The following is a 222,581-nucleotide window of genomic DNA, read 5'->3' as shown; positions in this document are numbered from 1 at the left end:
TAAATATAGGGTAGGGGAATGATCTGGGTGGGTTACTTTTGAGGGTCAGTGTGGACTTATTGGGCCAAATGACCTGCTTCCATACTGTAGGGATTCTATGAAATGGACTATTTAGCCCCCAACAGTCCATGGCATTTATCATGTGTTTGAGCCTTCTCCCATCCTTCCATTGTTACCAATGTGCATGAACACTCCCTTCCTCATGAACTTGGCTGTCTTCCTCTTAAAAAGCATCAGTATCATTCACCTCAATCTCTCATTACTTGGGTATACCATATTCTCACCATTCCCTCTGCAGAATTTTCTTATGACCCTTTTTAATCCCTTGGTGACTATTCAATGTCGCCAACCTCAAGTTATACCCTTTTAAGTTTTAAAACCTATTTTGGTCCGTTATTCGTTTTGAAGACCATTTTGGATGAGCTCTCGGCTTTCTCTTTGAGGAAAGAAATGCACCCTGTTTATCCTTGCCTGGCTAATCATACAGTTCTGGTATCGTTCTTGCAAATTCTTTTGGCAATCTTCAGGTAGGAAATGATGCAAATGCATTTTCACAAATACTCTCCAGTTCCACCCAAGCAAATTTTGAAATGCTTTAAAATTGTAAGAACAGATGTTTGCAATTTGGGGTTCAACAGTGATGTCCCTGTGAAAGATACATGACTAAATTCCCGGGCTTTTCAAAAGGACAGGCCTCTAATGCAAAACAAAATGCTTTCAGGCATTTAGAATCTGTAAAATGTTCTATAGGATTAGCTTTGTAATGTTAAAGGTCCTTGTAAAAGGACACCCTGAATAATATCCATCTGGTACAGTAAGAAATTACAAAAAAAATTTTTATGGTGGTTGGAGTACAAGACCAACAATGCCTTACTACACTTATATATTGTTTTTTTTAAAAAAAGGTTTTCTTTAATTCTCCTTTCGAAGTTTGGTTTTGTGCCCCCGATCCTAACGAATGCTAATTTAAAATTGTGTAGGGCCTTGATGAGACTCAGCGTGGTGCCCTGTCATTTTGTTTTCACTGCCTGAGAGAGAATATACTTTGAGAGTGCGATTAAAGATTCACCTACACAAGCTGAGTGTTTCTGTAGGAGAATGCCTTCACTCCAGGAACTAGTGATGCTTGGAAAGGTGCGAAGAAATGTATGAAACTGGACTGTGTAAGGGAAGGCACATGGGCATCCGTGCTTAGTGAAGAAGAACACTCATTCTTGTAGGGAGGCAACGGAATAATGACATGCTTCTGCTAAGAGTGAGAACAGAAGAGCTCCAATGCACGTGAAAGATGAGTAAAGTTTCAGGTGCGTGAAGACCTTGCGGTTGGATGCTTTGGTAAAGACACGATCAATACTTAAATAAAAACCAAAAGAATTGTGGATGCTATAAATCAAACCTAAACAGAAGTTGCTCAACAAGCTCAGCAGATTTGGCAGCATCTGTGAGGATAAATCAAAGTTAATGTTCAGGGCCAATGACCCTGCTTCAGAACCAAAGTTCACGACTCAATGTTAACTTTGATTTCTCTTCGATGCTGCCAGACCTGCTGATCTTTTCCAGTTTGTTACTATAGGTACTTGATGGGTGAGTTCAGTCTACTTTGATCTGATTTATATCAACTGAGTTCCTACATGTTTGGTTTTCACAAGTCTGGTATCAAATCCTTTGATTTGGTATTGTTTTGGAGGATTGTAGCAGTGATTAGCTTATTTATTGTTCAGTGTAGCAGTTGGTGGATGGACGCAAGTCCCCCTGACATCAAATCAAACTTCTGTGTTGAGGGTAAAATTGAAATCTGAGCTATACGTCTCCAAGGTTGAGAGATGTTGTCTCTTAACAGTGAATTATTTTAAATGTACAAAGCTTTAAATACTACAAGTATAATGAGCTTTCATACTTTTTTAATATAAAGGTCAAAAGAAATTTCTAAATTCAAATTAATCCTTCATGTAAAATCCTCCTTTAGGTGTCCCTGACAGTAGCATTTTATTGCTTACCTTCAATTGCCCTCCATCAGGACCATTGTATTCTGTGTTGGGCATGGGTTGTATTCTCTGGGTTTCATATCGCAGATGGCTAATCTGAGTTGAGATATTTATTTGGATAGAGTTGAAGAAGAAGTTGTTCTGTTTCATTGAGGAATCCAGGACAACAGCAGAATCTGCAGGCTATTGAGTCTAGAATTTAAATATAAAACTTCAAAAATTTGGAATTTACTACCAACATCCCCCTCAAAGTGTTGTGAATTCAAAGTCCAATAGAACTTTTAAGTTCAAGGTGAATAGATAAGAGAATCAAACGGTATGGAAAAAAATGGGTAAAGACCGGTACAAATCAACCAAAACCATTTAACAAGTTGGAAGGACTAGATGACCACTTCCTCGTCAAATGAAGTGGAAGCCTTTTATAAATCATAAAGAACAAAGAAAATTTACAACCCAGGAGCAGGCCCTTCGGCCCTCCAAGCCTGAGCTGATCCAAAAGTACTATCTAAACCGGTCAGTCAATTCCTAAGCATCTCTATCCCTCTGCTCCCCACCTACTCGTGCATCTGTCCAGATGCATCTCAAATTTACCTACCGTGCCTGCCTCTACCACCTCTGCTGGCAATGAGTTCCAAACGCCCACCACCCTCTGTGTGAAGTACTTGCCGCATGTATCCCCCTTAAATTTTCCACCTGTCACCTTGAACGAGTAACCTCTTGTTATGGAGATCCAAGATGGCAATCCAATTGGTCTGCTCTGCTGAATTCTGCACCAGAACCCAGACAAAGTGGTGCATTCACCCTCCCTTTCAGCCATTGTGGTAAAAATCAGTATGTCAGTTTAAGTGAGTAAGGAAAATCTCTAAGGGAAGAGGAGCACTAGGATCACAACCAGCAGGGCACTCCCCTGCAGCAACAGACACCTCCACAGCTGTGGTGTTTGCTTCTGCCATTGCCCCAGGGGACTTACCTAGGGAGCAGCCTGGTCTCGCCTTAAGTTCATGAAACTCCAAGAGAAGAACAATTCAGCAATGGACCAGGTGGAAAATGATCTCTGCCATGCTGCAGAAGCATGACTGCATGATCCAGTGTCTCGGGCAGCGTATCGTGGAGGTGGAGCAGTGGACTGCGGCTTTCGAAGACATGGCTGAATCCGCAGTGGATTATGTCCAGGCCCTGGAATGGCAGGTACGGGCCTTGGTAGAGCAGGTCGACAACCTCAAATCCAGGCCGTTGGAAGCACATCCGCCTGGTCAGGCTGCTGGATTGGAAAGAGGGAGGCCAGCTTGTCAGCTTCTTGGAGCAATAGCTCCACAGTTTTTGAAGCTGGAAGCTGGAAGTTGGGTCGGGCTGGGTATGGGTCAAGTGGGCCCACTGGGTTGCAGTGCACAGGCCCAGGTCGGACCAGTGCCCTAGTGTGATTCCAGCACTACAGAAATAACCAAATAGTGCTGGAAGCTTCTAGAGCACTGGGGAAAGATTCACCGGCCCTGATGTACAAAGAGTCACGAGTTATGTTTTTCCAAGACTTTTGTGGCCGCAATCCATAAGCGGAAGACCTTTTAAGTAAAAAGGAGGCTGAGGGACTTGATTATTCAGTACTTTGTAAAATATCTGGCAATATTATGTTTCAGCCATGGAGTGTCTGTGTTCAATTTTGATTCGCTGGAAAAGGCAAAGGAGTTCCTGGATACCTTTCTAAAATAGATTGGCTGGCTCAAATAATATGGACAATGGTGTTCTTTCTGTTTTCTCTAGTTTACCAGGTTTTTGGAGGGGTGGGGGTGGTCACAGCCTGTTTTTGGATGGCTATGGCTAATTGTCCGTTTTAAATGGTGCACCTGAAATGTTCAGGGGAGTCGTTCACCAATTGAGAGAAAAGCTGCTTTCAAATCTTAACGGTTCGATGTAGCCTTGGTGCACAAAACACATCTAACTGATAAGGAGCACTCGAAGTTACAGCAGGGAGGGTTTGGCTGGGTGTTTTTCTCATCCTTTTAATTCAAAAAGTAGACAAGTTGCTATACTCATCCAGAAGAATCTCCCATTTCAGCTGTTAGACCAAATTAAGGATAAATATGGGTGTTTTCTGATGTTTAAAGCTTTAGTACATGGAGAGGAGTATGGGATTTTGAATGTATGTTGCACCCCCCCCCCCCCCCCCCCCCCCCCCCTTGCATATCCCCTTAATTTTTTAATGGATGAGTTTTCCAGGTTGATGGCTCTTGGGGCACATAATAAAATTACAGGGGGAGACTTTAACCAACTTGTGGACCCCCACATGGACAGGATGGCTAGGGGCCTTGCAGGTATGTCCCTGCAATCCAGGCAGTTGGTGGACTTGAACAGGGAGCTGGGGTTGGTGGATGTGTGGAAATGTCTTCACCCTGAGGGTAGAGATTTCACCTTTTTCTCTAACCCCCATAAGTGGTATACGAGGATTGACATTTTATTTTTGCCCCATCGGCCTTTTTGAATTCTGTGGTGAGGCAGCTCCGGTGTGGTAAACCGTCTGGCCCAGATTTCAGTGAGGTTTAGGAATGTGCTGGCTGGGTCAATGTTGGATATCTACAATACTCATACAGCCAGGATTGCCTCCCATCCTCTCTGAGAAAAGCAAATATTTATTTTATTCTCAAGAAAGGGAAAGCCCCAGAGAATTGTACTTCATACAGGCCCATATCGTTATTAAGCGTGGACTTTAATATTTTGTCAAATGCTAGTGTTGAGTTTGGGGAAGGTTTTGCCCTTCATCATAAAGGAGGACCAGACAAGTTTTATTAGGGCCACAAGTCTTTAATAATGGAGTACTAAATATGGTTCAGGAATGCCAGAACAGGTTGATTCCGGGCTTGGTAGTCTCCCTGGATGCAGAGAAAGTGTTTTGACGAAATTGAGTATTCGTACCTCTTTCTTGTCTTGGAACTGTTTGGTCTTGGAGGGTTCTTTGCCAGGTGGGTGGCAGTGTTATATGGTGACCCTGAAGCGGTGGTTCTCACTAATGGTATACGGTCTGACAATTTTAGCATTGGTAGAGGCAGCTGACAACGGTGCACTCTTTCACTGTTCCTGTTTACCTTGGTGATTGGGCCATTGGCAGAGACCATTCAGAGGGACCCCAATACAATTGCCCTGCAGGGCATAAGATCACCCTTTATGCAGATGGTGATGTTCTCTTTCTAACTGACCCAATGATATCTATACATTTCAGTCTGTAAAAATGTAATTGTTTTATATTCCCTCTTGTAGGAGTATTGGCAGCTTTAATGTTTTGCACTCCTTTAATCTTAGCCTGCCTGGCACACTCTCCTCATTCCTGATGAAGGGCTCTGGCCCGAAACATCGAGTTTCCTGTTCCTTGGATGCTGCCTGACCTGCTGTGCTTTAACCAGCAACACATTTTCAGCTCTGATCTCCAGCATCTGCAGACCTCACTTTTTACTCTCCTTTAACACCCCTGTGTTCTTAAGCCCTTCATGATTGAGCTTAATGAAGCAACAAAAAGTTTTGTCTTGCACTCATCAGAGCTAGGTTGGTGTATTGGTGATTCAGGCACGCCGCTCATCACTTAACTACAATGCAACAAAACATCTCTCCGAGTAATCATTACGTCTTATCCCACACCTACACTCTCTTTAAATTTTACTATGAATCATTTGTGCTTTAAACCTATGAAGTAGCTGCTAGTGAAGAATTTCATTAAGTGCTTTTTCAAAGTAGAAGCATATATGTTTATGGGACTTTTTAACTTGGTGTGCTACTTGGTGTGATTTTCTGCATACTTCAGAGTTTAAATGCGGAAATAAATTATGCCAATGAGGAATTTTCAAATGAATACCTTCATGATCTTCTAAACAAATTTTTGATCTTTCTTCACACAGAATTGCTTTTTGCATGTTTTGTTTTAAATAAGGCAATTGGGAAAGTAAAGTTGAATTAATGAACCAAGCATTAAATATGTATTTGGGAAAATAAACCATTATCTCAAATAGCAGCAAATGTTCAGAACTACAGATTCTATTTGTGGAGATAGCAAGAAATATTTAGACTTCCAAGAATATATTTCTAGCTGTCTATTTTGTTGTGTAGTTGAGGTTTCTGACACTACCTTCTGCTACCAGGGATCAGAGTTAAAAAGATTGCAAAATCTGATGGTCTTGAACAAGGGATTTTGCAATCCTTTTGGGGATCTGCTGGAGGTATATATGAGCATGCTTCTGGCTGGTTAGATGTATGAATCCATGAGGAAAAGTATCATTACCCTCATTGACAAGTGGAAGAGGAAAGGAATACAATTAGGATTTGGTACCAATCTCACTGCCAAATATAGACCATCCAAGGCAAAATTCCCAATAAGCTGCGTTGCTGCTCTGATATCCCATGTACAGCGATCCATGTGCCAATCTGCATGACAGCATTGACTTCTAGTTCTGGAGGTTGTTGCCACACATGGACTTGAGGTTCACCAGGAGGAGAGAAACATTAAGGTTAACACTGGTTCAAGGTTGTCACCAACCAGATCAGGTCTGCTCTGGGATCGGTGATTCACTTTGACCAGACCTGTGATGTATTAGAAAGGAAAATCTGCGGTTAATAATCCTCCTGATAAGATCATTGTCATGGGGGGGGGGGGGAGGGTTGGACGAGCAGGCCTTTCAGAACATCACGAACCTACATGAAGGATATGTTGTCCAAAATTGCTTTTAACAGGGGAATCTGAGGATTTGTCTGCTGAACACAAATGTAAATGGTACATCAACCAGGGGGTAGGAGTCTTAACTCCCTGATCAAATCCAGAGTCATGCAGGGCTGCCATTTCTGTTTCTGCCTTCTATTGCTGAGTCCATTCCGTAGGATGCTGTCTTAAGAGGGATGATGGTATATGGACAATGTTGCAATCTTCTAAAATTTATTGTCACGATGCTGACTTTGCCTTAGGAACCAAACTAAATCAGGGCAAGAGTGAGTTAATATTTTGAGGAACTGAGCTGACCCAACCTTTGTTCCCTTCACTGTCTAGTCAGATTACTATATGCTGGGCATATGATTTGGAAGAACCAGACATGCTTCCAAAACTAGAGGAGCATAACACCAAGGTGAGGCAGAAACTGGGCAGGTTGGAGTGCTGCTCTTCCTGAGCTGATGACCAGACTTTTCCCCTCTATTAAATTGTCACTGTATCTGGCCTGTTCCCTGACCCTGCAAAACAGCAGGCACCTGAGCATAATCTACTTCATTTAGAACCATGGCCACCTTTTTTATATTTGACTGTCGGTCTGCACACAGACCAATAGTACATAAGTGGCACTACATGCTGCAGTTCTACCTGGGTTTCCTATGAAGGATAGGTCTGGCCACCTTGCTGCAGAACCTTCCAAGTCCAGGTATTTGAACCGTACTGTATCTTAAGGAAAATGTTGTCCACCAAAAAGCCTTTGACCCAAATTCATTAGGCAGTGGTTAGTACGTGATGGCTGTGAAGCCCTGATGGGAAATGAGAAGGTCAGTCCTGTCGGTTGGTTCCCTTTCAAAGCTATTTGGCAAAAGCCTTATGGTAACAACTTTGTAACAAGCATGAAGGTACAGCTTCATCAATTCTAACAGGCTACTTTTCAGATTGTTAATGTATGACTGGAAGATCGATTAGCGCCCATTACTACAGCAATGCATCTCTGTGCAGACATTGTCAGTTTCAATGATCACATAGTTTTGTTATAGTCTGTCAGTCCTATCAACGATTCTGTAATGACTGCCATAAACAAACCATGTAACAAAGACAATCTCATCACTGACCTATTGTATCACAAGATGTATAGAAGTTTCTTGACGTGCTCTGGGTTGAGAGAAGACTCTCAGCTGACCACTGTGCTGTTGGTGCCTTTCTCTCCTGGCGCTCCAGTATTTCCCTGTACAATAAACTCAGTCAGAATCTGGGTTAAATGACAGACTGGTTGTTTTTCCCTACAACAATAGGCGCTGCAAGCAGGGTCCTTTTTTTAAAAAACTAGTGCCCTGGTCGAAGGCCACGATCGGGGACCACGGTAAGAACCAATTTGTACCTGCAAACGGGAAGAGTCAGACTGGGCCAAGGACACTGTTTAACATGTGTACTGATTCTGGATGTAGGTTTGCTTGCTCAGCTGGAAGGTTCATTTTCAGATGTTTCATCACCATTGTAGGTAACCTCTTCAAATCTTCTGATGTTACCTAGTATGTGACAAAACGTCTGAAAATGAACCTTTCAGCTCAGTGAGCAAACCTACATCCAGAACCTCAACCTGAGCAACAAATCTTGTCAAAACTCTGCATATGAATTGTGATGCCTAATTTGCTACAGGACTGAGTTTAAAAATTTTAAAGTGAATGTCTGTGGAGAAAGTGTTTAACTGTATTAACTGCTGTTAGAATCTGAAGCTTGTGCTGAAACAGCCAGAGAACAAGGTAGTGCCTGTCTTAACTCTTTTTCTCCCCACAACTCCTCGCCCCCCCCCCCCCAAAAAAAAACCAGCCATATGAAGGTTGAGATTTAAAATGATTTGGAGATGCCAGTGTTGGACTGGGGTGTACAAAGTTTAAAAATCACACTACACCAGGTTATAGTCCAACAGGTTTAATTGGAAGCACACTAGCTTTTGGAGCAATGCTCCTTCATCAGGTGATAGTGGAGGCCTCGATCGTAACAGAATTTACAGCAAAAATTTGCAGTGTGATGTGACTGAAATTATACATTGAACAATTGATTGTCTGTTAAGCCTTTCATCTGTTAGAATACAGTGATAGTTTCACTTTCATGTGTAAATCACAAAACCCTTTTTTTTAAAAAAGTTGCATTCTCGGGTTAGCTGCTAACAATGGTGATAGCTAGACTATATGTTGAAGGTGTCAGCCCCCTGTGTTCTGTGTATGACCTGACGGTTAGATCAGAATCAATCTTAAAAAGTGAGATATCAGAGTTTTGCATAAATTCATGTAGTTTTTGAGCTCAGAGTTCTACTTGAATGCACTTTGCTCAAAAACTGCATACAATGTAACTTTGCAAGTACAAATTCACGTGTGTGTGTGTGTGTAGGCCCTCCCTATGGGTACCAAACTTACCTATCAGCCTCTGCTCGGCCACTTTCCTCTGCTGCCTGTCCTGAAGTCCACCTTGGAGGATGGTCACCTGAAGGTTTGAGGCTAAATGTCCTGGACCGCTGAAGTGTTCTCCAACTGGGAGGGACCCCTCCTGTCTGTTGATTGTTGTGCGGTGCCCATTCATCCGTTGTCGTAGCCTTTGCTCGGTTTCCTCAATGTACCAAGCCTCCGGGCATCCTTGCCTGCAACGTATAAGATAGACAACGTTGGCTGAGTCACATGAGTACCTACCATGTACAAGGTGGTAGGTGTTCCCACGTGTAATAGAATATAGATACCACTAACAGATGAAAGGCTTAACAGACAATCAACTTCTCAATGTATAATTTCAGTTATATCACACTGCAAATTTTTGCTATAAATTGTGTTACGATTGAGACCTCCACTATCACCTGATGAAGGAGTGTTGCTCTGAAAGCTAGTGTGCTTCCAATTAAACCTGTTGGACTATAACCCGGTGTTGTGGGATTTAAAATGGGAATTAAGGCACCAAGGCGGCTAGGAGCTGTGAAGCACAAGTGGCAAAGTCTGATAACGTTGGACTCTGTCCGGGTGAACAATGCAGAGTCCACTCAGAGTTTAAGGTTAAAGTGGGTGGCATGGTGGCTTGTGGGCGGCACGGTGGCACAGTGGTTAGCACTGCTGCCTCACAGCGCCTGAGACCCGGGTTCAGTTCCCGACTCAGGTGACTGACTGACTGTGTGGAGTTTGCACGTTCTCCCCGTGTCTGCGTGGGTTTCCTCCGGGTGCTCCGTTTTCCTCCCACAGTCCAAAGATGTGCGGGTCAGGTGAATTGGCCATGCTAAATTGCCCATAGTGTTAGGTAAGGGGTAAATGTAGGGATTTGGTTGGGTTTCGCTTCGACGGGTCAGTGTGGACTTGTTGGGCCGAAGGGCCTGTTTCCATACTGTAAGTAATCTAATCTAATCTAATGTAATCTAATCTAATCTAATAAAGTTGGGTGCTGTCTGTACTTGTAACTTCCAGTGTGGTGAGGAAGAGGAGCTGATCACTCTGCATAAGAGTCAAACCTCAGTGGAGTACATGTATCCAAGGTGGGGAGTGTGGACACAGAAACCGTCATATCCTCGCAGTAGAATGACAGAGCTGGTGCAGTGGTGGGGAGGCTAAGCACTTGAAGAGAGCACACCAGGCTAGGTTTCTGGGCCTCCCAGGAGGTGTTGGGTCAATAGAGGTGGCTAGGAGGCTAAAGCGTCCCTCCAGTAGAGAGCGCACCTTAAAGATAGGTACTGACTAGTAGTGGTGGCTAGAAGCATAGAGAAGTCTTACCGCTGGAGAGCGTGCCTAGCTATGGCTGTGCGTGCGGTATCGGGAACAGCATTTTCAGCCAGGGTAGAGAAGTCCCCTGGGATCAGGAGCACTTCCCTGTTGGTAGTATCCAAGGATACACAGTCTGCTAAATGGCAGGTCAAAGTTCTAAAGGGGATACTGCAGATTCCCTTATTGAGAAGTAAGGGCTGATAGGCCCCAAACACATTCATTCATTTGCTCTATTGCAGACATTCGTACAGAGAAAGTAGATAGATAAGCAGAAATGGCATAAAATTAAAAAAAGGGGTAATGTTAGTGTCCAATTAGCAGGCCTAATTGAACAAGTGCGTGCCTCCTGTGAGTAGGTGGATGAAAGGACCAGGAGCAAGTTAGAGAACTGGAAGCCAGAATAAAAAATTTTAAATTACCTGAAAAAAAATTGTCTCCTCTCCTACGAAACAGTCCTGCAGGGACTAACTGCTCCCTCTGTTGGTCAAACTATGCAGGAATATAACTTAAGTGCCTGTTACCAGCAGAGGCAGAGTTGCAACCTAAAGTGAATTATAAGCCCCGCATCCCCATGTGTGAGGCAGCAGAGCATGGTCTCTGGGTAAATTACAGCCCTGGAGTGCCAACACTAGGTAATGGGAAGAGCTGGATTGTTTATGGGTAAGGCACCAACTACACCTGAGGGACATACACCAGCTGGTCTGGGCAGCTTGCCCAGCAGACAGGTAGCTGGCACATAAAGTCTCAGGCTGCTGTGGCGTTAAGGGAGGATGGTAGACATAGGTCATTGCCCCCTCAGCAGAGAGAGATGCCCAGCAGACCCCAGTCGCTGACTTGAAAGAAGAAGAAATCCAGAGGGTGCTAGGGAATGCTGCCACGAGCTGGAGCGGGACCACAAACACTAAGCAACTTAGAAGCACCTTCCCCTTTATCAGTAATGCTCAGGGTGAGCAAACCCAGATCAGGGGGTCCAAGCTGTCCTAAAAATGGGAGTGATAATGTCCCAGGATTTTGATGACCTAATGAAGTGGACCAATGGGCTGCAGGATGCAGAAACTCCTGCAACAAAGGCAAGGCCTGACAAAACAGCCTTCTAGAATGAAGGCGAGAGTAGAATAAAGTGATCGTGCCACAACTGTGGCTGCCAGGGACACTTTGTTCCCTGGTCTATCTCCTGCTCGTAGGACCCTACGCTCTCTTGCAATGTAAAATACCGCAGCCGCTGCAACCAAACGGGGGACACAGAAGCAGTGCTGGGAAAAGCATGGGAGAACCGCAGGAGTACTGACAACCAGCTGCCCCACTTTGTGAAGGCAACAGAGAGGGAAGAATTTACGCATTAATAGGAGAGAGGCAATATGAGATGCTAGTGGATACAGGAGCTGCTATATCCATCACAAATGTACCCTTACCCCACACCAACAAAATGATTCACTCACGTGGGGTAGGAGGGGATAAAACACCAGCTTACCTAAGCAGAATTACCCTGAAAGCAATAAGTGACATATATCCCCATGAGATTCAATGCATACCAAGATAACAAGGGCACCATAATGGGCAATGATCTCGTGAGAGAATATGATGTTCTAATCGATTGTGCAAAAGGGAAATTGATTTGGCCCAGATAGGAAGACTGAGATTGGGAAACTTATAAGTCACCTTGAAACTATTAAAGTGGCTGCAGTCACCAGTAGGGACTGGAACCTCAAAGCGGGTATTTGGAGCCATCAGGGCCTCCGTCCCCAGAGACTGGGCACAAACAAAGTTAGATACAGGTCTAGTTAACATAGAGCTGAAAGTGGGTTGCTGGAAAAGCGCAGCAGGTCAGGTAGCACCCAAGGAACAGGAGATTCAACGCCCTGAAGAAGGGCTTATGCCCGAAACGTCGAATCTCCTGTTCCTTAGATGCTGCCTGACCTGCTGCGCTTTTCCAGCAACACATTTTCAGCTCTGATCTCCAGCATCTGCAGTCCTCACTTTCTCCACTAGTTAACATAGACCCAATAAGGATTCCCAGACCAGAGCATAAGCCTCAGCGGCAATACCCAATAAAACCCGAAGCAGAGCGAGTAGTTGTGAAGATAGTGCAAGGGCTAGTGAAACAGGGAATCCTGAAAGAAACTGCATGTACAAGTAATTTCCCGATGTGGCCAGTGCTAAAGGCCGATGGGAGCTACAGGCTCATCATTGATTTATACAGGCCTAATAAGGTCACCCCCAAATTGCATCCCATTGTAGTAGACCCTTCCACCATTTTAAGCAGCTTGACCCCCGAGCACAAGATTATTTACTGTTTTAGACATAACCAACGGCTTCTGATCTATTCTGTTATACCCTGAGACTCCATAAATTCACTTTTAGAGTAAGAGGCAGCAACACGTGGACTGTCCTGCCACAAGGGTTCCACAACAGCCCCACTATTTTTCACAGGGTGATGAGTGACATCTTAGAGAGTAGATTTACCAGAGGGTAGCACTGCCCTCCAATATGGAGATGATATCCTAATTGCCTCAGAGTCTGAGTCAGGACACCAGGAAGCTTTAGGACTAGTATTGTAGGAATTGGTAACTGCAGGGTTAAAACTTAGCCCCACAAAGGCTCATTGGCAAGACACAAGCCTTCTACCTGGGACATCTTCTATCCCAGGCACTCGAGGAAACGTCCAACAACCGCAGGAAGGCAATCCAACAGACGCCACGACCTGCCACTGTCAGGGGAGTCAGAAAGGTCATGGGGCTATTCAACTACAGTTGGAGCTTTAGACCCGAGTTCAGAAAATTGGCTGAACCAATCCAGCGATTAATTAAAGGAGGCAAGCCCACCTTGGAAGCTGTAACCTGGGGGCCAGAACAGGAGGAGGCATACAGTCAGGTTAAAACTCATGTTGGCTGCCAGATCCCAGCAAGGATTTTCACATCCACTGTAATAAGGGAGAGTTTTACTCCACAATGGTTACCCAAGATGACGGTAACAGGAGAAGGCCTGTACGGTACTACTAAACTACGGAAGGGCCAGTAGGCACTGGTTTGCCCAGGTGCATAGCAGCCTTATACTGTGCTGCTTGGGAATAGTAATGACAGGGAATGTCATCCTCCACATTTTAAACACCCTAGTAGAGATGCTTAACACCGGAAAACTGAGGGCTGTTTCCAATTTGAGAAGGGCAAAGTGGGAGGCAGTTCTTTTACCCTCAATTGGTCCGTGGTAATAGGGATACAGGAGAAAACCCAGCTGAGGCAATTCTTGACGCAGGGGAATCGTACAGCAATGGGGATGAGGATAGGGTAAATGATACCCCCCCCCCCAGACACAGCTGGGGAGACCCTCTTTGTAGATGGGTCACGAAAATACGTAGCAGGCTCGTCCCGGACGAGATGGGCTGTGGTAAATGATAAATTAGAAATCGTTATGTCCAGAGGGATTGATGGAAATCAGTCCGCCCAGGTAGCAGAATTGGTAGCATTCACCAAAGCACTGGAACTAGCAAAAGGAAAAACCGTGAATATGTAAACCATCAGCCAATATGCCTATGGTGTAGTCCGTGACATGGTGGCATGGGGCCGAAGAGGGTTCACCACTGAAGGGGGATCCCTGATCAGATACTAGTTAAGAATTCAGGCACTACTGCGTGCCAGTGAACAGCCAAAAGAGGCTGCAGTAATAAAAATAAAAGCCCATCAAAAAGAGCCAGCAAAAGAGAGTCCAGGTTGGCCAAAATTCAAAAGAATCCAAGCAGCAGCCAAGCACCTCAGAAAGCCCTAGAACAAGAAGCCATTAACAAGACTGCAATAGCCACTATTAAGTTAGCGAAAAACGCTATCCAAGTTCAGCAGCTACAGGAGGATACCCCACAGGAAGAGAAAGAACAATGGAAACTGCAGGGGGCATTCAAAAGGGAGGATGGTGTCTGGAGGCAAGCAGACAAGCTGGTAGTGCCAGCATGTATACAGAACACATTGCTTGAACTACACCACGGGCTCTCCCATACAGGTAGAGAGGCCATGATAGCAAGCCTAGGGAGAGAGTGGTGGTGGAAGAAAATGGGAAGAGACGTGGCCATGTACTGCTGTATGTGCATGATTTGTGCCCAAATAACCCAGGGAGACCTCTGGGACCCTGGAAACACCTTCAGATAGATTTTTTACAGGGCCACTACCACCTTCCTGTGAGAAAACATACTGTCTGGCTATCATAGACCAATTCATCCGATGGGGAGAAGCATTCCCAACCAAAAGCTGCATTGCAACCACTGTGGCCAGACTACTAGCAGAGGAGGTAATCCCTTGGTGGGGTGCCCCTCCAGACTCAGACCAAGAGATACATTTTACAGGAAATGTCATGAAGATTGTATGCCGATTGCTTGGCATGAGATAAAAATTCCACAACCTCATCACCCCCAGAGCTCAGGGATGGTAGAGAGAATGAATAGAACACTCAAAAATGCTTTAGCTAAGGCTATACAAGCCTCAGGCAGAACATGGGCTGAAGTGCTGCCAACCATACTAATGAGATTAAGAGCCACCACGAATCAGGCAACCAGGTTAACACCATATGAATTAATGACCAGGTGAGCAATGCAATTCCAGAGACAATAATCGCTCTGGATTATTGGGGGAAATTAACAAAGGCTGTGCTGTATCAAAGCTATCAACAATCCTGCTATGATTGCCATAAACAAACCATGTCACAAAGACAATAATCTCATCATTGACCTATTGTATCACAATATGGATAAAAATTTCTTGACATGTGCTCCAGGTTGAGAGAAAACTCGCAGCTGACCACTGTGCTGTTGGTGTCTTCCTCTGCCTGGAGCTCCAGTATTTCCTTGTGCAATAAACTGTCATTGAACCCCGATTCTGACTCTGAGACTGGCGTTTTTCCCCACAACACTCTCAAGCCCTCTTAACCTTGTACATTTCAACAAGATCACCCTTCATTCTTCGAAACTCAAAGGCCTGACATGTTTAGCTGATCTTGAGACTGCTTCATTCCAGTAATGTGTAGTGAACATCCATTGAATTGCCTTCTGTGCCAGTATATCTCTTTTAAATATAGGGCCAAAACTATACACAGTGCTCTCGGTGTACCAACATGCTGTACAATTGTAACAAGACTACCTTATTTTTAAATTCTTAATTTGCATTCTCCAAAGATCCCACACACCATTTAGCTACTGTTTTTGTAAAACCATAGAAGCTCTTACTATTCACTTTTGTTTCTTGTTAGTTTGCTTTCATTAAGACATTTTCTCCCCTTTTTTATTAGCCTCAGTCGCTGGTTCCAAAAATAAATTCCTAATCCTCTGCCTCTGGTTTCTGCTGCTGTATATGCCTTAGTTTTTGATTGGATACTCTCCTGACTGCCTTTGTTAATCTTCTCATCAAGTCCTTTTTGACTGGAATACATTTTTACTGAGAATTATGAATTATGTGCCACTGCTCATCCACTGATTTTCCTCTTAGTCTGTTTACCCAGCCCACTTTATACAACACTTTTTATGTCTCGCTAAATGCCTTTATTTAGGTTGAGTGCATTAGTTTGAAATCAAAGTTGCTGTATCTCAAACTGAGTTTGAAATTCTACAATGGTGTGATTGCTATCTCCTAGATCTTATGTACAAGATCTCTTATGAATCCTACCTCATTGCACATACAAAATAGCCTGTTCCTGGTAGGTTCTGTAACATACTGCTCTAAGAAACAATCTCTGCGCACTACAAATTTGAACTCCATTTTTGAACTTGACTGTCTGATTGTCCAGTCAATATATGATCAAACTAATTGATAACTCATTATGATCTATTGCACCTATATTACTGAAAGTTGCCAAATTCTTACCAGTAAGTGGGGCTGCTCTCATTAGAGATAACTGATAGTGGTTTCACCTGAGTGTCACCAAACCTCAGATGCAGTAGAGTTCAAGGAGAAGTGTCCTTCATGGTACCCTCAGCTATGTGGGAATTGAACCCATGCTGTTGATATTACCTTGTATCAAACACGAGCCATTCAGCCAGCTGAACTAAATGATACCATCCTTTAGAAGAGCTACCCCATCTTCTTTGATGTTCCAGAAAAAAAGCAAATGCCCTTGAATACTGAGTTCTTGGTCTTGATTGCCCTGAACCCACCATTCCATGTAGTAATCTCATTCAATCAATTTTATCTCTGTGATCATGTCATCTTATTTTTTTTCGCATACTGTGCATATTCCGATGAAGATCCTTAAGATTTGACTTTGGGTTCTAATTTCAGCTGGACTTTCTGTATATTTTGTCTACTCCTCCCTATCGCATTTTAGATTTTTTTAAACCTCATCACTACACTACACCTCTACTCTCTCATTGTCTTTGATTTTTGTTTTAAATGTGCCTTCAATTGAATATCTCCCCCCCCCACACACACTCAGTGTTGGCTTTTATGGATTTATTTAAGGTGGTAGTTTTGTACAGTTGTACATGAAACAAGTGACTCCTTCTGAATGATTATTAGAATGAGATTTTAAAAACATGCTGTTCAAGATGTTACATGTTTTGAGATTGCTCAAGATTGTGAAGCAGTGCACAACTCCACATGAACTTATGGCACTGACAGAAATAACTCCATGAGAGAAACCGAAATTTGTGGTTGCAACATCACTTTGAAATGACTGTTGATTTTAACATCTATACAGATAGAGAAAGTAACATATAATGGGAATAGTACAATTTTGAGCATCATCCTGTTTACTTTACAACATTCTTATCCTCTGTTTTCTGAAACATCAATTTTGTTGTCAAGAGAATAGTGATCTAATGGATCTCCTTCCTTGCTAATGTGCAATCATAAAATTATTCATAGTTGCCAGAACAACACACTGGGCCATTCTGAAGTCAGTGTTTGATTTAGAGTCCTCTGAAGGACAAGATCACAAAGAAGGGTGTGCCACTAGACCTCTCTGTGTGAACGGGGAATTCGACATTTCGAGCATACGAAACGTCGAATTCCCTATTCGTGAGATGCTGCCTGACCTGCTGTGCTTTAACCAGCAACACATTTTCAGCTGTGGTCTCCAGCATCTGCAGACCTCATTTTTTACTCTCTGTGTGAACATCTATCCCTCTGGGCCATAGCTTCGGATTTGATCACCATAGTAGGTGACTTCATTATTTGATCAAATATACTTATTAACCTGTTAGTCTTTTGATGTACCCAATAGCTGGCAAAGAGTGAGCATGTTTCTTCATTAGTCATGCTGCAAAAGACTATGGAGTATCTTACCAACCATAATCTTGTACCAACCATAATCATGTACTAACATCAACCCAATAGAAATCCATGGTTGCCAATGCTGCCTTGAGGCATGATACCTGAGAAAGAACCCTCCATCCTTCATGGTTCAAATCTTAACCTTTTTAAAATGAGAATGCAGAGTAAAGAAAACTTGATATGAATGTGCCTATTCACTTATTTGCACCAGTGATGGTTGACATTTCCCAGAACTGTTTTTTTGTAGGCCATAGAGATTTTATGCAATTACATTCTTCCTTAAATTTATAAAAATTCTTAGGTTTGTTATAGCTCCATTATATTTTCTAGATAGTGTGATCTATTGATGAGCATGTTACAATGTTGGATCTCAATCACAATCACTTTTTAGAATAAATGTTTTTTACACTATATTGTTTTGGATGATTTTGTCTTTTTCATGCCCTGTTATTGTCCTTTTGCAGCTATGTATTGTATAATTTTCATACTACTATTAATAGTTTGAGGTCTAGAAAACTACATCAGGCACTGTGTTCCCCAAGCTCTGCATGTGAGTTTCAGGCCAGGTGATTCCACCATGAATGTAAATTGGTCATGACGTTACCAGCTACAGCACACAGAAAATGGATTTCACATTGATTTTGGTGAAAAGTTAAGGTCCAGTCATTGACTTTCAAGATTGTCTTCTATTCAATTTATACTCCAAACAGAAAGTCGTGTCAGCCTGAGCACTGAATTGATGTACAGTAAAACATAATCAAATAGTAAAGTTTGAATTGCTCCTATTTACTGTGCACTTATTGTACTGAACTTTAAAAGAGTTGGCCAATGATGTGGTTCTGTTAGCCAAGCTGCGAGTTTTTGTTGCAAACATTTCGTCCCCTTTCTAGGTGACATCCTCAGTGCTTGGGAGCCTCCTGTGAAGCGCTTCTGTGCTGATTCCTCCGGCATTTATAGTGGTGTGTCTCTGCCACTTCCGGTTGTCAGTTGCTGTCCGCTGCAGTGGCCGGTATATAGGGTCTAGGTCGATGTGTTTGTTGATAGAATTTGTGGATGAGTGCCATGCCTCTAGGAATTCTCTAGCTGTTCTCTGTTTGGCTTGCCCTATAATAGTGGTGTTGTCCCAATCGAATTCATGTTGTTTGTCATCTGAGTGTGTGGTTACTAAGGATAGCTGGTCGTGTCATTTCGTGGCTAGTTGGTGTTCATGGATGCAGGTTGTTAGCTGTCTTCCTGTTTGTCCTATGTAGTGTTTTGTGCAGTCCTTGCATGGGATTTTGTACACTACGTTGGTCTTGCTCATGCTGGGTATCGGGTCCTTTGTCCTGGTGAGTTGTTGTCTGAGGGTGGTTGTTGGTTTGTGTGCTGTTATGAGTCCTAGTGGTCGCAGCAGTCTGGCTGTCAGTTCAGAAATGCTCCTGATGTATGGTAGTCTGGCTAGTCCTTTGGGTTGTGGCATGTCCTCGTTCCGTTGTCTTTCCCTTAGGCATCTGTTGATGAAATTGCGCAAGTATCCATTTTTGGTGAGCTCCCACAGACAGCTCACAGACACAGAAAAAGCAATACTGACCAAGAGACTCAACTACAACCACAGGGACGCCAAGACAGCAGACTTTCTAGCAGCACTAGAATGCACACTCAGGAACAATGGATTGACAGAAGAGACACAACAAACAATGAGACAAAGTATCGTACCTCTGATAACAAGGAAAAGACATACACACACTCTCAACACCAAGGAGAAAGAAGCGCTAAAATCACTAAAAAAAGATAAGAACATAATCATACTACCAGCAGACAAAGGCAGAATGATGGTCATACTGGACAAAGCAGAGTACACTCAAAAGGCAGAACAACTACTTGCAGATACCAACACCTACCAAAAGAGGGAGTTTGACAGATAACCAGATCTGACCTACAAAGAATGAAACCGGAAAGCAACAACACCCCCAGATTCTATGGACTACCTAAAGTACACAAACCAGACATCCCACTCAGACCCATAATATCACTACCAGGGACACCATCACACAAACTGGCTAAAGAGCTACAGCAGAAACTGAAACACCTGATCAGTGGATCCAGACATGCTATACAGTCAACACAAGAATTCTTGGACATCATCAGAAATATACACATAGACAAGAAAGATACCATGGTCTCATTCGATGTAACGGCACTGTTCACCTCTATTGACAAAACCCTAGCCAGAGAAACAATATCCAACCTGCTGGACATACACAACAGACAACAGGACGTTGAACCTATTAACAAAGACGGCATACTTAAACTACTGGACCTGTGCCTCACAACACACTTCACATTCAATGAACAAATCAACGGAACACCCATGGGCTCACTGATCTCTGGACTCATAGCAGAAGCAGTAATGCAAAGGTTAGAACAAACAGTCTTAACGCAAATACAACCCAAGCTTTGGGTCAGATATGTGGACAACACCTTTGTAATCATTAAAAACACAGAAATAGAGAACACACACCGGATCATCAATGCCACACTCACAGGAATCTGATTCATGAGAGAGGAAGAAAAGGACAACCAGCTCCCATTCCTAGACGTGATGGTACAGAGAACCCTGAATGGAGAATTCAACACGTAGGTATACAGGAAAGCCCCACACACAGATGAAGTCCTGAACTACGAAAGCAACCATCCCAACACACACAAACGAAGTTGCATCAGGACATTATTCAAAAGGGCCACAATACACTGCAGCACACCAGAACTACAAAAAGAGGAACAAGAACACCTATACAAGGTATTCACCAAAAGCGGATACCCACACAATTTCATCAACAAATGGGAAAGACAACGGAACGAGGACATGCCACAACCCAAAGGACGAGCCAGACTACCATACATCAGGAGCATTTCTGAACTGACAGCCAGACTACTGCGACCACTAGGACTCATAACCGCACACAAACCAACAGCCACCCTCAGACAACAACTCACTAGGACAAAGGACCCGATACCCAGCATGAGCAAGACCAACGTAGTGTACAAAATCCCATGCAAGGACTGCACAAAACACCACATAGGACAAACATGACGACAGCTAACAACCCGCATCCATGAACACCAACTAGCCACGAAACGACACGACCAGCTATCCTTAGTAGTCATACACACAGATGACAAACAACATGAATTCGATTGGGACAACACCACTATTATAGGGCAAGCCAAACAGAGAACAGCCAGGGAATTCCTAGAGGCATGGCACTCATCCACAAATTCTATTAACAAACACATCGACCTAGACCCAGTATACCGGCCACTGCAGCGGACAGCAACTGACAACCGGAAGCGGCAGAGACACACCACTATAAATGCCGGAGGAATCAGCACAGAAGCGCTTCACAGGAGGCTCCCAAGCACTGAGGATGTCACCTAGAAAGGGGACGAAACGTTTGCAACAAAAACTCCCAGCTCGGCGAACAGAACCACAACAACGAGCACCCGAGCTACAAATCTTCTCACAAACTTAGAGTTGGCCAATGAATACATTCACAAAGTTTGTGAGCATCTATCTCTGTGTACTTATCCCTATATTTCAGGGAATTATCTTTCTTTATTCCCTTCATTTTATCTATGATAAATGTTCATTTATATAGCATCTTTCACAAACTTGGATGGTCAAAATGTCTTGGCAGTAATGAAAGCATTTTAAAAATCTGGTTATGGTTTATGTTTAGGATTATAAAGTAAGCTAAGAACTGAAATCTCAATGTTCAGCGCCAAAGAATATGTGCATATAGATTTGAGTTTGTCCAGTAAGGACGTGATAATTAAAAAGTTGCATTTCCTAGTGGCAATCAGGGAAAAATTGGGTGTCATTGCTGGGTTAATTGTCATCAGATGCACACTGATGCCAACACATGTTCAATTCCAGTACCAGCTGTGCTTACCATGAAGGTCTCTCTGAAACCTTTTCCCTTTGTGTGAGACATGATGACCCTTGGGTTAAACCTCACCAGTTATCTCTCGAATGAGTAGTCCTATGGTCTGATAAGACTATGGTGGCTTTACCCTTATTTAACTGCCAGAAACAATAAGATGGTTTCTAGAAGCAAAAGCCTGGGCTTTGAGTCTCTAACTTCAGGGGTCAAAGTGGACTGCAAGCTGCGCTTCTTGGCAATTGGCTGCCTGTATGTTTATCATCCAATTAAAGTTGGCAGGTAGGCTCCTAAAGCCCTGGCCTAATCAGAGGGCTGGAAGCTCAGAAACCTCATTAAATGGCTATATGGAACCATTTTAATCATCCACCACTGGAGACTGCTAATGGGACTGTACCAGGGAACTGACCTCCACTCAGGAAGTGAAAATCAGCCCAGCTATTCTTGTGTTCTCTCATTTGAGCTGAATGTCTTTCACAATGGTTTTAAAAAATGGATTAAAACAGAAAGTTCAAAAAGTACTCCAAAACCCCCATGACAATATTTCAAAAGAAATACATCTAAAATCATTGTTAAATTTGATTTACATCAGTCCTTATCAGCAACGATTATCTCCAGAGAGGTACTCAATCTCTGGCAATAAATGTAGGCCAAATATTTCCCTTGGAGGAAATTTAGGTGGAGAATCACCACTGGCTTTCCTTGTACAACGTTTCTATTTAATGAGATGGAAAATCTAAAAACAGTAAGTAGCTCAGGAAGTGGTTGATCTGACATGTTACGTAGAGAGTGCTGATGAGTCCACAACCCCTCAATGAAATGACTCACCACACTAAAATTAAATATATCTTTATATATACCAATGAGCTTGCTTTTCCCCGCCTACTCTATCTGAGTTTAGGAACAAAAACTGGGACAGTTTTACCATTTTATCATTTCTAGCCAAGAATGAAGAGGGAAAAAGAAAACAACCCAGCAACAACTCCAAGAGTGACCTCTTAAAATCTTGCAAGGAATCTCAAATCGTGAGAAAATATAATATAGTTCACTCATCCTCAATAATTAAGGACTTGCACAAAAATATTCCCTGCCACATGGTCTCAACAAATAAGGCTTCGTTAATTGTGTCTTAAATTTTCCTGTAGTTCAGAAATTTTAGTTCTGGTTGAAGTATCTTTGCAAATCTCTGCAAAAATATTATCTACGTTCAGCAACTTTAAGTAAACAAACATACATGAGATAGAGTAAGCCGCTGCTTCCATAATACTTCCCCTAGGTGGCATTTGTGCACTTAAATGAGGAACAGAAATCGGTTGAGGTGCTTTTTTTGTCCCGTTTGCCAGAATTTGGCCAGTATGCCTCTAAACCTTTCCTATTTATGTACCTACCCAGATGCTTTTTAAATGTTGTAATTGCGCCATACATGTTTCACCCTCTGCATGGAAAAAGTCCCTTGAGTTCCTTTTAAATCTCCCCCCACCCCTCACCTTAAACCTATGCCCTCTAGTTCTGGACTCCCCTACTCTGGGGAAAAGACTTTGACTGTTCACCCTGTCCATGCCCCTCACGACGTTATAACATACTATAAGTTCACTCCTCATCCTCTGAAGTTCCAGGGAAAATAGCCCAAACCTATTCAGCCTCTCCCTATTGCTCAAACCCTCCAACTCTGGCAACTTCTTTGTAAATCTTTTCTGAACCCTTTCAAGTTTCACAGCATCTTTCCTATAGGAGGGAGACCAGAATTGAACACAGTGTTCCAAAAGTGGCTTCACCAATATCTTGTGCAGCTGACCTCCCAACTCCTATACTCAATGTGTAGCGTACTAAGCACTTTCTTCACTATCCTTTCTCCCTGCGACTCCACTTTCAAGGAACTATGAACCTGCACTCCAAGCTCTCTTTGTTTAGCAACACTCCCCAGTACCTTACCATTAAGTGTATATATTCTGGTCTGATTTGCCTTATCAAAATGCAGTACCTTACAGTTATCTAAATTAAACTCTATCTGCTACTGCTCGGCCTATCTACTTGTGCCCAACATCAGGACAAAGAGTTTTGGAACATTCTCCACTTTATCCTTTTGCTTTCGAAAATAACTCATTGTCTAAAGTGTTTATTTTCTTAGGGGAGCCAAGCTCTGCAGAGAAATCTTTTCTTGTCTCTTTTCCTGAAGTGCTACTGTGTTTTGGCAAAACTTAAAATGATAACAATTTGTACTTCTATCTTACCTACTGTGAATATTAACCAAATATTTCTTTATTGAATGAGTTTTGCGTTGTTAATAAGCTCATGATTATGTTTTTTAAGAAATCCGGTCAGTAGATCGATCTTGATTAAAACCTGATATGGGTAGCATTGGTCACCTTTGTAACTGGGAATAATATTTTTATGCTGTGACTGATAGTCATACTGGAGCAGATGGTCTAAAGCAAGAGTACATTCCTCTAGCCTCAATAGTAACTTTTTTTGTTTATGCGATTGTTGGCTAGACCAGCATTTATTCCCCATCCCTGATACCCCTGGAGAAAGCTATAATGAGCTGCCAATAAAAAAAATCCCATTTTAGTTAAACTAGATATTTTGAAATTCATTGTCCTATTTAACCCTCATCTAATCTTCCAACTCCAAACCAAGTCCATCCTGTCTACATCCAACTTAGTCCATATGCTTCCTTAAGTTAGTCCACAGGCCACTGGACTCTCAACTATATTTTTATTACCCCCATACTCAATGAATTTAATGTGCCCAAGCTGCACTTCTATCCTTTACCCTTAATAAATGTCACCTTATCAAAAACTTTGCTTCTCATGTCTTAACTTGTACCAGGTCTGCTTTATTTATTTAGCAAATGCAAATCCCCAGAGTAAAGAGATTGTCTAATTTGCTGAGTTTCAGGTAATTAGGCCACCTTTTAAAGGGGACACTCCTTGGTAATGTGCAGCATTGTTTGTAACTTTCTATAAATGCATGAGATTTGTATGAGGCTCCAGCCATCTATAAATTATCCAAATTAGCTTGTGGTCCTGCCTATATTCAGCTTTGTGACCACTTCCAACACTATTCTTCCTTCAAACTCTTTGTTCCATTTATTCTGGCACCTCATGTGTTTAACCCACTTTTTGCCCCATAATTAGCAATTGTTTCTTCATCTATCTCTCACCAAGCAGTTGGTAACATCTATTATTGCTTCCTTTGGTACAAGGTCCACTTTCTGGCTACACTTTGGAAAAGCACATAAAAGCACTTCAATCTTAAAAGTGCCATGTAAATCTCTGGCAGTGCTGATTTGCTTTCACATGTTAGAGCAAGAATTTATCTTAATATAAAAGTAAATTACCAGATTTGAGTCTATATGTATCAATAACATAATAACTCATTCTCTAATTCCAGACAATCCTTTTGGTTGTGCATTAGCATTGAAACAAATCTTAATCTCATCTTTGTTTTCTTAAGTGCATAATGGCTGCCAAAGTTCAGCTTTTGCCAGGTGTTTACGGCCGTTGTACAGAAGGCTAAAATTTGTAAAAATGTTTGCATAGTTTGCATTTGTAGGTATGAGTAGATTAACCCTGGTCAAAACAGCTTGTTACAATTCTGTGCAACTCAGTTATATTAAAATAAATAATTAATGTAGGTATAGCACATTATTATTTTGCAGTCTGAGTGAGCAGACAGTGAAGTTGCAAATGAGTTACTGTCTACTGTACTATACAGAATTGGAAGTGTGCCCAGTACCACACTTTATGCAGTGTGTGCATTTTTGAAAGAATTGGTTGCTTAACACAAATAGTTTGTTTGTTTGATCTATTGTTGTCACATGTACCTAGATACTGTGAAAAATGCTGATTTGTATGCTATTCAGGCAAATCATATCATATAAAGTGCATTAGGGTAGCAGAACAGAGTGCAGAATACGGTGTTACAGCCGCAGAGAGAGAGATCAGAATTAACCTTTGAGGCCCGTTTAATAGTCTGATAATAGCTGGGAAGAAGCTGTTTTTGAATCTGTTCATATGTGTATTCAAACTTTTATATCTTCGCCCAATGGAAGAGAGTGGAAGGAAGTATAATCAGGGTGGGAGGGGTCTTGATTATGTTAGTTGCTTTCCTGAGACAGTGGGAAGTATAGATGGAGTCAATGTATGGAAGGTTGGTTTGCTTGATGGATTGAGCTGTGCTCTTGACTCTAGTTTCTTGCAGTCTTGGGAACAGCAGTTGCCAGATCACTGTGATACATCCAGATAAGATGGTTTCCATGGTGAATAAAAATTGATAAGATTTCTTGTGAACATGCCAGATTTCCTTAGCCTCCTGAGGAAGTAAAGCTGTTGTGCTTTCTTGACTGTTGAGTCAATAAAAAATTATTTTGGAAATTCAAAGGATATTTATGTAAGACGTTTCTGGTCATTTGGAGTGCAGAGACTATTTCAGTCCAATGGAAGAGACTGGAAGATGGCAGTGAAAATGTAAGTGCAGCCACAGTAATGTTAAGTATATTTAATTATGACTTACTTCATATAGAATGTAGATAAATATGGACTTATTCCAGCATCTATGAAATTTCCACAGTATTGGTGGGAGGGTACTTGGTGGATAAAGAATTGGGTAGACGGGACTTTGAGGACTAAATATTTACAGAAGATTGACCCTCTGTTTTATTGGTCTGTCCTCTCCTACAACCAGACCCACAACCAAACAAATGAAATGTTAATGACGCAATGCCAGAAAACAGTCCCTAATGACATGGATATGCAACTTCCCACTTTACAATGTCCATTCCCAGACTGCTGCTAAGGTAGTTAGTTCTCAGAGTTCAAATTCTAGAATTCCTGTTGCTTAAATTTAAATTCTGCACAACATATCTGTATTTTCTGAGGAATGAGAGGTTTGTTAATAGCAAATTGTTCTGCTGTTTAAACTGTAGATGGATGAAGGTGAGCACCAAGTTCTAGACTGCATGTGAACACCAACAATTCACGTCTGCCAGGCTAGGTCCCAAATAAAATTTGCATTCACACAGCACATTTACTGAGTGCAGGGTGACCCAGAAGTGCTTTACAATCAATCTTATGGAGGGCAATTAGTCACTGTTTTATGAATTTCAGAAGCCAATTTTCCCAATTATTCAATAATGAATGATTAGCTCTGTTTCCTGTGGTAAAAAACAGAAAATGCTGAAGATGCCTGTCAGAATCTGTAGAGAGATTCTAAACACTGGAGTCAAAATGTTAGCTGTTTTCTCTCCACAGATGTTGCCAAACCTGTTGAGTTTCTGTAGCAATTTCTGCTTTTGTTGTTTTCAAATTTTCATAACTGCAGTTCTTTGATTTATCTTTCTGCGATTTTGGCACTGGATTAAATATTGGCCGGACCAGCGACTCAGCAAATGCTAACTGAAATAAGGTCCACGTGTAGTGCTTTTGATCTAAAAGCTGGCAAATCTGTTTCTTTACACAAGAATTTTTTGAGTGCAATGCCAGAATGAATATCCCTCAAAACTGAAGAACTTTACTTATGATGCAGAGTTTCAAAGTATGAATCACTAAGTGCTCAGTGTAAGCGATTATCAAACACTTTCCATGATGTGGAGGAGCTGGTGTTGGACTGGGATGGATAAAGTTAAAAATTACACAACATTAGGTTATAGTCCAACAGGTTTATTTTGGAGCACTAGCTTTTGGAGTGCTGCTCCTTCATCAGGTGCTTGTGGAGATTAAGACCATAAGACACAGAATTTACAGCAAAAGATTAATGTCATTCAATTGAAATGATATATTGAACAAACCTGGATAATTGTTAAGTCTTTCATCTTTTAGAATGGGTTGTAGGTTTGGGTTCATTAATATGTAAATCCCAGAACTTCTAAGTCACCTTCTTGAGATAATTTAAGGTTATAAAACAATGCATTAAAGGTGTGAGGTTAGTTTATCTGTATCCCAATCTTGAGTCAGACTTGTTCTATTTACAAAGTGGAATTTACAAAATATTATGTGTATTGACTGTGTATTTCTTGAGCAACATTGAATGTACCTGAAAATACAAATTCACCCCATGGACTTATATGTGTATGCATGTGCATGAGAGGGAGAGAGAGTGAGTGCACCTGAGATGGTATATGAAAGTTTGGTAAAGTGAGGTGGTGTGTGTGTATATATATCTGTGTATGAGAGAGCATTTGCGTGAGGGTTAGAGGATGTAAGAGTGCGTGAGAGAAGAGTGCATATAGTGTAGTGGGGTCACCTGGAGCATGACATGAACTCAAGGTCCTGGTTCAGGCCACCATGTGAGTAACGAAACCGATAATATTCCGAGACAGGCGGGTGCTTTGAGTCATCAATAGTTATCACATGAACTTTGCAGACAGACACAATATTGTGAAGCTAACAGGTTCGGATCCGCTGGACTGTTTCGGCTCTGGAAACTTGCACTCATGCTGTCCCGTGCTGGGAAAGAAATTTTCTCTCATATCATGAAGCGTAACACAGTCGCCGATCTCCGTGCATCCATTTCGAAAGAACGCCTCCATCCCGTTCAACGGTCAAGGTCGCGGGTGTCGGAACAAGCGCACTGCCCCACGGGAAATGTAGTTCGCACAGTCGGGAGGCACGCGTTCTTATTCCGGGAAGGACTACAATTCCCGGGGTGCTTTGCATGCAGGGTTGGTGATCTCCATGGTTGGGTTGGCGGGGGAAGCGGGAGCCCCTTCCCAACTGCCAGGTCGCGAGGACGCTATCCCTCTCCCTCACCCCCACCCCCTTTCGCGGGCCGTCAGAGGTTGTGAATATTCATCGTCCCAGCCCCGCCCCTCGTAATAAACAGAAACAAGATCAAGATGATTTTTATTTGTGGTCGTGTTTGCCCGTAGGATATTCCATTTTGCAAGAAATGTATAAAAACATACATTTATCTGAGGATGAGAAAAATAAAAAGGAAATGGGGGGGGGGGGCGTATGGTGAATATGAATATTATTGAAGGACCAGCCGTTGGCCGGGATGAGGGGTGGGGAGAAGAAAGGATTGGTTTAAGGAGGGGAGGTTTGGTTCGTGGGGGAAGGGTTGGTTTATGGGGATGAGGCGAGGGAGGAGTTTGGTTTAAGAGGGTGAAGTGATCTTGAGATTATAGTGGAGGGGAGGTAGAGAGGTTGGTTCATAGTGGAGTTTAGATTCAGTTTAAGGAGGTTAGTTTATAGGGGAGGCTAGGTTGGGTTTAGGGGAAGGAGTTGGTTTATGGTGGAGGGTAAATTGGGTTTAAGGGGAGTGGATAGGGGTTGGTTGTAATGGGGTTGGTTTATAGGGGACGGTAGGTTGGGTTTAAGGGGAGGGGTTGATTTCTGGTGGAGGCTAGGTTGGATTTAAGGGGAGGGGTTGGTTTCTGGTGGAGGCTAGGTTCAGTTTAAGGGGAGTGGATAGGGGTTGGTTTATAGGGGAGGCAAGGTTGAATTTAATGGGGTTGGTTTAAGGGGAGTGGATGGGGTTGGTTTATATTGAAGGGTAGATTTGGTTTAAGGGGAGTGGATGGGGGTGAAGGAGGGATTGTTTTATAGGAGGGAGGTTGTGTTTAAGGGGAGGAGCTGGTTTATGATGGAGGATAGGTTCAATTTAAGGGGAGTAAATGGGGGTGTAGGAGGGTTGGTTTATAGTGGAGGCTAGGTTGGATTTAATGGGGTTGGTTTATAGTGGAAAATGTGTTGCGCTTCTTGGCCTACTGGTTTATAGTGGAGGCTAGGTTGGATCCCTGATGAAGGGCTTTTGCCTGAAATGTTGATTTTGCTGCACTTTGGATGCTGCCTGAACTGCTGTGCTCTTCCAGCACCACTAATCCAGAATCTGGATTTAATGGGGTTGGTTTGTACTGGAGGGTAGGATTGGTTTAAGGGGAGTGGATGGGGGTGAAGAAGGGATTGTTTTATAGGAGGGAGGTTGGGTTTAAGGGGAGGAGTTGGTTTATGGTGGAGGATAGGTTCAATTTAAGGGGAGTAAATGGGGTGTAGGAGGGGTTGGTTCATAGGGGAGGCTAGGTTCGGTTTAAGGGAGTGGATGGGGTTGGTTTATATTGGAGGGTAAGTTGAGCTTAATGGGTTTTTTTTATAGTGGAGGGTAGGATTGGTTTAAGGGGAGTGGATGTGGGTGAAGGAGGGAGGTTGGGTTTAAGGGGAGTGGGTGGCATGAGGGGGGGTTTGGTTGAATGGGATGGGGAGAGGGCGGGGTTTGTTGAGGGGGCGGAGTCTGAATTGTTGATCAGGCTGAACCCGCCCTCTCCCGCTTATTGTCGTTCGACCGCGCTCGAGCGTCTCCAGCTCGCTAATGGCGATTGGAAGGTGCAGCCAGTGAGGGAGGGAAAAGCCAGTGACACTCCCAAAATGTTATCATTAGGCCCCGAAATCAAGGAGAAGACAAATATTTCGGACTGGCGGTTGATAAAGTAATCTTTCGATTTTTTTTTCACGTGTATTGTGCGTGTGGAAAACAGCATCTACAAAACTGTCTTGGGGAACATGGAAGCCGCGTTGGTTCGCGATCTCCAGAGGGAGCGCTCGGCTGTGTCGAGGTGTAGAAGTGTTAAAGTGAACGGCGGCGGCGGCAGCACTGTGAGCGCCGAGGAGGTACAACGACTGGATTCCTGCAGGGAAGGGGGAGGTGGGTGCAGCGGATCAGGGCAAATGCTGCCGCCTTCCCCTGCCGTAGCCACCTTGCACCCTCAGCCCAAGCCCGGTAACCGCAGCTGGAACAACAACTCCAACTCGCTGCTGTCCAGGAGGAGACTGAGGAGGAACCTCTCGGCCGCCGCCGCCGCCCCTTCCTGTGGTCAGGGCCGCAGCTTGGACCGCCGGAAGATGCCGGTCACCAAGTTGACGGCAGCCGATCGGGAGTGGGTCCGAGCCGATGTGCAGAGGGGCTGCCTGCATCTGTACGATAGGCACATGTCCTCCTATCTGAGACCCGTCATCTGCACCCTGGACACCACCGCGGCCGAGGTCGCTGCCAGGTTGCTGCACTCTGGCCGCACAGGGGCAGGGGGTATACCAAAGGCAAATGGTGCGGGCATGGCCAACTTGACCCCTTTGGACAACGCTGGCGGTGCCAGATTGGGGATGTCGAGGAGCGTCGGTGCCAGGCCAGGACTGGGCTCTTCGGTCAGGTTAAGACAAACCGGGACATTGAATACCAGATCGTCAAATATTGCTGCTAAGAAGCAAGCACGTGTGTGCTTGGCTGCTCACGGAAAACTGAGATTGTCACTAGGCACTGCCGCCAGTGTTGGCCAACACTCAAATACTGATATTGTCCGGTATGACAAAGCTAATACCAGCCTTGCCAGGTTAGGGACTTCACTGGATAATCGGAATGCCACACAAAAAGAAGTAAATACGAGTGACAGGCAAGTGTACTTAGCACCAGTCATTGTCAGAGATGGACCAAAATCTGATACTGAAATTAACAGGCTCAGGTCTTCATTGAATAATAATACCAATCAACTGAAATCGTCAAACAATTCTTTTAAATCGATGGCTTTGGACACTGTTGCTAGACCTTCACTGGACAGCAGCATGGCAAATAATGAAAATGTAAATAGCAATACCATAACTGACACTATGATCCTGGGAGAATGTGTGGACAGATCTGAAATGAGTGATTCCCTTACTGGTGAAAGCCAGCTGAAGTCTTCAAACCCTGACACTTTGGGAATGCAGGTGACTGATGGTTTGCTCACATCAGTGGTTTATGTGCAACTTCATGGTGAAACTACCAGGAGGCTGGAGCCACATGAAAACCCACTTGAAATACAAAATGAGTACCTCTTTAAACTGGGATTCAAAGATCCTTGTAGGGTGCAGGAGGAGGGAATGGATGTTGAAATTGGCTGTCTGATTCGATTTTATGCAGGTATGACCTTTAGGTGATCATTGATTTTTAGCTTTGAACTTGCTTTACCAAAACAGAATTGGAATGCTACCAGTTAGCAATCTTAAAGTCAATAATTTTTATGGATTTACTTTAAGCACTAAACATTTTCCTGATGTACTCAGACATATTCTGAGAAACATCATTGCTGATATAGTAAAAATATTCATTGATGGTTTAGAATTTTAAAACAACAAATATTTCTTTATAGAAAGAAAAGAAAGTGGTAGAAACAGATGTTTGTTTGGCTGCAGTGACTTAGTGTGGTTACCTATCTTTTAGACTAGGCGAAGTGGGGAGTGGGATCCCAAAGGAGTCTCAAGCTCTGAGGTAGTAATGACTACTATTGAACTTGGATGGAGATATCGCAGCTCTACCTCTGCTTTCGTAGGACCCCATGCTCTCATTTCTCACTGACTGGTATGACAATTTCTAGGCTTAAAATAGGGTTGCCGTGGGAAAAGTTTTGGGAATCACTTTGGTTTACAGATATTATCTAAAAAAAATTACTTTCAGGTGGCAAAAGTGAAATTATAATCGTCTACAGAAAGATGAGAACTCATGTTTCCCATATTTATAATATTACCTACGGTGATAAGTACCAGCAATGAGTAGTTTTATAAATTGTTCAATTGACGTGAACAAAATGCTTTAAAGACAGCATTAACATGTATTTTAATAGGTATTGAATACTATAACTCAAGATTTTCAAAAGAACATAGCACTGATGATGGCATGAGTCGGATGTATGTTGTTCCTGTGCAAGTGAATTAAGACCACCGTCAAATCCACGGAGAACATTATATTTCTCTCTGCATACTTTTCATTTGAATGTGTTGCTTCTTTTATGTTCGTGTAGTTGGATTGGCATTCAAGAGTGCTTTGAATGTTTGTTTTTTAGTGCATAATGCTGTTTCTGTTAAGGGTTTAAATAATGCAGTGAAACTGCTTGACTCACTTCCAGAATATCCGACACAAAAGGTGCTAGTGCTGAGGATAGCTGACGACACTGGTGACTACTATGAGCTTTATTGTCACTACAGATGGTTATTTTGTTCTTACCAATGTAAAATAACACTTCCACCTACGTGATCAATGATCTTGTGCTTTTCATGATAACATGACAATCTCCTTTTGTATTTGCATCAGGTTTATTTGCAATATTTATAATTTGTGTCGTATGTGGCTTGCAGAATATTCTCTGAAAGCAATTAGTGATTAATGTGTAATGTTATTGAATTAGTCTTTTTGCATACTTGGCTTTTTTATGATAAAGCGTAAGAAGAATATTTCAGTTTAGCTGATCATGCCCTATAACTGCACCAGAATCACAATAGAAGTAAAGGTTCAGAAAAAGGCCATTTGGCCCATTGTGCCAGCATATGTTCTGTTACCTAGTGCCAATCTCCTGCCTTTTTCCCCATATTCTTGCACACCATTTGTAGCAGCAAAATCACCCATGTTAAAGATGCTTTATAACTTCAACTATCCAATAATGCAATGTTGAAAAAATTCACACTATTCATCTAAATACAAATTAATCAAATTTGGTTAAACTTGCTTCTGAACAGTTCTTGTACATAATTTTCATGTGTAATTATAACATTTCTTTCAAAAGGTGGATTAGACATTGTAAATAGGGGTTATGGGAGGGGGTGGGGTTGTGGATCTGGGTGAGATACTCCTTTGGAGGGTTGGTGCAGACTTGATGGGTCAAATGGTCTCTTTCTGCACTGTAGGAATTCTCTGTGTAGCTCTTCCAAGGGCATGTAGGTATATCTTTTTCTGAAATGCCAAGGAACGTGTGTGGAAAAAATGTCCACATTTCTTTCAAAGCCTTGAGCGCTCAACAGGTTTAGCAATTATTTTATTATACTACATCAATTATAATTTAGGTCATTTTGGTTTAATATGAAATGGCATTAAAACCAATAGAGTGGGTTATGTGCCTGACTGCAGGCCAGTAGGACAGCAAGAAACACATTTTATTTTAAGTGGGATTCTTGCAGTGTATTATAACTAATATTTCAGTGACTGAGTGGTTAATCCATAGAACACACTCCCTAAGGAGCAGTTAGTAAAGATATATTCAAATGTGAGTTGATTTTACTTCCAAAAATTAAATTTTGGGTACAGAATTGAGAGGTTTGAGACCTGATATGCAGTGAGTGCAGCATGGTTGAGAGGACAAGTGACCTTGGTTCTCTACCACTTGGGATTTTCTTGGACTTGTGTTTAGGTCTATTGTAGACTAATTGATTGATTCCTATAGTCGTTACTCTATTATTGCTGCACCATGGAACTTCTAGGATGACTGAATGTAAGCTAGATGAACATGTTTTTTTTTGTCTGGAAATTTTCTTTTATTTTGTGTGTTGTATTAGTGCTATCTACCTGTTTTAAGCACCTTTTGTCCTGAGTTTGAATCTTATAAAGTGCTCAATAATTCAAAAATGTCATTAAAAATTCCACTAAAACCTGCAAAGGGTGAAGATATACAGGCAACTGCAACATCATAAATAACTCGTGATATTTATCTATTATTTCAATAAAATGCTATTTATATAACTTGGAAGTGCTGGTATTGGACTGGGGTGTACAAAGTTAAAAATCATGGTTGGTTGTCAACCACCTGATGAAGAAAGCTAATGCCTCCAAGTCAACCTGTTGAACTATATCCTGGTGTTGTGATTTTTAGCTGTGTTATACCATAAGTGTAATTGCAAACAATGTTATAATGTGAAAATATTATTTGTTACTCCATGGATATTTAAGTATTTACAGTCATGGAGTTATAGAGATGTGTAGCACAGAAACAGACTCTTTGGTCCAACTTGTCCATGTTGACCAGATGTCCCAAATTAATCTAGTCCCATTTGCCAGCATTTGGCCCATATCCCTCTAAACCTTTCCTATTCATACATCCATCCAGATGCCTTTTTAAATATTTGTAATTGTACCAGTGTCCACTACCTCCTCTAGCAGTCCATTTTGAACATGCACCAACCACTTGGTGAAAAAGTTGCCTCTGAGGACCTGTTTAGATCTTTCCCCTCTCGCCTTTAAAGCTATGCCCTCTAGTTTTGGACTCTCCCTATCCTGTGAAAAACACCTTGCCTATTCACCCAGTTTATACCCCTCATGATTTTATAAACCTCTAAGGTCACCCCTCAGCCTCCAACTCTACAAGGGGAAAAAGTCCCTAGCCATTTCAGCCTCTTCCTATAGCTTAAACCATCCAACTGTGGCAACGTCCTTGTAAATATTTTCTGAACCCTTTCAAATTTCACAACATCCTTCCTGTAGCAAGGAGACCAGAATTGAATGCAGTATTCCAAAGTGGCTGAATAAGTGTATTTAACCTGACATTCCAATTCCTATACTCAATGCACTGGACAATGAAGGCATGCATGCTAACACCTTTACTACCCTGTCTGCCTGTGACTCCACTTTCAACAAACTATGAACCAGCACCTCTAGATCTCTTTGTTTGGCAACACTCCCCAGGACCCTACCATTTAAGTGTACAAGTCCTGCCCTGATATGCCTTACCAAAAGGCATTAGCTCCGGCTTTAGTTCAGTAGCTTCTTCGATTTCCTTGAAATGCGTCTGATCACATGTTCGCATCTAGTTAACTGCAGGTGCTGCCCGGCGCTTCATTCCTTCAGTAACTTTCTTTATTCAGCTTCCAACCTCAGTCCGGGAACCCCGCACTGCCCGATTCTACCTCCTTCCCAAGATCCACAAGCCTAACCACACTAGCTGACCCATTGGGACAGGAGCAGGCTGAGACACTGAACTCATCTCTACCTACCTTGATATTGTCCTATTTTCCCCCTAGTCCAGGAACTCCCTACATACGTTTGAGACATCACCCACGCCCTCCACCTCCTCCAAGACTTCTGTTTCCCTGGCCCCCAACGCTTCACTTTTACCATGGACATCTAATCCCTCTGCACCTCATGACCAGGGCCTCCCAAGCCCTCTGTTTCTTCCTCTCCCAACATCCCCAATAGTGCCCTTCCACTGACCACACTCATTCATTTGGATAAACTGGTCCACACCCTTAAAAATTTCTCCTTCGAATCCTCCCACTTCCTCCCAGACCAAAGGGGTAGCTATGGGCACCCATATGGGCCCCAGCTATGCCTGTCTCTTTGTCGGCTATGTAGAACAGTCCATCTTCTGTAGTTACACGGCACCACTCCCCACCTCTTCCTCCGCTACATTGATGACTGCATCGGTGCCACCTTGGGCTCCCACAATGAGGTTGAGCAATTCATCAACTTCACCAACACATTCCGCCCTGACCTTAAATTTACCTGGACCATCTCTGACACCTTCATCCCTTTCCTGGACCACTCCATCTCCATTAATGACGACCAACCTGACACTGACATTTTTTACAAAGCCACCGACTCCCACAGCTACCTGGATTACACCTCTTCCCATCCTACCTCCTGAAAAAATGCCATCCGTATTCCCAATTCCTCCATCTCTGCTGTATCTGCTCCCACAAGGACCAGTTCCACCACAGAACACACCAGATGGCCTCCTTCTTTAGAGATTGTAATTTCCCTTATCACGTGGTTGAAGATGTCCTCCAATGTATCTCATCCACATCCCTCACCTCCAACTGTAGCAAGGACAGAACCCCCCCGGTCCTCACTTTCCACCATACCAACCTTCACATTAACCATATCATCCACCGACATTTCCGCCACCTCCAAATGGACCCCACCACCAGGGATATATTTCCCTTTCAGCTTTCCGCAAAGACAGTTTCCTCCGTGACTACTTGGCCAGGTCCACACCCTAGACAAACCACCCTCCCATCCTGGCACCCTCCCCTGCCACTGCAAGAATTGCAAAACTTGCATCCACACTTCCTCCCTCACCACCATCCAAGGCCCCAAAAGAGCCTTCCACATCCATCAAGGTTTCACCTGCACACCCACCAATATCATTTATTGGATCTGTTGCTCCCGCTGCGGTCTCCTCTACATTGGAGAGACTGGACGCCTCCTAGCAGAGCGCTGCAGGGAACCTCTCCAGGACACCCGCACCAACCAACTCCCCCCTCCCACAAGGCTGAAAACATGCAGGTCCTGGGCCTCTGCCGCTGCTGCTCCCTCACCACCTGACGCCTGGAGGAAGAAAGCCTTGTCTTCCACCTTGGAACACTTCAACATTTCAACCCCAGGGCATCAATGTGGACTTGACCAGTTTCCTTATTTCCCCCCCCCCCCCCCCTTACCCCTGTTCCAAACTTCCAGCTCAGCACTGTCCTCATGACCTATCCAACCTGCCAATCTCCCTTCCTACTTGTCTGCTCCATCTTCCTCTCTGACCTATCACCACCCTCATTCACCATTGTACTTTTTGCTACCTTCTCCCCAGTCCCCCCCCCCTCCATTGTTTCTCCATCCCGGAGGCTTCCTGCCTCTATTCCTGATGAAGGGCTTTTGCCAGAAACGTCGATTTTTCCTGCTCCTCGGATGCTGCCTGACCTGCTGTGCTTTTCTAGCACCACTCTGATCGAAACTCTGATCTCCAGCATCTGCAGTCCTCACTTTTACCTATGCCTTACCAAAATGCAACACCTCACACTTATCTGAATTCAACTCCAACTGCCACTCCTCAGTCCATCTGAGATAACTTGCGACCCCATATCAGTGTACTCTGAAATAATCTCCTTCACTGTCCATTTATACCACCAATTTTGGTGTTGTCTGCAAACCTACTAACCACTCCTCCTATATTCACATCCAAATCATTTATGTAAATGAAAAAAGCAGCGGACCCAGCATCGATCCTTGTAGCACACTGCTGGCACAAGCCTCCTATCAGAAAAGCAACCCTCCACCACCCTGTGTCTCCCACCCAAGCCAATTTTGTATCCAGTTGGTTACCTGTCTTTGGATTTCATGCGATCTCATCTTGCTCACGAGTCTACCATGCAAAACCTTGTTGGTCACTTTACTGAAGACCATATAGACAAAGTCCACCGCTATGTTTCATCAGTATTTTTTGTCACCTCTTCAAAAAACAAACAAATTTGTGAGACATGATCTACTATGCACAAAGCCATATTGACTATCCCTAATCAGTCCTTGCCTTTCCAAATACATGTAAATCCTGTCCCTCAGAATCCCTTCCAACAACTTACCCACCACTGACGTCAAGCTCACTGGTCTATCATTCCCTGGCTTTACCTTAACATCTTTCTTAAATAATGGCACCACATTAGCCAATCTTCAGTCTTCTAGCACCATATTCCTGGCTAGCTATGACACAAATATCTCAGCATGGAACCCAGAAATCAATTCGGGTGGCTCAGTGGTTAGCACTGTTGCCTCACAGTTGTTAGGGGCCTGGGTTCAATTCCCACCTTGGGTGACTGTGGAGTTTGCATCAGTTTCCTTCAGGTGCTCCGGTTTCCTCCCACAATCCAAAGATGTGCAGATCAGGTGAATTGGCCAAGCGAAATTACCCATAATGTTCAGGGATGTGCATTAGTCTAGGATAATGTAGAATAGTAGGGGAATGGGTCTGGGTGGGTTACTCTTCAGATGGTCTGTGTGGACTTGTTGGGTCAAAGGGCCTGTTTCCAAACTGTAGGGATACTATGAATTCCCTAGCTTCCCACAAAGTTCTGGGATACACCTGATCTTGTTACTTTACTGCTGAGTGCTTGCAAGATTATATGATTTATTTCAAATGTATTCATTTCAGTAAGTTGGATAATGTGCTAATTTTATGCTATACAATTCACTTTTGTGTGCAAATCACTGAACATTTGCATTTTGTGTACACATATGGAACTTTCATGACCATATTGTACTGTTTTCCATATCAAGGTATGGATGTAAACAAATGAAATTTTATCATTGTACTATCTACCAGATATTAGTGTCATTTGTTTTTGCCTAAAGACAGTGGAAAAAGTAGTTGGACAAGTGTACTGCAATTAAAATCTGAATCATCTAGAATTAGGGAGTACAAAATGTGTATTTCTACAATTGGAGAAGGAAGATGATGTGCTTTTTTCTTGGTTTAGTAATGGTGTTAATTTCTGTTGCAGAGCTTGGCACTCTTGAGATTTGTAATGTTCTTATATTACAAGATGATTATGCTGATGTAGTCACTAGTATTTTGTCAGTTGTGTGGTGTAATATTCCTTTGAAAACTACAACAAAATGAACAACCATTGGGAATAATTCTTAATTGTATTTTCTGTCTCTGCATGACTTTAATTTGATTATTCTCTCATTTCTGATATCTGCATTAATGATTTTCTTGTATCAATTTTTTTCTTCAAGCTTCTTTAGTTTTTAAAACCATTCATGTAAATCAAAATGCAGTTCTTCGTTATAATTGTGTTTTAAAAGAGCTTTGCATTTGGCAGTTAAGACCAGTAATGTTAACAACCTGAAATTTTAAATGAAAGATTGCTTTGAAGACCATACTACTTCCTGTGACCAGTCCAGTGTTCCCAAGGCAACATGCAAGGTTGCACTCAGCTCTGTATTCTTAATTCAGTAGCTCCTATCTGAGAAAATTCTCCATGTTGGCCCCATGTTTTAGTTGGTATTGCATTATAGACTTGCAATACAACTTGTTTATCAAACAATCATGGCACTTTTTTTTTGACTGCATTTAAGTATGGTTTGTACTCTTAAAACACAAATTAATTAATGTTAGATTAGTAACTCAAGCCTGTGTCTTTTTTAATAGAACACGTTCTAAACCATCTTGGAAATCTTCCCTGGTAGCTTGTACTTTGTGTTAGTCTGTGTGCTGCTTACCAGTGTTGCAATAAACCATTTGGTTAAATACATGGTTAAGTAAAGATATTTCTAATTATGCATATGCTTCTATGCAATCTGCAAAGTAAGCAAATTAATTCAGTCACTATTTCCCACTGGCTCCTTCCTTCTCTTTCTCTTCCACTGCTAATATTTTCCAAAAATATTTAAGTATTACAGATTAAGTATAAGCAGATAAATTAGGAACTGTAGAAAGCCATTTAGCCTGTAAAGCCTATTCTGCCATTCAGTAAGATCAGAGTTGATCTGATCGTAACCTCAAACCTACATTCTCACCTACCCTAATAATTGACACACCCTTGATTGACAAAAATCTCCCTCTGTTAAAAATTTTGAAGAACTTGGTTTCCACGATCTTTTCAGGAAGATACTTGGGTCTGGGAGACAAAGTTTGGCCTAATTCCTGTTTTAAATTGGAGGCTTCTGATCTTTAAATAGTGATATCCTGGTTCTACATTCTCTTACTAGAGGAAACATCCTCTCCATGTTCACCCTGTCAAGATACCACAAGATCTTTTGGTTTTTAATCAAGTCACTTCCTACACTTAACTCCAATCTTTCCTCATAAGATTACCATACTAATACCTTAAATGGTCTGGTTAATCTTCTCTGAACTCCAATGCATTTATATCCTACCTTGAATAAGGTAGCCAGTACTATGCATGGTACTCTGGATGTGGTCTCACCAGTGCCTTATGAAGCCTAACCTCCCTTTTAGTTACATCAGTTTAAGTAGCTTTTCATTGTCTATAACTACATTTTAAGCAAAAAATGCTTCTGGGAATGTAGCAATGTGAGCTATATGCTAAATGGAAAAGCCCTGGGGAAAATTTAATGTACAGAGATATCAGGGTATTCCGGTTCATTGTACCCAGAAGTTGCAACACAGATCAATAGAAGGGTCATGATTGAGTAGAAGATTGGCAGGTCATGTTACATTTGTATAGGATTTTGGTTTGGCCACATTTGGAATACTGCGTACAGTTCTGGTCGCCACGTTACGAAAAGCATGTGGATGCTTTGGAGAGGAGATTCACCAGGATGTTGCCTGGCATGGAGGATGCTAGTATGAAGAGATATTGAGGAGATTAGGATTATTTTCATTAGAAAGGTAGAGGTTGAGAGAAGGGGGGGGGTTGTGGGGAACCTGATTGTGGTCTACAAAATCATGAGAGGTGTAGGCAGGGTGGATAGCAAGAAGCTTTTTTCCAGAGTGGGGAACTTAATTACTCGGTCACAAGTTCAAGGTGAGAGGGAAAAAGTTTATGGGAGATATGCGTGGAAAGTTCTTTATGCACAGGGTGGTGGGTACCTGGAAAGAGATGCCTGCAGAGGTGGTAGAAGTGGGCTCGATTACATCAATTAAGCTGTATCTCGATACACGAATGGGTGGGGAGCAGAGGGATATAAATCCTTAGAAAATAGGCGACAGATTTAGATAGAGAATCTGGATTGGCACAGGCTTGAGGAGCCAAAGGGCCTGTTGCTGTGTTGTAATTTTTTGTTATCACATGCTATCTTTCATTCTATTATACAAAATAATTGTCATTTGGCACATCATTTTAGAGTGGGTAAAATGACATTTCTTTTTAAAAAAAAATCAAAAATTTAGAACTTAGTTTCCAATATATATTATCAAATTCAGTCAGTTTTGACTGAAGAATTTGTGTTTTTGCTGAAACTGAGTGAAAATGTTGCATGTTCATAAACTTTCTAGATACTTATAATCAAAGTCAGGTGTACATTTCTTGGTTATTCAGAGATGCAAACTGACTCTCTTCCTTTTGAGCTAATATAGTCCCCAGGGAACTTTTTTTTTCTAGGCTAATTAGCCATTACAACACTCATACGAGTATGTTTGCTTAATGTTCTGTGGTGTTTGTAAATATCATGGGGATCTACAATTACCTGAATCAATGCTGCCGATGCTTTTGGTTAGGAGGTTAATAAGCTGTATCTATTAGCATACATCCAACAAGAGCAACTTGCGCAGCAAATATGAAAGTTTAAAGTGTGTGCTTCCTGAAATACTCCATTATTGGCAAGGTGACCAAAAGCTTGGTCAAAGATGTAGTCCAAGGGAAATAGTAAAGGTGAAGAGAGAGGTGGCAGTCTTCAGGGGTTTAGGAAGGAAATTCAAGGACATGGAGAATATGCATCAAAGTCATTAACGTTTCCAGTCCAGTGACCCATCTACAGAACAGCACAAGGGTCACTGGACTGGAAATGATAACTCTGCTTTCTCTCTACAGAGCTGCCAGATCTGCTGAGTTTCTACCACAATTTGTTTTTATTTCCAGATTGCCAGCATTCTCAATTCTTTCTTTCGTTTCATTTTGAGAAATACAGACCTCTGGTAACTAGCTCAGCTATAATGATTTTACATCTGCAAGTACTCAAAAGAAGTTATGATTTAATTTAAACGTTTTCTAAATCAAGAATGTAACCTTTAACTGCATGAAAATGCCTAAACCCATTTTAAATAAATTGATTTGAAATCCTTGTTAAGTCTTTGCAGTTTTGGGTAGCAGTTTGCAATGCTGCAGCAGGAGTTATCCTGTATCTTGCTGTCTTTTAAAATAAATTGAATATTTAAACTTGTATTCAAATTTTCAACTGTATGTGGGCACATTCAATTTAAATAAGATTTGCTGGCCTTTAGAATGAAGATTTTCTTGTCTTGTCATCACATCTGTGTGGAGCAGTAACTTGTATCATGCAGTTTATTTTATCAATATAGTTTTCTTCCACTTTCCACCTTTTGTACTCAAGAATTGCAGCCTTGTAAGTAGTTACTTTTACTTTTTCATAAAGCTGATAGGACTTCTGTTCTATTAATAGTTGCTATCTTGTAGTAATGCATGCATCCACCAAATCTGTTCCAAATAGTTATCAGGCATATGTACTTATCAGAGAGTATTCAAACTCTGGCCATTTATTATATATTAAATAGTAGTTTTACTAAGTTCTTTGCTCCCTTCCATCTTCTGATTTACAGCTAATATTGGAATTCATTTCATATCCTCTATCTTAAGCACAATTAGGGAGAGGATATATCTGCCACTTCTGCAGCATATGAATGATTTACAAAACCTTCAGTTTTGACTGAGGGCTACGTGTCTGAAGAACTACCCTGATCTTCTATTCATGCTGCAAATGTTTTTGTATGTGCTGAACTGGTAAATGGGTCCTCCCTAATGTAGAGGGCAGACCCTCTAATAGCACTGTACTCAATTGTCATCCTTGATTACAAACTCAAAGCTCAGATCAGAGTTTCAGATGAAAATGCTGTTATCATAATTGAATTTTGTTTCATTCTTGATGAAAAATCTTAATTTAGGCAAGCAGTACTATTAGACAAAAGTGAGAACTGCAGATGCTGGAAACCAGAATTTTTAGATCAGAGTGATGCTGGAAAAGTACAGCAGGTCAGGCAGTATTCAAGGAGCAGGAATGGCTGATGAAGGGCTTGTGCCCGAAATGTCGTTTTTTTTTTCATGTTTTTTATTTTTATTTTTTACTTTTTTCCTTTTTTTTTCTTTTTTTTTCCCCTGCTGCCTGACCTGCTGTGCTTTCCCAAGCAGTACTATTGCCAATTTTGACATAAAGTTCCAACTTAACCTGCCTAACAGCATATGGAAGCCTGCATATGACAGTTAGTAATACGGAAACTTATGACAGAAACTTAATTGGAGTTTTCCCCAAATCAGTAACAAGTATCAATAGAACTGTTCTCATATGATATCCCTCAAGCTTGCAGTATAAGTGACGAACCAAGAGAAAGCCCATGAAATTCTCAGCACTGTTTTTTTTTTTGAAAATGTGTGCAAGTTGTTTTCAGGAGTTTTTCCTTTATGTAGTTCGTTCACACCACAAAATGTCAAGAACTTTATAGGGTCTTTATGAAATAAAGTTTAATCAGATGTCAAAAGTGTTGAACAAAAATGAAAAGTCTTCAGTTTTGTAAAGGAAAGTAATGAGGTAGAAAGGGAGAGGGAGGGAATTGCAAAGCTTGGGGTCTAGATAACAGAAGACTTGACCACCAACTTTGAATGCGTAAGAGGCCAGAATGGGAAAAGATCAAACATCTCAGGTGATTGGGCTTGGAGGAAATGACACATATAGAGTCAACCCATTGAAGGGATTTGAAAACTTGTGAAAAAAATTAAGTTTAAAATCCAAGATGTTGTTTGACTAGAAGTCAGTGTAGGTCAGAAAGCATGGGAGTGATAGGGGAACAGAACACTCAATGTTTTGATGAAATAAAGTTTAGTTTACCATGATGGCAAATGCAGTCAGTCATTTATCTGCCTTCTGAGGGCAGAAGCATCAACGAATTCAGCAGCAGTTTCACCGTGGTCAGAATATTTAGTTGTACAACCACCTGCGAGGATCTGTTCCCAGCTCAAATGATGTCTTAATTGTGATCTTCGCAAAGCCATTAGGGATATCGGGTGACAATATCAGACTGAACTGGAGTCCCATGCTAACCACACGAATATGTTGCTTGTGGCAAGGCTAACACGATATAACAGGCTACAAAGTAAAATCTGGTAAGAATCACTGACAGCAATGCATACCTATTCGATAAGCATATTGCACTTTATGATGGTGATGAACAAAAGTTGAATGAAATGATGTCACCTGCTCTGACAGCCTTGCATGCATCATACTCAGTTACCGTTGCACATGTCAGATCAGCCGCCTTAGAAGTGAACCCATGGAAAGTGATTGGGCTAGGTAGAGTCTCTGGCCATGCAGTCAGATCTTGCGTGGACCTGCTAGAAGGAATATTTGCAGACGTATTGAACCTTTCCTTACTCTGACGTGAGGCTTCAAGTCGACCACTATTATCCCAGTGCCAAAGCAAAATCAGACAATGTGCCTTATTGACTACCGCCCAGTGGCTCTGATATCAATTATGAAGTGCTTTGAGAGGTTAGTAATGGTACACATCATTCCAGATTTCCTTGATCCACTATAATTTGCCGACTATTGCAATAGGTCATGGCAGGTGCCATCTCCTGGTCCTACACTCAATCTCTAGAACATCTGGATAACCAGAACACCCACGTCACACTCCTATTTATTGATGTTATCTCTGACTTCAATACCATAATTTCAACCAAACTCAACTCCAAACTCAGAGATCTAGAACTCTGCTCCCTGTCTGTAACTGGATCCTCAACATCCTGACCTCAGATTGCAATCAATAAGGATAGCAACAATGCCTCCTCCATGATAGTCCTGAACACCCATGCCCAGCTACCCAGCCTTACTATATTCCTTATACACTCACAGCTGTGTGGCCAAAGCCAGCTCTAATTTCATTTACAAATTTACTGTAATGGGTCAGATCTCAAACAATGATGAGACAGAGTACAGGGTAGAGACAGCTTAATGGCATGGTGTAAAGACGACAATCTCTCCCTCAATGACAGCAAAACGAAGTAGTTGGTCATCAACTTCAGGAAGCAGAGTGGAGGACACACCCCTGTTTGTATCAATGGTGCTGAGGTGGAGATGGCCGAGAACTTCAAGTTCTTAGGAGTAAGTATCATCAACAATCTGTCCTGGTCCATCCACATCGACACTACGGTCAAGAAAGCACAACAATGGCTCTACTTCCTCTGAAGGTGAAGGAAATTCAGCATATCCACAAATACACTTTCCAATTTTTATAGATGCCCCGTAGAAAGCATTATTCCCAGATGTATCACCGGTTGGTACAGCATCTGCTCTGCCCAAGACTGCAAAAAATTACAGAAAGTTGTGAATGCAGCCCAGTCCCTCACGAAAACAGCCTTCCTTGCACTATCTCTGTCTGTGCTTCCTAGTGCCTTGAGAAAGCAGCCAACATAATCAAAGACCCATGCTACCCCTGTTATGCTCTCTTTCATCAGGCAGAAAATACACAAGTTGAAAGCATGCACCAACAGGTTCAAGATCAGCCTTTTCCCTGCTGTTATCAGACTTATGAATGGATATATAGGAGTTGTCTTTCTCTGCATCCCTTCTATAGCTGTAACACTATATTCTGCGTTCTGGCTTGTGACCCTAATGTACTTATGTAAGATTTAATTTGTCTAGACAGTACGCAAAGCATTACTTCTCTCTGTATCTAGGTACATATGACAAAAATAAATCAAATTAAAAATTCCTGTGACTTTCTGAGATTAATTGTATGATCACCCTAGTCCCGCCCATCTCCTTTGTAACAGAATGGGATTGATTAGTCCTTAATGAAAATCTTGTTGCTATTTTTCATATATGTCACATGGTAGTTGACTTTGCTAATTTTAATTGGTGTGCTTTAATGCTTCTTGGACACCCCCAAAGCTATATATGACAAATAGTTTATAAATTAATTATAGCCTCTGATATAAATCAACTATGCAAATCAGTTTTTGCATTTCTTCACTCTTGTTTGTGGGTCAATACATTGACTAAAATCTGCTTCTTGTGACATTGGTCAAGGAAGCAGTATTAACTAGGTTGCCAAAAAGAGAATCCCTTCTATGTTAAGGTAGTATTTTTATAACATTTTGAAAAGAAAAATCTAACTGAGTTTCATATCTGTGTTTGCTATCTCATCCAAAAAATGCATTTGAAACAATGGCTACCTTTCAGTACTAAATTTAAAGTGCCAGCTTATGTTGCATTCTAGTCCTGGAAAGCAGCTTGATACCACAAAGTATAACTATCCAGAGTGCTATCAACTAAGCCAAACTGATAGTGATTTAGTACTTTATTACATTTTTTTTAATCGAAGTACGACTTGAACTTTTACATTTCTCCTCTCTCTCATCCTTTCCAATTCCTTTGTAATTAATAAAGTACAATTGAGAATAGTGAGCTAATGCATTAGAGAGAACATTCACCACACATACCAGGAAATGATCATCTTCAGCAATAGAGAACCTAACCACCACCCATTGACATTCTGCTGCACTAAAATCACTGCATTTGTGTCACCACCATCCCGAGGTTTGCCATTAGCCAGAAATTTAACTGAACCAATGATATATATCCTGGTGACCAATGAATTTATCAGAGGATGGGTATTCTCATCCTCATTCCTGATGAAGGGCTTATGGCCAAAACATCGATTCACCTGCTTCTCGGATGCTGCCTGACCTGCTGTGCTTTTCCAGCACCACACTCTTGACACTACTTCTCCTATCTTGTATGCTTCTATGTAATAGAGAGAGTTGGTGATGAGTGGTGTGTTATTGTAATAATATTGTTGTCCTGTCAGTATATTTTTGGTGGATTTATGTTTTTTAAATTCACTTATTGTATGTGGGCTTCACTGGCTGGGTCAGCATTTTTTGCCCATCCCTAGTTGTCCTTGTCCATGTAACTTTTGATGTTGCTCTTAATGGGGAAACAAATACACAGCAACAAAAATAGATCTAAAAGATCCTAATTTATTTTAACAAAATTTCACTTTGGGTGACCATGAAGGCTCACTGCTGTTACACATGCTTAATTACAAGTTAACTGCCTGATAATTATGCCAAACCTCTCATAAGTACTGATAAAAAGCCATAGCATTTATAACCATGGTCTGGGCATCTTAGCAACAACATTCGTAAAGCAGTTGTCATTTTACAGGCATACAGTAACATGTCAAAGGTCAATTAGTGCAGTAAACTCTGAAGTACAGACTATTAAAAGTAGGTCAGTTGCTCTTGGAGGCACTAGTGTGTTTTCCTAACAGTTGTCTCTCTTCTATGTGGCTTTTTTTTCAGTGAATGTGAGAACTTCCTGTGTTCATTGCATTGTGAATAGGTTTTGGCAATAAGTCAGGAAGCCAGTGCAGAGCTCTGTGAAAGCCCTGTCTTGCCACTAAATTAGAGGAATTCACAAGCTCAACAATGTTCAAGTTACTGAATGGATCCTGCTTTTTTTTTCTTTTAATTTGACAATGAACAACATCCGGAGGGAAATGTTCTAAATAGCTGTGTTGGGGTCATCTAGTTGGAATTCCAACTTGGCTTCACTCGTTGGATTTCACAGAGTTTTGTTTGTTTTCCTTTTGCATTGATACCGTCAACTTAACTTTGCCTTGGTTGAAAGCAGTATTTCCACCTCTTCTCCCGCATTCTCATTTCACTTTGTTGCCTAACAATCTTTACATCTGTTACTGTGGAAACTCATTTGTTGGCCTCCACTATGTTACATTGATATTAATGTGTTGATGGCTTCATTTTCCTTTTAAGCAACACTATGATAGGCAAGTCTTTTGCTTTTAAGACCTGTCTTGGCACAAGCAGTCCAAAGCTCAAACAGTTCCTGGCATTCAATAAAACACTTGAAATTAATTATTATAATTGGATTAGCAGATATAAGTGAAATAATTTTACTTCACTGCATTTTACATAGATTTTAAAGCAAAATCTGTGTACCTGCGTAACTCCACATGTATATTTTTTAAAGATACGACTTTATTTTAAAACACTAGTAGTGATATAACTGAAATAAAATTTTGTGAATGTTTTACTTTAGATGGATGGTAAAGACAATAAACTGCTACTAATCAAACATCTTGATGAACCAATGATGTACTTATTATGTTGCAGAAGTCATTAAAAGAAGCATTGATACGATGGCAGTCACTTATCCAATAACAAACCAGTTAAAATAAAGAGCTGTAGATGCTGGAAATCTGAAACAAACAGAAGCAGTATTTGCTGGAGAAGCTCAGGAGGTCTGGCAGCATCCATGGAAAGAAAACTGAGTTAATGTTTCAAGTCCATTGATAGTTCTTCTAAATATTATTTTGTTTTCTTTCCATAGATGCTGCCAAACCTCCTGAGCTTCTCCAGCAAATTCTGTTTTTGTTAACTTTATTATTTTTGATTTGTAGCTGTGATTTTTTTGGGGGCTATAAGTAGCAGCTTGCTTTCTTTTAGAAAAGGACAATGTGCAAACTGATACTTGTTTGTCACCAGGCCTGCAAGTTAATTGCAAGTTGATTCTTGTTAAGTGTTCTATAGATGCTTCTACACCAGATATGCATTTTGCTCAAACAGATGGCGGATGTTGAGTATTAACTAACTGGGACTGTATGGGGAGACACCGAAAGTTTGAACTGGTGTTTGAACTGTTTAAGTCAGAAGCATTACACCTTTGAAAACTACCTGATGGAGGTTTGATTGCTCCCTGGTTGTCGTCCCATTATCAACTTATTGAAAGCCCAGAGTTTAGAATCTCTGATATAATTATTAAGTGAATATTCCTTTGAGCGTTACAAGCTACTTATATGCATCATTGTCTTTGGAAGCCAAGCAAAATACCAATGCATGTGATGTCACAGTTCTGTAACATTTGCTTAGGTGAACTGGTCAGTCACATTTATTTCTTTTATTCATCCCTTAGCTGTCTGCCTATCCATGCGTGTGTGTGTGTAGGGCCGAGAAGCAAGACAAATTGGGTTTACATTCACAACATGAATAAGATTACCTTATGACTTAAGTTTGCTCTGCTAAAGCCGCTCAATTTTTAACAAATTGTGTTATGGACCAGGCCAGACTCCCCTCAAAACATTTCAAGAAAGTAGCCCGGACCCTTATTTTACTAGTTGTTTTAAGCAGGTATAAAGTGGATACACCAGGAGAAATGCCGCTGGTCAAACCACTTAGCTTTAAATAAATTGGATTTATTTCCAAGATTATCAAATGAAACACAAACAAAAGAGAAACCATACTGAATGACAACCTATCTGAAAACCCAACAGATTATCCCAAAATTCAAAATAATCATGCTGTCCCAGTACTTGCAACAACCCCATAAACACCCATTGGCACCAAAAGGTAAAGTCAAACACAGGCTCAAACAGGAGAGAAGTCCAAGTATGGACCTGCTTCTTTGGATCAAGCAGTGTTTACAACTGCCTGACTGCTTTCAGTGAATAGTCAGACCAAACCAAACCAGAGACAAGTTGAGAACAGGCCACTCCCCTTTCATTGTGCAAGTGCTTTTTTGAAACTTTAAAGCCTTTTGTCCGAGGCAGTGTCTTATTAGCTATAATCAAATTGGCCATAAAAACCTTCAGCTCCAGACTTTACGGAACCTGTGCTTTAATGACCTCCTGAGAAAACCAAGGATAACATAACCTTGTTAAAGGAACAGCATCATCACAATTATTCATTGTTCTGTTGAAGCTAATATCCTGGTCTATGGTATTGGTTATTCAGAAGGTGGTCCTGGTTATTTCAAAAAGTTTAGTTAGAAGCCAGTGAGGTCAGTTTTGAGGGTATTGAATGTTTAATTTTACTGTGTTGCAAATACAAGAAAAGGGAGGCTGATGTGAATTGGATGTATACCTTCGTGTCATCATAATATTCACATGCATGAAGCAAGTACATACAAGTCAATAGAGAGTATAGAACAGTTCCAATGGATTGGAGGGCAGCTAATGTAACTTAAAGAGGAGTAAACTGGAAATAGACCATTTAACCTGCCATCAGTAGCATGGAAAATGCTGTTTTAATTCTAAAAGACTTGATAGAAGAGCATTTGGAAAGCTGTGATACGATTGGATAAAATCAACATGGATTTACAAAAGGGACATCATGCTTAACAAGTTTTCTGGAATTTTCTGAGGAAGTGACTAGTAGTGTTGATAAGGGAAGCTTCTTGTTGTGTTTTGCATCGACTTTCAAGGCTTTCAATAAAGTCCCACATAAGAGATTAGCATGTAAACTTAAAAATTGGGATTGGAAATAATGTACTGACATGGATCGAGAACTGTTTGGCAGGCAGAAAACAGGGTGGAAATAAACAGGTCATTTTCAGAATGGCAGCCATTGACTAGTGGGATATTGCAGAGATCTGTGCTTTGTCCCCAGCTATTCACAATATACTGTATATTCATAACTAAGATCAGTGGAACGAAATGTAATACTTCCAAGTTTGCAGGTAACACAAAGCTGGGTGAGAGTGTGCGCTATGAGGAGGATACAAAGTTTTTAAGTGTGATGAGGACAAGTTCATCAGTTATTGAAACGAGCCATTCTGTGCAGCAGGTGATTAAGAAGCCAAATGGCATGTTTGTGTTCATATGAAGAGGATTTATGAATATGAGAAGAGATGTCTCCCTGCAATTTTACAGGACTTTGGTGAGACCACACCTGGAGTATAGTGTGCAGTTTTGGTTTCCTTATCTGAGGAAGGATGGATGGAGGGTGTGCAACAGAGGTTGACCAGATTGATTCCTGAATGGCACAAATAGTGTGTGAAGAGAGACTGGATTGGTTCAGACTATTTTCACTAGATTTAGAAGGATGAGGGGGGATTTCACAGAAACCTAGAAAATTCTAACAGGACTAGACAGGTAAACACAGGAAGGATGTTCCTGGTGACCATTTGGAGATCCAGAACCAGCATTCATGGTCTAAGGATATGGGGTATGCCATTTAGGACTGAGATTATAAATTTCTTCACCCAGAGAGTGGTGAACCAGTAGAGTTTCCTGCTGCAGAAAACAGTTGAGTCAAAACATTGAATGTTTTTGAGGGACTTGGATATAGTTCTCAGGGATAAAGGGATCAAAGGGTATGGATGGAAAGCAAGGGTGCTGAGTTGCTTGATCAACCATGATCATATTGAATGGAGGTTAAGGTTCAAAGGGCTGAATGGCCTACTGCTGTTCCTATTTTCTGTGTGTCTGTGCAACTTATTTCAGTATTTTCACATTGTAATGTGAGTCTAATCAGATGCAAACATAGGTTGGAGTGGAGGAATATTCAAGAATGTGCTGTAGGATTTCACCAAATCACATTGACCTCCAATTTGCACCTCTACTTTCAGCTAAACACTTTGACATGATAAACTGCAGCTACCTCCTTTTAAAATTTCTGGCACTTTGCATGGCAGATCAAATGTTTTCTTTTCATTTTGCATCCTTTTGAATCTTCATTTTAAAAAAATCGCAATGCTAAATGACTGTTTCATTGAAAACTTGCACTTGTCACACCAGTCACTGTATGCTGCAATGCCAAAATGTCTGAAATATTTAGAGTCATAGAGATATACAGCGCAGAAAGCGACCCTTCGGTCCAACTCGTCCATGCTGACCATATATCCTAATCTAATCTAGTCCCATTTGCCAGTACTTGGCCCGTTTCCCTCTAAACCCTTCCTATTCATATACTCATCCAGATGCCTTTCAAATGTTGTAATTGTACCAGCCTCCACCACTTCCTCTAGTAACCCATTCCATACATGCGCCACCCCTTTAATTGTGTGTGTAACTGTGTATGGTTTGAAGAATAAACGTTTTGTGTAATCCTACATTTTATGACCTGAAGTGGATAAAAATAACATAGAATAGTCTCCTAGTATAATTCTGTGTTATACCATAGCTTAATGTTTAATTTCCTTCTGAATCTTTCAAGAGAACCAAATAATACTAATTTGTTTATTTTTACGTTATTTTGTCTTGAAAGACAAGCAAGCAGACAGAGAATCTGCAAGGTCTCAAAAAGTCAAACGCCTTGACTTGGACAAACTTTGTTTTCACTTGAATATCGAAGGGTCGATCTGACACAAGAGTATAAGAGGCATGGATTGAATGGATAGTTGCAGTCTTTTTCCCAGGGTAGAAATGTCAATTCCGAGGGGACATAGGTTTAAGGTAAAGGGGGTAAGATTAAAGGAGATGTGAGGCACAAGATTTTTTTTTACACGGAGGGTGGTAGTGCCTGGAATGCACTGCCAGAGGACGTGATGGAGACCAATACAAAAACAATGTTTAAGAGGCAAATTGACAGATACATGAATAGGCAGGGAATAGAGGGGTACAGACCATGTAGAACTGAAAGATTCTGGCCTTGGAAAGGTATCGTGTGCCGTCAGTGTTGAAGGACCTATTCTAGTGCTACACTGTTCTTTGTTAAATTTCCATAGATCCTTGAAGGCAGCAGGATGGGTAGATAAAGTTGTGATGAAGGTATATGGAATATGCGAGACGTAGGTCCCTTCCTCAGAACCCAACTCGGTTCCAAAGAAGCTGTTGGACTTGAAATGTTAACTCTGTTTCTCTCCAGAGTTGCTGTCATACCTACTATTTTTTTCAGCAATTTCTGTTTAATTAAAACATTAGTTAGGCCACATTTGTATGCAGCTTTGGATGCTGCACTACGGAGGAGAATGAGGGACTCTTTTCGCCTACTCCATGCGTGTGTAATAACATCTCTGAACAGGTTGGTTTAAAAACAAAACATTAAATTAGGAAAAAAGGAAGGATATGATTGCATTAGAGAAGATTCACTAGGATCTTGTTGGAGCATTCAGATATAAATCTTCGAGTAAAAAATGAGGTCTGCAGATGCTGGAGATCACAGCTGAAAATGTGTTGCTGGTCAAAGCACAGCAGGCCAGGCAGCATCTCAGGAATAGGGAATTCGACGTTTCGAGCATAAGCCCTTCATCAGGAATGAGAGAGAGTAGCCAAGCAGGCTAAGATAAAAGGTAGGGAGGAGGGACTTAGGGGAGGGGCGATGGAGGTGGGATAGGTGGAAGGAGGTCAAGGTGAGGGTGATAGGCCGGAGTGGGGTGGGGGCGGAGAGGTCAGGAAGGAGATTGCAGGTTAGGAGGGCGGTGCTGAGTTGAGGGAACCGACTGAGACAAGGTGGGGGGAGGGGAAATGAGGAAACTGGAGAAATCTGAATTCATACCTTGTGATTGGAGGGTTCCCAGGCGGAAGATGAGGCGCTCCTCCTCCAGCCGTCGTGTTGTTATGTTCTGCCGGTGGAGGAGTCCAAGGACCTGCATGTCCTCGGTGGAGTGGGAGGGAGAGTTAAGGTGTTGAGCCACGGGGTGGTTGGGTTGGTTGGTCCGGGCGGCCCAGAGGTGTTCTCTGAAGCGTTCCGCAAGTAAGCGGCCTGTCTCCCCAATATAGAGGAGGCCACATCGGGTGCAGCGGATGCAATAGATGATGTATGTGGAGGTACAGGTGAACTTGTGGCGGATATGGAAGGATCCCTTGGGGCCTTGGAGGGAAGTGAGTATGGAGGTGTGGGCGCAAGTTTTACATTTCCTGCGGTTGCAGGGGAAAGTGCCGGGGGTGGAGGTTGGGTTGGTGGGGGGTGTGGATCTGACGAGGGAGTCACGAAGGGAGTGGTCCTTGCGGAACGCTGATAGGGGAGGGGAGGGAAATATATCCTTGGTGGTGGGGTCCGTTTGGAGGTGGCGGAAATGACGGCGGATGATACGTTGTATGCGGAGGTTGGTGGGGTGGTAGGTGAGAACCAGTGGGGTTCTGTCTTGGTGGCGGTTGGAGGAGCGGGGCTCAAGGGCGGAGGAGCGGGAAGTGGAGGAGATGCGGTGGAGGGCATCGTCGATCACGTCTGGGGGGAATCTGCGGTCCTTGAAGAAGGAGGCCATCTGGGCTGTGCGGTGTTGGAACTGGTCCTCCTGGGAGCAGATGCGGACGCTTCAGATATAAAGAAAGGCTATACATCCAAGGGTAGTTTTCCTTCAAACCAAAAATGGTGAAGGGGATGTGTGGTGACATGATTAAGATGTATGAAATTATAAGGGGCACAGATAGGAAGAAACCTAACCCCTTACAGGAGTCAATATCCAGGGACATAGTTTTAAGGTAATGTCTCTGGAGCTAATTATTTTGAAGAGTGGCGGAGTCAGGAACCCATACAACGATAGCAGTATAGGTCATTTGTCCCATCATATCTACTCCATCATTCAGTCAGATTATGGTTCATCGTATGATCTTCAGCTCCAACTTTCCTGCTTTATTTGTGTGACCCTTCATTTCCTTACTATTAACCATTGAACAGCACAACACAGGAACAGGCCTTTTGGCCCACCATGATGCCATTCTTAACTCATTCCATCTGGCTGCACATGGTTCACATCCATCCCTCTATTCCCTGCTTTGTTTCTGTCTAAATGCCTTTTAAACATTGCAATCATACCTACTTCTACCATCTCCCCTGGCAGCACATTCCAGACACCAATCTCCCTCATTTCTTCTTTTTAAAAATAATTACCTCACACTTTACTTTTAAACTCTCCCCTTTTGCCATAAACCTATGCCGCCTCGGTATTTAACATTTCCACCCTATGAAAAAGATTCAGACTATCCACCCTGTCCATGCCTCTCATAATTTCATAAAGTTTTTTTTTCAGATTCCTCTCAGCCTCTGATGCTTGACAAAAACAATCCAAGTTTGTCCACCCTCTACTTACAGCCAATATATTCCCATCCAGGCAACATCCTGGTAAACCTCTTTTGCACCTTCTCCAAAACCTCCACATACTTCCTGTAGTGTGATGACCAGAATTGCACATAATACTAAATATAGCCTAACTAAAGTCTTCTACAGCTGCAACATGACTTACCAATCTTTATACTCATTGCTTCACTGATGAAGGCAAACATGCTTTTGCCTCCTTTACCACATTATCCATTTGTTACCAAGCTGTGAACTTGCACCCCAAGATCCCTCTGTATATCTGTGCTTCTAGGGGTCTTGCATTTACTGCATACTTTCCCCTTACATTTGACCTCCTAAAATGCATCACCTCACATTCAAAATAAATTCCGTCTGCCACATTTCCACCCAACAGATTCATATCCTGCTGTATCCTTTGACAATCTTCCTTACTATCCGCAACTCCACCAATTTTAGTGTCTTCTGTAAACCTAGTAATCAGACCACCTATGGTTTTTTCCAGATAATTTATATACGCCCTAGAGGAGTACCACTGGTCTCAGATGTCCAGTCAAGAAAAAAAACCCTGTCACATCAATCCTCTGTCTTCTGTGACCAAGTCAATTTTGTGTCCAATCTACCAACTCATTGTGGATCCCATGTGACTTGATCTTTTGGACCAGCCTATTATGTGGGAACTTGTCAAATACTTTAGTGAAGTCCATGTAGACTACATCCAGTGCCCTACCCTCATCAGTCACCTTTGTCAATTCCTCAAACAACTCAATCAAATTTGTGAGATAACACCGCCCTTGCACAAAGCCATGCTGACTCTTCCCAAATAAATCAATTTTTTCCAAGTGCAAGTAAATCCTGTTGCTAAGAATCTACTCCAGTATTCTCTGTAACGCTGAGATTTGGTTCACTGGCCTATAATTTCCTGGATTGTCCCTGCTGCCCTCCTTAAAGAAAAGAATAGCATTGGCTGTTTTCCAGTCTCCTGAGACCTTGCCTATGGCTAAAGCAGATGCAAAGATCTTTATCAAAGCACCAGCAATATCCTCCCTTGCCTCCCTCAGTATTAGTTAAGGGAATCAGATTTTCCCACTAGACTTGGTAAAAAAATTTAGTTACAGTTGTGTCCAAAAATAAAACAATATATATCCTGTACTTTGAAATAACGTGCATATCTAAGTTCCTATATTCATAAGTGAAAAAAATCTTGTTTTAAAAATTAAAAATATAATTATTCAGACTGTCTTTTTGCTTAACTCCTTCTCATCTGATGTCACCTTTTCGTTTATCCCCTTTCTCATCTGCATATGCCAGCCAGTGCAGTTATTCACCCACCATTCTTATTTTCTCCTCACTGGCTATTGCTTGGTCTCTTGCATCTTGACCCTTTTGTTTGTCATTTCTCTACCTGATCTTGCTGCTCACCGCTTCTCTACACTGTGGTAAATGTATGATAGTAGTTGGAGATGACCAATGCTGGCAAGATAATAGTAACAAGCAAGAAGTGAGATGAGTTGGTTGTTTTTCAGACTGATCAAGATAGCTCATGTCTGGTAAGGAATAAGGAATTTACAATGTGTGCTTTTAAATGATAATTGTTTTCTGTACACTTTTCAATTTGTATTTTGCAGAGAGATCCATAGTTTGAGCAAGAATCCTATTTTCCTCATAGGAAAGACTTCAATATTCAACTTGTGACTCTGTTACCCTTGAAATACCATTGAAAAGTATTTATTGCCTCATGTCTTAAGTCTTGATAGCTTACAGAGCCTAGTTACTGAATTAAAAACCACCTTATGCAGCCATTTCTTCTTTTTTCTCCTCTCCAGTTGTCTCAAATGGACGTTCTATTGGAGTTGACGAAAAAGTTCCAATTTTGTAAAAGTCACTATGGGCTTGAGGCATTGCTATAATTTTAAAATTCTACTTTATAAACTTGCAATAACTTTTGCAAATGTATTTTGTTTAGTTCATAATCTATAAATTGCACTTGAAATGTCTTTCAGCATTTCGACCATGTTACTGAGCAGCAATTAACACCTGCACTGCTGTTAGGGAGGGAGGTCAATCTTTTATTGATAACAGTGAAAGAACGGCAAGATTTTTAAAAAACTTCAAGTATCTAATTGATTAAACAGAGTTTTAGTGGTCAAACTCTCACTCTCACCTAATATGGAATTTAGGTTGTCGCAGGTTTGGATTTACTATTGTTCCATCTTTATCATCCTCCTTCCTCAACAATGCAGAAGCTAATGGTTAATCTTAGTTATTTACGGTGAAAGAATGAAAGCAATGCAATTTGTTTGATACTGTACAACTCTTGAATGTAACATTTAAGCCACTATACTTAATTTATTTCAAATGTAATAAGACCGTACTGGATACATATGTTTTAAGATAAAAATGATTTGACAAATTAGCTAGTGATTTTTGATTTCCCAAAAGAAAGTTTGACTGTATGTATAAGGTTACTAATGCCAATGTAATGGAGGACAGTGATAATCCAATAGAATGACTTGTCTTTATATATAGACTTTTTGTGATCTCTGTTTGATCCAAAGTACTTTACAATACTTTTAAGGTGCTGTCTTTGTTGTAATATGAGAAACAATGCCGAAGACAGTCTTGACTAGATTCGTCTGGCCATTTTCCCATTAAGGTTGCTCGATTCCATTTTTTATACCCAGCACCATGGCATCAGCACCCCTGTCTTCCCGAACCAAACTTATTGTTTAATTTTTTTTTCTGCTCCCCAAAACATCTTATGCAGTACTCCCAGATTCTGAGATGTCATCCCAGTGCTGCCAGGTCTAGGCTGCTTTTAGTGCTGATAATTCAGTGTCCCTAACAACTGTACTCAGCATAATTAATTTTCTTAAAAATCTTCTGACTGCCATCAAAATCATTGAACATGAGCTTGTGCAGCCCAACATTATTTTTCTTTTGTTATTCAAGAACTTTGATTATGATTAGTACATTGACTTTCATGGAATGAGTTTTACACTTTGGCAGATGTAAAAAAGAGAACATTTCTATTCTCCACCAAAAATGCTTTTCAGAAGTATTTGGGCTGCTATGTGAAATTTCCCCTTGTTCAGATAGAACAAACCGAATACATACTGTTCAGATTTGTGCTTTGTACCTAGTGAAACATATAACACCGCTTAGAAAATCTCAAGGGTAATCACAAAATGTGGGTTGTGTTAAATTGGCCTTTAAAAAAGACTGCTGTTTAAGTGTGCATTGGAAATTCAGCAGCAAATTTGCCACTGATGCATATTTTAATGACTTCAAGTGAGCAAACCTTGATGCAGAATACTATGCCTTGATACTTATTACCTGTTCAGTGAATTGATCTGGTAGCCCTGTACTGATAGTTTAACTGGAAGTCAGCAATATTATTGTTTTAATGAATTCAACAGCATTTCATTTTAATTTTCAAGTATTAAAGGAATAACATTGAGTCAACATAACTACAAAAACGTGATCCTTGATTTTTGTTTCAACATGACTTATATGGAAGGCTGGTTGATTAAATTTGAGGCTTTTATTTATGCAATCCCACTGAATTGGAGTGCAAAAACAGGTATTTGCAAAAGGGACATTCTTCCTGAACTATTCCTGCTCCTGTCAGATGGCTTGGGCAAAATTGAGCTTATAATTGTGGTAATGTTTCAAATTTAACTGTGAAATATCCTGAGTACAAGAATAAAATAGTTACTTTCAGAAGGACTTAGTACAGGTATGGTACACCTCACCATAGAACAGTCACCATAGTCTTGTGCTTTAGATGCACTTCTGTAAAATGTATATTCATCTCAACAGTTGTATTTTTAAAGAAACAATGTGTAAAATATCACTCACCATTTGTATTCTGTTGTTTGTTAATGGGCAAATGATTTATTTTTGTTTTTATGTGTATATTAATATGCCAAGATCACAGAAGAATCATTGCAGATCGTGAGCATCCCATCCATCAAAGAGTTGCAATATATATCTGTGCTAGTTTTGGAAGAGTTATCAATTAAAGTTGCAAAGCAGTTGGCGTGAGTAACAAATTAGATACCAATAGATGAAATACCATGCCATTCCCGAAGTCAAAATCAGACTGTTCAATGCTGGAACTTTAACAGTAAAAAGGTTACAAAGAAGAAACTTGACACTTTGGATATCACACCTTCACAAGATAATAGAGGTTATCTGGCCAAATGCACAAACAAGTTAAAGTACTCAACAGTTGCCAATAGGCTAACATAGGGGTTAAAGCTTGGAATAAAAGCTGTGGGCTGTACACCAAGCATTGAGACATTGCAAAATGGAAAAGCAAGCCGTGGAAGGCCATAAATAATAAGGCAAAATATAGTGAAGAAGGAGCTCCAGGAGACTGCCACAATTCAAAAGCAAATAAGTGCTTTCATTTTAACAGTATCATGCGTGACCTAAGGATGTTGAAAGTGCATTGCAAACATAGAATCGTAGTATCATAGATTCTCTATAGTATGGAAACAGGCCATTGAGTCAAAAGCACAGCAGGTCAGGCAGCATCTCGAGTGTGATGCTGGAAAGCACAGCAGTCAGGTAGTACAGCAAGAGTATGGTGCTGGAAAAGCCCATTGAGTCCACACTGACTCTTCAAAGAGATTCTCACTCGAACCCATCCCTGCATTTCTCAGGGCTAACCACCTAGCCTACACAACTCTGGATACTATGGGTTACTTAGTATGGCCAATCCACCTAGCCTGCACATCTTTGGATTGTGCAGGAAACCAGAACATCTGGACAGACACAGGCACTGGGAGAATGTGCAAACCCCAAGCAGACAGTCACCTGAGGCTGGAATCAAACCCAGATCCCTGGCACTGTGGGGCAGCAGTGCTATCCACTGAGCTACTGTGCTGCCTATTGGTAAACCATTTTGCTCTGTAGTCATGTTGTAATATAGGAATCTAACTGGCCTAACAAGCACCTATGTAAATTAATGAGTGCAGTTTAAAACCAGTGTGTAACCCCAAGGTCACAACGTCACCCACAGACAAGTTAATAATCATATCATGTAATAGTTCTTTTTATTCTGATGTGAAGACATATTCTGTCCAAAACCCAGGTTCTGAAGAAGTGTGATTCACTAGAATGTTGATATGTTTGATTTTTAAAAAATCCAAGCTTGCAAATATTTGCCTGAAGACATCTGTCAATGATAGTGTACTGAGAGGATAACATGCACATGCATGCAATTCTTTATGCTTCACAATGATAAATGTTGATTATTTTTTCATGGTCTTTCACTTTCAGCCATTGGGGTTTAAAATGACAACATATTTCTGATGCCAGAATTGTCCTGAATATGTTATGTATTGAGAACATACCTCCGTTGAATGGAAGGATGAGGAAATAGCTCACCGTCCAAATGTTGTGATCAGCAGGTTTTAAACTGCTGAGGGAATTCAGTTATGACAGAAAATGCACTCATTCATTGACATACATGACACATATATTTATCATTTACTTTGGTATTGTTTGTTTGTCAGTGGAAACTAAAAGGTTTGCTAGTCAAGCTTATCAGTTAACCTAAATTTCAGAGCTCCCATTGATAAATATTTATTAATGAAAGCAGAGAACTTTGGTTGCTGGAGATCTGAAATAAAAACAAAGAGCTGAAGAAACTCAGGAGGTTTGGCAGCATCTGTTGCAAGAGAAAGCTAGTTAGTTTCAAGTCCATTATGACTCTTCTTTGAAACAAATATTTGTTTTTCCTTTTGAATGTTACCTGTTTCTTCACTCAAAATTTCAAGAAAATATTTGTTTTGCTTTTGAACATTATTAGTTGTTGTATTTTTAAGTCATCTTTTGTTGATTTTTAAAAACCTTTCCTGCTCTTCTAGTTTACCACTAGTATTTGTCACATTATAGGTTTTTCTTCGAATTTTATACTGTTGTTAACTTCCTTGGCTAGCCAGAGTTAGTTTATTCCCTTCTTAGATTCTTTCTATATCACTGGCATATATCTGTGCTGTAAGCCAAGACTTTTTCTTTTAAGTATCTACAGTTATACATCAGTGTCTTTTCTGCTAGACTCAATTCTCCGTTCATTCCAGCCATTTCTGATCTCGTATCTTTGTAATTACCTCCATTAAGTGCAGCATAGTTATTTCTGACTCAAAATTCTCATTCTCAAACTGTGTTAAATTTTACCACTTTATGGTTGCTGTTTCAGAGGAGTTTTTTTTACTCTCAGATCATTTATTAAACCAGTTGCATTAGACATTGCCAGCTCCAAAATAGCCTGGGCCCCAGTTGAATTTGCAACGTAGTGTTCTCGGACATAAAAATATAAGTTGCTGGAGAAATTCAGCAGAATGGCAGCATCTGTGGAGAGAAGGGTCACTGGACCCAAAACGTTGACTCTGCTTTCTGTCCACAAGTGCTGCCAGACCTGTTGAGTTTCTCCAGCAAACTTCTGTTTTTATGTATGAGAACACCACAGTGCGGATCCAACTGGGGACCACGCTCTCCACAGATACAGCTAGACTGCTGAGTTTCTCCAGCAATTTCTGTCTTTGTTTCAGATTTCCAGCATACACATTTCTTTGCTTTTTGTATAATGTTCTTTGGAAACTGTCCTGAATACACTCTGAATTCTTCCTCATGACTACCTTTGTCACTTTGATTTTCCCAATCTACATTAATCATAGCTGACTTTAATCTTAACGTACAGTTACTTTTACATGACCTTATTATGTCCTAATTTATTCTCCACCTTAACAGAACAAACAGGGGGACTACAGACACCAGTGTGGTCTTCCCTTGTTATTTCTTTCTTCCACCCGTGTGGATTCTACATCATCTGATTCAGGGTCATTTCTTGTATGGCCCTTATTCCACATGTACTAATAAAACTATCCTACCACCCTTTCCTTCCTGCTTGTCATTTTTTTTGTAAATATATTTATTAGCAAACTTTTTTTTAACTTTACAAACATATAAAATTATTGAAAAATACAATCAATAACAGTATATCAGTATAATAAAAAGAAAACAAACACAAAAACAGTACAACTACTGTCTCCTAACTATTAACCTACCCTCTAATACAGCACAAGCCCTAACACTGTGCAAAGCAACACCAAAAAAAAGAAAGAAAGGCAAAAGAAAATACAGAATACAGAAGTTATGCTCGGCGCAAAGTTCACAAACAGAGGAACAGGAGCATTGTATGTGTGACCCGTATTAACTCAGGAGACTCCCTCCAGGGCCCATGGCTTGACAAATCTAACCATCCTGGTTAAACAAAAGCCCCAGTTAAGACAACTGACAAATCTGTTTCCAAATAACTCAAGTAGGGCTGCCATGTTTTATAAAAATGGTCTGTTGTGTGGTGTACCGTGTTTGTAAAAGAAAAGTCCAAGGGAATGTGCTCCATAATTAATTTCTGCCATTCCAGCAAGCCCGGCGGGTTCTCACACACTCAGTTCATCAGAATATTCTTCCATGCACAGTATGCAAGAATATTAAATAGTTTCTTCCCATGCCTGTCTAAAGTTGGTAAATTTGGCAAACCTAAGAGGAGAGATATCAGGTCTACTTTGACTTCAGTCCTCAATACCTTCCCTATTTCTCCCGCCACAGCACTCCAATAAACACGGAGCCTGTGGCATGTCCAGAAGCAATGGATAAGAGTACTTACACCTATTATACATTTGGGGCACACTGAAGATGCCCCTTTTTTAAACTTCACCAGGCGGTCTGGTGTCAGATGAACCCTGCGCAGAACTTTTAACTGCGTAGCGCATGTCCTATTACAGACTGAGATCTTTCGAGAATTCTCCCATATGTTCTCCCATCTTTCAGAAGAGACCTCCACTCCTAGCTCTTGCTCTCAGAACTCGCACAACCAGTTAATATCCTGCCAGGCCCTGCCTCCCAGCAGGCGATAGAGGGCACTAATCGAAAGGGTGCTTGTGGAACGTAGCAACAACCTCTCTGTATCTCTGGATTCTGCAGCTTGGATGTGATAGGTTGGACCTGGACACAAATCTCCTCATGGATTTCCTCAATTGCAGCAGCAACTCGCCGCAGCCAATTCCTGTGAGCCTGTCAGGTCCCCGGGGGGGTTCAGGAGAGGCTGCTGCTGCTGCAGTCCCTGGTGTTGTAGATGCTGCAGGGAAGTCTCCTCCCTGCTGCTGTTTGCTTGTTCCTTTTCCCTTTGGCATCCTTCCCACACTCAAATATTAACAAATATGTGTTCTGTAAGGTTTTAAACTAATAATTCCACCACGTAAGTTGGCCAGGGATGGCAAAAAAACACCGTTATGCCTTGGCTGTTAGGCAGAGCTGTCCACAGCAGTTCTACAGAATCGCCGCCATCTTGCCGAGTCCCCTGCTTGTCATTTTTAAAAGTAATATACCCCTGAACATCTAGTTTCAAGCTTTGATCTCTTTGTTTCTATAATAACCATAAGAATTGTATCGCTGAACCTCTGTGCTATTAAATCACTTATTTGGTACAAATACAATATTTGTACAATAAAGGGTCATTAGTTTTGCCTTTTTTCCACTTTTTCTTCTGGTGAATGTATTTGCTACCTTAAAAAAAATTAGTACATTCTGTCCCATTCAAGGTATTATGACCTAAGATGCTGCCATGCAGTGGTGCCATATCCTTTTACTGTGCAAGCCTGTGGCCTGTCCAAACCCCTGGCATTCCACTTTGTTTAAAGGCCTCTAGCCCTAGTTATTCAGTTTGCTAGAGTGCTGGTCTCAGCACAGTTCAAGTGATATTCATTAAACCCGAATAGCTCTCTTCCACCAGTGCTGGTACTTATGCTCCATTAATTGAAACCTATTCCTAACACTCCAAACTCTGAGTCGTGGATTTAAAACCTTGACTTTATTTATCCTATACCAGTTTGTCCTTGAATCAAGTGGTAATCCTGAGATTATATACTTGGTGCTTCTGGCCTTCAGTTTGGATCTTATCTGCTCAAATTCTTTCGACAGAAGCTCCTTTTTCATCTTATCGATGCCAGTGGTACCAACATATATGATGAACACTGGATTTCCCTACTCACTCCCACGTCAAGTTCCATTTCAGTCTGGAGGAGATATTCTTAACCTTGTCATCAGGAGGGCAAAACAGCCTTCAGGACTCGCCCTCAGGGCTTCAGAAAGTCCACTACCTGGATATGTTCTTAAGAAAAGGCTGGTATATGTGCTTGGAATGGGGGGGTTGTGTGAAGGGCATGGAGTAAATCTTTGGCGATGAAACCCAGAGAGAGAGGCTAACAGTAGGACAGACAAGGCATGGGTAAAGGTCAACCTTGAGGAATCAATAGCTGATTGTGACCATTAGTAGCTGAGATTGGATGGTTGTGGTAGCAGCACATGAAGACAAGCTCTAGTGTGTGGGGATTGGGGTAAGGAAATGGGAGAAGGTGCTTAGGCCCTATTGACTCAATACTGAGTCCTGAAAGCCACAGAGTCCCTGAGTAGAAAATAAGATGCTGCTGACAATATGGTCTTGTCTACGTTGGGGAGATGAAATGCAGACTGGGTGACCATTTTGCAGAGCACCTATATTTTCTCCCCAAAAGTGACCCTGAACTTTCTGTTCCTGTCACTTCAACACACCACTGTTCCTCAACTAATATATGTCTCAGGCCTGCTACAGTTCTGCAGCAAAGTTCAAGGGAGAACAGCATCTCATTTTCAGCCTGGGGACACTGCAACCTTTGGGACTCAATATCGAGTTCAATAATTTTAGGGCCTGAGGAACTTTCTCCCGTGTCCTTAACCCAAACCTCACACACTAGGCCTTGTACCACATAGGCTGTTATCACAACCATCCCATTGTCAATTACTAATGGTCCCAATTAGTAGCTATTGATTTCCCTCAGGCTGACCTTTACTCATTTCCTTGTCTGTCCTACTGTTGTTCTCTCTCTCTCTCTCCCCCACACACACAGCATATATACCAACCTTTTCCTAGCTACAATCAGTTCTGAAGAAGGATCAGTGAATCAAAATGTTAACTCTGCTTTTTCTCTGCAGGTGTTGCCAGACCTGCTGAGGCTTCCCAGCAATTTCTGTTTTTGTATTTTGCTTCTTTTCATTTAATGGCTTCACATCTCCAACCATGCTCTTGTCCCTCATCCCCATTGCTTGTGAAAATCTTCTGTGTTCGATGACTGTTGGAACTGAGATGTCTCAAAAAAATTACTCTTTGGCTCCCTGTTCCTGCTTTATCTGCACTCTCAATCTCTTATTTCTCTTCATAGATGAAATTTGAATTACATAATATGAGGGGTGTGACTGTTTCCTTGGGCAAGGTATCCAGGTGTCTTCCCTGAAGTGATGCCATGTCTGTAGTTTGGACTTCAGTTGTGAGTTGAGGAACTGGAGTTGCTTTAGCTGCAAACACTTGCTACAAATGCATTTGCTCGGATCACCTTGATGTCCAGGAGCTCCCATGTGCTGCTGCAGCAGGACATTACCCACCCTGCCAGCATTATGATATTATTAGATATATTAATTAACTACTCAAGAATCCATGCTGTTTTCATTTTTGTAATTTTTTACACTAGTTTCAATCTTGAAGATCTTATTTTTACTTTAAAAATGAGAATATTCATCTGTTGCTTTGTTTAGGCAAAAATAACCTGGTGTGATGTTCCTTCCTCCACTTCATTCCCCGAGGTACTCAACTCTGGCACTCTATTGTAATTCGTACTTCACGTACTGAGTCGCACCAAGTTGCCCACTTTTATGTCCTCCCAGCAGAAAAGCTCCATCTGAAACACCTTAATGAGGATCCACTCAGCTCGAGATAGATTAACTGGAAGTCTTGAAAATAAAGTGTTGCTTAATGCTAGCAACTGCAGAATTTAAACTAAATTTCAGTTTCTAATGCCAGCTGCAAACCAATTTGGGCTGTTCGGTTTGTACACAAGAAGATTTAGAAATCGTACCAACAAAGGCATACATTCCATCCTAGGTTGAACTGGACTTGTTTGCTGAATTGATCTGCTCTAATCCATGTAAGATTTTGTTTTTGTTTTGGAATAAACCCAGAATGTTATATTCTATAGTTTTAGAACAGCGCGTGTTCAGATGTAAACCTTGACTGACCTTCAAACGTGAGTTTAGAGTCCAACAGTCTGCAAGGCCCTTTTATCTGTACTTCAGGCAGGATCTTGGCTTAGATGCTAATCAGTTAGCTTATGCTAAGTAGTTCCTTCTCTGAGTTAAGGCAGAGTGAATATTTGATTTGTAGATTTGAGTTGCTCATCTGCCAGATTTTCTGCAAATTCAAACAAATGCAGCAATTTTAGATACTCAAATGACTGAAACATAAGGAAACTTTCTAAGTGGGGTTTTGTGTCAGCAGAAAACCGACAGTGCACTAACCTGCATTTACATCAGAGGTCACCTCATACAATTTATGGTCAAGCACATGGTTGGTTTTCAGCTTGCAGTTTTGGGCAGTGTTTGGTATGAGTTGCCTTTGTGCAGCTTGGCATAACAATTTTCAGCTCACTCCTCTTGGGGAAAGTTTTTATATTATGTAGGTTGAGTATTGTACTACCAGATTCATGTTGGATTGCTTTGTAGTTCCAGTTTTAACCTTGCCACCTGTAATTTTCTGTAAGGTTATCATAAACAAGTGTGACTCATTTCGATATACAGCCTAAAGTTCAATCTGGGCATTGTTGGCTGTAATTGCTGTCTTGTTACAGATGGCACCCCTTTTTTTCTCATCTGTATTGTTTGCCTGCCAATACATTGTATCTGTAATCTCACGTTTAATTGTCAAAATCCCACTTAGAAGGTTTGCCTATGTTTTAGACATTTTCGGCCTCCAGGAGATATGGATTTTTGGAGCACAGTGGATCCTGGCATGCTCTAAGTCCAGAGTGTTGCGAGCTTTAACATTACTGCCTTTTAGGGCCTTACCTAAGGCAGGAAAGGGGAGTGGCCCAGTCAAAATAATCATGTTGTGAACTTGTCTTGATAATAGCTGGACTATGCAAAACAAAAGGGGAAATCTCAGCACAATAGCAATCAGTTGCATGTTGCATCCAAATATGCTTCCTATGTATAAATGATGCATGAATGGTTTGATTCAATTCGATTTGATTCGATTCCCTACAGTGTGGAAACAGGCCCTTCGGCCTAACAAGTTCACACAGACCCTCTGAAGAGCAACCCACCCAGACCCATTCCCCTACACCTCACACTATGGACAATTTTAGCATGGCCAATTCACCTAACCTGCACATCTTTGGACTGTAGGAGGAAACCGGGGCATCCAGAGGAAACCCACGCAGACATGGGGAGAATGTGCAAACTCCACACAGACAGTTGCCAGAGGTGGGAATTGAACCCGGTTCCCTGGCGCTGTGAGCCACTGTGCCACCCTGGCTTATTAAAATAGTATGAAATATTGAACAGCTTGACCCAATCAAATCATGGTTTATTTTATTTTCCTATTATCTATAAAATGCTCACTCTAGTGCATAGAACACTAATAGTGTGCTCCAAGTTAGAAATTTCCCTTTGTTTACAGTTGCCAGTGAGGTGCAGTTCTGGGCATAATACAATAAGCCAGCATCCAAGGAGCAGGAGAATCAATGTTTTGGGCATTAGTCTTCTGCCTTCCCTCTGTGACAATGCTTTCACTTTTAAGAGGTTATGTTGACCTTTTTTTGAAGAGAAGTTGTAAGGCAGAGTCACCAAATTTGCTATTGAAGACCTCTTGAGTAAGCAGCTTAGGAGGCCTTAGGTTTTATTTTTAACAGCCAGAATGGATGTGTTCAGCTCTCACAGATTTCTAGATATTGGGGTCTCAAAAGAGTTGGAAGCTTTGGTGAATGTCTCTTGGCTGCTACTCTTTCTGAATCTTCTCTTGATTTTTTTTTTCTTGCTGGATGGAGAACTGTATGTGAAAATGTGTTTCTGAATTTTCCTTTTCCTAAGGTGTGTGTTTATGGGATGCTACTATATTGGAGGAGAAAGTGAGGACTGCGGATGCTGGAGATCAGAGCTGAAGATGTGTTGCTGGAAAAGTGCAGCAGGTCAGGCAGCATCCAAGGAGCAGGAGAATTGACGTTTCGGGCATGAGCCCTTCTTCAGTTTCTCCTGCTCCTTGAATGCTGCCTGACCTGCTGCGCTTTTCCAGTATTCTGAAGAAGGGCTCATGTCCGAAACGTCGATTCTCCTGCTCGCTGGATGCTGCCTGACCTGCTGTGCTTTTCCAGCAACACATTTTCTGCTACTATATTGGAACAGTTAATTAATAACAGTTATTATATTTATTATTCTGTTAAGTTTCCAATCTGTTGAATCTTTTTTCTTTGGTTATATTTTAACTACAAGTGTTTAAATAAATGGTGTTTTTCTTAAGACTGAGTAGTTTGACCAGTCATATTGCATCTGAGATACTTTACGTTTGCCTTTAAAAATAAGTAGAAGTTAGGGACAAATCTCCCACCTTAAAATATTTTTGGGGAGTCTGATCTGATCCATACACCTCTTTTAAAAAAAGTCTAGGTGGGAGTTTTAAATCACGAAATGTAAGAACTGATGTGCATGCACGCATTGCTAATTTTATGCTGCTGTGTTTTGTAGATCAGAGTGTTGTACAGTGGATAGGGCAGATATTTCTCATCTCTATAGTGCAGGATCAGATCTCTATAGTGCAGTTCTAAGGCTAATAGCATGTTGCTGGATGTGTTAACTGGAAGTTAGGAAATCCAAGTTAAATAAATGCCTTTTTCAGAACTCCTTATTGCCAAGAAAAGACAGTAGAAGTGTCCACGCAGCTTCTATAGAGAGCCTTTGGCCATCACTTTGCTGATAACGGCTGCTTTTTTCACTTTTCCCAATGGCTAACTTCATGAAGAACGTCTGCCATTCCACTCCATGATTACGTCCTTCCCCCTCTGATTGCCAGAGATTCTCCCAAGTGTTGCCAATTATAGTCTGTATGGGTGGAAGTCAGTAACAGGAAAGGAACAGTCACTTTATTGAATGTTTTCTATAGAGCATCAGAGAGATGGAACAACAGATTGGACAGTAGATCTTGGAAAGGTACAGATATAGCAGTTGTTGTTATGGGTAACTTCAATTTCACCAATATTGGAACGTCCTTAGTGCAGCGGAGATGATCTTGTCACGATGTCCAGGAATGATTCCTTACTCAATATGTAAATAGGGTGGTTAGGAGGGAGACCATATTGGATTTGGTGCTAGGCAACAAGCCAGGCCAAGTGTTAGATCTCTCGGTTGGAGAGCATTTCGGTGACAGTGACCACAACTGCCTCACCTTTACAATAGTCGTGGAGAGGGATAGGAACAGACAGTGTGGGAAAGTATTTAATTGGGGGAGGGGAATTTATACTGCTATTAGACTGGAGCTGTGGAGTATAAATTGAGAACAAGTGTTCTATGGGAAATGAACGTCTGAAATGTGGAGGCTGTTTAAGGAGTACTTCTTGCGAGTGTTGGAGGAAGGTATAGGGGAGAGGTAGGTTCTTTCTACAGACAGTGATGGATGGTGGAATGCAATGCAAGTGGTAGTAGTAGAGTCAGAAATATTAGGGGCATTTAAGCGATTGCTGGACAAGCACATGGATGGCAGTAAATGGAGGGGTGTGTAGGTTAGGTTGATCTGCAATTAAGATTAATGTTTGGCACAACATCATCAGCTGAAGGGCCTGTACTGTGCTGTACTGTTCTATATTCTATGGTCTGCTGCCACTGGTTTTTCTTTCAGGCCACTGTAAAAGGTGTCAGTTCAGTCAGCTGTCAGGTGCAGAATAATCCAAATGACATGTTTTGCAGAACCTTTGTCCCCAGCCTTGACAGGTTCTTCAGTTTTATTTTTGTCCTACCTGAACTTTCTCATCCCTCCATTATTTTATTTTTCAGTTTTGAATTTTGTGCCAGATTTGCAAGAAGGGATTTACAATACAGTACATTTAGAGTAAAGGGATTTTCAGATTCTAAATGGATTTTTTTTGAAAGATTGTACCCAAAACTTAAGCCTGTAAGTTTTCTTTTCAGAGGTGCTGAGTGATCTGATGTATGATCCTGCAGATTCTATTTTTGTTACAAAGATAAAGATTAAAACTTTTGTTGTTCATGTATTAACTAACATGCATGTCACATGACCTAATGGTGGCCACATTGTTGTTTGTTGTAAAATCCCATCAAGTTCACGAATGTCCTTATTTAAAGAACGAAATCTACTTTCCTTGCCTGGTCAGGCCTATATGTGACTCCAAACCACAGAAATGTAGTTGAATCTTAACTGCCTTTTAGGCAATTAGAGATGGGCAATAAATGCTGACCTAGCTAGCGATACCCATGAATGATAAAAATAAATGTAATTGCTGGAAGGATTGGAGGTAGGTTGTGGAGTCTTTTTTATTCAAAGACGAGTGGGAATCTGGAACTTGCTGTTTAAAAGGGTGCCAGAGGTAGAAACCTCATTACATTTGAAAATAATACTTTCGTATGCATTTGAGGTGCCATTCCCTACAGGGCTATGAACCAAAAATTGGACAATGCAATTAAAAGGGATAACTTTATTTAGGTTGACATGAACAAGATGAACTGAATGACTTACTGTGCTGCAAATCTTTGTTTTTATATTATTAAGTGTTTATGTTTGTATACCATGCAACATGTGTAGTATTAGTACTGTATATGTTGAACTTTTTCTTAATCTATATCTATTTAGAGTTGGACAGCATGGAAACAGACCCTTTGGTCCAACCAGTCCATGCCAACCAGATATCCCAACCCAATCTAGTCCCAACTGCCAGCACCTGGCCTATATCCCTCCAAACCCTTCCTATTCATATACCCATCCAAATGCCTCTTAAATGTTGCAATTGTACCAGCCTCCACCACTTCCTCTGGCAGCTCATTCCATACACATACCACTCTCTGTGTGGAAAAAGCTGCCCTGTATGTCTCTTTTATATCTTTCCCCTCTCACCCTAAACCTATGCCCTCTAGTTCTGGTCTCCCCAACCCCAGGGAAAAGACTTTGCTTATTTACCCTATCCATGCCCCTCATAATTTTGTAAACCTCTATAAGGTCACTCCTCAGCCTCCGATGCTGCAGGGAAACAGCCCCAGTCTGTTCAGCCTCTCCCTATAGCTCAAATCCTCCAACCCTAGCAACATCTTTGTAAATCTTTTCTGAACCCTTTCAAGTTTCACAGCATCTTTCTGATAGGAAGGAGACCAGAATTGCACACAATATTCCAACAGTGGCCTGACTGATGTCCTGTACACCCACAACATACTTCTTGTAGATGTCAAGCTATCTTATCTGTGACATGATTGGATGCACCATAAAGCTTTCCTCGTTGTCTTAACAATGTACCTCAACTGCAGTTGATGAAGACCATCCTAACTCTCCATAGTAGTGTTGCTTGGTGTTAAATAGTTATGGTTCATTAATTACTTTTATCATATTGGAAACTAGAGGGAGGCTGGAGAATACCTAAACTTATTTCACTTTTGCTGAAATCTAGTGCATTTTACATACCAAATGGCATGACTTTAAACTGGTAAGCTGCCATTCGGCATCATGAAAGCTGAAATTTACTTTGTTCTTTCAGATAGACGTACTTACCAGTATTCTTTGAGCAAGTCCAATTTGCTTGTCCCACCTTCTCAATACAGTCTTCCAAACATAGAATAAGATATGAGTCAGGTTTTGTAATTGCAATGACTTTGCGATAGTCCACACTTAATCATGGTTTTGACATCTTACTGTGGTTGAGCTGCATTCACTGCAACTCACTTTGATGATTTGGTCTTTCAGCATGTGTTCAATCTCTTTTTCAACCTGTGCCAACTTAGAGAGTTAGGTCCATAAGGATGTTGCTTAATTGGAACAGCATTTCATATATCTACATCATGCATAATCAGATTACTGTTTTCCAGCTTATTCCCACATATCTCCCCATGAGATTATAATAACTCTTCCAGGTCATTAAGATTTTCTTCTGTAAAGTAACTCAATAATTTATCTCAATTTTTGAGAACTTCCTCATTGTCCAGTTTAATTTGAGGAATCTTCAATTCATAATAATCTGAACTTGGTTCTTCACCAAACACAAATAACACATTTTCTTTTTCTTTTGCTTTCCTTCTTTCTCAAAGTATCTTTTTGAGCATATTCTCATGACTCATTCTCTCAGATTTCTTTCTGTCTAGTGGTCTTCTCAAACAATACCTCTCCCTCAATTTATTTTAATTTGATAAGGCCCACTAAATCTTGCCTTTAAAAGTTCACTTACCATTGGGAATAACACTAACACTTTATCTCCACTAGCAACTGCAGAAAGCTAAAACTAAAAATTCTCATTCTGTGGGAGCTCGACCCTATCCATTCAGACTGCTTCTATTCAACTTTTAAAAAATTCACGGCCTTAAGAGCTGTTTAATGGCTTTGAGCAGACTGCTCATCACCTCTGTCTCAACCTTTCTTCATTTAAAATAAGGACAAAATACACCTCTTAAAGCTATAGTATTGTGACAATACTGGGAACAATTTCTTTGAAATATGTCAAGCAATCCACCTGAGAACTTGGTTTATTGACTCCTATAAAAGATGATACAGAGAGAGAGTAAGAACTGCAGATGCTGGAGATCAGAGTCGGGAGTGTGGTGCTGAAAAAGCACAGCAGGTCAGACAGCATCCGAGGAGCAGAAGAATCAACGTTTCGGGCAAGAGCCCTGAAGAAGGGCTCTTGCCTGAAACATCGATTCTTCTGCTCCTCGGATGCTGTCTGACCTGCTGTGCTTTTCCAGCACCACACTCTCAGCTGTAAAAGATGGTACACCCAAGTGCAATACGTTACAGTCTAATCTTTTATACTCGTGTGGAATTTGAGCTACAATTTTCTGACTTTGAGTTGAGAGAGCAACCACCTGAGTGATGGACATGACTTCAAAAATTTCTTTTTTTAAATGTTTTGCTGCTTTTGTTCACAATATTGTCTGCTCAAGCCTATCTGCTTGAATTCAGTTTGGGGCTTTAGTATCTCTACTAGGTATGACTTGAATGTTGCTATCTTACTTTCTGATATTTTAAGACCAGCAATGTAATAGCTTGTTTAATTAATTTCCAGTCAGATGAAGTACTGAAACTAGAATTTCTTTGCACTTCGGAGCTGCATCAGTTGAAAAGTTTTAATCTTCAATTTGCTGATTTTGTAAATCTCGAATGGAATGATAACTCGTTATGTTACTGTTAACCTTACTTAGCTCGTAGTGAGACAGCACAGTTTGAACAAAGTTCTAAAAATTACAAATCGAGTATGAACCAGATCTCTGCATAATTTAACTGACAGCAGGCAGAACAATGAGGCTTCTTCCTGCTTTAACTATCCTTTACATGGTCTAAAAGTTGGTGCTTCCTTTAAATCCTTCAATTCAGGCTTGTTTTAATGACTTGTTTCTGACTTGTTTCCTGTCATGCCCTGTTGTGCTCCAAGTATAGTGAAAGTGGTGAACTTGTGTGTCCTCCTTTCCAGAAGGTACTTTGATGATTGCACAATGCCTGCATTATGCACACATCACAAGAGGAAACAGAAAAAAAAAGTTTTGTGTTAAAAAGTGATATAAAGTCCCTTCTGCAGAATTATAAAAGAATAATGTAACAGATGAGCTTACATTTGTAGATTGCTTCAGCTCTGTCTTTTTGTTTATGACTTTCAAGGTCTTTAGTTCAATTTGCTCCCAGCAATTTCACCTGAGCTTGAAAGTTTCTTCATTTTATAATGTGGAAGATTGTACGTTTTGTAATATTTGACAGTCGTCTTGTAAAATTAGCTGTATTGGACTGAGATGGCCATGAGGATGAAAAGTGATAGTATGGGAAAAAAATGAGCATGTCTGGTAGCACCTCTCAAGAGTGAAATATAATTACTGTTTCAAATCCAATATGATTCCAAGTTCCATGGGAAAAGGATAGCTGCATGTTGAAGTCAATGCTTGTATATCTTAGGAAATCTAAAAACAAAAAGTACAATAAAACCTGTAATGTTAGAAAGTACAATAGAATATATAGCAATGGAATAAAGGCTTGAGACAGTGCCATAATTAACAAGAAACATTACTTCACTGATATTTAATGCTCAGAAATTTTGCAAATGGCTCACTTCACTTGGAAGAAAATGGTTCTTATTCGAGGCAGCATGGTGGCCCAGTGGTTAGCACTACTGCCTTATAGCACCAGGGTCCCAGGTTCGATTCCAGCCTCGGGCAACTGTCTGTGTGGAGTTTGCACATTGTCCTCGTGTCTGGATTTCCTGCGGATGCTCTGGTTTCTTCCCACAGTCCAAAGATGTGTAGGCCAGTTGAATTGGACATGCTAAATTGCCCATAGTGTTAAGCATATTAGTCAGAGGGAAATGGGACTGGGTGGGTTACTTTTCGGAACGTCTGTGTGGACTTGTTGGCCTGAAAGAAAAGGCGTGTTTCCACACTGGAGGGAATCTAATCTAATTACTCAAGCTTCTTCTCCTCTTCAGTATAGGTTCTGGGTGCAAATTCCCAGCCCAAGACTTAAATATGTGACTTATGCTGACATTTTTGTACCAAGGAAGTGTTGCAGCGTTGGTGTTTTGCTGATGCCCTGGATTTTCTGTTCAGGGAGACATTAAAGAAAGCACAGCATTTTGAAAGTTTACATTGACAATAATGGGTATATTTTTATTTAGCCAAAGTGTTTCTTTGGAAATGTGATTATTTCAGTAATGCTGTCATTTCCTCACAGGGACGCAAAGGCAAGCGATGTGACTGGTTTTTGTGTTTTAATACATAAGGTTAAATTTTCTTTTATGACTGAACTTTCAGTTGTTCTAAGGCTTATTTTGACTCTGAAATTTCTTGTTATCTAGTACCTTGTAGATATTTGTGAAGAATGCAGTTATTTAAAGCTTGTGTTTTAAAAAAAAGAGAAATGTTACTACTGTATATAATGTATGCGTATTTTGCAGTGTGGCTATATTTAGAAATGGCATCTTAGTGAAGTCTACTTCGCAGGAGAGTTTTGTCAGAAATTTCTTGGTCAAATGGATTTAGTAGATGTGTAAGATCTTCTGAAGATGAGTTTGTTGTAGGCATTTGTCATTATTGAGGGAAAACTGGCATGACATGAGATAGTCTAACTGGGTTGGTTTCCAATAACGTGTGAAGTATTTGTGTGTAGCTGTGACTTACTGTCAAGGACAGTGTTTTGACGTGCAGTTTTCAACACAACAAGTAGATTGATTTAAATTAAAGTTCAGTGCTCTGTTAACAGCACACTTTATTCAACAGTTGTTTTTGTCCAGAAGAATTGAGCGTTATGTATTTTTTAGTGGCAGTCTTGTAATTTTGAACAAGATGCAGTATCAGAAAGTGAAAGGCCCTGTTCTTGTTGATTTGTATATGGTGACCTGTTTGTGGATTTCCATCCTTACCCTTGATAAATTGTATTTACTCAGAATTTAATTGCTGCATAAGAATCCAGTTGATGATCGCATGAGAAAGGCTGCGGAGATCAGGTATGTGTTTCAAAAGAAAATCCAATTTTCCCATTCATGCAGCTCAAAAATGACTCTTTGACAAAATCTATTTAAATAGGAAGTTTAAAAAAAAATGACTCTGTAAAAGAGCTGATTGAGTCTTGGCTAAAACTTACATATTTTGTTCATGTGACAACCTTGCCACCATCCCTTTTCCACCCACTCAAGACTTTCAGCACTGTTCAAATTTAGATAGTATACAATGTCATATTGCAGAAACGCATTAATGCTCGGGACCTTTTGAAAGCTCAGATAAAACAGTGGGCGAGCTTTCAGCTGTCACACAAAATTTTACTTCTTTTTGGGCATTCTATTGAAAGCCTTTGAGTGAAGGTCTTGCCTTAAAACTTTGGCCAAAGTGAGCGTTAACAGTGAGTGTCAAAAGGTTTGGGAATGCATTTGGAGTTCCTGTGCAGAAGTCACATGTTTGTTACCTGAGTGCAAATTATATTTTCCACCCCATGGTCCAGGAATATTTGGTGAGAATGGAAATTCACGGTCTTGGAACCATTTAATCAAATCCGAAATTCCCATCTGAAAAGAATGTTTACCTGCAGGAAAATATGGCTTCGAGTTGTACTGAAGGAAAACTGGTAATGAGGAATATGTTTGAGAGCAGATTGATCCTTCATGAGGAGAGGAAGAAGGACACATGTCTGTTCTGAAGTGGGTGGGGTTAGGAACTGCATATTGGATCGGGACATTTGGAAGAGAAATCAGTCTCCTGGTTGCAGGGCTTGCAAGGCACTTTCGTTTTGGCTTCTACTGTGGCTTGTCAATGGAAATGTTAAATTATTCTTCAGTATATGTAGTATGGATATCTGGCCTTTGACTTGCAAGTGACCTCCATTTATATTGTCTAAATTCATTTCTCATCATTGCCTAAGATTTTGTGGGTCGACTGTGGTCAATTGAGTTGTGATCCCAACTCCACACTCCTGTCTACCCCAATAACCTTTCATCCACTCATTTACCTAAAATCCCTCCACCTCTACCTTAATGTTCAAATTGATTTCAAATCCTTTTAAAGAATACAATTCCAAAGGCATTCAACCTTCAGAGAAAGTACTTCTCCTCATCTCTGTATTAAGTGGGCAACTCCTTATTTTTAAATCCGTGTTTAATTCAGGGAGAAGCATGAATAGAATAGAATAGAATCACTATTGTGTGGAAGCAGGCCATGTGGCCCATCGAGTCCACACTGACCCTCGGAAGAGCATCCCACTCAGACTCACCTCCGGTATTCTGCACTGTAACCCAAGATTCTACACAGACAGTCACCCAAAGGTGGAATCAGGAAAAATAGCAACAGTGTTCTTGGCCCTTTATCGAATTCATTTACACTAAATTTTAAAATGTCTGTGAGAGTGATGATGTTATTTCACTATACTAACTTAAAATAAGACAAGGTAACAGTGTATCCATGTTTAATTCGGGGAGAAGCATGAATAGAATAGAATTTTTAAATGGTGGTGCCTAGTTCTAGATTCTCCCAATGTTCTTGGCCCTTTATCGAATTCATTTACACTAAATTTTAAAATATCTGTGAGAGTGATGTTATTTCACTATACTAACTTAAAATAAGACAAGGTAACAGTGCATCCGTGTTTAATTCAGGGAGAAGCATGAATAGAATAGAATAGAATCACTATTGTGTGGAAGCAGGCCATTTGGCCCATTGAGTCCACACTGACCCTCGGAAGAGCATCCCACCCAGACTCACCTGCACTGTAACCCAAGATTTCCCATGGCTGATCCACCTAGCCTGCGCATCCCTGGATACAGTGGGCAATTTAGCATGGCCAATCCACCTAACCTGCACATTTTTGGACTGTGGGACGAAACCGGAACACCAGGAGGAAAGCCACGCAGACTGTGAGAATGGACAAATTCTACACAGACAGTCACCCAAAGGTGGAATCAAATCTGGGTCCCTGGTGCTGTGAGGCGCAGTGCTAACCACTGAGTCAGTATGCTTCCTCAGATTCCTTATACAATTTCCTTGAAGTTGGAATCCAGACATGTTAAAAGTTCATCTTATTTATTTCACTGAGTGCTGAAAATGTATCTGGCCTTGGTAACTTTCTTTTAATTACAGTGCCCACTTTGTGCCATAAAAGAAAGCTCTTCTTGAGCACCAGGCATACCTGGAGGACAGCTAATGTGGTTCCAGGAGTTATAGACCAGTGACTACAATGACTCTCACATCAATGGTAGGGAAGCTATTGGAGAAAATTCTGAAAGAGATGATTAATCTGCATTGAGAGAGGCGAGATTTAATCAGGGATAGTCAGCATGGGTCTGTCAGAGGAAGGTCATGCCTAACAAACCTGGTTGAATTTTTGAAGTGATGATCAAGCATGTAGGTGAGGGTAGTGCAGTTAATTGATGATGTTAATATGGATTTCGGTAAGACCTTTGCAAACTCCTGCGTGTGACACAGATAAAGAAGACAAAAGCATATGGGACCAAGCATATAGAGTCATAGAGATGCACACCATGGAAACAGACCATTCAGTCCAACTTGTCCATGCCGACCAGATATCCCAACCTAATCTAGTCCCACTTGTCAGTACCTAGCCCATTTCTCTCCAAACTTTTCCTATTCATATACCCATCCAGATGCCTTTTAAATGTTGCAATTATACTAGCCTCCATCACTTCCTCTGGCAGCTCATTCCATACACGTAGCACTCTCTGCATGAAAAAGTTGCCCTGTAGGTCTGTTTTATATCTTTCCCCTCTCACTCAAAAACCTGTGCCCTCTAGTTCTGGAATCCCCCCAAGAAAAGACTTTGTCTATTTATAAACCTCTAAAAGGTCACCCCTCAGCCTCTGACACTCCAGAGAAAACAGCCCCAGCCTATTCAACCTCTCCATGTGGCTCAAATCCTCCAACCTTGGCAATATCCTTGTAAATCTTATCTGAACTCTTTCAGGTTTCTCAACATCTTTCCGATAGGAAGGAGACCAGAATTGCATGCAATATTCCAAAAGTGGCCTAACCAATGGCCTGTACAGCTGCAATATGACCTCCCAACTCCTGTACTCAATGTTCTGACCAATAGAGGAAAGCATACCAAACATCATCATCACTATCCTTTCTACCTGCGACTCTACTTTCAAGGACCTATGAACCCGCACTCCAAGGTCTCTTTGTTCAGCAACACTTCCGAGTACCTTACTATTAAGTGTATAAGTCCTACTAAGATTTGCTTTTCCAAAATGCAACACCTCACATTTATCTAAATTAAACTCAACCTGCCACTCCTCAGCCCATTGGCCCATCTAATCAAGATCCTGTTGTAATCTGAGGTAACATTCTTCGCTATCCACTACACCTCCAATTTTGGTGTAATCTGCAAGCTTACTATACTTCTTATATTCACATCCAAATCATTTATATAAACAATGAACAGTAGTGGACCCAGCACCAATCCTTGTGGCATACCACTGGTCACAGGCTTCCAATCTGAAAAATAACCCTCCTCCACCACCCTCTATCACCACAAGCCAGTTCTGTATCCAAATGGCTAGTTCTCCCTGTATTCCATGAGATCTAACCTTGCTAACCAGTTTCCTATGGGGAACCTTGTTGAATGCCTTACTGAAGGTCATATAGATCGCGTCCACCGCTCTGTCCTCATCAATCCTCTTTGTTACTTCTTCAAGAAACTCAATCAAGTTTGTGAGACATGATTTCTCACGCACGAAGCCATGTTGACTATCCCTAATCAGTCCTTGCCTTTCCAAATATATGTACATCCTTTCCCTCCGGATTCCCTCCAGCCACTTGCCCACCATTGACGTCAGGTTCATAGGTTTATAGTTCCCAGGCTTGACCTTACCATCTTTCTTAAACAGTGGCACATGTTAGCCATCCTCCAGTCGTCTGGCACCTCACCTGTGATTATTGACAACACAAATATCTCAGCAAGGGGCCCAGCAATCAATTCCCTAGCTTCCCACAGAGTTCTAGGGTACACCCGATCAGGTTCTGGGGATTTATCCACTTTTATATGTTTCAAGGCATCCAGCACTTTCTCCTCTGTAATATGGACATTTTTCAAGATGTCACCATCTATTTCCCTACAGTCTGTCTTCCATGGCTTTTTCCAGAGTAAACACTGATGCAAAATATTTGTTTAGTATCTCCCCCATCTCCTGCAGCTTGACACAAAGGCCGCCTTGCTGATCTTTTGAGGGGCCCTATTCCCTCCCAGTTACCCTTTTGTCCTGAATGTATTTGTAAAACACTTCGGATTCTCCTTAATGGTATTCGCCAAAGCTATCTCATGTGACCCCGCCCCCCCCACCCTGATTTCCCTCTTAAGTATGCTCCTACTGCCTTTATACTCTTCTAAGGATTCACTCAATCTATCCTGTCTATACCTGACATATGCTTCCTTCTTTTTCTTAACCAAACCCTCAATTTTTTTTCAGTCATCCAGCATTCCGTACACCTATCAGCCTTTCCTTTCACCCTAAAAGGAATATACTTTGTATGGATTCTTGTTATCTCATTTCTGAAGGCTTCCCATTTTCCAGCCGCCCCTTTACCTGTGAAAATCTGCCTCCAATCAGCTTTCGAAAGTTCTTGCCTAATACCATCAAAATTGACCTTTCTCCAATTTAGAACTTCTTGACCTTTCTCCAATTTAGAACTTCAACTTTTAGATTTGGTCTGTCCTTTTCGATCACTATTTTAAATCTAATCGATCTAATATGGTCGTTAGCACCAAAGTGCTTCCCCACCAACACCTCAGTCATGTGCCCTGCTTTATTTCCCACGAGGAAGTCGTTTTACACCTTTTCTAGTAGGTACATTCACATACTGAATCAGAAAATTTTTCTTGTACTGTATACACTTAACAAATTCCTCTCCGTCTAAACCCTTAACGCTATGGCAGTCCCAGTCTATATTTGGAAAGTTAAAATTCCCTACCATAACTACCCTATTATTCTTACAGATAGCTGAGATCTCCTTACAAGTTTGTTTCTCAATTTCCCTCTGACTATTAGGGGGTCTATAATACAATCCCAATATGGTGGTCATCCCTTCCTTATTTCTCAGTTCCAAATAACTTCCTTGGATGTATTCCCAGGAATATCCTCCCCAAGTACAACTTTAACACTATCCGTTATCAAAAAAACGCCACTCCCCCTCCTCTCGCTTCCCTTTTTATCCTTCCTGCAACATTTGTATCCTGGAACATTAAGTTGCCAGTCCTGTCCATCCCTGAGCCACGTTTTTGTAATTGCTATGATATCCCAGTCCCATGTTCTGAACCATGCCCAGCAGCTTAATGTTCCAAGATACAAATGCTACAGGAAGGATAGAAAGGGAGGCAAGAGAGGAGGGGGAGTGGCATTTTTGATAAGGGATAGCATTACAACTGTGCTAAGGGAGGCTATTCCTGGAAATACATCCAGGCAAGTTATTTGGGTGGAACTGAGAAATAAGAAAGGGATGTTCATCTTATTGGGATTCCCCCCTAATAGACAGAGGGAAATTGAGAAACAAACTTGTAAGGAGATCTCAACTATCTGTAAGAATGATAGGGGATTTTAACTTTCCAAACATCGACTGGGACTGCCATAGTGTTAAGGGTTTAGATGGAGAGGAATTTGTTAAGTGTGTACAAGACAATTTTCTGATTCAGTATGTGGATGTACCTACTAGAGAAGGTGCAAAACATGACCTACTCTTGGGAAATAAGGCAGGACAGGTGACCGAGGTGTCAGTGGGGGAGCACTTTGGGGCCAGCGACCATAATTCTATTAGATTTAAAATAGTGATGGAAAAGGATAGACCACATCTAAAAGTTGAAGTTCTAAATTGGAGGAAGGCCAATTTTGATGGTATTAGGCAAGAACTCTCGAAAGCTGATTGAGGCAGGTTTTGCAGGTAAAGGGACGGCTGGAAAATGGGAAGCTTTCAGAAATGAGATAACAAGAGTCCAGAGAAAGTATATTCCTGTCAGGGTGGAAAGAAAGGCTGGTAGGTATAGGGAATGCTGGATGACTAAAGAAATTGTGGGTTTGGTTAAGAAAAAGAAGGAAGCATATGTCAGGTATAGACAGGATAGATTGAGTGAATCCTTAGAGTATAAAGGCAGTAGGTGTGTATTTAAGAGGGAAATCAGGAGGGCAAAAAGGGGACATGAGATAACTTTGGCAAATAGAATTAAGAAGAAACCAAAGAGTTTTTACAAATACATTAAGGACAAAGGGGTAACTAGGGAGAGAATAGGGCCCCTCAAAAATCAGCAAGGCGGCCTTTGTGTCAAGCTGCAGGAGATGGGGGATATACTAAACAAATATTTTGCATCAATATTTACTGTGGAAAAGGATATGGAATATATAGACAGTAGGGAAATAGATGGTGACATCTTGCAAAATGTCCAGATTACAGAAGAGGAAGTGCTGGATGTCTTGAAATGGGTAAAGGTGCATAAATCCCCAGGACCTGATCAGGTGTACTCTGGAACTCTGTGGGAAGCCAGAGAAGTGATTGCTCGGCCTCTTGCTGAGATACTTGTATCATCGATAGTCACAGGTGAGGTGTTGGAAGACTGGAGGTTGGCAAACGTGGTGCCATTGTTTAAGAAGGGTGGTAAAGACAAGCCAGGGAACTATAAACCAGTGAGCCTGACCTCGGTGTTGGGCAGGTTGTTGGAGGGAATCCTGAGGGACAGGATGTGCATGTATTTGGAAAGGCAAGGACTGATTCGGGATAGTCAACATGTCTTTGTGCATGGGAAATCATGTCTCACAAACTTGATTGAGCTTTTTGAAGAAGTAACAAAGAAGATTGATGAGGGCAGAGCAATAGATGTGACTTCATTAAGGTGTTTGATAAGATTCCCCATGGGAGACTGTTTAGCAAGATTAGATCTCATGGAATACAGAGAGAACTAGCCATTTGGATACAGAACTGGCTCAAAGATAGAAGACAACGGGTGGTGGTGGAAGATTGTTTTTCAGACTGGAGGCCTGTGACCAATGGAGTGCCACAAGGATCAGTGCTGGGCCCTCTACTTTTTGTCATTTACATAAATGATTTGGTTGCGAGTATAAGAGGTGCAGTTAGTTAGGGTGCAGATGACACCAAAATTAGAGGTGTCGTGGACAGCGAAGAGGTTTACCTCAGATTACAACAGGACCATGACCAGATGGGCCAATGTGCTAAGAAGTGGCAGATGGAGTTTAATTCAGATAAATGCGAGGTGCTGCATTTTGGGAAAGCAAATCTTAGCAGGACTTATACACTTAATGGTAAGGTCCTGAGGAGTGTTGCTGAACAAAGAGACCTTGGAGTGCAGGTTCATAGCTCCTTGAAAGTGGAATCATAAGTAGATAGGATAGTGAAGAAGGCGTTTGGTATGCTTTCCTTTATTGGTCAGAGTATTGAGTACAGGATTTGGGAGGTCATGTTGCGGCTGTACAGGACATTGGTGAGGCCACTTTTGGAATATTGTGTGCAATTCTGGTCTCCTTCCTATCGAAAAGATGTTGTGAAACTTGAAAGGGTTCAGAAAAGATCTACATGAATGTTGCCAGGATCGGAGGATTTGAGCTACAGGGAGAGGCTGAACAGGCTGGGGCTGTTTTCCTTGGAGCGTCGGAGGCCAAAGCCTCCGACTTATAGAGTTTTACAAAATTATGAGGGGCATGGATAGGATAAATAGACAAAATCGTTTCCCTAGGGTCAGGGAGTCCAGAACTAGAGAGCGTAGATTTAGGGTGAGAGGGGAAAGATATAAAAGAGACCTAAGGGTCAACCTTTTCACGCAGTGGGTGGTGCGTGTATGGAATGAGCTGCCAGAGAAGGTGGTGGAGGCTGGTACAATTGCAACATTTAAGAGGCATTGGATGGGTATATGAATAGGAAGGATTTGGAGGGATATGGGCCGGGTGCTGGCAGGTGGGACTAAATTAGGTTGGGCTATCTGGTCGGCATGGACAGGTTGGACCAAAGGGTCTGTTTCCATGCTGTACATCTCTATGACTGTATTAGGGGGTCTATAATACAATCCCAATAAGGTGATCATCCCTTTCTCATTTCTCAGTTCCACCCAAATAACTTCCTTGGATGTATTCCCAGGAATATCCTCCCCAAATACAGCTGTAACACTGTCCCTTATCAAAAAAAACGCCACTCCCCCTCCTCTCTTGCTTCCCTTTCCATCCTTCCTGTAGCATTTGTATCCTGGAACATTAAGCTGCCAGTCCTGTCCATCCCTGAGCCTCGTTTTTGTAATTGCTATGATATTGCAGTCCCATGTTCCCAACCATACCCTGAGTTAATCTGACTTCCTTGTTAGGCATTTTGCATTGAAATAATTTATCAGTCCTACATTGCTCTCTGCTTTGTCCTTGCCTGCCCTGACTCTTAGACTCACTTCTTTTCTCAACTGTACCAGTCTCAGATTGATCTTTTTCTTCACTCTCTCCCTGGGCCCCATCCCTCACCTTCCTAGTTTAAATCCTCCTGAGCAGCTTTAGTAAATCTTCCTGCCAGTATATTAGTCCCCTTACAATGCAGGTGCAATCCATCCTTCTTGTACAGGTCACTTCTATTCCAGAAGAGATTTCAATGATCCAAAAATGTGAATCCTTCTCTCATACACCAGCTCCTCAACCATGCATTCATCTGCTTTGTCCTCCTATTCCTACCCTCACTAACTCGTATCACCAGGAGTAATCCAGAGATTACTAACCTTGAGGACCTCCTTTTTAAATTCCTGCCTAACTTCCTATATTCTCCCTTCAGAATCTCATCCTTTTTCCTTCTCATGTTGTTGCCTTTGCAAGTTGGATCCAAAATTTGCCTAGTGGCAGGAGACAAGAGTTTGTTGATGGAAGGCTGCTTGTGTTCAGATACCTATATCTGGTGGTGAACCACAGGGATCAATGTTGGATCCCTTATTGTTTGTCATTTATATAAATTATGTAGATGGTAATGTGGGGGATAAGTTAAGATCACAGATGACAAAAAGATCAGCTAGATGGTTGACATTGTGGAAGAAGGTCTGGGGTTACAGGAGGATATAAAAGGATTGGTCACATCGGCAGGTGAAATTTTGCCCTGATAAATGTGAAGTAATGTACTTTGGAAGAAGGAACAAGATAAGGAAGTACTCGATGAATGATAGGACACTAGGAAGCTCAGAGGATTCTTGATATATTTTCTACAAATCCCTGAAGATGGCAGGGTAGGTTAATAAGGTAAGTAAGAAGGCATATGGGGCATTTATCTTTATCAGTTGTGGCATAGAGTATAAGAGCATGTTGAAGCTGTACAGAACTTCAGTTAGGCCACAGCTAGGGTAATATGTTCAATTCTGGCCACTATAGGAAAGATGTGATTGCATTGGACAGGGTGCAAAGGAGGTTTGCAGCTTGTTATGTGGAATAGATTGCTTTCATTATGGAGAGAGGCTGAATAAGCATAGGTATTTCCTTTAGAGCTGAAAGGTCGAAGGAGAATGTCTTAGAGGTGTGTACGATTATGGGAAGTATGGATAGTTTAGATAGAAAGCAGCTGTCCCCTGAGTTGTGTCAAGAGCAAGAGGGGATACTTCAAAGTGAAAATCAGGAGTGGTTTACAGGGGAGTTGAGGAAAAATAACAGCAACACTCATGTCACACAAATGCCAGGCAATGGCCATTTTCAATAAGAGACAATCCACTGGCTACCCCTTGACATTCAGTGGGATTACAATCACTGAATTCCCCACTATCAAAGTCCTGAGAATTACCATTGACCAGAAACTGAACTGGACTTGGCTGTGTGGAGTTTGCACATTCTCCCTGTGTCTGCATGGGTTTCCTCCAAGTGCTCTGGTTTCTTCCCACAATCCAACGATGTGCAGGACAGGTGAATTGGCCATGGTAAATTGCCCATAGTGTTAGGTGCATTAGTCAGAGGGGAAACGGGTCTGGGTGGTTGCTCTGGAGGGTCGGTGTGGACTGGTTGGGCTAAAGAGCCTGTTTCCACACTGTAGGGAATCTAATTCAATCTAATATTAATACAGTGACTACAAGAGCGGGTGAGACGTTAAGAATACTGTTGTGAATAACTCCTCTCCTAACACCCCAAAGCCTGCCTACCATTTATAAAACAATAGTCAGGAATGTGATAAAATACTTTCTGCTTTCCTGGATGAGTGCAGCTCCAATCACATTCAAGAAGCAATACACCATCCAGGCCAAGCAGCTCGCTTAATTGTTATCACACCTGCAAATATCCAGTCGCTGTATCACAGATGCTCAGTGACAGTATCTATAAAATGTATTACAAAAAATCATCAAAGATTCTTAAACAGCACCTTCCAAACACATGACCACTTCCATCTTGTAGAATAAGGGCAGCAGACACATTGAAACAATACCACCTGCAAGTTCCTCGCCAAAGCACTTGCATTGATTTGGAATTGTATCGCTGTTCCCTCAGTGTCGTTCGGTCAAAGTCCTGGAATTTCCTCCCAGAAGCATTGTGGGTCTGCCTACAGCATTTGGACTGCAGCTGTTCAAGGAGGCAGCTCACCACTACCTTTTCCAGGGCAACTTGAGATGTGCAATAAATGCTGGCAGAGCCACAACAATCACATTCCACAAGTGAAATAAAGAAGAATGTATATTTTGAAACATTTTCTACTTCGTGCTGTAGATTGCATTCCATTTGCACTAATGTTCATTTTCCAGATACTGGCTGTCATATTGGAAGGACTTTTTCTTTTACTTTAGTTTTCAATAAAATTCCAATTTAAACTGAATACATAAGGAAGAATTATGAAGGATTACAATGATAAGTAAAGAGAATGATAATGCATAGAAGACTTGTGTCACCAAGGTTTTGCTCATAGAATAAATATGTGGAAAAGAAAGGCACACAATTATGTCATGTTTGTCAAGAACACAGTATGCTCCTGTGCTTTACAGCCAGTGCAGCAATGGTTCTAACATATCAAATGTGGTCATTAATTTATGCTCCCCAAACTCCCAGAAGCAGAAATGTGATCTCAGACAGGACAATCTGTTTCTGGTAATGTTGATTTAAGGATTGGACTTAATGATAAACATTACCTGAGATACCAGGGAAATCCGTCCAGCTTGTCTTCAGAATAGAGCCATAGGCTGTTTTGCATTCTGTAGAGCAGGCACATTGGTTTCATTGCTTAACCAAAAGCTGGCACTTTCACCTGTGCAATGTGCTAACAGTACTGTACTAGATTTCCAGTCTAGTTTTTGTGTTTAAACCCTGGAGTGGGACTTGAACCTGAGCCTTGAAATTAGAAATTGATGCTCAGTGAGCCAGTTTGATGGTTATTGTATAAGCATGGCTACTTTAACCCTGTGATTTCATTCAGGAGATCTACCAAGCTGCTGAGCAAAATCTCACCAATAGGACTTCTTAAAAAATACATAAAGCAGATTACTTGTAAATGTTTTGTTCCAGCTGTTGCAGTTGATTATTAAAATGCTTGAATCTGTGCTTTTAGCTTGAAACTGTGAGGATGCTAAAACACATCTGATGATGAATTATCCTTGGATTTGTGACCCTATCAAATGTAACTTAAATGATTGTGATTGGGGGGGGATTTCTTCTTAAAGTTGAGAGTCTTTGAAACTTCTTACCACAGAGAGTTGTGAGGGCAGTGTCTTTGTGTATATTTAAGGCTGAGATAGATTAATTGTTGATTAATAGGGGAATCAGCGGTTAAAGGGGAGCAGGAAGATGGATGTGAGGCATGTCTTGAATGGTGGAGCAGTTTTTGCTAACTGTTTGAATTTTGTGGGCTTTGAGGTTAAGCAATGGTGATGTCAGTGTGATATGCATATTAATGGGAATTTATAAGAATGCCACCTCTAGGTAGTACAAGGGGCATGCAGGTGCCGACATTCTATTTGACAGTGCTGCATCACTGCCAAGGGATTAACACAGTTGCCCTCCAATCAGAAGTCTATTGAGCCAATGCCCTGGCATTCAATGAAGCAGGAGAAAGTGAGTGGTACAGTGAGCAAGTAAAAATTCAGCCCAGAACCATGAGCTCTCCTTCCCCTGGTATGAGGAGCTGCTGGCTGCACCACTTATCGACTGGTGATACTTTCATGACTTGTGTCCATGCTCTCGGATTCTTAGTGCCTGATTCCTGCATGTGCAGAATATTACATGGCTGTGGAATGACATTTGTACATGCACAGCCAATGTGACATTAGTATGCAATTTCAGTCTGGCATAGGATCATTTGTCCTCATCAACTGCCATAATCTGGTCCATATGTCTAAATGTAAAAAATGAGGTCTGCAGATGCTGGAGATCACAGCTGCAAATGTGTTGCTGGTCAAAGCACAGCAGGTTAGGCAGCATCTCAGGAATAGAGAATTCGACGTTTCGAGCATAGGGCTTATGCTCGAAACGTCGAATTCTCTATTCCTGAGATGCTGCCTAACCTGCTGTGCTTTGACCAGCAACACATTTGCAGCCATATGTCTAAATGGCCATTTTGTTGCCCATCTTTGCATTTGTACCAGTTACTCTGATATACATTTAACATGTGTATGACTCATAAAATGCCAGCTGTACATTAGAATACTGTTGAGCTTATTGCAATTGTCCCCGCCTCTTGTGTCCTTGAGGGCATTCTCCTCTGTAACCTGTGTTGTTACCTAATGGATTTAATTAGCTACACAGCATGTGGCAAAATTAAAGCAATATCCAAGTGAACTGCTTACAAAGTACTGTGATGAGAAACAAGGGCAACAAATGCTGGAAGTACACAGGTTAGTCATCATAGGGGAGAAAAGGTTTTAACTGAGACTTCGTCTTACTGACATTGTCAGGCTACAGCAACATTTTTACTGCTGTAGTACTGTTGTTTGAATGAATATGTATGCAGATATTTGGCAACAGTTTTATAAAAACCCTACTCACCCAGCATGCTGCTGTGCACTTCCAAGTTTTCCATTTGGCGTGACTGGGTGGTCATCTTTCTGAAGCAGAGCAAGATCATGCAATAGTGTACTGTCACTTTGAAAAATGTAAAATCCTATTCTTAAAAACTGTGGGAAAGTGATGGTGAATCTATTAGCTCCTAATCTACACATTTTTAATTGAGTGAATGGAATTAAGAAGTGAAACACCGTTATAACCTACTGTTAAATGGTCTGAAGTATTCCAAATTACGGCTAAAAGCTGCTCTTGGTGTCAGAGTGTAAGATAGGAATCTCATAAACTATGTTAATGGAAATCACATTAATGCTGCAAATCATTCAAAATTAAACTACAGTGCCAAGACAATGATGACTGTGTTATGATCACAGCTGCTTATCTGGACACATCAAATCCCAGACAGAAACCTGGCTTAATGGATCATATTTTGTTTTTTGTTTTGACAAGTGATATCTTGATGCAACATGAGCATACAATGCATGCAGATTTTTAATATAATAGAAATTTATTAACAAAAGAGAAAAAGATAAAAGAAACCAAACCATCTCCCTATAATACAGATTCAAAGATTTTTAAACACACAGTTAGAGTAGAATCTTACTTGGTACATGATTTTAAAGCACCACTTGTACAATATAATCCATTATCAGTGTCACTATATCTAACACCTTGGTAAATTTAAGTCACTTGTGCATTTAACTTATCGACTAGAACTAGGAATGGTGTCTTCCTGGAGTTGTTATACATCTGAAGTTCAATGTACTCACCCTTAAGTAGCCTATTCAGGGTTATATCCCAACACATGGTCCAGGAATAACATCAGCTCTTTATTCTAAAGCAATGTAGTTCACTGTATCCTTTACTTCTGAGCAGCATTGGCCTACACAGCCATGTAATATTTCCTGTAATTTCTTTTGGCTGTCTCTCCCCTGAGCTTAACAAAGTCAAAAAAAAATCCATCAGTGGTCTCTCCAGGGTATGGGCTAAATGCTGGCAAATGGAACTAGATTAATTTAGGGTATCTGCTCGGCATTGACAAGTTGGACAGAAGGATCTGTTTCCGTGCTGTACAACTCTGACTGTGTTCCATTTCACAGCATTAACCTCTGTCAAGAAAGAGTCAAAATACATTATAGTGATTTGGTAGTACAGAATGTAAGTGTCATTTAAAAAAAAGACTGTTTCACAAAGCTTTTTTATCTTGTACTGTTCAGGGCACTTCGCAAGGGATGTTGCCAGGGTTGGAGGATCTGAGCTACAGGGAGAGGTTGAACAGGCTGGGGCTGTTTTCCCTGGAGTGTCGGAGGCTGAGGGGTGACCTTATAGAGGTTTACAAAATTATGAGGGGCATGGATAGAATAAATAGACAAAGTATTTTTCCTGGGGTCGGGGAGTCCAGAACGAGAGGGCATAGATTTAGGCTGAGGGGGAAAGATATAAAAGACCTAAGGGTCAACTTTTTCACGTAGAGGGTGGGTACGTGTATGGAATGAGCTGCCAGAGAATGTGATGGAGGCTGGTACAATTGCAACATTTAAAAGGCATTTGGGTGGGTACATGAATAGGAAGAGTTTGGAGGGATATGGGCCGGGTGTTGGCAGGTGGGACTAGATTGGGTTGGGATATCTGGTCGGCATGGATAGGTTGGACCGATGGGTCTGTTTCCATGCTGTACATCTCTATGACTCTATGACTCTAAATAGCTATGAAGAGAACGGTAAAGAGGCATCTATTCCTGCTCGCCTACCGCCCCCTCCCCAATCCCCATCTAACTGGAAAGGAAATAATAGCTGAAATAACCTTTACCACTAGAAGAAAGATAGGAATTATGTATTGATTGTAAAAATACCAGTTATTCCAACAACAACAACCAAGCATGTCAACATTTAGATTATTTAGTGAAAGCACCTGGTTCTCATGTGCCCTTTCATTAAGACGTAATCTGTCTTTGGAAAATGCCTGTAACTGGTGCAGTATTATATTTGTGCCTCACCAGGTTATTAGAACAGCAGGAGTAATGAACAGGTCTGGAAAAAGGCAAAGACTTCCCTGCATGAGGTATTCTCATTTTTATCTGTGTCTCTGTTGTCCTGTTAATATTTGTTTGAGAAATTAATTTTATACTTTTTTTTTAAAAATGTCAGATTGTGGCCTTATGTTCAATTCTGGCAGTTGGGTAAAACATTTGTTTACTTTTTGTTTGGACTTTGACGCCCACACATCTTGGACATGTTATGAACATTTCAGTTCATTTAATCATTGTCAAATGGGATCTATGAAAGAGAGTTGCAGAGTCAACCAATAAAGTTTTATTTATAGAGCACAGAAAAAAGCCCTTTGGCCCATCGAACGTGTGTCGGGCAAAAACATATGCTTAACTATTCTAATCCCATTTTCCAGCAGGAGGCATGTATATGTTTTGTAGGTAAATGTTAGAAAAGTTATCTGCATTTATTCAATATTTGGTTACTAGCAGAGGTTCCTTATACTGATTTATTGTGCTTTGTTCAGGAAGTGAGTCACAAAACCTAAAAGCAGGCAATCTCAGGAAGGCAGATCCCCAATCCCAAGGTTAGATATGCAAGATATGATGCCCTGTGGTTGACTTAAAATTTATGGGCAAGTTTCAAACTGTTTTTTTTTAAAGTGAATGTTTACAGGCTAGTTATTTGAAATCTATTTTGAGACAGATTGAATTATTATGTCTGCAACATAAATCAAATGTGTTGCTGTAGGCCAAGTGAAAACAGAACATTTTGGGAGTTTCAGCCTATTCAAAAATCCTTTCTGTGCAGGTCATTGAATTATGGTAGAGGTTGGGAATTGTGGCTGATTTTCGATTTATTGGACCCAATAATTACCCCCTTCAAATGAAGATGGTCTAATTCAGCACAGCCCAAATGGGATCTGCTACCCTCAGCAACAAAGGAATAATATCCCTCTGGAAAGTGTACGTCTTAGGCATTGAATTATGATGGAATTAGACTGTGATGCCATCCAAAGTTAAAAATCATATTCTACAGTTCAAGTTCATGTACAAATTATTTATTTGGCAGGGATTTCAAGTCATCCAGCAAATATGGCGCTGCAGAAAACAGCAGGCATGTTAATAGCAAGTTAAGGTGAACAAATAAGCAAATTTCTAGGGTTCACAGCAATGTTCTTAGTCTGCAGATTATAATAAAGTTCATAAGGTTGTCATAGCTCTGTAACTTCAAAGCAAGAAATTTTAGGGTGGGGTGAGTGAACCACAGTTTAGAATAATAAAGGACAGAATTATAACAAAAACAAATTGCTAGAGAAACTCAGTTCTGGCAGTATTTATGAAGAGAGCAGAGTTATTGTTTCGAGTCCAGTGACCCATTTTCAGAGGTTCTTTTTTTAAACAATATGCAAAATATCAACTTGGTCAAAATTAAATATCTGCGTTTGAATGTTAAAATTAAATTCAAAAGTGCAAAACTTTCCCCCATCATTCGCATTTCTTTTTGATCTCTTGTTTATTCTCTCTCTCTCTCGCTGTCTCTCTCTCTCTCTCTCTTGCTGTCTCTCTCTCTCTCACTCACATTTACCCTCTGTCTTACCCTTTACCCGAATTTGAAATAATGTTAACTGATGAGTCGTATGGTGACTTAATGGTTAGCACTGCTGCCTCACAGCACCGGGGACCTGGATTCGATTCTAGCTTTGGGCAATTGTCTGTGTGGAGTTTGCATGTCCTCCCCCTGACTGTGGGTTTTCGCTGGGTGCTCTTGTTTCATCAGGATGTGCAGGTTAGGTGAATTAGCCATGGTAAATGCGGCGTTGCGGGGATAGTATGAGGCCGTGGGTCTGGGTGGAATGCTCTTCAAAGGGTCAATGTAGACTAGATGGGCTGAATGGCCTCTTTCTGCATTCAAGGGATTGTATGACTCTTTTGGGGGAAAAAGAGAAGGTCTTCCAGGAAATGCAGCATGTTTTACGTACTGCAGCAATCATCGTATTAGTTCTTCCAAATTCAGTGGCTGAATCTATTTTTTGTGCAGTATTTATGACTTTTAAGGAATGATTAAATAATTTGTACTAATTTATGTGCATTCAGCAAAGTATGAAATACAAAATTTTACAAATGACTTAATACATTCAGGCTACCTTTCAAGATATTTTTATTCAGCCTAATTCTGCCCCAAATCTTAAGGTCTTATAACTTATTCAGAGATGTTATGACACAGCTCTGGAGTAGGTGGGACTTGAATCTGGGTCTTTATGGCCCAGAGGTAGGGAGCACTACCACTACACCACAAGAACCAGAGACGATTAATTTTACTTGATAGTTTTGATTGTATGTTACCCTTTGGCTTTCTGTAGTACTTCATTTTACATAGCACCTTCCCCTTTCCATGAATTCCTAAGTTATGTAATAGCAGTTAGGTATTTGTTTCTACTTTTCCTTATTGTGGGTTTTTCTAAACCTTAAAGACATCGTTAAGTTTGCCAATGTGATTAACCATCCATTAACACATTTTGCCAGCTTTACAACATGTCATATACCATTGAGCTGCTTTAACAAAGTGTCAACGAGTTCATGCCATTATAGGATGTTCTTATGTGTAAGAAAACCAGAAGCGATGAGATAAAAGCTAGTTGGATGATTTAGAAAGCAAGAAAGTAGTACCCATAGATTCTGTCTAGTTTGATGCTAGATGTGCAGCAGACTGAAAAGATATGTAAGCTACAAAAGATTTTTCATTCCATACTAATCTAATATGGTGAACATAGATATTTCTGTGTATGCATAGTTTCAAAGGTTCTAATTGAAGTACCTGTACGTGAGAACTCACTTTCTCAATTAATACATGTAACTGCATTGAGAGGCAACTGCACAGTAGTCTTCAAGTTTAGCACTTCTTGACCTACTCAACTTACCTTAAATTGACGAAGTCTCTTCAAATCAAGGTTATAGCACTTTGACTAAGATTCTTCTTTAAAGTTACAGTCCCACTGAGGGGAGATGCATAACCAGACCAAATTGAAGTGTTGATCGAAGCAGAACAGATGGTCTGAAGACTTTTCAAAACACATTTTGCAAGAAAGTTGTTCATCATTTAGCTATGATCCTTTTATCCCCAACTATATTAAATCCAAACTGGAGAACACTGATTTACTGAGGAAGCATGGCTATAACTGTTACTTCTAAATCAGGAAAGACAAAAGCCACTGTATCTACATTGTACAAATCTTTATAAAAGCCTGCTTCTATCCGTGCACAAAATCTCTTAGAAAATACCTTATGTCTTAGAATGTAGTAATACGAACTAATGCTCATGGAACTCTAACAACAAGTGTGTTGATGTGTGATTATTTTGCATAGAAATTGGGTTTTTGGGTTTGATTTTTTCTTGGATCTTGGGTGACCTACAATACAGCATTTAATTACTTTGTGTAAAGTCACTTCACATATAGTTCAGGATCATTTTGTACTCCATTGAGAGAAAGAAACTTTAATTCATTTTTCATTGTTAAATAAGAGAATATACTGTAGCAGCTTTTATAAATGTATCAGATCAGCAAAATAACACATCAGAGGTGCTAGAGAACAAGAGAATTGCAAATGTTACATCATTTTTTAAAAAACATTGTAAAGATATGCATGTTTGTAGCCTACAAACAAGGAACAAGAGTATGGACCAGAATGGTGCTGGAAAAGCACAGCAGGTCAGGCAGCATCCGATGAGCAGGAAAATTGAGGTTTTGGGCAAAAGCCCTTCACCAGGAATATTCCTGATGAAGGGCTTTTGCCTGAAACGTCAATTTTCCTGCTCCTTGTATGCTGCCTGACCTGCTGTGCTTTTCCAGCACCACTCTGGTTTCCAGCATCTGAAGTCCTCACTTTTGCCTAAGAAACAAGAGTAAGCCTTTTGAGCTTACTCTGCCATTCAATAAGATCATGACTGATCTGATTTTAACATCAGCTGTACATTCCTGCATAACCCCTGATAACTTTTATCCCCTTGGGGTAATGAAGAATCTATCTACTTCTGCCTGAGAAAAATTTAAAGATTCTGCATTCATTGCCTTTTAAGGAAGGAAATTCCAAATCCTCTAAACTCTCTGAGGCACTTTTGTTCCTCTCATCTATCAAACATAGGTGGCTCATTATTTTTAAACTGTGACCCTTATTTCCTAGATTCTGTCACAAGAGGAAAAATCCTTTCTGCATCCAACCAATCAGATTCCTTCAGGAACTTGTATGTTTCAATTAAGTCACCTCTGACTCTTCTAAACTCACAAGCTTACAGGCTTAGCCTATCCTTATAAGCAATTTGTTCATTCCAGGAACTACTCGCATTTACCATCTTTGAACTGTTCCAATGTATTAACATTCTTTCATAAATATGATGACCAATACTATACGTAGGACACCCAGATGCGGTTTCACCAATACTGAATGCATAATCTCCTTACTATTGCTTTCAATTCCCCTCGTATGAAAACATGATATTCTATTAGCTTTCATGGAGTCATAGAATTATACAGCACAGAAACAGATCCTTCTGTCCAACTTGTCTACATTGACCAGATATCCTAAACTGATCTAGTCTCATTTGCCAATATTTGGTCTATATTCCTTTCAATCCTTCGTATTCATGTACCATCCAAATATCTTTTAAATGTTGAAATTGTACCCACCTTCACCACTTCCTCTGGCAGTTCGTTCCATACATGCAACACTCTCTGTGTGAAAGAGTTGCCTCTTAGGTCCCTTTTAAATCTTTTCCCTCTCACCTTAAATCTATGCCCTCTAATTTTGGACTCCCCTACCCTTGGAAAAAGACCTCGTCTATTCACCCTATCCACGCCCATCATGATTTTATAAACCTCTATAAGATCACTCCATCGCTCCAGGAGAAAAAAACCTCCAGCCTATTTAGCCTCTTCCTATAACTCAAACCCTCCCATCCCAATAAAACCTTTGTAAGTCTTTTCTGATTACACCATGTGTTTTTATTGTAGCCTTTGAGGTGGCACCTTACCAATGCCTTCTGGAAATTAAAACACAGTACATCCCCTGGTTCCCTTTTATCCACAGCACAAGTTCAAAGAGCTCAAATAAATTAGTTAAGCATAATTTCTTTGTGGCAAAACCATGTCTGGTCTGCTGGATTACCTTGACCTTACCTAGGTGCCCTGTTAGAAAGTCTTTAATAATATCTTCTAAGATTTTGCCTGTGACAGATGTTAAGCTAACTGAATTGTAGTTTCCTGCTTCTGTCTCCCTCCCTTTTGGATAAGAGTTACATTGGCTATCTTTCAATCTAAAAGAACCTTCCCTAAAACTAGTGAATTTTAGAAAATTAAAACAGCTATATCAACTGTTTCACCTACCTTCTTTTAAAATGCTAGGATGAAATCCATCAGGATTTGGGTATTTGTCAACTGTTAGTTTCAACAGTCAATTCGGTACTACTTCTGTGGTAGTTGTAATTTACTTGAATTACTCTTCACTTTCAATTCCTGATTTATAGCTAGTTCCAGGATGTTTGTATCCTCTCTCCTGAAAATCCCTGATTCATCTGCAAACACCTTATCCTCCAGATCTATTTCCCCAGACTTATTTTATACTGCATATACACTTCCTTATCTGTATTTTTGTTTTTGGCAAACTTTCTGTCATACTCTAATTTTTCCCCTCCTTATTAATATTTTAGTAAATATTTGCCGTGTTTCATATTCTGTCCATTATTCTGACCCACTGCCTATCTTTGTACAATTATATGCCTTTCCTTTGAGCTTGATACTATCATTGACTTTTTCAGTTAACCAAGGATGGTGGACCTGTCTCTTAGAATTTTCATTATTTACTGAAATGCATCTATTTTGCACTTTATTGGAATATCCCTTTGCATGTTGGGGGTGGCACGGTAACTCAGTAGTTAACACTGCTGCCTCACGATGCCAGGGACCTGAGTTCAAATCCCTTGGTTGACTGTGTGGCGTTTTCACATTCTCCCCATGTCTTCTTGGGTTTCCTCTGGGTGCTCCGGTTTCCTCCCGCAATCCAAAGATATGCAGGTTAGGTGAATTAGCCATGCTAAATTGCTTTTAGTGTTCATGGATGAGGTGTATTAGGCAGGGTAAATGTAGAATAATAGGAATAGGGGAATGGCTCTGGGTGGGATACTGTTTGGAGGGTCGGTGTGGACCTTTGGGCCAAATGGCCTGTTTCCACACTGTAATGATTCTATGTATTTATTAATGTTTGGAACTGCATCTCTCTTGACCTATCCCTTAACTTAAATTGTCAGTTCACTTTCATTACCTCTGCTTTCCTGCTCTGATAATTACCCTTGTATAAATTCAAGCTAGTCATCTTGAACCCACACTTGTCCCTTAAATTGTATGTAAAATTCAATCCTATTGTGACCACTGCTTTCTTCAGGTTTAGTAATTTATCCTATCTTGATGGTCAAAATCAGGTCTGTCATACCCTGCTGTCGGGTTGATGCCATAACATGCTGGTCAAGAAATTGTCTTCAAAAATTTAAATTAATTGCTCACCTAGACTGTTTTCTCCCATCCTGTTTTTCTGGCATACATGCAGATTGAAACCCTCCATGATAATCATTATACCCTTTTGACAAACTCCCAGTATTTCTTCTCTGATATTCTATTCTACCATGTGGTTTCCATTAGACTGCCTGTGCACAACTCTCAAGATTACCTCTTGCCTTAATCTTTCCTCATCTTTACCCAGACTGCTTCTGTATCCTGGTTTCCTGAATTTAGGTCATCCCTCCCTATTGCGGTAATATCAACTTTAATTCACAGAATGACTCCTCCAAAGGTTCTGAGCGTTCTGTCCTTCCTAAATGTTACATGCCATTCAGTATTAAGGTCTGAAACCTGATCATTTTGTAGCCATGATAGAATTAGAATTAGCTTTATTGTCATGTCCACTCAAATGAGTGCAGTGAAAAGTTTGGTGTTGCCGCTTATGGCGCCATCTTAGGTTAAGATACCTAGGTACAGATACTTAAGTACTTAGTACAAAATTGAAAAAGTAATGAAGAAAAGTCCAGCATAAGAACAAAATGGAAAAAAAAAGTACAGGAATTGCAGTCCTTTCCACCCAAGTCCATGCCAGCACCTAGCCTTTAGACCGCACCGGGCCAAGTTTCCAGACTACACAGAGCTTCAAACCTGGAGGCCTTAACTCCCTGTGGTGGCCTCCAGTCTCCGACTCTCCTCCCTGCGACAGCCTCCCATTTAGCGTCTCAGCGTCCACTGCACTCTGCGGCAATGAATTCCACAGGCCCACCACTGTCTGGCTGAAGAAATGTCTCCGCATTTCTGTTCTGAATTGACCCCCTCTAATTTTAAAGCTGTGTCCATGGGTCCTAGTCTCCTCGCCTAAGGGAAAAAATTTCCTAGCGTCCACCTTTTCCAAGCCATGTATTATCTTGTACGTCATCCAGTCTGGGATGTGCTACGCGCAATAGCCTTCGGTCCAGGACCCGATTCCCCGCGATGGCCTCTGGTCTGGAACATGCCTCCCCGCAATGGTCTCCAGTCCTGGACCCGCCTCTCCGTGACATCCTCTAGTCCGTGTCCCGCTTCCCCATGATTGCCTGCAGACTAGGACCAGCTCCATATGATGGCCTCCAGTCCAGGGCTGGTCTCCTCCATTCTCCTCTGAGTAAGTTAAAGTTAGAAGTTTGAAAGGAAAATGGAAAGAGCAGGCGGAGCAGTGGAGCTCCGGCTTGTGTCCTTCTCTGCTGTCATCTTGGACTGGATCATGTCTCAATAACATAACACCCACTAGATTTACCTATTTGTCTTGCTTAGGTTTTGCCTTTTTACGATTTTTTTTGTAATCTCCAGGTTATTTTGACTGAAAGAAGGTTTAAATGGAGTTCCTCAGAGGTTAGTCCAGGATTACTATTTTTCTTTTCTGGTGTACTCGTTAATGAACTAGTTATACAGGTTCAATTTCAAAATTTACAGCTAAAATAAAATTTGGAGGTATTGTGAACTAAAGGCAGATGATTTAAATTTCAAAAGGAAATAGACAAATTAGTGGAATAAGACCATAAGACATAGGAGTAGAAGTAAGGCCATTCGGCCCATCGAGTCCACTCCGCCATTTAATCATGGCTGATGGGCATTTCAACTCCACTTACCCACATTCTCCCCGTAGCCCTTAATTCCTCAAGACATCAAGAATCTATCAATCTCTGCCTTGAAGACATTTAGCGCCCCAGCCTCCACTGCACTCTGCGGCAATGAATTCCACAGGCCCACCACTCTCTGGCTGAAGAAATGTCTCCGCATTTCTGTTCTGAATTGACCCCCTCTAATTTTAAGGCTGTGTCCACGGTTCCTAGTCTCCTCGCCTAACGGAAAAAATTTCCTAGCGTCCACCCTTTCCAAGCCATGTATTATCTTGTACATCTCTATTAAGTCTCCCCTTAATCTTCTAAACTCCAATGAATACAGGATCCTCCAGGATCCTCAGCCATTCCTCATATGTTAGACCTACCATTCCAGGGATCATCCGTGTGAATCTCCGCTGGACACCTTCCAGTGCCAATATGTCCTTCCTGAGGTGTGGGGACCAAAACTGGACACAGTACTCCAAATGGGGCCGAACCAGAGCTTTATAAAGTCTCAGTAGCACATCTCTGCTTTTATATTCCAACCCTCTTGAGATAAGTGACAACATTGCATTCGCTTTCTTAATCACGGACTCAACCTGCATGTTTACCTTTAGAGAATCCTCGACTAGCACTCCCAGATCCCTTTGTACTTTGGCTTTACGAATTTTCTCACCGTTTAGAAAGTAGTCCATGCTTTTATTCTTCATGCCAAAGTGCAAGACTTCACATTTGCTCACGTTGAATTCCATCAGCCATTTCCTGGACCACTCTCCCAAACTGTCTAGATCCTTCTAGCCTCCCCACTTCCTCAGTACTGCCTGCCTGTCCACCTAACTTCGTATCATCTGCAAACTTTGCTAGAATGCCCCCAGTCCCTTCATCCAGATCATTAATATATAATGCGGACAGCTGTGGCCCCAACACTGAACCCTGCGGGACACCGCTCGTCACCGGCTGCCATTCCGAAAAAGAACCTTTTATCCCAAATAGGTGGACAGTTGGCCAATGAAATTTAATACAGAGAATTGTGAAGCAATTTATTTTGGCAGAAGAATCTTGGCAAAACAATAAAAAAGGGAGGGTACATATCATAAGGGGGTGTGCGCAGCAGCGAAGAATCTGGATACAAACTATTGAAAGTGGCAGGATAGGGCCAAAGAGTGGTTAATGAAGCATACAGCATCCTTGGCTTTTTTCAATATGGGGGGAAAGTGAGGACTGCAGATGCTGGAGATCAGAGTGGAAGAGAGCTTCTTCAAGGAAGGCATCCTTGCAAGAGGATTCTTCAAGGAAGGCATCCTTGCATAAGTCCTTCCTGAAGAAGGGCTTATGCCTGAAACGTCGAATCTCCTGTTCCTTGGATGCTGCCTGACCTGCTGCGCTTTTCCAGCAGCACATTTTCAGCTTTTTTCAATATGGCCATAGATTACAAAAGCAAGGAGGTTATTTTAGAATTTACGCAACACTGATTCAGCCTGTACTGGAGTCTTATGTCCTATTCTGGGGACTACAGTTTAGGAATTATTTGATCACTTTGGAGGGAGTGTAGGAGAGATTCACCAAAATGGTCTTAAATCACGAAGTATTAAGTTACACAGATTTGATGGAGGCATTTAAAATCATCAGTCTGGAGAGAGCAAATGGAGTGAAATTGTTTCCATTGATGGAAGGATCAAGAACTGGAGGCTCAAAATTGAAGCAAGGGTGATGTGAGGAAAAATGCCTTCACACAGTGAATGATTAGGATCTGTAATGCAATGCTTGAGAGTGTGGTGGAGACAGTTTCAATTGAGGCATTGAAGAGAGAATTGGATTATTATCTAAAAGCAAAGAATGTGTAGAGTATAGGGCAAAGTTTGAAGTGACATTAATTGAATTACTCCTTCTGAGAGTCAGTACAGACATGACTGGGTGAAGGGCTCTTTCCGCTGTGACCATTCTAAAATTCAATCAGGAGCTTTCTGTGTTAATTTTAGGCAGAGAATGATTGTATAACCTTTTATTCTTATCGAAAACAAAGAACTTACAGTTTGGAAAATAGTGCTTTAATCCTGCAACTTGAGGAAAATATCCATATTTGTGTGAAAAATTATATAAATTAATGCCTGTGATAACATTTTCTTGAGCTCAAATAAAATAGGGAATTACACTGTCTCCATTTTGCTGCTCATGCGACCCTTGTGACTTAACAGCAATCTCACAGTAATGTAGTGCTGGTTTAGCTTGTCTGTAACTGACTTATGTAACTGCATTTTGAAAAGCACTGTATAAAGTGGTTTGAGACATTTTGGCAATGTGATTTAAGGTGCTGCGTAAATTACAAGCATTAGAAAGTGAGTGTTCCCGGAAGCTGATTGAAACTAAAAGTCTGTTGTGTGTATCCAGTCTTCAAAGTAGAAATTATTTTCTATGGTTCTTAGCCGCCTGGAATGATGCATACTATTTATACCAAAAATGAAACATGATAAGATTACGTAGTGTTCGATCTTGCCAGGTCCTGAATGATGTGGATTGTGGTAAGAAATACTGTATAGGAGAATCTCAAGGCCTTTTTCAACTTTAGGAACAAAAGTTGCATTTTCCAGCAGGGTTCTGGGCGTCAAGGCAAGATTCTTGCAAGGTGCCCATTAATAGGGATAATTGCTTGTTTTGAGCATAATTATTTACCTGCATGTCTTGCCTCATTAATATGCAGCCTCCTGTGCCACTACTCACTGTGAGGAAACTTAATTCTGAGAATTCTTGATATGTAAGTTTGAGTACCTGGCAACTCCAGCTTGACACGTGCTTCTCCAGACTGCCATCTTGGGCATCCGACATGCTCTCTGCCAGCAGTGCATGCAACCTATACCTATGAATGCTGGCATCTGACATAAAATAGCCTCTCCACACCATCATAGTATATCTCTGATGAGCCTCGCAGAATGCTGCTGCATTTCAGTGCTGCGTTTTAGAGTGTACTGTTATCTATAGGAACTTAGAAACTGGAAGCAGGAGTGGGCCATATAGCCCTTCTAACCTGTTCTGCCATTCAGTATGATCATGGCAGATCCTCTATTTCAACACCATATTCTTGTTTACTTTCTATACCCCTTGAGGCCTTTATTATCTATAAATTGAATTGCATGGACAGTAAATGTAGAGGGACAGACAAACAGCTCGTGGATTTGGTCAAGCCATATCTCAGGGCTGTTTGATTGCTTTCTTAGTGCACATTAGCTCAGCACCTACCTGGATGCTTAAAAGCTCCCTGATTTGCCTTCCCTTGCCTTTTTGTGGTTTGTCCTGTCAGCCAGATCTTAAAGACCCATAGTATTGCCGTAGTGCCCAATTCATTGCTAACTCAAAGCCCGTAATCTTGTTGAGGTGGTTAACCAATAGCAATCAAAGGGATGGACATGTTAAAGGATGGCAAATTGATGTGTCAATTTTGCACCTACACCATGTGCCAATCATATATGCAGCAAACAGCCATGTCTCAAAATCTTAGGGAAGTTGTCCTTATTGATGTCCAGGAACCACAGTCAGTCAAGGGGTTGCAGCACTGTAAATCCAGGGCAGCCCCCTATATTAATCCATGGGCTTAGGCATGGATAGGGTCATTGTCAGCCCTGTGAATCAACATGGTCAATCCGGTGAGTTGTGGAAATAGAGTTAGGGAGCTGTACAGATATCTGACAGGTATCTTGTCTCTCATCATCTAGGGATGTCTGGCTAAATTGCTCATGGGGTTGGACCGCAATAAGTCCAGGAGTTCCATCTACTAAATTTTAATGGGACAGGGGTTATTAGGGGTTTGGTACTGTCGGAGGGAGACTGGGAACTGGAGGTAGAATGCAGAGGGGATTACAAAAATGAAGGAACAGCAATCCAATATAAGTGGTGGGTGGGGGAGAGAAACAATGTCGCATGAGTGAGCATGTAGCAGGATGTACATGTGAGGAGAATGCAGGTAAGTGGAGTTGAAATGCCCATCAGCCATGATTGAATGGCGGAGTGGACTCGATGGGCTGAATGGCCTTACTTCCACTCCTATGTCCTATGGTCTTATGATCATATAGGAGAGGTGGGGGTCATTGATAGTGAGCAGTACCCTGGCTTTGAGAGGAGGACAGTGCACTACCAGACTTGGCAATCACTGCATATGCCTGGGGATGGAGGCAAACGGTGGGCTGATGCAAATTTAGTAGTTGGTCAGGGTTGAGGAGGTGAGATATCTATGTGTTCGTGGGAAAACTTCTCAGAAAAATTATGCTAATGCTTGGCGGTTCACTGGCACAGAGAGGTGGATCCTTGAACTCATGGTTTGGAGGGAGGGGTGGTGTCATTGTTGTCTTCCATTGTCTTATAAGTCATAAGTGTGCAATGGAAATTTAATATAGTTGTGATTATATCTGGAGTGGATTTCTTAAGTACTGCCACCTATGAGGAGTCTGCAACATGTAGCTAAAGTTAGGAATATAGCTACGTGGAACCCGTCAAAAGGTACCACCAGTAGAGACATGCCATACAGTGAAGGTGAAACACTGTTGTGAGCTCAACATTCCTACTAATCCTTGGACATTAACCTACTGTGTGCTACTGTCCAGTTCCTTGGTCCCAGCATTCCTAACCATTTCATTAGGTTAATGGCTGAATTTCACTGATGCTTGAGATGCAATAGCATTGCCTACACACCAGATAAAATGGAGCTTAGTGTCAAGGGTGCTGGCATCTGCATTGCACCTATTTCATGTCCATGGTACAAGAAAGATTATCTAGCACTAAGGTTAGGTGGTTTCCGTACCTTAAAGATTGCATTTGCGACTGCACAGAGACTTGTTAAATAGACAGTAGTCAGAATTGAACGTATATATTGATAAGTGTGTGATTTATTGACAATGAAATGTCACCTACACTTCAAATGTGCCTTCAGAAGGTCATCTTCTTTCTCTCTCTCTCTCTCACTATGTCTCAGTGCAATCCTTAGGTTCACAGCTAAGGTAGAAGAAGTCTGTCAGACAGTGGAGCCCATTGGCTTTGGCACTTTGGTCAGTTGGGCAGGAGGTTGTTTTTGGCTAGACAGTGCTAGGTGCGTCCTTGCCAGAAACAAGCGCACCTTCCTTGGCTTCGACTCCCCAGGGCTAGGGGTGGTGCTGGAAGGTTCGGCCAGCTTTGGCATGTCCTTAGAGGGCACGTTTAAAAACCTTTATAGAGTCATAGAGATGTACAGCATGGAAACAGACCCTTCGGTTCCACCCGTCCTTGCCGACCAGATATCCCAACCCAATCTAGTCCCACCTGCCAGCGCCTGGCCCATATCCCTCCAAACACTTTCTATTCATATACCCGTCCATATACCTCTTAAATGTTGCAATTGTACCAGCCTCCACCACATCCTATGGCAGCTCATTCCATACACGTACCCACCCTCTGCGTGAAAAGGTTGCCCCATAGGTCTCTTTTATATCTTTCCCCTCTCACTCTAAACCTATGCCCTCTAGTTCTGGACTCCCCGACCCCAGGGAAAAGACTTTGCCTATTTATCCTATCCATGCACCTCATAATTTTGTAAACCTCTATAAGGTCACCCCTCAGCCTCCGATACTCCAGGGAAAACAGCCCCAACCTGTTCAGCCTCTCCCTGTAGCTCAGATCCTCCAACCCTGGCAACATCCTTGTAAATCTTTTCTGAACCCTTTCAAGTTTCACAACATCTTTCCGATAGGAAGGAGACCAGAATTGCATGCAATATTCCAACAATGACCTAACCAATGTCCTGTACAGCCGCAACATGACCTCCCAACACCTGTCCTCAATAATCTAACTAATAAAGGAAAGCATACCAAACGCCGCCTTCACTATCCTATCTACCTGTGACTCCACTTTCAAGGAGCTATGAACCTGCACTTCAAGGTCTCTTTGTTCAGCAACACTCCCTAGGACCTTACCATTAAGTGTATAAGTCCTGCTAAGATTTGCTTTCCCAAATGCACCTCGCATTTATCTGAATTAAACTCCATCTGCCACTTCTCAGCCCATTGGCCCATCTGGTCCAGATCCTGTTGTAATCTGAGGTAACATTCTTCGTTGTCCACTACACTTCCAACTTTGGTGTCATCTGCGAACTTACTAACTGTACCTCTTATGCTCGCATCCAAATAATTTATCTAAATGACAAAACATAGAGGACCTTGTGGCAGTCCACTGGTCACAGGCCTCCAGTCTGAAAAACAACCCTCCACCACCACCCTCTGTCTTCTACCGTTGAGCCAGTTTTGTATCCAAATGGCTAGTTCTTCCTGTATTCCATGAGATCTAACCTTGCTAATCAGTCTCCCATGGGAAATCTTGTCGAACGCCTTACTGAAGTCCATATAGGTCACATCTACTGCTCTGCCGTCATCAATCCTCTTTGTTACTTCTTCAAAAAACTCAATTAAGTTTGTGAGACATGATTTCCCACACACAAAGACATGTTGACTATCCCGAATCAGTCCTTGCCTTTCCAAATACATGTACATCCTGTCCCTCAGGATTCCCTCCAACAACTTGCCCACCACTGAGGTCAGGCTCACTAGTCTATAGTTCCCTGGCTTGTCTTTACCGCCCTTTTTAAACAGTGGCTCCACATTTGCCAACCTCCAGTCTTCCGGCACCTCACCTGTGACTATCGATGATACACATATCTCAGCAAGAGGCCCAGCAATCACTTCTCGAGCTTCCCACAGAGTTCTAGGGTACACCTGATCAGGTCCTGGGGATTTATCTACTTTTAACCTTTTCAGGACATCTAGTACTTCCTCCTCTGTAATCTGGACATTTTGGAAGATGTCACCATCTATTTCCCTACAGTCTATATCTTCCATATCATTTTGCACAGTAAATGCTGATGCAAAATATTGATTTAGTATCTGCCCCATTTTCTATGGCTCCACACAAAGGCTGCCTTGTTGATCTTTGAGGGGCCCTATTCTCTCCCTAATTACCCTTTTGTCCTTAATATGTTTGTAAAAACCCTTTGGATTCTCCTTAATTCTTTTTGCCAAAGCTATCTCATGTCCCCGTTTTGCCCTCCTGATTTCCCTCTTAAGTATACTCCTACTTTGTTTATACTCTTCTAAGGATTCACTCGATCTATCCTGTCTATACCCGACATATGCTTCCTTCTTTTCCTTAACAAACCCTCAATTTCTTTAGTCATCTAGCATTCCCTATACCTACCAGCCTTCCCTTTCACCCTAATAGGAATATACTTTCATTGGATTCTTGTTATCTCATCACTGAAGGCTTCCCATTTTCCAACTGTCCCTTTACCTGCGAACATCTGCCTCCAATCAGCTTTCGAAAGTTCTTGGTAAAAACACTGACTGCAGATGCTGGAAACCAGATTCTGGATTAGTGGTGCTGGAAGAGCACAGCAGTTCAGGCAGCATCAGAGGAGCAGTTAAATCGATGTTTCGGGCAAAAGCCCTTCATCAGGAATAAAGGCAGAGGGCCTGAAGCATGGAGAGATCTTGCCTAATAGCGTCAAAATTGGCCTTTCTCCAATTTAGAACTTTAACTTTTAGATCCGGTCTATCCTTTTCCATTATTATTTTAAAACAAATAGAATTATGGTCGCTGGCTCCAAAGTGCTCCCCCACTGACACCTCAGTCACCTGTCCTGCCTTATTTCCCAAGAGTAGGTCAAGTTTTGCAACTTCTCTTTGAGCTTCCTTATCTGTTTGGGTGCTGGTAGCACTGCCTTGCCTTCTTATTCCCCTCTCATCTTGCTGTAGGTGTTGGGGACCAATGGCAAAGGCAGTGGTGTGTAGGTCCATCCACTTATTAAGCAAACTCTGAGACTGCTAGACTTGGCTGTCCATAGCAGCTGCTATTTTGTTAGAGGATACAGCCAAATGATTGCAATCCTGAGGCAGTAGGGTCTTCATGGCATTCTTGCAGCTGTTGCACTATTTTGACCATTGCCCTCAACAATCCTACTCCTATGCCTGCGTGTTCACTTGTATGAAGTCACTGATTGCTGATACTATGGGGTAGTCTTCTTCCTGGGGCTGAGCAGTTGTCTGATCTCAGACAGCCCTCCTAAGTGCCAGTGACTTAGAGCACCTCTTCCTTGGTCAGTTGCAGCAATGCGTTCATCAGTAAGTGCTCCAATTCTAACCTGGATAAAATCCCTGCTGAGCTATCCAAATCTGAGCTGGTGGTAGTGCTGCATGCAGCCTTACCAGTATTCTCCTCCTTTGAGGTGGTTGCCTTGAGGTGGTGGCTGTCTTAACTATAGCCACTGTGGACCAGTTCACCACCAAACCTCCTGGCGTATTCAGACCTATTGTGGACCACTTACTTCTGTAGCAAGAGAGAGAGAGTGATTGAGTGAGGTGACATGAGGTGGCACCGCTGTTAGTGCTGGTATAGATGGGGGCAAGACGGTGAGGTAGAACAGACTGGATGGGTTAAATGGCCTAATTCTACTCCTGTATCTCATGGTGTCCTGAGCAAGTGTGTAGCAATGTATGAGTATGCATGGATAGTAATGTGGGACTGCTGGGTTGGGTGAGAGTGAGTGAGGGAAGTTGCTGTAATCAGCAAGATTGGTAGAACCTTGGTGGGAGCTGTGTGCAGTAGCTGTCATTAGAGTGACTATAAGGTCGTGGAAAGAAGTTAGTGACACTTACCCTGACAGGGTAGAGAAGGTTATTAATTATCTTCCTACTTCTTTTAATGTTTCTCTGAACTGAGGAGACTGCACTACTGCAGGTAAATACTTCAGATCAGGCGAGCAGAGCCTGGTGGCATGGCTTTGTTTGCAGTGTTGGGGAGGAGGAACCATTTTACTGCACTATCCTGTCCACTAGCACCTCGAAGTTCACATTTACAAAGTGGGCTATGAATTTCCCCTTGTCTGCTGTGGCATCGACCAAACTGTGCAGCTGTGCAGGGCATCTCTGGAGTTCTAATTCTTGTTTGGGCGCAGAACATCATTTAAAGATGGCATTGGGGCCAAGGATGCCAGTTTGTTCAAAGATATCCAGACAATTTTGAATTCATCCAGCTATGTTAACTGGGAGGATTGAGTTAGCATCTGATGAGAGGGACACTATAGAGAGAGGCAGACAGAACAATTGATTCTGAGCAAGTGGGATGGGTAAAACTGTGTGAGCAATAATGGGGAGTCATGGTCTATGTTATGGAAGTAAACATCCTGTACGATGAGCCTAGGATGTCAAAAGTCAGGATCAGCTGGATCACTGAGGTTTAAGCGTTGTTGAGTTCAACCTGAGGAAGCAACTTGGAAGCCAGTCAGAGTTTGAACAGTATGCAAAGTTGACGAGAGAGACTTCAATTTGGTCTGGAGGAAATTCTTACTTAATCAGGTATTGGTGATTATGAAGTAGTTGGACATGGCAGTGGTGGTTGAGAACTAAACCTCGTGTCAAAGAAGTAGAATTGGGCATTGTCAGCATGCATATGGAAATTTTGCCCAATGTTTCTGACTGATACTTATATGCGCAGCATGTAGAAGACGGAGCCATGAAGTGCATCTGAAAGAATCAGGTGGGAGTTGGGACAAAACCAAGAAGACATTACCTAGCATGTGCTAATTTTGGTGAGCTGGATGGATATAGAATCATGTTATGGTTGTACCACAAGAAATAATGCAAGGAGAATTGAGATCAACCATCAAACCTTATGGCTGAAAGTCTGATATGTTAAATGTAAGATTTTACCCTGAAGCATCTTTGCAATTGTGATAAGTAATAAGATGATGTATACACTTGTATACTAATGTTTATTACACCACACTCTATTTAGTCTTGTGCATGTTTGGGTTGGGATATCTGGTCGGCATGGACGGGTTGGAGTGAGGGATCTGTTTCCATGCTGTACATCTCTATGACTCTATGTCAAAGTTTGTATTACATTAAAAGATGAGAGGTGTGTTATGCAGTACAATATCTAACATCTTTAAGGATGTATATTTTTATTTGTGTCCATCTGGACCAGTTCACTGCTCCTGGTTTTTCCTAATTGTGTGTCCAAAGAGCAAACAATCTCATTGTTTCATAATAGTACACTGATCTATCAGTGAAATAAGAGATTTCCACCTATATTGTCAAGCAAAATTACGTTGAACATTTTTGTTTAGCAGGCTGATATTAATTTTAAAGGACACATAAAATCTTGGCTAAGTCTAAATCTCCAACTTAGACCTATTTTTAATAGAGATGTCTGAACATATCAATAAAATTTAAGATCCCAGTACTTAATTGATAAAACTAATTTCAGTCTCTACAATTTCACACATGTACATTTTGACTGCATGCTTAGGAACATGTTCATATTTAAGGAAAGGATCTGTAAACTCAACTTTCAAAATAAATTTGTTATTCCTTTCTGTTCCATCAGCATTGCTTAGTTACTCTAGCAAAAACATTAGCTAAAGTCAAATGAATTAACACATGTTGGTTTTTACTCAGGATTTTCTTTTTCTGAATATTTCCTTAGATATGAATTAAACATTGATATTTTGTTCTGAAAACAAAAAATGCTGGAGATCGCACCAGGTCAGGCAGAATCCATGGAGAGAAAGCAAGCTAATGTTTCAAGTCTAAATGACTCTTCATCCGAGCTGACATGAAGTGTCAAGGGGCCAGCAGTTCTGCAAAAGGTGGGGGGGAAGGGGAGAGAGTGTGGTGTTCACCCCACCCAACTACTATATTATACAGTCCCTCTTCAGAATATACACCAGTACTCTTTCCTAACTCTTCCGCAGCTACATCAATGACTGCATTGGTGCAGCATCCTATACCTGTGCTGAACTGGAGCAGTTCATCGACTTCACTAACAACTTTTACCCTGCCTTCAAATTCACTAGGTCTATGTAGACCAACTCCCTCCCCTTTTTTGACCTCTCCATTTTCATTTCCGGTGACAATTCGCAGACTGGTATTTATTGTAAATTCACAGACTCCAATAGCTACCTGGACCTCACCTCCTCCCATCTTATATCCTGCAAAAGCTCTGTCCTGTTTTCCCAATTCCTCTGTCTCTGTCACATCTGCTCTGATGAGGAGGCGTTCCACTCTCCAGCCTCCCAGATGTTCTCCTATTTCAAACTATATTTCTTCCCCACTCTGTTATCCAGACAGCCGTCCACTGCATCTCCTCCATTGCTCTAAACATACCCCCCTTCCCCAACCTTAGTAAAGATAGGGTCCTCCTTGTCCTCACTTTCCACCCCACCAGCCTCTACATCCAGCATATCATCCTCAAACACTTCCAACTCCAATTAGATCCTACCACCCAGAGCATCTTTCCCTCCCCAATCCTCTCTCCCTTCCACAAGGGCCATTCCCTTCACAACTCTTTGGTTTGCGCCACACTTCCACCAACCTCTCCAACACCCCAGTACCTTACCCTGTAACTGATGAAGATGCAACACCTGTCCTTACACTTGCTCCCTCACCTGCATCCAGTTCTTCCAGGTGAGACAGAGGTTCACCTGAATCTCCTCCAACCTAGTCTGCTGCATCTGGTGTTCCTGATATAGGTAATGGAACCAATGCAGCCTCCTGCTGCATTATAACAGTTCTGTGATTCTATATCTAAGAAAGGATGAAAAACAATCTCATTTTAGGTGCAAAATTGATTGGCACATGCAGCACTCCAGTATCACTCCTGCCTTCTTGTCTACCATAACCAGTGCAGTTTGGACACCAGTGGTATGTGAATTGTCAGTCACTTTGATCAGCTTTGCGAAAAAATGAGTCTGATTTCAGTCTAATGTTTAATAATATTTATTTTCTGCAGAGCACCATTAGATATAATTCATTAGTAATCGGGGCAGTTCATTGTTGAATGTTGATAGTTGCGAAAGCAGGTTCTGTATTGTTTTTTGTTGAACTCGTAAATAGCTGTCACTGAAATTGAGACTGCACATTTTATGTTGCATTTGAACAACCTTGTTTTAACAGAAAATACATTTCTTGTAATTGTAATCAAAGCCTGATTCTTTCAGACTACCTCTACCAGTATTCTTGGATACCGTATTGCGACTTTAAGCTTGTCCCTGTTTCTGTAATCCTTCTCTGCAAAAGCACGTTCATTGTTACTCTGGGGAAATGCATGGGTAATTTATCCCTTTGCTTAGCACCACCACCACCCAAGAGAATTCCAGTATTGAGATTTCTGCTACTGTGCAGAAAGCAACTGTACAGTATAATGCAAACTAATGTACTGGAAAGTACAGTATAGATGGTATCTTTCTCTGTGGTGTGGCATATTAGAATGAAAATGTCATTATTTTAAAAATTGAATGAAAGGAACTTTTTTCACACTACTGATTAGATTTTTTGAAACATGGTTTTGCCTATCAAAAGTCAGAGCAAATCCATTTGACTTTTGTTTGTTTTTGTGGAAGTTTTGCACTGGTTTCATATCACTCAGCTAATTGGTGGTTCATTTTAGACATTGAATTACAGTCTTAGGTGTTGCATTGAAACATGAATCTGTGCACCTCAAATTTAATAACAATGTGTAGAAAATATTTGCAGATTGAGAAACGTAGTCAAAATGCAGAGGACGTTTTTCGACCTTGAAATTTAGGAGCTAATTGCCTGCATTTTAAAACCCAGCACAGGGTTTTATTTTGTGTTTTATGAATAAGTGTAGATAGTTCTTAATAGATTCAGCAGTTGAAATTTCAGAATGAAATCTGTTTTGCCAGGTTCAAGTTTCTTGGTTGGTGAGGTGGCTTTAAAGTGCATGGTTGAGAGACTGACAATATTTAGAAGCTTATACTTTTTGCTTTAGATGTTGAAGAGTCAACATTCTGACAGAAAGCAAACAGCATCCATTTCAGTCCCGGAAGTAAATATCCTGACAGCTTCCCTATCTGTGAGATGCAGAACAATAGTAGACAAGCATTAGCAGATGAGCTTTTAGGGAATTGTTGTTTTAAATTGAATATTCTCAAACCAGGTGGTATAGTTGTACGATGAGAATATGCAGTACATTTGCGAGCACTTGAAAATCGAAAAGGTAGGTTAGCATTTCAATTTGAGCAAAGTCACGTGTGAAAAATTTCACAAATGTTGTGTTGTAGTTTATCTAATTTGATTGAGATGGGGTGTCCTCTCAAGCCTTTGAATTTTTATTTTCCACTCCATTCCCCTGTCTCCCTAGTACCCCCTAACCTATTACTGTATTGAGTTCCTTGAGCAGATTACCAGCTAACATTGGAGTTTTTTTTTCTGGATGATTCCAGTTCATTTTTCTCTGTCTCTAGAGAGAGTTGTGTAATGAACTACTGTAATTTCAACTGACACAGGGCTTAGAATGAGCTATAATTCAGGGAAGTGGAAACCTTTTTAAAACCCAGACACTTTCAATTTAATGAATACAATTATGCATTCACAGGATGAATTAAATTAATTATTATTAAAATCCACAATACTTTTGAATTCTATTTATAGTAACCTTATGCAGCACGTATAATTGTCCTTGAAACATGTTTATCTATACATCGTTTGTTATTATAGGTTTGTATGTATTTTCAGTTCTAAAATACTTGCTATCAAATATTTTTGGTATCTGTTTTGGTATTGATTTTTATTAAATAGAAATTTCATTTATATTAAAAGTAATATATTTGTTTTGTGGATTTTAGGTCATCTAACAGAGAATTGTTAGAACTTTAATGCAAGTGGTATATTATTGAATGCATGAGACCTGAAGAGGTATCATTAAATTATTGTCTATTTTTGATCCCTGTGGAGAACTTGATGTCATGTGTTAAATGCAAGAGGAAGCGTGATCTGGGTGAGGGTTGGAGAGATGAAGTAACAGTGATGAAAAAGGCAAGGTTCAAGAATGTTTTCGTGAGTTTCCACATAATCCAATGTTATTCCAAAGCTGGAGTCTTGTAACAAACTCTTGGAAGTGCATAAATGAACTATGCTTCCAATACAATACATGAGAGTCTTGTGGTGATTTCATTATTATCCCTAATGTTGTAGTTAAATTTGATGCTTTAAAATTTAACTTGGAGGTGCTGGTGTTGGACTGGGGTGGACTAAGTTTGAAAATAAATCACACAACACAACATTAGAGTCCAACAGGTTTATTTGAAAATACTAGGTTTCAAAGCACTGCTTCTTCCAAAATGCCACATTTCCATGCCCTGTGGCAAAATAATTAGAGCGTCTGTAATTTGTTTCGATTGTGCCTTATCTTGCCAAAGTGATGTGTCTCCTTTTGAAAATGGTATATTCAGCCTTACTTTCCATCCTTTTCTCAAACCTGTTTAAAATGCCTACTTGGATAAAAGTGTAGACACACAATGATATTCAGTTTAAACAAATTCAGCAGTTATACAGATCACAAAAATGCATATTTTCTTAAAGGACAATTTTACTGTGTTAATAATTTATACTTATGTGGAGTTAAGTATGTGGAGAATAAATGTCAAGACATGATATTCCAATTTCAAGCTCCTGTTCTGGTGGTGTCTGTTGAAGTTTCACTTCGGAAATTCACTGAGAGCCACACATTTGAATGTTAGCAGTAAAGCTGCACAGTCTAGTAGGGATTCTGTGCAATCCCCACCCCCATGACCCACCTACCCCACACCCCACCCACTCAAAGTATTTTGCTTTTCTAAAGAAGGCAGTATTTGTTCAGACATGTTGAAATTTGAAGTTTCTGCCAGCACATGAAGCAGCTTTCTCACCAAAGAAGTTGCAGATCTGATCTCTCCATAGATAAGTGAAACATTAATACTTGAGGGACTGAAAATGACCCTGCCACAACCATAGCCACTCTCCCAATCCTGAGAATACAACAAATGTGCTCTTTCCAACCTTAACAATGCCCTCTTCAAGTCAAACCAGTACAGGAGCACAGTACCACTCACCAAAGAATTCCCTATGGACTGTCCCAGCTTATGACATTACAATGGATTAGAATTTGATCATTATTTCTCCATGACCAACTTTAGCTATCTGTTTAGTGCCAACAGATGTCTGAGTTCCTATACGACAGATAAAGGGGAAGACTGAAGATATTGAACCCCACATAGTTAAAACAAACAATCACAGCCTTAATCCTTGAACAAAACATTGACGATACAAATGTTGAGGTGGAAACGCAAAGAATTCCTTACAGTTTTCAGTCCACCGTTCAGGCTGTGCAGACAGCTCTTTAAACACTGGAACAAAACCCCAAAGCACTAAGTAAAGTAAATAAATTAAAATTCTTTATACCAACTAGATATCTTTCTTGTATCCCAACATCCTCCCCTACTTGGCATTCTCCCTGCAAAGGTGACCAAACAAAGGTGCCCATGTCTTTCTATTTATGCTGGCCATAAACATGCATGTGGTAGGAGAAACTGAACATTGAACACTTTCTCAATGCTTCTGCTGACTTTTTTTAGGGAATTACTCCCTCTAACATGCTCCTTTAGCTATAGTCATTTGTTAGCTATCAGTTTGCAAATTTAATTTCTCCAAAACTCAGGACTCATCGCTCATGCAAATATATGCTCAGTGGCACTGTGGCCTAGTGGTTAGCAATGCTGCCTCACAGCACCAGGGACGCAGTTCAATTCCACCCTCGAGGTGACTATCTGTGTGGAGTTTGTACGTTCTCCCCATGTCTGTGTTGTCCCCCTCCAAGGTCTTGCGGCTTCCTTCCACAGTCAAAGATGTGCAGGTCAAGTGAATTAGTCAGAGGGGAATGGGTCTAGGTGGTTACTCTTTAGGGTGACATGGTGGCTCAGTGGTTAGCATTGCTCCCTCACAGCACCAGGATCCCAGGTTTGATTCCAGCCTTGGGCAACTGTCTGTGTGGAGTTTGCACATTCTCCCCGTGTCTGCGTGGGTTTCCTCCAGGTGCTCCGATTACCTCCCACAGTCCAAAGATGTGCAGGTCAGGTGAATTGGCCGTGCTAAGTTGCCGTAGTGTTTAGGCATATTAGTCAGAAGGAAATGGGTCTGGGTGTGTTACTCTTCGGAGGGTAGCTATGGACTTGTTGGGTTGAATGGCCTGCTTTCACACTGTAGGGAATCTAATCTATATATGTTTAAGGCTGTTGCATGACCAGGATCAAACTGCAAAAACCTCTTGGATAATAGCAATCTATAACCATGACAGAAGCATGCCTGACCTCAAAATCCCTGTGATTCAAAGCCTAAGCAAGCTGCCTCTCCATGTTAAAAAAATAATTTCCCCTTTCTTCATTACAACTGTCACTATTATCTGTAGGTGATAATCTACAATTCAAAATCAACATTAACTCTGATCTCTCTACATAAGCCCTCTGAGCATATTTAAGCATATTCTGTTTTTAGTATATTAATTACACTTTCAGCGTTGCAGGACTTACTGAATTTAAAAAAATAATAAATCTGAAATATTAACAGAAGATGAAATAATTGGATTCGATTGTACCGTCCCTCAGACTTGCTTCATCATTGGGTAAGATCATAGCTGTTCTTTGACCTCAACAATTCCTGTTGATCCCCAAACCACTTGATTCCCTTAAAGTGTAACAGCATATCAATTTCAGTATACCCAACTGCTGAAGATCTGGAAATCAGTCTATTAGCAATAACACCAACTATCCTGATTTCTGGTCTCATGTTGACTTAGGTTCAAAGCAGGGAGAACAAAAGGCTGCCCAAGTGGTGCTGTTTAAATTAGGCTGTCACAACAATGATGTGGGATATGTTTATGAATACAGAACACTTATTATACCCTATTACAAGTGCACAAAGGCAGGACACCAGGGCAATGGGATCAGGTTAACATTAATAAGCAATTTGATTTCTTACAACTTCATTTTATTTAACAACAAAAGAAATAGGAATTATACTGGAGTTATTTCTATATTGATATTGGTAAATGCAAAGAGCTACTTTGAGCTATCATTTTATGTTTAATCAAATAGAAGAGACACTGTAAGAAGCAGTGAGATTTTAAACGCAATAAGTCACATTTCAGAAATCTGGTATTTGGGGATGTGAATCAGATTAACAGATGAAGTCTATCATTAGTAAAAAAAAAGGTAAGAAAAAGCTTCCAGCTCACTAAGGTGAATCCCTCTAGTACAATAAGCACAATAAGCTTTGCACAATAAGCATGAATTGTATATACAACATATTGGACAGTTATATGAGTAAAGAATCTATGTTTAATCATTGATCATTCATCGGTATTGTACTATTGTTTATGATTTACATACACCAGATTTTGGAATTGGAAGTGGAATTTCAAAATTTGCTAACGACACCAAATCGAGGCCGGGATTGTGTTAATGAGGCGGGTAGTGATAAAATACGAGATGACATTTACAAGCTTGCAGAATGGCAATGAAATTGGCAAATTAATTTCAGTGTGGATATTTAAAGTGGTGCACTTACTAGAAGAATAGAGAAAGAGTATATCTCTTTGGAAAATTAGAGTCAAAATCAGGTAAAGGAATAAAGGTGGGATCTGCGAATGCAGCTACTCAAGTCACTCAAACAGCAATGCATAGTGTATGCATATGTATAAGCCTTACAGAATTTTAGTTTGTCCACACTTGAAGTGCTTGCAGTTTTGGTCTCTGTTGTGTAAAAGTGATATGGAGGCACTTAAGAAAATATTTTAAAGTACAAGGATAAAGCAAAAATTTAAAGGGCTTCTACTTGGATCCTGTTTTTCTCCTTTCCTGCTCCTTCTACAACAAAGTCATTAAAACGTTAGTTAACTTTAGAATTAACATTTATTTTTCTTTTTTTTAAGTTAGTTAGTACAGTTAGATTTTTACAAAATAATGTGAATTTTGAAGAATATATAATTGAAGTTTCTTGGATGCGGCCTTATTAGATTACAACTAACATAATGTGGCCTTCCAACATGAAAAGGTTCCCCACCTCTGGTCTATGCTAACAGTTTACCTCTGGTGTTTGCTGAGTCTTTGATTCAGTTCACCACTTAGTATGCGAGAAAAATGTGGCCTCGGTCTATCAGCCATAGTCCATACCTTAAACAAGCCCTGGTCCTTTCTTTCAGAGAGATGCTAAGCCCACACATATTTGATAAGTTATGAACAAATATGAAGTTACTTTAAATCAAGAGATGCACATACAACCTAATTCGTCAGTAGCAACAGAACTGAAGTTGTTCAACTAATGTTTTTAGTCCAAGACCTTAATGAGCTTTTTAGAAATCCCACAGGGTTCCACATTCAATAGTTAGGAAGCAAAATGTTCTATTAGCAGAGATTTTATACTGCCCTGCACAAAAAAAAGGCTGATGAGTTTCAGACAAAAGATGTTGTTTCTAACCAGCTGAATCAGTGGAGCAGTTCGTAATGAGCTTTGAAGTACTTCATTCTCAATTGTCAAAGTGGATTAGTTATATTAATGCTGAACCCTCAACTTGCGCAAGATCTGATTTTTGTGTATTGTACCCTGCTTATTTTTAAAAGGACAGGTTTTAGATTATCAAGCAGATGACCTCATTCACCTCTCTGACTTGAAAAATTGTGAAATCCGCAACTTTGATTTGCACAATTTATTTGCACATTATATAGTAAAGTAACTATAGAAAAAGTAACTAGCCCCGATTACTCATTTAATTTTTTTTTAGTCCAATGACATTGAGCATTGGATACTGGACATGTCTTTCAAGTGAAGGAAGTTAAATTTGTTCATTAAAGTTCCAACATCTGCCGTCCTGTTTTTATCCAAGTTTAAAACTGAGTAGAATTGACTTGGAAAAATTATGACAAACTCATTTTGAATCATTACTTTTAGGATTTATTTTTAGGAATTATTGCTTGAATGTGAAAACGTGTCCATTTATATTACTTAAGGTATAATTGTTCTTTGCTCTCACACATGTTCAACTGATTCTTTTTGTTAAATATTTGTAAGGCAAAGGTGTTAGGGATATGGGCCAAAGGCAGGTATATGGAGTTAGGACACAAGTCAGCCATGATCTCATTGAATTGTGGATCAGGCTTGAAGGCTGAATGGCATACTCTTGCTCCTGAGTTTTTGGTGTTCATAGGAACCCAAGCATCAAAAATAATTGAGTTGATACCCCTGTGCAAATAGTTTTTTTAAACAATACAAACTGAAGAAAGTGAATAATTATTTGCATGTAAAATTATTTTCCTGTTACTTCGGGAAAGAAAGCAGTTGGTTTTATTTATGAAAGAATATTTGAATGTAAGCTGACCAAAGGAGGTCAAGCCATGTATAAGGGCAAAACCAGAAAATTGTGGAATCCCCTTAATAATTCTGGTTATTACTTTTACATGTATTCTTTGTGAAGAGAAATACATTATTATTATCCAGTAAAAACAACTCAATGACACTATATGAGAATTTTCTTAAATAGTCTAACTTGCAAAAATCAAAGAAAAATTCAACCTATTTACCCTAACAACAACCTTACAGATTCCCAAAGCTCTGATGGGTCAACCTTGTCTACACATTGAAATATGTTTTCACTTGACACAGCTGCAACCTGTTTCTTTTCATCAAGTTTCCCCATTCATTTGTTATGTCTTGGTGAAACTGAAACAAGCTGTTAACTTGGTTCATTTGTAATGGACTGGTTGATGATCTGCTCCTTTTGAGCTGCTACATTTAGTTCTTGAAGTGTGGGAACATATACAGGGCTGTTAGGAAAAGCTTTCAAGGATTTTGACCTGGCAACTGTGAAGGAACAGTGATTAATTTTGGAGGTCAGGATAGTGTGTGGCTTGGAGGGAAGTATTCAGATGTTTGCATTCTCATGCACCTACTGTCCTAATTCTTCTAGATGGGAGAGTTTGCAGATTTGGTAGGTACTTCTGAAGGAACCTTGAGATGCTGCAGTGCATCATGCAGATAATGTGCAGTACTGCCACTGTGTGTTTATGAAGGAAGTGAATTGTTAATTTCGGCAAATAGTTAAGCAGATGATTGTTTAGTTTTGACTGCATAGATAAAAAGGGGGACATTTGATTTGCATTTGCTGGAGTTGGATGGAATGCCAGTATTGCTGGCTATGAAGAATAGCGTTGCATCCTGAAAGACCTTGAAACTGAAGTTAAAAGAAATTTTCCAAGAAAATTAGAAGCAGTACCTACCTTCTTACAGACTGCTGACCAAGGTCCATCTTTTCACCAGGAGTTTATCCAATATCACAAGTGTCATGCACAACTCCGTTATTGACATACTTGAACACCTCACCTCTGAGGACTCGTATCTTACCTGCTACGCTAAGCACCAGACCTTCTTGGCTAAACCAGTATACGTCACTTGCTGTCATGGAAACTGGCCAAACATTTGTCTGTGAAGGCACAAAAGCAGTCACGAAATATACCAACTCCATTTAGATAAACCATACTACCGATGACTGGAGAAAAAAAAATTAAACAGGGATCAGGTTTGTGGAAGGAGTTGTAAGACTGAATCATTAATAAACTCTAAACATGAAGAGAGGTGTTTTGGCTTCCGTCTTGCCAACTGGCTTGGATCTGCAATGACATCAATGTTGACAATGTTGATGGGAAACCAGTCAAGTTTGTTGAATGACGTTAAGCTTCTTCAGTGTTGCACCCATCCAAGAAAGTGGAGAGTATTTTAATGCACGCCTGATTTGTGTATTGTAGATTGTGAACAGGCATGGGGACAAAGGAGATAAGTTACTGCAGAATTTCTAGCTTCCGTCCTGCTCTTGTAGCTATGTAATATAGGGCAGTTCCTGGTCACGGGGAGCCTCAGGATATTGCCTGTAGGGGATCCAGCAATGGTGATGCCATTAAGTATTACGAGAGATAGTTGGATCATCCTTGTTTGACGTGGTCATTGCCTAACAATTTTGTGGCATGGATGACCAGGTCTTCCTTCATATGAGTGTGGACTGGTTCATCTCAAGAGTCATAAATGGTGAAGAACAACATGTCACCATCAATGAATAATCCACATTTCTGACAATGTTGATGGGGAGATTGCTGATGAAGGAGCTGATGCTGGTCAGACCTAAGACAGTACACTGAAGGAATCTTGCAGTGGTGCTTTGGGACTAAAATGATTGACTTCCAACAACCACGACTAGAGGAGAGTTTTCTCTTTGATTATCATTGACCCCAGTTTTGCTAGAGCTCCTTAATTTTGACTGTGTCAAATGCAGCCTTAATGTCAATCATTCGTGCATTATCTCTGGATATCAGCTCTTTTGACTATGTTTAGCCTAAGGCTATAGTAAAGTTAGATGTGCCAGCGCGTTTGACCCAGTGATACTGGAGGAAGTATACATAGTGAGCGACTTGGAGAGGAACTCTGGGGTGGTGGCATGTCTGTATATCTCTTATCCTTGTTCTTCTAAATTATAGTGATTGTGGGTCTGGAAGGATTTGTCTGATGACTTTCTTGTGACTTTCTGCAGTGTATCTTATAGATGGCACACATTGCTGCTACTGAGTGTTGGTGATGGAAGAAGTGAATGCTTGTGGATGTGGCGTCAGTGAAACAGGCTGTGATGTCCTGGATGATGTCAAGTTTCTTGAGTGTTGTTGAAGCTGCACTTATCCAGGCAACTGAGATGTATTCCATCACACTCCTGATTTGTGACTTGTGCATGATGGACAGGCTTTGGGAAGTCAGCAGCCAAGTTTGTCACTGCAGGATTCTTAGACAAAGACCTGCTCTTGGAACTAATTGTCTGTATTGCAAGTCCATTCTAGTTTCTGATCAATAGTAATGATGATGCTAGTGTAAGATGGTAACACCGTTTAATGTTGTCAGTAATGGTTATGTTTTCTCTTGTTGGAGAAGGTTAATGTCTGGTTCTTGTGTGGTCTGAACACCAATTGCTTTTGGGGTTATTTTTTGGAACCTCTTCCTGCTTTGAATAGTTCATTACAATTCATGAAGGACACGTCAGGGCTGCAATGCTTATATCTGATCAGTTGTTTATTGGATAGCATAGCCTTGTGTAGCATGTGCTTCTTCCACTGTTTGGCATGCATGTAGTTTTGTGTTGTAGTTTTAATAGGTTTGCATCTCATTTTTATTGGTGTCTGGTGCTGTTCACCCTGCAATCCTTGTTAATCCAGGTTATTTCCCTGGTTTGATGGTAATGGTAGAGTAGGGATATGGTGGACTATGAAATTACTGATTGTGGTTGAATACAATTCTGTTGCTACTTCTATTGGTCCAAAGCACCTCCTGGATGCCCAGTTTTTGAATTGCTGGGTCTGTTCAACACCCATCGCATTTAGCATTGTGGTAATGGTACACAGCACATTGCAGGTATGCTCAACGTGAAGGTATGGCTTAATCTCCACAAGACAAAAGTGAGGACTGCAGATGCTGGAAACCAGAGTTTAGATCAGAGTGGTGCTGGAAAAGCACAGCAGGTCAGGCAGCATCCGAGGAGCAGGAAAATCGACGTTTCGGGCAAAAGCCCTTTATCAGGAATAGAGGCAGGAAGCCTCCAGGGTGGAGAGATAAATGGGGGCGGGAGGGAGGGTGGTGCTTGGGAGAAGGTTGCAAAGAGTACAGTGGGTGAATGGGGGTGGGGATGGAGGTGATAGGTCAGAGAGGTGGGTGGGGGAAGGTAGCAAAGAGTACAATAGGTGAGTGGGGTGGGGATGGAGGCAATATGTCAGAGGGGAGGGTGGAGCGGATAGTGGGAAGGGAGATTGGCAGGTAGGACAGGTCATGGGGACGGTGCTGAGCTGGAAGATTAGAGCTGAGGTAAGGTGTGAGGAGGGGAAATGAGGAAACTGGTGAAGTCCACATTGATGCCCTGGGTTTGAAGTGTATATATTTCCACAAGGACTGTACATTCACCACTCTTTCCTGTATTGTCATGAACAGATATATCTGCAACACATAGATTGAGGACAAAATCAAGAAAGTTTTTCCCTCTTGTTGGTTCCCTCACTAGCTGTCACAGATTAAATCTAATAGCTTTGTTAGAATCTTAGTATTTTATTGTACAGAAGGAGACTTTCAACCCATAGTATTTGTACCAGCTCCCAAAAGAGCTACCCTTGCTAGTCCCATTCTCCAGCCCTATCTCCATTGCCCTCTAAATTCATCACTTACAAATATATACAGAATCCAGCTCTCTTTTGAAATCTTCAATGGAATCTGCTTCCACCATTTTCCCAGTCATCGCATTCCAAATCCTAACCATTGAATAAAGAAATTTCTCATCCCACTCCCTGCTGTCTTACTGACAATCTTGAAATTGTCAGCAAAACGTAATAAATTTCAGATGCTGGACATCAGAAACAAAATCAAAAATTACTGGACAAGCTCAGCAGGCCTGGCAACATCTATAAAGATAAAGCAGAGTTAACATTTCAGGTGCACTGACATTTCTTCAGAAATTGTGATCCTTAGTTATTTACTTAACAACTAGTGGAAATAAAATATCCTGCTTTACCCTGTCAAAATTGTTCATGGTTTTGAACTCCTGAATCAGGTCACCTCTTAATCTCTGCTTCAAGGACAAAAAGCCCAATTTCCCTAACCTGTCTTTCTATCTAAAGTCCCTCGCTCCTGATATCATTCTAGTAAATCTCCTTTGAACTTTCTCCAGAGCTTTAACATCCATCCTTAAGTAAGCTGCCTAGAACTGAACACAGTACTCCAAATGTGGTCTGACCAGTGATTTGTAGTGAAGTAGCATCACTCTCTTACTTTTATACTCTTAGCCTTAATTTACAAATCCAAGCCTTCTTAACAACTGTTTCAACACTTATCGCCACCTTCAGAGATTCATGCATGTGAAACCTGAGGCTCCTCTAAACGTTGTACCAATATGCCTATATTGCCTCTCTGTATTTCTTCTACCAAAATGAATTAGCTCACACTTCTCGGCATTGAAATGCATCTGCCAAATGTATGCCCATCTGGCTAGTTTTGTCAGTTTCCCTCTAAAGTTGCTCAGCATCATTTTCACAGTTCACCATTCTCCCTAGCTTAGTACCATCTGCAAATTTAGTGAATTTGTCCTCAACACCCATCTCCAAATTGTTTATATGAATCCAAAAATGTAAGAGCCCTGACACTGATCCTTGGGAAACATTACCTTCAACTCCTCTCCAATCTGAGAAATTCCATTCATACCTACCTTCTATTTCATATTTCTAGCCAACTCCTAATCCATGCTGCCAAGGACTCATCTATCACCAGCATTTCGAATTTGCTAACCAACCTGACGTGGCACTGTATCAAATGATTTCTGAAAGTTGTTCTTTATCATAGAGCAAGAAGTTGTGTCACCAGGTTACTCTTTGGAATGAACCTATCCATCCTCTGCCCTTGCTGCCCTTCATACTTTTGTCAATTACAATTCAACATGAAGTGTATTGATTCATCAACTGAGGGAAGTTATTAGCGATTATTAATTGAAGATTTCCTTGCCCACATTTGACCTGATTCTGTGACACCTCTGGAGTCGATTTTGAGGCCTCCAATGCCAGCTCCTGTCTGTCCATATACCAATGTGTACCACCTCTGTTCTACTGATGGTGTCTGGAACACTGATATGATCCAGTACCAGGCTGGTGCTTGACTAGTCTGTGGGATATCTCATCAATTTTACCACATGCCCCCAGATATTAGGTAGGAGGCTTTACAGGATTGGCAGTGATGAGTTTGTAGTTTCATTTCCACTGCCGAGGTTGATGCTAGTTAGTGTAATTTAATTGCTTTGTAGACTTTTTAATGAAACAGAGTATTGATGGCCTTCTATGTGATTTAAGGATTACTCACATTGCTATGGGGCCGGAGTCATGAGTATGCTAGACCAGGTAAGGATAGCAGATTCCTTCTTTAAAGAAATGGGGTTATACAACAATTGACAATGGTTTCATCAGGTGAATTCTGATATGGTGGGATTCAAGTTTACCCCGAGAACATTTGTCTGGAACTTTGAATGGTTTGTTCAGTGACATTGCACTATGCTGTAATCTCCTATGCTAAAGAGGTTAGTTTTCACAAACCAAACAGACGTTTTCAATTTTGAAGGCCTCAGTCATTTTTTTTCCCCCCATCCTGCCCCTGCAATGAATTATTGTAGCCTCAGAGCTCATAGGGAGGAGAGGGAGCAGAAGCTCAGTTGTCTTAACTCAGACAGAACCCTGTGGTGACTCCAAACTCTGCTCATAACCCCAGGGGTCCTGAATCCGACTTTAGAAAGATCTTAAGTAAGGGATTCAAAAGCACTATTTGAAAAGCAGGAAATTCTTTGCAGGGCCTTGCACATTATTTTTCCCTCAACTAACAGCCTTTAGATTATCTGGCCATTTCTCTGTGATGTTCATAGGGCCTTTTTATGTTAGCTGCAGTGTTTCTTGCATTACAGCAGTGGTTGCACTTCTTAAAGAACTTAATGGACTGAAACACTTTGGAATGTCCAGTACATAAAAGTTGCTATATGAATGCAAGTTCATTCTTTGCTAAAATTAATGCAGTTTCTCTGCTGATCTGATATTGTGTATCATTTAGGTAATATTTCTATTAATGCATTTTTAAAATATCAATATATGCTCTGTCTAAATGATATATCTCCTTTGTGTTTGGCAATCATCCTCTTCTGAATGCTGTTTGATGCAAAATACTTCTAATGAAAATTGTGTCTGTAAAACACATACTTGTAAATGAAATGGTATCTGTCTGTGCTTAAAATTGCTGATGTGCAATCTTGTGAGGCCTATTTGCAGGCATTGGTTCAACTGTTATTACAAGGTATTTCTGATTCAGCTGGGTTGAAAAGTAATCAGGCCGAATAATTCATGTGTTGTGACCAGATTTATTGATGCCTGAAAAGTATGCAGCTAAAATCTAGCAATTTTTTAAAAGAAGAGAATGCAGTAGAGTGTTAGATATTCTTCCTTCGTATGCAATATAATTTGCACACATAGGAGAAAGTGAGGACTGCAGATGCTGAATATCAGAGTCGAGGGTGTGGTGTTAGAAAAACACAGCAGGTCAGGCAGCATCCAAGAAGCAGAAGCTTTCATTCCTGATTAAGGGATTATGCCCGAAACATCGATTTGCCTGCTCCTCGGATGCTGCCTGACCTGCTGTGCTTTCCCAGCACAACATTCTGCACATGTAAGACTATAATCAAAGCCTGTGTTTTTAATTTCTATCTGACTAAAAGAGAATTATAAAGTAATAATCCAGTATGTGCTGATGGTATACCATATGCTGCATTCATTACTGTATCTTTTGAAGGCATCACCCCCAACAATGTATAACTAGTGTATTGTCTATATTCTGTAGGACTGTGTTTGAAACATGGAGAAAACTATGCTGATGGTATAATATTCCTCAATTTTTAAATCTTTGTGTGACATCATTAAGAGTGTCAAAAGTGGGAATGGGGTTTTTGAAACCTGACATTCTTGTAATTTAAAGCAGTGATGATTCAAGCAAGCAGACAGACAGCTTTTATAGAGTCATACAGTCATAGAGATGTACAGCATGGAAACATGGCAAGGACTGATTAGGGATAGTCAGCATGGCTTTCTGCATGGGAAATCATGTCTCACAAATTTGATTGAGTTTTTTGAGGAAGTAAGAAAGAGGATTGATGAGGGCAGAGCAGTAAATCTATATGAATTTCAGTAAGGCGTTCAACAAGGTTCCCCATGGGAGATTGATTAGCACGGTTAGATCTCAAGGAATATAGGAAGAACTAGCCATGTGGATACAGAACTGGCTCAAAGGTAAAAGACAGAGGGTGGTGCTGGAGGGTAGTTTTTCAGACTGGAGGCCTGTGACCAGTGGACTGCCACACGGATTGGTGCTGGGTCCTCTACTTTTTGTCATTTACATAAATGATTTGGATGTGAACATAAGAGGTACAGTTAGTAAGTTTGCAGATGACACCAAAATTGGAGGTGTAGTGGACAGTGAAGAGGTTTACCTCAGATTACAACAGGATCTTGATCAGATGGGCCAATGGGTTGTGAAGTGGCAGATGGAGTTTAATTCAGATAAATGCGAGGTGCTGCATTTTGGGAAAGCAAATCTTAGCAGGACTTATACACTTAATGGTAAGGTCCTGAGGAGTGTTGCTAAACAAAGAGACCTTGAAGTGCAGGTTCATAGCTCTTTGAAAATGGAGTCACAGTAGATAGTATAGTGAAGAAGGCGTTTGGTATGCTTTCCTTTATTGGTCAGATTATTGAGTACAGGATTTAGGGGGTCATGTTGCAGCTGTACAGGACATTGGTGAGGCCACTGTTGGAATATTGCATGCAATTCTGGTCTCCTTCCTATCGGAAGGATATTGTGAAACTTGAAAGGGTTCAGAAAAGATTTACAAGGATGTTGCCAGAGTTGGAGGATTTGAACAATTGGTAGAGGCTGAACAGGCTGGGGCTGTTTTCCCTGGAGCTTTGGAGGCTGAGGGGTGACCTTATAGAGGTTTACAAAATTATGAGGGCATGGATAAGGTAAATAGACAAAGTCTTTTCCCTGGGGTCACGGAGTCCAGAACTAGAGGGCATAGGTTTAGGGTGAGAGGGGAAAGATATAAAAGAGACCTAAGGGTCAACGTTTTCACGCAGAAGGTGGTACGTGTATGGAATGAGCTGCCAGAGGAAGTTGTGGAGGCTGGTACAATTGCAACATTTAAAAGGCATTTGGATGGGTATATGAGTAGGAAGGGTTTGGAGGGATATGGGCCGGGTGCTGGCAGGTGGGACTAGATTGGGTTGGGATATCTGGTCGGTCCAACCTGTCCATGCTGAGAGGGTATGCTTAGGAATTGACCGACAGGTTTAGACAGTACATTTGGAACGGCTCAGCTTGGAGGGCCGAAGGGCCTGTTCCTGGGCTGTAAATTTTCTTCTTTCTTCTTTGTTCCTGTTCTGGCATAGAACAATACCTTGGCTGCAAGATGAATCCTGTCAATTGTAAGATGCCTTGTAGTTTGTTACTTACTTTTTGAATTGCAGTCACTGTTTGGTGGACAAATGTAAAGGTATTTTACATGCAGCAAGGTTCCATAAATGATATAGTGTGGTGCTGGAAAAGCACAGCCGGTCAGGCAGCATCAGAGGAACAGGAAAATTGACATTTCGGACAAAAGCCCTTCATCAGAAAATATGAACTGGGTGACTAGTTGTCATGGTTTGTCATAGGCAGTCCTGGTTTTTTATTAAATGTCCTAGTGTTACAGTTTCCTAAGGAGATTCACCTCCCTGCCTCCCCAACCCCCCACCAAGGTCTGTCTTATATTCTTGCACTAACAACTTGATGACGGTTGAAAGAAATAAGAGCAATACTCCTTTCCAACCAACTGTGGAATTTGTTAATTCATTCAGATGTTGGTCTTTCTCGATACTTTTGATGCAGTGATGGATTTAGATTCTAGAATAGAGTACTTACTTAAAATCTATCAAATAATGCTCTTGGCATTGTATAATTAAATGAGTATGTTTGAAAATTTGACGAAGATTTGGACCAGGGAATGTTGACCAGGGCACTGAGATGAGTTTGCAAGAGTTCTTTTTGATCAATCACAACAGTGAGGTGGAACTACAATTTAATCTTTCTTTGGACTGCCCCTTCAAAGTGTGCTGCATTCCCTTAGCACTGCAGTGAAGTGCTTAGATTATGCATTTGAAAGGTGTTTGAACCCAGAATCTTTTCATTTGAAGATAAAATTATCAAGTGAACCAAGCTGTACTTTGCATTTGGAAGACAGGAGCATTCCTTTGTCTCATTGTCTGCAAAAAGTCTGCTATGCTTGCTGGAGCAGGTTTTTGTTTGCCATGCTGGAAATGGCATTCAGATTGTACTGGTGCTGTTTATGGCTGCCTTGGCTAAATTAAATCTGCTCATTAATCAGCTCTTTCCTGTGTGATCCAGTGCTGTAATATGTAATTCAAACAAAGGTTTGCTATTCTCTGCCAGTTGACTTGAACCTTTTAAAAAAAGATTCTACTTGGAGGACCCATGATGGGAAGTACTAAGAGTATTTTCCCTGGAGTGTTGGTGACTTTATAGAGGCTTATAAAATCATGAGGGCCATGAATAGGGTAAATAGACAAAGTCTTTTCCTTGGGGTGAGGGAGTCCAGAAGTAGCGGGCATAGCTTCAGGGGAGAGGGGAATGATTTAAAAGGGACCTAATGGACAGTCTTTTCATGCAAAGGGTGGTGTGTGCATGGAATGAGCTATCAGAAGAAGTGGTGGAGGCTAGTACAGTTACAACATTTAAAAGACATTTGAATGAGTACATGAATAGGAAGGGTTTAGAGGGATATGGGCCACGTACTAGCAATTGGGACTAATGGGACTAGATTAATTTAAGAAATTAGGTCGGCAAGGACGAGTTGGACTGAAGGGTCTGTTTCTGTGCTGTACATCTCTATGATGCTAAATACACGTGCAATTTCTCAGTATCACACTCTTTAGGCCAACAATTCACAACATAATTGAGCACTTAATTGAACACTATATCTTTGCAAGTATCTGCCCTAATTTTTATGGCAGACAATGGCATGTCATGTGTGTATGTAAAGTAATTCACAGGTAACTCAGTAGCTGGAAATGAATTTTGAACTCATCCACTCTCCTGATTTGCACAACACCGGGTTATAGTCCAACAGGTTTATTTGGAAGCACTCGCTTTCAGAGTGCAACTCGTTCATCAGGTGGTTGTGGAGGTTAAGATCATGCTCACGGAATTTATAGCCAAAGGAGTCCAGTGTCATGGTGATGTGATGCAGTAAACAATCATAGATTAAAACTATCATTTTTTATAATAGGATATGCTGACATCTGTTCTTTGATATGTAAATCCCAGAACTTCTTTTAAATTACATTCTCAAGATAGCTCAGGTTTTTAAACAGCAGGTGTGAAGTCTGTCTGTGTCCCATGCTATGTCAGACTGACAAACCCTCTGTATAGTTTTACAGAGTTTTACAAGGATTCATGCAGTTTTTGAGCAAAATAACATGTAATTCTGCAAAAACCAGTTCACCCTATAAGTATCTATGTGTGCGCATGTAGGAGTGGCAGATTGAATGTGCGTGAGTGCACGTGTGTGTATATAGTATGTGTGAGAGGGTGCATGTGTCAGTATGAATGCGGGGGGGCATATGTGTCTGCATATGAGAGAGAGCATGTGTATGAGGGAGTGTGTGTGTACGCGCGTGCGCACTCGCGCTGTAGTGTGACATGAAACCAACGTCCCCGTTGAGGCCATTCCCATGGGTACCGAACTTGCTATCAGCTTCAGCTCAGCCATGCATTCCTGATGAAGGGCTTTTGCCTGAAACGTCAATTTTCCTGCTCCTTGGATGCTGCCTGACCTGCTGTGCTTTTCCAGCACCACTCTAATCTTGACTCTGATATCCAGCATCTGCAGTCCTCACTTTTGCCACTCTGCGCTGTTGCTTATCCTGAAGTCTGCCTTGGAGGATGGTGACCTGAAGGTGTGTGTGTGTCCCTCTCTCTCGCCCCCTCTTTCGCCCCCTCTCTCGCCCTTTCTCTCTCTCTCTCTCTCTCTCAAAAACTGCATGAATCCACGTCAAACTGTAAAGCTACACAGAGGGTTTTTCAGTCTGACATAACATTGGGACACTGACAGACTTCACACCTATTGTTTAAAAACCTGAGCTTGTAAATGTAATTTAAAAGTTCTCAGATTTACATATAAAAGAACAGAGACCAGCATATCCTATTGTAAAAGATGAAAGTTTTAATCTAAGATTGTTTACCGTATCACATCTCCATGACACTGGACTTCTTTGGCTATAAAGTTTGTGAGCATGATCTTAACCTCCACAACCACCTGACCAAGGAGCGGCGCTCCGAAAGCTAGTGCTTCCAAATAAACCTGTTGGATTATAACCTGGTTTTGTGTGATTTTCAACTTTGTCCACCCCAGTTCAACACCGGCACCTTCAAGTCATTCCTGATTTGCTGACTTATAACATTTACTGTTGTACTGATGGGCCACCAAAATCAATGTCCACCTCTGAAGCTATGCTGCTGAGTTTAAGACATTAAGACCATAGATGTAGGAGCAGAAATTTTCCCTTCAGCCCATTGAGTCTGCTGCGCTACACAATAAGCACATGGCTAATCTGATAACCTTTAGCAGAAGGTGAAGTCATATGGGATCATGGTGAGCTGATAAGATTGTTACAGAATTGGCTTGGATATAGGAGACAGAATAATGGTGGAAGGTTGTTTTGCTGACTTCAGATCTGTAACCAGTGGTGGTCCACAGAGATCAGTGCTGGGATCCATGTTGTTTGTAGTCTATATTAATGATTTGAAGGAGAAAGAGAGGACTGCAGACGCTGGAGAGTCAGTTGAAAAGTATGGCACTGGAAAAAGCACAGCAAGTCAGGCAGCATCTGAGGAGCAGGAAATTTTACATTTTGGGCATAAGCTCTTCATCAGGAATGTGGAGGGGGGAGGGGGCTGAAAGATAAATAGGAGGTGGGGTTAGTGCTAGGAGGAGGCTAGGTGGGATGGTGTTGGTGGATGCAGGTGGGAGGTGATGGTGATGGGTTGGTGGGGAGGGTGGAGCTGATAGGTGGGAATTAAGATGGACAGTTAGGTCAGGTTGATGTTGATACCGTGTCAACTTGCGCCACATCAACATCGACTTCAGTAGTTTCATATTTCCCCAGCCCCCACCACACCTCAGACCCAACCCTCCAACTCGGCACCACCCTTTTGACTTGATTTACCTGTCCATTTTCCTCCACCCTCCCCACTGACCTATCACAATCGCCTCCCACCTGCATCAGCCTTTAACCATCCCCCCCTCCCCACCTCCACCCATTTATCTCTCAGCCCCCTTCCCCCTCCACATTCCCAATGAAAGGCTTATACCTGAAACATTGACTCTCCTGCTGCTTAGATGCTGCCTGACTGGCTGTGCTTTTTCTAGTGCTACATTTTACCACAGAAGAATGAAGGTAGTCTGATAAGTAAGTTCGCAGATGACGCAATTATTAGGAAGCTGTGGATAATGAGGATTGGCGAAGGATACAGTTGGATATAGGGGGGCTAGAGATTTGAGCAGAGAAATGGCAAAAAGAATTTAATCTGGACAAATATGCAGTTTGGAAAGTCAAATGCAGGAGGGAAGTATACAGTAAATGGCAGAACCCCAAGAAGCAATTACAGAGGCATCTTGGTGTACAGGTCCACATTTCTCTGAAAGTGGCAACACAAGTGGATAAGGTGATCAAGAAGGTACGGCATAATTACCTTCATTGGTCAGGGTATGGGATGTGAAAATTGGCTAGTCATGTTGCAGCTATACAGAACTTCAGTTAGGCCACTTTGTAATATTGGGTACAGTTCTAGTCTGAACACTACTAGAGGAATGTGGAGGCTTTGGAGAGGGCACAGACAAGGTTAATCAGGATGTTGCCTGGTTTGGATATTTAGCATTTCTGAGATATTAGACAAACTTGGATTGTTTTCTCTTGAAAATTTGAGACTGAGGGGCGTCCTGATAGAAGTTTACAAAATGAGAGGCATGGATGGTCAGAGTCTTTTTTTTTCCCCAGAGTAGAAATGTCAATGACTTAGGGGATATCAGTTTAAAGTAAGAAGGAGAAAGTTTGAAGGTTTTGCAAGAAGGAAGTTTTCCAACACAGGGTTGTTAAGTGCCTGGAATGAGCTGTGAGAGGAATTGGTATAAGCAGAGACAATAGTAATGTTTAAGAGGCATCTTGACAGACACATGAATAAGGGCGAGAGTGTGGTGCAGAAAAAACACAACCAGGTCAGGTAGCATCCGTGGAGCAGGAGAATCGACATCGATTCTCCTGCTTCTTGGATGCTGCCTGACCTACTATGCCTTTCCAGCACCACACTCTTGACCGTAATCTCCAGCATCTGCAGTCCTCACTTTCGCCTACATGAATAGGGGATATGGACTGCATGGAAGCAAAAGATTTTTAGTTTACAAAGGTCTCATGTGTCGGTGCAGTATTATAGACCAAAGGGCCTGTCCCTGTGCTGTATAGCTCTTTGTTCATTGTTCTACTTTGCTGCTTTTTCCCCATAATCTTTGATTCTCTTAACTGATTAAGATTCCGTCATGTTAAGTCCTCTAAGAAACTTGTATTTGTCAATAAGGTCAATCTCAATCTTCTATATTCCAATATATTCCATGCCCAATCTATATAACCTTTCCTCTAAGGCAATCCCTCCATACTTGGTATCAGCTTAGTTAATCTTTTCTGGACTGCCTCCCATGCCAATATATCTTTTGTCATCTAAGGGACCCAAAACTGTTCACAGTATTTCCAGCTGTGGTTTGACTCGTGCCTTTTATAGTTTTAGACAAAACCTCCCTACTTTTATACTCCATTCCCTTGGAAATAAAGGCCAACATTTCCATTTGCCTTCTGTGCTACCCAGTGAACTTGGATGCTTTTGTGGTTCATGGGCGAGGATTCCCAATTCCCTATGTTTTGTAGCTTTCAGCATGCAGTCTTTCTATATTTAAAGAAAGTTCAGCTCCTCTGTTCTTGTTGCCAAAATTCCATTGGCCAAGTTTTTGTTCACTCACTTAGCTTGTCCATATCCCTCTGCAGACTCTTCATGTCATCCTCACCACTTGCCCATCTACATTTTGTGTCATCTGCAAATTGGCTATAGTACATTCACATTTCTCATCTATGTCACGAATATATATTATAAATAAAAGATTGTGGCCCCAGCACTGATCCCTGTGGCACTCCATTAGTTATAGGTCACCATCCTGAAAAATGTCTGCTTTTCCCAACTACCTGTCTTCTATTACTTAGCTAATCCTTTATCCATTCTAAAATTACCTCCAATCATGGTCTTACTAAGTAGCTTAGTATGTGACACCTTGTCAAAAACCTTTTGAAAGCCCAAATACATTATATCCCCCATTTCCCCTTTATCTATCCTACTTTTTATCTTCTCAAAGAATTCCAGTAATTTTTTGGACATAATTTTCCCTTCATGAAGCATTCGACTATTCCGACTGTTATGATAGCTTCTAGAATTTTATTGCCTATGTATCACACTTTTCAGTGATTTGTTTCTTAATTAAATACTACATTTTGTTCCTTTTTGAGATGGAAGACCAAGGTCATTTGTAGAGGAAACTGTGCAGACCAGAGAATGTAGTTCTGATTGTTATATAGAGATCTCTGCTAGAAAATAAATTTGTGTTGCAAATATATGCGGTGCTTCCCATAGCTAAATATTTTGACTCTTTGTTCAATTGTTTTCTTTTGACTTTGCTTTAAATGTTGGAAAAAAATAACAGCTGTTGACCAGTAACTGAGGAATTGAACCTCACCACAAATCAGCACCTTTAGCAAAGTGAAAGATCTTTTGAATGTTAGGAGAAAAAACATGTAATATTTTTCTCTGAAAAGTGGAAAAAAATTTCATTATTTTGAAATGCCGGTTGGATTTTGATACAGTGTTCACATCCTTAATTTCAACTGAACTCAAATATTACCTGTTTGCATTTGTTTCAAAGTGCAGTTCTCAATCAGTTTTTTAAATTTATTTTAATATTGAGGAAGTTTCAACTACTGATTGCTATCCATTGATCTTGGAAAATGCACGTGCACAATGGGTGGGATCAGTTTCAACGGTATTCAAAACATTTAGCAATATTCAACTGTTCTCTTCACCACAATATAAAGAAATATGGATGCTGAAGATATGAAGCAAAAACAGAAATTGCTGACAAACCCAGCCGCAGGTCTGTTGAGAGAAAGTAGAGTTATTGTTTCAAGTCTAGTGACCCTTCTTCAGTATGACTCCCCATGTTGTTCTTATGATCAGGAACTCAAAGGTTTCACTTCAGCAAAGCTAAATATCACACAACACCAGGTTTTAGTCCGACAGGCTCAATTGGAAGCACTAGCTTTCGGAGTGCTGCTCCTTCATTAGGTGATTGTGAGGACAACCACCTGATGAAGGAGCAGCGCTCCGAAAGCTAGTGCTTCCAATTAAACCTGTTGGACTATAACCTGATTTTTAGCTTGTACATCCCAGTCCAACACCAGCATCTCCAAATTATCACTTCAGCAAGCCTGTCTCTTCAACAGAGGAAGGGAGAAAATTGTTCAGAGTCTAATCGGAGTGTGATTTCTTCTCTGATAGTGTAATCTGGACAATTAGGAAATTGCCTGTGGATTGAGTTGCTTTATTCCTGAGGAGTGATTTGACTGAATGAAAGTTAGATCTTTGCCTACGATCACAAAGTCCAAGTGAGGCTAAAGAGATGGGATAGTTACAAGTACAATTTTGGGTATCTTTCTGTCTTGTGTAGTTACTAGAGTAATGGCTAAACAAAGTCCATTGTCAGCACTTACAGTAAAACTACAAGGCAAAGAATGGATGGTTGTTCATCAAATAGTACGATGCCCAGATATTGTAAGAAGATATTACAAATAGTACATGAAATTCCTATTGCAGGACATAGAAATAAAAATACGAAACGTTAACATCAATAAACAGTATTTTAAATGGTCAAGACACTATAAAGATGTAATGTCTGTAACATGTCATACATTTAGATAGAATCCCTACAATATGGAAACAGGCCATTTGACCTAACAAGTCCATACCGATCCTCTGAAGATTAACCCACCCAGACCCATTCCCCTACCCTATTACTCTACATGTACCCCTGACTAATGCAACCTAACCTACACATCCCTGAACACTATGAGCAATTTAGCATGGCCAATTCACCTAACCTGCACGTCTTTAGATTGTGGAAGGAAACCGGAGCACCCAGAGGAAACCCATGTAGACACAGGGAGATGTGTAGACTCCACTCAGTCACCCAAGGCTGAAATCGAACCCAGGTCCCTGGTGCTATGAGGCAGCAGTACTAACCACTCAGCCACCACATCACATGGTAGGAACATTTCAACAATTAAACCTGCACCTTTGGTTCATCAGATGCTGATATGGATATCATGCAGTTGAGTGGTAGTAGATTGTGTTGGTCCATTACCCTAAGTGAAAGCACAACATTAAGTATATCCTTGCAATTACGGCTATGACAACTGAATTCCCAAAAGGTATTCCTTTTTAAGGACCATTACAGTTAAGATGGTAGGTGAAAACTTAACTCATTTTGACATGTTATGGACTACTAATTGAAATACAATCTGATCAAGTTCCTGACTTTATGCTTAAAGTTTTCCAGGACATTAGCAGGTTGGGCATAAAACAAAACAATTCAAGTCAACTGCACATCAGCTGGAAACACAGGGAGCTTTGGAGAGATACCATCAGATTCTCAAAACCATGATTAAAGCATACTGTCATAATTTCGCACAGGATCAGAAAGGATTAGATATCCTATTGTTTGTTACCAGAGATTCCTCAGATGAATCTACTGACTTTAGTCCATTTGAATTGATTCTTTTTCATAAAGATTAAGGGTTGTGGGACCGTGGTCAAATAATGACTGAAATTATTGAGTAGCAAAAATAGCCTCTTATTTATTGGAAAAAACGCTTTCTTCATAAAAACTAATCTTAAGTATATATACGGTTATTGATGCCATTCAGATCTATGATTTGGCAATGCTGGCTTTGAACTGGGGTGTACAAAATTAAAAGTCACACAATGCTAGTTTATAGTCCAACAGTTTTACAGAGGAACCTCGATTATCCGAATATCAATTATCCAAATATTGGATTATCCAAAGGAGATCTGGAGGTCCTGATAGAAACATGACATCAAAGATGTATTTCCAACACTGATCATGCCTTTTGTTTACAATGATTAAAAACAAACTCAGCTTCCTGAAATGCTGCCAAGAACAGTCCTGGACATCTATGGGAGCCTGGTGATCATTTCCAACTGATGGACCACCCGCACCACACACCCCCCCCCACTCTCCCTGGAGATCTACACAGGGATGTACCCTAAACTTCCCTTCCCCAGATAATCTCTCAAACATTGTCCTGTACAGGGCAAAGGTGGAACCTGTCAAAAGGTTGGTGTGTGTGTGTGTGTGTGTGTGTGTGTGTGTGTGTGTGTGTGTGTGTGTGTGTGTGTGTGTGTACACTCATCCCCCAGGCTCTTACTGTTGATCTCCATTCCAGCTGCCCTGGAGGGGGTGGGGAGTGGATTGGATGGGTCGGACAGGGGAACCAGGGTGGGGTTGAGGGGGTTCTGACGGAAGTGGGGTTAGGGGTTTCAGACGGGGGCTTGCATGTGGTGTGTCGCTGCCTCGTCTCCTAAATGGGGAGCAGACTTAGCAAGTGCTCACTGTGTCAATCCCTCTGAACTGGTGGGGTGGGGTGTTGGTGTTGGTGGGGAGCGGGAGGCTTCAGCAATGCTGTAGGTCCCTTACCCACAGATGTGTGTCTGCTCAGGAGCAAACCCTAAGACACAAAGAGGGAGCAAGGCAGGCAGAGTGAAAATAAGAGCAACTTCAGAAAACACAAGCCCCAGAGGAGAGGCGTTGAATCAATTAACCGAACAAAATAGTGCCCACCTATCTCCTTCAGATAACCGAGGTTCCTCTATATTTGGAAGCACTAGCTTTCACCACAAACACCTGATGAAGGAGCAGTGCTTCCAAATAAACCTGCTGGACTATAACCTGGTGTTGTTTGATTTTTTTTTACTTTGTTCAGATCCATACTTTCTTTACTTACAGACAACAAATTAAGCCTTGACATTCATCATTCTTGAGTTATAAATCAACCTCTTGGCATTTAGCTGAGGCATCAGCAGGGCCCAAAGCACAGAGTACTTTTTCATAAAAATACAATTTTATGTATGGAAAATAGCCTTTTATTAAGCAAATGCAAGAGCACAAATTTGAGGTGGCAATAGAGTTCTGAAATACATTTCTTACAAAACCCCTTTTTACACAGTTCTTACATGTATTAAAATTCCATTATTATGGTGTTACATTTTTTACATATAATACACAAAGGTTTGAGGAGCTTCTGTCCTGGGAGAGGAGATGCTAAGTGTCCATACTTCTGTTACTTCTGATGGGATTAAGAGTGTCTGTCTGGTTTGCTTGCATAATTAAGAGGTGTTAGTCCTTTCATCTTTAACTTAGTAAATATTAGTAAAAATACTAGGCCTATATACTCTAAATAAGTTAGAAATTATACCTGTATTTAATAGAATAATAAAGAATATTAAACTGATTACCACAGCTAGGTTGTGAGATTTGTTTGCTATTTGCTGGTGTATGTTTCATTCATGCATGCAAGTTCACATAAGTGCTGGTTTGACAGTTAGTTTCTTAAAGGAGAACAGCCCAGTTTAAAAGTACTTAACACGTGCGTGCTATATGGGGAAAACGTATGGTGTTCTGGGTCCGGGAGATGGTTGTTAAGGACTGATTAGTATTATAATGTTTCGTGGAGACTTGATAGGGATGGTATTGTTTATGATACTGACACCTATTCAGAGTTATAACTGTTTTGTTAATGAATGAATGTTATGGTAAACAATGGGTTTTTAAAGGGTTATTAATGAATGAATGGGGACCCAGCATTATTGAATATAGCGAGCTGGTGAGTGAGTTAGTAAAGATAACCTAAAACACTATCCCATAGTGTCCATTGAAATTGATTAAAAGAAAAGTTCTTAAAACAGAAATTCAAATCCTCAGTGTTGGATCACATGTCTATGTTTCTAGAAAGCCTCACAGGTGGAGGGACTACAGGAGCATTCAAAACATTCCACAAATAAAAGTGAAAAAATGCACACTTTAATATTCAACCACAAATATATTTTAAGTTGGAAATTAAGTATTGGCATTGTTGCATTTGCATGGTGGACCTCTGAAAACAAAGTTTAGTGGTTTGTGTGAGGTAGTTAGCAAGGTTAGTAACTTGACTTATCTGACATCTTGATCGTGGGAAGACAAATCATTTAGGTCATATAAACATGTTGAAAAGGTATCATTGCAGAGGAGAGTGTAAGGAAAGCAAGTGTATCCGGTAGCAATAGTAATAGAGCAAAGAGATTATGCTGAGACTCTTTAAAAGCCAAAACTGGAGTACTGCATACAGTTCTGATCATATAGAAAGGATGTAATTTCACTAGAGAGGATGCAGAGGAAATTTAACAGGGTGCTGCATGTGCTAAAAGTTCTGAGCTATGAAGGAAGATTAGATAGATTAGTGTTGTTTTCCTTGGAGCAACAAAGGTTGAGAGGGGACCTGATGGCATTAAATAAACTTTTGTGGGCCTTAGATAGGTTTGATATATTGGAAGGCACCTTTTCTATTAGTAGAGGGATCAATAAACAGAAGTCATAGATTTAAGGTAAGAGATAGAGGCTTTGAGGTGAATTGTTTTTTCACTTGAAGCAGCGAGAGTCTTGGAAAAGACTTACTGCCTGAAAAGGTGATTGAGTCAGAAATTCTTAGAAGATTTAAACAGTATTAAGATATATACTTGTGTTTCCATAGCTTTCAGTGTAATGGGCCAAAAATTGGTAAGTGTAATTAGTGTAGTGAGATCTTTGTTGATTGGTGCAGACATGATGGGTCAATGGCTTTCTTCTGTGCTGTAAATAACTATGCATCTATTAGTAACTGAGGAAATTACTTAATGTTTCAGCATCATCTGTGACTGTTGCCTCTTTATTAAAGGGAAGAGTAAGAAATTAAAGGTATTTAAAGATGTTTAGTTAGTTTAACCTGTTTTTTTAAGAATGAGAAAATTAGTACATCAGTGTTGAAGTGTTGCCCAGTTCAGAAAGTAGCACAGAAACTGAGATTAAAAATAGGATGTGCTGTGAAATAACTCCGCAGAGGCTGGTATCCCATCACCAAGTCATCCGTTATTTTCTTGGACACTGATCTGGTTTCCTCAGAGCCAGCTCTCAGACTAAGCAGAACTTCTGACACCCCTGTTTCTTTTAACCTACTCTTCCTACTCAACTTATTCAGAGATGCTATTATACACCTCTGAAGCAGGTAGGATTTGATCCTGTGTCTCTTGGTTCAGGCATAGGGACACTACCACTACACCACAAGAGGGTCTTGAAAATCCTGTCTTTTCTTTTCTCTCTTTTCTTTTCTTGAAACTCCCATTTATATCTGTCAGCCAGGGCTCCTTGATTGGACCAGTTTAACAGCTCCAGTCAGTGAACTCATATTCTGTCAGGCCCATCTGGCTGAGCTCATTCATGCTCGAACTTGGAAACACCCAGCAGATCTGACTGCATCTGTAGAGAGAGAAGCAGTGAAGTTTTTGGATTGAATTTTACAATCTTCAGAGCATAAATTGAAATGACTGATAGTGTTGGGCTTTGTGCATCATTTAAGTCCTCTAACTTTCTATTTAAAATTCAAAGTTCAAAGTTTGTGAGAAGACTTGTAACTCGGTTGCTTGTTGTTGTGGTTCTGTTCGCCGAGCTGGGAATTTGTGTTGCAGACGTTTCGTCCCCTGTCTAGGTGACACCTCAGTGCTTGGGATCCTCCTCTGAAGCGCTTCTGTAATGTTTCCTCCGGCATTTATAGTGGTTTGAATCTGCTGCTTCCGGTTGTCAGTTCCAGCTGTCCGCTGCAGTGGCTGGTATATTGCGTCCAGATCGATGTGTTTGTTGATTGAATCTATGGATGAGTGCCATGCCTCTAGAAATTCCCTGGCTGTTCTCAGTTTGGCTTGTCCTATAATAGTAGTATTGTCCCAGTCGAACTCATGTTGCTTGTCATCTGCGTGCGTGGCTACTAAGGATAGCTGGTTGTGTTGTTTCGTGGCTAGTTTGTGTTCATGGATGCGTATCGTTAGCTGTCTTCCTGTTGTCCTATGTAGTGTTTTGTGCAGTCCTTGCATGGGATTTTGTACACTACATTGGTTTTGCTCATGCTGGGTATCGGGTCCTTTGTCCTGGTGAGTTGTTGTCTGACAGTGGTTGTTGGTTTGTGTGCTGTTATGAGTCCTAGTGGTCACAGTAGTCTGGCTGTCAGTTCAGAAATGTTCTTAATGTATGGTAACGTGGCTAGTCCTTTGGGCTGTGGCATGTCCTCATTCCATTGTCTTTCCCTTAAGCATCTGTTGATGAAATTGCAGGTGTATCCATTTTTGGCGAATACAATGTAGAGGTGTTCTTCTTCCTCTTTTTGCAGTTCTGGTGTGCTGCAGTGTGTTATGGCCCTTTTGAACAGTGTCTTGTTGCAACTTCTTTTGTGTGTTTTGGGGTGGTTGCTTTCGTAGGTCAGGAATTGGTCTGTGTGTGTGGCTTTCCTGTATACCTTAATAGCCACACACGCAGATGACAAGCAACATGAGTTCGACTGGGACAACACTACTATTATAGAGCAAGCCAAACAGAGAACAGCCAAGGAATTCCTAGAGGCATGGCACTCACCCACAGATTCTATCAACAAACACATCAACCTGGACCCAATATACCGGCCACTGCAGCGGACAGCTGGAACTGACAACCGGAAGCGGCAGAGACAAACCACTATAAATGCTGGAGGAAACATCACAGAAGTGCTTCACAGGAGGCTCCCAAGCACTGAGGACGTCACTAGACAGGGGACAAAACGTCTGCAACGCAAATTCCCAGCTCGGCGAACAGAACCATAAAATTCAAAGTGCTGAACAATACTGGAAATTTGTTTGATTGTTTGTGCAAACTATAGAAGTTTGCATTGATAATTTTACTCAAAGTAATACAAATAATCTCCAATCCATAGAATTAATTGATTGCTTGGTTGGGAAGACAGATATTTTGGGTTGGTGTGCTGCTGATTAGCTTTGCAGGTTGCCTTCTGTAGATCATAGCACTGCAGCATGCTGGTGAAATGGATGGATTTTAAGCTAGTGGATAATGTGTCAAAGGAGTGGCATGTTTTGTCCTAATTTTAGCATTTTTCAGTGCTGTTGTACTTGTCTATGCAAGCAGAGAGAATTCTATCTTACCACTTACTCTTCACAGTATTAGTGGATTAAGCCACATGTAATAAAATACCCAGTCTCTGACCTACACTGGTGACCTTAACATTTTATCTGGCTGGTGCAATGGGATTCTTATCTTTGATGTTGTCCAAGTTGTTGGGATCTGATGATGATGCTACCATTGGATATCAGAGTAATAGTTGCAATCGCTGTTCATAAATTGTGACAGAAATAAATGTAGTCAAAAGTTGTAACTATAATAGATGCACAAAATCAGTGTGAAAAATCCTTATGTGGGAACAGACAGTTATAATTGATCCAGATGTGATGTGTCAGGCCTCACATAGTCTGAGTATAATTGACATTGTAATGGCTGATATGCTGATTAATACATGTTTGTTAATTACTGTTTTTCCTCAAATCCTATGAGACCTGCATCTGTCAAACACTCTTGACTTTAGCATTGCTAAATGCGGTTCCTTTACACAACTAGAGAAACTACAATACAGAAAGAGTTTATTGGTCGGGAACATCTGTTCCATTTTTATTGGCCCACTTATTCACCACTGGAGTAAGGGAGTCAACAGAATTGGAAATCTAAAAAAGAAATAACAAGGTCCAGAATCATATAAATCTGTCAGAGTCCTAGAGCTATACAGCATGAAACAGACTCTTCGGTCCAACTCGTCTATGCCGACCAGATAACCTAACCTAATCCAGGCCCATTTGCTTACACTTGGCCCGTATCCCTCAAAACCCTTTCTATTCGTATACCAACTCAGATGCCTTTTAAATGCTTCAATTGGACCAGCCTCCACTACTTTCTCTGAGGTAAAAAGCTCCTTTTCCACCTATCCACTCCACCCTCTCCTCCCTGACATATCACCTTCATCTCCTCCCCCACTCATCCATTGTACTCTATACTACTTTCTCCCTACCCTCACCCTCCCCTAGCTTATCTCTCCACCCTTCAGGCTCACTGCCTTTATTCCTGATGAAGGGCTTTTGCCCGAAATGTTGATTTCGCTGCTTGTGGGATGCTGCCTGAACTGCTGTGCTCTTCCAGCCCTACTGATCCAGTATCCACTACTTTCTCTGGCAGTTCATTCCATATCTGCACAACCCTCTGAATGAAAAAGTTGCCTCTTGGGTTGCTTTTATATTCTTCCCCTCTCGCCCTAAACCTATGCCCTCTAGTTCCAGACTCCCACCCTCTATCGCCAGCCCAGGGAAAAGATAAATAGTCTGAGTATAATTGACATTGTAATGGCTGATATGCTGATTAATACATGTTTGTTAATTACTGTTTTTCCTCAGGTCCTATGAGACCTGCATCTGTCAAACACTCTTGACTTTAGCATTGCTATTTATCCAATCCACACCCCTTATAATTTTATAAACCTCTTTAAGGTCATCCTTCAGCATCTGACACTCCAGGGAAAACAGCCCCAGTCTATTCAGCCTCTCCCTGTAGTTCAAATCCTCCAACCTTGGCAATATTCTAGTAAATCTTTTCTGAACCCTTCCAAGTTTCACAATATCTTTCTGAAAAGAAGGAAGCCAGAATTACATGCAATATTCCATAAGTGGCCTAACCGATGAGAAAAGTCAAAGTAATGTTTTGATGTGGATCATTCAGCAGTTTTCAGAAAGGCTCCCTACCTGAAACATAAATCTGCCCTTCTCTTTACATCAGACCTGTGTTTTCCAATTGAATTGGATAAAATTTCCAGATTTAGCACTGGGAGCCAGGTCAGTGACTCTGTTCTCTTGGAATTTGAGTTAAAATGATGCCATTTGCTAATCATCCAATCAAAAATTGGAGTGACCAATATCATTATTTTTTCCTTTCTATCTTTGCTTTCCAGAATTCATTTCCTGCATCTTCCAGGAGATCATTGGAGTTTATTTTATTAACAAGCTATTTATTCATGAGGTTTTACAGCTGCATGTAATCTTGACCTATATATCTTGAAATAGAGCTGAATTACATTAATATGTTTTTGCCATGTTAAATGTCATTAACACCCTCCACCCTTGCTGGTGATTAATTGTTTTCTTTGTATCTAGGGAAACCATATAGTGTTGACCACTTAGAGCAGATCCAGCTATGTGGGTTGTTCAATGTCCGGAAAGGGAAGATGCAGCTTCACAAGTGGACCAACCGTCAAGTTATCCTGTGTGGTACCTGTTTGATCGTTTCATCTGTGAAAGATAGCCAGTCTGGAAAAATGCATGTTCTTCCTTTAATTGGCGGCAAGGTATTTTGGTTTGGTGAAACACACAGTAATGTTATTTTGTAACAGATTTTAAAATGCAGAGTTTACTTATTATAATTTTGCTATTCAAAGTCTGTCTTAAAATCTGTGATTCCACATTAAAAGATGCTTTCAGGAAATAGTTTAGATTTTATCAAAAACATTTAGGCAGTATCTTATTTTTAAAATACTTTTGCTATCACTAGGAAAACTGAAGATTACGTTGTTCTAATACTTAATCAATTATTTATCTGCCAATTGAGCTATTTCTGTCACAGTAAAAGACACAAATTACACCCCAGAAATAGGGGTTGAAAATGGTCTAAAATAGATGAAAACTTAAGATAGTTAGCATCAGAGATAAAATATTGGAGAAAGATATGGGACTAACGTCCAATAAATCCCTCAGTGCCGATGTGTCTGGAGATAATGGATGTGCTGATTGTGTACCAGAGTTGCCAAGGTTCTGGAACACTTCCCACCAATTGGCTTCCAATGAATGTAACAAGAAAGTAGAGACAGAAAAGGCAAGTTTGTCTGAAGTCAATCTTCTGGAAAATCCTGAATTGTCTTTTGAATTCTTAGTATGATGAGACAAAGTCAGAATTCTTTTTAAAAATTTATTAGAGATTTTCAAGGATATAACTAATAGGCTGGATAGAGAAGAACATACGTGTAGTATATTTGAACTCCCAAAAAGCACTCAATAGCAGAAAGAATTAATACAAAATACAGGGGCAGATGGAGTTTGAAATATATTGGTAAAGAGAGATAATAAGTTAAGAGGCAGGACTCGCAGTTTAGGGATAAACCTGACATTTTCATGTTGGCAGGCTGTGACCAATGGATTGTTGCAAGGATCAGCACTAGCGCTGCAGTTATTTACAATCTATATAGATTACTTCGACAAGAGCACCAAAAGTAATGTATTTTAGTTCGATTATGTCACAAAGCACAGTGGAAATTTAGGCTATGAAGAGGACACGAAAGGCTGTAAAGAAATTTAGACAAGTTAAGCCAGTGGACAACAAGATGGCAGATGGAGTACTATGTAAGGATAGTGAGGGAGGGCTGTTCGACATGAGGGCATTCCTGATGAAGGGCCTTTGTCGATTTTCCTGCTCCTCGGATGCTGCCTGACCTGCTGTGCTTTTCCAGCACTCTAATCTAGAATACAGGATCAAGTCTCAAGATGAGGAGGTGGTTATTTAGAACTGAAGTGAGGAAAAATTTCTTCACTTCTGAGTTGTGAATCTTTGGAATTCTCCACACCAGATATGTTTTAGATATGGTTAGGGTTTGGAGAAACATTTTAGTGCTCGGAATCAAGATATATGGAGGGCAGGCCAGAAATATGATCAACCATGATTGTACTGAATAACAAAACAGGCTCAATGGGCCATTGGGCCTTATGCTGCTCTTTTTTTTATGCTGTTGAATTGCAACCCTTGTACCTCTGTAACAGAGTTTGTTGGTTCAAGCCCCGTTACAGGATTTGAGCAGATAAGCTGACTATCTAGTCTGATCAAGTAACAAAAATGACAGATGGGGTCCTTTGGCTAAATCAAGATCCAGGCCTCCTGTTCTCATACTGCAGGCTTATTGTAAAGATTAATTTTCAGACAAGAGCAGGACAGTCTCCTGTTGTCTTGGCTATATTATCAATGTTCGTTCAAGACACAAGCAGACTAGTCTCTTTCCTCATTTCACCCTGTGAGACATTCAAGCATAGAATGTTTGAATTTGCCTCATCACTATTTATAAGTACTCTAAAGTGATGTGATATAGGTTTCGTGTAAATGTGAAGGTTTTTCTTCACAGGTGGAAGAAGTGAAAAAGCACCAATACTGTTTGGCCTTCACCTCATCAGGACCACACAGTCAGACCTATTATGTCAGCTTTGATACTTTCCCAGTGTATTTACGTTGGCTTCGGCAGGCTTCAAAGGTGAGGCTGTAGAGACTTTGCTTCGAACCATTAGGCGTTGTGTGTCAAAGTATTGCTTTTGGTAAAACAGCAACCCTCTTTCTGCATGCTGGGATTCAAGTTTAGATGGTTATTTCTGCAATTTTATTTGTTTCTTCAAATTTCACTTTTTTTGTAAAATATTAGCAAATTTCATTCACCAGTTTTATATATGCCAGTGTATTATGTGATGATGGAGTAACTTATAATTTATTAACAAAACAACATTTTGAAAAAAAATTACTTCACAGCTGACAGTTTTCTACTTATTTTTGCATCATGTGCAATGTAAGATATGCAGTTAATGTGCCAATGAGGTGGTAAGGCTTGTGGGTCGTGCCCAGAGGAAATGCTTACTGTGTTAAAATTATCATATCTGTGAGTCTTTCTTAATTTTACTACATTTTGATTTGCAACCTGTCTTCTAGAACCATACACTATTCAGAAAAATGAAGTGTTTCCAAGCCTCCATCAAGCAGATGTACATTCAGATACTGGGAGAAGACAGATAACATCTTTTTCTTGGAATGTTTTCTAACTCTCTTCCATGTGAAAGCATTTCGTCTTTGTATGGGAGAACATAGAACATTACAGCGCAGTACAGGCCCTTTGGCCCTCAATGAGGAAGGTGTGCCAAGCAGGCTAAGATTAAAAAATAGGGAAGAGGGACTTTGGGGGAGGGGCGTTGGGAATGCGATAGGTAGAAGGAGGTTAAGGTGAGGGTGATAGGCCGGAGAGGGAGTGGGGGTGGAGAGGTCGGGAAGAAGATTGCAGGTCAAGAAGGTGGTGCTGAGTAGGAGGGTTGGGACTGAGATAAGGTGGGGGGAAGGGAAATGCGGAAGCTGGAGAAATCTGCATTCATCCCTTGTGGTTGGAGGGTTCCTAGGCGGAAGATGAGGCGCTCTTCCTCCAGGTGTCGTGTGGCCATGGTCTGGTGATGGAGGAGGCCAAGGACCTGCATGTCCTTGGCGGAGTGGGAGGGGGAGTTAAAGTGTTTCGCCATGGGGCAGTTGGGTTGGTTGGTGCGGATGTCCCAGAGGAGTTCTCTGAAGCGTTCCGCAAGTAGGCGGCCTGTCTCCCCAATGGGTGCAGCGGATGCAGTAAATGATGTGTGTGGAGGTGCAGGTGAATTTGTGACGGATATGGAAGGATCCCTTGGGGTCTTGGAGGGAAGCGAGGGGGAAGGTGTGGGCGCAAATTTTGCATTTCTTGTGGTTGCAGGGGAAGGTGCCGGGAATGGAGGTTGGGTTGGTGGGGGGTGTGGACCTGACGAGGGAGTCGTGGAGGGATTGGTCTTTCCTCAGTCAGCCCGCACCCCCTCTTCGGCCTATCACCCTCACCTTAACCTCTTTCCACCTATCGCATTCCCATTGCCCCTCCCCCAAGTCCCTCCTCCCTACCTTTTATCTTAGCCTGCTTGGCACACCTTCCTCATTCCTGAAGAAGGGCTTATGCCGGAAATGTCAATTCTCCAGCTGCTGGAAGCTGCCTGACCTGCTGCGCTTTTCCAGCAACACATTTTTCAACTCTGATTTCCAGCATCTGCAGTCCACACTTTCTCCTTAGGCCCTCAATGTTGTGTTGACCTGTGAAGCCAATCTGAAGCCCATCTAACCTACACTACTCCATTTTCATCCATATGTCTATCTAATGACCATTTAAAGCCCTTAAAGTTGGCGAGTCTACTACTATTGCAGGCAGTGAGTTCCACGTCCCTACTACTGAGTAAAGAAACTACCTCTGACATTAGATTAGATTAGATTCCCTACAGTGTGGAAACAGGCCTTCAGCCCAACCAGTCCACATCGACCATCCGAAGAGTAACCCACCCAGACCCATTTCCCTCTGACTAATGCACCAAAACTACACATCCCTGAACACTATGGGCAATTTACCATGTCCAATTCACGTGACCTTCACATCTTTGGATTGTGGGAGGAAACCAGAGCATCCGCAGAAACCCACGCAGGCACGGGGAGAATGTGCAAACTCCATGCAGACAGACGCCCGAGACTGGAATCGAACCTGGGACCCTGGTGCTGTGAGGCAGCAGAGCTAACCACTGAGCTACAGTGCCACCCCATCTGTCCTATATCTATCACCCCTCAGTTTAAAGCTATGTCCCCTCGTGCTAGCCATCACCATCCGAGGGAAAAGGATCTCACTGTCCACCCTATGTAACCCTCTGATTATCTTATATGTTTCAGTTAAGTCACCTCTTAACCTTCTTCTCTCCAATGAAAATAGACTCAAGTTCCTCAGCCTTTCCTCCTCATAAGACCTTCCCTCCTTACCAGGCAACATCCTAGTAAATCTCCTCTGAACGCTTTCCAGTGCTTACACATCTTTCCTATAATGCAGTGACCAGAACTGTATGCAACCGCACCAGAGTTTTGTACAGCAGCAACATGGCCTCACGGCTCCGAAACTCAATCCCTCTCCCAATAAAAGCGAACACACTGTACACCTTCTTAACAATCCTATCAACTTGGGTAGCAACTTTCGGGGAACTATGCACATGGACACCAAGATCTCTGTTCATCTACACTACCCAAGAAAAGATTACCATTTGTACTCTGCATTCCTGTTGCTCATTCCAAAGTGAATCACCTCACATTTTTCCACATTAAACTCCATTTGCCAACCTTGCAGCTTATCTATGTCCCTCTGTAACCTGCAACATCCTTCGGCACTATCCACAACTCTACCGACCTAGTGTCATATGCAAATTTACTAACCAGTCCTTCTATGCCCTCATCTAGGTCATTTATAAAAATGACAAACATCAGTGTCCCCAAAACAAATCCTTGTGGTACACCATGAGTAACTAAACTGTAGGATGAACATTTCCCATTAACCACCATCCTCTGTCTTCTTTCAGCTAACCAATTTCTAATCCAAACTGCTAAATCACCCTCAATCCCATGCCTCCATATTTTGTACAATAGCATTCCATGGGGAACCTTATCTGAAATCCATATGCAACACCTTAACTGCTTTACTCGCATCCACCTGTTTGGTCATCTTCTCAGTAAGGTTTGTGAGGTACAACTTACCCTTCGCAAAACCGTGTTGACTATCCTTAATCAAGTCATTCCTTTCTAGATTATTACAAATCCTCTTGCTTATATCTTTTCCAACATTTTATCCAAAACCAAAGTAAGGCTCATTGATCTATAATTTAGGGTGGCATGGTGGCTCAGTGGTTAGCGCTGCTGCGTCACAGCACCAGGGACCTGGGTTCGATCCCAGCCTTGGGCGACTATCTGTGTGGAGTTTGTACGTTCTCCCCGTGTCTGCATGGGTTTCCTCTGGATGCTCCAGTTTCCTCCCACAATCCAAAAATGTGCAGGTCAGATGAATTGTCCATGCTAAAATTGCCCATAGTTTTAGGTACATTAGTCAGGGGTAAATGTAGGGGAATGGGTCCGTGTGGGTTACTCTTCTGAGGGTCTGTGTGAACTTGTTGGGCTGAAAGGCCTGTTTCCATACTGTAGGGACTCTAAACTACCAGGGTTGTCCATCCTTCCCTTTTTGAACATGGGAACAACATTTGCTATCCTCCAGTCTTCTGGCACTATTCCTATAGGAAATGATGACATAAAGATAAAAGCCAAAGGCTCGGCAATCTACTCCCTGGCTACCCAGAGAATCCTAGGATGAATCCCATCCAGCCCAAGGGACTTAGCTATTTTTACACTTACCAGAATTACTAACACCTCCTCCTTGTGAACCTCAATTCCATCTAGTTTGGTAGCCTGTATCTCCTTGCCAACATTGCCTTTTTCTAGTGTGAATACTGATGAAAAATAGTCATTTAGTGCTTCACCAATCTCCTCTGACTCCACTCACAACCTCCCACAAACTATCCTTGATTGGCCCTAACCTTACTCTAGTCATTCTTTTATTCCTGATATACCTATGGCAGGAGCTTCACTTGGTGCTGAATTTGAGTTTAGGAGCTCCTATTGTAGATAACTTAAATTACATATACATCCCTCAGCTTTCCATTGAAAGGGAGGAACAAGCAAAATAAGTCAAAGCTAACATATCCCACACTGTTGCTCTTTCAATTAAGTTTTATAAGCTGAGGGTAACAGTGGAAGATAAGAACGTTAACACATTTCATATATGGAAGTATAGAGAATCTAAATATGTTTGAATAACAGGTGAAGAGAAGAGAATATGGAGGAAAAAGTGTGTCAGATGGTAAGAATAGAGGATGATGACAAAGTCTTTTAAGAGTGAGGTAAAATGAGAGGATGATAGTTCTTAAAGTGAATATTCTACAAATTGACACATCAACACAGAAGTACTTAGTTAAACACATTGCTCTCATTTTGAGAGAGAGAACAATGGGAAGATTTAGTGAGACCACTGAGGAATTATAATGAAAATTTGTAGATATATCTAAATGCATTATAGTGAGTTTTGAGAAGATTTGTAGCTCAGGTTGAGGTTCTGGATGTAGGTTTGCTCGCTGAGCTAGAAGGTTCGATTTCAGGCATTTCATCACCATACTAGGTAACATCTTCAGTGAGCCTCCGACTGAAGCAATGGTGGTGTAGCCTGCTTTCTATTTATATGTTTGGGTTTCCTTGGATTGATGATGTCATTTCCTGTGGTGACATCATTTCCAAAGGTTAAAATAATTTCTGTTCTTTTTCTCAGTGGATGGTAAATGGGATTCAAGTCAATGTGTTTGTTGATAGAGTTCTGGTTGAAGTGCCATGCTTCCAGGAATTCTTGTGCGTGTCTCTGTTCGGCTCGTCCTAGGATAGATGTGTTGTCCCAGTCAAAGTGGTGTCCTTCCTCGTCCGTGTGTAAGGATACTAAGGGTCATGTATTTTTGTAGCTAGTTTCTGATCATGTATACTGGTAGCTAGTTTTCTGCCTGTTTGTCCAGTACAGTGTTTGTTACAGTTCTTGAAAAGTATTTTGTAAATTACATTAGTTTTGCTTGTTGTCTGAATAGGTTCTTTCGTGTTCATTAGCTGCTATTTTAGTGGGTTGGTGGGTTTGTGGGCTACCATGGTGCCAAGGGGTCTGAGTAGTCTGGCAGTCATTTCCGAGATGTTTTTGATGTAGGGGAGAATGGCTGGGGTTTCTGGGCATGTTTTGTGTGCTTGTTTGAGTTTGTTGTTCAGAAATTGGCAGACCGTGTTCATTGGGTCCTGTTGATTTTGAATACACAGTATAGATGATTTTCCTCTGCTCTGCGTAGTTCTTCCATGCTGCAGTGTGTGTGGTGGCCATTGAAGTAATCTTCTAATGCAGCTTCATTTGTGGATGTTGGGATGATTGCTTCTGTAGTTCAATATTTGGTCTGTATGTGTTGTTTTCCTGTAGACGCTGGTTTGGAGTTCCCCATTGGCTGTTTGCTCTACTGCAATATCTAGGAATGGCAGTTTGTTATTGTTTTCCTTCTCTTTAGTGAATTTTATGCCAGGAAGGGTATTTTTGATGGTCTTGACCGCCAGGAAATGCCATCTCTAGATTAGTCCCCATGACTTGTCCTACCTGCCTATCTTCCTTTCCACCTATCCACTCCACTCTCCTTGCTGACCTATCACCTTCATCCCCATTCATCCATTGTACTCTATGCTACTTTCTCCCCACCCCCACCCTCCTCTCATTTATCTCTCCACCCTGCAGGCACTCTGCCTCTATTCCTGATGAAGGGCTTTTGCCCGAAACATTGATTTTCCTGCTCCTCGGATGCTGCCTGAACTGCTGTGCTTTTCCAGCACCACTCTAATCTAGAATCTGGTTTCTAGCATCTGCAGTCCTTGTTTTTAACCTAGGAAATGCCATCACCAACTCAAGGAAACCCAAACTGCCTTTGTTACACCAAATGGATTATAGTAATACTGAGCCAGTTCATTTGGGTTTTAAACACCCCAGCTAGATTCTAAAGACTTACAAATCAAGTTGTAGCTGAAATCCCTATCTTTGTAGCTGATTTAGATGATACTGTAACACAGGGGGAGAGCAAGTAAGACAATTTTGAGTCCTGTTTATGTAGCTGCACATAGCTGGCTTAGTTATAAATTTAGCAACAAATGAATTTAAAAAAGAAATGTCGCTTACCTAGACATATTGCAGGCTAAGGACAAATCTTGCCAAGAACAGTTAAAGTTTCTACATTTTCTGCATTTTTAATTGAAGGCTTTAATAAAACTAAACAGGAAATCATGAGTCAAGGTCTCCAGTGAACATGGTCACAAGTGGTGCAGCAATTAAAATAGGGGGTGCTCAAGAAATCAGGAGTTCATCAGGGTTGAGTCCAAGGCCCCACCATCTTCAGTTGTTTCATTAATCCTTCCATCCTAGTGACTCCAATTGTTATTAGGTAATGCCCAGTTGATTTTAGTACTGGATAAGTCAGTTTCCTGACAGGAATCTGGCTTGAAGAATTTTTTCTTATTTTTGTTACTGAGAGATCTTTTACTACATCATAAGCTCTCAATGTTGCCGTCTTAGAACAATAAAAGAACAACAAGAGAACTAAAGATAAACCAGGGAGGGAAAAAAAAATCACTGTTCCCTTATATTACAAATTTCAAGACTTTTTACAGTGGACATAATCCAAAAACTCTTTACAGATTGAACAGAAACAACAGCTTTGAATGCAAATCAGTACATCTTGTTACAATTCCTCCCAGTGCTATACCTTACCTGATGTACCTTCAATTCCATTTCTTTTCATTTCAAAAACACAGCTTCTCTTTTTTTTCCATCAGTTACATCCCATCATTCCTGTCTGAGATTCATAATAGCTTCTTATTCTGAAATAATTACTTTAAATCCCTTTTCTTAGGAATGCTGCTTAGCATTTCACTCCATCAAAAGATTTCTCACCATTTCAGGGTTTAATACATGCTTCTTTGCTCAGCTCAGGCTAGGAGGGCTGAAGGGCCTGTTCCTGGGACATTTTATATTGAATAAAATTGCATAGAATGTCATGGATGACTGTTAAAAACTATTTCAGCATGGTGGCGGCGTGGAGATTTGATGAAAGATTTAAAGAAGGAATTCTCAGAAGGATGGGAATGGATTTGAAAGACAGCAACAATATGTGCAGGGACCTTGGAGAAAAAAGGAAAGTTGATGATCAGGCTGTAGGTTCTGAGAATGGTAGGGTGAAGGGTTTTATTTTATTGTAAATGGCAGTGGTGACTGCAGGTTTAAAGGAAAGAAGGAATAGTTTAAATCAGCTAAATTGGGAAACAGGAAGGGAATTTGGGTGATAATTTTAGTGAGAATAGGATTATGTTTCGGAGGTGTGTCTTATGGGCGATTTGCACTGAAAGAGGCATGAAGATTGTTTGAAAAATCTAGTGCAAGGTATGGATAGGACAAGTGGAACCAAAAACAACAGTTTGGTTACATGTTGTAATGAGAGGAATGGATGTGGCTGATCAGTTGATCAAAATGCTTTGATGTTAATATCAAAATAAGCTGTGAAAACCTTATGCTTGCTGCAGGCAGGATGGAAGGGACAGATGAAGAGGGTTTAAGAAATTGGTTTAGTGTGGAGAAAAGAAGCAAAGTTATCTTTACATTTCTGGATGACCCTGGAATGGTAAGCAGTTTTAGCAGACAAGAACTATACACAACTTGTTTTAAGAAGCCCAACCAGATCTGGTGATGTGTAGCTAAACCTTTCAAATCTGTGATTCTTGGGTTTAAGGGAGTGGTGATTCGAGGGAGGAAGGCCAGCTTGAGGGAGAGTAATGGTTTTATTGGGGACTAAGACACTAACATTTGGGATGAGATTGCCATTGAGTGAATCAGTAACTGCAGAAAAGCTGTGTCAAATGGAGAGCCAAAGGCTAGGTAGGTTTGAATTGGAAGGTGCCATTAATTTTCCAGATAGTTACTGAAGACGGTATTGTAAGCACTTTGTAATAAGGAGAGTCAAAGATTTTAATGCTGATTTTTATCAGGTGACCTGTGCCAGTATGTATTTATGTCAGTGAGAATAAGACTAGACTGTTGGCTAATGACTTTTGTGGTCAAACTGTCTGTAAACACTTTGATATTAGCTGACACAAAGCTGAGTATGAGAGTGAGATGCCAGAGGCAGCACAACTGGGATTATACAAGTCTACATCTTCAGGAAAGATGGATAAAAAGAAAATACTATGGTGCATTTTTATACCACAAATCAATTTGGATTTTTTCCTTGGAAATGCAGAAAAAGACCTGCATTGTTTGTGAATAGTTTTTGAGTCATCATTATATTGTTTATTTTGACTTGCCCCAAAAGACTCTGGCCTGCAAAGATTTAATTGTGGTGACGTTCTTGAGCAGAAATCCTTTTAACTGTTTCTTTATTTTGAAGGGTATTATTCAATGTCTGGTATGAAAAAGTTCAGCTGCTTATCTTGCATATTTTATACTAAAGCAGGACTCAGTTAACAATCTGTGTTCAGAGGAATCATTGTAAAAGAGGGAAGAAAAATGAAACTATTTTGTACATTTATAAATCAACATTTTTTCAATGCTAGTAAGCAGTGTATGGAATGCTAATGAAACATCTAAGTTTTGAGCAGTTAGGCAATAGATTAATACACTCCTCTTGATTAAGTTAAGAGTGAATGCTCTACACAATGTGCCTTTGTTTGCTTATTCAAATGTTGCCTTTGTACTGCTTCCAAGTAATTTTTTCCCCCCAAAACATGGTGCATTCCCATTCATGCTGTTGTATCTTGTTTTTCTTATAACAAAGTATAAAAAAACATTCAGAAAACTCAAGAAATCAAAATAATGTCTTCAAATTATGCATTTATTTCTACAGTTGAAATGTAATTCTGATTTCTCATTTATATTCCTTCCAAAAAAATCTGCAAATTTGAAACATTCTGTTGGTAAAGACTTCTCAATTTTAATTATCACAAAATAAAATTTATAATATATCTACTGTTCTTTAATCAAACAGGATTTGCAATTATGATTTCCAATTGGAATAAAGGAAAATTTGAGTATGTGAATCATAAGATTACTGTATGTACTTTAAATTATGCAACAGGTTCTGGTCTTGAATGGCTGTTTTGCTATCTGGATAGAGTCCAAAAGTTAAAGCTGATCTCCCCTCAGATATTTATGGATATACTTTCTCTACTTAGAATTTAATGTTTCAGAGCTGACTGACATTCTTACAATATTATTTTGTACTAACTAATTCAACATGAATGAATGAATTTATACTGTGTCAAATACTTGATTTTGTTAGATATTTCGCTATTTCCATAATAACAGTTTCACTTATTCAAGATTCCAATTTTTCAGTGTAATAGTTGTTTTGGGGATGTGCAAGAGAAAGTCAAATTTCCAAATCTGACATCAAAACATGAAGCAGCCACTGGACTGCTTAGCTTTCTGGCCGAAATGCAGGTTTGGCTATCGTTCCCCATTTGTCCTGCCTTGTTGTTGATGAAGTGGTGATTCAGACAACTCACTATCACCAGCCCCAGCAAGCTTGTGGGTAACATGTCTGAAGAAATGTTCTTCATTTTTGAGTCTCTCCCTGGTTTTCCATTTTTGCTGCATTTATCCTGTAAGTTGTGAGGGAGCATTTCACAGCTGAGCTTAATGGTGCTTTCTTTCGTTCTTGAGATTTCTGTTTTCAGCTAAGGTCACTGGCCAATGATTTGTAACAGAACCATGGCAAACTCTCCAACCTTGCCCACTAACCTGTTTCTTTTCATCAACTGTTTTGCTTAGATCTGTCTAATCATAACCATCCAAGGATAGAATGTAAGTTTTTTCTGATTTTTGTTTTGACCGTGTCTGTTGATACAGCATGCATATGCACTGTGCTCTGTTTCACCTCCCCCCACCCCCTCACTGAAATCCATTCAGTCGCAAGCTTGATTTCTGCGTGCATTTGACATAGTTGGCATTGGTGTCAGTTGACACTTACGTATGGATAATTATTTGAGTGTAAGGTGTTGTCGGGGATTTTGCAGTCAGCCACAACTTTGTGTTAACATAGTATTCATCTGCATACCCTCAGCATTGAATCACTTTATTCTTGCTGTACTGGATTTGGAATCTGACTCATTTCACTGCTAACTTAGATCAAGCTGAGGACTGAAGCAAAATTCTGAAGGATAGTCATTTTGATTTCCATGTTAACCCTCTTTCTTTTTCACAGATGTTTCTAGAACTGCTAAGTTTCTTCAATACTTTGTTCATGTTGTAAATCTCCGGCATCTGCAGTACTTTGCTTTTATTTGACTGAAGTTAAGACCTTATTCAGTTCTGTTTGACTCAGAATTTGAACTTTTCTTAAGTTGTCACTTTCATGATCAATCACCAGACATCAAAGAGTAAAATCAGATTTAAAAATATTTACCAGAATCACGATCACAAATTGAATGGAAGCTGCTAGAATTGTCTTGTAATTTGTGTTACATCAGAAATAACTCCTCTTCCCTCTCCCTCTCCCTCCCATGTTCCCTAATTCAAAGCTTTTCTGGAACAAAGCTCAATGTTCAGTTGTCAGGACATGAACTTGTACACAATTTTCTTCAAATTTCCTTTTCCCTTTGCTTTTTTCGCTTGGTTTCCTTGCTTGTTTTCTCGTTTTCATTTTTCTTATTTTATTTTCGTTTTCTTATTTTCCTGGTCTCTGTTTGATTTGTTTCTAATAGCTAAAAAATAAAATATAAGTGAGAAAGCAGACAAAAACCATTGAGTTAACCATTGACAGTTAACCATTGAGAAAGACAAGAATTGACTGACTGCCAAAGCAAATTTTTTGGTTTATACCTTCAATGAGCAAAGGTGATTAGAATCATACATACATTGTTTCTGTTGAATCTCACTGCCATGTGCCAGCCTTCCATTTTCCCATCTGTTGGAAATGAGGGGCTAAAAATGGATCCCATGTTTTGGATGTGGAGTGGAGACGAAGCATATCAATTTTATAGGCTCTTTTGAGGCATAGCCAGTAAACTTGTTTGTTACAGTAACCATAACGTACAATCCTTACTACTGCACCTACCTTTTTTGTGAAATGATGTTACCCACAGGAAGGAATTTAACCAAGTCACTTTTATGAATGCATGCACTGAATCTGCATGAGATGAGAATTTGTTCCTGATGTCAGTGACTCTAAATAAAATCTTGTTAACATCCAAACCAATTCTCTATTTGAGAGCTTGTCCCCTGATTCTCTTTCAGCTGTCTGATTCAAATAGTCTAGCCATATGCACATAATCTAGCTCTTGCATTATGTTAAAATGCTAAATTAAACCTTCTAGGAAATAAAGACCAGTACAGTAAGCTGTTCATTGTAACTTATAACTTTTTAAGTTGGAAATTAGTCTAGTGGTCTTTAATTGAATCTGTCTCACAATGAAGTGTACAAACCAGGCCAGTATGCTTATATTGTTCCTTATTATCTTAGCAAGGCATCTAATGCTGTGTTATTTTTGTGAACCATTACAGCAAAAAATAATTAAAGCTCCTTACAGCAGTGTTACAGGTTATTCTTCAGTCATTTTAGCAATTTTGTTAATTAAGAGTTCTATAAAGTCAAGTCCCTGTTGTTCACTCATTGCTCCCTAACTTACTATTGTGTTTCATTTTAAAAGACCTCCTTTTACAGTCCTCATCCAGTTGAGGATTTTCTTTCAGATGTTATTCCATAAGGTGTAATGTGTTGGGATAAAGAAGTTTGGTTTAACAATTAAGAAAATGTCTTGTGCCTATTGTTCTGTTTTAGATCGTGTCCCAGAGAATTGGATCAGTGGACTTATCATGTTGCAGCTTGGAAAATCTTCCACGTAACCTTTTTTATAGCCAGGATCTAACTCACCTGAACCTGAAACAGAATTTCCTCAAGCAGAATTTAGGGCCTGGAGCAAATGGAGGCTTGAATGATCTTCAAAGGTACCTACTTCTAATTTCTTTTAAAAAGTACCTTAAAAGGTTTTGTTAATATCTTAAATCATCATCCTTTTCTTAATATTTACTTATTGTGCCTAAGGTAGAAAAGAACGTCTAGATGGAGTGCTTTTGATTAAAACATTACTCACCTGTCCCTCCAGAGCACAGTTACAAAAAATATGACTGTTGATTTAAAAGCATTCTTTGTTCCCAGACAAATTTGCTATCCTCTCCTAATTCCAAATCTATTATTGAGGAAGTGTAAGTACCCACTGCAATGAGCACTTGGTGCTTTTGAGGAATTGACTTAGAGGAACCATACTCAAAATTCAGTGTAAGCTGAAAAAGCAGCAGCACCAATTGGCAGAACATTTTTACTTTCAGGTGCAGTGTTTTGTCTAGTTTGCTTGAGCATTAGATTCTTCTACTGAAAGGCTAATTATAGTTTTCATATTTACAAATACCTGTTTTAGAAGTCATTTTGCCTTCCTATTCTATTCATTAATTTCTTCTGAGCCAACAGATTGCAGCTGTGCTTTGGAACGTAGTATTTAGAAGTAGAGGATATCGACTGAAATAAATTTAACACTGAACTGAATTGATAGCACATTTATTTCTTATCTGATTATGATCAAAGCTGGACATTTGCATTTGATCTTAGATTTTCACAAGCCACTTTTTATGTTCTTGCTTCAGCTTTGAATTTTATCAGAATTACTAATAGGTAGTCTGTTGAATCTTATCAAAATCTGTTGAACAGCTATAAGGTTTTGTTAGGTAACTATTGCTGTCTTATTGGTGGCTCTATTGTTGATTCTATTGTGGCCTTAAATTGTGGGCAGCATAGTGGCTTTGTGGCATGGTGGCTCAGTGTTTTGCACTGCTGCCTCACAGCAACAGAGACCTGGGTTCGATTCCAACCTGAGGCGACTGTGTAAGCAGAGTATTCTCCCCGTGTCTGCATGGGTTTCCTCTGGGTTCTCCAGTTTCCTCCCATAATCTAAAAGATGTGCAGGTTTGGTGAATTGGCCATGCTAAATTGTTCAGGGGTGTGTAGATTTAGGTGTGTTAGTCAGGGTTAAATATAGGATCATATGTTAGGGGAATGGATCTGAATGGCTTGCTCCTTGGAGGGTCTGTCTGGACTTGTTGAGCCGAAGGGCCTGTTTCCACGCAGTAATTCTCGGGATTCTATGATTCTGTGTTCCACTTGACTACTCCAAATAAAAAGCAACAGCGTTCTCCCCATGACCTAGTCAGTAGTTACCCCTAATCAACATCAAAATTGCGTCTGGTCAATGATTTAATTGCCGTTTGTGGGAACTTTTTTTGCATAGATTGGCTACCATGTTCATATGCATTTCAACAGCAACTACAGTTCAGAAATGCGTAATTGGCTGTGAAGCGATTTGGGGCATTGTGAGACCCTGAAAGACACTCCATTAATTCCAGTTCTTTCATCAATTATATTCTCCTGAAAGCACATTCTTGACGAGAATAGCATTCTGCAGTGACTAGTGGGGTACTGCAGGGATTGTTACTAAAATCCCAGCTTTCACTTGATATGTTAATGACTTAGATGAGGGAACTAAATGTAATATCTCAAAATTTACAGATGACACAGCTGGGTGGAAGAGTGTGCTGTGAGGAGGTTGCAGTGTGTTTTTGACAGGCTCAATGAGTGACCAAATGCATGGCAGATGCAATATAATGTGGATAAATGTGACCGTACCCACTTTCCTAGCAAAAGATAAGAAGGTACATTATTATTTGGCTATAAATTTAGAAAATGTGAGGACTGCAGATGCTGAAGACCAGAGTTGAAAAATGTGGTGCTGGAAAAACACAGCAGGCCAGGCAGCATCCGAGGAGCAGGAGAATCGATGTTTCGGGCATAAGCCCTTCTTCAGGAATGAGGCTGGTGTGCCAAGCGGGCTGAGATAAAAGGTAGGGGGGAGGGGCGCTATGAATTCTATAGGTGGAAGGAGGTGAGGGTGATAGGCTGGAGAGGGGGTGGGGGCGGAGAGGTTGGGAAGAAGATTGCAGGTCAAGAGGGCGGTGCTGAATCTGGGGGTTGGGCCTGAGATAAGGTCCCAACCCCCGGATTCAGCACCGCCCTCTTGACCTGCAATCTTCTTCCCGACCTCTCCGGCCTATCAACCTCACCCTCACCTCCTTCCACCTATCGTATTCCCAGCACCCCTCCCCCAAATTCCCTCTACCCTACCTTTTTCTCTCAGCCTGCTTGACACGCCAGCATCATTCCTGAAGAAGGGCTTATGCCCGAAACTTTGCTCCACACCATAGCCCTGTTTGGATCAATTTGGACTTTTTTTCCTTTTTTCCTTTTATAATAAAGCTGCATTTTAGAGATGGATTAACGATTGCAGTGTAGAGTTAGCAGTTTTAAAGGAAATTATAAATTGTTATCCCCATTTAGAGGTGGCATCTGAATCATCAGTGTAGAATGGTGTGCCGGATAATTTCAGATATTCTAAAGAAATGGTGGCAGAGAAGGTTAATTTACATTATGACATGCTATGGTTCAAGGGAAGATAAAATCTCCAGCCATCTGTTTTGAGAACCTTGAACAGGATGAAGCAGTTAATGAATCAAATGGAATTCTAGTTAATTTAGTATATTGTACACCAGAGTGCTATTTGAGCGTTGCTGTAAACCATGTTTAGACTGAACAGTTTTAGCTGCTGTGAAATATTTATTAGTGACCTTTTCATATTTGTTTTTGCATTGACTCAGAAGCACTGAGGATATTCATGCTTTGCTCAAAAAAAATGATGAACTTAATGCTTTAAACAGTATATCACCAAAAATTCTATTTCAAAATCATTCATATTGTTTGAGAGAAAAAGGATGCTTGCATCTCTATAATCCTAGCTGTGTACACTTTTGGAGTATTATTTGCAAGGGCTTATTTTTAAAGTGAAATAACCTTTCCAATCACGTTGCTTACCCTTTTTTGAAAAGAGTCCCATTACATTATTTATTGTTTTGAAAATGTTACATGTAACTCTAATAACATAGTATGCAGAGTTGAAAATTATGGTCAATTGATAATTTGCCATGACTCACTTAAATTTATAAAGTGCTTCAAACATAATTACTTCCCTGGGAATTTATTAGAAGTATTGTAAGACATGATTTGACAAAGAGCCACATAGATATCTTGTATAAGTGACCAAAAGATTGGTCAAAAATAAAGGTGTTAAGGATCAAGTTATTATATGCTATTTACTGATCTAGTAATGAGCCATGCTATATTACAGAAAAATATTTCTTTAATGAAAAGTTACTAAGTGAAGACTTTCTGTCAGCCATTTTAACAAACCCTTTCTACAGGGATCACACAATGTTTTCCAAATGAGATAGAATCCTGTTCTTGCATTGCACATTATAGCTATTTTTGAATATATTTATGAGAGAGCTGCAGGCTTTTGTAAAGTTGCTGTTCCGCTGTTTATCATGGGTCCATTGATTCAGTGCAGTTTGCTTAGAAGTAGTAGTTCATTTTCGGTAACTGGTTTCAGTCTTGAAGGTTGTCTGTACGCTGTTCCAGCTGTGTTATTATCAGCCATCCCATTTGGGAGGTCAGGGGTGAACATGAGTCTTTCCTGGATTGCAATGAGTGGATCAATTTATTGTTTTTTGTATTGCTATAGAATTTGTCTGCCATTTTTAAATTAAAGTTGAAACTTTTAGATCATTTTTTTCCCAATCAGATATAATCATGTGGCTTCCTTAAGTGTCTCAAAAGATTGCTTTTGATACTATCTCAATTTGTACTTACTGCTTAGGGCATGTTTCATTGAATCCTATGAAGACACTCACTTATACATTGAAAACTCTTCACATGTATTTTGATATTCAGGACTTTTTTTACTTTGCAAAACAAATTTTATCACCTTCAACTGGTGCAAAATGAAAAAAAGATTTGTTTGTATTTTTAAACAGGAAAAATAATTTTAAAGGTCAAGCCCCATAAAGCACCTCCCTCAAGTCTGATCTTTGTTTTTGTAGTAGGTCGTTTTTTTTGTTGTTAACTTGTTCATTTTAGCCAAACCATGTTTCCTGCCAGTGTGTATATGGTCCATGTGTGACTGTCAAAAGTTTGCAAAATGTCTGCCAGAGAAGTCTGTTTTGCTAAGTAACCTCATTGACACAAGAACATCATTTCTGTTTTCAATATGATTTATGCTAAAAGTCAGTGAGTATTACATAACCTGCTTTCTATTGCTGACACTTCAGTGAACAGGCAATGCAGCCTAACCTCCACCTCCATGAGTAGTTGGAAATAAGTGAACTCAAGAGTGGTAAGTACTATATGGACATCCAAAGATTTTAAAGAAGCAAAATTTGAAAAATGACTCACAAGACAAAAGGCTCTGGATAATATCAATTCCATTTCTCTCTTATTTGATCTTTGACCTGCAATGTCAAGCTGTTGTTTCATTTGTATATTTTCAAATTTTTCCTGATAAATTTATGCTGCAGGTTCATGAAGCTGAAAAGTTTAAACCTTTCCAATAATCACATGGGAGAATTTCCACTTGCCATTTGTGATATACCAACCCTTTCTGAAGTCAATCTTTCCTGCAATGCCCTACAATTTATCCCTTCAGCGGTTAGCAACATGAATAAGTAAGTACTGGAGTCTGATGCAAATCTTGATACGAGACATTTTTATCTTTCATTACTGTATTAATTTGTTCCATATTGCCAGTAATATTTTACTTTTAAAGGGGGACAAACAGAAAGCTAGAGCCATTCTGAAGAAGGGTCACTGTACCAGAAATGTTAACTCGGCTTTCTCTGCATATTTGCTGCTAAACCTGATGAGTTTTTCCAGGAATTTCTGATTTAGTTTTTGATTTCCAACATGTGCGGTTCTTGTTTTTTTATTTGGCTGGAACCTTCAAGTACGCTTGAGAATATAAAGACTGATGCACCGCTTTTCGTTTCTGTCTTTATGCAAATCAGCTTACAGACATTTTTACTGGATGGCAACTGTCTTGGTTCTCTTCCTCTGGAGCTGGGGAATCTGGTGCAACTGAACTACCTGAGCCTTTCCTTCAACGAATTCAGAAGCATTCCTGTAGTTCTGGAGAGTCTGAAAGCTGTGGAAAAGCTTTGTATGTCAGGCAACTACATTGAGACATTATGCTTGCAAGGTTTGAGGAGAATGCCTCACATCAAACAAGTGGATTTAAGGTAGGTTTTTTGCAAATTCACCTGGGTTAATAAATTTACAGCATTTATCACACAACTCTGTTTCCATGGCCTGTGTAAAACAAAGGTAACTAACATTTGTGTTAGCCTACCACAAACCATTAGAATGATCTGACTTATTATTTTGCACTGTTTAGAACTGCAGTCTGGCAATTGCCAGCTCTTCCTGTGGTGCTGCTGAGCTGCCAGTCCTTGGATTCGGTAGGCTGCTCTTGGATGCAGGCTGCATGTTGAGATGGACAATGGCTTGTTAATTGGCCATCACTGGCAATATGTTGCACTAGGTCTACCGCCTGCCTAGGTTGTCTCTTGTTTCATCCTTGATGCAAAATGAGCTTTTTCTGCGCTTCAGGGCAATCTTGTTTTATTGCATTTCTAAATTTACAATGCATTGTTATTTGCACAGACTTGCTCATTAAATAGATTTATTTTATAATTTTTCATTCTATTTATTCATTAAATCTTTTGCATTGTTCCCCTTGAATGGAATAATATTTGTTTGTTTAGCTTTCTGTAAGCAACATCTGAAGGAGAAAATTGATCTCCACTTGGGAGAGGCAAGGTTTGATCAGGGATAGTCAGCATATCTTTGTCAGAGGGAGACCATGCCTAACAAAATCGATTCAATTAATCAAGGAGGTGACCAGATATGTAAATGAGGGTAGGGGAGTTGATGTAGCTTCTGGATTTCAGCAAAGCCTTTGACAAGGTCCCACAAGGGAAACTGATAAATAAGGTGAAAGCATATAAGATCTAGGGTAACTTAACAAGGTGGAGCCAAATTTACTTAATGGTAGGAAGCGTAAGGTGAAGGTCAAATGCAGTTTGTGTGACTGGAGGCTGCAGTTTAGTGACATACCCTTGGATCAGTGCTGGATCCTTTGTTGTTCTGTGAAATATGTAAATGATATAGAAAATATGGGATGAAGGGGGTGAATGTAGTGGTGTTGGAATGAAGAGAATAATAAATACGTTTGCGATTGACAGTAAGGAAGAAGATCATAGGTTACGGTGGATATTGGCAGATCAGTCACAGTTGAAATTTAAACCTGATAAGTGTGAGGTAATACACTTCGGAGGAAGTAGCAAGACAAGAGATGGACGACGGGAAGAATTTCTGGCTGTAACAGTTGCTCCTTTTTTGAGGTATTTTGGATGCTGGAGGTGATTTCCTCGAATTCCAGCAGCAACAATTACTGTTTTATGTGCTGTTGCATTGTTTTGGAACTTTGGGGAAAAAAAATCAAAACAACAGCAGTTTCAAAAGGGAGAAGAACAGACAAAAGAAGCACATGGTGAGGTCATTGCAGGAGAGAGAGAGAGAACATGCATAGTTACTGTCTTTGCTGCTTGAATTCATGTATCGCTGGACATCGGAGTGCATCTGGGAGAAATAACAAACAGTGAAATTCACAACCGATTTTGGAGGAACTGTTGGGCGAAGTTCACAGCACAGAATCAGATAAGTTAATCGTTTTTAAGTGTGGCCTACAGAGAATCTGCAGTAGTGAGTAGAGTGGGTTCTTTCTTGATGATATGCTTTTTAGTGATATGTCTCTTGATTAAACATAAAGTATAAGCCATAACTATTAAATTAACCTGGGGCAGTGTTTGTAGAGGAATAAGACGGTGTTATTTTCTGGGTCTGTGGATTGAGTGGGAGCAAAAATGGCCTTTAATAGAGTGATATGTACTTCTTGTCATTTAAAGAGAGTTTAAGGGTTACTGTAGATTATATCTGCCATAAATGTTGTAGGCTGTGAATCTTATCAGATTGAATGGATCAGTTGGAAAGACAGTTAGAAGCAATGAGGAATTTGCAACAGCAATAGTATGTGATGGATGGCATTTATAGGAAGGGGGGGAAAGTCTCAGATACAGTCACATAGATGAGTTAACTCCAGGAAAGGTAAGAGAGGCAGCTAGTGCAGGAGTCTTTTGTGGATGTACCCATTTCAAACAGGTATGCTGTCTTGGAAAATGTAGAGGTGGATGGATTCTCAGGGGAACGTAGCACGAACAGCCACGTTTCTGTATTGAGACTGGCTTTAATGCAACGAGGGGTACACCTGATTCCAAGAGATCAATTGTGTGAGGGGATTCTCTAGTCCAAGGTACAGACGGACGTTCCTGTGGCCAGCAGCGAAAAAACAGAATGGTGTGTTGATTCCCTGGTGCCAGGATCAAGGATGTCTCAGAGAGGGTGGAGAATGTTCTCACGGGGGAGAGTGGCCAGCAAGAGATCATTGTCCACATTGGAATCAATGACATAGGAAGGGAAAAGGTTGAGATTCTCACGGGAGATTACAGAGAGTTAGGCAGAAATTTAAAATGGAGGTCCTCAAGAGTAGTAATATCTGGGATACTCCTGGTGCTAAGAGCCAGTGAAGGCAGGAATAGAAGGATAGAGCAGATGAATGCATGGCTGAGGAGCTGGTATATGGGAGAAGGATTCATGTTTTTGGATCATTGGAATTTTTTTGTGGTAGAAGTGACCCGTATAAGAAGGACGGATTGCAGCTAATTTGGAAGAGGACTAATGGCAGGGAAATTTGTTAGAGCTGCTCGGGAGGATTTAAACTAGTAAGGTGGGGGGCGGGGGGGACCTAGGGAGATAGTGAGGAAAGAGATCAAAATGAGACTGGTACAGTTGAGAACAGAAGCGAGTCAAGCAGGTAGGGACAAGGTGCGACTAATAAATTAAACTGCATTTATTTCAATACAAGGGGCCTAACAGGGAAGGCAGATGAACTCAGGGCATGGTTAGGAATGTGGGACTGGGATATCATAGCACTTACAGAAACATGGCTCAGGGATGGGCAGGACTGGTAGCTTAATGTTCCAGGATACAACTACTAAAGGGAGGATAGAAGGGGAGGCAAGAGAGGAGGGGGAGTGGCATTTTGATAAGGATAGCATTGCAGCTGTGCTGAGGGAGGATATTCCCAGAAATACATCCAGGGAAGTTATTTGGGTGGAACTGAGAAATAAGAAAGGGATGATCACCTTATTGGGATTGTATTATAAACCCCCCCCCAATGGTCAGAGGGAAATTGAGAAACAAACTTGTAAGGAGATCTCAGTTATCTATAAGAAAAATAGGGTGGTTATGGTAGGAGATTTTAACTTTCCAAACATCGACTAGGACTGCCATAGTGTTAAAGGTTTAGATGGAGAGAAATTTGTTAAGTGTGTACAAGACTACTTTCTGATTCAGTATGTGGATGGACCTACTCTTGGGAAATAAGGCAGGGAGGTGACTGAGGTGTCAGTGGGGGAGCACTTTGGGGCCAGCGACCATAATTCTATTAGATTTAAAATAATGATGGAAAAGGATAGACCAAATCTAAAAGTTGAAGTTCTACATTGCAGAATGGCCAATTTTGACGGTATTAGGCAAGAACTTTTGAAAGCTGATTTGAGGCAGATGTTCGCAGGTAAAGGGACGGCTGGAAAATGGGAAGCCTTCAGAAATGAAATAACGAGAATCCAGAGAAAGTACGTTCCTGTTCGGGTGAAAGGAAAGGCTGGTAGATATAGGTGATGCTAGATGACTAAAGAAATTGAGAGAATGATTAAGAAAAAGAAGGAAGCATATGTAAGATATAGGCAGGATAGATCGAGTGAATCCTTAGAAGAATATAAAGGGAGTAGGAGTATACTTAAGAGGGAAATCAGGAGGGCAAAAAGGGAACATGAGATCGATTTGTCAAATAGAATTAAGGAGAATTCTAAGAGTTTTTACATATACATTAAGGCTGTTTTCCCTGGAGCATCGGAGGCTGAGGGGTGACCTTATAGAGGTTTACAAAATTATGAGGGGCATGGATAGGATAAATAGACAAAGTCTTTTCCCTGGGGTGGGGGAGTCCAGAAATAGAGGGTGTAGGTTTAGGGTGAGAGGGGAAACATATAAAAAAGAGACCTAAGGGACAACTTTTTCACGCAGAGGGTGGTGCGTGTATGGAATGAGCTGTCAGGGGATGTGGTGGAGGCTGGTACAATTGCAACATTTAAGAGGCATTTGGATGGGTATATGAATAGGAAGGGTATGGGCCAGGTGCTGGCAGATGGGACTAGATTGGGTTGGGATATCTGGTCGGCATGGACAGGTTGGACCGAAGGCTCTATTTCCATGCTGTACATCTCTATGACTTTAGAGAGTAACTATGGAGAGAATAGGGCTCCTCAAAGATCAGCAAGTAGGCCTTTGTGTGGAGCCACAGAAAATGGGGATTAGATGGTGACATCTTGCAAAATATCTATATTGCAGAGTAGGAAGTGCTAGATGTCTTGAAATGGGTAAAGGTAGATAAATCCCCAGGACCTGATCAGGTGTACCCTTGAACTCTGTGGGAAGCTAGAGAAGTGATTGCTGGGCCTCTTGCTGAGATATTTGTATCATTGATAGTCACAGGTGAGGTGCCAGAAGACTGAAGGTTGGCTAATGTGGTGCCACTGTTTAAGAAGGGTGGTAAGGACAAGCCTGGGAACTATAGACCAGTGTGAGTCTGACGTGGGCAGTGGGCAAGTTGTTGGAGGGAAATCTGAGGGAAAGGATGTACATGTATTTGGAAAGGCAAGGACTGATTAGGGATAGTCAACATGGCTTTGTGCGTGGGAAATCATGTCTCTCAAACTTGATTGAGTTTTTTGAATGAGTAACCAAGAGCATTGATGAGGGCAGAGCAGTAGATGTGACCTATATGGACTTCATTAAGGCATTCAACAAGGTTTCCCACGGGAGACTGATAAGCAAGATTAGATCTCATGGACTACAGGGAGAACTAGCCTATTTGGATACAGAACTGGCTCAAAGGTAGAAGACAGAGGGTGGTGGTGGAGGGTTGTTTTTCAGACTGGAGGCCTGTGACCAGTGGACTGCCACAAGGATCGGTGCTGGGTCCTCTACTATTTGTCATTTACATAAATGATTTGGATGCGCGCATAAGAGGTAAAGTTAGTAAGTTTGCAGATGACAGCAAAATTGGAGGTGTAGTGGACAGCGAAAAGTGTTACCTCAGATTACAACAAGATCTTGACCAGATGGGCCAGTGGGCTGAGAAGTGGCAGATGGAGTTTAATTCAGATAAATGCGAGGCGCTGCATTTTGGGAAAGAAAATCTTAGCAGGACTTATACACTTAATGGTGAGGTCCTAGGGAGTGTTGCTGAACAAAGAGACCTTGAAGTGCAGGTTCATAGCTCCTTGAAAGTGGAGACACAGGTAGATAGGATAGTGAAGAAGGCATTTGATATGCTTTCTTTTATTGGTCAGAGTATTGAGTACAGGAGTTGGGAGGTCATGTTGCTGCTGTACAGGACATTGGTTAGGCCACTGTTGGAATATTGCGCGCAATTCTGGTCTCCTCCCTATCGGAAAGATGTTGTGAAACTTGAAAGGGTTCAGAAAAGATCTACAAGGATGTTGCCAGGGTTGGAGGATTTGAGCTACAGGCTGGGACTGTTCTCCCTGGAGCGTCAGAAGCTGAGGGGTGACATTATAGAGGTTTACAAAATTATGAGGGACATGGATAAGGTAAGTAGCAAAGTCTTTTCCCTGGGGTCCAAGTCCAGAACTAGAGGACATAGGTTTAGGGTGAGAGGGGGAAAATATAAAAGAGACCTGCGGGACAACTTTTTCACGCAGAGGGTGGTAAGTGTATGGAATGAGCTACCAGAGGAAGTGGTGGAAGCTGATACAATTGCAACATTTAAGAGGCATTTGGATAGGCATATGAATAGGAAGGGTTTGGAGGGAATATGGGCCGGGTGCTGGCAGGTGGGACTAGATTGGGTTGGGATAGCTGGTCAACAAGGATAGGTAAGACCAAAGGGTCTGTTTCCATGCTGTACATCTCTGTGACTCTATGACAAGAGAGTACTAAATGAAATGCAAAACACTTAATCCCCTGTTCCTTTGAGTTTTTTGGAGCGCGACCCACCAACCCCTGAATGTGGCAGGACAGGTTGATAGGATAGTTAATAAGGTATACAGGGCTATCTTTCATGGCATAGACTACAAGAGCAAGGAGAATGTCTTGGAGAAATACAAAACTTTGGTTTGGCCAAGCTGATGTACCATGTACACTTCTGGTTTCTGCAATCAAATCGTTCCTATTGTGCAGTGAATGGGGTGCAAAGGAGATTCACCAGAATGTTTCCTGGGGTGGAGCATTTTACTATGAAGAGAGGCTGGATGAGCTCAAATTGATTTCTTTCAAAGAAAGAAGACTGGGAGGGAAGCTGTTAGATGTGAATAAGATTGAGAAGTACGGACAGGGTGATAAAAAGAACTTGCCCCCTTCCCATCCACCCTCTTGATGAAGAGTCAATAACAAGAAAGCACAATTTCAATTTGAAAAGAAGAACATTTAGTGGGAATTGGAGAAAAAATATTTTCACAGAGGGTGATCGGATTCTGGAATCCACTGCCTGGAAATTTCACCATGTTTTGAAAAATACTTGGGTGAGCACTTGAAATATCACAACATTCAAGGCCATGGGACAAGTGTGGGAAAGTGTAGATTTAGAGTAGTTTTTGGTCGAGGGGTCACATCTGTACTGTATGATGCTTTGAGCGTAATATAGTACTAAGTGTAACAAGTCAAAACTTTCTTTGGAAATGTTGATTTCTTTTGTTCAAATTTATCTAATTCAATTTAGACTCAATCACCTCACCAAGGTGGACGTGGCAAATGTGGATTTCTTGCAACATGTTACTCATCTAGACCTGCGTGATAATAAACTGACTGTTCTTGATGGCACTGTATTTGAGAATATTGAGGTTATACACTGTGAACGAAACTACCTAACCAGTCTTAAAGTCAGTGGATATTTCCTGAAGAATCTTTATGCTGCAACAAATGGTATGTTGATACTTCATGGCACTGAACCTAAAAACATGACATTCAGTTCAACTGCATAAATATTATTTGTGAGCATAAAAATAAAGTACGCATGTAAGTATTTTTCAACTTTAGAAGGATGTCGATGAATTTTATCCATTTCACATATACTCTTCTTTATCTTAGCTCGAATCTCCTTCCATCTAACCATACACTTTCTTATTCAATGGCAATTCCATCCCTGTCATGTTGATGCAGTGATTTTCATTGGTTTTCTACATCGATTGTTTTGAGTGGTTACTCACAACAATTCATGTAGAAAGTGGTTAATTCGATAGAAAACCTCTACAATCAACTACCAGTTGTGCTCCACTCACTATTGCTTGCCACCACAAATTGACTCATCAGTGTTAATAGGAAGAATGGCACCGTCATGATGAAACATCAATGAGATGTCACCTATTTCTCAGCTGGAAAGCTTCACTCTATTGTGTGGGCTCCACATTCAACTGATTTCTGTTCTTTGCTTTTGGCCCTAATCATGGTTTGGAGCTGCCAGTGTTGGACTGGGGTGGACAAAGGTTATAGTCCAGCAGGTTTATTTGGAAGCACTAACTTTCGGAGCATTCTCCTTCATCAGATGGTTGCTAATCACCCTATGGAGCATTGCTCCAAAAGCTAGTGCTTCCAAATAAACCTATTGGAATATAACCTGGTGTTGTGTGATTTTTTAACTTGGCCCTAATCCTGCATTTGTATGTTGTAATGGTAATACAAATTTTGTTAATAAAATGACATTGTTATTGCTGTACTTATGTCACACATGCAAAAGTTACTTTGGTTGTGTATACTGCACAAATGATAATTGCACATATGATAGAGGTGAGGGTTCTGGCATGTTCCCTTGGCTATGTTGTCATCAATGACTTGCATTTTAAATCGGTCCACAGACTTGACTTTGAGAATCACTTCTCTTTGAGATTGGTAAAAGAGAATATGTCATGTCAAAGAACCGTGTGCAACATGATGTGAACCATGTTAATTTGCACAAAAATATGATTTTACAATAAGTTTCAGGCTCCTTGATCTGTGCTGGAATTTAGAAACCTTTGGGTAAGTTTTGTAAATTGTTTGATTAGAATTCCTACAGTGTGGAAACAGGCCATTTGGCCCAACAAGTCCACTGAAGAATAATCCACCCAGACCCATTCCCTTAACCTATATTTACCCCTGACTAATGCACCTAACACTATGGACAATTTAGCATGGCCAATTCACCTGACCTGCACACCTTTGGACTGTGGGAGCACCTGGAAGAAATCCATGCCGACATGGGGAGAATGTGCAAACTCCACGCAGATAGTTACCCGAGGCTGGGATCGAACCCGGGTCCCTGGTGCTGTGAGACATCAGTGGTAACTACTGAGCCACTATGCTGCTCATTGCGCCTGATTTACCATCTTCCCAGTTTTCTGCTCTTTTTGTTCCAAGAATCAGAATCCTGGGCACTGGTGTACAACTGCAGTTTCCCAATCCATTCTTTTAAGGCTCAGGTCAGCAAGAAGCGTTTTTAAAATTTTTGTCCCATGATGTCATAAAGAACTATCTTGCAGCAAGGTGAAATTATATAAACAGGAAGTGGCTTGGTGATATGAAATGGTGTCATAATTACATTTTGATTATACTATGGTCACATAGTATAATCAAACAACATGAAGTTTAGCATTCATCATCCAGTATTTTGCATTAACTTAGTAGGAAAAAAGCCATATTTAAATCCATACTCTCATCAACCCCAATCTAATCTCCAGTAGATTTGTGTATCAAATCTCAGCCAATCTATTATTATCACTGAAGAAAGTACAATGTAGCTTGTTATTCTGATGGTTCAAAATAATTGTTCAAAAGTTTCTTAAGGAAACTTAGTAAAATCAGCCAGTATATAAGGTGGAAAGGGAAAACAGTAAGTAATCTAACCTAAACCTTCAATAAATCTCGAGAAAGGCATGAGCAGAAAATATATTTTGCTTTGTGGAAAAACCAATGTGGTATGTTGATTCACCGGCAGAGTGACGGTAATCGTTATTCTTGGTCTCTTCTTGACCAAGTCCAGTTTGGTATTTGCAGGAGCTTGAGGAGAGGATGGCCTGCAGGAGATATGTAGTCCACAGAGATCAGAAGAGAAGAATATTAAACATAAAAATGAATTCATACAAAGATTTTCCTCTCAAGCAAACCAAGAAAGTAATTGAATTATTCTTCATTTCAGAGCTTGAATACATTGATGCCTATCCGGTACCTAACAATCTCACTTATGTGGATGTATCAAGGTAGGTAACTTGGAGTTGGTTATCCTCCAGGAAGTATTCCTCTTCATTTTGTCTTTTTTTTTGGAGATTAAAATGGAAAGGGGTGAGATTGAATTTCATGCAGTTATTGATCTAATTTCTACAGATTCACTCCAGCTTCAAAGTAAATCTTGTATCAAAATAATAGTGTAACATAACAATTTGATCATTATTTTTGTTGCACTTCCACCAAACTTTCCAAATATGATGATCCAAACACAGATTCATGTATTAACTCAATTTTACTGGCTGGAGTTGATGCAATACATGTGAACTGAAAATGTGTTGCTGGAAAAGAATGGCAGGTCAGGCAGCATCCAAAGAGCAGGAGAATCGACGTTTCGGGCATGAGCCCTTCTTCAGGAATGAGGAGAGTGTGCCAAGCAGGCTAAGATAAAAGGTAGGGAGAAGGGACTTGGGGGAGGGCCGTTGGAAATGCGATAGGTGGAAGGAGGTTAAGGTGAGGGTGATAGGCTGGATTGGGGGTGGGGGGGCAGAGAGGTCAGTAAGGAGATTGCAGGTTAGGAAGGCGGTGCTGAGTTCGAGGGATTTGACTGAGACAAGGTGGGGGGAGGGGAAATGAGGAAACTGGAGAAATCTGAGTTCATCCCTTGTGGTTGGAGGGTTGGTAGGAACCCTCCATCCACAAGGGATTAGGAACCCTCCAACCACAAGGGATGATGAAGAAGGGCACATGCCCGAAACGTCGATTCTCCTGACCTGCTGCGCTTTTCCAGCAACACATTTATAGCTCTGATCTCCAGCATCTGCAGTCTTCACTTTCTCCTCGTAATACATGTGAACTCTAGTACAATCAATTCTTATGATTTCCCTGGCTAAATAAGCTTTGCATTGGTAAACAGAATCAATATGCAACTTGCAGAAGTCGGCTGTACAGACAGAAGTACTTGAATTTCTCCCAAAGGCAAAGCACGACTGTGCAAGACCAATTTTAGATTGATAATTTTGTTGAGTGGAACTTGAATGTTTTGAGGAAACTGTACCATTGCTTAACACTAACATAGCTTTTACAAGTCGGGCATTATTGAAAGTATAAATGTTTTTAATATTTTTTTCACGTAATGTTTTTACATGTTTTGCTTGTGCAGAAACAAACTGGATAGTTTACCTGAATGGGTGTGTGAAGGTAAAAAGCTGGAGATCTTGGACATCAGCCACAATCAGATTTGTGAACTCCCTGCAAAGTAAGCATTGGTTCTTGTAATGCCAGCACAAAGAGAAAAGTCAACAAGAACAATTTGTAACATACTGCATATTTTATTGATAAGTACTGGTAACTAGCTAATCAATAAATATTTTTAATTTGAAAGGTCTGTAAACTGATAACTAGTATCGGGAAAAAACAAGTAACTTATTAATTCTTCCGAAGCCTATTTAAAAACATATTTGATAAATTATGTAAGTAAATCAAATACTGAAAATATGATGTGCACAGTCTTTCGATAACTGAAATGTGCTACTATCTGGATGAATTGTGGCTATTGACTAACAGTATTTTTAAAAATTGAATGGCATTTTACATTTTGGTCACTCTGATGAATTAGCTACATTTTAGAAATAACCCATTCAAAATCGCAAAGCTCTTTGAATCTTCAAAGAATGTGAAAGGCATTTTAATTTAAGTTAATTTATTATTGAGATGAGATGAAAGTGTGGATTAAGAAATCAGTACTAATGGTAGGAGGCATTGGAGGAGAACAAACCATATTCCGAAGGTGGAATAAATCAGAAAATTCTGGACATAGCAGCATTTGAGGAGAGAAACAGAATTAATATTTCAAACAAAGACCTTTGGCCCAGAACCATAGCTTAGAGTGTAAAAATAAGGAGTAACCCTTTTAGAACTGAGATGAGAAATGTCTTCATCCAGAGAGTGGTGAGCCTTTGGAATTCACTGCCATAGAAAATGGTTGAGTCTAAAACATTGTGTTTTCAAGGAGGTGGTAGATATAGCTGTTATTGCTAAAGGGATCAAGTGATATGAGAGGAGGGTGGGATTAGTATATTGATGGTTAGCCAGGATCATATTGATTAGCGGAGCAGTTTTGAGGAGTCAAATGGCCTACTCCTGCTCCTGTCTTCTGTGTTTCTGTAGAAAGATGAACCAAAAGTAGAAATGATTGGAGAAACTCAGCTCATCTAGCAGAATTTGTGGAGAGAAAACAGAGTTTTGAATTCATTGACCTGTGTTCAGAATTGATAATAGGTCATAAAAGGTGGTATTTGTGTCAAAGATGGGAGATTGCAGCAGTCGGGTTCATGGGACAAAGAGCTGGAGCCCAGTGAGAGAACAACATTTAGGGAGTCAGAGGCTTTGATGATAGTTTGCTCAGGAGAAGGAGACACTGATAGTAGGAACCAAAAGTAGGTGTAACTGAGTTGGCTGTGAAAATGAAAAATAGATGGTTTTGATAACTGAACAGATGCAGAAAGTATCTCTGCTTGGGATCAATGTTCCCATTTCTTGCTAGGAGACAGATAAAAACATGTTAATCAAGTAAAAGCCAGGGTCATGTGTGATGTTTGCTGTTTTGAGGATATTCAATCCGAAGAAATTATGCAGACATCCATGTGCAGCAAGTATAGTAATAGCCTTTGCATGTGAAGGAGTAAAGTAGGATCTCCATCACCATACACGTGTAAGCTGAAAGAGCTGAAGACCAAGGATTATGCCTTGGCAGTATGGTGCAAGTGTCTGTGGGTAACTGAGAGAGTAGAGCTCAGAAGAGTGTGACAATCCCAAGGTTAAAGAGAGCCATCAGTATTCATTAACACACATCAATAATAGATAACATTTTCCATTTGTTTTCTCATTATCCAATCACAGTGCCGTAGGAATCCAATGAAAAGTGTTTTCCCCAAAATCAATCAATGATCCCAGGGACCAAACAGAATATTGAAAAGTGCCATCAATGATGGGCATATCTTTTCTGGCCTCTGTCCAGACTACTGTTAATAATTGCATAATCAGCTGAAATTGATAGTATTAGAAAATTATGCCCACGAGATGACAATTAGATCTGCTTAAAGGAGTCTAAAGAATTTGAAGTCTCTTAATACTAACCAATGGGGTATTATTAAGACAGAGTATAAATACAGAAAATCCAGCAAACTGTTTATTTGTGCATTGCTGTACAGAATGTTATTATTTTACAAGGACCTCTATCATTTTGGCTCAGTTAACAAAATTGTACTAATTTTTTTACTGTTTTTTTGCCATTACAATAGATAAAGGAAAAACAACCAAGGGTCCATATTCTTATTCCTTCCCTTATGCAGATGTTAGGTTTTCTTACCTACTGGATTGTTCTTTTTTTTTAATTGCTTTTGACAGAGCTAAGAGTTTTACTGATAAGAAATGTTGAACTCAATATTGTGCATTTCCTTGTCAGATTGTTCTGCAGTAGTAATTTACGCAAACTGCTGGCAGGTCACAACCAGCTGCGGAGACTTCCGGAACGATTTGAGCGCACACAAGCAGAGGTTATTGACGTCCAGCACAACCACCTAATTGAGTTGCCCTCGAATCTTTTTCTAAAAGCTGACTGGTAATAAATTCTAGACTATCACAAATTATTTTTGTACCATTTATATCTGATGATTATTTACTGACTAATCTGGCAGCAGTGAAACAGTAATCAGAAGCATTTCAAAGTTAATCCTTAAATATTGTTGAATGATGATCATGGCACAGTGACCACGCTGTTTGAGTTAGAAGGTTAGAGGTTCAAGTCCCACTGAAGACTTGAGCACATGTAACCTTCACTTTGGAGCTGACAAATTACTGTATAACCTGAGATATATTTTTGGTCTGAAATGCTGAATTGAAGCTTATTCATATAGACATAACAGATCTCATGACTCTCATTGAAAAGCAGAGAGACTGAGTCGTTTGACGACCATATTTTTAAACAAACATTAAAACTGGATTATCTGGTCATTTATCTTGTTACTGTTTATGGGACCTTGCAGGGCACAAATTGTGTGTAAACTCTGCAAAAGTTACAACAATGACTGTACTTCATAAACACTGTGCTGAATATGAAATGCAGGAACCTGCACAGACACATAAATAGACAAAACAAGTAAAATAGCTGAAGACGATCAGATTCAATAAGGGGAAGTGTGAAGCCATCCATTCGAAATCATAATATTTTAGGAATGGTGCAAGACGACGAAGGTGAAGGAGCAAAGGGATTTAGTTTTCTGTCTGCAGAAATTATTAATAGCACAATTACAAAAAAAGTATGATAAAAATTGTAATGAAACCTTGCCCTTCATCTCAAGGGGATTGGAAATGGATGCTTCTGCCGTTCGTTGTCATGGTGTGTTGATCAAACTGTGTATCTGGAGTATTGCATTCAATTTTTGCAGCTGCACCTGAAATGATAGATTGACTTTGGAAAATGGAGAGCACAGATTTACCAGGGTATACTGAAACTTCAGAATTGAATTGAATTTCTTGTCACATTTACCGAGGCACAGTGAAAAGCTTTGTCTTGTGAGCAATACAGAATGATCACATAGTTAAATAGCATAGGTAAGTTAGTAACAGGTAAACAGCAGCAAAAACCAAAACACAGGTACAGGCAACACCAAGTTATAGTCCAACAGGTTTAATTGGAAGCACTAGCTTTCGGAGCGCTGCTCCTTCATCAGGTGATCACAGCTGACTATAACCTGGTGTTGTGTGATTTTTAACTTTATATAACCCAGTCCAACACCAGCGACTCAAAATCACAGGTACAGGCGAATGCTAAGAGTTTGAGAGTCCATTCAGTATTCTAACAACAGTAGGGTAGAAACGATTTCGAAACCAGCTGGTACGTGCGTTCAGACTTCTGTACCTTCTCCCCGATGGTAGAGGTCATAGGAAGACATTGCCAAAGTGGGATGGATCTTTGAGAATACTGGCGGCATTTCCTTGACAGCTGGCCTTGTAGACGGACTCTATAGATGGGAGTTTGACCTTTGTGATTGTCCGGGCCTTCTTCACCACTCTCTGTAACTGTCTCCAATCTTGAATGTACAGTTGCCGTACCAGGTTAGTGATACATCCAGACAGAATGCCCTCTAGTTTGGATCGGTATTGGTCCTTGGCTGTCTTAATGGCTCTGCGAAGGTCATACTTGGAATCCTTATATTTGAGCGGGTCTCCTGATCTGAAGGCCTCATGCCTGGTTTTTCGCAGGTTCTGTATGACCTGATCCATCCAGGGTTTCCTTTTGGGGAACGCCTGGATTGACTTTCTTGTTATGCAGTCCTCCACACACTTGGTGATCAAGTCTGTGACGGTGGTGGCTTACTCGTCCAAGGTACTTGCTGACTGTTTGTTTGAACCTGGCTCAATCAGCCAATTCCAGACAGCCCTGGAGTTGATCCTCTGCCTCCTCCGACCCGCACTGGACCTGTATCCGCAAGGGGGGTCTCCTGCTTGAGCTATTGCCTGTAGGCCGGGAAAAGAAACATGGCATTGTGGTTGGAGTTCCTGAAATGAGGGTGGGGGATAGAATGATAGTCATCTTTCACAGTGGTGTAGCAGTGGTCTAAAATGTTCAGGCTCCTAGTGGGGCAGGTAATGTTTTTGTGGTACTTGGGCACCACCTTTCTTAAATTGGCTTGATTGAAGTTGCCAGTTACAATAAACAGGGCATTGGGGTGTTCCGTCTCCAGGGTGTTAGTGGTGGAGTACAGCACATCCAGAGCTCCCTCAACTTTTGCTTGTGGTGGTATGCACACAGCAGTTAGTATAGCTACGGTAAACTCCTGTGCTAGATAGAAGGGGTGGCATTTGATGGGTTGGGAGCAATGGCTGTGCAGGGTTGCAATGTCCATGCACCACAAGTTGTTGATTAAAAGCAAATCCCTCCACCCTTTGTTTTTCTATCCATTGTATGGACCGTACAGTGTCCTCGGGTAAGACAATCAGCCTGAAGTGCGCAGTTGGGAATGGATGGGTTGAGGCAAGTTTCTGTGAAGCAGAATGCACAGCAGTCCCGCAGATCACGCTGGAAACTGAGCTGTGATCTGAGTTTGTCCATCTTGTTCTCCAGAGATTGTACATTTGCTTGGAGTAAACTAGGAATGGGGTCTTGAAACCGCTATGTCTCAGTCTTACTAGCAGGCCAGCATGCTTACCCACTTCCTCACAAGTTTCTTACATTTGAGTGGTCTGGTGGAGCTGATTGTGACTGCTTCCAGTTCAGTGATCCTTCCATGGACCCTGTAGAGCAGGTAGATTGCAGTTCAGTGTATTTTTGCAGAGGGTCTGCTTCGGACCCAGTGTAGCAGGTAATTTATTGTGTGGTTTTTTTTGTGTGCAGAGGGAGTTTGCTTAGGATCCAGTTGAGAAGTTTCTGGTTTCAGTTGCTGCTCCAGGTTAAGCCACCTTTTTTGCAGAAGTGTTTGGGCTGCCCTCAAGGAAAGGCTGTCAACATTCTCAAAGATCCATCCCTGGATGGACTAAATTATGATGACTGGTTGCAAAACCTTAATGGAAGTCAAACTGTATTGCTGAACTATGCTATTATGCGCTTGTACTTCTTTGGCTATCTCCTAGTGGTTCAGAGCATGAATTGCTGTCACCATTGCCACCCTGCACAATTTGTACTGTATTCAGCACTAAAAAGGAATATTTAGAGTTAATTCTTTAACAAGCATTGTTGATTATCATATTTTTGTGCTGTTTCTATTCATTTCTTGGAATGAGGGTGTTGCTGGCTAGGCCACTATTTGTTACCAATCCATAATTGTCCTTGAGAAGGTGATGTGAGTTGCATTTTTGAGCCTCTTGCAGTCCATTGATGTGGGTACATCAACAATGCTGTTTTGGAGGGAGTTCCTGGATTTTGACCAGTGACAACAGTGGAATAGAAATATAATTCCAAATCAGGATGGTGGTGGTCACCCTCAATTTTTCACCTACAACTGCATGTTTTACTTTCATGTACCTTATTGGGTGCAAGTGATTAGAGCTGAAACTGTTTGTGTCACAAAAATTTGCAGGAGTTTAAAACATGCTAAAATAGAGCAGACCCTGTGTGTCAAATAACAAAGATGGCAACTTGATACGTCAATGCTGCTCATTCTCCTTTATCTTGTGTGTATTAGTCAACTCCCGTATGTGGGCTTCAATGGTTGATGTATATGCTGACGTTTGAGGATTCAGTGACCTGCTGCAGCATTTTGGAGATTGTTTCGTTAAAATACGTAACTTTACAAAGTTAATGCATTAAAATTTGACAAGTAACTGGAAGTTCTTTTTTGTCTCCCACAGTTTACGATGTCTGAATGCTTCAGCAAATAAACTGGAGATACTTCCACCTTCCTGCGTGTCTGAAGAAAGCAACAGTGTATTACAGGAGTTGTACCTAACTAATAATTATCTCACAGATAAATGTGTACCCTTGCTTACTGGTCACACTTGTCTTAAGGTTCTACATCTTGCTTACAACCGACTCCAGAGCTTTCCAGCCAGGTGCGATTCCCCACACCTAACTGTACAATTTATAGAAAAATTGTCTGTGCAATTCTATCATTTGAGAATTGTGTCAGTGAAAACTAAGTTGTTTGATGGGCATATGTAAAGTTTTATTAAAAGGTTGCAGCACTTAGTGGCTATTTATAGAGTACAGTGATTGCCATGAATGCAGTAGCAGACCTAAGTGAATAAGGGAGTAATTTGAAGATATAGCAAAGTTTAGGAAGGCTAGGAAGCAGTTAGGATGCAGAAACTATTTCCAAGAATGGGCCAGAGATGAGGGACTTCTGCTACGAGAGTAACTTGAAGAAATAGAACTGTGCTTCTCAGAGAAAATATAGGTTAAGAAGAGATGTAATTAAAATGTTAAAATCATGCAGGATCTTAAAAGAGTAGATGGGGAGAATATGTATCCATTGACAGGGTTGAGAACCAGAAGATACCAGTTTATAACAAAAGCATCAGCGAATTAACTATTCAAAGATAACATGAGGTTTTTGTTTTCTGTAGCACTTCTGTTCATGTAATGTGGGCATTGCTAGCTAGCCCAGCATTTGTTGGCCTTCCCTAATTGGTAATGAAAGTGTAATGGTGAGCTACAGTTCATGGAGCATGGGGACAGTTATATTATTAGTAGGGAGGCAGTTCCTAGATTTTGATCTGCTGATTGAAGGAACAACTATATAGTTCCAGGTCAGGATTGTGTGTAACTTGGAGGGATCTTTGCAGGTATTCCTATGCATGTGTTGGTTCTAAGACCTTCTAGGTTTTAGAAGTCACAGATTTGAAAGATGTTGCAAGAAGAGCCTTGATGAGTTACTGTGGTTCATCTTCTAAATGTTAACACCGTACTGGTACTGTGCCTTGGTGCTGAATAGAGTACCAAACAAGTTGCCTGCTTTTGGATGGTATGGAACTTCTTGAGTGTTATGCACATCCAGCAAGTGGAGAGTCAAGAATTGAATTGTTCTTTTCAGAATTCCCACACTCTTGTAGCTGCAGTATTTATAATGTTGAATTAAATTGTTTATTTGTTTCTTATATTGTTGGTAATGCTGATGATGGGGGATGCTACAATAGTAATTCCATTAAATGTCAAGGGGAGATGATTAGATTCTTTCTTGTCAGAGATAGTCTTTGCATGGCTCTTGTATAGCACAAATGTTAACTGTCACTAATCAGCCCATGCCTGAATCTTGTACAGTTCTGGTTGTGTATGAATTTGGCTGCTTCAGTACCTGAAGTCGCGTGTGATGTCAAACATTGTGCAGTGAATTTGCTTAGGATCTAGAACAAGAGAGAGGTGGAGACAGGTTCAATTATGGCTTTCAAAAGTAAATTGAACAATTATTTGAAAACAAATAATTGCAAAGCTATGGGCCAAGAATCAGGCCGCTGAGCTGGCTAAGTTGCTCTTGCAAAGAACCAACATTGAAACAATGGACTTCTTTAGTGCTGTAATATTTCTTTGATTCTTTTGGAAAAAATCACTGAGTGATGCTAAGCCCAGTCTGGAGCATCTGCAGGCCAGTGGCTAACAGCGAACTGTAATTTGAACTTATTTCTTTATTTTTCTACTTTTTGCCTAAGAGTTTGTACCTAGATACTCTCATACATAAGATGACACCAGGAATGGTGACTTTGTACATTTTTCACTGTACTCCTGTATCCCTGCACTTGAGTACAGGTGACAATAAAATGGAATTCTAAAAATAATGAATGGCTGGATGATAAGTGTTCTGTCACTGAAGATATTATTTACTATGCTCATTTTTTTTTAACTCTTACCAAATTAATAAACAGTAACTCAATATAAATGTAAATCTCATCCATTTTTCAGAGATGAGCTTATATGCAATAGTGTAATAGTGTTATGTTCTGAGTAATAAGAATCTAGTTTCAAGTCCCAATCTAGGGTGTGAGCAAAAAACTGGATACTGACGTCCTGACCAATATTTACCCTCCAATTGATTCACAAATAAATTCCGTGTCTGGTCATTATCATAGTGCTGTATGTGGGACTTTGCTGCGCATAAATTCCCTGCAATGTTTCCTGCATTATGACAATAACTACACTTAAAGAATTATTTTTTGATGTAAAGTGCACTGTGACAGGTGATCTTGAAAAGTGCTACATAAATGCAGTTCTTTCTATCTGCATGTGAACAGATTCCTGTAACCCACTTTGCCAATGAAAATGTATTTTTTCCACTGGCCACATGCTGAAGATTTTTAATTGAAGTGACTTGTGTGAACACAGCAAGTTGTCTAGATGTGGGTATAGAGTTGGTAGAAAGGGAGTAAAACTCTAACCATTTCTCCACTCTTGGACATTAATAGCTCTTGTAATTGTTTTAATCCATGTAGCTTTCCCAAGAAAGTTTTATTCTCCCAGGCCGTAAACCTTTGGTGTTTGATCACTGATCACAGATCCCTGGAAACAGACCCTTCAGCCCAACAAGTCCATACCGACCCTCTGAAGAGTAACCCACTCAGATCCATTCCCCTACCCTATATTTACCCCTGACAAATGCACCTAACCTATATATCCCTGAACACTACGGGCAATTTAGTATGGCCAGTTCACATAATCTTTGGATTGTGGTAGGAAACTAGAGAACCTGGAGGAAACCCACGCAGACATGTGCAAACTCCACACAGACAGTCGTCTGAAGCTGGAATCGAACTTGGGTCCCTGGCACTGTGAGGCAACAGTGCTAACCATTGAGCCGCAGTGCCACTGATATAGAAGCAGTGTTCTGATATTGCATCTCGTACAGATCCAGAAGTACATTGTTAATTGTAGGCAACATGCTTGCCTTTCCTCTGATGATGAGAGATGAAGTTTATATTAATATGTATGAAATCTTTCACAGTAAAATGGCAAAACTCGAAGAACTGGAAGAAATCGATCTAAGTGGGAACAAACTGAAAACCATTCCAACTACCATTACGAATTGCAAGCGGATGCACACTGTCATTGCACATTCTAACTGTATTGAAGTCTTCCCTGAAGTGATGCAACTCTCTGAAATTAAGGCAAGAAAATACATCCAACTCCTGATATCTATAAAACATTTTTTAAAAATGACAATGAAAATTCTGATTTCATATATAAATTGCTGGAAAACCCCAGCAGATCTGGCAGCATCTTTGGAGAGAAGGCAGAGTTAACATTTATGACTTGGATGCGAGCATGAGAGGTATAGTTAGTATGTTTGCAGATGACACTAAAATTGGAGGTGTAGTGGACGACAAAGAAGGTTACCTTAGGTTACAACAGGATCTGGACCAGATGGGCCAACGGACTGAGAAGTGGCAGGTGGAGTTTAATTCAGATAAATGTGAGGTGCTGCATTTTGAGAAAGCAAGTCTTAGCAGGACTTATACACTTAATGGTAAGGTCCTAGAGAGTGTTGCTGAACATAGAAACTTTGGAGTGCAAGTTCATAGCTTCTTGAAAGTGGAGTCGCACGTAGATAGGATAGTGAAGAAGGCGCTTGGTATGCTTTCTTTTATTGGTCAGAGTGTTGAGTACAGGAGTTGGAAGGTCATGTTGCGGCTGTACAGGACATTGGTTGGGACACTGTTGGAATATTGCATGCAATTCTGTTCGGTTTCGTATCGGAATGATGTTGTGAAACTTGAAAGGGTTCAGAAAAGATCTACAAGGATGTTGCCAGGGTTGGAGGATTTGAACTATGGGGAGAGGCTGAACAGGCTGGGGCTGTTTTCCCTGGAGCACCATAGGCTGAGGGGTGACCTTATGGAGGTTTACAAAATTATGAAGGGTATGGATAGGATAAATAGGCAAAGTCTTTTCCCTGGGGTTGGGAAGTTCAAGTTTAGGGTGAGAGGGGAAAGATATAAAAGGGACCTAAAAGGCAACTTTTTCACACAGAGAAATACATGTATGGAATGAGCTGCCAGAAGAAGTGATGGAGGCTGGTACAATTGCAACATTTAAAAGGCATTTGTATGGGTATATGAATAGGAAGGGTTTGGAAGGATATGGGCCGGGTGCTTGCAGGTGGGACTAGATTGGGTTGGGATATCTGGTCAGCATGGACAGGTTAGGCCGAAGGGTCTGTTTCCATGCTGTACATCTCTATGATTCGATAACTGTTTTCTCGTCCCTTTTTTTTGGAGCTCTGAACGTGGGGTCACTGGACCGAAAACATTAATGCTGTTTTCTGTGCACAGACACTGCCAAATCTGCGCTTTTCCAGTGATTTCTATTTTTGTTTCTGATTTTCAGCATCCACAGTTCTTTGGTTTTTTTTGCTGATTTAATAATTGGTATCTGAAAAGCTGACATTGTGAATGATTTGTACAATATATTCCAGATTTTTAAATTATGTGTTGTTGACTCTGGTCTGTGCCGGTATGACATGGTCAGAAGATACAAAATGAGAAATTTTAAGAATGGGAATATGTTATTAACTTGAAACCTAAACTATTTTTATTGACTTAAACCAACTTTACCTTCCTTCTCACAATATCCTTCAATCTCTTACCAATACTAAGAACTGGATATTGTTCCTGTTTAATATGGCCTTCACTGGTCATTTACTCTATTATCCCCGAAGTCATTTACTCTATTATCCCCGAATGTAAAGGTTCAGTTTACTTTCTTAATTCCAATTGATTGATAACCGATTGTATTAGAACCCATTGCTGAACCCACAGCAGGTTTCCTGAACCTAACTTTCTCTTCTATCCCAGAAGAGATCACCGTGGGCGGCACGGTGGCACAGTGGTTAGCACTGCTGCCTCACAGCGCCTGAGACCCGGGTTCAATTCCCGACTCAGGCGACTGACTGTGTGGAGTTTGCACGTTCTCCCCGTGTCTGCGTGGGTTTCCTCCGGGTGCTCCGGTTTCCTCCCCACAGTCACAAAGATGTGCGGGTCAGGTGAATTGGCCATGCTAAATTGTCTATAGCGTTAGGTAAAGGGTAATATGTAGGGGTATGGGTGGGTTGCGCTTCGGCGGGTCGGTGTGGATTTGTTGGGCCGAAGGGCCTGTTTCCACACTGTAAGTAATCTAATCTAATCTAATCTAAACCGCACCAGGTTTCAAGCACTGATTCTCTGTTATGTTCATCAAGTTCTTTTGTTGTTTCAATTTAAGGAAACAAAAGAAAAATGCACAATTCTTAGCTGCGAGAGTGCATTGAAAGTAATAACATCTGTTATGTTGAGAATATAATTTAGACAGTTCAGTTCAAGCTGTTAACACGGATTTGAAATATTGAGGCTGGATTATGTTATGGGCTTTCAACATAATGGTCTAATATTAGTCCTTAACATCCATTATTGTCAGTGATTACGAGATTGAACTGAAACATTTGATTAAATGAGTATTTTGAATGTGCTGCAATCTGAAATGTTACAAATGTGAATGGAATTGGTTATTCTTAATTTAAAAGAAGCCCTCACTGTTTAGATCTCTGTAATCTCTGCATCTAGATGCTTAAGTAGGTCAATTCACAGAATTAGAAAAAGTGATTTGCCTGGATCAAATAAAGCAAAAGCATATTTTAGGAGAACATTATTCTTTAGTTGCCAGGAAGACCATTGATAAATTCATATTCCATCTAAATTAGATTTCTTTAGAGGAAACAAATTTATTGCTTGGACAAATTAAGTCAAAGATCAAATTTATGATGGATTTTGGTATAGGTGTTTTTTTTTAATTTCAGTTACTTATTTATTGTAAATTTACAAATCCTTTTGCTTAATTTTGCAAATAGAATAATATTTTTAGTTTCCATTCTCGTAATTCTTGTGATCAGGACTTTGAAGCCTTGACAATGGTAGATATTTTCTATATGAGTGTACACAAGTAAGATGATACTCAGGAATTAGGTCAAAACCAGTTACTTGCACTCAGGGAATTGGTATGTACAGTTGAGAGCTTTAACTCAGAAATATGCTGTACATTCCTTTGTTGTGATAACTGCCTTTTTAGGAGTCTGTTGAACCAGAAATAAATTTGTTAACTCACCCGTACAATCAAAAGCAAAAGAAGGAAAGAAAGCTTAGGCGCTCACGGTTTCTGCAAGAGTACATTTCATAATTCTCCTGGATTTTTGCCTGAGGCAGTAGTTAACAGAATCTTGCATAACACAGTAAGTATGGGAAACAGGAGGTTGATGAACTGCAATCCAGCCAAACCTATTGCCTGTGTACTTCTTTCTGTAGTGCGTTGACCTGAGCTGTAATGAGTTGACCGAGATCACGTTGCCTGAAAATCTGCCACTGAAACTGCAAGAACTAGACCTGACTGGAAACCCCAGGCTGGTCCTGGATCACAAAACTTTGGAGCTGCTGAAGTAGGCAATCATTATATCCATTTAATATTGTGTCAGCAATCAATCTTGTTCTGCTGTGCAGGTTTCTGTGGCTTGTGGTGAACACAGTCTTCGAACTTCAGATTTTACTGAATGTTTAAATCACTTATCATTACTCAAGCATGAGAAAAGAATGCAATCAACCAGGACAGAGCTTAATAATTTCATATTTCTATATTTGCAAATACTAGATGCATTGAAAGTGATTTAATTAATTTTATAGATCTAAAAAACAGAATTCTGTTTCATTATCAGGTATCTGGATTGTTTTAAAAAGAAAGTACCTTTTTAAATACCACAGCCCAGATTTGCATACCTCTCTCTGGAACAGAAACTGTAAGCTGAATTTTAAAATGGCAGAGATGACATGATTGCAGGATTTCCAACCCCATTGCTGACATCTCCAGTTTTTCTTGACGTGGGTTAAGCTTTCAGGTCCAAGTCAACAGAATTTAGATTCAGAAACCTTTAAAAAGTTACAGTCTACAGGTCTTACCCATGCCCCCTTATGGAATCATGCAATACAGAAGAGGCTCTTTAGCCCATCAAGGTTATTCTAGGTATCACCATAAATATCCTACTACCTACGTTAATCGCACTTCCCTGCAGTAGGCCCATTACCTTGAATATTATGACATGCGACCTCACCCCCAATGGCTGTCATACCCACCATGCTAACACATGGCACTTCAGTGCTTAAAAATGCATGAAGAATGAGGTTTAACTGAGAGCTCAGATTCTCATAAGTGGTTTTGTTTTGCTCATACAGCTTGTAAGAAGGGAAGTATTTGCCTGGTTGACAGTTTTTGATAATATATTTAGCCTTTTTTTCCCTAGTCTGCTTTATCAACATTTTTCCTACCAAAATGAATTTTCTTTGTCATCCACACATGTAATTGTTACCAAATGCTTGTTAATTCTGCACAGTATGTACACTGGGTGAATTGGCATTGAAGTGGCATTATTTGGCATGGAGTATGAGGAGCTATTTGGAGAGGGCAGGCACAACTAGTTGGCATGGGAATTAAATGGTTGCTGAGGGGCTAGAGGGCCTAACATATAAGCAACCCACTGAGACAAGGTCAAGTGAAAAAAGAAAAACTTCTTAAACATTCCAATCTGCTTCTGAGGTGAAATTGGGTTTAACAGCGAAAGTTCTGTTGGAAAAAAGTCTGGTTGGTTGGGAAATTTTCTGACCACAGAATGATTCAATGACAAAATTCCATGCTTGAAAGTACTTGCGTTATGGGAATACAACAAGAGATAATATAGCAGATGTAAAAAAAAATGTAGTTTTTAAAATTTACCTGAGTGAAGAATTCATCTTTATTCAGTAAGAAATGCATAAAATTGAGATAGAAATAGTATAAACAGTTATAAAGCAGAGCACTTGTCTTCTATAATAACTTGTAAGTCAGTAAGGCTGATTGAACTGCTTGATTTTGCAGAAGATAATTTATTTTTGTATCTTGTATCAAATACCAATACTGATGATTGAGATCTGACCTCTGTGATAAAATGAACCCCAGAAAATGTTGCATGCCATGGTGTATTAATATCACTAACACACCACTGATGTAAAGTAGATCTGTGTGTGTGTTTTGATTGTTTTGTCCCAGTTTCTGTAGAATTTCTAATTTACATTTTCATCATTATGCTTATTATGAAACGTTTTTCAGATTCCTAATGAAATGTTGTCACTGGAATTAAGAAGCATTCATACATTTAAAACAAGTAATATGATGATGTGCTTGTTCATACATTTTGATATTTTCTATCAACCTGTTCAGAGATGTTATGACACTCCTCTGAAGCAGGTGGGACTTGAACCATACAAAGTTTTCTAATAGATTTCTCCTGTCTTCTCAAATCTCTTGTACCCGCACCACTTATTCCAGTAACATGCGTTGCTTCAAGATAGATCAGTCCTCCACATCGTTTACTGTTGGTGAGGCTTCCAGTGCACCAGCTGTGTGGAGTCATGGTTATGTAGAAGCTTCTGGAATAAAAAACAGGTATGTCTAGGTTGCGATAGTTGCAGGGAAAAGGAAATCTGCATTCTGTAAAGAATCTTTTTCATCTGCTCTGAGAGGTTCTCATGTGAAAGTCAGTTAAAAGAAATTTGGTTCTTCCAATAATTTGCAACCATCGAGGCTAGGTTCTGTCTGTTATGATCTGATCTGTTTGCAAAAGATTCTTTCATTTGTTTGTGCTGTTGCTGGGATACAGGAAGGAACTGACAGTTACATCTGTATAAGATCCCGATGTCTTCAGAAGTAAAGAGCTACAGTCTAAATGGATCCTTACAAATTCAAAGGCTTCTTTTTCTTTGTCTGAACCAAGTTTACAAAAGAATTAAAAAGAATGACAGAAATGAAAGTGACCTCAGAAAATTAATATTCAAAGAATTCAATTTATAGAACAGAGTTTAAGTGACCATGGCAGTTCCTAAAAATGGTGCATTATCTTTGTTAAGGCATTAGGCTGCCTTAAGTAATTAAAAGATTTATTATGCAGTGATGGAGGGTGATATACACTCTTCTATAAAGATTTCACATGAGATTTTATTCATTACAATTAAACTATTCCCTGCATATTTTATGATCAACCTGAGTGGGTGTTTTGAGATGGTGGAGCTATTCTTATAAAGTTGCACAATCTGTATTTTAATCATGGACATTTCCTGGAAATCTCATTAAGCCAACTGAAAAAGCAGGATTTTTTTTTAAAAAGAAAAAGTATTGTGGTGAAAACTAATGGTAAACTTGTTTTCTCTATTTAAAACTCAGGTTGTGTGTAGCTGCCTTGTCGGTGAATAATTTTTGTGATAATAGAGAAGCTCTCTATGGAGTATTTGATGGTGACCGGAATGTAGAAGTGCCCTATCTCCTGCAGTGCACCATGAGTGATGTTTTGGCAGAGGAACTGCAGAAATCGAGGAGTGATGAAGAATACATGACTAACACTTTTCTGGTCATGCAGAGGTGAGTAAATTCATTGGGAATCTGTTTCATCGTAATGTGTTATACCTATTTAGTTTTCGTGTTCCAATTTAATACCAGCCCATTTGAATAGAGAAATTTAGTGGATTATCTGATATCACTTGATCAGTTGAGTTAGCTTGGCTCACCTTAATTGAGGATAACTTTGTGGATGTGATGTCATGCAGCCTTCATGAATATTCTGTTAGCGTATATCTCTAATTGATAGTGTTTTAAATTTAAAAAGATGCAAACCTGAAATCCAAATTTTCATTTTCTTTCACTTGTAAACGAGGAAGTGTTTCCTTTTTTTTAAAATATTGAACATTTAACATTCTTTATTCCTCAATCTGTAATATTTTTATTAAATGAATGGATTATAATTAAGTTTACAACATGGATGTAGTGCAATATCTGGCTTCATATATTAAGATGGAGTAATTAATTAGTTTTCTCTCAGATCGTCCCTCAGTTCCTATATTTAAGGAGGATAGAATATGTCCAGGGAATTACAAACCAGTCAGCTTAACATTAGTGTAGGAAAAGGAATGAAATCCTAGAAATAAGAAATAAAATTAAGAATATTCACCATGAATTTTAAAAGGGAGAATCTTGTTTGACCATTTTTATTGAATTTTTGGCATTGTGATGCAATCAATATAATTTATTTGGATTTTCAAATGACCTAAAGTGCCCCATAATAAAATGAGGAATAATGTAACAGAATATGAAGTCAGGGGATAGGTGGCAGAATGGATAGCAAGCTGGCTTCAGGATAGAAAGCAGAGAGTGGGAATAGAAGATACTTATTCCATAGAAAGTGCTAACAGCTGTTGGAGAAGAATCTGTCCTGGGACCAGCGATGCTTCCAATAGTTTTGATCAGTTTAGACATTGATGTTAAAACTCCCGATTTCTAAATTTGCTGATGTGGTCAATATTGAGATGTGTGACAATAAATTACAGGAGAATTTTAAAATGCTTGCAGACTGGGCAAACAGTTGTCAAATGTCATGTAATGCAGATGAATGTGAAGTAGTAATTTTGGTCAAAAGAATATGGAAGTTGCATAATACTTGAAAGTACTAGGTGGGGTACTGGAACAAATGTATCTTGGCGTGCAAATACATCAGTGGCTAAAGGTGATGCCACAAATTAGCAAGTTCATAAAAAGCAATTTAAGCACTACTGAAAGGATGGAATTAAATAGGAGTTACGCTTTAGTAGAAGTATATCTCACTGTAGAAGACATTACCAGCATGCACCACCCTCTGTGTGGAATCATTGCCCTTCAGGTCCCTTTTAAATCTTGCCCGTTTCACCTATGCCCTCTAAGTTTTGGACTCTCCTACCGTGGTGAAAAGACCTTGGCTATTCACTCTATCTATGACCCTCATGATTTCATAAACTTCAATAAGGTCCCCCTTAGCCTCTGACACTTCAGGGATAATAGTTCCAGCTTATTCAGCCTCTCGCTATTGCTCAGACCGTCCAACCCTGGCAACATCCCTTAAATTTTTCCTGAACTGTTTAAAGCACCACAGCATCCTTCCGAGAGCAGAGAGACCAGAATTGAATGCAGTATTCCAAAAATTGGCCTAACCCATGTCCTGTACAGCCACAAGGTAACCGCCCAACTCCGATACTCAATGTTCTGACTAATAAAGGCAAACATACCAAATGCCACCTTCACTATCCTCTCTACCTGTTACTTCACTTCCAAAGAACTGTGAACCAAGGTCTCTTTGTTTAGCAACACTCCTCAGGAGCTTACCATTAAATGTATGAGTCCTTTCCAAAATGTAACACCTCACATTTATTTAAATTAAACTCCATCTGCCACTACTCAGCCCATTGACCAATCTGATCAAGATCCTGTTGTACTCTGAGGTAACCTTCTTTTCGACCTACTACCACCAGCCTAATTCTTGGTAGGAAGGGGTTTGGCTAATGAGTTGTTGTATCTGTGGAACTTTATACCACAACGGCTGTTGTCATAAGTATATCCAAATAGATAAATTTTTAATCAGTAAGGATATGAGGAACAGGAAGGAAAGTAAAGTTGAGGATTATCAGATCAGCCTTGATTTCATTGAAAGGCCAACTTCTGCTCTTATGTTCCATATTCTATGCTAAACTTGCACCAGATATTGGTGAGAACATATTTAGGTGTACTGTATACAGTTTTGGTCACCAAATCTTAAAATGAATATAAAGGTTTTAGAGGAGCCGCAGGACAGATTTATAAGCATGATATCAGAATTATATGGATTGATGGACTAGATCTCTCTTCTCTTGTAAAAGAAGGGATGACCTAATAAAGGTCTTTACAGTTATTAAGGTTTTTATGCCATGGGTACAGAGAGAATGTTTTCTCATGTGAAGAAGAACGTAACAAGAAGCCACCAATCTAAGATATCCCCCAAGAAGTCTAATAAGGAATTCAGCAGAATATTCTTGAAAAATCAGGGAGTTAACAGTTATGCTGACTTGGCATGAAAGAGGAGTTGAGGCCACAAACCAGTCATGATCATGTTGACTGATGGGGCAAGCTTGGAGGTGAATGATCTACTCTTCCTCCTATGCCTTTTGTTCATGCTCCATTCTTATCTTTGTACTCTCCAGCATCCATTTACCATCCTGATCATCTTCAGCTGACTTGTTTCTCCTGCCTTTGCTTCTCCCCTTAGTTCTGAAGACCTTCTTCATTCCTGTCCCCATCGTCTGTTCTCAAAGTCATTACCAACACTAGGAAATAACAAAAAACTGTGGAAACATGAGATTTGCAACAAAACACAATTCTGGAGAAACTTTAGTCTGGCAGCATCTGTGGGGAGAAAAAAACAAGTTACCTTAGAGTCTAGTGACCCTTCTTCAGAACTGAAATCAGCTAGTGGTATTCATCCTGATGATAGGTGTGGTATTGTGTTCAAATAGTGATCGGAATCAGTGAGTGGCAAAAGTAGCCTCTTCATTCAACAATCACAACACAAGTTTGAGGCAGCAATAGAATCCCCATATACAGTTCTTACATATATTAAATTTTCAGTTACCATGGTGTTACATTTTTTTTGTCTATAGTATACAAAGGTTTGAGCGACTTCTGTCCTGGGAGCCAGGAGATGGGTTAAAAGATGTGCTAACTATTGGCTGCTACTTCTGATAGGATATCTGTCCAGTCTGCTTGCATAATAAGGAGATGTCAGTTCTTTTGTCTTTTAAATTAATAAATGTTAGTAAAAATACTAGGCCTATTTGCTCTAAATAAGTTAAAAATTGTAAAAGAATAAAGGATATTAAACTGATTACTGCAGCTAGGTTGTGAGATTTGTTTATTGTTTGCCAGTGTGAGTTTCAGAAGACTTGGAACTCATTATTGACTTTTCGACGGGATGTTACTCATGCCCCCCTACGTATTAACAGCATAGAGGTGGAACAAGTGGAAAGTGTCAAGCTCCTGGGAGTGGTCATCCACAACAAGCTTTCTTGGACTCTTCATGTGGATATACTGGTTACAAAGACCCAACAATATCTCTTCTTCCTCAGGCAGCTGAGGAAATTTGGCATGACAACAAATACCCTTGCCACCTTTTATAGGTGCACCATCTGTCTGGATGTATCACTACCTGATATGGCAAATGTAACATTCAGGATCTGAGATGGTTACAGAGAGTGGTGAACTCAGCCCAGCCAATCACAAAGGCCAATCTCCCATCTATAGAATCCAACTACCAGGCCTGTTGTCAAGGAAAGGCCACCAACATTCTCAAAAGGTCCATCCCACCCTGGCAATGTTTTTCTACAACCTCTACCATCAAGGAGTAGGTACAGAAGCCTGAATGCATGAACCAGCCAATTTTGAAACAGTTTCTACCCTACTGTTGTTAGAATACTGAATGGACTTGCAAACTCTTAGCATTCACCTGTACCTGTGTTTTTTGTTTTTGCCGCTGTTTATTTATTATTTACTTATCTATGCTACTTAACTTTGGGATCTGTCCGTATTGCTTGCAAGACAAATCTTTCCACTGTGCCTCGGTACACGTCACAATAAATTCAATTCAGTTCAATTTCATAGAAACGCTGTTTTATCAGTTAGTTTCTTAAAGGGATAATGGCCCAGTTAAAAGGTATTTAACAGGTACTTAATTTAGTCAGGTCCAGGAGATAGTTGGTGAGAGTTGATTAATATTATAATATTTCATGGAGACTTGTTGAGAATGGTATTGTTCTGTATGTACACTTATTCAGAGGTTAACACTGCTGGTAGCAAAGGCAGATAAAATGTGAAAATGCAGTAAAATACAGCTGGTGAGTGAATTAATAAAAATAACCTATAATTCAATATCTCGCACAGGGGATGGGGTTTATGGGGTGGGTGGGTGTAAGTGAGTGTGTGAGAGAGAGAGAGAAAATAGAGTCAAATAGATGGAGAAAGTTCTTGAGAGAAAGAGGAGAAAGGAAAGGGAAGCAGAGAAAAGGATTGTTGATAGATTAGATTAAATTAGATTAGATTACTCTCAGTGTGGAAACAGGCCCTTCGGCCCAACAAGTCCACACAGACCCGCCGAAGCGCAACCCACCCATACCCCTACATTTGCCCCTTACCTAACATTACGGGCAATTTAGCATGGCCAATTCACCTGACCCGCACATATTTGGACTGTGGGAGGAAACCGGAGCACCCGGAGGAAACCCACGCAGACACGGGGAGAATGTGCAAACTCCACATAGTCAGTTGCCTGAGGCGGGAATTGAACCTGGGTCTCTGGCGTTGTGAGGCAGCAGTGCTAACCAGTGTGCCAATAAGCCAGGAAAGAAGTAAATGTTGAATGAGTGTGAATGGGATGTTTGAATAGTTAAAAATGCATTGACTCTGCAGGGAGTAACCTATACAGAACCAGGACCTGAGTGTAAGACGGTGGGTGACAAACTTGGGAGGAAATTGTTCGCACTCTGAAATTGTTAAGCTGAAGTTTGAGTCCTGAAGGCTGTAAGATGCGTGAGGCTGAAGAAGAGGCATTGTTCCTCCAGCTGCATTGAACTTCACTGAAAGCACTGCAGCAGATCTGAGACACACATGCTAATCTAGGAATATGGTGTTTTGAAGTGACAGGCAACTGGATGCTGGTCATTTTTATAGATAGAGCGGATGTGTTCTGCAGATGATCAACCAGTCTGCCTTTTGTCTCTGCAATGGAGAGGAAACCACATTGTGAACAACAATACAGTAATCTAGAATTAATGAAGGTAAATTGCTGCTTCATCTGGAAGGTGTGCCTGGGGCCTTGGATAGTGATGAGGGAGGAGATAAATGGGCAAATGTTGCACATTCTGCAACAGCATGGGAAGAGGATATGGGAAGTGTTGGAAATGGAGGAAGAATGAACCAGGATATCCTGGAGGGAACAGTCCCTGTAGAATGCTGTCAGGGTGGAGGGAATGCATCTGGTGATAGCATCCTGCTGGACATGGCAGAAATGGCAACTTGTGATCTGTTGGATGTGGAAACTGGTGGGAGGGAAAGGGTGAGGGCAGAAGTGCGGGAAACAGTTTGGACACGGCTAAGGGCCCTGGTCACCAGCGATGGCAGGGAATATTTGGTTGACAAAAAGGGTGAATGCCCCTTTGCAGAAGATGGCATCATCAATACAGATGCTACAGAGACAGAGAAACTGGAAGAATGGTATGGAATGACATGTCTGCTGCAGTGCTCTAGATAAGACCAACATAAGTTGGAGGCACCTGATTTCATTGTCCATCCAGGTACCTTGCAACTCAGACCTCACACCTGTTTCAGAGCATGAACACCTTCCTCCATATTTGTTTTCCACCCCAACCTGTTCTGTATGCAGTGGTCCCAGTGCATTCAACCCTTTTTTTAACTATTGGTCAGTTAAGCAGTGCAGATGCTCGAAGCCAAAGTCAATAGATGTGAAATTAGAAAAGCACAGCAGGTCAGACAGCATCCCTTTACAACTATTTACACTGTGCATTAGTCCCCCACTCAGCACTTCTCTCCTGGCTTACAATCAACAACCCTTTGCTTTCTTTTCATTTTTTGCTGTATCTGAGCACTGTCTCCATCCATTGAACACATTCACCGGTGAACACCCCCTCCCACCCAAGCCATTAACACAAATACAACATTTTTCTAGCTGCTATCAATTCTAACAAAGGGTCACCAGACTTGAAATGCTAACTCTCTTCTCTCCATAGGTGCTGCCAGACCAGTTGAGTTTCTCCAGCATTTTGTTTTTGTACCTTCCTTAGGGTCTTCTTCAGCTAGTGGTTCTTAGTCCTGTTTCCACTCTTAGTATTCCCTGACTGAAGTCCTGGGACTACTTTGGCTGCTTCAAGTGTTTACCAATTTCTGTCACTAGGTGGAGCCTGATTGTTATTTTGTAGCTTTATTGATATATTTACCTTTACTAATATATACCTTTACATAGTATTAAACATTACTGAATTTATCAATGTAACTTGCAGCTTCCAATTTCCCCCCTATGAAAAATCATACCTCTGTTTATTTGAACTATCAACTGAAAGTGAGAAAAATGCAGGCAGCATAAAGAAGGGTTATACGTAGATTTGCAACCCCCTGATCTGCATACTTGTAAGGTTGGTTCTAAGCTCAATAGTTTTCTTTTTTCCCTAATTGACAGATTGCATCAGACTGTGCAGGGCTTCACAGTATCCACAGAAGGTCTGTGCCTATTCCATGCAAAAAACAAGGATTTATGTACAAGCAGCTGGTTGCAGCCTTGGAACAACAAGTTAATCTAACTTGTCCATATGAAAGAATGTTACTTTTTAGGGACATTGAATCCAAATAAAGTGGCAGTATTTGTCTTGGGTTCAGGAAAGCTCAGCACAGCCATTAGCTTCTGATGTACCAGGTTGCAGTTTAACACAGTCTCTGAGGAGAGTGAGACAGAGCAAAGGAACAAAACAAGGCCTTCAAAAGTTAACTGCATCAATCTTTTCCTTTCCTTTCCCATCTCTCTCTCTCTCTCTCTCTCTGTGTAAAATTCCTTGTCCAGTTTTCTGTTGAATGAACAGAAAAAAATACATTTGGAAACATTGAAAGAATTAATTCTAAAACCCAGAAAGAGATAGGATTCAACCAAGCAACCATGAAGTAAAGACATATGTGAACAGGTTTATTAAGAAATATCTATATGAGTATAGTAAGAACAAAATACAATGGATGCTGGAAATCTGAAAAAAAGCATAGAGAATGCTGAAGAAACTCAGTATTTGTAGAGCGAGAAAGAGTTAAAGTTTTGAGTCTGATCCTTTGAAATGAGACAGGAATAATTAATGACCTCACAGGAATCCTCTTGGAAGGAGCGATCACAGTATTGTTGAATTTAGAATACAGATGGAGAGTGTGAAGATAAAAGTTGGAAGGTTATGTTGCAGCTGTGCTGGTGAGGCCGCACCTGGAGTACTGCATGCACTTTTGTTCTCCTTACTTGAGCACGGATGTATTAGCACTGGAGAGGGTTCAGAGGAGGTTCACTAGGTTGATTTCAGAGTTGAAGAGGTTGGCTAATGAGGAGAGACTAAGTAGACTGGGATTATATTCATTGGAATTCATAAGACTGAGGGGTGGTCTTGCAGAAACATATAAAGTTATGAAGGGAATAGATAAGATGGAAGTAGAGAGGATGTTTCCACTGTCAGATGAAACTAGGACAAGCGGGCATAGCCTCAAGATTAGAGGGAGCAGAGTTAGGACTGAATTGAGAAGGAACTTCTTCATCCAAAGGGTTGTAAATCTATAGAATTGCTTGCCCAGTGAAGTAGTTGAAGCTACTTAAATAAACGTTTTTAACAGTTATTCTGGACAAGCCCCCAAAGCGTTAGAGCACAGGGTAAACCTTCTGTTAATTTAAACTAGCCACACAGAAAATGTTCGTCTTGTGCTGTAATCTGTTGAATTGCAAGTGTCAAAGAACTATCCCAGATCTCACTGTTTCAAGTAAAAATTAACAATTTTATTATTTAAGTCCAAAAGACAAAATTAAATAACAGCTATTTACAACTCCTTTCTCTTAAACCTATTTCTACCTCCCCATTCTACAATACAATGGTCCAATAAATTCCCTCTTAAATTTACGGCAAATCACTTTCAAACCTAGTTGACGACTTCAGATGTCGAAATTTCTCTGTAGATTTCTCTAGGTCATCTTCTCTTTGGTATTCGGCTTCACAGGTCTTCACATGAACAGGTACCTTTCAGAGAGTTATTTGTCTAGCAGTGTATATTTGTTGGTGCTGGCTTGGCCGTCTTTGCTGTTCTCCCTCCAATTGTTCAAAATGTCTGATTTTACCACTGGGGCGACATGGTGGCTCAGTGGTTAGCACTGCTGCCTCACAGTGCTAAGGACCCAGGTTCGATTCCCACCTCGGGCAACTGTCTGTGTGGAGTTTGCACATTCTCCTGGGTGTTCCAGTTTCCTCCTAAGTACAAAGATGTGCAGGCCAGGTGAATTGGCCATGCTATATTGCCCATAGTGTTAGGTGCATTAGTCAGGGTAAATATAGAGTGGGGAAATTGGTCTGGTGGGTTGTTCTTTGGAGGGTTGATGTGGACTTATTGGGTGGAAGGGCCTGTTTTCATACTGTAGGGTATCCAATCTAATCTGTCTAATCCTATATCCCAAAACATTGGATCATTTCATTGGTTAGGTGTTGTCAAAATACTAAATTCAAATTTAATTGGATTTTGGTATCTGGGGCCGAATTTGAACGTGTTTTTGTATCAAGGCAACACAGCTCCAGCTATTTGTTTCAACCCACTGTTACGTTTTAAAATCTTTCAGAATACTTTGTGCCCACCAGAAATTTCAGCTTCCTGAAAGGTACAGTACACATCTACAACTTCATAACACTCCATTAACTGTTCATTCTACTGTGACATCTAGGAAGGGAAGTCTATTGTTGTTCTCTTCTTGTGTGAAATTTATGACAGTAAAGATGACGTTGATGGTGATGCAGGTTTCCTCTAATTTGTTCCATTTTGTGATGATGTGATACGGTTTTCTAGCTGTGGAGACGGGTCTCTTGCCATCTGTTAGTAAGTGTCAGTACCTGCAAGCAGTGAGTTCGCCTTTTCAATGTACAGAGGAACCTCGATTATCTGAATGCAATGCGCGGGCACTATTTCATTCGGATAATTAATTAATCAGTTAATTGATTTACTGCCTCTTCTCTGGGGCTCGGAGTTTTCTGAAGTTTTGTTTTTCCTTGCTCTGCCTGCCTTGCTCCCTCTCTCTGTCTCAGGGTTTGTTTCTAAGCAGACACACCTTGTCTGTAAGGGACCTGCAGCATTGCTGAAATCAGTTTAGTGGGATTGACACAGCGAGCACTTGCTACGTTTGTTCCCCATTTAGGAGACTAAGCAGCAGCACACCGCGTGCAAGCTCCCGTCCACCCCCGTATGTCCACCAACCCTGTCCACCCCCAACCCCATCTGACACCGCATCCGTAAGGCCCCTTCTGTCCCCACCCACCATCCACGTCCCCCCCACCCCTGTCCGCCCCACCCACTGACTGTGTATCTGCTCTCCCCTCCCCCGGCAGCTGAACTGGACAACAGTAAGAATGCTGCTGCCTTTGGGGGTGAGTCTCAAAATAGCGCACACGCACACACACACACGCGCACACACACACACACACACACACACAAACTCTTCACTGCATCATTTTTACAGGTTCCACCGTTGCCCTGGTCAGGACAATGTTGGAGAGATTAACTGGGGAAGGGGGGGGTTTAGGGTACACCCCTGTGTAGATCTCCAGGGAAAGTGTTGGGGTGGGGGGGGGGTGGGGGAGGAGAGAGAGAGGAAGAGAGTAGGAAGTCAGTCATTTGGAAACGGTGCTTGGGCTTCCATTGATGTCCAGGACTGTTCTCGGCAGTATTTCAGTAAGCCGGGTTCATTTCTAATCATTTTCTTTAGATAATTCGAAATTTGGATAATTGATATTCGGATAATCGATGTTCCTCTGTACTGTGTTCTGTTTAGGATGACGGTCATGTGCCCTTTGTCTGCAGGTAGGATTAAAATGTTTGTCTTTTCTGAGCCCTTTTAGGGCTTTCCTGTGTGTTGAGGGTGTTCCCTTCCTCCTTCCTGCTTAGTTTTGGTGCAACTATCTATCTGATTGTCTGCTGGGTTTCTTCTGTGAGTCTGTTGTCTTTCAGGGTACCGTATCATAGCTTCTTTGAGGAAGTTTCATAAATCAGGCCAAATTAACAAAAAAAACGAAACCTGATGGATCCAACATACCTAACTTCTACAGATTACCTAAGGTACACAAATCAGGGTCCCCCCTCTGACCCATAGTCAAACCCTGGCACATCGCCATACAACCTAGCAAAGGAACTCCATTGAAAACTGAAATACCTAGAAGAAGACTCACGCCACTCCATCCACTCCACTCAAGAATTCCTGAAAATCATCAAAGACACCAAGATAGAAGAGAACAAAATAATGGTCTCCTTCGACGTAACAACCCTATTCATGTCAATTGGCATCAGCCTGGCCAAAGAAATATTGACCTCACTACTAGATGAACCAAGGACACACACACCAGCCAACACCAACTTTATCAGCAAGGACAACATCCTCAAACTAGAAACCTGTGCCTCACCACCCACTTCACCTTCAATGACAAGACCTACAAGCAAATCAATGGAACACCCATGGGATCACCAATAACAGGCTTCTTAGTAGAAGCAGTAATGCAGAGATTCAAACAAACAGCCTTTCCCACGATCTAACCCAAACTTTGAGTCGACTACGTGGATGACACCGTATAGAGGAAACATATAACATCAGGAACAACATCCTTAAAGGCATAAATTTCACAAAAGTGGAGGAGAACAACAGACTCCCCTTCCTAGATGTCACAGTGGAATGAACAGTTAATGGAAAACTGCAGGTCAAACCCTCAAGTCCTGACAACATCCTTATAAATCTTTTCTGAACCCTTTCAAGTTTCACAACATTCTTCAGATAGGAGGGAGACCAGAATTGCACATAATATTCCAAAAGTGGCTTGACCAATGTCCTGTACAACCGCAACATGACCTCTCAACTCCTACACTCAATGCTCTGACCAATAAAAGAAAGCATACTAAACATCGTCTTCACTATCCTATCTACCTGAGACTCCACTTTCAAGGAATTATGAACCTGCACTCCATAGTCTCTTTGTTCAGCAACACTCCCCAGGTTCCTACCATCAAGTGTAAAAGTCCTGCCCTGATTTGCCTTTCCAAAATAGAGCACATCACGTTTATATAAATTAAACTACATCTGCCACACCTCTGCCCACTGGCCCATCTGATCAAGATCCCAACTTCCTAACTTCCTGAAAGTTTTTTATGTCCTCCTTAGTGAAGGCAAATCCAGAGTATCATTTGACTAGTCAGTCATCTTTTTGTTGTCAATTGTGAGTTCATCTGTTTCTAACTGCAAGGGACCTACATTTGTCTTCATTCTTTTTCTCTTCACATGTCTCTGGAACCTTTTGTGGTCAATTTTTTTTTCAACCTTAGTTTCATGCTCTATTTTCCCCTTTCAAATTAAACCCATATCCCTCCTTTGCTGAATTAAAAATTTCTCCCAGTCTTCAGGTTTGCTGCTTTTTCTGGCCAATTTACGTGGTTCTAACACTATCCTTGATCTCTTTTGTTAACCACGATTGAGCCACCCTCCCTGTTTTACTGTTACGCCAGATAGGAATGTTCAGTTGTTGAAGTTCAAAGATGTGTTCCCTAAATGTCTGCCAGTGCATATCCATTGTCAACTCCTTAAGTACCCTTGACCAGCTTATCCAAACTAATGCATGCCTCGTACCATCAAAGTTAACTTTTTTTAAGTTTTGGAGCCTAGTTTCAGATTCAATTGTATCACTTTCCACTTTAATTAAGAATCCTACCATATTATGAAGGGCCTCGCACCACAAGGTTGCTAATTGATCTGCTCTCATTACACAATACCCGTTTCAAGATGATTTGCTCTCTAGTTGGCTCCTCAAAATATTGGTTGAGAAAAACATCCCTCATACATTCCATGAATTCCTCCTCTATCACATTGCTGCCAGTTTGGTTATTCTAATCAATATGTAGATTGAAGCCACCCATAATAACTGCTGTACCCTTACAGCATGCATCTCTAATTTCCTGTTTGATACAATCCCCTACCTCACAAATCCCATTACTAACTTTTTCCCTATCATTTTAACAAAAACTGCAGCAGAATTATTTGCCCAGTTTAATTTGTGTGTGTTTAATGAAATTCTCAATACTGAATATTCTGAAACCTGAAATTCCCCACAATTCTCCACAGATAATGCTTCAAATAGATCACACTGCGGATTCACAGGTAACCTCGGTACTCTTTCCCATCGAGGAAAGTGTTTTGCTGTGTGCTACTGAAAGCAAATTCAGAATTGCACTCTTCATACGCCTATACCATTTCTCTGCCAGACTTCACAGAATTATTGAAGTGGACAATTGCTCAATAGCTTATGATAATATTGCATTCTTTATGGATGAAAATGTGCTTCAATCATTATACTTGTGATATGTGAAGTATTTCTCAATTCTGAAAACCTTTTATGTAATTGACATCTTATATTCTATAATTATTCTGATTTTATTATTTTAGGAAACTTGGAACTGCTGGACAGAAGCTTGGAGGCTCTGCTGTGCTTTGTCATATAAAGCATGACCCCATGGATCCTAATGGTTGCTTCACATTGACTGCAGCCAATGTGGGAAAATGCCAAGCTGTCCTCTGCAGAGATGGCAAGCCGTTGCCACTTTCAAAATTATACACTGTTCATTGCGATGAAGAATTACAGAGAGTTAAACAACACAAAGCTATTGTCACTGAGGTAAGCTATCCAGTACTCAGCACTATGAAGTTAAGTTACTTCAAGAACAGCTTTCCAAATAACCAATCCCTGCAAAATGTTTAATTTGAAACAGTTTTCGATTATTTCCAGATGTACAAGTTTTGAGGTTTGCAATTAACTATCACACTCCTAGACTTCTGATTTTTTTTTTTCACATCCCTGACCCAGTAGGCGATCTGCTGTGGTCTTGTTGAAATATCCTATGTAGCTGCTCTTAAGAGTGCAATTTATAAATTCAGGAATAATTGATGAAACCGATGATGTTTCTAAATAAATTGTGCACCTTATACTAAAGGAACAATGGATGTGGTACTTAGACAATTACGAAGAATAAACTTACAGTAGACTCTGGTAGCAGTATTATAAAGTATACTTTCCAATCAGCACTGTTATTCCCTTTTACATTTGTCTTTTTGCATAGACAAATCATTTTGAGACAAAATGTCTTTTTTTAACAATACTGAAACTAATTTTCTCACCATTCGCTAAAGCTGAGCAGCTGTGTTTATGCATTTCTGCTAAGGACATAATTGACTTGAGTATCATATCCCTCACTTCAGTTTACTGTGAGAGAACAGCAGACAGAATTGTCTAAAATTACTTTGTGGAAGAGAAATATGTGCATTTCATAATCTTATTATCAAAGGTTATTGCCTCCAACCAATTTATAACAATTTTCATAGAAAAACTTTTAAAAAGTTATTCTGAACAAAGGTCACCCTCATGAATGTGGCCACATCTGAAAATCAAAGGAAAAATGTTTGAAATTAGCTTCAGGGGAAAAAAAACCAAGTTTGAGGCCACAGTCAGTGTCGTGGATTGGCCTGCAGTACTGTCACTTTTTGAACCATAATTCTTCCTCATTCATTCATCATACATAGTTAACTAAGATCTACTACTATCCCAAAAGGAACTGTACCAGGCATACATAAAAATTAGATATCAACCTGGTGAAGCACAAAACAGAACTACTCATGTGCCAAACAGTGTAAGTAGCTTGGACAGAGCTAAGCAATTCCACAACCAATTGTCAGATATAAGTTTAGAAGTCCTACCATAGCTAGCTGTGAATGATGATGGACAGTTAAACAACTTACTGGAAAAGCAAGCTCCACAAATCTTCCTAACCTCAATAATGGAGGAGTTTAGCACACAGTGCCAAAGATAAGACTGAAGCATTTGTGACTATTTTCAGCCAAAAGTATTGAATGGATAATCCATCTCAGCCTCCTCCAGAGGTCCTCAGCATCACCAAGGCCAGTATTCAGCGGATAGATCCAAGCCGACCATTACTACCCTATCAGTCTACTCTCAGTCATCAATAAAGTGATGGAAGGTGTCTCAACAATACTATCAAGCAGCATTGATTAACAACATCCTCCTCACTCATGCTTAGTTTGGATTCTACCAGGGCCACTCAGCTCTTGACCTCATTACAGCCTCTGTTCATACATCAAGGCTGCATTGAACTGAGTGCAACGTCAAAAAGCTTTGGCAAACAGAATTCACTGGGGATCAGGGAATACTCTCTGCTGATTAGATGATGTCGTTCAAATCAGTCATCTCAGCTCCAGGACATCTGTGCAGGGTTCGCCAGGGTAATGTTTGGGCCCAAATGTCTTCAACTGTTTCACCAATGACTTTCCCATCTTCATAAGGTCAGAAGATGATTGCACAATGTTCAGCACTATTTGTGACTCCTTTCATACTGAAACATTCCATGTCAAAATACAGTAAGACCCAGCCAATATCGAGTTTTGGGCTGGAAAATGGCAAGTAACATTCACAACCGCATAACTAACACCTTCCACCCCGACCTCAAGTTCACATGGACTATCCCAGACACCTCCCTCCCCTTCCTGAACCTCTACATCTCCATTTCCGGTGACTGACTGAACACAGACATCTACTACAAACCCAACAACTCCCACAGCTACCTGGACTACACCTTCCACCCTGCCTCCTGTAAAAACGCTATCCCTTATTCCCAATTCCTGCGCCTCTGCTGCATCTGCTCCCAGGATGACCAATGGGGAGATAGCGCCAACTTGTGGAATGTTTCAGAGAACATCCCACTAAACAACCCACCGCACTGTGGTTGAACACTTTAACTCCCCCTCCTATTCTACCAAGGACATCCAAGTCCTCCACCACCAAACCGTAATGACCTGGAGGAAGAATGCCTCATCTTCCGCCTTGGGAACCTCCAACCGCATGGAATCAATGTGGATTTCACCAATTTCTTCACTTCCCCTCCTCCCACTTATCCCAGATCCAACCTTGCAAGTTAGCCCTGTCCTCTTGAACTGTCCTACCTGTCCATCATCCTTCCCACCTATCCTCTCCACCCTCCTCTCCATCCTACCGCCTTCACCCGCACCTTCACCTACCTATCGCTTACTCAGATACCTTGCCCTCAGCCCCACCCACCACCCATTTATCTCTCCGCCTCCTTGGGCCACAAACCTCAATCCTGATAAAGAGCTTATGCTCAAAACGCCGACTTTCCTCCTCGGATGCTGCCTGACTGGCTGTGCTTTTCCAGCACCATAGTCTTTGACTACTGCACAAATGCCAGACAGTGACCATCTCCTCCATGAGAGAATCTAACCATCATCACTTGACATACATTGGCATTGCGTTCACTGAATCCCATACAATCAACATCCTACGTGTTACTATTGACCAGAAGTTAAACTCTAGTAGCCATCTAAATATTGTCCTGAAGTGAGTAACTCACCTCCTGACTCTCAAAGCCTGTCCACCATCCACAAGATATAAGTCAGGAATTCTCCCCACTTGCTTGGGTGAGTACAGCTCTGACAGTGCTCAAACCTGACACCATCCAGGACAGAGCAGCCTATTTAGTTGATGCCCACATGCACAAACATTCACTCCCTTCAATTTTTAAGGAAGTAAGAGCACATCTGTAAACCCTAACCCTAATAATTTTATTGCATGGTATACGTGCAGCCAACAAAGCTGTAACAATCCCAAATTAATTCTCAATACAGTGATGACCTGAACTTCAAAAGATTCTATCGATTCTCCCTTTTCTGGAAATGAACTGTTTGTGCTAAGGTTCTATTCTTCAAACTGAGACACCTGGCTTGACTGATCCAGGAAACCATAATTTCTGTATTGAGTAGCAGAGCAGAGAACAGTTGTTTCGACCAAGTAGAACCTTTGGCATAACCAACTTGTCATGTATTTTTGTTAAAATTGCCTTCCAGAATTATATTTTAAAAATACTTAACCTAAAAACTGTTGCTTTTTGAAAAGTCTGATATTCTCATGTCTTGATTTCTGAACAAATTATGACACTAAGAAGCTGCTGCTGCTGCTGATATTCAATTCTGACCAAAGTAAAAAAAAAATTTAGGATGTAGCTTTTTTTCTATTTTGTATTGTCTACAAATATAGAGTAGCATGGTGGCTCAGGGGTTAACACTGCTGCCTCACAGCAGCAGGGACCCAGGTTCAATTCTAACCTTGGGCAACTGTCTGTGTGGAGTTTGTACATTCTCCCTGTGTCTGCGTGGGTTTCCTCTGGCTGTTCTGGTTTCTTCTCGCAGTCTAAAGATGTGCAGATTAGATGGATTATTTGTGCTAAATTGTCCATAGTGTCCAGGAATGTGTAGATTAGGTGGATTGGCCATGGGAAATGAGGAGTCGCAGGGATTGGGTGGGCACTCTTCAGAGGGTCAATGTAGACTTCACAGGCCAAATGGCCTGCTTCCACACTAGAGGGAGTCTGTGAATGTTATATTCTGCATAATTTCTACACCTCCTTTATCTATTATTTGCACTCGTTCCGAAATTAATGTTTCCCCTTTTATTATAGGACAATAAAGTTAACGGTGTGACTGATTCTACAAGGATTTTGGGCTACACATTCCTTCATCCATATGTTGTGCCTCGACCTCATGTTCATTCTGTTACACTCACACCTCAAGATGAGTTCTTCATTCTGGGTAGTAAAGGTCTCTGGGACAGCATTTCCCATTTGGAAGCTGTCGAGTCTGTGAGAAATGTCCCTGACGCTCAAGCTGCTGCCAAGAAGCTTTGTACCCTGGCCCAGAGCTATGGATGCAATGATAGCATCAGTGCTGTGGTTGTCCAGCTGAACGTTAGTGAGGACTGCTTCTGCTGTTGTGACATGAATGGTGTACCACCTCCCAGCCCAGGTATTTTTCCTCCATCAGTAAATGTGGTAATAAAAGACAGACCGGGAGATACCTTGGGGATGCCATCATCTAGCAGTGGTGTTGCCTCAGAGATAAGTAGCGAAATATCCACCTCTGAAATGAGCAGTGAAGTGGGTTCTACGGCCTCTGATGAGCCTCCTCCAGTCACAATTAATGATGGGGGCTCCTCGGTCCATGGTGAGCAGCGTTGTATGCTGCATCCAGTATGTTTGACCAGTTCATTCCAGCGGCAGCTGTCCAGTGCCACCTTCTCCAGCACGTTTTCAGATAATGGATTGGACAGCGAAGATGAGGAGCCTATTGAAGGTGTGTTTTCCAATGGCAGCAGAGTGGAAGTTGAGGTTGACATTCATTGTAGTCAGATGAAGGAAAAAATGTCAATGCACTTAACTTCTGATGTGTGCGATGAGGGAATAGTAATCAGCGCAAATGAAGATGAAAACTCTGAAAAAATGCATCTTCTTAAAATGCATGGTGACAGTGATTGGCTGGATAATGACAGCAGTAGGTTTGAATACTCAACTACAGGGACTATTGGTCGAAGGCGAGGAAATGGTTCTGTTGCACCTTCGGAGAAGAGCCACAACTTGATTGAGGTGGCAGCTGATGTACCGATGAAAAAAAGTGGAGGCTACTTTGCTGCCCCTGCGCAGCCTGATCCAGATGATCAATTCATCATTCCCCCAGAATTGGAGGAAGAAGTGAAGGAGATTATGAAGCAACACCAGGAGCAACAGCAACGTCAGTATCAGTTGGACCAGCTCCCAGATTGCTATGATACACCTCTATGACCAGCAGGAAAACAATTAGTTTTAATCAATTTGAGCCTTGTATGCTCTTTTTACTTCTAAATTGAGACTGTTCAGTTGAGATATTTTTGTTTTCCTTTCTAAGCCCTCTCTGCCAGTTGCACACACTGATGTGCAACCATTTTTTTAAAAAAAATCATCTTTAGCACTGTTCTTACGTTGTGATTAATTAAGATAAAAAAATTAACAAATTTTCATATAGAACATTGTTTGTACAAGACAAGAACATATTTAGTATATTGCAGGCTGTCATTATTTGTAAACTGTTGAGTATTTGTTTTAAAAACAGAAGCCTAAGTATTATGAATGAATGATTCTAGATAATGCTTTAAATGTATTTCTAAATCATGGCTTTTTAAAGTGAAAGTCATAGAAATTTGTAGACTTTAAAGACTAACTCCTAGGAGTTGCAAACTCATTAATGTGACATAGTCACTGAAATTTTACTAATCTTCTCTGAGAGAACAGCTGATTCACAAATTATTTGTAAATAGTTTAAATGTTGTATAGTGATGCAAAAACACAATGTTACACCATCAGAGTCCTGTATCGGGAAAAGAATAAAGCAAAGAGGACTTTCTTTTTAAAAAATCATCCCCTGAATGCAACTATAATGAGGTAATGAGTAATTGGATTTTGATGTGATTACCACCTGTCATGCCTTCTCTTTTCGGATCACCTTTTGTTCTTTCAGTTGGCCTGCTTTTACAGATGAGTTCCTGCTCGACCATGTCGTCTGCTGCTCACACCAGCAGTGTCCTGATGTTGTCACAAAGAAAATAAAATGATATACAAAGGAGTCTTGAATAGATATGTTAATACACTTTTGTTTTAAAATAAATCTGCAGTTTAGGTAAAGCCTGTATGGTTCAACTTTCATTAAAGATCAATTCCTAAGCAGTGTACTTCGAGACCAAAAAGGTATTGCATAGAACCAAGGTGTTTTTGTTGTCACTGCCTTATTTCAGTGTTTCACAGACAAAGAGGAAAATACCAGCCTTTTATGACTTGATAATAACTATAGATTCACACTGGGTCTTATGCGTACAGTATCCTTGCAGGAATTTACTAGGAGAGATAGATGGGAGCTGGGCGAGAAAATCAATATGAAATTCTGACATGAGATTTGTCTGTGACTCAATGGGTACCACTATAACCTCTGAATCAGAAAGTTGAGAATTTAAATCCACTGCAGAAACTTGTGCACAAAATCCAGGCTGACCAATACTGAAGAAGTGCTACACTGTAAAACATACTGTGAGATGTTAAACTGAAACTTTGTCTGCTCTCAGACTTGCATAAAGGGCATTTATTTTGAACAATAGCAAGAATATTCTGCCCTTTAATCCTTGCTTGTCCAATTCGAGAAAGGCAAAGAAAATAATAGACTAGGAAGTCCATGTGGATTTTGTTTTGACCAGAGAATGTTAGTCATTTGAATTCTAATGCTTGGTGGATAATTGTCAAGTCCACATACTCTGTAATATTTTTTGAACATTGTTCAGAAGTTATATGTTAGTTTTACAGTCAGGTGGCATCAACAATTATGATCAGTAACTGTTGAGCAAGGATTTTGTGTCCCACACCTGTTTAGCAGACTGTTTTATGTGTGTGGCATTCAAGACCCAGAACAGACAAATCGCATAGAGTCATTGTTTAACACAGCATGGGATCAGGCCCTTCAGCCCAAACTGGTCCATGCTGACCACTCAGCCAGTTCCTGTTGCCTGAATTTTATCTATATCCATCTAACCCTTCCTATTTATGTACCTATCCTAATGTATTTTCAATGTTGTCACTGTACCTGCGTCAACCACGTTCTCTGGCAGCCCATTCCATATACCCACTACTGTCCACGTGACAAAGTTGCCCCTCAGGTCCTTCTTAAATCGTTCCCCTCTCACCTTAAATCTGTGCCCCTAATTTTCAATTCCCCAACCCTGGAAAAAAGGCTACAGTATATACATTCATCCTATCCATGTCCCATGCCCCTCATGATTTATACACCTCAATAAGGTCACCCCTCATTCTCCTACGTTCCAAGGAATAAAGTCCTGGCCAACCTCTCCCTATAACTCAGGCCTACTAGTTCTGGCAACATCCTCGTAAATCTTGTTTACACTCTTTCCAGTTTAATTATGTCTTTCCTATGACAGGGGGACCAAAACTGAACACAATACAACCAAGGGCGGCCTCGCCAATGACTCATACAACTGTAGCATGTTTGATACCTCAAGAATTGGGGTGTCTGTAATCCAAACAGAAAGCTGATAACTACTTATAACTTGTCTTAATGACAATTTTGAAATCATACAATAGTACGTACAGAAGCAGGTTATTTCAGTCTATCAGGTCTGCACCAACATATTCAAAAAGTACACAAGTTGTTACACCACTGCTTCTTTGCATATGCAAACACTTTATAATCTTCAAATATTTATACAGTTCTCTTCTGGAAACCGCTGTTAAATCTGTTTTACTTGCTAATGCTATTCAGGACATTTAGCTGATGAGCTTGGGTCATTATCATAATTAACTTAAAAGCGGGACAGAAATCATGATCCAAATCAAACCTGTTTATGTAATCTCAGTCAGTAACTGAACACTGATGTGACCAATAGGTTCTGTTGGTAGAGGTTTTTGCCACTCAAAGCAACTTAGAGCCACTAGACCTTGGAGTGCAGGTTCATAGCTCCTTGAAAGTGGAATCGCAGGTAAATAGGATAGTGAAGAAGGCGTTTGATATGCTTTCCTTTATTGGTCAGAGTATTGAGTACAGGAGTGGAGAGGTCATGTTGCGGCTGTTCTGGACATTGGTTAGACCACTGTTGGAATATTGCGTGCATTTCTGGTCTCCTTCCTATCGGAAAGATGTTGTAAAACTTAAATGGGTTCAGAAAAGATTTACAAGGATGTTGCCAGGGTTGGAGGATTTGAGATACAAGGAGAGACTGAACAGGCTGGGGCTGTTTTCCCTGGACCGTTGGAGGCTGAGGGATGACCTTATAGAGGCTTACAAAATTATGAGGGGCATGGATAGGGTAAATAGGCAAAGTCTTTTCCCTGAGGTCGGAAAGTCCAGAGCTAGAGGGCATAGGTTTAGGGTGAGAGGAGAAAGATATAAAAGAGACCAAAGGGGCAACTTTTTCACGCAGAGGGTGGTACGTGTATGGAATGAGCTGGGGAGAAGAACAGACAAAGGAAGCACATGGTGAGGTCATTGCAGGAAAGAGAGAGAGAACCTGCACAGCTACTGCCTTTGCTGTTTGAATTCATGTATTGCTGGACATCAGATTGCGTCTGAGAAAATGAACAAGCAGTGAAATTCACAACTGATCTTGGAGGAACTGTTGGGTGAAGTTCACAGCACAGAATCAGATAAGTTAAGCGTTGTTTTTAAGTGTAGCCCACAGAGATCTGCAGTAGGGAGTAGAGTGATCATATGTTTTTTGGAGATATGTCTTTTGGTTAAACTTAAAATATAAGCCATAACTATTAATTTAACCTGGGGCAGTGTTTGTAGAGGAATATGACAGTGTTATTTTCTGGGTCTGTAGATTGTGAAGGAACAAAAATTACCTTTTAATACAGTGATATGTACTTCTTGTCAGATGTGGGAGTTTGAAGAGAGTTTAAGGGTTACTGTGGATTATATCTGTCATAAATGCTGTAGGCTGTGAATCTTATCAGATCAAATGGATCGGTTGGAGAGACAGTTAGAAGCAATGAGTTTGCAATAGCAACAGTATGTGATGAATGGCAGTTATAGGAAAGGGGGAATGTCTTAGATACAGTTACATAGATGAGTTAACTCCAGGAAGGATAAGAGAGGTAGGCAACTGGTGCAGGAGTCTTTTGTGGATATACCCATTTCAAACAGGTATGCTGTTTTGGAAAATGTAGGGGGTGATGGATTCTCAGGGGAACGTAGCACGAACAGCCAAGTTTCTGGTATTGAGACTGGCTCTAATGCAACAAGGGGTACGTCAGATTCCAAGAGATCAATTGTGTTAGGTGGTTCTCTAGTCCAAGGTACAGACAGACATTTCTGTGTCCAGCAGAGAAAAAGCAGAATGGTGCGTTGCTTCCCTAGAGTAAAAAATGAGGTCTGCAGATGCTGGAGATCACAGCTGAAAATGTGTTGCTGGTCAAAGCACAGCAGGCCCCGCAGCATCTCAATCCTGAGATGCTGCCTGGCCTGCTGTGCTTTGACCAGCAACACATTTTCAGTTGCTTCCCTAGAGCCAGGATCAAGGATGTCTCAGAGAGGTTGTTCTCATGGGGGACAGTGGCCAGTAAGAGGTCATTGTCCACATTGGAACCAACGACAAAGGAAGGAAAAAGGTTGAGATTCTGTAGGGAGATTACAGAGAGTTAGGCAGAAATTTAAAAAGGACGTCCTCGAGAGTAGTACTATCTGGATTACTCCTGGTATTACGAGCTTGAGGGCAGAAGTAAGAGGATAGAGCAGATGAATGCATGGCGGAGGTGCTGGTGAAAGGGGAAAGAATTCACATTTTTGGATCATTGGAATCTCTTTTGGGGTAGAAGTGGCCTGTACAAGAAGGACGGATTGCACCTAAATTGGAAGAGGACTAATATACAGGTAGGGAAATTTGCGAGAGCTGCTCAGGAGGATTTAAACTAGTAAGGTGTTGGGGTGAGGGTGGGGGGAGAGGACGAGATGGGCCCAGGGAGATAGTGAGGAAAGAGACTGAGACTGGTACAGTTGAGAACAGAAGCAAGTCAAACTCTCAGGGTACGCCGGGACAAGGTAGGACTAATAAATTAAATTGCATTTATTTCAATGCAAGGGGCCTAACAGGGAAGGCAGATGAACTCAAGGCATGGTTAGGAACATGGGACTGGGATATCATAGCAATTACAGAAACATGACTCAGGGATGGGCAGGACTGGTAGCTTAATGTTCCAGGATACAACTGCTAAAGGAAGGATAGAAAGGGATCCAAGAGAGGAGGGGGACTGGCATTTTGATAAGGGATAGCATTACAGCTGTGCTGAGGGAGTATATTCCTGGAAATACATCCAGGGAAGTTATTTGGGTGGAACTGAGAAATAAGAAAGGGATGATCACCTTATTGGGATTGTATTATAAACCCCCCCCCCCCCTTAATGGTCAGAGGGAAATTGAGAAACAAACTTGTAAGGAGATCTCAGCTATCTGTAAGAATAATAGGGTGGTTATGGTAGGGGATTTTAACTTTCCAAACATAGACTGGGACTGCCATATTGTTAAGAGTTTAGATGGAGAGGAATTTGTTAAGTGTGTCCAAAACAATTTTCTGATTCAGTATGTGGATGTACCTACTAGGGAACGTGCAAAGCTTGACCTACTCTTGGGAAATAAGGCAGGGCAGGTGACTTAGGTGTCAGTGGGGGAGAACACTTTGGGGCCAGTGACCATTATTCTACTAGATTTAAAATAATGATGGATAAGGATAGACCACATCTAAAAGTTGAAGTTCTAAATTGCAGAAAGCCAATTTTGATGGTATTAGGCAAGAACTTTTGAAAGCTGATTGGGGACAGTTGTTTGCAGGTAAAGGGACAGTTGGAAAATGGGATGCCTTCAGAAATGAAAAACGAAAGTCCAGAGAAAGTATATTCCTGTTGGGGTGAAAGGAAAGGTTGGTAGGTATAGGTAATGCTGTATGACTAAAGAAATTGTGGGTTTGGTTAAGGGAATGAAGGAAGCATATGTAAGATATAGACAGGATAGATCGAGTGAATCCTTAGGAGTGTATAAAGGCAGTAGGAGTATACTTAAGAGGGAAATCAGGAGGGCAAAAAGGGGACATGAGATAGCTTTGGCAAATAGAATTAAGGAGGATCCAAAGGGTTTTTACAAATACATTAAGACAAAGGGGTAACTAGGGAGAGAATAGGGCCCCTCAAAGATCAGCAAGGCGGCCTTTGTGTGGAGCCACAGAAAATGGGGGAGATACTAAATGAATATTTTGCATCAGTGCTTAGTGTGGAAAAGGATATGGGAATTATAGGCTGTGGGGAAATAGATGGTGACATCTTGCAAAATTCCATATTACAGAGGAGGAAGTACTGGATATCTTGAAACGGGTGAAGGTGGATAAATCCCCTGGACCTGATCAGGTGTAACCTAGAACTCTGTGGGAAGCTAGAGAAGTGATTTCTGGGCCTCTTGCTGAGATATTTGTATCATCGATAGTCAAAGGTGGGGTGCCGGAAGACTGGAGGTTGGCTAATGTGGTGCCACTGTTTAAGAAGGGTGGTAAGGACAAGCCAGGGAACTATAGACCAGTGAGCCTGATATCGGTGGTGGGCAAGTTGTTGGAGGGAATCCTGAGGGACAGGATGTGCATGTATTTGGAAAGGCAAGGACTCAAGGGTTCCTGCCTGAAACATTGATTTTCCTGCTCCTCGGATGCTGCCTGACCGTGACCTATGTGGAATTCAGTAAGGCGTTTGACAACGAACATAGGAGGTATAGTTAGTAAGTTTGTAGATGACATCAAAATTGGAGGTGTAGTGGACAGCAAAGAAGGTTACCTCAAAGTACAATGGGATCTTGATCAGATGGGCTAATGGGTTCAGGAGTGGCAGGTGGAATTTACTTTAGATAAATGTGATGTGTTACAGTTTGGAAAAACACATCAGAGCAGGACTTAGGCACACAACAGTAAGGTCCTGGGGAGTGTTGCTGAACAAAGAGACCTTGGGGTGCAGTCACATAGTTCTTTGAAAGTGGAGTCACCGGTAAATAGAATAGTGAAGAAGGCATTTTGTATGCTGTCCTTTATTGTTCAGACAATTGACTATAGGAGTTGAGAGGTCATGTTGTAGTTGTACAGGACATTGGTTAGGCCACTTTTGGAATATTGTGTGCAGTTCTGGATTCCCTCCCTCCTATAAGAAGGATGTTGTGAAATTAAAAGGGTTCAGAAAAGATTTACAAAGGTGTTGCTCGGGTTGGAGGATTTGAGCTATAGGGAGAGTCTGAATAGGCTTGAGTTGTTTTCCTTGGAGTGTCAGAGGCTGAGGGATGATCTTATAGAGATATATAAAATCATAAGGTGTATGGATAGGGTAAATAGACAAGGTCTTTTCCCTGGGGTGGGGGAGTCCAGAACTAGAGAGCGTAGGTTTAGGGTGAGAGGGGAAAGATATAAAAGGGACCTAAGGGGCAACTTTTCACACAGAGGGTGGTATGTGTATGGAATAAGATGCCAGAGGAGGTGATGGAGGCTGGTACAAAAGGTATCTGAATGGGTATATGAATAGGAAGGGATAAGTGCTGGCAAATGGGACTAGATTAGGACATCTGGTCGGCATGGACAAGTTGGATTGAAGGGTCTGTTTCTGTGCTGTACATCTCTATGACTCCATGCTCATTGTCATATTTCTCCAGCAATCTAAACTAAACCAGCTGCAAAGGAAGATGTGATCATACAAATTATGTGATCATAAGATCTTTCAAAAGTCACTGGAGTCAGGGAAAGACCCGGATGATTGGAAGATCGCTGTTGTAACCCCCTTGTTCAAGAAAGGATCAAGACAAAAGATGGAAAATTATAGGCCAGTTAGCCTAACCTTGGTTGTTGGTAAAATTCTAGAATCCATCGTTAAGGATGAGGTTTCTAAATTCTTGGAAGAGTAGCGTCGGATTAGAACAAGTCAACATGGATTTAGTAAGGGGAGGTCGTACCTGACAAACCTGTTGGAATTCTTTGAAGAGGTGACAAGTAGGTTAGACCAGGGAAACCCAGTGGATGTGGTTTATCTCGGCTTCCAAAAGGTGCCACACAGGAGGCTGCTGAGTAAGGTGAGGGCTCATGGTGTTCGAGGTGAGCTCCTGGCATGGATTGAGGATTGGCTGTCTGACAGAAGGCAGAGAGTTGGGATAAAAGGTTATTTTTCGGAATAGCAGCCGGTGACAAGCGGTGTTCCACAGGGTTCAGTGTTGGGGCCCCAGCTGTTCACATTATGTATTAATGATGTGGATGAAGGGACTGGGGCATTCTAGTGAAGTTTGCCGATGACACGAAGTTAGGTGGACAGGCAGGTAGTACTGAGGAAGTGGGGAGGCTGCAGAAGGATCTAGACAGTTTGGGAGAGTGGTCCAGGAAATGGCTGATGAAATTCAACGTGAGGAAATGTGAGGTCTTGCACTTTTGGAAAAAAGAATACAAGCATGGACTACTTTCTAAACGGTGAGAAAATTCATAAAGCCAAAGTACAAAGGGATCTGGAAGTGCTAGTTGAGGATTCTCTAAAGGTAAACATGCAGGTTGAATCTGTGATTAAGAAAGCGAATGCAATGTTGTCATTTATCTCAAGAGGTTTGGAATATAAAAGCAGCGATGTGCTACTGAGCCTTTATAAAGGTCTGGTAGGCCCCATTTGGAGTACTGTGACCAGTTTTGGGCCCCACACCTCCAGGAGGGACATACTGGCACTGGAGCATGTCCAGCGGAGATTCACACGGATGATCCCTGGAATGGCAAGCCTAACATACGAGGAATGGCTGAGGATCCTGGGATTGTACTCATTGGAGTTTAGAAGGTTAAGGGGAGATCTAATAGAAACTTACAAGATAATACATGGCTTGGAAAGGGTGGACGCTAAGAAATTGTTTCCGTTAGGCGAGGAGACTAGGACCCGTGGGCACAGCCTTAGAATTAGAGTGGGTAAATTCAGAACAGAAATGCGGAGATATTTCTTCAGCCAGAGAGTGGTGGGCCTGTGGAATTCATTGCTGTGGAGGCCGGAATGCTAAATGGCTTCAAGGCAGAGATTGATAAATTCTTGATGTCACAAGGAATTAAGGGCTATGGGGAGAAAGCTGGTAAGTGGGGTTGAAATGCCCATCAGCCATGATTAAATGGCGGTGTGGACTCTGGGCCGAATGGCCTTCCTTCCACTCCTATGTCTTATCGTCTTAAATTAGGAGAAGTCAACCATCTTGCTTTGAACCACCTCTGCAATTCAATAACGTCATACCTGATGTGATTTGAGGCCTCAGGCCCACATTGCCAACTATTCCTAATAACCTTTGACTGCCTTGTTAATCTAGAATCTAACTACTTTTACCTTAGAAATATTCAATGACCCAATGAGCACAAGGAGGCAGTGATTGTTCCTGCAATTGCTTGAAAAGAAATGCAATTAGTTCCATCTCATATTTCCCAAAATTGTTATCTTTTACGTGCTTTTGGTTCCTTATAGTGGGTGCACCCAATGCCAGCTACTCGAAAACAGTGTTAGGGAGCTGGAGCAAGGTGAACTTTGGATCATTTGGGAGGTGGAGGGGGTTATTGAGCGGAGTTAAGGGAGGTAGTCACACCTCAGGTACAAGAAAAAGTCAGATGGGTTTCAATTAGGGGATGGAAGGGGAAACAGCAGATAGGCCACAGGAGTTCCTGCACTTTCTCAATAACAAGTGTACTGTTTTGGATACTATTGTGAGGGGGTGGAGAAAGACATTCCAGGGCTAAGGCATGGGGTATAGATCTCTTGCGCAGAGTCTGTCCCTGTTGCTCAGAAGAGAAGGGGGAGAAGAGCAGAGCATTAGTCATTGGGGACTTCATAGTTCGGGGGACAGATAGGAGTTTCTGTGAGAACACACCAACACACTAATGGTGTGTTGCTTCCCAAGGTACCAGGGTTTGTGATGTCTCTGATCATGTTTTCAGGATCCTTAAGGGGGGGGGGGGGGGGGGGGGGGGAGCAGCTCCAAGTGGTGGTCCACATAGGCACTAATGACGGCACGGTGGGACAGTGGTTAGCACTGCTGCCTCACAGCGCCAGAGACCCAGGTTCAATTCCCGCCTCAGGTGACTGTGGAATTTGCACATTCTCCCCATGTCTGCGTGGGTTTCCTCCGGTTGCTCCAGTTTCCTCCCACAGCCCAAAAATGTGCAGGTTAGGTGAATTGGCCATGTTAAATTGCCTGTAGTGTTAGGGGTAAATGTAGGGGGATAGGTTGCGCTTCGGTGGGTCGGTGTGGACTTGTTAGGTCAAAGGGCCTGTTTCCACATTGTAAGTAATTCATCTAATCTAATGACATAGGAAAAGGGGATGGGGATTCAAGACAGAAATTCAGGGAGCTCGAGTGGAAGCTTCGAACTAGAACAAACAGAATTGTTACCTCTGGTTTGTTACACAAGTCTCCTGCTAGAGAGGTGAGGAGTTGGGAGAGAGAGGAGTTGAACACGTGGCTACAGGGATGGTGCAGGAGGGAGGGTTTCGGATACGTGGATAATTGGGGCTCATTCTGGGGTAGGTGGGATCTCTACAAACATGAATGTCTACATCTGAAACAGAGGGATACCAATATCCTGTGGGGGTAAGAGGGGGGATTTAAACTAATTCAGCAGGGGGATGGGAAACTCAATTGTAGATTCAGCACCCAGGAGATTGAGGGGAGTGAGGTCAGAAATAAGATTTCAAGGTCACAGAAGTGTACCGGCAAGCAGGAAAGTGGTTTGAATAAGCTGGGTGAGCTTGCAGCATGGATTGGCACCTGGGACGTCGATGTTGTGGCCATTTTAGAGATATGGATAGAGCAAGGACAGGAATAGTCATTGCAGGTTCCAGGATTTAGATGTTTCAATAAGAACAGAGAAGTTGGTAAAAGAGGGGGATGGGTAGCATTGTTAGTCAAGGACAGTACTAAGGTGGCAGAAAGGACATTTGAGGATTCGTCTCCGGAGGTAATATGCGCTGAGGTTAGAAATGGGACAGGAGAGGTCGCCCTATTGGAAGTTTTCTGTAGGCCTCCAAATAGTACCAGAAATGCAGAGGAAAGGATAGTAAAGATAATTCTGGACAGTAGTGAGAGAAATAAGGTAGTTGTTTTGAGAGACTTCAACTTTCCAAATATTGATTGGAAATGCAATAGTTCGAGTACTTTAGATGGGTCAGTTTTTGCAGGAGGGTTTCCTGACAGCATGAGGACAGGCCAACAAGGGGCTAGGCCACATTGGGTATAGTACTGGATAATGAATCAGGCCAGGTGTTAGATTTGAAGGTAGGAGAGCACTGTGGTGATAGTGACCACAATTCGCTTATGTTTACTTGAGCGATGGAAAAGGATGGGCATATACTGCAAGGCAAGAGTTATAGCTGGCAGAAAGGCATGATGTGATTAGGGAAATGTCACCTTGTTCAAGGGGAGTAGAGACAACCCTGGTACTTGTAGAACAGTGAGCCTTACTTCAGTTGTGCGTAACATACAGCACGGAAGCAGACCCTTCGGTCCAACTCATCCATGCTGACCAGATATCCCAACCCAATTTACTCCCATTTGCCAGCACTTGGCCCATATCCCTCCAAACCCTTTCTATTCATATACCCTCCAGATGGCTTTTTTTAAATAGATATTTTTATTGAAAATTTAACATGTTTTTACAAGTTTACAAATTTTAAAAAACCCAAGTATAAACATTGATATACAATTAAACCTTAATTATATAATAACCAAAATATACCAAACAAAAGAAGGGATACTGAAAAGAAAAAAGACAAAACTCAACTAACTACTAATCTCACCTACAACTAACCAGAGTGTATAATTAAATCTCTTATATTACTCAAGAAAAGAAAAAAACAACAGATAACACAGAAATTGAGTAGTAAAATACATGCTCGGAATGTGTTAACATCAGATCGTAACAAACCCGTGTTCATGCAGGATTCCTCTCCCAAGAGGCCCCGGACCAGCCATGGTCGTTGTCTCAATTAGATAAAAGCCCTTGATAGGACGGTCGAAATATCTGTATGTGTAATTCAAGAAATGTTGCAATATTTTACAGAATAATTCGGGGTTTTTTTGGTGCACCATGTTTGTAAGGAAGTCAAGGGGAATATATTCCATGATTATTCTATGTCATTTCGAGAGTCCAGGAGGGCCCTCAGCCACTCAGTTTACCAAAATATGTTTCCTTGCACAGAAAGAGAGAATGGAAAATAACCTCCTCCCGTGCACATCCAGAGAAGGTAAGCTCGAAAAGCCCAAAAGGAGAGATACTGGATCCACTCTAATTTCCATTCCCAAGATTTCTGGCAGGGCATTTGCTACTTTAGTCCAATATTTACGGATCTATGACAAGTCCATAAGCAGTGTACAAGAGTGCCCACCTCTGTTTACATTTGGGACACATTGGAGATGCTCCTGCCTTAAAGTTTGCCAATCGGTCCGGTGCTATGTGGGCCCAGTGAAGTATCAGCTGAATGGCCTGGGTTCTGTTGCAGATGGAGATTTTTCTGGCATTTTCCCAAATGTCATTCCACATTTCTATGGAGATTTCCAGCCCCAAATCCTGATCCCATGTTTTAAGCAGATTGTCCATATTTTCCAATACTCCATCATGTAATAAATGATAAAGAGTGCTGACTGAAGGTACCCCATTGGCCATAACACTCTACATTCTCTGTCTGATTTATAAAGACGATCTAATAGCGTAGTCTTCTTCTGTATGTAATCTCAAATTTGGAAGTATCGAAAGAGATCACCAGTAGGTAATCCAAATTTCTGATGCAGCTGTTCAAAAGACATCAGGACCCCTTCCTTAAACAGATCCCCTAAACAGGAGATACCCCTGGATCTCCAGAGTTTGAATGTGGCATCTATAAGCCCCGGTTGAAACCCCCATGCCCCCACTATCGGAGTATAGGGGGATGTTTTATGTGAATTGCCCTCATTTTGCCGCATTATATTCCAAGCTTTAATTGTATTTAGTATTATAGGGTTTTTACAGTGATCCGTGATGATTTTCCTCTTGTCTGAAAATAAGAGGTTAATAAGTGGGCATTTTACTTGAGAAGCCTCGATGTCCAGCCAGATTGATTGCGGGTCAGACAAGACCCAATCGGCTATGCAACTTAATAGGGAACTTAACTGATATTTCCTAAAATCTGGGAAATCCAATGCTCCCCTTGCCTGTGGAAGCCGTAGCTTCCTCAGCTTAATGAGGGGCCGTCTATGATTCCAGATAAAGGAACCCAGCCAGCCATACAATCTCGGCAGCATCACCGGAAGCATTCTCATAGGGTATAGGAGACGGGGCAGAACATTCATTTTAATTAGTGCTATTCTACCAAGCCAGGAAATTGGAAGGTCTCCCCATCGCTGGAGGTCCTGCCTTACCCTCTCCAGTAAATGCACAAAGTTAGCCTTGTATAGCTGGCCAAATACTGGGGTGATAAAAATGTCTAAATATAAGGAACCCTCCAGGGACCACCGAAAGGGAAAGTGGGATCCGTCCAATAAGCGGGATATACTAGCAAGGCCACCCATTGGCATAGCCTCCAATTTTGAAAAATTAATTTTATAGCCTGAAAATGCACTAAATATATTAATGACTTGGATTAAGCGAGGCACAGACATCAGGGGATTACTGAGGAATAGGAGAACATCATCTGCATATAGGGTAATTTTATGTTTACCTGTACCAATCCTCAGGGCCGTTATATTAAGGTCAGCCCATATAGCTTTGCGAGTGGCTCGATTATTAGTGTGAATAGCAATGGCGAGAGAGGACATCCCTGACGTCAGCCTCTACCCACATTGAAGCTATCTGAGCCTAATCCATTGGTAATCCCAACTGCTTTGGGATCATTATAGTGTTGAGACCCATTTGGCAAACGCCTTTCCGACGCCAAATCTTGCCAATGTGTAAAACAAATATGACCGTTCAATCCTGTCGAATGCCTTTTCCGCGTCTAACGAGACTACTATTCCTGGTATCTTTCCCTGATGACAGGCTTGAATCACATTCAAAACCTTTCTAACATTATTGGATGATCTACGGCCCTTAATAAACCCCGTCTGATCCTCCTTTATGATGTATGGCAATACCCTTTCTAGCCTCAATGCTAACGTTTTAGAAAGGATTTTAAAATCTACATTTAGCAAGGATGTTGGTCTGCATGATGCGCAATCTTCTGGGTCCTTTCATTTTTTGAGAATAGGGGAGATATTCGCCTCTTGCAGCGAAGGCAGGAGACAGCCCTGACCGTATGAGTAGTTATACATGTCCATAAGTGGACCATTCCTGGAAATTCTTTGTAGAATTCAGCTTGAAAGCCATCTGGGCCGGGTGCCTTACTGCTCTGAAGTTGCTTGATTGTGTCAAGTATTTCTTGGATTGTTAGGGGAACATTCAGAACCAATACCTTTTCCAGGGTTATGACTGCATCCTCCTTGCTCTATCTTCGCAATCCTGCAATTTATATATATCAGAGTAAAATTTTCTAAAGATTGTGTTAATCCTTTTGTGATCATGAGTCAGAGTACCCGCACTTTCCTTGATAGATGTGATAGTTTCAGGGGCCTTTTTTTCCTTTGCGAGAAATGCTAAGTATCTACCAGGTTTATCGCCAAATTCATATAAGCTCTGTTTTGCAAATGATATTTCTCTCTTAGCCGTTTGGGTAAGCATGGTATTCAGAGCTGTCCTAAGGGTTGTAACTCTTTGTAATTTGATAATAGAAAGTCTGTCAGTGGATGCTGTTTCAGCTGCTTCTAAGCCAGCTTCAAGCAGATGCTGTTTAATTTTTTCTGGGTCGGTGAGTATGAAATGATTAAACCTCGCGTGTAAGCTTTGATGGTCTCCCACATCATTGATGGGTTGCTAGCCGAACCTGAATTAATTTCTAAAAAAGTTTTAAATTCCTGAGAGAAGTACTTTACAAATTTACTATCTTTTATCAGGAAGGAATCCATACGCCGAGGCCAGGGAGATGTCTCATTGTTCCTCGCCTTGATTTCCATATATACAGCAACATGATTGGAAATTGCTATACTACCTATTTTACAAGATGATATTGAATTTTAAAAAATTGAGGGGGCAAAAAACATATCAATTCTGGTATGACATTTATGTGGACTGAAGTAAAAAGAAAAATCTCTGCCTTGCGTGTGAAGGCATCGCCATACATCTCCTAATTCTTTATTGAAATCCACCAACTGTCTGGATCTGGGGGATACCCCTGCAGTACTCTTGGGAATCCTATCTATTTCTGGGTCTATAATACAATTAAAATCTCCCCTATAATTGTACGATGAGCACCAAGAGTCACCAATTTGGAGAAGGCTTCCGTTATAAATTTAAAAGGATGTGCTGGGGGGCAATACAGGTTTAAGATCCCATATTCCTCTCCATTTATAAGGACTTTAATTAGAATATATCGTCCAGATTCGTCTTTTATCTGATTTAGGATTCTGAAAGGGAGATTCTTCCGAATAAGGATGACAACTCCCCTACTTTTTGAGCTGAAGGAAGAAAAGAAGGTCTAATCGAATCCATCTTGTCGTAATTTCAAGTGTTCTTTATCCAAAAAATGTGTCTCCTGTAGGAGAGCTATATAAACCCTTTCTTTCTTGAGGTTTGATAATATTTTCCTCCTTTTGATTGGTGAATTACTCCCCTTGACATTCCAGGTGCACCATTTCATCGACTGACTAACCATAATCATCCGGGCAAGTCTGAGACCCCTCAGGAGAAGAAACCTCATCCAAAACATTCCGAGCATAGAACCTCACAAAAATAGAGGTTCTTTAATACACCCACATCAATTTAATAAAAAACTATTTCTAAATAGAAAAAATATAAAACATATATAAACAGAGATTTTCCCCCTTGTTACCAGGGGGGAACACTTCCTTTCCAAAAACCCATCATATCCTCTCCCACCCAGTGCCCCACCCTTGACCCAGGCACCCCACGATCGAATAAAGAAAATTCAAATATACTACAAAGCTAGATTTAACAGTGAGTACCCTACCCCCACCCACACCAACACCTAGATATATTTGGTAATGTTAAAACCATGTATGAACATATATAACTATAAAATTACGGTCTCAACGAATAATAATTAAATATAGTAATACAAAATAACAGGGGAAAACAGTCCCGCTCTTAAAGATAGAGATAAAATAGGATAAGATAACCACCTCCCCCCGCCTACATGAACTAGACCACCCGGCCTATATATATTTAAAGCAGGGGTAGAAAATTGCTAAGTGAAGAACAAATAAACTCCTCTCCCCACCTACATATTAAACAGTAAGGTAATAAAAGGGAAAACAAAGGGGGTGAACCGGGGTGGGGAAGGGCAGAACAACATCATTCACCACTCGAATTAACTCTTACAATTTATCTAAGATAGTCCAGAAATTCCTTGGCCTTCTCTGGCGATCTGAAGTTGTACACGGACCCTTCATGGCTAAAACGTAGCATCGCTAGGTAGTGCAGGGAGCACTGGATGTTTAAGTCCCTTAAACGCTTCTTCGCTTCTTCAAACGCCTTCTTCTTTCGGACCTTGGCTGGGGAGAAGTCCTGAAATAGCATAATCTTGGATCCTTTATAAATCATGGCTTGGGGATCTTTCTGAAGATTTCTGGAAGCTCCTAAGAGCGTCTAACTCTTAGGACCGGGCGGGGGCGCTGGTTCAAGCCGGTTCAAGCATTGCAACCCGGTAGGCCCATTCCACCCTTACCTGGCTTGATCCAGCCTCCAGATTTAACAGCTGTGGAAGCCACTGCTCGAGGAACACTGTGTAAGCTGGCCTTCTTCTTCTCGTTCGGGAAGGCCCAGCAAACGAATATTTTTTCGATGACCTCGAGATTCGGCACTCGATGTCTCGGTCGTGCTTTTGTAGCGCGACCGAGAGTGAATTCCATCTGCTCTGGCACTCTTTGATGAAGGTGTCGATCTTCGTGTTAAGTTTGGAGATTATTTCTGCGAGGATCGCCACTGTAGGTAAGTCCCCCGGGCGGCTGCGGACGCCTCTGCTGCAGCTGGGGAGGGTGAGGGAGGGGTTCCTGCCTGCTGAGAACTGTGCTGAAAATGTGTTGCTGGAAAAGCACAGTGGGTCAGGCAGCCTGATTGAATGGCGGAGTGGACTCGATGGACTGAATGGCCTTACTTCCACTCCTATGTCTTATGGTCTTAGCATCCAAGGAGCAGGAGAATCGATGTTTCGGGCATGAGCCCTTCTTCAGGAATCCCGCTGAGAACTGTGGGCACTTTTCCCTTTAGTCATTTTTACAGGAGATTAGACTGTTTAAATTTAGTACAGAGCAACTAATTATATTAACTAAAAACTATTTTAAATGATTTGGTGAGTGTGGTGGAAGCGGATGGCCCACTTTGCCCAAGTCT

At 40.9% G+C, this 222,581-nt stretch overlaps 1 protein-coding gene across 1 annotated transcript; it reads left to right on the top strand.

Moving 5' to 3' along the window:
* The first annotated feature begins 29,846 nt into the window (after positions 1 to 29,846).
* On the top strand, positions 29,847 to 206,215 carry LOC132832361 (PH domain leucine-rich repeat-containing protein phosphatase 1-like). Its single transcript, XM_060850312.1, has 17 exons — positions 29,847 to 31,455; positions 142,140 to 142,330; positions 144,149 to 144,274; positions 156,030 to 156,196; positions 160,703 to 160,849; positions 161,189 to 161,419; positions 168,103 to 168,305; positions 170,554 to 170,614; positions 171,742 to 171,837; positions 174,046 to 174,201; positions 177,930 to 178,130; positions 181,010 to 181,172; positions 184,338 to 184,468; positions 186,385 to 186,501; positions 187,276 to 187,470; positions 200,150 to 200,378; positions 204,244 to 206,215. Exons 1-17 carry the CDS (start codon positions 30,066 to 30,068, stop codon positions 205,396 to 205,398), a joined length of 4,959 nt encoding a protein of 1,652 aa, XP_060706295.1. The 5' UTR covers positions 29,847 to 30,065; the 3' UTR covers positions 205,399 to 206,215.
* The last annotated feature ends 16,366 nt before the right edge of the window (positions 206,216 to 222,581 follow it).

This window comes from Hemiscyllium ocellatum, chromosome 34 (genome assembly GCF_020745735.1).
Source record: "Hemiscyllium ocellatum isolate sHemOce1 chromosome 34, sHemOce1.pat.X.cur, whole genome shotgun sequence".
Lineage (NCBI taxonomy): Eukaryota > Metazoa > Chordata > Chondrichthyes > Orectolobiformes > Hemiscylliidae > Hemiscyllium > Hemiscyllium ocellatum.
The sequence above is the reverse complement of the archived record's forward strand: the minus strand, read 5'-3'. Positions and strand labels throughout refer to the sequence as shown.

Coding starts and splice junctions, on each gene's coding strand:
- LOC132832361 (XM_060850312.1), top strand. CDS start 30,066: ATGGAAGCCGCGTTGGTTCGCGATCTCCAGAGGGAGCGCTCGGCTGTG. Junction 171,838..174,045: donor ATTTGTGAACTCCCTGCAAA/GTAAGCATTGGT, acceptor TTTCCTTGTCAG/ATTGTTCTGCAGTAGTAATT. Junction 174,202..177,929: donor CTTTTTCTAAAAGCTGACTG/GTAATAAATTCT, acceptor TGTCTCCCACAG/TTTACGATGTCTGAATGCTT.